Source organism: Scyliorhinus torazame, chromosome 4, assembly GCF_047496885.1.
Source record: "Scyliorhinus torazame isolate Kashiwa2021f chromosome 4, sScyTor2.1, whole genome shotgun sequence".
Taxonomy (NCBI): Eukaryota; Metazoa; Chordata; class Chondrichthyes; order Carcharhiniformes; family Scyliorhinidae; genus Scyliorhinus; species Scyliorhinus torazame.
In genome coordinates this window covers 311355902-311599694 of record NC_092710.1, presented here as the reverse complement: position 1 = coordinate 311599694, position 243793 = coordinate 311355902, and the positions used below count along the sequence as shown (strand labels likewise).

Sequence of the window (243793 nt, the reverse complement as noted above, 5' to 3'; positions counted from 1 at the left end):
CCCCCTCCCCCTCCATCACCCACTTGCGCACCATTGTCGCATTGGCGGCCCAGTAGTACCCACAGAGGTTGGGCAGCGCCAGCCCCCCCCTATCTCTACTCCGCTCCAGGAACACCCTTCTCACCCTCGGAGTCCCTCGCGCCCACACAAACCCCATTATACTCCTGTTAACCCGCCTGAAAAAAGCCTTCGGGATAAACATGGGGAGGCACTGAAACAGGAACAAAAACCTTGGGAGCACCGTCATTTTGATTGACTGCACCCTACCCGCCAGGGACAGCGGCAACGCGTCCCACCTCTTGAACACCTCCTCCATTTGCTCCACCAGCCTTGTAAAGTTAAGCCTATGCAGGGCCCCCAGCTCCTGGCCACCTGGACCCCCAAATATCTGAAGCTCCTCTCCGCCCTTTTTAGTGGGAGCTGGCCAATCCCCCTCTCCTGGTCCCCTAGCTGAACTACGAACAGCTTGCTCTTCCCCATATTGAGTTTGTACCCCGAAAAGTCCCCGAACTCCCTAAGCATCCTCATTACCTCTGGCATTCCTCCCACCGGGTCCGCCACATACAGCAGCAGGTCGTCCGCATAAAGCGACACCCTATGCTCCTCCCCACCCTGCACCAACCCCCTCCAGTTCCTCGACTCTCTCAGTGCCATAGCCAGGGGTTCAATCGCCAGTGCGAAGAGCAGGGGACACCCCTGTCTCGTCCCTCGGTGCCACCGAAGGTACTCGGACCTCCTCCTATTTGTGGCCACACTCGCCATCGGGACCTCATACAACAGCCTAACCCACCTGACAAACCCCTCCCCAAACCCGAACCTCTTCAGCACCTCCCACAGGTACCCCCACTCTACCCTATCGAAGGCTTTCTCAGTGTCCATCGCCACCACTATCTCCGCCTCCCCCTCCCTCGCCGGCATCATGATAACGTTCAAAAGCCTCCGCACATTCGCGTTCAACTGTCTCCCCTTCACAAACCTCGTCTGGTCTTCATGGATGATCTGCGGCACACAATCCTCAATCCTCGTGGCTAAGACCTTCGCCAGCACCTTGGCATCTACATTTAGCAAGGAAATCGGTCTGTAAGACCCACATTGCAGGGGATCCTTGTCCCGCTTCAGGATCAAGCGGATCAGTGCCCGGGACATCGTTGGGGGTAAACCCCCCCTCCCTTGCCTCATTGAAGGTCCGCACTAACAGCGGGCCCAACAGGTCCATATATTTTTTATAGAACTCGACCGGGAAACCGTCCGGCCCCGGTGCATTCCCCGCCTGCATGTTTCCTATCCCTTTGATCAGCTCCTCCAGCCCAATCGGGGCCCCCAGTCCCGCCACCAGTCCCTCCTCCACCTTTGGAAACCTCAATTGGTCCAGGAAACGGCCCATCCCTCCCTCTTCCTGTGGGGGCTCGGATCGGTACAATTCCTCATAGAAGTTCCTGAAGACCCCATTGATGCCAACCCCACTCCGCACCACGCTCTCTCCCCTGTCAACTCCCCCGATCTCCCTAGCTGCGTCCCGCTTCCGAAGCTGATGCGCCAGCATCCGGCTTGCCTTTTCCCCATACGCGTAGACCGCCCCCTGGGCCTTCCTCCACTGCACCTCTGCCTTCCTGGTGGTCACCAGGTCGAATTCGGCCTGGAGGCTGCGCCTCTTCCTCAACAATCCTTCCTCAGGTTCTTCTGCATACCTCCTGTCTACCCTCACCATCTCCCCCACCAGCCTCTCCCTCTCCCTCCGCTCCTTGTGGGCCCTGATGGAGATCAGCTCTCCCCTCACCGCCGCCTTCAGTGCCTCCCATACCATCCCCACTCGGACCTCCCCGTTGTCGTTGGTCTCCAAGTACCTCTCAATACTTCCTCGGACCCGCTCGCTCACCTCCTCGTCCGCCAACAGCCCCACCTCCAAGCGCCACAGCGGGCGCTGGTGGATCCTCGATTTTCTGACCAACAGACCACAATCAGTAAGAATGAACAACAACACCTCCTCCACAATAGTCCTCAATACCAGGGCCCGTATGGCTGCGTACTTAGCCCCCTACTCTACTCCCTGTACACACACGACTGCGTGGCAAAACTTGGTTCCAACTCCATCTACAAGTTTGCTGACGATACGACCATAGTGGGCCGGATCTCGAATAACGACGAGTCCGAATACAGGAGGGAGATAGAGAACCTAGTGGAGTGGTGTAGCGACAACAATCTCTCCCTCAATGCCAGCAAAACTAAAGAGCTGGTAATTGACTTCAGGAAGCAAAGTACTGTACACACCCCTGTCAGCATCAACGGGGCCGAGGTGAGGATGATTAGCAGTTTCAAATTCCTAGGGGTGCACATCTCCAAAAATCTGTCCTGGTCCACCCACGTCGACGCTACCACCAAGAAAGCACAACAGCGCCTATACTTCCTCAGGAAACTAAGGAAATTTGGCATGTCCACATTAATGAATGACACTGCAGATTATTGCAATTACTAGAGGGGCCTCTACTGTGTATGAAAGGGGATTCCAATTGGCAATGCTTTCGCACCAAGTGGGTGTTTTGGTGTCTGTCTTTGTGTGTGATGTGATGTCCGGGCTAGGGGTGTCATGTTGTGTGGTAGTGTTTGGGCCTGGTGTGGTGTACATTAAAATAGTCCGTTGCGCGCGCAGTTGCAGAAGTCCAGCGATGATCCAAACGCATGTTAGCAGTCCTTGCTTCATCCTGTTTTCTGTCTTCCATTTTCCGTGTATTCCTGGGGGTTCAAGCATAGTATCTTATTATCTTTGGTTAATATCTCGTTTTATTAGTCTTTCTCTCTTTACTCCAATTACCCATTCTGATTGTCACCATGTGTGACTCCCTCATTTTTTTTTTTGGAGAGACAAGAAATGCAAATTTCTAAAGTATAGAGACTCTAGCAGATTGTGGTCGATGCTTGGAGTGGGGTGAAAATTTCTTCGACCAGTCTTTCTCAAATCATAACCATGGGAGGTTGAGGCTTATCTTAACCAGCCGAATTTCGGGGCGGCCAGTTTTATATATTTGTCAGCCGCAATCACATTTGGCCTGGGGTGTAACTAGCATATAGAGTTAGTGTAGTGTGACCGAAGAAGAGAGGAAGGAGGAGAGAAACAAAAATGAAGTGGCATTGCTGAGGTGTCCCTGCCATGAGAAGTGGAGGGTAAGCGCTCACAGTTTGCATGGGGCAGCTGGGACCTTGTAGCTGCTGTGGGTGGTGTTCTCTTTCATATCTGGGGGCTAGTCTAGCTGGTGATGGGTGTCTCCTGCAATCTCGGGCAAAGTGTCCTGACTGCCCACAGTTGTAACATGACCCCCGGGGCACGTAAGGTGGAGCAGGCTCAGGTGTATTACTCCCTTGGGTATGGTTCCCTGGGATATTGGACTTCTCCTCTACCCTCGTTTATCCATGCGGGTCCCTGGTTAGTTCTAACTGGCTGCATATTTGCTTCTATATCTTCCTGATCTGCCTGTCTGTGAAGGGATTGTTCCCAAGCTCTGGAGAATCGCCTCCGAACCCAAACTTCATTGTGTGTGTGGTCTGCGGGGTTGTAATTCACACAAGCCTTTTGACATGCTTCTGTGGCATGCAAGACTAAAGTGCGGGACCATTTAGTGGTGTCGTCCTCATTTAAGTGTGCGCGTTTCAAATCCCCAAATACTGCTTTAAAATGGATCCAAAGGAGACTTGCAAATGCGGTTGGATGCTCTCCCTTCTTTTGCCTACAATGGTTTAAACCCTCGACTGGATCTCCTTTGTTATACCCGATTGCACCGAAAAGGCCGTTTTCATTTCCTGAAGGGTTCCTCCTACTACATTCTGGGGTTCTGGCAAAGCTGATCTGACGGACTGGCTAAGGCTCATAACTATGAGTTTGACTTTCTCTCGTCTAGGCCGTACATAACTTTTTGTTGACGTACTCTCTCAAAGAAATTATGCAGGTCTGTGGTGGGTTCGGATGGATCAATTTTAGTGCAGGCACCTCTCAGTTGGGTGATGGATAATGGGGTGGTGTAAACACAATCGGGCTCCTCCCGATCCGATGACTTGCGCTGTGTGGTCACCAGATTCATGGGGGGGGGGGGGTGGTGCTGCCTGTGCAGTCGGTGGTGCGGGTGCTTTCCTTTTCGGGGCATGGGGGGGGCTCTATTGTGATTTTTTGTGTCCTCCACATATCTCTGGGTGGTTTTATTTAGTTCTTGCCAATTGGGGCACCTTCCTCATCTAAACTTTGTCCAAAAGTATACCTAAATCCGTTTTGCACTGGAAGCAGTGAAGCAACTTCTCTATTTGTTGTCTACATTTCACGTGGTCTACTGTGCTCTGTCTTTGTTCTGTAGTGGAGCTATGGAGCTCTCGTAAAGCTGCCTTTAAATCCGTGCATTGTCTCGTGAACTGTGCTACCTGCTGTTCTGTCTCTTCTCGTACCAAACTGCGCACTGTGTATCTTGGTAGGCTTTATTGTACTGGGTCTGATAGCTGCTAAGGTGAACTAAACAAGATTGGTGTGCCCGTTTGACATCAGCCATCTCTTTATCTTTAGCTGCCAACTGATCCCGGAGTTGCTCAATAATCTTTTCGCTTTCACTATTGTTTCCCTCATTCTTCTCGTCTTTCTCAACTAGCTGTCTGCGGAGCGTCCTCACGGCCTCCTCAATGCCTCGCAACTGTGCCAAACAGGACACTATTGCCATTCACTTTCGCACTTTCGCTGCATTTTTCTTATGCACCTCGGTTAGGTTGTCCCACCAAGTTTGTCCTATGCTTCCTGGACCTGACTCTTCATTTGAACAAAAATTGGACCAAAGGGGCCATCCTTTTCCCTTTAAATACTTCCTCAACTCTTCCCATATGGGGCATGTGGTGATGTGCATCAATGTAAATGCATGTAGGCTAGCTAGACACTAGATGGAGCACCAGTGACATTACACACACACACTCAACCAATAGATCAGTTAGATAGGATACGACCAATGGACATTCACGATACACACGGAGGTGACACGACCACAGGGGGGCATTACACCAACCCATACATAGAGGACACCACACACATGATCTGCCTCTTTCCAGTGGAGACAGTCAGTGAGTAGAGACACAGGGTTGATTCAATATTACACCCACCATGTAGATTACAGCAACTGGTGAGTCAGTCTGGGTAGCTATAGTAGGATTAGCAGTAGTGTCGAACCCGAGTAATAGAAGTGTAAATAGTTAATAAACGTGTTGAAGTTATCTCCACGTCTGAACCTTCCTTTGTCAAGTGCACCACAAGGAAGCCGCTTATGTTACACCTACAACATAACAAATCATGATACCAGGAATGAACTGTTTCAATCCATATAGCCATACCTCAGCGTACAGTGACAACCAGCAACGATACTCAGGCAAGATGTTCGGGATCCGGGTTCCGCAGCAGCTCCAGTGCCACGGCGATCTCTGCGAAAACTGGCGGGAATTCCGGCAAATGTTTGAATTCTTCCTGGTAGCAGCCGAACTAGAAGAAGTGGCCGAAGCTGAAAAGACAGACCTTCTCCTCACCATCGCCGGTGCCAGAGCAGAAGAAATCTTTTAAAAATTCAAGTTCTCCAAGGGGCAAAACAGGAGTGACTTCCAGGCAGTCCTGGGAAAATTCGGCAAATACTGTGAGGAAAACACACTCCAACCAGCAAGAAAAGATAAGAGAAGCGCCAGTACTCACCTCGAGGCCGAGATCTCGGAGCAGAGAACGATTTTGGTCGGCGGCCATCTTTCTAAAGGGACTGCACTTGCACAGTTGCGCGAGAAGCGCACAGAACGGGTAGGTCCGTTTGCGAATGCGCGAAACGCCGCGCATGCGCAATCACAAAAACGGCCATTGGTAAAGGAATCGCAATCTGCGCATGCGCAATCGTTTTCTATGCGCTACGTCACGCACGTCATGACATCAGAGACCCCGGACCACTCCCATTTAAAGGGGAAACGTCCCAAATCAAAGAAAAAAATATTTTAAAGGTGTACAACAACCTTCTTTCACCTGGAATGACAGCACAATGCCTCAAATTGAACCAGGAAATGAAATTAAACTCCAAAGAACCCTGCAACAAGCAGTTACCTACGCCCAAACCGATGATTCCGACCTTGAATACATCGATACCGACCTTTACATTTTCTCTGGACCTCGCAAACCCAATGCCAGCTCCAACGCACACAGTGATGATATGGTCTTAGAAGACTACGACTCGGACAAACCTTTCACCTTGGGAGGCTACCCCAGTACCAAATCTGAACCGCAACTAGACGTGTTGCACATTGGCGACCCCCGTATTGAATCCGACGCAGACGCGGATTCGTTCTTCGGATTTGAGAATCTTCAGCCCAGCAGACATGACATCCCAACGCATGAGTGCAGGATGATGCTGCAGCCTGAAACCAAGAGACAGAGAGCAGTACAAGCCCACAGAGAGCGGCCTGCTGCCACACAGAGCGTGGTCCACGCACCGCTCAGGGTTCCCGACTCTACGAAAGAAGACATGCAAGACTCCACACCGCAGTCCTTGCATGAACAAGAAGTGACTCCAGAGTCACAAGCCTCCACAGCGAGCTCGTGGACAGCCTCCACGATAGAAGCAACGCAAGACTCCGACGTGCAGTCCTTGCAGAAACAAGACCATGAGGATCCAGCAACCTCCTCTGACTAACTAGCGGCAGATGATGCATGTCTGCCGTGCTCAAGCAAACAGCAAGAAGACTATAACAGTCTACCACACTCCAGTGCACAGCAGGACGACCATGACGGTCTATCATGCTACAGTGAAGAACAAAGCGACGATGACAGTCCAAGCCCAAATGAAGGACAACAGCAAGACAATGACATTCCACCCACATTGGCTGCGCCACCAGATGAAGACTCTGACAATTTACCCAACCCAAGTGAACAACAAGCAGCTACTGAGGAGCTACCCACGGCATGTGAGACGAGTGACGACAGCATCCCACATCCCATGCAAGATGTGCAAAGTGACAGACCTCAGCTAGTGTGTACAGAGGCACTCGATGATCACCGTGAGACCACTGGTGATTCCGGTGACACCATGATACTTCCACACTCATTCGCTTGAACCTCTCCACAAGACAATGCATTCCTGCATGTTCTGACTCCAGACGTGCAGCTTCAAGAAATCTCAGCTGACTCCTGTGAACCTGCTAAGACTCCGGACGGTAAGCATCAACAAACCACCACTGACTCAGTTAAAACAGACAAGACTCCAGATGGGGAGCAACCAAACGGCGACTCTGATTCACGTAAGCTGGACTTTACTCCAGACAGGGAGTGCCGCAACCTCAGTGATGGCACGCTCAGGGTGACAGCAGATGTCACAACGACAGGAGATGGATCACTTAACAATTACACTGGGTCAGTAATAACAAGCAGTGGCTACAGTCCAAGAGGAATACACCGATATTCACCACAGCTATATCTATACATTTTTTCCACACCAGCAATGCAGCCAATGACAGCTCATGCTGGACAAACACAGTATTCAGGAATGCAGCAGCCAACAGTCTATGCAGCATATTCCCAAACAGGCCAGCACTACGGATTGCCCACTAATGGAATCAAGACCGAAGGAGGACTACCGCAAGCGCAATCTGCACTACAGACTGGATGCCTTAGTTACAGCCCAGGATTTGCTGCACCCCAGCATGTCCAGACGGCATATTCCTATCAAATGCAAGGTTCTAGTTTCACACCATCACCAGGTATTTATGCGAGCAGCAATTCTGTTTCCAATTCGACAAGTTTCAACGATTCTCAGCAGGATCACCCTTCCAGCACAGCATGTGGCCAGAACCAGTATGTACAGTCTTATCCAACTTCAACATATGGCACATCCATGACCTCGAATGATTCTGTTGATGGTACCTCTTCAACGTCAACACCTTATCAGCTACAAGATGCCATCCGACAGCACCATCACAAACATCGGAAAAAGAGAAAGACTCCAAATCAGACAGCGAAGTGATTTGACCACTTCTTGGTTCCTGTGGCACAGGGACATTGATGACGTTCATAACCAAGAGAGACATTTGACCATGATGATTGATGGTTTATGGGTCAACACAAATGATTTGGACTTATTGTTTAATCACTGTTCCCATGACTTGTATATGACCTTATCTTATCTACCTGTTCTTTGTTCAATTTTCTCAAAGTGTGCAGAAAATATGTAACATATAAAAAAAGGGGGATGTGGTGATGTGCATCAATGTAAGTGCATGTAGGCTAGCTAGACATGAGATGGGGCACCAGTGCCATCACACACACACTCAACCAATAGATCAGTTTGATAGGATACGACCAATGGACATTCACGATACACATGGAGGTGACACGGTCACAGGGGGGCATTACACCAACCCATATATAAAGGACACCACACACATGATCTGCCTCTTTTCAGTGGAGACAGTCAATGACTAGAGACACAGGGTTGATTCAATATTACACCCACCACATTGATTGCAGCAACTGGTTAGTCAGTCTGGGTAGCTATAGTAGGATTAGCAGTAGTGTCGAACCCGAGTAATAGAAGTGAAAATAGTTTAATAAACGTGTTGAAGTTATCTCCACGTCTGAACCTTCCTTTGTCAAGTGCACCACAAGGAAGCCGCTTATGTTACACCTACAACATAACAAATCAGGGCACTGCTCTGCTCTGTTGGTCGCTGCGACCTCGGGTTCCTGGGGGTTCATTAAACGTTCCATTGCTTTTGTGGCCATTGCTTCTAATCACTCTTGCTCTACTTTTAGTCTCTGTTTCCTACCGTCAATGTCTGTTTCCTATCGTTAATTTGGGACAGGGGGATAAGGCGGCGATTTGAACAGCGGGTATGGCCTAAGCTATTTTCCGGTTCACAATTCCCTCGATAGTTTTGACACAATCTAACGAGTTTACCTTATATCCTTGTTAGTACGCATGCAGGTTAGTACACACTTCCAAAATTCGGTGATTTGGTCGATAGGGGCTTCCACTTGTGGTTCTTTCTCTTTCACGCAATTGGATTTCAAAGTTTGTGGGTTCTCTCTGAGTGACAAAATCACTTCTAATTCGAGTCCCGTCAGATGTCGCCAATAATGATGGTCTTTAGAGTCGCCAGGTATCTATGATACCATCACAAGGCTTTACCGGATATCAATCAAAGGACCACACAACCAGTTAGTCAGTTCAAGTTCAAAGATGGTTTATTTACACACAAGGATTACTTTGACATGCAACACAAAACATTACAAGTTAAACTACACCTAACAACTACAATAATCTATACTTAACTTCAGGGCAACCAGCTCTATCCAGATGGATAAGGCCTTTGTCCTGATCTTGCATGGCTGGGTGGAGGAAGTGGCTCTGTTTCTGCTGGGCTCATCCATCTGGTAGGGATCGTTGGTCTTGAACTTATCTGTCTGGTCGTTATGCTGCACTTTGGTTGGCATAGGTCGGATCCAAGAGAGAGAGAAGTCATGGCTGCATTGTCTTTTAACTGGCTTGAGTTTTCCCCGCCCCTTTTGTGGGCAGTTTCTGGGTCACTGTCAATCAATTCCTCAGGGCTCCACCCTCTGATTGCTCTGTTCCCAGCCTTCCCCCTTCAGAGCACTGCTCATTCCTCAGGTGAATGCCATTCACCTGAGGAAGGAGCAGTGCTCCGAAAGCTAGTGTTTGAAACAAACCTATTGGACTTTAGCCTGGTGTTGTAAGACTTCTTACTGTGCTCACCCCAGTCCAACGCCGGCATCTCCACATCATTATGTAAGTTCAGCATAACCTCCTTTCTCTTGTACTTTGTGCTGTCTTGTACAGGATACTGTATGCTTTATTAACTGCTCTTTCCATCTGTCCTGCTATTTCAATGATCTTTGCACTGCAACTATACCCCCAGGTCCCTCTTCTCTTAGACCCCCTGAAGAATTATACCCCTTATTTTATCTTGTCTGTTCATATTCTTCCAACCAAAATGCATCACCCTGCACTTCTCCACTACAAACCTTCCTCCAGCCTGAGAAATAATCATTGATCATGAATTTCTGTTTCCTATTACTCAGCCAATTTTGCATCCATGTTGCTACCATCCCTTTTATTCAATGAGCTTTGTCTTTTCTCACAAGTCTTGTGTGGCATTGTATGGAATGCCTTTTTGAAGTCCATGTACATCACATCAACAGCATTACCCTTATCAACCCTTTCTGTTACCTCTTCAAAAAACTCCAGCAAGTTAGTTAACATGTTAGGTCCTGGGAAGCCTTCATCAGAACCGAGCCTACATTGATTCATGCTGAGGTAGGGTTTCATGGGTGCCATCCTCCTCTGGAATCTCACCCCAGGACCAACTGTTACATGTAAGCACACATAGTGATTGCAGTAAACTTTTTAAATGGGTGTGATTGATGGTACTTCCTGAAACATCAAATCCTGTTTGCCCATCATTGATATTTGCTGATTTTCCAGGTTAATAATTCAGCAATAGGCTGATTTTTCCTTCAGCGATAGATTTGTTGTTTCCCAATTTCAGCATGAAAGAAAACGGCACCAATTCGTGTCAACATTTTCTGCAGGGACTTGACACAGAATTTCCTGCAAAGTAAATGTTTTGCTGTCAACATTTGCAGTAACTTGTGTGGTGAATGTATTACTGCGATCATTCACCATTGTATTGCATTACATTGCATTGTATTATGTTGATGCCCATGTGGGCTCGCCTATGGCTCTGCCCCCTCGGGGGAGGTATATAGATCTGCAGCCTGTAAACGGCACTCAGTACAGAGCAGTCGCAGGCAGGCACAGATCTAGCTGATTAAAACCACTGTTCACTTCAACTCTTCGTCTCGTGTGAATTGACGGTCGCATCAACTTGTAATGATTTTCCATCAATCGTCAATATCTAAGCCATGACTTCTTTCTACTGTCTAATTTTAGAATTACAACCTTAATAAAAGATAGCAACATTGGTTGTCAGCATCCTTCCATTTTTGAAAGAAGATGGGCATGCAGCAAACAATTCCATTTCAGATGGAGTGTCTTCATATGGCGCACCTTTCATTTGAAGAGGCCAATTTGTGGGTTGTTGTTTTCAGTGTCTGTTGTGAAGCCCCTGCCGCAACATTGAAACCTGAATATCTTGAAATCTGGGTTTAATCTGGCATGAAATTCTGGAAGGAGATGGACAACAGCTGAATGGACTTATGATTTATTCACACATTCAAACCCAATGTTGTTCGTAACATCATACAAGCACACAATAAGAAGATAGGAAAGGAGGTGTGTTTATCACAATGATTAACTTAAAAGAAAAAGAATCACTGGTATGGATATCAGTTCACATGATTGTTGGAGTCCAGACAGGGTTCCTTCACGGAGGAGTTACAGTTCAGGTGGGTTCAGCTAGCTGAACCAGGAGTTGCAGTATTCCTTTAAAGTTGATGGTGTCACAGCAAGATGAGCTTGTTATACAGAGACTTAGTCTGTTCAGCTGCTCATGGCGGAATTTTCCAGAGAAACTGGTTTCAAGGAAGTCTTGATGCAGGCTATTGGTCAGCCTGGAGTCCTGCTATGGTCTTTGCAGGCTGAACGTTAAACAGCACACCAAGTTGTGAATCTAAAAATGTAATATGAAAACTTTCCAAAGGCCAGAAGCTTACATCACTGAGTCAATTGCAGGCTCACAAGCAGTTTCAATGCCTCTGGTCTAAATCCAGCATGCAACCTCGGAGATCGATGGTGTCTATTAGCGCCTCTATTAATATAATAGATTTTGATGGCTCTCTCCTTTGTTATGGGATCAGGCTGGTTTCGTTGATTGTACTGTCTTCACAATGAGAGGTGCGAGATTCCTCAAGGGTGAGGATTGAGCTTTTGCCCAGTACCGCTGTAGGAAATTTCCAGGAACTCTAATCAATGTGTGAATCATATCACTTGTCGCAGCCATCTTGCAGCAGCAGCAGGGGCTGTTTAGCACAGGGCTAAATCGCTGGCTTTGAAAGCAGGCCAGCAGCACGGTTCAATTCCCGTAACAGCCTCCCCGAACAGGCGCCGGAATGTGGCGACTAGGGGCTTTTCACAGTAACTTCATTGAAGCCTACTTGTGACAATAAGTGAGTTTCATTTAATTTCTTCTGCTTCAGCAAAATCAATTTTTTAAATGAGCAAAAAAGTAAAGTTTGATTTGAATAGTTTCTGATCTCTTTCATGTCTGTGGGACATGAAAGTAATCATTGTTGCAATGCAGGAAACACAAAAGCCAATTAGCTCAGCAAGGTCCCGCAAACAGCAATGGGATAATAACCAGATAATCTTTTTTGGTGGGGTTGGTTGAGCACTCAATATTGTCAAGGACATTTGGGAGATCTTCCCTACCCTTATTTGAACAGTGTCCTGAGTTTATATGTCCACACAAAAGAGCAGACAAAAGGTGTACCATTTTATCTTTTCATTCAAAAGGCTGGCTGGTTTTAATATGAAGGCCAAGTACAAATTGGATCTTGTTATAGTTCCCAGTTCAAAGTGGTCAAGTTTACATGTAACCCAAGTACAAATTAGAGTCTAAGCACAAATGGAAAAGGTCTGTTGAAAATCGCATTGAGTGAACAATCTGATTCCACTTTGTAGAATGTAAAGGAATTCTGGCTCAATGGGTTAGGTAAGAGTTATGTTTGCCTCCCTGGTGTCAGGGTCAAGGATGGCATTGAGCATCCTGAAAAGGGAGGGCAGGCAGCCAGCAGTCGTGTTCCACATAACTGTGAACAACACAGGCAGAAAGAGGGATGTATTCTTGCAATTGGAATTAAGGGAGCTTGATAGGAAATTAGCAAGCACGGCCTCAAAAGTAGAAGCCTCCAAATTGCTCCCAGTACAATATGCAAATTAGTATAGAAGTAAAAGTAAGAGAAAATGTGGCTGTAAAGACAGTAGGCTTTACATTCTTGGGATAGGGTCTTGAGGAAATTCAGCCTGTACAGGCTGATGGTTTCCTCCTAAATAAAGTTGGGACTGAGTTCATTGGCACAGTAGTCATCACTACTGTCTCACAGCGCCAGGGACCCGGGTTCGATTCTGACTTCAGGCGACTGTGTGGAGTTTTCTCATTCTCCCCGTATCTGCGTGAGCTTCCTCTGGGTGTTCCAGTTTCCTCCCACAGTCCAAAGATGTGTGGGTCAGGTGGATTGCCCATGATAAATTGCCCCTTAGTGTGGGGTTGCAGGAATATGGTGGAGAATTGGGCCTAGGTAGGGTGGTCCTTCAAAGGGTCGGTGCAGAATGACTTCCTTCAGAACTGTAGGGATTCTATGAATTTGCTAGTACTATAGGGTTGGGTTTAAACTAACTTGACAGGACCGTGGGAGCCAGGGCATAATATCAAAGAATACCAAAGTACACAGAATACTGCATGCAATACAAAGCACGAAAATAAGTAAATGGAGCAGAGTAAAGGAGAAGGTAATAAAAGTCTCCATCAAGAAGTGTGGTAAATAGAGTCGAATGGAAATACCTCATAGAGGCACTGGAGCGGTTCGGGCTTGGAACAGGGTTCACCTCCTGGGTAAAGCTCCGATACAACGCTCCCATGGCGAACGTACGGACCAACAATACCAACTCCGATACTTCCCGCTGCACAGGGGCACCAGACAAGGATGCCCACTGTCACCGCTGCTGTTCGCTCTCGCGATCGAACCACTAGCAATCGCGCTCAGAGCAGCAAAAAGCTGGAGGGGGATCCGAAGGGGACGCAGAGAGCACAGAGTCTCACTCTATGCAGATGACCTGCTCCTCTATATTTCGGACCCACAAAGCAGCATGGACGGAATCATCGCGCTCCTGAAAGAGTTTGGCGCCTTCTCGGGCTACAAACTCAACATGAGCAAAAGCGAGATCTTCTCGGTACACCCACAAGTAGGGGGGCGGAGGAGGGGGGGGGGGGCAGCACTAACGGGACTGCCGCTTAAACAAGCCCGACACAAATTCCGCTACCTGGGGATCCAAATAGCCCATGGCTGGAAAGGGATCCACAAATGGAACCTCACCAGTCTGACGGAGGAAGTAAAAAAGGACCTACAAAGATGGAACACACTCCCACGCTCCCTCGCGGGGAGAGCCCAAACGATCAAAATTAACGTATTGCCCAGGTACCTCTTCCTACTTAGATCCATTCCGATCTACGTCCCCAAGGCCTATTTCGAAGCGCTGGACAAACTAATCATGGCGTTTGTATTTGGGGGGGGGGGGGGGATGCAAGGATCCCAAAGAAGTTCCTACAAAAAACAAAATCCGGGGGGGTGGCTAGCCCTCCCAAACCTACAATTCTACCACCGGCCGAGCGAATAAGGGGATGGATCAAGGAGCCAGAAGCCGAGTGGGTGCGCGCGGAAGATGCCTACTGCATGGGGACCTCCCTCCGGGCCCTCGCCACGGCTGCACTCCCATCCCCACCCAAAAAGCACTCCAGCAGCCTGGTGGTGATAGCTACCGTCCAATCCTGGAACCAACTACGGCAGCAAATTGGCCTGACAAAATGTCGGACAAAGCTCCCATCTGCAACAACCATAGGTTCACACCAGCACTGACTGACGCCACCTTCAAAAGGTGGGGGCAGGACGGAGGGACACTGACAGTCAGGGACCTATACACGGACGACAGGATCGCAACACTGGACGAACTGACCGAGAAATTCCAGCTAGCCAGGGGGAACGAGCTGAGGTATCTACAGCTCAAAAACTTCCTGCGAAAGGAGACAAGGACGTACCCACAACCGCCATGACAGACATTACTGGAAGAATTACTGGACGCAAGCATACTTGATAAAGGAAACTGTAGTGACATATATGACCGACTGATAGAAAGGGCCGACACCGGACTGGACGCAACAAGAAAGAAATGGGAGGAGGACCTGGGGATTGAGATAGAGTGGGGACTCTGGAGCGAAGCACTGCATAGGGTCAACTCCACCTCCATGTGCGCAAGGCTCAGCCTGACGCAGCTAAAAGTGGTACATAGAGCCCACTTAACAAGAACCCGTATGAGTAGGCTCTTCCTGGCAGTGGAGGATAGATGTGAACGGTGCCAAACAGGCCCGGCTAACCACGCCCACATGTTCTGGCCTTGCCCCAGACTTGCGGGGTACTGGACAGCCTTCTTCGAGGCAATGTCCAAAGTGGTGGGGATGAGGGTGGAGCCATGCCCAAAAGTGGCGGTCTTCGGGGTTTCAGACCAGCCAGGTCAATCCCTGAGGAGGAGGGCGGATGCCCTTGCCTTTGCCTCCCTGATTGCCCGCCGTTGAATCCTGTTCGGCTGGTGGTCAGCAGCACCACGAAAAGCTGCAGACTGGCTGTTTCCTCGCGGAATCTCTCCAAATGGAGAAAATCAAATTCGCCATTCGAGGGGTCAGACGACGGCTTCAACAGAATGTGGGACCCATTCACGCAATTGTTCCAGGACCTGTTTGTGGCCAACGAACAAGCGAAAGAATAGCCAGGTAGCCAAGAATCAGGGGAAAGTAGCCAAAGCATGAGAGGGAGAGATAGACCGGGAGAGGGCGTGGGGGGGGGGGGGGGGGGGGGGCAGGGGGCAGCTAATCCTAACAGGAAAGGAGAGCGAACCACAGGAGGGGGGGGGAGGGAGAGGGAAGAGATAGGGAACAAGAGGCGAACCAGGGAGGTGGGGGGGAGGCAGGGAAATGAGAGCCGGAAGGAAGGCACGGGATACAATGACGAACTTGGCATCTCCAGGAGCAGGGAACGTGGAGAATAAAGACGAAAGATGGGAGGAACGGCAGAAGCGGAGGTGAGCGTGAGACGGCAGCGAGATCCGAGCGGGAGAAGCAAGCGACAACACCAACATCAAACCCATTCGAGTATTGCCCACTTAATTGTTTCTCGGGCACCCAAATGTATATTTACTTTCCCAGTCTCCATCCCCTCGCTCCCTCCCCCCCCACAGTCGCCTACCTATGTGTTGTAAATAATTTTGCCAGGTGTACAGAGTTGCTGCCGTTGAGCTGGGGCACAATACCCTAACAGTTATTCCATTTTATTTTTTATTTTAATTTTAAAAAATTATTTATTATTTTCTTTTCTTTGGTATGTTTGGGTGTGCCCTTCTCTTATATATATGTTTCTTATCCTGTGTACATAATGGTAAATATACTTTGTTCAAAAACCCAATAAAAAATATTTATTTTTAAAAACGTGTGGTAAATAAGATTAGTGAGTGACAAGTGCAGATTGCCATGTGGAAATACAATGTTGTGGTTGTAACATCGATTTGACTCAAGCACAAGACTGGATGTCAAGTATTCCTGGATACATGGTATTCAGGAAAGATGGGAAAAGAAGAGGACGATAGTATAAACTAAGGAGAGCATTGCAGAGCTGGAGAAAGAAAGCCAGGGTAAAGGAAGTAATCTATATGATGGGAACTAAGGAACTAAGCATGTTCAACTACATTGTCCAATGTAGTCTATTGGCTACCAACTAGTAGGAAGAATGTAGAAGAACAAGTTTGCAAGGAAATTAAAGGTGAAAAAGGATAGGGTAGTTTTAAATCTATATTTGTGGGTATTAGAAAGAAGGCATAGCTTTAAGTAAGTTTAATTTTGTGGTTCTGTATTTGAAAGGGTTAACAACTTTGGTTTGGCTAAGGTGCTTGTATGGTAGTGAGAGTTTGTGATCTGAAAGCAAACAGAGTTTAAAGGGAAACATCAGGTTGTTTCTTACCAACCAGCGGCCACCCTGGGACAGACATAAATTTTGTTTTAGTGGACTGAGGATAAGCTAGACAGGACTATTCAGCTGCAGGTAGCAGACTTCAGGGTTACGGGGATAGGGTGCTCTTTCAGAGGGTTGGTGTGGACTCGATGGCCAAATGGCCACCTTCTGCACTGTAGGGATTCTATGATTCTAAACCCAGGGATCTGGTGACAAAAGAATGTCCCTGGAAGACAGTAAAATTAAAGGAACAAAGAACAAGAATTTGAACAAGGTCCTGTTCAGGAGAATTTGTGTAAAGAGCAGAGAAAGTACTCTGAGCTAAAGTGACAGCTGCAAGAATTAGGTTTAAAGGCAGCTGGGTAAGAAACCAGTCATCCAAGGTAATTCAAAAGTTTGGTGACATCTTAATGCAACCTGTGACGCAGTCGTGTTATGTTGGCATGACTGGATACCTGAGAGATTGTGTGGAAGCTTGAATGCCCATGACAATCCAAGGCAAAGGAATACTGAAAGAACAATTTAGCACAGGAACAGGTCCTTCGGCCCTCGAAGACTGTACCAGTCATATTACCACCCTTGGCCAAAACCTTCAGCACTTTCTAGTGCTGTATCCCTCTATACCCATCCTATCCATGTATTTGTCGAGATGCCTTTTGAACACCTTTAATGTATCTGCTTCCACAACTTCACCTGGCAGCGCGTTCCAGGCACCCAGCATCCTCTGTGTAAAAAAACCTGCCTCGCACATCTCTAAACTTTGCACAAGGTGAAATTGAAATCCTAAACAAGTTTGTTTAGGGCTGGTATCAGATAGAAAATACAATTGAGAACCAGTCAAAATATAGAAGGTTCAAAGGGGTGGTGAAAAAGTAAATAAGAGAAGCAAGGAGTCTGAATAGACTGGCAGCCAACACAAAAGGGAATCTCGGTCTTCCAGACACATGTCAGTGGAGCACAGTAGGCTAAATAGCACAGTGGGCTAAATAGCTGGCTTGTAATGCAGAACAAGGCAGCAGTGTGGGTTCAATTCCTGTATCGGCCTTCCTGAACAGGTGCTGGAATGTGGTGACTACGGGCTTTCACAGTAACTTCATTGAAGTCTACTTGTGACAATTAGCAATTATTATTATATTATGTAAATAGCATAATGGTGGGAGTAGAGCTAATTAGAATAAAAAAGGAAGACACAGCACATTGTTTAGTCATTAAATGAATAATTTTGCATCGGTCTTTAACAAGGCAGTTGCTACCCAGTCAACAGTTAACGAGCAAGTAATTCAGACTGAAAAAGTACAGGGCACCCAAACTTTAGAAAAGATGAGTGTCATATGATCAGAGTGTCACATGATCAAACCCTCCGGGAATGAATTCATAGAAGAAAAAAGACACACCATAAATATATCTGCAGCGTACACCGCAATCGCTGCTTTGGGAATGTTTTGTTACATTCGGGTAGCGAGTTGTTGCGCCCTCAGTAAGGCACAAAGTAACGTTGCTTTTGATACTTCCTCCTCTCAGCTGATCAGATGGAACGTGGCCCGGACGGCGCACGCGCGGTGGGGCTGGTGCTTCCTGCCTCCGCCCCCAGCGGGGTGAACATGGCTGAAGTGTCCGAGAGGACGCTGCAATTAGCAGTCGTTCTGTCCTTCACTTCAGGAGTGATTATCGGCTGGCAGGCAAACATTCTGAGGAGGAGGTTCCTGGATTGGAGGAAGAGGCGGCTGCAGTCGAAACTGGTGGAGACGCAGAAGAAACTGGACTTGTCCTAAGTTGAGGGGCAGTGAAGGGCACGTCAGTCCGCAGAAGGTGGTAAGGATCAGCGGACTCCTCCTCTCACTGTCATCTGAGCAGATGACTTGGGATTTTACATCTGTCTGCAGGCCCCTCAGACACCTGTAATTACAAATATAGGCTATGTGATCTTATAAGAATATTAACTTCCTTAATAGTTAGACTTACTGCTTGCTAAACTGTTCTGCAGCTACATTCAGGTCTCCCCCTTGACACGTTAATATTGTCACGGTGATTCTAATGTAATGGAATCTATATTGCTATGTAATAATTGTTTAGTGAATGCAATGTTGCTGGAGCAACTTCGCATTTAGACCATAAAATATAGGAGCAGATTTAGGCCATTTGGCCCATCGAGTCTGCTCTGCCATTCGATCATGGCTGATATGTTCCACATCCCCATTCTCCTGCCTTTGCCCCATAACCCCGGATCTCCATTTTAATCAAGACACCAGATTTGTACTTGAGGTGCTTTTACTTACAGGGCTAGAGCTGGAAGGTGGAATTAGACTGTATATTTATTTCTTAGAGCTAGAGGCAGGAGTAGGCAATTTAGCCTCTCTAGCCTGCTCCACGGTTCAATATGATCATGGCTGATCTCATCGTAGCCTCAACTCCACCGTCCTGTTTGTTCTCCGTAACCCTTCAACCCATGACTAATTAAAAATCTGTCTAACTCCTCCTTAAATTTACTCACTGTCCCAGCATCCACCACATTCTGGGGTAGCGAATTCCACAGATGCACGGCCCTTTGGGAGAAGTAATTTCTCCTAATTTCTGTTTTAAATTTGCTACCCCTTAGGCTGAGACTATGACTTAGCAGCGATTTTGTGCATACTTAATATACATTTTATTCTAAATACACCAGAGCTGGTCAACCTGACAGGGTGCAGAGAACTAGAAAGTAAACATTCCTGTCTGTCCCTCTGTCTATTTCTGTCTAGTGGCAAAATGGTTAGCACTGGTGCCTCTCAGCGCCACGGACCTGGATTCAATTGCACCCTTGCGTTACTGTCTGTGTGGCGTTTTTCATTTTCTCCCCACGTTTGTGTGGGTTTCCTCCAGGTGCTCTGATTTCCTCCCACAGTCCAAAGATGTGCGGGTTAGGTGGGGTTATGGGGATAGGGTGGGGGAGTGGGTAGGGTGCTCTTTCAGAGGTCAATGCAGACACGATGAGCCAAATGGCCGCCTTCTGCACTGTAGGGATTCTAGAAATCTATGGAGAGCCAAAGGTTTGTGATTTTGAGCCCTCTATGGGGTCGAGCGCCTAATCCAGATAGACACTGATTGACTGAAGGAATGAGCTCTTGTTAAAGGTGTAATCTTTTGGATGTGATCTTAAAACAAGACACTGGCGGTGTAAAGATTGTCTGAGGGTGAAATGGGCAGGGTGGGTGGGTGTGGTTTGAAGCGAGTTCTCCAGGTTTCACACAACATTACTTCCTCAAGAACCAAGAACAGATTTATTTGCTGTTTATGGAACGTGCTCAAATTGGCTATCACATTTGCCTTTGTACTGAGTTGTTGCACCTCAAAATTAATTGTTAAGTGCCTTGGATAATACCCTGTATTTGTGGGCAAGCACTAGAAATCTGACATTGTTGTAAAAAGACCCAACCAGTTCACCAATCCTTTTTACGCTCAGGGAAGTAGAGCTGTCACACCCAATACCACCTCTACATGATACTCCATCCCTACTCAATGGTTTGCTCTCAATGGCCTTACGGCAACAGAGATGGACAAAATGTTGCTTTGACTGTCACCCATATGCTAAGGGCAGAATTTAAAAAATATATGTAATACATTTTTTTCCTTCACGTATACTTCATTATTATTTTGCAAGCTGTTACCAACATCACAGTTTATTTCTGACAAACTTATGAATTAGAAGCGCCATTCACCATCAGGTGGCACGGTAGCAGTGGTTAGCACTGTTGCTTCACAGCTCCAGGGTCCCAGGTTCGATTCCCGGCTTGGGTCACTGTGCGGAGTTTGCACGTTCTCCCTTGTCTGCGTGGGTTTCCTCTGGGTGCTCCGGTATCCCCCCACAAGTCCCTTGTGTTAGGTAATTTGGACATTCTGAATTCTCCCTTTGTGTACCCGAACAGACGCCAGAGTATGGCAACTAGGGGCTTTTGACAGTAACTTCATTGCAGTGTTAGGGACTTTTCACAGTAACTTCATTGTAGTGTTAATGTAAGCCTACTTGTGACAATAAAGATTATTATCAATAAGATCATGGCTGATCTGATTATAACTTCAACCACATTCCTGTCTATCCCCAATAATTACATTTCATCAGCATTTAGACTAGAGATGTAAGGAGCCTGTTTCTGACTATGGATATGTTGAATGGAACATGCCTCCACATATACCTGCCTGAATGAATCACAACAAAAACTACATTCATAGATACGTAGAAAATAGAAGCAGGAGGAGGACATTCGGCCTTTCGAGCCAGCTCTGCCATTCATGGCTGATCATCAAGTTCAATACCCGATTCCACCTTCCGCCCGATATCCCGAATTCCTTCTTGAAATTACACAATGTTTTGGCCCCAACTACTTTCTGTGGTAGTGACTTCCACAGATTCACCACTCTCGGGGCGAAGAAATTTCTCTTTGCCTCAGTCCTTATCCCTTTACCCTTATCCTCAAACTGTGACCCCTAGTTCTGGACTCCCCCACCATGGGGATCATTCTTTCTAAATCTACCCGGTCTAATCCTGTTAAAATTTTATAAGTTTCTATGCGATCCCCTCTCACACTTTTAAACACCAACGAATATAATCCTAACCAACTTCACCTTTCCTCATATGACAGTCCTGCCATCCCAGGAATCAGCCTGATAAACCTTCGCTGCACTCCCTCCATAGCAAGAACATCCTTCCTCCGATAAGGATACCAAAACTACACACAATACTCCAGGTGTGGCCTCACCAATGCCCTAAACAATTGCAGTAATACAAATGCCCTACAATTGCAGTAAAACATCTCTATTCCTATAATTAAATCCTCTTGCTATGAAGGCCAACATACCATTTGCCTTCTTTACTGCCTGCTGTACCTGCGTGCTTACTTTCAGTGACTGATGCACGAGTATAGCAAGGTATCCCTGAGTATCCGTCTCTCTCAATTTACATCTATTCAAATAATAATCTGCCTTCCTATTTTTTGCTACCGAAGCGTTAACCTCACATTTATCCACATTATACTGCATCTGCACTGCATATGCTCACACACTCAGCCTGTCCAAATCTCGCTGAAACATCTCTGTATCCTCCTCACAACTCACCCGCCTACCCATCTTTGTATCATCTACAAATTTGGAGATAATCTGTCCCTCGTCTATCTCATTAATATATAATGTGAACAGTTTAAAAAAATATATATATTTTATTCAAATTTTTTCGGTCAAACAAGAACAGTACAGGATTTTCCCCTTTTTACAACTTTAAAACAATATAAATAATAATGGACCGTTTTTTAACAAATAAATAATATATTAACTGAACGGCAACTGCCAACAACAAAATAATAACTCTCCAAAACAATGAGAGCCCACACGCCAGTATAAATAGCTAATATACAAACAACTATAGGAAACCCCTGAGGGCCTCTCCCTCCCCCCCCCCCCCCCCCCCCCCCCCCCCCCCCCCGCCACGTAGTTATCCAGGCCTCCACGCCCGGGGCTTAGCTTCCTTCCACATAAGCAATATCCTTCGCCGGGCTACTAGGGACGCAAAGGCCAAAACATCAGCCTCTCTCGCCTCCTGCACTCCCGGCTCTTCTGCTACCCCCGAATATAGCCAACCCCAGCCTGGCTTGACCCAGACCCCACCACCTTCGAAAACACCATTTGCCACCCCCACTCAGAACCCCTGTAGTGCCGGGCATGACCAAAACATGTGGGTGTGGTTCGCTGGCTTCCCGCGCATCTCCCGCACCTGTCCTCCACTCCACTCCAAAAAAATCTACTTAACCTTTCTTCAGTCATATGCGCCCTATGTAGAACCTTGAATTGTATCAGGCTGAGCCTGGCGCATGAGGACGAAGAGTTTACCCTACTTAGGGCATCTGCCCAACAGCCCCCCTCCTCGATCTCTTCCCCAGTTCCTCTTCCCATTTTCCCTTCAGCTCATCCACCATGATCTCCCCCTCGTCTCTCATTTCCCTGTATACATCTGACACCCTACCATCCCCCACCCATGCCCCCAAAATCACCCTGTCCTGAATCTCTTGCGCCGGGAGCTGCGGAAATTCCCTCACCTGTTGCCTCCGCAAACGCCCTCAGTTGCATATACCGAAATGCATTCACCGGTGGCAACCCATATTTTTCCGTCAGTGCTCCCAGACTTGCAAACGTCCCGTCTAGGAACAAATCCCTCAATTGCACAATCCCTTGCTCTCTGCCAGACTTTAAATCCTCCATCTATCTTCCCTGGACAAACCTATGGTTGTTCCTTATCGGGACCTCCCCGAGGCACCCGTCACTCCCTTATGCCGTCTCCACTGCCCCAGAATTTCAGTTGTTGCCACCACCACTGGACTTGTGGTGTACTTTTTCAGGGAGAACGGTAAAGGCGCCGTCGCTAATGCTTGCAGGCAGGTTCCCCTACAGGACGCCATCTCTAGTCTTTTCCACGCCGCTCCCATCCCATTCCCCCATCCACTTGCATACCATTGATATATTGGCGGCCCAATAATAGTCACTTAAGCTCGGCAGTGCCAGTCCCCCCCCTATCCCTGCTACGCTGCAGAAACCCGCTCTTCACTCTTGGGGTCTTCCCAGCCCACACAAAGCTCATAACGCTCTTATCCACTTTTTTGAAAAACAGCCTTGGTAATCATCACAGGGAGGCACTGGGACACAAAACAAAAATCGCGGAAGGACCACCATTTTGACCGCCTGCACCCTACCCGCCAGTGACAGGGGCACCATGTCCCATCTCCTAAATCCTCTCCATCTGCTCCACCAATCTTCCTAAATTCTCAAGCTTATGCAATGGTTCCCCAGTTCCTGGCTATCTGGATCCCTAGGTACCGAAAATCCCTTGTTACTCTCCTCAGCGGCAAATCATCTATTCCCCTGCTCTGTTCCCCAGGGTGCATCACAAACAGCTCACTCTTCCCCATATTCAGTTTATATCCCGAAAATTCCAGAAACTCCCTGAGTGTCTGCATTAGTCTCGGACATCCCCTCCACTGGGTCCGCGACATACAACAACAAATCATCCGCTTATAATGGACACCTGGTGCTCTTTTCCCCTAGTACTCCCCTCCACTTTCTAGAGCCCCTCAGCGCTATGGCCAGTGGCTCAATTGCCAACGCAAACTGTATCGGGGACAGGGGACGAACCCCTGTCTTGTCCCTCTATTTGGACGGAAGTAGTCAGATCTCTGCCTGTTTGTGACCACACTTGCCACCGGGACCCTATATAAAAGCAGAACCCACCCAATAAACCCCTCTCCAAATCCAAATCTCCTCAACAGATTCCCACGGGTAATCCCACTCACACTCTATCAAATGCTTTCTCAGCGTCCGTCGCCACCACTATCTCCGCCTCTCCCTCCGGCGGGGACATCATCATCACACCTAGCAGCCTCCGTATATTAGTGTTCAACTGTCTCCCCTTAACAAACCCAGTTTTGATCTCGTGAACCACCCCTGGGACATAATCCTCTATCCTCGTCGCCATCACCTTGCCAAGAGCTTGGCATCTACATTCAGACGGGAGATAGGCCTGTAAGTACACCCCCCGAACTGCAGCGGGTACTTTGTCCCTCTTCAGGAGCAACGATGTCGTCGCCTCCGACATCGTCTGGGGCAACGTCCCCTTTTCCCTGCCTCGTTAAAGGTTCTCGTCAGAAGCGGGGCTAGTAGGTCCATGTATTTCCTATAAAATTCTACCTCGGGAACCCATCTGGTCCCGGGCCTTCCCTGCCTGCTTGCTCCCATACCTTTTACCACCCTCCTCCACCTCAATCTGTGCTCCCAATCCTGTCCTCTCCTGCTCCTCCACCTTCGGGAATTCCAGCTGATCCAGGAAGTGCATCATTCCCTCCTTCCCTTCCGGGGGTTGAGCCTTATACAGCGCCTCTCATAAAATGCCTTAAACACCCCGTTCACCCTCTCTGCTCCCCGTTCCATCTCACCCTCCTCGTCCCTCACCCCACCTATCTCCCTCGCCGCCCCTCTCTTCCTCAATTGTTGGCCAGTAACCGGCTCGCCTTCTCTCCGTACTCATACTGTACTCCCTGTGCCTTCCTCCATTGTGCCTCTGCCCTGCCCGTGGTCAGCAAGTCAAATTCGGTATGCAACCTCGTCTTTCCCTGTACAGTCCCTCATCCGGAGCCTCTGCATACTGCCTATCCACCCTCAAAATTTCTCTCAACAATCGCTCCCTCTCTTTACTCTCTTGTTTTCCCCCTTATGGGCCTTTATGGAAATCAGTTCCCCCTCTGACCACCGCCTTCAGTGCCTCCCAGACCACTCCCACCTGAACCTCTCCATCATCGTTAATCTCCAGGTACCTTTCGATACATCCCCTCACCCTTACACTCACACCCTCATCCGCCAACAGTCCCATATCTAATCTCCAGAGTGGGTGCACTTCCTTTTCCTCTCCTACTACCAGATCTACCCAATGTGGGGCATGGTCCGAGATGGCTATGGCCGAATACTCCGTCCCCGTCACCTTCGGGATCAGTGCCCTTCCCAGACAAAGAAGTCTATCGAGAATACACCTTGTGGACATGAGAGAAGAAGGAAAACTCCCTACTCCTGGGTCTAGTGAATCTCCAGGGGTCTACTCCTCCCATCTGCTCCATGAAGTCCTTAAGGCACTTGGCCGCTGCCGGCCTCCTCCCGGTCCTAGACCTGGACCGGTCCAGCCCTGGATCCTGCACTGTGTTGAAATCTCCCCCCATTACCAACTTTCCCGCCTCCAGGTCCGGGATACGCCCCATGCATAGACCTTTCATGAAGTTTGCATCATCCCAGTTCGGGGCATATACGTTCACCCAGAACCACCGCTTCCCCTTGTAATCTGCCACTCACCCATCACGTATCTACCCCACTGTCCGCTACTATGGTCCTCGCCTCAAACACTACCCGTTTCCCCACTAATATAGCCACCCCTCTATTTTTCGCATCCAAGCTCGAATGAAATACCAGTCCCACCCATCCTTCTACGTAATCTGACCTGATCCGCCAGTTTCAGGTGCGTCTCCTGTAGCATGACCACATCTGCCTTTAATTTCTTTAGGTGCGCGAGTACCCTTGCCCTCTTAATCGGCCCATTCAGCCCTCTCACATCCACGTGATCAACCGGGTCGGGGGGCTCTTTAACCCCCCCCCCCCACCCCACATGTCGACTAGCCATCCCCTTTTTAGACCAGCTCCTCACCCGGTTCCCACGCTCCCGTTTGTCCCCCCGACGTGTCCTCCCGTCCCGACCACCACCCAACCCCATAACAGCTCCCCCTTTCCCTTAGCAGCAGCAACCCCAGTTAACCCCCCCCCCCCCGCTAGATCCCTTTCTAGTGTAATTGCCCCCCCCCCCATGTTGCTCCCAGAAGTCAGCAAACCTCTGGCTGACCTCTGCTTCCCCCGTTTATCCTTGGCCCCCCATTGTGTAAGGCCCCACTCCTTCCTGCGCTCCCTTTCCCGCCGCAATTACCATAGCGCGGGAACAAAGCCTGTGTTTCCCACTCTGCCCCGCCCCTAATGGCGCAGCTCCCTCTCTCCTTCCCCCTCTCCTTCCCCACCGGCGCCCACAGTTCACCATACCCCCCCCCACACGAGGGGAATAGAGAAAATTTCCCCCCCCTTCCCCGTCCCATACAATCCCCCCACTACTTTATTACAGAAACTCTTTCTCTCTCCAGTCTAGTCCAACTTCTCCTCTACAATAAATGTCCACGCCTCTTCTGCCGTCTCGAAGTAGTGATTTTTCCCTTGGTGTGTAACCCACAGTCTCGCTGGCTGCAGCATTCCAAATTGAACTTTCTTTCTATGTAGCACCGCCTTGGCCCGATTGAAACTCGCCCTCCTTCTCGCCACCTCTGCACTCCAATCCTGGTACAGGCGGATCACCGCATTCTCCCACCTGCAGCTCCGTGTCTTTTTCGCCCATCTCAGGACCATCTCCCTGTCCTTATAGCGGTGAAACCTCACCACTATGGCTCGAGGTATTTCTCCTGCCTTTGGTCTTCGCGCAAGGACTCGATATGCTCCCTCCACTTCCAAGGGACCCGTCGGGGCCTCCGGTCCCATTAACGAGTGAAGCAATGTGCTCACATATGCCCCGATGTCTGCCCCCTCTGCACCTTCGGGAAGACCCAAAACTCTTAAGTTCTTCCTCCTCGAGTTATTCTCCAGGGCTTCCAGCCTCTTTGCACACCTTTTATGCAGTGCTTCGTGCGTCTCTGTCTTCACTCACCAGGCCCTGTATTTCATCCTCATTCTCGGCAGCCTTTGCCTTCACATCACGAAGCTCCAACTCCTGGGTCTTCTGTGCCTCCTTTAGCCCTTCAATCGCCTGTAGCATCGGGGTCAACACCTCCTTCTTCAGCTCCTCCACACAGCGCCGCAGGAACTCTTGCTGTTCCGGGCCCCATACCGAACGGCCTCCTTCCGCCGCCATCTTGCTTCGTGCTTCCCTTCCTTGCCGCTGCTCCTGAGGATCCTCTGCAATCCAGCCACTACTCTCTCCTTTCTACATATATATCCGGGGGGAATTCCCTTCTATTTCACCGCACAATGGTTTTAGCCGTCAAAAATTGCCTTTGGGGCTCCTAATAAGAGCCCAAAAGTCCGTTCCAACGGGAGGTGCCGAAACGTGCGACTCAGCTGGTCATCGCCGCACCCGGAAGTCCATAATGTGAACAGTTGAGGTCCTAACACAGATCCCTTAGGTACCTCACTAGTCACTGCCTGCCAATCGGAAAAATACCCATTTATTTCAACTCTTTGCTTCCTGTCTGCTAACCAGTTCTCTACCCATCTCAAGGCATGACTTGCAATCCCATGCGCTTTAACTTTACATAGTAATCTGCTATGTGAGACCTTGTCAAAAGCTTTCTAAATTAACATCCACTGGTTCTTCCTGGTCAACTCTACTAGAGCTGTAGTTACATCTTCAAACAATTCTAGTAGATTTTTCAAGCATGATTTCCTTTTTGTGAATCCGTACTGACTTTGTCTGATTATACCACTGCTTTCCAAATGCTGTGCTATAAAATCCTTGATAATGGACTCTCGCAATTTTCCTACTACCGAGGCTAAGCCCACTGGTCTATAGTTCCCTGTTTTCTCTCTACCTCCCTTTTTGAATAACAGGGTTATATTAGCTACCCTTCAACCTGTAGGAACCATTCCAGAGTCCAAAGTATTTTGGAAAATTACCATCTACTGTTTCTAGGCCACTTCCTTAAGTACTCTGGGACAAGATTATCAGGCCCTGGAGATTTATCCGCCTTCAATCCCATTAATTTCCCCCAAATTATTTTGTTACAAATACTAATTTCCTTCAGCTCCTCACTGAAACCTATGTTTCTCAGAACTTCCGGTAAATTATTCATCTCTTCCTTTGTGAAGACAGAAGCCAGGTATGAATTTAGTTCCTCAGCCATTTCTTTGCCCATTATGAATTCCCCCGTTTCTGACTGTAAGGGGCCTACATTCATTTTTATCAATCTTTATCTCTTTACATACCTATAGGAACTTTTACAGTCAGTTTTCATGTTCCCCGCTAGCTTACTTTCATATTGTATTTTCTCCTTCTTAATTAATCCCTTGGTCTGCCTTTGCTGAATTTTAAACTGTTCTCAATCCTCAGGTCTATTGCTTTCTCTTACGAGTCTTGCTATGTCTCTTCTTTGAATTTAATACTATCTCTAATTACTTTTGTAAGCCATGGTTTGGCCGCAGTTCCCATTCTATTCTTGCGTCACATAGGAATATACAACTTTTGGAGTTCACCAATTTGTTCCTTGAATGGCTGTCTACTGTCCTTCTTTCCAGTAATGTTTCCCAGTCCACCATAGCCAGCTCATGTCCCATACCATCATAGTTACCTTTATTGAGGTTGAAGACCCTGGTCTCAGAATCAACTACCTCACTATCTACCTTGATAAAGAATTCTATCAGATTATGATCACTCATACCCAAGGGTCTCACAACTAGATGGCCAACTAATCCTTTCTCATTGCACAACACCCAGTCCAAGATGGCCTGTTCCCTTGTAGGTTCTTCAACGTTTTGGTCCACAAAACTATCCCTTAAACACTCCAGAAATTCCTCCTCTATTGTACTATGACTAATTTGACTCACCCAATCTCTATGCAGATTGCAGTCACCCATAATCACAGATGTTCCTTTATCACATGGATTTCTGATATCCTGATAACGCTATTCCCAACATTACCACCAGGTTTGGTGGTCTGTATACCACCCCTTCGAATGTTTTTGCCCCTTGGTGTTTCTTCAGTCAAATTGCACATCATCTGTACTAATATCTTTCATTAATATTGTATCAATATATTCTTTAATCAACAATGCGACTCCACCACATTTTCCTTGTCCTTCCTAAAAATTGAATAGCCCTCAATATTTAGTTCCCATCTTTGGTCACCTTGGAGCCATGTCTTCGTATTCCCAACGATATCATACCCCTTCTATCATTTCCCCAAGAAATCAGAGCTTTGCCTTACAATGTAAAGTTATTGTTTTCTGCTAAGATCACCAAGGAAGTGTTTAAAAACCCATCATCTGTAAATATATGTATCCACGAATAAAACGATTTTAATTGTTGAACTTTGTAGTAAATATGAATAGTTTGCCAAAGAGATTTAAAAAAAATAATCTTTATTGTCACAAGTAGGCTTACATTAACACTGCAATGAAGTTACTGTGAAAAGCCACTAGTCGCCATACTCCAGCGCCTGTTCAGGTACACTGAGGGAAAATTCAGAATATCCAATTCACCTAACAGCGCTTCTTTCGGGACTTGTGGGAGGAAACCAGAGCACCCGGAGGGAACTCACAGCGACATAGGGAGAACGTGCAGACTCCACACAGTGATCCAAGCTGAGAATCAAACCTGGGACCCTAGAGCTGTGAAGCAACAGTGCTACCCACTGTGCTACAGAGATGGGAAGCATAATGGAGATTTTATGTTATCTAGCAAGCATAAAAGGATTTGTTGTTCACCCAGAGTCTTAATTGCAGATGACTTTGTGCTGAAAGTAATATTTCAGTGAGTGTTAAATGAGATACTTTCGATGACCATATGGAGAGTTTTACGTACTAGTATCAATCAAAGAACCCCCTAATTTTCTTTTGGAGTGTGTCTTCCATTCCATTGAACGGCCTCCCTAACATTTTTTGTCATGTTGCACCTGCATTGTATCCTAAAAAGACCAACTTGTGCACTACCTACTCAGGGACTTGCAGGTTCCTGCATGGTCACACAGCTTAGCGGGAACATTGGTATCAATCACAGAATGGATATGGTTACTCATTAATCCACCAGATTTGTTACTTTAGGTAATGTGCCAATTATGCTTATTCTCTCTCCAGCCTCCACCCCATTATTTTTAATTTATTCTTTGGTTCTTTATTTAATTTCTGTTTTTCATTTGCACCATTCCCTGATCAATAAGGCTGACGGGTAACTTGCAGTTCCAATCTGTGTCTTGTTTACTAATGTCTCACGGTGGAAGAGTGGTTATCACTGCTGCCCCACAGAGCCAGGGACCCGGGTTCGATTCCGACCTCTGGTAACTGTCTGTGGAGTTTGCACTTTCTCCCTGTGACTGCATGGGTTTCCTCCGACAGTCCAAAGATGTGCAGGTTAGGTGGATTGGTCATGCTAAATTGCCCCTTTAGTGTCCAAAAAAGGTTAAGTGGGGTTACGGGGGATTGGGCTTAGTTGGGGTGCTCTTTCGCAGGGTTGGTGCAGACTCGATGGGCCAAAAGGCTTCCTTCTGCACTGTCGGGATTCTATGAATTTGTGGACATAGTGCAGAAGCTCACGTAGAATTTTCGAGGCCTTGTAAAATAATAGTGAATGGAAACAATTTCAGTTAAGATCCTTTGTGGGCAAAAAATATAAAACTATAACCTTTATTTCTTTATTAGACAAGTAGAATTCATAATGCTGAAGTGAGCATGTTTGCATTTTGGGGGTTGGTTAGCTCCGTTATCTGGACGGCTGGTTCGTGATGCAGAGCGATGCCAACCGTGTGGGTTCAATTCCCGTACCGGCTGAGGTTATCCATGAAGGCCCCCCTTCTCAACCTTGCCCCTTCATCTGTGCTTCAGGTTAAATTATCACCAGTCAGCTCCCTCTCAAAAAGGGGAGAGCAGCCTTTGGTCCTCGGAGAGTATAGCGACTTTCATTTAATTTAAAATACATTGCTAAGTTGTGATTTTCCTCCCTTGCTGTTCTTTTTCCAGGCAAACGGGCCAATAATACGAAGTAAGAACCTGGATTGCCAGTAGTGACTGTGAAGATACCAAAAGAATCAGTTTCTGAAGCAGCAGTAACCGTCTGCCTGACGGCAAGGGACTCTTCTATCTTGAATTCCGATTCACAAAATGTTTACACAGAAAGCTACATTTGCTTTGAATGTCTTTGAATGCGGCCATGAAGCTGATCTGCAATTCATCTTTAATTTAAAAAAATAAATACATTTGGAGTACCCAATTTTTTTTTCCAATTCAGGGGAAATTTAGCGTGGCCAATCCACCTACCCAGCACATCTGTGGGTTGTGGGGGCGAAACTCACGCAGACACGGGGAGAATGTGCAAACTCCACACAGACAGTGACTCCGAGCCGGGATCGAACCTGGGACCTCGGCGCCATGAGACAGCAGTGCGAGCCACTGCGCTATCGTACTGTCCTATGTTTTATTTTTTAATGTACAAAATATTAATTAATTTAAGGGTAATTTCAACATCTTATTTGGGACAGCTGTAGGGGTATGTACCAGTAACTGCAAATACCTACCTCTGAGTGACTTTCAAGATATATTTCTCTTTTTAAAAAAATCTTGCTTTTCACCAATTAAAATTGATCAGTACAGAGGAGATTATTTAAAAAACCTAATCCTAATTGGTTTCTAGTTGAAAATAAATGAAAGGAACTCCTAGGATAAATACCACTCTAGTGCTTGGCTAGGAGTGGTATTTTATCCCTTTTTAGGGATGAACATTGGAATGGCTTGAAGGGGAAAAACATTTTTTCTTTCAATTGTTTTTCTCTCTCAGGAGAAACTTTAGATTGCCCTGATCTCTAAACTCACAGACTGGTTTAGCACAGACCTATAGAGCTGGCTTTTAAAACTGACCAAGGCAGGCCAGCAGCACGGTTCAATTCCCGTACCAGCCTCCCCGAACAGGCGCCGGAATGTGGCGACTAGGGGCTTTTCACAGTAACTTCATTTGAAGCCTACTTGTGACAATAAGTGATTTTCATTTAATTTCATTTAATTTCTTGAAAGCCTCTTTCTTTACATTTGGGAAGGTACTGACTGTTAAAGAACTGCGAGGGTAAATAAGCTGTTTATAACCTGGCAATATATTAGTAACAAGGGGAGCATAAACTTAGAATTAGTTCCTGGAGCTTAAAGCGGGGGTTAAGAGTTAAGTCAACCACAACATTTGAGGGAATTAGGTGAACAATTGAAAAAGAGGAAAAGGACACCGGGATGGAGCGGTAAAATGAGATTGAAGGAGAAACCTCTAATATGGAGCTAGAACCAGCACTGACATGATGGAGTGAACTGTCTTGCTATAGTGTATTACTTCTGTCCTAATTCCAGCCAAACCAAGAATTTTAGCATACATTTGTGATAAGTTCCAAAATATTTCATTTTCTTTTCTGTTGTGTTCTGTTAGCACATATAGCCCTGGTTGTTCCTGTTGATACATTTTTAAGTCAGTGCATACTTGTTTCAGCATCATTAACAATGGATTGGTGTGAAATTTTTCTGTTGTAAATTCATTACCAAAATTTGTCAGGACTAGATTTTTCACAAACGTACTGCATGGAATACCATGAAATGTGAAGAAATGGCACCTGTCTTTTAGCAACACAGTTACCTGTTTTAATAAAGGCTGATCATTTGTACATGTTGCAAATTCATTTATTCCATACATGTCTTTATTTATTTTTTGGAAATACAGCAGCTTAACCAATATTTGTGGACTGAATGGGCAAGAAAACACTTTGGATGTACAGTCGTCAGCAAAGCCTGGTTTGAAAAGGAGTTCATTAACATGATTATTCTCACTTCCGGGTGTGGCAATGACCAGCTAAGTCGCACGTTTCGGCAGCTCCCGGTGGAAAGGACTTTTGGGCTCTTAATAGGAGCCCCAACGGCAATTTTAACGGCTAAAAACACTGTGCGGTAAACCAGAAGGGAATCCCCCCCCCTGGACACGGATGGAAAAAGGAGAGGAAAGTGGCCGGATTGCGGTGGATCCTCTAGAGCGGCGGCCAGGAAGGCAGGCACAAAGCAAGATGGCGTCGGAAGGAGGCGGTTTAATATGGGGCCCTGACCAACAAGAGTTCCTGCGGCATTGCGTGGAAGAACTTAAAAAGGAAATGAAGAAGGAGCTGTTGGCCCCGATATTACAGGCGATTGAAGGGCTAAAGGAGGAGCAAAAGACCCAGGAGCAGGAGCTTCGGGTCGCGAAGGCAAAGGCTGCTGAGAATGAGGACGACATACAGGGCCTGGTGGTGAAGACAGAGATGCACGAGGCACAACACAAAGGTGTGTGGAAAGGCTGGAGGTGCTGGAGAATAATGCGAGGAGGAAGAATTTAAGGATTCTTGGTCTTCCCGAAGGTGCAGAAGGGGCGGACGTCGGGGCATATGTGAGCACGATGCTGCACTCGTGAATGGGATCGGAGGCCCCGACGGGCCCGTTGGAGGTGGAGGGAGCCGATCGAGTTATGGCGCGAAGACCGAGGGCTGGAGAAATTCCTCTAGCCATAGTGGTGAGATTTCTCCGATATAAGGACAGAGAGATGGTCCTCAGATGGGCAAAGAAAACTCGGGGCAGTAGGTGGGAGAACGCGGTGATCCGCGTATATCAAGATTGGAGTGCGGAGGTGGCGAGAAGGAGGGCAAGCTTTAATCGGGCCAAGGCGGTGCTGCACAAAAGGAAGGTTAAATTTGGAATGTTGCAGCCGGCAAGACTGTGGGTCACACATCAAGGTAAACACCACTACTTTGAAACGGCAGAAGAGGCGTGGACATTTATTGTCGAGGAGAAACTGGAATAAGCGGGCTAGAAAAAGAACGTTTGGGACAAAGTGGTGGGGCGAATATGTGGGGTGAAGAGGGGGAAAAGGGGAAGAGATGATTTCCCAAGTTGTTAATCCTGCGACCCTGTAACTTTTCTCTCTTCCCCATGTCGTGGGGGAGGGGGCGAGGGAGGAGGAGGAGCTGGGGGCGCCGGCCATTGGGGGCGGGGCCAAATGGGAAGCACGGGCTTTGTTCCCGCGCTATGGTAATCATGGCGGGAACAGGGAAGCAGGAAGGAGGGGGCCTCGCACAGTGGGAGCCGAGGTCACGGGGGGAAGCCGAGGTCGGCCAGAGTTTGCTGACTTCTGGGAGCAACATGGGAGGTGCAATTACGCTAGTGAGGGATCTAGCGGGGGGGGGGGGGGTGGTTAACTGGGTTGCTGCTGCTGGGGAGAAGGGGGAGCTGGTATGGGGTGGGGTGGTTGGGGCGGGAGGGCGCCGTTGGGGGTAGATACGGCTACGTGGGAACCGGGTGAGGAGCTGGATTGAAAAAGGAGATGGCTAGTCGACAAGGGTGGAGGGGGGGGGGGTAAAGAGCCCCCCAACCCGGCTGATCATGTGGAATGTGAGAGGGCTGAACGGGCCGATAAAGAGGGCACGGGTACTCGCACACCTAAAGAAACTTAAGGCAGATGTGGTTATGCTGCAGGAGAGGTCTTAGTGAACGTATATGCCCCGAACTGGGATGATGCCAACTTTATGAGGCGTATGTTAGGACGTATCCCGGACCTAGAGGTGGGGAAGTTGGTAATGGGTGGAGATTTTAATACGGTGCTGGACCCAGGGCTGGACAGATCGAGGTCCAGGACCGGAAGGAGGCCGGCTGCAGCTAGGGTGCTTTATGGAGCAGATGGGAGGAATAGACCCCTGGAGATTTAGTAGACCTAGGAGTAAGGAGTTTTCGTTTTCTCCTATGTCCACAAAGTTTATTCACGGATAGACTTTTTTGTTTTGGGAAGGGCACTGATCCCGAAGGTGACGGGGACGGAGTACACGGTGAGAGCTATTTTGGATCACGCTCCACATTGGGTGGACCTGGAGATAGGGGAGGAAAAAGAACAGCGTCCACCCTGGAGAATGGACATGGGATTATTGGCAGATGAGGGGGGGTGTTTAAGGGTGAGGGGGTGTATTGAAAGGTACTTGGAACTCAATGATAATGGGGAGGTTCAGGTGGGAGTGGTCTGGGAGGCGCTGAAGGCAGTGGTTAGAGGGGAGCTGACATCTATCAGGGCACATAAAGGAAAGCAGGAGGGTAGGGAAAGGGAGCGGTTGTTGAAAGAACTGCTGAGGGTGGACAGACAATATGCGGAGGCACCGGAGGAGGGACTGTACAGGGAAAGGCAAAGGCTACATGTAGAATTTGACTTGTTGACTACGGGTAATGCAGAGGCACAATGGAGGAAGGCACAGGGTGTACAGTACGAATATGGGGAGAAGGCGAGCAGGTTGCTGGCCCACCAACTGAGGAAAAGGGGAGCAGCGAGGGAGATAGGGGGGGTGAGAGATGAGGAGGGAGAGATGGAGCGGGGAGCGGAGAGAGTGAATGGAGTGTTCAAGGCATTTTATGAAAGATTATATGAAGCTCAGCCCCCGGATGGGAAGGAGAGAATGATGTGCTTTCTGGATCAGCTGGAATTTCCTAAGGTGGAGGAGCAGGAGAGGGCGGGACTGGGAGCACAGATTGAGACGGAGGAAGTAGTGAAAGGGATTGGGAGCATGCAGGCGGGGAAGGCCCCGGGACCAGACGGATTCCCAGTTGAATTCTATAGGAAATATATGGACTTGCTGGCCCCGCTACTGATGAGAACCTTTAATGAGACGAGGGAAAGGGGGCAGCTGCCCCCGACTATGTCAGAGGCAACGATATCGCTCCTCCTAAAGAAGGAAAAAGACCCGCTGCAATGCGGGTCCTATAGGCCTATTTCCCTCCTGAATGTGGACGCTAAGATTCTGGCCAAGGTAATGGCAACGAGGATAGAGGATTGTGTCCCAGGGGTGGTTCATGAGGACCAAACTGGGTTTGTGAAGGGGAGACAGCTGAATACAAATATACGGAGGCTGCTAGGGATAATGATGATGCCCCCACCAGAGGGGGAAGCGGAGGTAGTGGTGGCGATGGATGCCGAGAAAGCATTTGATAGAGTGGAGTGGGATTATTTGTGGGAGGTGCTGAGGAGATTTGGCTTTGGAGATGGGTATATCAGATGGGTACAGTTGCTGTATAGGGCCCCGATGGTGAGCGTGGTCACGAATGGACGGGGGTCTGATTATTTTCGGCTCCATAGAGGGACGAGGCAGGGATGTCCTCTGTCCCCGTTATTGTTTGCACTGGCGATTGAGCCCCTGGCCATAGCATTGAGGGGTTCCAGGAAGTGGAGGGGAGTACTCGGGGGAGGAGAAGAACACCGGGTATCCCTGTATGCGGATGATTTGTTGCTATATGTGGCGGACCCGGCGGAGGGGATGCCAGAGATAATGCGGATACTTGGGGAGTTTGGGGATTTTTCAGGGTATAAATTGAACATGGGGAAAAGTGAGTTGTTTGTGGTGCATCCAGGGGAGCAGAGCAGAGAAATAGAGGATTTACCGTTGAGGAAGGTAACAAGGGACTTTCGGTACTTGGGGATCCAGATAGCCAAGAATTGGGGTACATTACATAGGCTTAATTTAACGCGGTTGGTGGAACAGATGGAGGAGGACTTTAAGAGATGGGACATGGTGTCCCTGTCACTGGCAGGGAGGGTGCAGGCGGTTAAAATGGTGGTCCTCCTGAGATTCCTTTTTGTGTTTCAGTGCCTCCCGGTGGTGGTCACGAAGGCTTTTTTTCAAAAGAATCGAGAAGAGTATTATGAGTTGTGTGGGCCGGGAAGACCCCGAGAGTGAGGAGGGGATTTTTGCAGCGTAGTAGGGACGGGGGGGCTGGCACTACCGAGCCTAAGTGAGTACTACTGGGCCGCCAATGTTTCAATGGTGTGTAAGTGGGTGGGAGAAGAGGAGAGAGCGGCGTGGAAGAGATTGGAGAGGGCGTCCTGCAGTGGGACTCGCCTACAAGCTATGGTGACGGCGCCGTTGCTGTTCTCACCGAAGAAATACACCACAAGCCCGGTGGTGGTGGCTACATTGAAAATTTGGGGGCAGTGGAGACGGCATAGGGGAAAGACTGGAGCCTCGGTGCGGTCCCCGATAAGAAATAACCATAGGTTTGTTCCGGGGAGAATGGATGGGGGATTTGGAGCATGGCAAAGAGCAGGGGTAGTACAATTGAGAGATCTGATCGTAGATGGGACGTTTGCAAGTCTGGGAGCGCTGACGGAAAAATATGGGTTGCCCCAAGGGAATGCATTTTGGTATATGCAACTGAGGGCTTTTGCGAGGCAACAGGTGAGGGAATTCCCGCAGCTCCCGATGCAGGAGGTGCAGGATAGAGTGATCTCAGAGACATGGGTGGGGGATGGTAAGGTGTCGGACATATATAGGGAAATGAGGGACGAGGGGGAGATCATGGTAGATGAGCTGAAAGGGAAATGGGAAGAGCTGGGGGAGGAGATTGAGGAGGGGCTGTGGGCTGATGCCCTACGTAGGGTAAACTCATCGTCCTCGTGTGCCAGGCTAAGCCTGATACAATTTAAGGTGTTACACAGGGCGCATATGACTGGAGCACGGCTCAGTAAATTTTTTGGGGTAGAGGATAGATGCTCGAGAAGCCCAGCGAACCACACCCACATGTTCTGGTCATGCCCGGCACTACAGGGGTTTTGGGTGGGGGTGGCAAAGGTGCTTTCGAAGGTGGTGGGGGTCCAGGTCGAACCAAGCTGGGGGTTGGCTATATTTGGGGTTGCAGAAGAGCCGGGAGTGCAGGAGGCGAGAGAGGCTGATGTTTTGGCCTTTGCGTCCCTAGTAGCCCGGCGCAGGATATTGTTAATGTGGAAGGAAGCCAAACCCCCGGGTGTGGAGACCTGGATAAACGACATGGCAGGGTTTATAAAGTTAGAACGGATTAAGTTCGTACTAAGGGGTTCGGCTCAAGGGTTCACCAGGCGGTGGAAACCGTTCGTCGAATACCTCACAGAAGGATAGAGGGAATGGAAAAGAAGACAACAGCAGCAACCCGGGGGGGGGGGGGGGGGGCGGGAGGAATCGGGCGGGCTCTTAGGGATGTTATTGTATATGTATAGGCACTTGTTTTAGGTAATGTATATTGGACTGTTGGATTGTATCTTTGGAGAGTATTTATTTTTGACCAGGCAGTTGCCATTTAGTTTGGTTTTTGTTTCTGTTCATATATTATTTATTTATTTGTTTAAAACTGGCCACTGTTATTTATATTGCTTTATTGTTGTTTAAAAGAAACACTACGTACTGTTATGTTTGGCCAAAAAATCTTGAATAAAATATATATTTTTAAAAAAACATGATTATTCTCTCCACAGATCTGGGGGTTTCTAGCATTTTCTATTTTTATTCCCGATTTCCAGAATCGGCAGTTTTTCCTTTTGTATGTAATTTCTGAGTGGCTTTACAGTTGCCTCAGTATTTTATAAACTGGAACTTGTATTATTTTTGCTAGGCTAGGGAGGGTTAATTGGTAAATTATCTTATTCTTCGTTAATAATCTGCTAGAAAGTATGTGAGTACATGCTAAGCAATTTTAATTATCTGCTGATATACCCCTTTTGGAACTCTGGTTAAGGGAAATGCAAGAGGTCTTTTAATCATTCATGAGCTATGAGCATTGCTGGCAAGACTAGAATTTATTGTCCAACCCAAAGTCTCCCTTTAGAAGGTGCAGGTGAGCTGCAGTCCAGGTGGTGTAGCTATACAATACCCCTCAGGGCTCAGAGTTCCGGGATTTTGACCCAGCAACAGTGTAGAAATGGGGCTATATTTCCAAGTGAGGATGATGCATGTCTTGGAGGGGAACTCACAGGTGATGGTGGTCTCAAGTGACTGTTGTCTGTGTTCTTCTAGGTGGTAAACATCCCAGATTTGGAAGGTGCTGTCTTGGTGAGTTGCTGCAGTAGATCTTGTAGATGGTGTACACCAGTGTTTTACAAACTTTTTTTCCCCCAGGACACATTTTTGGCAACCGGCCCATCCTGGCAACACACGCCGGCTGACCCTTGCGACACATGCCATGTTCGCTTATCGTTTAATGTGAAAGGGGACCCTGCTTTGTCCTTATGGTCTCACTTGAATCTGCTTCAAAGGAGCAGAGGGCAATGCGCATATCAGGTGCAGACTTCAGCTAGTTTTGTTGTTTCATCTTTATGAAAACGGAAAATACAGCCTCTCACGTGTAGGTTGTTGTAAAGGGCAATAGCAATGAAATGCATGTTTTACTCAGCACTGTAAACTCCTAGGAGATGCTACACCAGAATGCTGACAGCCTAATGCGCCTTAGTTTTTTTTGATGTGGTATTACAGGTCAGGTACAGCAGTGTAGTCTTTTAATTTGGAGTCAGCTCTTAAGTTAATAACTGACTCTGGTCGCAACCGTAAAAGGATTTTTGAAATGTCAATCGCTTATTGTCACAAGTAGGCTTCAAATGAAGTTACTGTGAAAAGCCCCTAGTCGCCACATTCCGGCGCCTGTTCGGGGAGGCTGGAATTGAACCGTGCTGCTGGCTTGCCTTAGTCTGCTTTCAAAGCCAGCTCTTTAGCCCTGTGCTAAACAGCCCCTGAGGAGTTTTTTTTCAAATTCTGAAACTTCTCTCAATTGCCAGTACTTCCCTACATATAACACACATGGGCTTTGCCTCCTTGTTTGCATTGTCACAATTGACAAAACCGGACCTCAAAATAATTCATTTTTATATCTTTGTTCTGAGTTAAGTTCTTATTCCAGGGTCGTTAACCAGGGGTCCTGGAGCTCTTAATGCTACCACTGCTCTGTCCTGCCCAGGACTCTCCTGAGCCGCTCTCTCCGGAAGATTCTGTTGTGAGACGCTCTCCAATCGGTAAATTCCCTATTTGAATCTCTGGCTGCCTCTTACTTTTTAAACAAAAACATTGATCTTCAGACTTCACTGGTCTTGCTTGCCAGGAGCTGCAAAATCAAAGCAACTTTGCTCCCTGCTTTGGTGCCAAAAACACCCCCCTGGATGGCGCCTCACGTCAATTCTATGTGCAGGGCATGTGACTGACTCTCTGCCACTTCTAGCTGGAAGACTTGATGCAGCCGAATCTGTATCTCCATTTAAAAGGTGGCAGTTGCTGCAATTCCCCATGTAAACGTTGGTAGTGACTGGGGCTTCTCCTGAGATCTGGACCTCCGTGGGAATGACAAATCAAAACACCTCACGATGGAAGGATTGAATGTTTGTGGAAGGGGGAGCAATCAGGCTGGTTGCTTTGTCCAGGATGGTGTTGAGTTTTTTTTGAGTGTTGTAGGAGCTGCACTTATCCAGGTATAGTAAGAAATCATACAACATTAGGTTAATGTCCAACAGGTTTGTTTCAAACACTAGCTTTCGGAGCACTGCTCCTTCCTCGGGTGAATGAAGAGGTATGTTCCAGAAACATGTATACAGACAAATTCAAAGATGTAAAACAATGCTTAGAATGTGAGCATTTGCAGGTAATTAAGTCTTTACAGATCCAGAGATAGGAGTAACCCCAGGTTAAAGAGGTGTGAACTGTCTCAAGCCAGGACAGTTGGTAGGATTTTGCAAGCCCAGGCCGGATGGTGGGGGATGAATGTAATGCGACATGAATCCCAGGTCCCAGTTGAGGCCGCACTCGCGTGTGCGGAACTTGGCTATAAGTTTCTGCTCGGCGATTCTGCTTGTCGCGCGTCCTGAAGGCTGCCTTGGAGAACACGTACCCGGAGATCTGAGGCTGAATGCCCTTGACTGCTGAAGTGTTCCCCGACTGGAAGGGAACATATTCCTGCCTGGTGATTGTCGCGCGATGTTTATCCAGGTAAGTGGAGAGTATTCCATCACACTCCTGACTTGTGCCTTGTAGATGGTGGACAAGCTTTGTGAGGTCAGGAGGTGAGTTACTCGCCACAGGATTCCTAGCCTTTGACCTGCCCTGGTAGCCACAGTATTAATGTGGCTAGTCCAGTTCAGTTTCTGATGAATGGTAACCCCTAGGATGTTGATTGTAGGGCATTCAGTGATGGTAATGCCATTGAATGTCAAGGGGCGGTGGTTAGATCTTCTCTTGTAGGAGATGGTCATTGCCTGGCACTTGCTTCGCACGAATGCAACTTACCACTTATCATTGATTGATATTCTCGATGGTTCGAGGTAATCAGGCTTCACACAACCACACTGGAGCTCATCATGAAGGTGCTGCCAACCATCTTTTATACTCATGTGCTCCTGGATGAAATTATTTGAGATAATAGGCCTCGATTTACGAACAATCATTTTTGGGAGTTCACAGGCAGCATGGTGGCACAGTGGTTAGCACTGCTGCCTCACGGCGCCGAGGTCCCAGGTTCAATCCCAGTCCTGGGTCACTGTCTGTGTGGAGTCTGCACATTCTCCCCGTGTTTGCGTGGGTTTCGCCCCCACAACCCAAAGATGTGCATGCTAGGAGGATTGGCCGCACTAAATTTCCCCTTCATTGGAAAAAAATTAATTGGTTACTCTAAATAAAAATAAAAAATTGGGGGGAGTTCACTTGATAATGCAGATCTCTCATGCCACCAGCTCCCCTCTTCACTCGCAGGCGAATGGGGAAGCTGAGCGAGCCGTCCGCATTCGTCAGGATCTGGTTTCCAATCATTCTTATTGCCATGCAGCTCTCATACAGTGTCAGGTTATTCCCCTGAACCACATCTTGTGGTTGCCAAAACCCTGGTGTGACTGAGTGCAATGAGGGATCATCTGTTTCTTCGGATTATGCCAGACAGCTTCTGGACTGAATATGAATGCAGTGTTCTGTGCCAGTGAGACTGAGGCCTCTGGGTGAGAATAATTTTCCTCAGACCCCTGCTAAACCTCCTGCTCATCTCCTTAAAATTATATACCTTTGTTACTGACCCTTCAACTCAGGGGAACAGCTGCTTTCTATCCACCATGTCCATGCCCCTCATAATCTTATACACCTCAATCAAGTTTTCCCTCTGCCTTTTTCATGTCCCCTCTTTGCTCTCCTAATTGCTTTAAGTTCCCCCTGCACTTTCCATACTCCACTAAGACCTCTGCTGATTTGCTCCCTTTGTACCTGCGAGAAGTCTCTGTTCTTTCTCATCCAGTCCAGAAAATCCAAAGACATCCAGGGTTCTCTGAGCTTGTTGCTCCCACACTTCACCTCAAAGGGAACATGTTGGGACTGTACTCTCCCCAGTTCCCTTTTTAATGCCCCCCCCCCCCACTGCTCTGCTGTAGATTTTCAAACAAGAAGCTGTTCCCAGTCTACAGCATCGAAAAAGGCCCTTCGCCCCATTAGCCATCAAGCACCTATTTACTCTAATCCCATTTTCCAGCACTTGGTTCGTAGCCTTGTATGCTATGGCATTTTAAGTGCTCATCTAAATACTTCTTAAATGTTGTGAGGGTTCCCACCTCCACCACTCTTTCAGGCAATGAGTTCCAGATTCCAACCACACTCTGGGTGAAAACATTTTTCCTCAACATCTCCTATAAAACTCCTGCCCCTCTGTCCCCTGGTTATTGACCACTCTGCTAAGGAGAAAAGTTCTTCCTATTCACCCTATCTATGCCCCTCATAATTTTATACACCTCAATCAGAGGCCATTCTCTGCTGCAAGGAAAACAATGCCAGCCTATCCAGTCTCTCAGGACAGCTGAAACGCTCCAGCTCATGCAACATCCGAGTGAATCTCCTCTGCACCCTTTCCAGTGCAATCCCCTCCTTCCTGTGGTGTGACCAGCACTGCGCACCGTACTCTAACTGTGGCCTAACCAGTGCTCCATTGTAACTTGCCTGCTCTTATAGTCTATGCCTTGGCTAAAAAAGGCAAATCTCCCATATGTCTTCTGACCTACCTGTCTTGCTATCTTCAGGGATCTATGGGCATGCATACTCCACTTCCTAGGGTGCCTTGCCTTGTTAGTCCTCCCAAAATGCATTACCTCATACTTATCAGGGTTAAATTCCATTTGCCACTCTTCTGCCCATCTAACCAGTCCTTCTGTATCGTCCAGTTATTTAAGACTTTCTTCCAATTTTTGTGTCGTCTGCAATTTATTTTTAAAGTATGTTTATTAAGGTTTAGGAGTTTAACAAATGACCACAAAACACAAGAATGGAAATATTACAACAAAACAAAGAACAAGTAACTAACTTATGTTGCCTCCCAGGTGCAAGGGTACGTGATGTCTCGGATCGTGTTTTCCGGGTCCTTAAGGGGGAGGGGGAGCAGCCCCAAGCCGTGGTCCACATTGGCACTAACGACATAGGTAGGAAAGGGGACAAGATGTCAGGCAGGCTTTCAGGGAACTAGGATGGAAGCTCAGAACTAGAACAAACAGAGTTGTTATCTCTGGGTTGTTGCCCGTGCCACGTGATAGTGAGATGAGGAATAGGGAGAGAGAGCAATTAAACACGTGGCGACAGGGATGGTGCAGGCGGGAGGGATTCTGATTTCTGGATAACTGGGGCTCTTTCTGGGGAAGGTGGCACCTCTACAGACAGGATGGTCTACATCTGAACCTGCGGGGCACAAATATCCTGGGGGGGAGATTTGTTAGTGCTCTTTGGGCGGGTTTAAACGAATGCAGCAGGGGCATGGGAACCTGGATTGTAGTTTTAGGGTACGGGAGAATGAGAGTATAGAGGTCAGGAGCACAGATTTGACGTCGCAGGAGGGGGCCAGTGTTCAGGTAGGTGGTTTGAAGTGTGTCTACTTCAATGCCAGGAGTATACGAAATAAGGTAGGGGAACTGGCAGCATGGGTTGGTACCTGGGACTTCGATGTTGTGGCCATTTCGGAGACATGGATAGAGCAGGGACAGGAATGGATGTTGCAGGTTCCGGGGTTTAGGTGTTTTAGTAAGCTCAGAGAAGGAGGCAAAAGAGGGGGAGGTGTGGCGCTGCTAGTCAAGAGCAGTATTACGGTGGCGGAGAGGATGCTAGATGGGGACTCATCTTCCGAGGTAGTATGGACTGAGGTTAGAAACAGGAAAGGAGAGGTCACCCTGTTGGGAGTTTTCTATAGGCCTCCAAATAGTTCTAGGGATGTAGAGGAAAGGATGGCGAGGATGATCCTGGATAAGAGCGAAAGTAACAGGGTAGTTATTATGGGAGACTTTAACTTCCCAAATATTGACTGGAAAAGATATAGTTCGAGTACATTAGATGGGTCGTTTTTTGTACAGTGTGTGCAGGAGGGTTTCCTGACACAATATGTTGACAGGCCAACAAGAGGCGAGGCCACGTTGGATTTGGTTTTGGGTAATGAACCAGGCCAGGTGTTGGATTTAGAGGTAGGAGAGCACTTTGGGGACAGTGACCACAATTCGGTGACGTTTACGTTAATGATGGAAAGGGATAAGTATACACCGCAGGGCAAGAGTTATAGCTGGGGGAAGGGCAATTATGATGCCATTAGACGTGACTTGGGGGGGATAGGTTGGAGAAGTAGGCTGCAAGTGTTGGGCACACTGGATAAGTGGAGCTTGTTCAAGGATCAGCTACTGCGTGTTCTTGATAAGTATGTACCGGTCAGGCCGGGAGGAAGGCGTCGAGCGAGGGAACCGTGGTTTACCAAAGAAGTGGAATCTCTTGTTAAGAGGAAGAAGGAGGCCTATGTGAAGATGAGGTGTGAAGTTTCAGTTGGGGTGATGGATAGTTACAAGGTAGCGAGGAAGGATCTAAAGAGAGAGCTAAGACGAGCAAGGAGGGGACATGAGAAGTATTTGGCAGGTAGGATCAAGGAAAACCCAAAAGCTTTCTATAGGTATGTCAGGAATAAGCGAATGACTAGGGTAAGAGTAGGACCAGTCAAGGACAGGGATGGGAAGTTGTGTGTGGAGTCTGAAGAGATAGGCGGGATACTAAATGAATATTTTTCATCAGTATTCACTCAGGAAAAAGATAATGTTGTGGAGGAGAATGCTGAGACCCAGGCTATTAGAATAGATGGCATTGAGGTACGTAGGGAAGAGGTGTTGGCAATTCTGGACAGGCTGAAAATAGATAAGTCCCCGGGGCCTGATGGGATTTATCCTAGGATTCTCTGGGAGGTCAGGGAAGAGATTGCTGGACCTTTGGCTTTGATTTTTATGTCATCATTGGCTACAGGAATAGTGCCAGAGGACTGGAGGATAGCAAATGTGGTCCCTTTGTTCAAAAAGGGGAGCAGAGACAACCCCGGCAACTATAGACCGGTGAGCCTCATGTCTGTAGTGGGTAAAGTCTTGGAGGGGATTATAAGAGACAAGATTTATAATCATCTAGATAGGAATAATATGATCAGGGATAGTCAGCATGGCTTTGTGAAGGGTAGGTCATCCCTCACAAACCTTATTGAGTTCTTTGAGAAGGTGACTGAACAGGTAGACGAGGGTAGAGCAGTTGGTGTGGTGTATATGGATTTCAGTAAAGCGTTTGATAAGGTTCCCCACGGTAGGCTATTGCAGAAAATACGTAGGCTGGGGATTGAGGGTGATTTAGAGATGTGGATCAGAAATTGGCTAGCTGAAAGAAGACAGAGGGTGGTGGTTGATGGGAAATTTTCAGAATGGAGTTCAGTTACAAGTGGCGTACCACAAGGATCTGTTCTGGGGCCGTTGCTGTTTGTTTATCAACGACCTAGAGGAAGGCGCAGAAGGGTGGGTGAGTAAATTTGCAGACGACACTAAAGTCGGTGGTGTTGTCGACAGTGTGGAAGGATGTAGCAGGTTACAGAGGTACATAGATAAGCTGCAGAGCTGGGCTGAGAGGTGGCAAATGGAGTTTAATGTAGAGAAGTGTGAGGTGATTCACTTTGGAAGGAATAACAGGAATGCGGAATATTTGGCTAATGGTAAAGTTCTTGGAAGTGTGGATGAGCAGAGGGATCTAGGTGTCCATGTACATAGATCCCTGAAAGTTGCCACCCAGGTTGATAGGGTTGTGAAGAAGGCCTCTGGAGTGTTGGCCTTTATTGGTAGAGGGATTGAGTTCCGGAGTCAGGAGGTCATGTTGCAGCTGTACAAAACTCTGGTACGGCCGCATTTGGAGTATTGCGTACAGTTCTGGTCACCGCATTATAGGAAGGACGTGGAAACTTTGGAGCGGGTGCAGAGATTTACCAGGATGTTGCCTGGTATGGAGGGAAAATCTTATGAGGAAAGGCTGATGGACTTGAGGTTGTTTCGTTGGAGAGAAGAAGGTTAAGAGGAGACTTAATAGAGGCATATATAACCCCCTTAATGATCAGGGGGTTAGATAGGGTGGACAGTGAGAGCCTTCTCCCGTGGATGGAAGTGGCTGGCACGAGGGGACATAGCTTTAAACTGAGGGGTAATAGCTATAGGACAGAGGTCAGAGGTAGGTTCTGTACGCAAAGAGTAGTGAGGCTGTGGAATGCCCTACCTGCAACAGTAGTGAACTCGCCAACATTGAGGGCATTTTAAAGTTTATTGGATAAGCATATGGATGATAATGGCATAGTGATGGCTTTTGTTTTGGTGCAACATCGTGGGCTGAAGGGCCTGAACTGCGCTGTATCGTTCTATGTTCTATGTTATTTAACCTAAAATCCCTAACTCCCGGAGTGTGGTGACTAGGGGGCTTTTCACAGTAACTTCATTGCAGTGTTAATGTAAGCCTACTTGTGACACTATTCAAGATTATTATTATTACATATCTCGACACCTCCTCAAAAAATTCAATTAAATTTGTAAGACATGGGGCTGGAATTTTCAGCCACATCTGCTGCAAGATTGGCAAAGACGGGACGGGGATCATGTAAAGGTCCATTGACCTTGGGTGGGAATTTGGGGTTGCCGGGCGTGCGTGGCCAAAATATCCCACCCATGATCTCCCTTTGCCAAAAGCCCTGCTGACAATCCTTGATTAATTGGATTGTTTTATTGTCACGTGTACCGAGGTACAGTGAAAAGTATTGTTCTGCATACAGTCCAGACAGATCAATCCATACATGAAAAAAACCATAGGACATACATAAATACACAATGTAAATACATAAACCTAAACATCGGGTGAAGAATACTGAGTGTAGTACTACTCAGTAGAGAAGATGCATGGAAATCAGGTCAGTCCATGAGAGAGTCATTCAGGAGTCTGGTAGGTAAGAAGCTGTTTTTGAATCTGCTCGTGCGTGTTCTCAGACTTTTGTATCTCCTGCCTTATGGACGAAGTTGGAAGAGTGAATAACCCGGGTGGGAGGGGTTTTTGATTATGCTGCCCTTGTCCCCAAGTGGAGATTAATTGTCCCTCAGAATTTTTCCAGTAGTTTTCCTACCACTGAAGTTAGACTTGCTGGCCTGTAATTTCTTGTTTTTTCCCTCCTTCCCTTGAATGATGGTACCACATTTGCTGTCCTCTGGCACCTCCCCTGTGGTCAGAAATGATTCGAAAATTGTCAGGGCCTCTGCAATCTTCCCCTTTGCCTCCCACAGCAGCCTGGGATACATCTGATTTATCCACTTTTAAGTCTGCTAATACTGTTAAGACCTCCTTCTTCTCAATTTTAAATTGTTCAAGAACCTTACATTCCCCCTCTGCTGATTACTATACCGACATTATCTTTCTCCATGAATATACAAAGTACTCATTTAAAACGTCCCCTATGTCTTCCTGCTCCACACACACATTGCCATGTTGGGCCCTGCTCTTTTCCTGGTCATCCACTTGCCCTTAATATACTTAGAAAACACCTTTGGATTTTCCTTTATTTTTAGATAACCTTCTGCAATCTCTATACAATAATAATCTTTATTGTCACAAGTAGGCTTACATTAACACTGAAATGAAGTTATTGTGAAAAGCCCCTAATCGCCACATTCTGGCGCCTGTTCGGGTACACCAAAGGTTGTCATGATATTCAGGTAAACCTCATAGCACATACATACATACTGATGGACAGATCAACGGACCAATCAACACACACAACACGACAGCCAATCACAGGCAAGAGCATACACAGTACAAAACAGGGAACATGACACTTCCTGAGCACTCGAGCAGGACACAGCTCAGGGCACAGAGCTCATAGCAAGCCACTCAGACATCCACCATGTGCTGAGTGCCACTGCAAGATAGAATTAGGAATAGGTCCACAGATTCAAGGGTTATGATCGAACCTCAGTAAACAGTTTACCAGTGTAAATAGATGTTTGAAATAAAACTGAGTTGTACCATTCACAACCGTGTTGGTTCATCTGTGTAGCAGAGTACCCAACACTTCATAGTACCAGGAGTACCTGTGGTACCTACCGACAAATCCTCCGGAATCTGCCATCCTGCGCCATGGACACCGTCAACACACCGCAGCCGCTGCAAGTCGCTGGAAACCTCGGCGTTAATTGGAAGCTGTTCGAACAGCGCTTCCAGCTCTTTCTGGAAGCCAACGAAAAGAAGAGCGCCTCGGACACCAGAAAGATCGCCATCCTCCTCACCACGGCAGGTCAACATGCCATCCATGTCTACAACTCTCTGGTGTTCGCGGAAGGTGAGGACAAGACCAAGTACAAGACGGTCCTTCTCAAGCTCGACCAACACTTCAACGTCGACGTCAACGGAGCTTCGAGAGGTATCTCTTCCAGCAGCGCCAGCAAGGTAATTCAGTCATTCCTTACGCATCTCCGTATCCTCGCGCAGTCCTGCGGTTACGACACCACCTCCGATTCCATGATTCGGGACCAGATCGTTTTTGGGGTCACCTCGGGCACACTACGCCAGCAGCTCTTAAAAATAAAAGGCCTCACCTTAGCCTCTGCAATCGAAGCCTGTGTCCTGCACGAAAACGCGACTAGCTGCTATACCCAATTTCAGGCGGCCGAATCGGCATGGCAGGGTTTCTACGCGGCCGGATCGGCGAGGTAGGCGTCCTATGAGGCCGAACGGGTCCAGACGATCGAGTTCCTCCCTGCCCGTGGCCCGGACGAGGGCGGCTATTTTGCACGCTTTTCGAGGCCTCCTGCGCTTGTGCGCGCCAAAAACGACAGTAACACTGAGGAGCGTGATGCGCAGACGTGCTCGACGCAAGACCGAACGGCGCATGCGCGGTGGCGCAAAGAACGCCATGACGTCACGACATGCGGCAACTGTGGAGCCGCAGATTTAAAGTGGCAATGTCCTGCAAGAACCCGACAATGTCTCCGCTGTGGCAAGGTGGGCCACTACGCTGCCTGCGGTCGAGCAGCTCAACCTGCCAATGTTCCCCAATTCCGACAACCTCGCAGGGACATGCGGACCATTCAGCCTCCTTACTAAGTCATGCCCAGACGATATCCAGACCAGTGACACAGATGACCGGGACGCCTTCCGTGTTGCGGCCATTGATGGGAACCGAATGTCTCCAGCCAGGACCCACCAGCCGATGCAAGTTAACACTGTCAATCCGGGTGATGAATGGTGTGCCACTCTAACGGTCAACCGATCACCAATAGCATTCCGTCTGGACACTGGCGCCTCCGCCAACCTCATAGCATGGTCAGCCTTCTACGCCATGAAGGTCAGACCACCAATTCGGCTGTCCCGTTGCAAGATGGTCGACTACAACGGGAACGTTATCCCGGCTATGGGATCCTGCCAGCTCCAGGTGACACACAACACACATACGGCCACACTCTCATTTGAGATAGTCGGATCATCAAAAGATTCCCTGCTAGGCGCACAGGCATGCAAGGCTCTCCACCTCGTGCAACGAGTCCACGCTCTGTCTCTAGAAGGCACATCTGACTTCCCGGATGCAGAGTTCAGGGCACAGCTCCAATCGCTCCTCGCCCACAACCAGGAGGCATTCGAGGGCATAGGCACACTGCCCTACACCTACAGAATTCGGCTCAAACCGGATGCCACCCTGGTCATTCACGCACCTTGCAGGGTCCCAGCGCAACTCAAAGACCGCCTCAAGCAGCAGCTGCAGGATCTCCAGGATCAATGGGTGCTATCCCGGGTCACGGAGCCCACGCCATGGGTCAGCTCCATGGTGTGTGTTAAGAAGCCCTCCGGCGAGCTCCGGATCTGCATTGATCCAAAAGACCTCAACAACAACATCATGAGGGAACACTACCAATCAACACCCACACAACACGACAGGCAAGAGCATACACAGTACAAAACAGGGAACACGACACTTCCTGAGCACTCGAGCAGGAGACAGCTCAGGGCACAGAGCTCACAGCAAGCTACTCAGACATCCACTATGTGCTGAGTGCCACTACAAGATAGAATTAGGAATAGGTCCACAGATTCAAGGGTTATGATCGAACCTCAGTAAACAGTTTACCAGTGTAAATAGATGTTTGAAATAAAACTGAGTTGTACCATTCGCAACCGTGTTGGTTCATCTGTGTAGCAGAGCACCCAACACTTCAAGGGTGACAAAGGATCATCTGGAATCGAAACGTTAGCTCTTTTCTCTCCCGACAGATGCGGCCAGACCTGCTGAGATTTTTGATGCGACCATCAATTCACTCAAGGTCTCGTGTCGGGAGTAAAACAGTGGTTTTAATTAACTATCAACTTTGCCTGCCTGTGACTGGGACATACTGAGGACAGTCCCACAGGCCAGCTACTCTTATACTCCTTCAAAGGGGCAGACTCGATGGGCCGAATGGCCACCTTCTGCACTCTATGTTCTATAAGCATTGGTTTCGATTTTCAATGGATTCCCATGGTCAATGAGAGAGCATTTTTCATTGTTCAATCATCAACGTCCAGTCGAGAGCCTGTATTTTGGGGAGGAGGGAGTTTGCAGCATTGGGCATGCACCCGAATACCGCTCAAGGGTTGGCAAAGAGCGCGCCACAAGGCAGCGGCCTGGCGGCCGCCCCCAGAGCCACGTGCCGAGCGCGCGGGCCGGGGTCACGGGCGCATTTGCTGTTGGTCGCGCGCGCCTGTGACGGCAGTGCGCGGTTGCCACGGCGACGGCCGGGGCCGCGAGGGAGGAGAGCCGCCACCCCAGCCCGGCTGCGACCGAGTCGGCCATGGCCTTACGGAAGGGGCCGCTACGGTCCGTGCAGCTGACCACCGACAGCTTCCAAAGTCAGGTAGCTGCGGCCGGACCGGCGGCGCAGAGCTGCGATGGCATCTCCTTTCTGTGCAGGCTTTATTTAAAAAAAAAACCACACCTCTTGTCTGCCGTGGGTTCGCTGATAGACGACAAGCGAATGACCGGGGGATGCTGGGAAATCTCAGCGGGTCTGAGAGAAGGAAAAAAAAAGCTGGCTCTTCATCAGAGCTGGAGAGCACTGGGAATAGGCTGAGAATTATACTGTTGTGTATGGGGTGTGGGGATAAGTAGTGGGGCTGGATAGAGGGTCAGCCACAGGTAGAGGCTGGGAAAAGATTGACAAAGATGTGGGCAAAAAAAACAGGGAATCATAATGTGGTTAGTGCTAGTTGAATGTGGAAGGACGACCTGGAACAGATGGCCCTAGTGGGGTTGGGTGCGGTTGGGGGAGGGGAGACGGCGGCGAGGGAAAAACATCGATGGAAAAATTAATCGATAGAAATTTAAAAAGGAGGAGGGGGGGGGGGGGGGGTGGAGAGTTCACAGTCTGAAGTCGTTGAACTCAAGGCTGTCACGTGCCCAGTCGGAAGATGAGTTTGCGTTGGGCTTCACTGGAACATTGCAGCTGGTCAAGGACGGACATGAGAGCAGGATGGTGTGATCAAATGGCAAGTGACAGGAACGTCTGGGTCCTACTCGCGGACATAGAACATACAGTGCAGAAGGAGGACATTCGGCTCATCGAGTCTGCACCGACCCACTTGAGCCCTCACTTCCACCCTATCCCTGTAACCCTATACCCCCTTCTAACCTATTTGGTCACTAAGGGCAATTTATCATGGCCAATCCACCTAACCTGCACGTCTTTGGACTGTGGGAGGAAACCGGAGCACCCGGAGGAATCCCACGCAGACACTGGGAGAATGCGCAGACTCCGCACCGACAGTGACCCAGCGGGGAATTGAACCTTGGACCCTGGGGCTGTGAAGCCACAGTGCTATCCACTTGTGCTACCGTGCTGGATGGACCCAAGGCGTTCTGAAAACGGTCACCCAGTCTGCGTTTGTCTCTCCAGTATGGCGTAGACCACATAGGGAGCTGTGAATACCAACTGATTAGAGATTGATTGCTGTGATTAGCCAACAAACTCATTAAAGGACAGGCTCACCTGCCAGAATGGCGACCTCGATCGGCTTTCACTTTTCATTTTTGGTCTTGTTCCGAGGTTCCAAAGAGCAACAATAACATCCATTTATGTAGCGTCTTTCATGTAGAAAAATGTCCAAAGGCAAAGAAAATCAACAGAGTTATTTAGAAAGATGACCAAAGGTTTGATAAAATGTTTTCTTAGGAGGAGAGGTAGTCTTAAATTGCTGCATTTATAATGTATAATAGTGTCCTGCAAATGGTTATTTAAGATTAGGTTGCAAATGTGCTGGACTCGATGGTAAAATGCAAAATTAAATTGACATTGGTGCTGCCAAAGACAGATCAGCGAACCTGCTCTTCTGCCACTAAAATCCAAACTGGATTAGTAATCCTCTTCAGTCAAGAGTGTCCCTGTTAAAGTGAAGCCACACTTCAATCTGGAATGTACAGGGAATTAAAGCTCACAATTTTGTCAGTTTGGCTAGTAGACAGGTACAGCAAGTAATTAGGAAAACTAATAGAATGTTATAATTTATTGTGAGGGGAATTGATTACAAAGGTAGGGAGATTATGCTTCAGTTATACAGGGCATTGGTGAGTCCACATCTGGAGTATTGTGCACTGCAGGGATACCCAAACTGAGTGGGTGATGAGGGAGCGTGTGTGAGTGGGTGCTCTTATTAAACATAACAAAATGAAGGTAAGACTAGGAAGTATTTATTGAATAACAGAATTTTTTTTATCACAATAAATTATACATATAAGACTTAAAAATGTCTTTTAAGTTTGGATTTTGTACCTATTGCACAATAATAATTTATTTGTCATTTAATTCTTCAATATAATAATATTTCTCATGGATTCCTTCAGTACTCTTGGGAGGTCAAAGGGGTTCAATGGGCAGTAATGTTTTGGAAACTCTAGTCTACCATATCGGTCGTCTCATTTAAGGAAAGATGTAAAAGTGTCACAACAATTCAAAGAAAGTTTACTTGACTAATACGTGGAATGGACAGGTTGTCTTATAAGGAAAGGTTGGAGAGATTAGGTTTGTGTCCACTAGAGTTTCGAAGAGTAATAGGCATCTTGATCAAAACCTTTAAGATCTTGAGGGGTATTGACAGGGTGTATGTGGGGCGGATGTTTCCTCTTATCAGAAAATCTTGGGGGCACAGTATAAAAATAAGGGGTGCTCATTTAAGACTATTAAGGAGAAATGTTTTTCTCTGAGAGTTTAGAGTCTCTAGAACTCTTCCTGAAAAGACAGTGGAAGCCGTGTCTTTGAATATTTTTTATGGTAGAGCTGAATAGGTTCTTGATTAACAAGGGGCTAAAAGATTATCAGGATAAGCAGAAATGTGGGCCAGAATTTTTCAGCCATTTTGTCGGGATCTCAAGGTCTCCGCGGGTTTCCTGGCGGCGAGGAGTGCATTCAACGAGGAAACTCCATTGACAACGGTGCAACCGGACGATCCTGCTGCTGGCCAATGGCGGTCTGCCTCTGCAAAACATGTGATGGGTTGCACAGAAAGTCCCGCTCGTGGGGCTGAGATTGCAATCCAATCAGCCATGATCTTATTAAATGGCGGAGCAGACTTGAGGGGCTGAGCGACCTTGTCCTCCTAATTTGTACGCTTCTAACATATGTCATGACAGTACCCATGGACAAAAGAAGCAGTGCTAAGAGTAGTTTGTAGCTTGCCCGGTACAAAAACACTTTGTGGGAATGTTGCCCAACCACCCTTCCCTAGTATGTTGTAACCTTTAATGTCTTCTGAAGTGGCTTAAAATCTCAATGTAAAAGATGGACAATTAATCCAGCATTACACTCTTTTTGTTTGGACATGCGGGAATGATAGATTAAAGTGTATACTTTGTTCATGTTGCCAAAGTCATGTGTGATCTAATATGATTTATGCTGTTTAATTGTGCATGTCCTAAGAATTTGTGGCCCAGGTAGAATTTTCTAGGCCTTGTAAAATAATAGTGAATTGAAACAATTTCAATTAAGATCCTTTGTGGGCAATAAATATTAAAGGATAACCGTTATTATTTATTAGACAAAGAGAATTCATAATGCTGAAGTTAGCATGTTTACATTTTGGGGGTTGGTTAGGTCAGTTGTCTGGACGGCTGCTTCGTGATGCAGAGCGATGCCAACCGTGTGGGTTCAATTCCCGTACTGGCTGAGGTTATCCATGAAGGCCCCCCCTTCTCAACCTTGCCCCTTCACCTGAGCTGTGGTGACCTTCAGGTTAAATCATCACCAGTCAGCTCCCTCTCAAAAAGGGGAGAGCAGCCTATGATCCTCGGAGACTATAGCGACTTTCACGTCATTTAAAATACATTGCTAAGTTCTGATTTTCCTCCCTTGCTGTTCTTGATCCAGGCAAACAGGCCAATAACATCATGATTTATGCTGTTTAATTGTACATGTCCAAAGAATTGAGGTGGCTTACTTGACGATTGAACCATTGGTATTTGTAATGTCTATGGCAAAATAATTAAAACTTCTGTGTTCAACTATGTAACCATATCATATATTGGATTGTGTGCATGCAAGATTCAGCCTTTTTAAAAAAAAAAAAAAAAATTTTTTATTAAAGGTTTTCATAAAATATCAGTAACAAAATAAAAAAGAAACCCAACAGGGTTAAGTACAAAACACAGTCCGGAAAAACAACCCTCCATAACCCCCCCCCTCCGCACCCCCCACCCGTGCATAATTAATAAATTAACATTAACACCCCGTCTTAATACAAGTATATACTACACCCCAGGATTCAACCTTCTAACACAGTGAGAAAACATCATTAATGTCAACTGATCAGTTAGGAGGTACAATCACAGGCACCTCCTCCTCAAATGCTAGCTCCTATGCCGAAAGTTTTAAAAAAAAAATCTGGGCTGTTTTTGGAAATTATTGGAGTATATAAACTTTTATGATAATCAAAGATTTAGGATGCCTCACAGAACATAATTAATCTGTGTTCAAGACCTACAGTGTTTGTGAAAATTAAGGATTATTGATCAGACTGAACAATGGAGAATATCCCTGAATTTCATGATTGGCTTAGACTGCGCCATGGGAAATGGTTGTCAGATAAGCAGTCATTGATCCACAAGTACAACAAGCTGTGAAAAAACAAGCACAGATTGTGTTTTCATTATTTTGTTTCTTAAGGTTGATGCCTTGTTGAAGGAAGTTAAACAACCTGATAAAAGAGAGAAGGTTTATGAGAGGTAAGATGCTTGTTTGATGATTTAGAAGTTTTTATTATAACTAAATGCATGGCCAGATGTTCGAGTACTAACTTAATATTTCTTTCACCACTATAAACAATGATTCTTCACATGGGTGGGGTGGGGGGGGGATGTCACAGTTCCTGAGAGCGGCACGGTAACACAATGGATAACACTGCTTCGATTCCTGGATTGAGTCACTGTCTTTGTTGAGTCTGAACGTTCTCCCTGTGTCTGCGTGGGTTTCCTCCGGGTGCTCCGGTTTCCTCCCACAAGTCCTGAAAGATGTGCTTGTTAGGTGAATTGGACATTCTGAATTCTCCCTCTGTACCCGAACAGGCGCCGAAATGTGGCGACTAGGGGATTTTCACAGTAACTTCATTGCAGTGTTAATGTAAGCCTACATGTGACAATAAAAAAGATTATTATTATAACTCATTTCAAGGCTGAAAGCATTCAAAACTTTCATTGCCCTGCTCTCTGTGACCTGTGTCTTCACAGATAAACCCAGTTGTTTATCCGTCACACCTGTGCTTGCTGACTTAATTGGCACCCAATTAAGTAACAGCAGAAATTTTATAATTCTTATCGTTGTTTTCAAATTCCTGGCCTCACCCCTCCATTTTTCTATTCCCAGCCCCACTGCCTGCATATCTGCACTCCTCAAACTAATTTTCCATTGTTTTTGGAACATTATCATTAATGGCTAAATGGCCTACTCCTATTTTCTACATTTCTATCAAAGGATATGGGGGGAAAGCGGAAAGCAGGTGATTGAGTTGGATGATCAGCAATGATTATAGAATTATAGAATGCTTACAGTGCAGAAGGAGTCTGCACCGACTCCAAAAGAGCACCTCACCCAGGCCCACTTCTTACCCCATCCCCACCTAACGTTTGGACACTAAAGGGCAATTTACCACAGCCTAATCTACCTAATCTGCACATCTTTGGATGGTGGGAGGAAACTGGTGCACCCGGAAGAAACCCACGCAGACACGGGGAGAACATGCATAGACAGTGACCCAAACGGGAATCGAATGTGGGACCCTGGCGCTGTGAAGCAACAGTGCTAACCAAATCTGCTCTACCTCTACAACCCTCCGAGATCTCTGTGCTTCTCTAGTTTTGGCCTTGAGCATCCCAATTTTTTTAATGACTTCACCATTGACAGTCATGCCATCAGCTGCCAAGGTCATAAAGCTCTGGAATTCCTTTAATAACTGTCCACCTTCCTGTCCTCCTTTAAGGATCTTTGAAATTTCCCTCCTTAACCAAACTTTCGGGATCATCTATCCAAACATCATCATATGTGTTATATGTCTGATTTTGTTTGATTACTTTCTTCTGAAAAGCCTTGGCTTGTTTTACTATGATAAGGTAATTTTGATGAGATGATATCGAAATGCTTTGTGGCAAAGTATTCTGTACAATGGAAATAGTACTTGCAAACATTTCCAACTATTCTCTTCACCCAATCATGTTTTTTACTTGATAAGCCCCCCCTTTGTTTACTTGATCGAAATGGGGCAACATGGTGGCAGAGTGGTTAGCATTGCTGCCTCACAGGACTCAGGTTTGTTTCAGACCTTGGGTGATTGCCTGTGTGGTGTTTGCACATTCTTCCCGTGTCTGCATGGGTTTCCTCTGGGTGCTCCCGTTTCCTCCCACAATCCAAAAATGTGCAGGTTAGGTATATTGGCCGTGCTAAATTGCCCCTTCGTATCCAAAAGGTTAGGTGGAGTTACGGGTATGGGGTGGGGGTGTGGACCTAGGCAGGGTGCTCTTTTGGAGGGTCGGTGCAGACTTGATTGGCCTGCTTCTGCACTGTAGTGATTCTATTAAAACTGTTCTATAATATTAAACACTTGTTTTAAGTCTGTTGGACATCCTTACTGCAATATGTTCTTGTACTTGTAGCAACTCATTCCTGGCATTTATGCGAATCTAAGCTGTATGCGCTCTATATTGCCTTTCTGGAATTAACCTTTCCCTACGAAAGGACTTCTTACATGTACGAATGTCAAAATAAAATAAATAGCAATTGAAGACAAAAGATTATGGAATTTAATTACTGTATGAATGACAAATTTTGGTGAAATCCTTGCCTGAAATAATCCTTCGATTGTAGCTACCATTAGAACATATAATAACACTGTTCTGTTTATAGCAATTTTTGGTGAGACAACAGCTATTTTAAAAAGCCCTCACAGTTTACACACGTGCATCAAAAGGTGTTTGAGATTATTAGTTTTGTAGGTTAAATTTTGCTGCTCCTGATCTTTATGTATAGTATTAACTTTTACGACTATTTGGGATTTCTGTAGATGTATCCAGTTAAAGAGATCAGTGGATGAAACCTTGGCAACTCTACTCAAGTTAAAGAAAGTAAGTATAAAACTTTATAAACTTGTTACCTGTACCTCTTTGTTAAAATTAAAATAAATTAAAAAGTAGAGTAGCCATTTATTTTTCTTTTCCAATTAAGGGGCAATTTAGCGTGGCCAATCCACCTAACCAGCACATCTTTGGGTTGTGGGGGTGAAACCCACGCAGTCGTGGGGGGAATGTGCAAACTCCACCCGGACAGTGACCCAGGGCTGGGATTCGAACCCGGGGCCCGTATCTCTTTTAGTGATTGTCTTGTAGCTTTTCAGTTCCAGTTCCTCAGCCTGTATAATAGTAAAATCTGTCCTATGTTTAACTTGTTTGTAATTAAATAAAGAAGTCCTTATGGGCGACCATAAAGATCTAGAAACCTCGATAAAACTCTGCAGCTTGCAGCCAGTTTATTAGGATTTGAACCCTAACATTTAAAGAAAATGTAGTTTTCAAACACACTGTTACAAGGCTGTGCCATCATGGAGCCTTCTTACAAATAGCGATCCTTGATCAATCCAAGTAAATCCCAAATATCTTCATGCTCCTATCACGAAGCAAGATCACACAACACTGGAAACATCATTCAATTATCTATGCCCACTTGGCAGGATAAAGTTACCTACTCCAGATGAGATTATCTTTCAAAGGGGCTTTCCCCTTACTCTGGAATCAGCTTGCACCTGACATATCAATTGAGTCACCCAGTAAATATTTCCCCTCCATTTTCAGCAGACGGGGCCAAAGGGCCTGTTTCCATGCTGTAAACATCTATGACTCTATGACGAGCATGAACCATAATCTTCTGACTCAAAGGTGCTACCATGGTACTGAAGCTGATTCTTAGCTGTTTTTAAAACTATATAAGCTGCAAGCTTTTTTTAAACTAAGCTTCAATTAGGTTTATCATTTTTTACATATTCTGATGTGTTCTCACAAAACATATATCTTTTCTCAGACAAATGAACTTGTTCTTATAAATAATTATGATCAACGGAAGCGGGCTGAAGAGCGGCGACTCACAGGCATGTCAGAACTAATTGGGGAGCTTGCTCGGAGATTAGACAAAGAGCGTACCAAACAGAAAATGGATGATCCTGACAAGTAAGATAAAGAGGCTGTTGAATTAAATTCTAAAACAAAGCTCCAGCTGAATAAGCTTCCTGTTCAGACACACACAATCACAGAATTGTAATAGAGCAGAACAGTACCGACCAAAATGTATCACTTCACATTTCCCCATATTGAACTTTGTCTGCCACATATCCGCCCATTCCATCAACTTTACTATGTGTTTTCAAAGCACTGCATGTTCCTCCTCAGTTTACAATGCTTCAGTTAATTCATCTGCAAATTTGGAAATTGATTCCTTTACACCAAAGTCTAGAACATCATGAAAAGGAAGGATCCCAATACCGGCCCCTGGAGAGAACTCCACTACAAACGCCCCCCCCCCCACTGAAAAATATCCAAATATTTATTAACTAATGCTGTCTCTTTCCTACCATTTAGCCAATTTTGTGCCCATATCACCACTGTCCCTTTTATTCCAGGAGCTATAACTTTTCCACAAGTCTGTTGTGCAGCCTGTATCAAATGCCTTATGAATGTCTGTGTACACTACATTAATAGCATTTCTCTCAAAAAAACTCTTTTTACCTCTTCGAAAATCACCAAATAACTAGAGAGAGAATAGGACCCCTCAAAGACCAAAGTGGACATGTATATGTGGAACTGCAGGAGTTGGGTGAGGTTCTTAATGAATATTTCTCCTCTGTGTTTACCATGGAGAAAGACATTAAGACTTGGGAACCAGGGAAGGTTAGTGGCGATATATTGGGGACAGTTCACATTACAGTAGAGGAGGTGATGGATGTATTAAAATGTATGAAGGTGGATAAATCTCTGACCAGGTATATCCAAGAACATTGTGTGAGGCTAGAGAAGAAATTGCGGGAGTCCTGCTAACATAGTTGCATCATCGTTAGCCATGGGTGAGGTACTAGAAGACTGGAGAATTGCAAATGCTGTGCCCTTATTTCAGAAGGGCTGTAAAGAAAAACCTGGGAATTCTAGACCGGTAAGCCTAACATCTGTGGTGGGTAAGTTACGAGAGAGGATTCTGAGGGATAAAATATACAGGCATTTGGAAAGACAGTGTTTAATTACGAGTAGTCAACACGGTTTTGTGCGTGGGAGATCATGCCGTACAAATTAGAAATTTATTACAGTTCTTTGAAGTGACCAGAAAGGTTGATGAGGGCAGGGCGTAGACGTGGTGTATATGGACTTCAGTAAGACCTTTGATAAGGTTCCACATGGTAGGCTGCTCTGGAAAGTTAGATCACATAGAAAACAGGGAGAGCTGGTAAATTGGATATACAATTGCTTGATGGTCGGAAGCAGAGGGTAATAGTGGAAGATGCTTGTTGGGCTAGAGGCCTGTGACTAGTGGTGTGCCTCAGGATCAGTGCTGGGCCCATTGCTGTTATCTGTATCAACGATTTGGATGAGAATGTACAAGGCATGATCAGCAAGTGTGCAGATGACGCTAAAATAGGTTGTATTGTAGACAGTGTGGAAGGTTATCAAAAATTTCAGCAGAATCTTGATCAGCTGGTTGATTGATTGATTGGTTTATTTTTGTGGGGAAGTGGGCCGAGAAATGGCAAATGGAGTTCAATACAGATAAGTGTGAGGTGTTGAATTTTGGAAAGTCAAATCAAGGTAGGACTTTCACATTGAATGACAGGACCTTAGGGAGTATCATGGAACAGAGGGACCTTGGAGTTCAGGTGCATGGTTCTCTAAAAGTGGAGTCACAGGTAGATAGGGCAGTGAAGAAGGCTTTTGGCTTTCTGGCATTCATCAGTCAGGCCATTGAGTATAGAAGTTGGGAAGTTATGTTGCAGTTGTACAGGATGTTGGTGATGCTGCACTTGGAGTATTATGCTCAGTTTTGATCACCTTGCTATAGGAAATATGTTATTAAACTGGAGAGGGTGCAGACGAGATTTACAAGGATATTGCCAGGACTCAAGGGACTGAGTTATAGGGAGAGATTGGACAGGCTAGGACTTTTTTCTTTGGAACGTAAGAGATTGAGGAGTGATATTATAGAGGTGTATAACATCATGCTTGGCATGGATAGGGTGAATGCACTCTCTTTTTCCTATGGTTGGGGAATTGAGAACTGGAGAGCACAGGTTTAAGGTAAGAGGGAAAAGAACTAATGAGAACCTGAGAAGCAACATTTTTACGCATTGGGTGGTATGTATGTGGAATACGCTACTGGAGGACGTGGTTGAGGCAGGGACATTGAAGGGCATTTGGACAGACACATGGATAGGGAAGGTTGTGAGCGAATTGAGCCAAATGTAGGCAAATGGGGTTAGCTTAGATGGGCTTTTTGATTGGCATGGACCAGTTTGGGCTGAAGGCCTGTCTTCGTGCTGTTAATTGTATGCAGCCTATTGATGAGCTACCATTTTTCCTTATGATTTATTCAACTCGGATCCATTCCTACCCCATCAAAGTTGTCATTCCTCCAAGTACTTTTTAATCTTTATCCCTAGTCATCCTAAACCTTATGATATCTAAATTTTCTTGCACTGTCACTTGATTAACATGGCCCACAGTGGGTAGCACTGTTGCCTCACCGCTCCAGAGTCCCAGGGTCGATTCCTGGCTTGGGTCACTGTCTGTGTGGAGTCCGCACGTTCTCCTCGTGTCTGTGTGAGTTTCCTTCGGGTGCTCCGGTTTCCTCCCACAAGTCCCGAAAGACGTGCTGTAATTTGGACATTCTGAATTCTCCCTCCGTGTACCCGAACAGGCGGCGGAATGTGGCGACTAGGGGCTTTTCACAGTAACTTCATTGCAGTGTTAATGTAAGCCTACTTGTGACAATAAAGATTATTATTATAAACATCTTATTTCTAAGAATCAGGTCTACATGGACTGGAAACATATGCTGTAAAATAATTCTCCTGAACACACTTTAGGACCCCATGCCCCTCTCTACCTTTATAGAGGGCAGCACAGTGGGTAGCACTGTTGCTTCACAGCTCCAGGGTCCCAGGTTCAATTCCCGTCTTGGGTCACTCTCTGTGTAGAGTCTGCACATTCTCCCCGTGTCTGCGTACGTTTCCTCCGGGTGCTCCGGTTTCCTCCCACAAGTCCCCAAAGACGTGCTGTTAGGTGAATTGGACATTCTGAATTCTCCCTCTCTGTATCTAATGTGGCGACTAGGGGCTTTTCACAGTAACTTCATTGCAGTGTCAATGTAAATGTTAATGTGACAATAAAGATTATTATAAACATATTGTATTATTAGGATAATTCAAGTTCCCCATTATAACTGCTCTAACATGTTCAGATATTTTTATCCTATGGGTCATTACTTTATTTGATTTGATTTATTGTCACATGTACCGAAGTACAGTGGAAAGTATTTTTCTGTGGACAAGGGAATGTACGCAGTATGTACATAGTTGTACATAGTAGCCAAAAAAGAATAATCGACGGAGTACATTGACAAATGGTACATCGACAAACAGTGATTGGTTACAGTGCAGAACAAGGGGCCAAACAAAGCAAATACATGAGCAAGAGCAGCATAGAGCGTTGTGAATACTGTTCTTACAGGGAACAGATCAGTCCGAGGGAGAATTGTTGAGGAGTCTAGTAGATGTAGGGAAGAAGCTGTTCCTATGTCTGGATGTGTGGGTCTTCAGACCCCGGTCACCATAACCATTGACCATCTCCACTTCGGAGCCATTGATGCAGACGAGGGTGTGAGTCGTGCTACGCTTCCTAAAGTCGATGATCAGTTCCTTGGTGTTTCCGATATTAGAGAGAGGTTGTTTTTGGTACACCATGCAACCAAGTGATTTATCTCCCTTCTGTAGTCTGATTCGTCGTTGTTTGAGATACGACCCATCACAGTCGTATCATCCGCAAACTTACAGATTGAGTTGGAATTAAATCTTGCCACACAATCGTGAGTGTATAGGGGTGAGTGTGTAGAGGACTGAGCACACATCCGGACCCGGTGTTGAGGACTATTGTGGAGGAGGTGCTGTTGCCTATCCTAACAAATTGGAGCCTGTCTGTTGGTGAAGAAGTCAAGGATCCAGCTGCACAGGGAGGGGTCAAGTCCAAGATTGCACAGTTTGGTTATAAGTCTTGTCGGGATAAAGGTGTTGAAGACGGAGCTGTAGTCTATGAACAGCAGTCTAACCTAGGTGTCCTTGTTGTCGAGGTGTTCGAGTGTTGATTGTAGAACCAGGGAGATAGCTTCTTCTGTGGACCTGTTGCGGCGATAGGCGAACTGCAATGGTATGAGACTATCTGGGAGGTTGGCATTGATCCGTCTCATGACTAGCCGCTCGAAGCACTTCATGATAACAGACGTCAGGGCCACCGGTCGGTAGTCGCTGAGGTAGGCTACCTTGTTTTTCTTTGGTATTGGTATTAGGGTAACCTTCTTGAAGGAGGTGGGGACGTCGGAGCGGAGGAGTGAGGTGTTGAAGATGTCTGCGAATACACTCGCAGGCTCTGAGTGCTCGCCCAGGGACTCCGACGGGGCCCGTCATTTTACGCGGGTTCACTTTCAAGAAGGCAGCTCTTACTTCTGAGGCTGTAATAGTGGGTATGGGTGTGTCCAGGACTGTTGGGGTGGGTGGCACTGATGTATTGGCTGACTGTTCAAAGCGGGCATAGAACTTGTTCAGTTCATCGGGGAGGGTTGCTCCAGCCACAGATATTCCGCCTGACCTTGCTTTGTAGCCTGTGGTCTCGTGTAAGCCCTGCCATAGATGTCGTGGGTTTGTGTCGTTGGCCTGTGACTCTAGTTTGATGCGGTATTGTCTTTTGGGGTCCGTGATGGCTTTCCATGCGCCGTACCTGGATTTCTTAAATAGGTCAGGGTCGTCAGATTTGAAGGCCTCCGTCCAGAACCTTAGCAGGGCGTGAACCCTTTGGTTGAACCAGCGTTTCTGTTATAACCTGCCTACTTACCATTGGCTGGGGACTAATGACAATCCCACAATCCTTTGGGAGTATGAGCTTCCCCGATGAGGGGGGCGGAGAAACCATTAGTAAACTCCTAGTATAAATAAAGCTGGCCAGTTTAGGAACCAGCAGGAAGGAGTGTGCAGCAAGGGAAGTTGCTGCTGCTGTTATATATATATATATATATATATTATTGTAAATAAATGTTATTACTTTGTATCCTTAAAACTCGTGCTGGATTCTTTGTGGCCCTCACAAAAGTTTCCAATTGGGGAACACCGTATTGTCGTCTTTGGTGCACAGTCCTCAACACACTTATGTATGAAATCTGTGACGATGGTTGTGTACTAGTCCAGCTGCTGCGGCCTTGAATATGGACCAGTCCACAGACTCCAAGCAGTCATGGAGGATGTCCTCTGATGCTTCACCAACACTGCACTGTTTTCTTGACTGGCTCAGCACGCTTGAATTATTGTTTGTAAGCTGGAAGTAGGGATACCGACTTGTAGTCGGATTTGCCGAAGTGTGGTTGGGGAATGGAGCGGAAGATGCCTTTGATGCCTGTGTTGCACCTCTGGTGGGACAGGAGAAATGTTGATGGAGTTTGGGTAGAACCGTCCTGAGGTTGGCCTGGGTGAAGTCTCCAGCCACAATTGTCAGGGCTTCAGAATGGTTGTTGATGGTGGAGTATAGTTCGTCGAGTGCTTTCATCACTTCCTCCTGGGGTGGGATGAGTACAGAGGTGAATTCACGTGGGAGGGAGAAAGGGCGACACTTCATGGTCAGGTATTCTAGGTCTGGGGAGCAGTGGCATGCTAGGGACACCACATCCGAGCACCCGGAGGTGTTGACGAGGAGGCAAACACCCCGCCCTTCGACTTGCCTGAGGCCATTGTGCGGTCCATCCGGTGGATCGAGATGCTTTTGGTTTGGATGGCGCAGTCCGGTGTGGCTGGAGTAAGCCATGTCTAGGTGAAGCAGAGCACACAGCAGTCTTTCACTTCTCTCTGAGGGGCAAGTCTAGCGTTGAGGTCATCCAGCTTGTTCTCAATTGCTTGGACGTTCGCCAGGAGCACGCTGGGGAGAGGAATCTTGATACCGTGTAATTTAAGTTTATTCATCTTGAGCATGAGGTATCCGACTAATCATTGTGGAAGTTTATAGTATGACAATTAGAATAGAAAGCAACATTCTGGGCAGTATTTATTTAATTTTTAAAAAAAATTCTAATTAAGGTGCAATTCAGTGTGGCCAATCCGCCTAACCTGCACATCTTTGGGTTGTGGCAATGAGACCCGCGCTGATGGGGGAATGTGCAAACTCCACACGGACAGTGACCCGGGCACGGATCGAACCCGGGTCCTCGGGGCCGTGACGCAGCAGTGCTAACCATTGCGCCACTCTGGGCAGCATTTATTTTTAGTTGAACCATGACCACAGTCAAGGGAGACAAACTGATAGAAGACAAATTTAGGACTGCTATCAGGAACTATTTGCCTACTGTGTTTAATACCTGGAAGCTATGCAATTATTCAAGGGATAGTTTTATTATTTGATGATGGGCTGAGTGTTTCTACCAAAGGATGAGGGATTGACTGAGATTTCACCAATGGAACTGTGGAGAAAGGTACTGAAGCTGGATAACAAATTTTCCTTTATCCAAAGTAATTACTTGAGTATTTTGTTTGTTCCTAATTGGAACAAGGTCACTTTAATACGTGACTTATTGATGATGTTATTGGCTGTTTGCATGGGCAAATGGTTAGTCTGTTATTACAGGGTAGAATGGTGGCACAGTGGTTAGCATTGCTGCCTCACGGCACCAGGGACCCGGGTTCAATTACGGCCTTGGGTGACTGTGACGTTTGCATGTTCACTCTGTGTCTGTGTGAGTTTCCTTTGTCCATGATCAATGCGCGGAGTAGTCGGGGCAGTGGGCTTTAGTAGGATGCTCTTTCAGAGGGTCGGTGCAGACTCGCTGGGCCGAATGACCTCTTTCTACATTGTAGGGATTCTATGCTGCAGCCTGTTGAGCAAACATCCTTTGTTTGTATCTTTGTTTGTTACTTTGTGGCCTGCAAGCCTATCTTTTAAAAATACCACAAAAGAAAACTGGCGACGAGGAGGCCAAACCACCTCCCGGGAAAACCCTCGGAGAAGAAAAGAATATGTAGACAAATCGTCAACCTGTGCGCAAACATCCGAAAAGGATCACGAAGTTAAAAGGTTCACTTCACCAAAACTGACAACTGAGGGATGCTAAATATCTGTAGCAGCCATCAAAGGAACCAAAACTTAAATGTAGATTTCAGAGGAAACAACATCAAAAATAAGCTTGCCCTGTGTTCTGCCCAGAAAGATCTTGAATAGTGCAGGGAGCACTGAGTAGCAAGAACCCTACAACAGTAGTTTAGAGCTGGGGTGTTCCAAACTCGGAGAGAAACAGGCTGAGTTCAGGGGTACCTTGCTTGGAGAAAAAAAAAGAAGCAAGGTTGTGCTCACAAATTTTGAGGTGCATTGTTCTTGTGCAAGCCCTTTCCATCGTTAAAATGGCAGGATTTTCCAGCAGCTTGGGACCGTATGATGAGAACACAGAGCAGTGAGCACATGTAAGAAAGGTTTGATTATTTTGTTCAAGCAGATATTGTCGTCCCAACTTTCCTGAGTAGAATGAAGGGGGGGGGGTGGAGGAGAGAGACAGGAAGACCTTCAACCTCCTGTGAAGTCTGGTGCAGCCAGATAAATCAGGCTTGAAAACCTATAATGAGATTGTGGTGGTATTGCAGAGCCACTGTTCACTTATATTAGCATCGCTGAGAGGTTCAGGTTCCATAAACTTAATCAACCAGAACGTGTTCTCACACGGTTCATAGCTACTTTGAAGAAATTAGCTGAATGCTGTGAATTCGGAAATGTCTTGAACGGCATTAGAGACAGACTAGTGTGTGGGTTAAGAAGTGAAGCTATCCAAAAAAGACCGTTAACAGAAAACTTAAAGAAGGCTTTAGAAGGCGCAATCTCTATGGAATTAGCCGCTTAGGAAGCCCAACAATAATTTTGAAAACCAGAATCCATAAAATGTCAGCTGAGACCCAAACACAGACACCGCTTCGAAATTGCCACCAATGTGCAAAAATTGAGCACACAGCAGCAGACTGTTGGTGCAAAGATGCAAAATGCAGGAATTGCGGTAAAAAAATGCATATCGAATGTTTCTGGTGTGGAAAGAAACAGCAAGTTCCAAAGAAGAACTATAAAAAGCAAGAACCAAGTTTATCAAATGGAAAGATCCACGTGATACAAAAAGGTTGAGAAAAAGGTCAGATGCTGAACTGCCATGGAACGTACTGGTCATTGCGGGTGCAATATACCGTCACTGGGTCTCTCTTTTTCTGGATGGACAACTGAAAATGGAGATAGACACTGGTGTATCCGTTTCATTGGTACTAGAAACTGTTTGCCAAGAAAACTATGACAGGCGATTAATACTGATAATATATACCAGTGAAGTAGTCCCATTTGAGGGTCCGTATTGATGTAAATATGCAGCTAAATGGACAGATCGCATGTCGCTAATGGTAACTATCCAGCTCGACAATGGGGAGAACCTGGCTGGAAATAATCTAGCTAAACTGGGTGGAGGTGAATCTCATGTCAAAGTCTTACTGAAGATTTTAAAGAAACATGCCACATGGAGAGCTGGGAAGCATGTAAGAGATCTCAGTCAAGCTAAAAATTAAGGTTGAAAGCAAAGGTACCAGTGATGAAGAAAGATGGTTCAGCAAGCATATATCATGATGTCAATCTGGCACTGTGTGCAGAGCAGCACCCTCTGCCTTTTTTAATTGATTATTTATTTGCTGGGTTGTTTGGAGGCCAGCATTTCAGTAAAGTTGACGTTAGTCATGCTTGCCTCCAGATAATGTAGACGCTGATTCACAACAATATTTGACAATTGTGACACACAAAGGGCTATTCCGATTTAAAAGACTTCCATTTGGCATCATGTTCCCACCTGCGTTGGATCAAATTTGAAGTGGACTAGGAGTCTAGTGCTACTTTGATGATATCTTAAATTACTGGAAAGAACGAAGAAGGGCATTTTCAAAATTTAGATGCTACACCCCAGAAACTAGAAAATTACAGACTAAGAGTATGGAAGGATAAATGTAAATTCTTCAGATCTATTGAATACTTGGGGCATGTTATAGATGCAAAGAGATTGCACAAATAGTCTTCAAAACTGAGGCACCTGCACCTCAAAACGTAAATCAGTTTTTGTGCTTATTAAACTATGGAAGGTTTGTTCCTAATTAGCAACGGGTATCCTCAAGCCTTTACACAACTTATTGTGTGAAAAACAGGAAATGGAAATGGGTGGATCTGTGTGAGAAGGCCTTCGTACAAACCAAAGAGGCATTACTAAAGTCATAAGCCCTGACACACTTTGATCCAAAGTTACCATTGCAACTGGATTACAATGCATCACCTTATGAGGTGGGAGCAGTGGTTTCTCACGCAATGCCCAATGAAGATATGGATTTGCATTAAGATCGTTGAACAGAGCAGAAATTAACTCTGCACAGGTGGAGAAGGAAAGTCTAGGCATCATTTTGGAATCAAATGTTATTGCCAATACCCATATGGACTAACAGATCATCGACAACTGACATCGATACTTGGGCCACAACCAGTATTCCATGATTAGCAAGGAGCCGGATGTAGCGATGGACATTGCTGTTGTCAGAACATGCATGCACAATAAAATATTGTCAGTCAAATCTTGGAAATGCTGAAGGACTCTCTAGATTACCTTTACCTAACGAGTCATCGGTGAATAGTTCAAGTGGCATATATTTCGAAGAAGTCTGTAACCCTTCTGTAACCGCAGGACAAGTTAAGAATTATACCAGAAATAATCCACTGCTGTCAGAAGTTATGAACATGGTACTTTGTGGCACAACAGCAGGAGCAAACCTGGAGTGTAACCATATGTTACTCGTAGACTCAAACTATCTGTACAGGCTGGTTGTCTCCTCTGGGCAATGAGTCATCATTCCGCCATTGTTAAGGGAACATGCCCTAATCCAACTTCATGAAGGTCATTGTGGGATAGTAAGGATGAAGGAGATAGCCAGAAGCTATTTTTGGTGGTTAAGGATTGATAGTGAAATATAGGAGAAAAGCGAGCATGTGTTCAGCTTGTGCAAAAATTTGTAACCTGCCACCACTAGTGCCATTAAATCCATGGGAATGGCCAGAAGAGTAAGAATTATAGAATTTTCATAGAATTTACAGTGCAGAAGGAAGCCATTCGGCCCATCGAGTCTGCACTGGACCTTGGAAAGAGCACCCTACTCTTTTTTTAAAAAAAAGTAATTTTTATTAAAGGTTTTCATAAAATATCAATAACAAAATGAGAAAGAAAAAAGAACCCAACAGGGTTAAGTACAAAACACAATCTAAAAAAGCAACCCCCCAAACCCCTCCCCCCCCCCCTGTACCTAAATAATAAATTAACATTAACACCCCGACTTAAGACAACAGGTGTATACACCCCCTCAGACCCTTCCAGTGTAAATAACATAAACAAAAATAAAGTAAACCCCCCCCACCCCCCGAGCTGCTGCTGCCATTGACCAATGTCTATCGTTCTGCCAGAAAGTCTTAAGAACGGTTGCCACTGCCTAAAGAACCGTTGTACCGACCCTTTCAAGGCAAATTTCACCCTCTCCAATTTAATGAACCCTGCCATATCGCTGATCCAGGATTCCACGCTTGGGGGCCTCGTATCTTTCCACTGAAGGAGAATCCTTCGCCGGGCTACCAGGGACGCAAAGGCCAGAATTCCGGCCTCTTTCGCCTCCTGCACTCCCGGCTCCTCTGCCACCCCAAATATTGCGAGCCCCCAGCCAGGTTTTACCCTGGATCCTACCACCCTCGACACCGTCCTCGCTACGCCCTTCCAAAATTCCTCCAGCGCTGGGCATGCCCAGAACATATGGGTGTGATTTGCTGGGCTCCCTGAGCACCTAAAACACCTGTCTCACCCCCAAAGAACCTGCTCATCTTGTCCCGGTCATGTGTGCCCTGTGCAGCACCTTAAACTGTATGAGGCTGAGCCTCGCGCATGAAGAGGAAGAGTTCACCCTCCCTATGTTACTCCCCAACACCCTCCCACGTCCCCTCTTCGATCTCCTCTCCCAACTCCTCCTCCCACTTACCTTTCAACTCCACCACCGAGGCCTCCTCCTCCTCCTGCATCACCTGGTAAGTTTCCGATATCTTCCCCATTCCCACCCACCCCCCCCGAGAGCACCCTGTCCTGTACTGTGTGTGGCAGTAGCCGTGGGAATTCCACCACCTGCCGTCTGGCAAACACCCTTACCTGTAAGTATCTGAAGGTGTTCCCCGGGGGGAGCCCGTACTTCTCCTCCAGCTCACCCAAGCTCGCGAACTTCCCGTCCACAAACAGGTCCCCCAACCTACGTATCCCTGCCCTGTGCCACCCCGAAAACCCTCCATCTGTTCTTCCTGGGGCGAACCGGTGCTTCCCCCGTAATGGGGTCCATGCCGAGGCCCCTATGCCACCTCCACTGCCCCCAAAATTTGAGGGCCGCCACCACCACCGGGCTCGTGGTATACCTCCTTGGAGGGAGCGGCAGCGGCGCCGTTGCCAGCGCCCCCAGACTCGTACCCACACAGGACGCCGTCTCCAGCCTCTTCCATGCAGCCGCCGCCCCCTCCATCGCCCACTTGCGCACCATTGTCGCATTGGCGGCCCAGTAGTACCCACAGAGGTTGGGCAGCGCCAGCCCCCCCCCCCCCCCCCCCCCTATCTCTACTCCGCTCCAGGAACATCCTTCTCACCCTCTGAGTCCCTCGCGCCCACACAAACCCCATCATACTCCTGTTAACCCGCCTGAAAAAAGCCTTCGGGATAAACACTGGGAGGCACTGGAACAGGAACAAAAACCTTGGGAGCACCGTCATTTTGATTGACTGCACCCTACCCGCCAGGGACAGCGGCAACGCGTCCCACCTCTTGAACTCCTCCTCCATTTGCTCCACCAGCCTTGTAAAGTTAAGCCTATGCAGGGCCCCCCCAGCTCCTGGCCACCTGGACCCCCAAATATCTGAAACTCCTCTCCGCCCTTTTAGTGGGAGCTCACCAATCCCCCTCTCCTGGTCCCCTAGCTGAACTACGAACAGCTCGCTCTTCCCCATATTGAGCTTGTACCCCGAAAAGTCCCCGAATTCCCTAAGCATCCTCATTACCTCTGGCATTTCTCCCACCGGGTCCGCCACATACAGCAGCAGGTCGTCCGCATACAGCGGCACCCTATGCTCCTCCCCACCCCGCACCAACCCCCTCCAGTTCCTCGACTCTCTCAGTGCCATAGCCAGGGGTTCAATCGCCAGTGCGACGAGCAGGGGGGACAGGGGACACCCCTGTCTCGTCCCTCGGTGCAACCGAAAGCCCTCGGACCTCCTCCTATTTGTGGCCACACTCGCCATCGGGACCTCATACAACAGCCTAACCCACCTGACAAACCCCTCCCCAAACCCGAACCTCTTCAGCACCTCCCACAGGTACCCCCACTCTACCCTATCGAAGGCTTTCTCAGCGTCCATCGCCACCACTATCTCCGCCTCCCCCTCCCTCGCCGGCATCATGATAACGTTCAAAAGCCTCTGCACATTCGCGTTCAACTGTCTCCCCTTCACAAACCCCGTCTGGTCTTCATGGATGATCTGCGGCACACAATCCTCAATCCTTGTGGCTAAGACCTTCGCCAGCACCTTGGCATCTACATTTAGCAAGGAAATCGGTCTGTAAGACCCACATTGCAGGGATCCTTGTCCCGCTTCAGGATCAAGGAGATCAGTGCCCGGGACATCGTCGGGGGTAAAGCCCCCCCCTCCCTTGCCTCATTGAAGGTCCTAACTAACAGCGGGCCCAACAGGCCCATATATGTTTTATAGAACTCGACCGGGAAACCGTCCGGCCCCGGTGCCTTCCCCGCCTGCATGCTTCCTATCCCTTTGATCAGTTCCTCCAGCCCAATCGGGGCCCCCAGTCCCGCCACCAGTCCCTCTTCCACCTTTGGAAACCTCAATTGGTCCAGGAAACGGCCCATCCCTGCCTCCTCCCGTGGGGGCTCGGATCGGTACAATTCCTCGTAGAAGTCCCTGAAGACCCCATTGATGCCAACCCCACTCCGCACCACGCTCCCTCCCCTGACCTTAACTCCCCCGATCTCCCTAGCTGCGTCCCGCTTCCGAAGCTGATGCGCCAGCATCCGGCTTGCCTTTTCCCCATACTCGTAGACCGTCCCCTGGGCCTTCCTCCACTGCACCTCCGCCTTCCTGGTGGTCACCAGGTCGAATTCGGCCTGGAGGCTGCGCCTCTTCCTCAACAATCCTTCCTCCGGCTCCTCCGCATACCTCCTGTCTACCCTCACCATCTCCCCCACCAGCCTCTCCCTCTCCCCCCGCTCCCTCTGCTCCTTGTAGGCCCTGATGGAGATCAGCTCTCCCCTCACCACCGCCTTCAGTGCCTCCCATACCATCCCCACTCGGACCTGCCCGTTGTCGTTGGTCTCCAAGTACCTCTCTATACTTCCTCGGACCCGCTCGCTCACCTCCTCATCCGCCAACAGCCCCACCTCCAAGCGCCACAGCGGGCGCTGGTCCCTCTCCTCCCCCATCTTCAAGTCCACCCAATGCGGGGCGTGGTCCGAAATGGCTATTGCCGAATACTCGGTATCCTCTCCTCTCGCTATCAGCGCCCTACTCAAAATGAAAAAGTCGATTCGAGAATAAGCCTTATGGACATGTGAGAAGAATGAAAATTCCCTAGCCCCCGGCCTTGCAAATCTCCAAGGTCCACCCCTCCCATTTGGTCCATAAATCCCCTCAACATTCTAGCCTCCACCGGCTCCCTACCCGTCCTAGACCTGGAGCGACCCAGTGCAGGATCCAACACCATGTTAAAGTCTCTCCCCATTATCAGGCCCCCCACTTCCAAGCCTGTGATCCGACCCAACATACGCCGCATAAAACCCGCATCGTCCCAGTTCGGAGCGTACACATTGACCAGTACCACCCTCTCTCCCTGCAACTTACCACTTACCATTATGTACCTACCGCCATTATCTGCCACAATGCTCAACGCCTCGAATAACACCTCCTTTCCCACCAAGATCGCCACCCCTTTATTTTTGGCATCTAGCCCCGAGTGAAACACCTGACCTACCCACCCTTTCCTCAGTCTTACCAGTCTGCCACCTTCAGGTGTGTCTCCTGGAGCATAACCACATCCGCCTTGAGCCCCTTCAGGTGCGCGAACACGCGGGCCCGCTTAACCGGCCCATTAAGTCCCCTTACATTCCAGGTTATCAGCCGGATCGACTCCTCCCATTGTGTGGCATACCCTCCTCTCCCGCTCCCCATTCACAGGCTCTCCCCCTCCGATCTAAGCGCGGGAAACAATCCTCGCTTCCCCGCCCCGGTCCCCCCAGTCTTCGGCGTGGGAAAAAAATCCCGCGCTCTCCACCTACCAGGCCCCGCCACCAACCAAAACAGTGCCCAACCCGCCCCATCCACCCTCCCCAACCCGAAAGAGAAAAACACCGCGAAACCCAAAACAATGCAAAGCCCCCCCCCCCCCAACCAAATATAGGCATAACATATCCACCGCAGTCCCCAATCGCCCATCCCGACCCTCAGTCTGTGCCCAGCTTCTCGGCCTGAACAAAGGCCCACGCCTCCTCCGGAGACTCAAAATAATGGAAGAGCACCCGACTCAAGCTCACAGCTCTACCCTATCCCAGTAACCCCACCTAACCTTTTTTGGGCAATTTATCATAGCCAATCCACCTAACCTGTACATCTTTGGTCTGTGGGAGGAAACCGGAGCACCTGGAGGAAACCCACGCAGAGTTAGGGGAGAACGTGTAGACTCCACACAGACAGTGACCCAAGTCGGGAATCGAACCTGGGACCCTGAAGCTGTGAAGCAAATGTGCTAACCACTGTGCTACCGTGCTTCCCTTAAAAGGGTAAGAGTGCATATTGATCATGCTGGACCATTCAAAGGACGTATGTTTTTCATTGCGGTAGATGCACAATCGAAATGGCCTGAAGTCATCATTGTAAAGACTACGCCACCGTGCCTCCCCAGGCCACAGTTCATCTCATAAGAATTCACAAATTATCTAAAGGAGAACAGAATCCAACACCAATCCACTTCTCATCATCCTGCTACAAATGGGCTGGCTGAAAGGTTTGTTCAGACAATGAAGCATTCATCCAAGGTAACTCATGAGAAAGGATCATTGACTAGACAACTAAGCCAATACCTGACGACATACAGGAATACAACATATTCGACAACCTAAAGCACGCTGGCATCACTCATGGTAAAACGTCAATTACGCACTGCGTTTGATCTGCTGAAGCTGCCAAAGCCGAGCAAAATTATTGAGAGGAAACAGCAAAGTGAGAACAGTGTTAAACGCTGTGCTTTTCACAAAGTATTGGCAAGGAATTTTACCACCTGTAAGAAGTGGTTACCTGCCTTCATCTTAACACAGCCAGGACAGGTATCCTACACTGTTTAAACTCGGGATAATGTAGGCGGGTCAACCAAGAATCTGCAACAAACTGTACCAAGTGAAGACCTAGACATTCCTGAGAACCTGACAATACCAGAAACAACTATGGAAGCTAGTACCCCAAACACAGAGTCAAACTGTGAACACGACATCCACTCCAGTTGAGGCAACTCTGCCCACACTGAACCAAATCACCAGAGGTTGCAGTCAACACAATAAAGCTGATGCCTGAGGTTCGCCGACTACCACACAGAAATTAACGTCCTCTGAAACATCTAACTTATTGACTTTTATATTGTGTTTCATTGCAGTAACCTCTCATGTAATGGGGAGGAGGAAACTGTTGTGTATTCATGTTTGTTCCTAGTTGGAACAAGGTCACTTTGAGTTCAATCACATGATGACATCCTTGGCCCTTTGCACGGGCAAACGGGCAATCTATCCTTACAGCCTATTGAATAAACACCTTTCCAATAAAGCTCTTGTTTGTTTGTCACTTCATGGTCTGCAAACTTAATTCGATCTCTATCACAACTCTTGCTTTCTCTGCTTCGAGTTTACTGCATCTTAAATTTCACCCTCCATATACCCATATTCTCAGTCACTCCCTTGACCCTCTCATACTCAGTGTCACAATTGCAGCTACCACTGATAAGACACTCTGATTAATTCTTTGGCTCCCCATATTCCTTTCCCCCACCCCATTTCTTTCTGAGGGGAAAAATGAACTGTCCCTCAAGTCTGTTACATTACAGTTTCAAAGAATTCCCAACTATCTAACCTTTAACCTGTGATTCATCATGGCATTTCTGCAGCCACTGATTTCTGAAATCAATCCTTGTCCACCACCGTTGATACCCTTGTCTCCACTAAAGCCTTTACACACACACACCCCAATTATTCCTCTGGGGCTGGTTTAGCTCAGTTGGTTGGACAGCTGGTTCATGATGCAGAGTGAAGCCAACAACATGGGTTCACTTCATGTACTGGCTAAGGTTATTCCTACCATCTCAATTCCCTAATTATAAAGAATGCAGATTTGAACGTCTCTGGCGAACACTTGGTTTAACCACTTGTACCAAATCTGGCTGAGTCACATTTGGACCCTGCTTATCTTCCTTTAAAGTGTCAAATATTACCTAGGAAGGCAAAGATTACCCTGACTTCTCATCTCCAGCACAAACCGTCCTCTTAAACCTACCATCTTCATCTCCTAAGTGTGTAGCGGTGCATGATGTTCCATGGAACAAGAGCTCGCTACCAGTGAGATTCATCAATGAATAGAATCCTTACAGTGCAAAAGGAGGCTACCTAGCCCATTGAGACTGCACCGACCCTCCGAAAGAGCACTCCACCCAGGCCCACTCCCCATTCCCGCAACCCCAACCAACCTGCACATCTTTGGACACCCAAGGGGAAATTTTTAGCATAGTCAGTCCACCTAACCTGCACATCTTTATACTGTGGGAGGAAACCAGAGCACCAGGAGGAAACCCCTGCAGACATGGGGAGAACGTGCAAACCCCTCACAGACAGTCACCCAAGGCCGGAAATGAACCTGGGTCCCTGCTTCTGTGAGGCAACAGTGCTCACCACTATACCACAGGTGCGGCCACCTTGTTACAAAATCGAGGCCATCAATTAGCTGCCTCTGAAGCACCACTCTCTCTTTCCCCTAGTTACTGGACTTCAAGCTATCCAAGATTCCCTGCTGCCCAAACCTAAATTGCCAGCTTTTTCATTTTCCCCTTTCTTTCCCCTCATCAACCCACGCCCCCCCTCCCCTCCACTCCCATGTGTGCTCTGAGGTCAACTGTTTTCTAAAAAATATTTTTTTTTCTGCCTCTTCACATTTTCTCCCAAATTTGCACCCACCAACAATAAACAGTAACGAATATAATGTCAATCCCCATATCAACAACAACAATCCCATCCTCCCACTAACCCCCAAACAACTGCCCGCATGTTATCATAAACAAATAACGAAAAGGAATCAGGAAACGCCCATAGTCACCATCAACACATACAGTCCTCCCCCCCACCCCCACTAATGTTCAATGTTATCCAATTCTTGAAAGTGCATAATGAATAACACCCATAAATTGTAGAACCCCTCCATCCTTTCCCTCCGTTCAACCTTAACCTTCTCAAGAGTCAAGAATTCCTACAGGACCCCCCGCTACGCTAGGGCACAGGGTACAAAAAGATGGAGAGGTTGCTCTCCATCCCAACAGGACCCGCCTTCGGGTGATCAATGAGGCGAAGGCTACAACATCTGCCACTGCACCCGTTTTCTTCCCCGGCTGGTCCGACACCCCGAATATGGTCTCCCGAGGGGCCGGGTCCAGTTTCACGTGCACCACTTTAGAGATTACCCTAAAAACCTCTGTCCAGTAATCCTCCAGCTTTGGACAGGGCCAAAACATATGAACGTGATTTGCGCTGCCCCCCTCACACATATCTTCTACCCCCCTCAAAGAGCCGGCTCATCCTTGCCCTTGTGAGGTGTGCACTATATACCACCTTCAGCTGTATCAGCCCCAACCTCGCGCACAAGGTGAAGGCGTTCACTCTCCAGAGCACCTCACATCAGAACCCCTCCTCCATATCCTCGCCCAACTCTTCCTCCCACTTTGCTTTGATCCCTTCCAGTTGGTGCCTTCTCCTCTTCCAAAATAGCCCTGCAAACTACCCCCTTCTCCAGTCCCCCTTTCATCAGCACTTCCTGTAGCAATGTGGAGGCCGGCTCCACCAGGATGCTCAGTAACTCCTTCCTGGCAAAATCTCGAACCTGCATGTATCTAAACATTTCCCCTTGCTCCAGCCCATACTTTGTCCCCAGCCTTGACCTGTTCAAACAGGATTCTTCCTCTCTCGCTCTCTGAGCTCCACTCAGATCCTCAAATAAGATTTCCCACTCCCCTTCATACAAACAAAAAGAGCCATGCTATTGATATGCAACTAACCTCAGACTCTGTAATGGGCTAATGGCTGGTGAAAAGTGTCCTGAAGGACAATGGATCCCGAGTGGATCATCCTGGCTGAACAGGGGCATCCTGTATATTCCCACGAACGTGTTTAAGTCTGAATGAGACAATGTAACTCAGGCTAGATATGGGCAGATCCCTCTGACTCCTTACTAACAGTTTTTCCCTTAGTCCGTTAACCCCTAAATTACCTGTTACATCTTCAATCCTATTTCTGGACCCAAGTTCCTAATATGTTCCTCTCATAACACAAATGCAAATTTTTCTTGATATATATCAGTGATTTAGTCTTGGGTGTACACGGCATTATTTCAAAATTTCCTGGTGTTTTAAGTCAATCAAGGTAGTTTGAAGTAACGAATATTTGTATTAAGTAACTGGCATGTTAGCATTTCAGTATAGTTCTTTGTTAAAGGTAGCATGAAAGTCTGTGGGCTTGGATGCCTGCATTATAATGAGGTTTTACTACATAAAAGCAATTGCAGGGTTTAAAAAAACAAGCTGTTGCTTAGCAACCAGAGGCCCACACTGGACAGTAAGAGCAGGTAGATGAGTTTGAACCAGGTAACCCAGAGGTAAGGAGCATTCCATGGAAACCACAGTTCTGACAGGACAATGCACAGGACAAAGTCCCAGAAACCAGAGAATGGAACAAAAGGAGGTTTCAGGAGCACTTTGAAGTGAAAGGTACAAGGTCCTAATTGGTGCATTTAGAGAAAGTTGCAGAGACAAGGCTCCAAATTAAAGAGACAGCCACAGGAACCAGATTTAAAGTCAGCTGGGTGAGAAGCTATTCGAGGTGATTGAAAGTTTGGTGTACACCTTAATATAGCTTGTGAAACAGTAGTGTTCTGTTGATGTGACTGGATACCTGAGAGATTGCATGGAAGCTTGAATGCACATGGCAATCCAGGGCAGAGGAATACCAAGTAGAGGTTGAAATCCTGGAAGAGAATCTTTGGTGAAGGCATCTGAGAGAAAGTGTTGTTTGGAAGAAGATTCTAGAGTGGAGTTTGTAAACCCTCGAAAGTTCCAGGACCAGTTTGTCCACAGATGTGTTATATTCTTACACTGTTGAACCATGGGCTCTGTTTGCTTGATGGAGACCTGCAGCAAAACCCAAATCAAGAATGAAATAACTAGGCAAGTATTTTAGATTGATCTATAGGCTCCAGGAGTCCGTGCAGAAGCATTTTTCCAGGAACACTTCAGTAAAATCGCTTACTTAAAGACACCCATTATTGATCTGCTTTCAAGCATCAGTAACAATTATATAATGTATTGGCATGCTCAATAAAGCTATGGCTAAGTTTTGAATTGGAGCTTGATTTGTTTTTTTTTTAAATTTAGAATGCCCAATTCATTTTTATCAATTAAGGGGCAATTTAGCATGGCCAATCCACCTACCTTGCACATCTTTTGGGTTGTGGGGGCGAAATGTGCAAACTCCATATGGACAGTGACCCAGAGCCGGGATCGAACATGGGACCTCGGTGCTGTGAGGCCGCAGTGCTAACCACTGGCCAGCTTGCTGCCTTGGAGCCTGATTTATGGTCATGTACGTCTACTAATATCTAATACAAGACAGTCATTACTGTCATAATACTAATAGCTTTATTAATGTAGAAATAACTATTGTAATTTCTTTTTGCTAGGAAGACACAGAGCCCGACTAATGTTGTGAAACAGGGAAAAATGGGAAATGTTAAAGATGGTGATGAAGAAGAGAATGAGGACGATGATGAGGATGAAGGGGAAGAATCTGATGAACAAGATAATATTAAACTGTTTGTTACAATCAGTGACTTTGTAGCTCAGGAGGAAAGTGATCTGGCGTTTAAGGTAACCATATTTCGTTAAAATAGTGCAGTATTGTATGACTTGTATTTAGTTGTCGGTATTGTAAAACATGGGAAAACCTTATTGGTTGGAGCTGCCTGTCCCTATTCAGTCAAGAATCCCACACTTAATAAAAAGGACTGTTGAACTGAAAATGACTATAATACAAATCTTAAAAAAGTGTCATTATGCCTCTACATTATATGGTCGGACAGTGAAAGAGCCTTGCCTCCAGAGACTCGGTCATGTATTTTACTAATTAACTGGTTCTTAAAAAACTTAAGCAACTGTGATAATTCAGAAGTTTGCTGCAGGCAGCACTGAGGGATAAATTCAATGTGTTACGCAATACTTGATCCGAAGGGTTAGTTAGTTAGCTGAACTTTATCCTAAAAACGGGTCTATTTGGATTGAAGGTGGGTGGGGAGGAGGTTGGGGGTGGAATGGGTAGTTAGTGTCAAAAATCTGTTTTGTGACTCAAAATCCATGTCCAACCTGCTCATTTCTCACTTTAACTAAGGCCAGACTTTGGAACCTAATCCAAAGAGGCTAGTTGAAACTTTAAGTATGATAATGAAGCAGTGGAGAATATTCCATCACTTGCCTATTTGGAGATTAAAACAATTACTGTGGATGCTGGAATTTGAAACAAAAACGGAAAATACTGGACAATCTGAGCAGGTCTGACAGCATCTGTGGAGAGAGAAGGGAGCTAACGTTTCAACTCTGGATGATTCTTTGCCAAAGCTTTTCTTTGACTCTTCTTTGGAGAGTCAGGAAATGAGATACTCTCCCCAGAATTTTCAGCTTGTAACCTGCTCTTGTATTCACAGTATTTATGTGGCTAATCCAATTAAAATTATGGTCAATGGTAGCCCCTGGAATGTTGATGGTGGGGGATTCAGTGATAGAAATGATGTTGAATGTCAAAAGAGGGAGTGGTCAGATTCTCTCTTGTTGGAGATGGTCATTATTTGGCACTTGTATGGTGCGAATGAAACAAGCCATATATTAGCACAATGTTCCCGCTTTGCTTCATGCATGAATGGACTGCTTCATTATCAAAGGAATTCCAAATTGAACTGCAATCATTAGCAAACCAAGCACTTCTGACCGACTGATAGCGGAAAGGTCTTTGAAGCAACTGAAGATGACTGGCGCTTTGACACAGTCCTGAGGAAATCTTTCAGCAATGTCCTTGGCCTGAGATCATTGCTGCCAACAATCACAGTCCTTGAGTGTCTCCCAGTTCCTCTGAGGGACCATGGTGTTTTTACACCTGACCATCTGCACCACCAATTCCTCCAGCACACATCTGTCAGTCTGGACCTCTGTGTGCCCGGGTTTTAACTTGGTAAGAATAAGGGGCAGCACGGTGGCGCAGTGGGTTAGCCCTGCAGCCTCCCGGCTCTGGGTCACCGTGTGGAGTTTGCACATTCTCCCCATGTTTGCGTGGGTTTCACCCCCACAACCCAAAGATGTGCAGGATCGGTGGATTGGCCACGCTAAATTGCCCCTTAATTGGAAAAAATGAATTGGGTACACTAGATTTATTTTTTTTAAACTTGGTAAGAATTTCCATTACAGCAATCTTTTCTCTCCTCGTCTATCGTTTCTGCCTGTACTACATGGTATCTCACAAGGCTGAAGATGCCTTTGGTGTCTGCAGATTCAGCTGGTCGCAATTCAAAGAGGAGACCATCACTGGAAGCATGGGCTGGGTTGAATTTTGTGTTTTATCCACCTCGTCTGAGAACCGAGGTGGGCCTTCCAACCAGCCCGCCTTAACACTTGCCTGACCCCATGCCACCAATGCTCTGCTTCCAGGGTTGGTGGGCCCAACTCCATCCCGCACCCACATCCAACCCCCCCACCCCAAACTCTGGAACAAAAATGGTGTCTATTTTACTGAGACGTGTGCAATTAGTTGGAAAATATTTTGACTCGAGCATCCTGCCTCAGTATCCAAAATTTGACACAGAAACAGACCTGGCTTCTGTTACCCACCTTGTGCCAAAAGTCCAGCCCCTGTTGTCAAGAGTTCTGATTAGATGTCTGTCCCCAAATGTACAGTCTTCACTATGTTCAGTAACGGTCTAATGAAATTATCGAAACAAAGACCATTTTGGTGACCCAAATAAAAGACTTTAAAAAACCCAAAAGGATATGAAGGAATATGAAAATATGTCAAGTTATGAAATAGGAAAGAAAAGATGTTCGAAAATGAAGCGGGAGACATACAGGAAATGGGGACAAGAAAATGACTTCACTTTCAACTTTGACCATTTATTTAAAGAGTCTTGCACTAAATGTGAAAATCATTAACACATCCAATATTGAATCAAAAGAAGTTCAAACAAGTCTTAAAATGGGACGCTCATGGAGTGTTAACTGCAGATACAGTGAAACAACTTCAATCAAATGAAATAACACTAATGCGATTTAAATTACCATCCAAATTAATTTCTCATTCTATAATTCAATTTATTATTTTTTCTTTTTTTTTAATGGTGCAGAAAGGTGACGTTTTAAGAATCCTTGATAAAAGGTTTGATGGTTGGTGGCTTGGAGAAAATGCTAATGGAAAAAAAGGTTTGGTCCCCAAAACCTACTTACAGGTAAGCAGTCTTTTACTATTGAGACCTGTACAGTGTTTGTTTAATGAAATGAAAATCGCTTATTGTCACGAGTAGGCTTCAATGAAGTTACTGTGAAAAGCCCCTAGTCGCCACATTCCGGCACCTGTTCGGGGAGGCTGGTACGGGAATTGAACCGTGCTGCTGGCCTGCCTTGGGGTGCTTCGATTTAGCCCAGTGAGCTAAACCAGTGGTCTCTAGAGCAGTGATTTTTAGAATAGTACAGCTTTCCACAAAAAATCATTTGGGCCAAAGTTTCCTGGTGATGATAGCGGCCTCCTACTAGGCCAAGATTTGGATTTATTGTCACGTGTACTGAGGTACAGTGAAAAGTAGTGTTCTGCGTCCAGTCCAGACAGACCGTTCCATACATGAAAAACATAGGACATACGATAAATACACGATGTAGATACATAGACATAGACATGGGGTGAAGCATATGGAGGGTAATGCTACTCAGTCGGGAAGATGCATGGAGAGATCAGTTCAGTCCTTAAGAGGTCATTCAGGAGTTTGGTATCAGCAGGGAAATAACTGTTTTTGAATCTGTTTGTGCATGTTCTCAGACTTTTGTATCTCCTGCCCGATGGAAGAGAGAATAACCCGGGTGGGAGGGGTCTTTGGTTATGCTGCCCGCCTTTCCAAAGCAATGGGAGGTGTAGACAGAGTCAGTGGATGGGAGGGCGGTTCACGTAATGGACTGGGCTGTGTTCACGACTCTGTAGTTTCTTATGGCCTTGGAACGAGTAATTGCCAAGCAAGCTGTAATGCATTCTATGGTACATCTGTAAAAATCGGTCAGAGTCAATGTGAATATGCCAAATTTCCTTAGTTTCCTGAAAAAGTATAGGCACTGTTGTGCTTTCTTGGTCGTAGCGTCGACATTGGTGGACCAGGGCAGATTGTTGATGATGTGCACACCAAGGAATTTGAAGCTGTCCACCATCTCCGTCTCGGCACCATTGATGTAGACAGGGGTGTGTACGATACTTCGCTCCTTGAAATCAATGACCAGCTCCTTAGTTTTGCTGATATTGAGACACCTGGGCTGCGATTTTGGAATCAAGCACTGGACCCAACACCCACCATTTTCACTGGGGATGGATGAGAGTGCGGTAATGGGGGCGGGTTGCATTTTGCGCATGTAGAAGTGAAGCTGCCTTAAAACAGATGCAATTTCCGCGGGTGGATGTGTAGCGCATGGCTTGCGGGCTTTAGACATTTGAGTAAAAGGCCTAACGATGCTTGAGTAATTTTGAGTGGTCGGTCACCTTATTTGGAGAGGGCGGGCACCATGTTTGGATTGGTAAGTTGCCCTTTTGGGGCTGTTAAAAGTAGACATGAATATTCCTAATAAGTAGATCAGCTCATTGGGACTGTCAAGACATTTAAATCCCAAGTCCTTGAATTTGTTTTAAAAGCCTGCTATGTCTGTTTGCAATTTTATTCTGTTGACATAAATCTGGGGGTTATCATTTATCAGTTAGTGCTATATGACTGATTCACAGCCTACTGTTATCACTGGAGAGACCATAAATTCACAGTTTAATTGACAGCTCCAAGTGGTTATAAAGCCTTTGATGTGGAGCTATGAATACAAATACTGGTGGTGGCGATGTGCTGAGCGATCGCACTAAAGGTGGCTCTCCCTTAGGAGATTCAACTTGAACCCTTTTAGCTCTTAAATCAGTCTCCAAAATAACAAAACAAATCCCTCACTCACCCGAAACTAACAGCAAACCGCGGAAATGCCTGCAAATCAACCATGGAAGTGGAAAAACAGCTAAAGTAAGAGTCCAGAGAAGAAGACCCAGACTCGGACATGTGGAGCGAGGCGGAGCAGAGAATGGTGGACTGAACGGCTTCACCATCGCGAACTCTGACCCATTCACCGAGGGAACAGTGGATGGAGCTCCTATCAAATAGCTCCAAATGCACAGGAACTCCATTAAGGAGGACTGGACCTCATGGTGGCCATGAGGTCAGCCATAGAGTTCACCTTGACCCGCTTCGAAGAGGGGCTGGAGAAGATGAAGCAGAGACTGAAGACCCAGGGGGGCGATGGTGCAGGACCTGAAGAGAGCGTTCATTGACCAGAGCGATCAATGTGCTCGAGACAGCTGTTACAAGTTTGGTAACAACCCAGGGAACACTCGAGCAGAAGGTGGAGGATCAGGAGAACAGGTCTCGCCGGCAGAACTTAAGGATTGTCGGGCTACTTGAGGGTACGGAGGGCAGAACCCTTATGGAGTACGTTGCACAAATGCTCGGAAAGCTAGTTGGGGGAGAAAGCCTGTGCAAGCCCCAGAGGTAGACGGGCCAGCAGGTCGCTCTGGCAAAGGCCTAAAGTCAGAAAACCACTGCAGGTGATCATAGCAAAGCTTCATAAATTCTAGGATAAATTGGGGATCCCTAACTATGCAAGAAGCTCATGGTCCTGCAGATGGGAGGGACATATGAACCACATCTATTAGGCTATTGGGGCTGACCTGGACAAGTGTCGGCTGGGTTTAATGGGGCCAAGGCGGCTTTATTCAAAAACAGGATGTGGTTGGGAATGTTGTACACAGCGAGACTTTGACTAACATATGACACAAAGGAACATTATTTCAACACGTCACAGGATGAAAACCAGTTCATCCAGATGAAGGGCTGGAAAGATAACAATAGTCGACACAGCTCCTGATAGGGAGGGAGCGCCTGGCAGAAGGGGGGAAGAAAACACAAACCGGGGGAAGGAGGGGTGGGGAAATGAGGTAGTAGGGGGAGGCAACAGTGGTACAGGGAGCGAGAAGAGGGAATGGCGGGCAGAGGGGCTCAGGTGGGGGGGGGGGGGGGGAAGAGTGTCTGGGATTAGGTGGGGAGAGGGGTGGGGATGGCAGGGTTACTGGTTACAACCGGTCGCACATGGGGATGGCTGGAACAAAGAAGACAACAGTGGCCATCTCGGCGCTCAAACAAGGGGAGACCCTGCCGTGCAGGGGCACGTCCATGTGGTTCACCCCGTAAGGGGGGAGGGGTGCACAGAAGCCCTCCATCACAATTGTCACCTGTAAAGTCAGAGTACTCAACAGCCTGGTGCAAAGATCCAGAGTCTCCACCCATCTAAAAAACCTGAGGGCAGACATAGACTTCTTCCAAACGACACACCTGAGGGAGAAGGACTGGCATGGTGAGAAACAGCTCGATAGGGCAGGCAGGTTAATAGGGTGGTGTAAAAGGCATATGGTACACTTGCCTTTATCAATCGTGGCATAGGTTACAAAAGCAGGGAGGTCATGATGGAGCTTTATAGAACATTGGTGAGACCACATCTGGAGTACTGTGTGCAGTTCTGGTCGCCGCATTATAGGAAGGATGTAATTGCACTGCAGGGGGTACAGAGAAGATTCACCAGAATGTGGCCTGGGATGGAACATTTAAGTTATGAAGAGAGGTTGGATAGGCTTGGTTTTTTTTTCTCTGGAGCAGAGAAGACTGAGGGGTGACCTGATTGAGGTGTACAAGTTTATGAGGGGAATGGACAGAGTGGATCGGGAGGAGCTGTTCCCCATAGTTGAAGGGACACAAGTTCAAAGTGGGGGGTGGAGGTTTAGGGGGGATTTGAGGATAAACTTTTTTACCCAGAGGGTGGTGATGGCCTTGAATGCGCTGCCTAGAAGGGTGTAGAGGGGGAATGCCTCACATCCAGTACCTGGATGAATACTTGTCACATCAAAACATTCAAGGCTATGGGCCAAGTGCTGGCAAGTGAGATTAGGTGGACAGGTCAGGGCCTTTTGTTTGTCGGTGCAGACTCGATGGGCCGAAGGGCCTCTTCTTCACTGTAGTATTCTGTGATAACAAGGAACGAAGAAATGGCTGAGGGACTAAATTTGTACTTTGCTCCTGTCATCACAAAAGAACACATGAATAATGTACCGGACGTTCTGAGAAACACAAAGTTTAGTGAGGAGCTGAAAGAAATTAGTATTAGTAGAGAAATGGTTTTGGGGAAATTATTGGAATTAAAGGCAGATAAACCTCCAGGGCCAGATAATGTTCATCCCAGAGTACTTAATGAAGTGGCCCTAGAAAATAGTACTTCCCATTGGTGGCCATTTTCCAAAATTCTTTGGACTCTGGAAAGGTTCCTACAGATTTGAGGGTAGCCAATATATCTCCACTATTCAAAAAGGGTAGAGAGAAAACAGGGAACTGTAGACCAGTAAGCCTCATGTTTGTAGTAGGGAAGTTGCTAGAGTCCATTAACAAGGATTTCATAGCACAGCATTTGAAAGGCAGTCGTATAATCGGACAAAGTCAGCATGGATTTACGAAAGGGAAATCATGCTTGACAAGTTTCCTGGAATTCTTTGAAGATGTAACTGACCACGGAAAACCAGTGGATGTGGTTTATTTAGACTTTCAGAAGGCTTTCAACAAGGTCTCACATAGCAGAGTTGGAATAAATTGGTCTTTTTCCGATTGGCAGGCAGTGACTAAGTGGGTACCGCAGGGATCTGTGCTAGGATCCCAACTGTTCACATTATATATTAATGATTTGGACGAGCGAATAATGGATAATCTCCAAATTTGCAGATGATACAAAGTAGTGTGGGAGAGTTAGCTATGAGGAAGATGCAGAGATCCCACATCAGTGGGATTTAAGTCATGCATTGTGTTTTTTTTTTACTAATTACCCCTCTCCAATACATTACTCCTGGCCAGAGCACAGTGCCATGTGCTCGGAGCTATCACATCAAAATGATCATTTTATATTTGAACCCTGGCAATGGCATCAGGCTGTATTTACACATAGACCATAAGAAATAGGAACAGGAGTAAGTTGTTCAGCCTTTCGAGCCTGCTTCGCCATTTAATAAGATCATGGCTGATCTAACACTCTCTAAGTCCACTTTCCTGCCTTTTCTCCTTAATTTCCCTTCTGATTAAAAACCCATCAACCTCAGCCTTGAAAATGTTCAAGGATTCGGCCTCCACAGCTTCCTGGGGTAAAGAATTTCAAAGATTCACCACCCTTTGAGAGAAGGAATCCTTCCTCAGTCTTAAATAGGCACTCTCTTATTCTGCGACTATGCACTCTGATCCTACACACTCTCATGAGAGGAAACAGCCTCTCAACATTTACCGTGTGCAATGACTGGAAGGAATATTGGGTTCGACGTATTGGGCAATTTCAGGGTTAAAAGCCTGGGTGTTTTTGACTGCAATGGTAATGTTTGTTTAAAAAGAATTCTGTTTTGTAGGACCAGGGTGGTTTTGCATAGAAATTAGAACCAGCAGTAGGTAACTCAGCCCCTTGAGCCTGCTCCGCCATTCAATCAGATCATGGCTGATCTCTTTCTGGTCTCAAATCCACATCCCTACCTGTTCCCCATATCCCTTTAAACAGTTTAAAAAAAAATAAAATTTAGAGTGTCCGATTCATTTTTTCCAATTAAGGGGCAATTTATCATGGCCAATCTACCTAGCCTGTATATCTTTGAACTGTGGGGGCGAAATCCACGCAAACACGGGGAGAATATGCAAACTCCACACTGACAGTGACCCAGAGCCAGGATCGAACTTGGGACCTCGGCACCGTGAGGCAGCAGTGCTATCCACTGCACCATTGTGCTGCCACTAAACCATTTTTTAAAATTAGAAATATATGTATCTCCTCCTTGAAACCATTTAATGATTCAGTCACCACCCCAATGTGGGGCATCGTGTACTACTGCGAGAAGTAGTTCCTCCTCATCTCAGTTCTAAATCTACTGCCTCTCAGCCTATATCTGTGACCTCTCATTCTGGATTTCCCCACAAGGGGGAACATTTGGACTATGTTTACTTTATCAATCCCTTTTAGTGTTTTATATACCTCTCAACCTTCTAAACTCCAGCGGGTATAAGCCCAAACTGTTTAATCTCTCCTCATTAATCAATCCTTTCATCCCCAGAATCAATGTGGTGAACCTCCGCTGAATTGCCTCCAATGATGCCACATCTTTCCTGTTGATAGCAAAACGCTGTTGGTAGCAAAAATGAGAAGGCAGACTATTATCTGAATGGCCATAAATTAGGAGAGGGAAATGTTCAACTAGACCTGGGTGCCCTCATACACCTGTCACTGACGGTAACCATACAAGTACAGTAGGCGGTACCAGCTGACCTTCATTGTGAGAGGATTCGAGTAGGAGTAGGGATGTCTTGCTGTAATTATACATGGCCTTTGTGAGGCTGCACCTGGAATATTATGTGTAGCTTTGGTATCCTTAATCTGAGAAAGGATGTTTTGCTATAGAGGGAGTGCAGCGAAGGTTTACCAGACTGATTCCTGGGATGGCAGGACTGGAGTATGAGGAGAGATTGAATCGGCTAGGATTATATTCGCTGGAGTTCAGAAGAGGGGGAATCTCATAGAAATCTGTAAAATTCTAACAGGACTGGACAGGGTAGATGCGAGAAATATGTTCCAATGGTGGGGGTGTCCAGAACCAGGGACCAAGTCTTGAGGATATGGGGAGACTATGTAGGACAGAGGTGAGGAGAAATTTCTTCACCCAGAGAGTGGTGAGCCTGTGGAATTCGTTACCACAGGAAAGTAGTTGAGGCCGAAACATTGTATGTTTTCAAGAAGCAGTTAGATATAGCATTAAGGGCGAAAGGGATCAAAGGATATGGGGGGGAAGGCTATTGAACTTGATGATCATAATGAATGGTGGACCAGGCCTCGGAGCTGAAAGGCCTCCTCCTGCTTCTATTTTCTGTGTTTCTATGATACCCTTATCAAATAAAGGTGCCTGCGGGCTATAAAAACTAAGCAATATTATTAAAGCTTAATGTGTCATATCAAATTCCTCTCCTATTTTAAGTTCTAACCTACTTAAAATAAATAGTTAAAATAGTAGAGATTAATTTAATCTGAATGTGTTGCATATCATAAATAAGATCACCAACAGTGATTCCCAGGCTGATGTAAGCCTAAAAAGCGGAAATATTTTGCTAGGAAATCCCTACTATGCAAGTAATATTTAGCTACGAGTAGCAGATCAGTGAATCAGTGCTAGTAGTCTACTGGATTGACTAGCAGGTCCTACTAGTCAGATATGTAAGACTAGCTGTGATGTTTCTAATAGTTTGCAGTATTGAAAATCAAGTTGTACTTAACCTACTGTTTTAATAATGCATCATGTAAAACACTAATTACACTTTCAATTTATCTATATTTCTGTAGGTGCACAAACAGCATAGTAAGGGATTGATAAAAGTTGCAGATGCGCTTAAAGGTGAGGGTAGTAGTGTTGGTGGTGATGACTGTGATGAAGATGATGACGGTGATGAAGAAGATGAAAGTGATGAAGACAGTGAAGAAGTGGAAGATGAGCCGCACAGTGTTAAAGAAGTACCTGAAGTACGCAGGTACGTGATTACAGTTCTGGATTATTCACGTCCTTTCTTTTAAACTGCTGTTGATTAGATTGGTTGGTCCTCAGCAATGAAGAGAATTAGTTGAGAAATTTGAAGGGGAAAAATAGATTTGGAAATCAAGGAAGATGTATACTGAAGGAATTAAAGTAATCACTGTTTTCTGATGCTGCTTTAAGTTGATTCCGTGTAAATATCTTGCAAAGTAAAATTAGTCATCAAAGCCACTTCTGGAAATGAAGCAGGCTGCAGAAGATTCGCACCATCTGGTAGAGCATAGTTTGACACTGAGTATTGTTCCTTCTACACACCCTCAATAATGTGTTAAAACTAGCTTCAGAACTCTTATCAGTGTTATATAGTATTCCATTTCCCACATCATGCACCCTTCTCCTGACCCATCAGAGGTGCAAACACCCTGGATCACTGCTCCACGAGCATTAAAGGTGCTTACCGCCATTCCCCGACCACACTTTGTCAAATCCGATCACAAAGTCGGTACTCCTACTTTCGGCTTACAAACAGCAACTCAAGCGTGCTGAACCAGTCAAGAAAACCAGTGCAGTGCTGGTCCGAGACATCAGAGGCCAATCTCCATGATAGCTTAGAGCCTGTGGACTGTTCCTTATTCAGGGCCGCGGTAGCTAACCTGGACGAGTACGCAACCATCTTCACAGACTTCATCAGTAAGTGTGTCGAAGACTGTGTACCAAAGAAGACAATACGGGTGTTCTCCAATCGGAAACCCTGGCTCAACCAAAGAGTTCACTCCCTGCTGAAGTACTGGACGGCGGCGTTCAAGTCTGACCACCCTGATCTAAATAAGAAATCCAGGCACAACGTGCGGAAATCATCAGGCACGCTAAAAGACAATACCGGATCAAACTGGAGTCCCAGGCCAATGACACAAACCCACAACGTCTGCACAAGAACACAGGCTACAAAGCAAGGCCAGGCGGAATCTCTGGGACTGGAGCATCCCTCCCCAATGAACTGAACAAGTTCTCTGCCCGCTTTGAACAGTCTGCCAATACATCAGTGCCACCGCCCCAATAGCCCTGGACACCTATACCCACTACTACAGCCTCAGAGTTGAGAGCTGCCTTCCTGAAAGTGAACTCGTGGAAAGCGACGGGCCTTGACGGAGTCCCTAGGCGAGCACTCAGAGCCCGCTCACCAGCTGGCGAGTGTTTTCGTAGATATCTTCAACACCTCACTTATCCGCTCCGAGGTCCCTACCTGCTTCAAGAAGACAACCATAATACAGTACCAAAGAAGAACAAGATAGCGTGCCTCAACGGCTACCGACCAGTTGCCCTGATGTCTGTTATCATGAAATGCTTCGAGCGGCTAGTCATGAGTCTGGTCAATGCCAGACTCCCAGACTGTCTCGATCCATTGCAGTTCGCCTATTACCGCAACTGTCCACAGCAGATGCTATCTCACTGGCCCTACAATTAACACTCAAACATCTTGACAACAAGTCACCTAAGTCACCATAAATTACAGCTCCGCCTTTGACACCATTATCCCAACAAGAATAATAACCAAACTCTGCAATCTTGGACTTCACCCCTCCATGTGCAGCTGGATCCAACAGACTGCAATCTGTCAGGATAGGCGACAGCACCTCCTCCAAAATAGGCCTCAACGGCAGGGCCCTGCATGGATGTGTGCTCAGTTCTCTTCTGTACTCCCTATACGCACACGACTGTGTGGCAAGATTTAACTCCAATTAGATCTCTAAGTTCCTACGTCTGCATGAATAGCTCCGAAGTGGAGACGGTCGATAGCTTTAGGTTCCTGGGGGTCACCATCAACAACAGTCTGTCCTGGTGCAACAGTCAAGAAAGCCCAACAACGACTCTACTTCCTACGGAAGCAAAATAAATTTGGCAGGTCTGCATGAACTCTCACAAACCTCTACAGGTGTGCCATAGAGAGCATCCACAGCTTGGTATGGCAACTGCTCGGCCCAAGATCGCAGTAAACTGCAGAGTGTGGTGAAATCAGCCCAACTCATCACACAACCTTCCCACCCTCCCATTGATTCTGTCCACACCTCCCACTCCCTCCGGAAGGCAGACATTGTCATTTACTCCTCACACCCAGGCTTTGCCCTCTTCCAGACTCTTCCGTCAGGCAGAAGATACAGAAATCTGAAGACCCGCACATCCAGACACCGGAACGGCTCCTCCCCCATGACTCAACGACTCTCCCTCGGACTGATCTGTTCCCTGTAAGAACACTATTCACAACGCCCTATGCTGCTCTTGTTCATGTCTTGCTTGTTTGGCCCTTATTCCGCACTGTAACCAATCACTGTTTATCGATGTACCATTTGTCAATGTACTCTGCAGATTATTTTTTTATCTACTATGTACGTACTGTGTATGTTCCCTTGGCCGCAGAAAAATACTTTTCACTGTACATGTGACAATAAAAATTGATCAATCCTATTTTACTTCTGTGAGTGCACGTGCCAATTTAGTACTGATTTGTGTTAAGCTGTGGGTGCTTGAATTCTGTTGTTTCAAACCTAGTCATAACTGAGTGAAAGTGCCCAAATAGATGTCACAGTCACCTAAGAAATCTCATATCAATCTGCCACATGGTAAGCTGGTCAGAAAAATGAGCGACATGACAGACCAATCAGAAAAGTGAGATGGGACACCGGGTTAGGTGGCACATTGGATCCAAAATTGGCTCAGTGACAGGAAACAAAGGATAATGGTGGATGGATGGAAAGGTGATGTGACATGCAGCTAGGTGTTGGGGTCCTTGCTGTTTGTTGTATATATTAATGATTTGGACTTAAATGTGGGTGGCATGATTGGGAAATTTGCAGATGAGACAAAAATTGACTGATAATAAAAAGGATAGCTGTTGACTCCAAAATGATGTCAATGGTTTGGTTGCGTGGGCAGAGAAGTGGCAAATGAAATTCAATCTGGAAAGTGTAAGGTAATGGCAATTGGGGAGGGTAAACAAAGCATGGGAATGCTCAATAAATGGTAAGATATTAGGCGCGATTCAACTAATTGGGAACCAAGTCCCATAGCGGACATGTTTAGCAGCGTGTTTCCCGGCACTTGCAGCACCGCGAAACGCATGGCTATGCAATGCAATTCACGTTGCGAGCCGTGTAGACCCTGGGATTATTGGCCACGCTGCGCTGCGGTGAGATGCTTTTCGGGCGCGGTGGCAATTGGATTGCGCCCATTGAGAGGGGCTGAGGAGGTGGAGTGCATGTTCATGGGTTCTTGAAGTTGGCAGGACAGGTGGGCAAGGTAGTCAAGAAAGCATATGGAATGCTTTCCTTTATTGGGTGAGATATTGAATACAAAACAAGGGATGTAATGATGGAACAGTATAAGATGCTGGTTACGCTACGCCACAGCTGGAATTGTGTGTGCAGTTCTGGTCATCACATTACAGACGAGACTTAATTGCTCTGGAGGACATTTACAATAATGTTGACTGGACTTGAAAATTGCAGCTATGAAGAGAGATTGGAGAGGCTAGGGTTGCTTTCCTTAGAACAGAGGAGGCTAAGGAGTGACCTAATTGAGGTGTACAAAATTATGAGGGGCCTAGGCAGGTAGACAGGAAAAACTTGTTTCGCCTAGCTGAGGGGTCAATTACCAGGAGGCATCAATTTAAGGTGATTGATGGAATGATTAGTGGGGACATGAGGAAAAGACCCTTTTTATCCAGAGGGTATTGGGCATCTGGAATTCACTGCTTAAGTTGGTGGTTGAGGCTGAAATGCTCAACTCATTTAAACATGACACCTGAAGTGCTGTAATCAGCAAGGGTATGGACCAGATGCTGGAAAATGGGATTAAAATGAGCAGCTAGTTTTTATTCCTTTATTGACTGGCACAGACTCGATGGGCTGAATGGCCTCTTTCTGCGCTGTAACTTTTCTATGGTTCTAATTTCAGCTGCCAGAGGGGGAAAAAACATTATTTTTTTGCAGCACCCCTACCCCAAACTGAAACTGCAGTGGAATCTTTTGTTTCTTAGTACTTTCTTGAATTACTCCTCCATTTCCTGAGTGCAGAATTGCTCTTTAAAGTCTGATGTTTGCAGTAAAAGGGACTGTCAAGAGTTGTATAGATGTAAGTAAATGTTCTCAACTTTATGTAGACATCCATGTTTTCAGATCAAGAATAGATTTGGCCAGCTAATGTTGATTATTCACGAATTTGCCCATTTATACCTAATTTTCTGTAAAATTATAGTGCTGTTATTTATTCCTTATTGGTGATACATGTGACACAGTATGAGACAGCAGCCCAATAACCCCACCTAACGTTTTTGACACTAAGGGGCAATTTAGCATGACCAATCCACCTAACCTGCACATGTTTGGATTGTGGGAGGACACCGGAGCACCCGGAGGAAACCACCCAGCCGGGAGAATGTACAAACCCCACACAGACAGTGACCCAAGGCTGGAATTGAACCTGGGGTCTGGCACTGTGAGACAGCTGTGCTAACCACTGTGCCACAGTGCCACCCCATTGTGTACTAATCTCTCTGCTGTACTATGGCAAGGATATCGCATTATTGGAGGCAGTATGAAAAAGGGTAGCCAAATTGAAACCTCTTCAGAGTTGATGTGCAAATTACCTGTCACATTTGCTTACAAAGGCAGTTATTTGGCTGTAACTGCTTTGGGTCATTCTGAGATTATGAAGGCGCTATGAAAATGCAAGTGTGGGGTGGCACGGTGGTGCAGTGGTTCAATCCCGGCCCCGGGTCACTGTTCGTGTGGAGTTTGCATATTCTCCCCTTGTCTGCATGTGTCTCACTTCCATAACCCAAAGATGTGCAGGGTAGCTGGATTGGCCCTGCTAAATTGCCCCTTAATTGGAAGGAAAAAGAATTGGACACTTTGAATTTTCAAAAATGAAAATGTAAGTGTTTCTTTTCTTTACCTCATTTAAGGGAAAGGGGATAAAGTTGAAGCCCTTGAGATTGTTTATTCAGGAAAAGAGAAGGCTTAGGAGAGATGCAATTCAAGTATTTATGATGCACAAATAAGTAATTGAACCCTGATGGCCTGTTTAAAATTGCCACCAATTTTAGAACCAGGATATGTGAATTTAAACTTTAAAACAAGTTCAGCTAAAACTAGTTTATAAGGAGGATGAATCATAGAACATAGAACATTACAGCGCAGTACAGGCCCTTCGGCCCTCAATGTTGTGCCAACCTGTGAAACCACTCTAAAGCCCATCTACACTTCCCTTATCGTCCATATGTCTATCCAATGACCATTTGAATGCCCTTAGTGTTGGCGACTCCACTACTGTTGCAGGCAGGGCATTCCACGCCCTTACTACTCTCTGAGTAAAGAATCTACCTCTGACATCTGTCCTATATCTATCTCCCCTCAATTTAAAGCTATGTCCCCTCGTGCTAGACATCACCATCCGAGGAAAAAGGCTCTCACTGTCCACCCTATCCAATCCTCTGATCATCTTGTATGCCTCAATTAAGTCACCTCTTAACCTTCTTCTCTCTAACGAAAACAGCCTCAAGTCCCTCAGCCTTTCCTCATAAGATCTTCCCTCCATACCAGGCAACATTCTGGTAAATCTCCTCTGCACCCTTTCCAATGCTTCCACATCCTTCCTATAATGCGGCGACCAGAATTGCACGCATTACTCCAAATGCGGCCGCACCAGAGTTTTGTATAGCTGCAACATGACCTCATGGCTCCGAAACTCAATCCCTCTACCAATAAAAGCTAAGATGTGGAGATGCCGGCGTTGGACTGGGGTGAGCACAGTACGAAGTCTTACAACACCAGGTTAAAGTCCAACAGGTTTGTTTCGATGTCACTAGCTTTCGGAGCGCTGCTCCTTCCTCAGGTGAATGAAGAGGTATGTTCCAGAAACATATGTACAGACAAATTCAAAGATGCCAAACAATGCTTGGAATGCGACCATTAGCAGGTGATTAAATCTTTACAGATCCAGAGATGGGGGTAACCCCAGGTTAAAGAGGTGTGAATTGTATCAAGCCAGGACAGTTGGTAGGATTTCGCAGGCCAGATGGTGGGGGATTTAATTACCTGCTAATGGTAAAGATTTAATCACCTGCTAATGGTCGCATTCCAAGTATTGTTTGGCATCTTTGAATTTGTCTATATATCTGTTTCTGGAACATACCTCTTCATTCACCTGAGGAAGGAGCAGCGCTCCGAAAGCTAGTGACATCGAAACAAACCTGTTGGACTTTAACCTGATGTTGTAAGACTTCGTACAATAAAAGCTACCACATCGTACGCCTACTTAACAACCCTCTCAACCTGGGTGGCAACTTTCAGGGATCTATGTACATGGACACCGAGATCTCTCTGCTCATGCAGATGGAATGCACAGGGAGGCAGATAATGTGGCCAAATTTTCTGGGAAACGTAGATGGATATTTGAGATAGAAAATAGAACATAGAAAAATACAGCACAGAACAGGCCCTTCGGCCCACGATGTTGTGCCGAACCTTTGTCCTAGATTAATCATAGATTATCATTGAATTTACAGGGCAGAAGGAGGCCATTCGGCCCATCGGGTCTGCACCAGCTTTTGGAAAGAGCACCCTACCCAAGGTCAACACCTCCACCCAACACTAAGGGCAATTTTGGACACTAAGGGCAATTTATCATGGCCAATCCACCTAACCCGCACATCTTTTGACTATGGAAGGAAACCGGAGCACCCGGAGGAAACCCACGCACACACTGGGAGGACGCGCAGACTCCGCACAGACAGTGACCCAAGCCTGAATCGAACCTGGGACCCTGGAGCTGTGAAGCAATTGTGCTATCCACAATGCTGCCCTTAAGAACAAATTAATCTACACTATATCATTCTACCGTAATCCATGTACCTATCCAATAGCTGCTTGAAGGTCCCTAATGTTTCCGACTCAACTACTTCCACAGGCAGTGCATTCCATGCCCCCACTACTCTTTGGGTAAAGAACCTACCTCTGACATCCCCCCTATATCTTCCACCATTCACCTTAAATTTATGTCCCCTTGTAATGGTTTGTTCCACCCGGGGAAAACGTCTCTGACTATCTATTCCCCTGATCATCTTCTAAACCTCAATCAAGTCGCCCCTCATCCTTCTCCGTTCTAATGAGAAAAGGCCTCGCACACTCAACCTTTCTTCGTAAGACCTACTCTCCATTCCAGGCAACATCCTGGTAAATCTCCTTAGCACCTTTTCCAAAGCTTCCACATCCTTCCTAAAATGAGGCGACCAGAACTGTACACAGTACTCCAAATGTGGCCTTACCAAAGTTTTGTACAGCTGCATCATCCCCTCACGGCTCTTAAATTCAATCCCTCTGTTAATGAACGCTAGCACACCATAGGCCTTCTTCACAGCTCTATCCACTTGAGTGCAACTTTCAAAGATGTATGAACATAGACCCCAAGATCTCTCTGCTCCTCCACATTGCCAAGAACTCTACCGTTAACCCTGTATTCCGCATTCATATTTGTCCTTCCAAAATGGACAACCTCACACTTTTCATGGCTAAACTCCATCTGCCACTTCTCAGCCCAGCTCTGCATCCTATCAATGTCACTTTGCAGCCGACAACAGCCCTCCTCACTATCCACAACTCCACCAATCTTTGTATGGTCTGCAAATTTACTAACCCACCCTTCAACTCCCTCATCCAAGTCATTAATGAAAATCACAAACAGCAGAGGACCCAGAACTGATCCCTGCGGTATGCCACTTGTAACTGGGATCCAGGCTGAATATTTGCCATCCACCACCACTCTCTGACTTCTATCGGTTAGCCAGTTCGTTATCCAACTGGCCAAATTTCCCACTATCCCATGCCTCCTTACTTTCTGCATAAGCCTACCATTGGGAACCTTATCAAATGCCTTACTAAAATCCATGTACATTACATCCATTGCTTTATCTTCATCCACATGCTTGGTCACCTCCTCAAAGAATTCAATAAGACTTGTAAAGCAAGACCTACCCCTCACAAATCCGAGCTGACTATTCTTAATCAAGCAGTGCCTTTCCAGATGCTCAGAAATCCTATCCTTCAGTACCCTTTCCATTACTCTGCCTACCACCGAAGTAAGACTAACTGGCCTGTAATTCCCAGGGTTATCCCTAGGCCCTTTTTTGAACAGGAGCACGACATTCGCCACTCTCCAATCCCCTGGTACCACCCTTGTTGAGGACGAAAAGATCATTGCCAACGGCTCTGCAATTTCATCTCTTGCTTCCCATAGAATCCTTGGATATATCCCGTCAGGCCCAGGGGATTTGTCTATCCTCAAGTTTTTCAAAATGCCCAACACATCTTCCTAACAAGTATTTCCTCGAGCTTACCAGTCTGTGTCACACTGTCCTCTCCAACAATATGGCCCCTCTCATTTGTAAATACAGAAGAAAAGTACTCGTTCAAGACCTCTCCTATCTCTTCAGACTCAATACACAATCTCCCGCTACTGTCCTTGATCGGACCTACCCTCGCTCTAGTCATTCTCATATTTCTCACATATGTGTAAAAGGTCTTGGGGGTTTTTATTGATCCTACCCGCCAAAGATTTTTCATGCCCTCTGTTAACTCTTTCTTCAGTTCCCTCCTGGCTATCTTGTATCCCTCCAGCGCCCTGACTGAAACTTGTTTCCTCAGCCTTACAGACGTATCCTTCTTCCTCTTTACAAGACATTCAACCTCTCTTGTCAACCATGGTTCCCTCACTCGACCATCTCTTCCCTGCCTGACAGAGTCATACATATCAAGGACACGTAGTACCTGGGGCGCAATTCTCCGGAAACGGCGCGATGTCCGCCGACTGGCGCCCAAAACGGCGCAAATCAGACGGGCATTGCGCCGCCCCAAAGGTGCGGAATGCTCCGCATCTTTGGGGGCCGAGCCCCAACCTTAAGGGGCTAGGCCCGTGCCGGACGAATTTCCGCCCCGCCAGTTGGCAGAAAAGGCCTTTGGTGCCCCGCCAGCTGGCGCGGAAATGACATCTCCGGGCGGCGCATGCGCGGGAGCGTTAGCGGCCGCTGACCGCTTCCCATGCATACGCAGTGGAGGGAGTCTCTTCCGCCTCCGTCATGGTGGAGACCATGGCGGAGGCGGAAGGGAAACAGTGCCCCCACGGCACAGGCCCGCCCGCAGATCGGTGGGCCCCGATCGCGGGCCAGGCCACCGTGGGGGCACCCCCCGGGGCCAGATCGCCCCGCGCCGCCTTGTCCCGCCGGTAAGGTAGGTGATTTAATTTACGCCGGCGGGACAGGCATTTTAGCGGCGGGACTTCGGCCCATCCGAGCCGGAGAATTGAGCGGGGGGGCCCGCCAACCGCGCGGCTCAATTCCCGCCCCCGCCGAATCTCCTGTGCCGGAGACTTCGGCAACCGGTGGGGGCGGGATTCACGCCAGCCCCCGACGATTCTCCGACCTGGCGGGGGGTCGGAGAATTTCGCCCCTGTTCCTTGAACAAGTTCCACATTTCACTTGTGTCCTTCCCTGACAGCCTATGTTCCCAACTTATGCACTTCAATTCTTGTCTGACAACATCGTATTTACCCTTCCCCCAATTGTAAACCTTGCCTTGTTGCACACACCTATCCCTCTCCATTACTAAAGTGAAAAATGATGGTGGGCATTTGAGAGGTATAAATTTTAGGGACCAGCTGGATGGATTGCATGGAGTTTCCAGCCCTTTGATCCAATGATGTTTAATGTTAATGTTATGAGCCAGGCTTTAGAGAACACCAAAGTATAGCATGGGAGTTCACCTGACCCACAACCTTTTTTTAAAATTTAGAGTACCCAATTCATTTTTTCCCAATTAAGGGTCAATTTAACATGTTCAATCCACCTAGCCTGCACATCTTTGGGTTGTGGGTCGAAACCCAGGCAAACACGGGGAGAAGGTGCAAACTCCACACGGACAGTGACCCAGAGCCGGGATCGAACCTGGGACCTCGGCGCCGTGAGACAGCAGTGCTACCACTGTGCCACCGTGCTGCCCCGACCCACAACATTTTAATAGATTTTGGTTATGGGGAGTAGAAGGGCCCACATTACAGGTGTGATGGAGGCCATTACAGTGCAGAAGGAGGACATTCGGCCCATCGAGTCTGCACCGACCCACTTAAGCCCTCACTTCCACCCTATCTCAGTAACCCCTGCTAAAGTATGTTTAAAACAAAACCATGTTTATTCTATGAATTCGGTTCACAATTTATAAACACGCCGTAAACAGTTCATCAACTGCCAACACTGATAATCCCCACAGATACAATACTCTATAGGTAACCCTTAACTTTCCGAACAACATCCACAAATCAAAAGATCCTTTTTTAACAAAGACAGCAGGTATCACATTTAAAGTATCCAGTGATCTGAACACATTCTTAACGTACAGAGAGAGAGAGACTCCAACATCCTTGTAGTCTGAATACAGCTTTCAACTGAAAAGGAAACTATTACACACTGCAGCTCCCAGCTCAAAACGAAAGTAAAAGACAGAATCACATTCCAGCTCACCCACAATGACATCACTGCAGCTATTTGATGAACACCCCTTTCTTAAAGATACACTCCCATGACATTAATATGTTAACCACTGTAGAATTTTACAACATCCAGTGTATATGTAATTCGATTAAGTTTTTTGCTCCACAAGAATAATGTGGGCCGCTGCTATACAGAACTTCCCACATCTGTGATCACAACTCTCTTCCCCCAAACCCCATACAAATATTTTCCTGGCCTAGTGGTCTTTCACTGCCCCCCCCCCCCCCCCCCCCCACAACATTGCACTGTTACTGGCTGGAACTGGCAAGCTGCATTGAGACATTTGTTCGTATAAAGTCAGCCCTCAAAGTGATTCCAAGAACTGTTTCCTTTAATTTCATCGAAATGGTTTTGTGGTTTCAAAGAAAAATAAAAATTGTCCTGTTTGTCCGATTCCAAAATGTAAGTTTGAAGCTGGCCAGTGTTAATCCTTCAACCTAGTATTCTAACAATACCATTGGCAAACATATAGGAGAAATCCAAATGTAGTTTGGAATCCCCAGGTGTTAAGTATGGATTATACAATTTCAAAATGAATATTATACTTCCCTTTCAAATAGCGACAGATTCACCACGTGCAGTTTAATGCGTGTGCTTAATTGGCAGCTTGTTGATGGAATGGTCACAATATTAGTGATTAATAGCAGTTAATGATGACTGTTCCTTTTGAATATATATAAAAATCTTTTGACCCTTGCCACAATTGTGCCATAATTCATGAATAATTTTACTTCAAGGGCAGGAAGAGAACAAATTAGTTAGCATGTGTATTCTACATATATGCAAGTATCTTTCTATCATCATATACACCATTTTACCTTCACTTCCATTCTTCATTCTCAATTAGTCACAAGAATTTTTATTGGACTTGAGAAGTTGGACTTCAAAATAAATTTTAATTGAATTTTCATAGATGTTGATTTCTTCATCTTGCTAGATAGGCGGCTGTTATATAGGTGTCTCGCACTAATTAGAATTTACTTTTCTTTCACATTGGTAATTAAGTTAAACTCTGGGAGTCAGACTATTGACATTTAATTTTAAGAACATAAGAACTAGGAACAGGAGTAGGCCACCTGGCCCCTCGAGCCTGCTCCGCCATTTAATGAGATCATGGCTGATCTTTGTGGACTCAGCTCCACTCTCCGGCCCGTACACCATATCCCCGAATCCCTTTATTCTTTAGAAAGGTATCTATCTTTTTCTTAAAAACGTTTAAAGAAGGAGCCTCAACTGCTTCACTGGGCAAGGAATTCCAGAGATTCACAACCCTTTGGGTGAAGAAGTTCCTCCTACACTCCGTCCTAAATCTACCTCCCCTTATTTTGAGGCTATGCCCCCTAGTTCTGCTTTCCCCGACCAGTGGAAACAACCTGCCCGCATCTATCCTATCTATTCCCTTCATAATTTTATATGTCTCAATAAGATCCCCCCGCATCCTTCTAAACTCCACTGAGTACAGTCCCAGTCTACTCAACCTCTCGTCATAATCTAATCCCCTCAACTCTGGGATCAACCTAGTGAATCTCCTCTGCACTCCCTCCAGTGCCAATATGTCCTTTCTCAGGTAAGGAGACCAAAACTGAACACACTACTCCAGATGCGGCCTCACCACCACCCTATACAATTGCAGCATAACCTCACTAGTCTTGAACTCCATCCCTCTAGCAGTGAAAGACAATTTTGTTTTGTTTGACCCATGCAGAAACTCGTGATCATGCTGGAACATTTCCAAATCAACCAATCAATACTAAACAAAATTCAAATGTTTTAAATGGAAAAAGCTGGGACATCATCTATATGTCCTGGGAACTTGGTTAAATGTAAAATAACAATACAGGTAGACCTATCTGATGCTAAATACGAAGCTCTTGCCTATTCCCTCTTTTGTGTCCACTGCAATATGGGAAGCCAGTAAATACAGCTTTTTAAATCACTGAAACATGTTGCCAACTATTAGGGAATTCCATACGGAGGGAGAGAAAAGGGATGTGGGCTTGTGATAGTTCTCTAGTCTTTCTTGGGAAGGTTATGTTGGAACGTTACTGTTCAGGAGCCCTTCTTGACCACGCTGTTTTGCAGGGAAGTCTGAAAGGTTAAGGCCAGAATCCGATTTCTTCACAGTCAATTACATAATAACGTTATATGTTTTTTGGCGTTGCATGCAATTTCTTTGCGATTGTTGATGAGTTTACCTGAACAATTCAGCACTAACACTTGCTCACTTGGATAAAAATATAGGAGTAGTTCTTAACTATTAGGAAGGTAACAGGTGGAATAAACCAATCAATTGCCCAGGTATGTCATTGGGAGCCCAGACCCACTTTGAGGGCTGACTTTATACTAACGAATGTCTCAATGCAGCTTGCTGCATTGCTGGTTCCAGCCAGTAACAGTGCAGTCTTGGGGGGGGGGGGGGGGGGGGCGCTGAAAGACCACTAGGCCAGGAAAACATTTGTTGGGGTTTGGGGGAAGAGAGTGGTGATCACAGAGATGTGGGAAGTTCTGTACATCAGCGGCCCACATTATTCTTGTGGAGCTTGGAGGTACAGTCCTACTGTTCCTGGCTCCCAAAAAATAACCTTACCACTTACTTTCTCATACTTTCAGTTGTGTGTTTATGGCTCATGCCCTGCCCATGGCATTGGGATCTATGTACAAAATAGGATCCTGATTTGCATAGAATAATGAATCCAGCTAGGTTCTGGTGGGTGACTTGGCCAATCGGCACGTACTCCAAGAAAAACTGATGGTGAGCAAGTGTTAAGTCTGCCCGCTCCATTTTATTTCCACCACTGACCTATTTCAACTCTTTTGAGCATCAGAGGCAATCCTGTTGGCTCAGTGTGGTGATGTTCTTCCCAGGGATATACATGTAGCCTTCATTTATCATTCTGTTAACTGCTGTGTATCAGTTTCCAGTACTGATGAATGCTAATCAGCCATTTGCACCTGTGGAAGAGCTGTCAGATTATTCCCACTCCACTGCTCTTTTCCCATGGACCTTCAAATGTTTTCGTTTCAACTATATGTCCAATGCCATTTTAAATGTTACTATTGAATCTGAATTCCAGATCATAATATGTGGAAATGAATTCTCATCTCATTTTGTTCTTTTGCCAGTTATCAAATCAAGTTTATATTTTGTGTTAATAAAGATATTCACTGAATTATCATTAACTATTTCTACAGTGAAAAGTCACAATTACACAGGATGGCTGTCAAAAAAATTGTTTCAGAGGTAAGCATGTTTTGGGTTTAATTTCTAATTTCTGACAGGATGGGTAGGTATACTCCTTAGTTTGTGCGCAAGAGTAATTTGCATTCTTTTTTCCTGTCGGTTTCTTTTTATTTTTGGGACAAACAGGCATGTATGCCAGACCAGGCAAGGACGGCAGATTTCCTTCCCTGAATGACATTCGTGAACCAGATAGGTTTTTATGACCTTCATGGTCATCATTTTTTAATTCCAGATTTTTATTGAATTCCAATTTCCCCATCTGCCATGGTGGGATTCGAACCCAGGACCCCAGAGCATTAGCCTGGGTCTCTGCATTACCCGTCCAGTGACAATAGCACCACGCCACATCCTTCCTGTAAGTGTAGACACAAACTCCACTGATCTTTGAGAATACTTGTGATTATTGTTCATTTGAGTATTGTTATACCGAGACGGGAAGAGTACACTGTCTATCTCTCGTTCCACTATTCTACGGATCACAGCACTTATTTAAATTTGTTTTCTCGCTAGATGCATGGCCAAATCCAATCGTGACAATAAACAAATCCAATCTAAATAGGTGCTTTACCTGTTAACCTCTGAATGATCAATGCCCAATGAACAACAAAATTATTTGTGTATTGTGAAACCAGTCTTGTCAAATAGAAAGGTAAAGTTTATTAATATACAGTACAAAATATAAGAATTACCCTTTCTAAATGCCCTAGCTCTTTCTCACACAGGCGCACACATTCAAGAGGATAGATGATTGAGTCAGTTATAGACTGTTATGTGGGAAAGCTGGGTATAGAGGGTTATGGGCCAAATGCGGGCAGTTGGGACTAGCTTAGTGGTAAAAACTGGGGGGCATGGACAAGTTGGGCCGAAGGCCCTGTTTTCATGCTGTGAATCTCTATGACTCTGAGTCCTTGAAATGTGTTTGAGTTATACGGTTGGGTTCACAACACTGTTTTGCGAAACAATCGATGACTCTTGCACTACTTTTCAGGTGGACTTGAATGTAAACTGGCAGTTAGTCCATTCCAGAAGTAGAACAATTTCAGAGTAACTTCTGTTCGCTACCTGCTGCGGACTGAGTCGGAAGCTTCAGGAGCTGTTGTCTTCTTTATCCAAGCAGTTGATCCTTTTTGTTTTCCCCAAAGCAAAACAGCCTACCAACTTTTAAACACAGTTTTCGGAAGCCATAAACCACTATGTGACCCTTTTGTCCACCAGTGTCAAGAGGTTTCCAGCTTCTTTAAAACTACTTCATTACCTTTTATTGCAAAATGCTGTCTTTTCCAGGAACAGCAGCAGCTAGATCCTTGCATTAACTCTTTAAGGGACAATCTTTTGAAACAAAAACACATTTTTCCAGAATGTTCTTAGTCCTTGAACAATTAACTGTTTTCTGTGATTAAAGCATTTCTGACAATATGAAGGGCATTTGATGATCGGATGGCACTGTTGTCACAGTGGAAACTCTATGAAGTAAATAGGGTATCGTATTTAATACACTACACTCTACCCCCAACACCATTTCTTAACACCATCCATTTTTGTTGTACTTATTGCACTGAATATCATGACATAGCCAAATTGCTACATTTCTCAAAGAGAGACTCATTGATGGCTATCATGTACCTAATCTGAGTGCCAATAAGTGATCATGTTTTAGTATAATGGTTGAGTCAGAGGCAGTGGCATCGTGGTATTGTCGCTGGACTAGTAATACAAAGACCCAGGATAGTGATCTGGGGACCTGGGTTTGAATCCCACCTAGCAGGTGATGGAATTTAAACTCAATAAGATATCTGGAATTAAAAGTCTAATGGTAGGGCAGCATGGTGGCACAGTGGTTAGCACTGCTGCCTCATGGTGCCAAGGACCCAGGTTTCTTCCTGGCCCTGGGTCACTGTCCATGTGGAGTTTGCACATTCTCCATATCTGCATAGGTCTCACCGCCCACCACCCAAAAAAGATGTGCAGGATAGGTGGATTGGCCGTGTTAAATTGCCCGTTAATTGGAAAAAACGAATTGGGCATTCTAAATTTATTTTTTTATCTGTTTAATGATGACAATGAAACCATTGTCGATTGTCGTTAAAAAAAATAAAATTCTGGTTCACTAATATCCTATAGGGAAGGAAATCTGCCACCTTACCTGGTCTGGCCGACATGTGACTCCAGACCCACAGCAATGTGATTGTCTCTTAAATGCCCTCCTAAATGGCCTAGCAAGACACTCAGTTGTATTCAACCATCACAAAAATACAAAAGGAATGAAAATGGACGGACCACCTGGGATTGAACCAGGTACTGGAAATGATAACTCCAAAACCAGCCCTGCCAACACTGCAAAGTTCTCACTAACATCTGGAAGGTTGTACCAAAGTTAGGAGAGCTGTCTCACAGACTAGTTAAGTACAGCCTGACATAGTCATACTCACAGAATCATGCCTTACAGAGAATGTACCAGACACCACTACCACCATTCCTGTCGGTGAGGCAGGTCATATCCAGCGGAGGTGGCGGCAAAGTGGTATACAGTCATGAGGGAGTTGCCCTGAGAGTCCTCAACATCGACTCTGGACCCCATGAAGTCTTATGGCTTCAGGTTAAAGATGGACAAGGAAACCTGCTGATTACCACGAACCGACCACCATCAGCTGATGAATCAGTACTACTGCATGTTGAACACCACTTGGAGGAAGCACTGAGGGTGGCAAGGGTGCAGAATATGCTCTGGCTTGGGACTTCAATGCCCCTCACCATGAGTGGCTCGGTAGTACCACCATAGACCGAGCTGGCTGGATGCTAAGGACATAGCTGCCGGACAGGGACTGCTCAACAAGAGGGAAAAACCTTCTTCACCTTATCTTCACCAATCTGCCCGCTGAAGGTCCATGACGGTATCGGTAGAATTGACTACTGCACAGTCCTTGTGAAGACAAAGTCCCGTTTTCACATTGAGGATGCCCTTCATCGTGTTGTGTGGCACTACCACCTTGCTAAATGGGATAGACTTTGAATAAATCTAGCAACTCCAGACTGGGCATCCATGAGGTGCTATGGGCCATCAGCAGCAGCAGCAGAATTGTATTCAACCACAATCTGCAACCTCATGGCTGACATATCTCCCACTCTACCATTACCAGCAAGCCAGGGGATCGACCCTGCCTTGTTCAATGAAGAGTGCCACACCGCATACCAGGAGCAACATCAGGCATACCGAAAAATGAGGTGTCAACCTGTTGAAGCTACAGGACTACTTATGTGCCAAGCAGCAAATAATAGACAGAGCTAAGCAATTCCACAACAAACTCATCAGATCTAAGCTCTGCAATCCTGCTACATCCAGCTGTGAATGGTGGAGAACTTTTTCATACATTATGTTGACAATCCAACCAGGGAGGGGGCCATACTTGACTTGGTAAAGGGGAATGTGCCAGGCCAGGTGATTGATATTTCAGTGCGGGAGCATTTTGGGCTTAGCGACCATAATTCCGTAAGATTTTGAGTAGTCATGGAGAAGGACAAGAGTAACCCGGGGGTGAGGGTGCTTAATTGGGCAAGGGCCAATTCCATCCAAATTAGACAGGAATGTGGATTGGGAGCAGATATTTGACCCATGTCTGACATGTGACAGGCACGTCCCTGCAAAAATGAAGGATAGAAATGGTAGGATTCGGGAACCATGGATCACGAGGGAAATTGTAAACTTAATCAAAAGGAAAAAGGAAGCATACGATTGGTCTAGGCATCTAAAAACTGACGAACCCTTGAGTACAGTGAAAATAGCAAGGAACTTAAACGTGGAATTAGGAGGGTTAAAAGGGGCCATGAAATGCCTTTAGCAAACATGGTCAAGGAGAATCCCAAGGCTTTTCATGCATACATTAGGCGCAAGAGGGTAGCAAGAGAAAGAGTAGGCCCACTGAAGGACAATGGAGGAAAACTATGCGTAGAACCACAGGAAGTGGGTGAAGTCCTTAATGAGTATTTTGTATTGGTATTCACCAGGGGGAAGAACATGACGGATATTGAGGTCAGGAATAGGTGTGTAAACTCTCTTTTTTTAAATAAATATTTTATTGAACATTTTTGGTCAACCAACACAATACATTGTGCATCCTTTACACAATATTATAACAACACAAATAACAATGACCTATTTTATAAACAAAAAATGAATAAATAATAAATAACAAAAATGAAAACTAACCCTAATTGGCAACTGCCTTATCACAAGTATAACACTCCAAAAATATAATTTAACAGTCCAATATATAATTATCTGTCGCAACGACCTATACATATTATACAGTATATATTAACAACCCTGAGAGTCCTTCTGGTTCCTCCTCCTCTCCCCCCCCCCCCCCCCCCCACCCCTCTTCCCCCCCCCCCCCCCGATCCTGGGCTGCTGCTGCTGCCTTTTTTCCATTCCATCTATCTTTCTGCGAGGTATTCGACGAACGGTTGCCACCGCCTGGTGAACCCTTGAGCCGACCCCCTTAGAACGAACTTAATCCGCTCTAGCTTTATAAACCCTGCCATGTCATTTATCCAGGTCTCCACCCCCGGGACCTTGGCTTCTTTCCACATTAACAATATCCTGCGCCGGGCTACTAGGGACCCAAAGGCCAAAACATCAGCCTCTCTCGCCTCCTGCACTCCCGGCTCTTGTGCAACCCCAAATATAGCCAACCCGCAGCTTGGTTCGACCCGGACCCCCACTACTTTTGAAAGCACCTTTGTCACCCCCATCCAAAACCCCCGTAGTGCCGGGCATGACCAAAACATATGGGTATGATTCGCTGGGCTTCTCGAGCACCTCGCACACCTATCCTCCACCCCAAAAAATTTACTGAGCCGTGCTCCAGTCATATGCGCTGTGTAATACCTTAAACTGAATCAGGCTTAGCCTGGCACACGAGGACGACGAGTTTACCCTGCTTAGGGCATCTGCCCACAGCCCCTCCTCGATCTCCTCCCCCAGCTCTTCTTCCCATTTCCCTTTTAGTTCATCTACCATAGTCTCCCCTTCGTCCCTCATTTCCCTATATATATCTGACACCTTACCATCCCCCACCCATGTCTTTGAGATCACTCTGTCCTGCACCTCTTGTGTCGGGAGCTGCGGGAATTCCCTCACCTGTTGCCTCGCAAAAGTCCTCAGGTGCATATACCTGAATGCATTCCCTTGGGGCAACCCATATTTCTCGGTCAGCGCTCCCAGACTCGCGAACTTCCCATCCACAAACAGATCTTTCAGTTGCGTTATTCCTGCTCTTTGCCACATTCCATATCCCCCATCCATTCCCCCCGGGGCAAACCTATGGTTGGTTCTTATCGGGGACCCCCCCAAGGCTCCAGTCTTTCCCCTATGCCGTCTCCACTGGCCCCAAATCTTCAGTGTAGCCACCACCACCGGGCTTGTGGTGTAGTTCCTCGGCGAGAACGGCAATGGGGCTGTCACCATAGCCTGTAGGCTAGTCCCCCTACAGGACGCCCTCTCTAATCTCTTCCACGCCGCTCCCTCCTCCTCTCCCATCCACTTACTCACCATTGAAATATTAGCGGCCCAATAATACCCACTTAGGCTCGGTAGTGCCAGCCCCCCCTATCCCTGCTACGCTGTAAGAATCCCTTCCTCACTCTCGGGGTCTTCCCGGCCCACACAAAACCCATGATGCTCTTTTCAATCCTTTTTAAAAAAGCCTTCGTGATCACCACCGGGAGGCACTGAAACACAAAGAGGAATCTCGGGAGGACCACCATCTTAACCGCCTGCACCCTCCCTGCCAGTGACAGGGATACCATATCCCATCTCTTGAAATCCTCCTCCATTTGTTCCACCAACCGCGTTAAATTTAACCTATGCAATGTGCCCCAATTTTTGGCTATCTGGATCCCCAGGTAACGAAAGTCCCTTGTTACCTTTCTCAACGGTAGGTCCTCTATTTCTCTACTCTGCTCCCCTGGATGCACCACAAACAACTCACTTTTCCCCATGTTCAATTTATACCCTGAAAAATCCCCAAACTCCCCAAGTATCCGCATTATTTCTGGCATCCCCTCCGCCGGGTCTGCCACGTAGAGTAGCAAATCGTCCGCATACAAAGATACCCGGTGTTCTTCTCCTCCTCTAAGTACTCCCCTCCGCTTCTTGGAACCCCTCAAAGCTATCGCCAGGGGCTCAATCGCCAGTGCAAACAATAATGGGGACAGAGGGCATCCCTGCCTTGTCCCTCTATGGAGCCGAAAATATGCAGATCCCCGTCCATTCGTGACCACGCTCGCCATCGGGGCCCTATACAACAGCTGCACCCATCTAACATACCCCTCTCCAAAACCAAATCTCCTCAACACCTCCCACAAATAATCCCACTCCACTCTATCAAATGCTTTCTCGGCATCCATCGCCACTACTATCTCCGTTTCCCCCTTTGGTGGGGCCATCATCATTACCCCTAACAGCCTCCGTATATTCGTGTTCAGCTGTCTCCCCTTCACAAACCCAGTTTGGTCCTCGTGGACCACCCCCGGGACACATTCCTCTATTCTCATTGCCATTACCTTGGTCAGGATCTTGGCATCTACATTTAGGAGAGAAATAGGTCTATAGGACCCGCATTGTAGCGGGTCCTTTTCCTTCTTTAAGAGAAGCAATATCGTTGCTTCAGACATAGTCGGGGGCAGTTGTCCCCTGTCCTTTGCCTCATTAAAGGTCCTCGTCAATACCGGGGCGAGCAAGTCCACATATTTTCTATAGAATTCGACTGGGAATCCATCCGGTCCCGGGGCCTTTCCCGCCTGCATGCTCCTAATTCCTTTCACCACTTCTTCTACCTCGATCTGTGCTCCCAGTCCCACCCTTTCCTGCTCTTCCACCTTGGGAAATTCCAGCCGATCCAAGAAGCCCATCATTCTCTCCCTCCCATCCGGGGGTTGAGCTTCATATAATTTTTTATAAAATGTCTTGAACACTCCATTCACTCTCTCTGCTCCCCGCTCCATCTCTCCTTCCTCATCCCTCACTCCCCCTATTTCCCTCGCTGCTCCCCTTTTCCTCAATTGGTGTGCCAGCAACCTGCTCGCCTTCTCCCCATATTCGTACTGTACACCCTGTGCCTTCCTCCATTGTGCCTCTGCAGTGCCCGTAGTCAGCAAGTCAAATTCTACATGTAGCCTTTGCCTTTCCCTGTACAGTCCCTCCTCCGGTGCTTCTGCATATTGTCTGTCCACCCTCAAAAGTTCTTGCAGCAACCGCTCCCGTTCCTTACTCTCCTGCTTCCCTTTATGTGCCCTTATTGATATCAGCTCCCCTCTAACCACCGCCTTCAGCGCCTCCCAGACCACTCCCACCTGGACCTCCCCATTATCATTGAGTTCCAAGTACTTTTCAATGCACCCCCTCACCCTTAGACACACCCCCTGATCTGCCATTAGTCCCATGTCCATTCTCCAGGGTGGGCGCCCTCCTGTTTCCTCCCCTATCTCCAAGTCCACCCAGTGTGGAGCGTGATCCGAAATGGCTATAGCCGTATACTCCGTTCCCCTCACCTTCGGGATCAACGCCCTTCCCAGCACAAAAAAGTCTATTCGCGAGTAGACTTTATGGACATAGGAGAAAAACGAGAACTCCTTACTCCTAGGTCTGCTAAATCTCCACGGGTCTACACCTCCCATCTGCTCCATAAAATCTTTAAGTACCTTGGCTGCTGCCGGCCTCCTTCCAGTCCTGGACTTCGACCTATCCAGCCCTGGTTCCAACACCGTATTAAAATCTCCCCCCATTATCAGCTTTCCCATCTCTAGGTCCGGAATGCGTCCTAGCATCCGCCTCATAAAATTGGCATCATCCCAGTTCGGGGCATATACGTTTACCAAAACCACCGTCTCCCCCTGTAGTTTGCCACTCACCATCACGTATCTGCCCCCGTTATCCGCCACTATAGTCTTTGCCTCGAACATTACCCGCTTCCCCACTAATATAGCCACCCCCCTGTTTTTCGCATCTAGCCCTGAATGGAACACCTGCCCCACCCATCCTTTGCGTAGCCTAACCTGGTCTATCAGTTTCAGGTGCGTTTCCTGTAACATAACCACATCTGCCTTAAGTTTCTTAAGGTGTGCGAGTACCCGTGCCCTCTTTATCGGCCCGTTCAGCCCTCTCATGTTCCACGTGATCAGCCGGGTTGGGGGGCTTCCTACCCCCCCCTTGTCGATTAGCCATCCCCTTTTTCCAGCTCCTCACCCGGTTCCCACGCAGCTGTATCTCCCCCAGGCGGTGCCCCCCCCCGCCCATCCCCTCCCATACCAGCTCCCCCCTCTCCCCAGCAGCAGCAACCCAGTAATTCCCCCCTCCCACCCCCCCGCTAGATCCCCCGCTAGCGTAATTACTCCCCCCATGTTGCTCCCAGAAGTCAGCAAACTCTGGCCGACCTCGGCTTCCCCCCGTGACCTTGGCTTGCACCGTGCGACGCCCCCTCCTTCCTGCTTCTCTATTCCCGCCATGATATTCATAGCGCGGGAACCAAGCCCGCGCTTCTCCCTTGGCCCCGCCCCCAATGGCCAACGCCCCATCTCCTCCACCTCCCCTCCTCCCCCCATCACCACCTGTGGAAGAGAGAAAAGTTACCACATCGCAGGATTAGTACATAAAACTCCTCTTTCCCCCCTTTTTAACCCCCCTCTTCGCCCCCCACATTCGCCCCACCACTTTGTTCAAACGTTCTTTTTAATAACCCGCTCATTCCAGTTTTTCTTCCACAATAAAAGCCCACGCTTCATCCGCCGTCTCAAAGTAGTGGTGCCTCCCTCGATATGTGACCCACAGTCTTGCCGGTTGCAGCATTCCAAATTTTATCTTCTTTTTATGAAGCACCGCCTTGGCCCGATTAAAGCTCGCCCTCCTTCTCGCCACCTCCGCACTTCAGTCTTGATAAACGCGGATCACCGCGTTCTCCCATTTACTGCTCAAAGAGTTGGGCAAAGAGTTTTCTTTGCCCATCTAAGGACCATTTCTCTATCCTTAAAACGGAGGAATCTCACCACTATGGCTCTGGGAATTTCTCCTGCTCTCGGTCCTCGCGCCATCACTCGGTATGCTCCCTCCACCTCCAACGGACCCGCCGGGGCCTCCGCTCCCATTAACGAGTGCAGCATCGTGCTCACATATGCCCCGACGTCCGCTCCCTCCGCACCTTCAGGAAGACCAAGAATCCTCAGGTTGTTCCTCCTTGCGTTGTTCTCCAGTGCCTCCAACCTTTCCACACATCGTTTCTGATGTGCCTCATGCGTCTCCGTCTTCACCACCAGGCCCTGTATGTCGTCCTCATTCTCGGCTGCCTTTGCCTTCACGACCCGAAGCTCCCGCTCCTGGGTCTTTTGTTCCTCCTTTAGCCCTTCGATCGCCTGTAGTATCGGGGCCAACAGCTCTTTCTTCATTTCCTTTTTGAGCTCTTCCACACAGCATTTCAAGAACTCTTGTTGTTCAGGGCCCCATGTTAAACTGCCACCTTCCGACGCCATCTTGGTTTTTGCTTGTCTTCCTTGCCGCTGTTCTAAAGGATCCACTGCAATCCGGCCACTTTCTCCTCCTTTTTTCATCTGTATCCAGGGGGGATTCCCTTCTGGTTTACCGCACAGTGTTTTTAGCCGTCAAAATTGCCGTTGGGGCTCCTATCAAGAGCCCAAAAGTCCGTTTCACCGGGAGCTGCCGAAACGTGCGACTCAGCTGGTCATCGCCGCACCCGGAAGTCCTCTGTAAACTCGCTTTCAACGTCAGTATATCAAAGGAGGAAGTGTTAAGTATCCTAAATTGCATTAAGGTAGTCAAGTCCCCGGGGCCGGATGGGATCTATCCCAGGTTACTGCGGGAGACAAAGGAAGAAATAGCTGCGGCCTTAACTGATAGCTTCACATCCTCTTTGACCACAAACAACGTTCCAGAGGACTAGAGAATAGTCAAGGCTATTCCCTTGTTTAAGAAAGGAAGCAGGGACAATCCAGCAAATTATAGGCCGGTGAACCTGACATCAGTGGTGAGAACCTTTTGGAAAAGATATTAAGGGAAAGAATATATGCACATTTGGGGGAAAATGGACTAGTTAGTGACAGGCAGCATGGTTTTATACAGGGAAGGTCGTGTCTCACCAACTTGATTAAGTTTTTTGAAGAGGCGACAAAGAAAATTGATGAGGGAAGAGCTGTGGATGTAGCTTATATGGACTTTAATAAGGCTCCCATATGGCAGACTGGTACAAAAACTAAAATCACATCGGATTTGAGGTGGGTTAGCTCGAAGGATACAGAACTGGCTTCGTTATAGAAGACAGAGTAGTGGTGCAAGGGTGTTTTTCTGAAAGATGGAGATCTGTAGCTAGTGGTAATAATCAATAATCTTTATTAGTGTCACAATTAGGCTTATGAAGTTACTGTGAAAATCCCTTAGTCACCACACTACACCACCTGTTCGAGTACACCGAGGGAGAATTCAGAATGTCCAAATCACCTAACAGCACATCTTTTGGTACTCGTTGGAGAAAACCGGAGCACCTGGAGGAAACCCACGTAGACACAGGGAGAACTTGCAGACCCGCACAGACAGTGACCCAAGCCTTCAAATGAACCCAGGTCCCTGGCGCTGTGAAGCACCAGTGCTAACCACTTTGCTACCGTAACACCCTGATGTTCTGCAGAGATCAGTGCTGCGACCTCTGTAGTACATATAAATGATCCGGAGGAAAATGTGGGTGTCTGATTAGTAATGTGGATGACACCAAGATTGTCGGAGTTGCTGATAGTGCCGAGGATTGTCAGAAGATACAACAGGATATAGATAGATTGGAGACTTGGCACAGAAATTGCAGATGGAGTTTAATCCTGACAAATAGCAAAGTGATGCATTTTGGAAGATCAAACCTAGGTATGAATTATACTGTAAATGACAGAACCCTTAGGAACATTAACATTCAGAGGGATCTGGGAGCGCAGGTTCATAGTTTCCTAAAAGGAGCAACACAGGTGGCCAAGGTGATCAAGAAGCCACATGACATGCTTGCCTTCATCAGTCGGGACATTGAGTACAGGAGTTGGGAAATCATTGTTGCAGCTGTATAAAACCTTGGTTAGACCGCTTTTGGCGCATTGCGTGCAGTTCTGGTCACCACATTATCAGAAGGACGGGAAGCTTTGGAGAGAGTGCAAAGTATGTTCACCAGAATGTTGCCTGATGGTGACGTGTTGACTATGAGGAGAGGTTGAATAAACTAGGATTATTTTCACTGGAAAGACGGAGGCTGAGTGGAACCTGATAGAGGTCTACAAAATTATGAGAGGATGTGTCAATTACAAGGGGGCACAGGTTTAAGGTGTGAGGGGGAAAGTTTAAGGGAGATGTGCGGGGTATTGTGCATCTTTGCAGAGAGTGGTGGGAGCCTGAAACCCGCTGCCAGAGGATGTGGTGGAAGCACTCACATTAGCAACATTTAAGAGGCATCTGGATGGATACACGAATAGGGAGGAAATAGAGGGATAGTGACCGAGTAAGGGCAGAAGGTTTTTGTTTTTAGTTCGAGCATCATGATCAACACAGGCTTAGCGGGCCGAAGGGCCTGTTCCTGTCCTGCACTTTTCTTTGTTTTATGACCGAATGGCGGAGCAGACTCGATAGCCAAATGGCCTAATTCTACTCCCATATCTTATGGTCTTATATACATAGCGCATTGGACATAATAAAACACCCAAAGGCACAGGAATGTTCTAAAGCAAAACCAAACATTAAATCAAATGAGGCGATGTTGGAACAGATGACCAAAAGCTTGGTCACAGAGGTAGGTTTTTAAGGAGCATCTTGAGGAAAAGGAAAGATGCAGAAAGACAGAGAGAGCTTTAGGGCAGGATCTCCAGAGAGTAGGGCTGAGGCAATTGAGGGACAGTCACCAACTGTAGAGTGATTAAAATCAGGGACGCACAGCTTTTGAAGTGTGCTCTCGACTTCGCTTTTTCTCACTAAATAATGCAACAGTATAAACTCCTCCATCGAACATTCAAATTATTTCCTTCTATCTGCAATCTGATACCAACTTTTCCTCTGGTAGCTGGGAGCTTGATTGTGTTAACAATAAAAAATAGTTGTGCCGAGCTCATAAATTAAGGGTACTATCAATAGAATAAAGTCATTTAGTCATAAAGAATTTTAGAACAGGAAAAGGTTTATTGCGAATGGCTATTTAAATGGACATATCACAGGAGGCACGGTGGTGCAGTGGTTAGCACTGCTGCCTCACAATGGCGAGGACGCGGGTTCGATCCCAGCCCCGGGTCACTGTCCGTATGGGGTTTGCACATTCTCCCGTATCTGCGTGGGTCTCACCCTCAACTGAAAAACGGGCAGCGTAGGTGGATTGGCCACACTAAATTGCCCCTTAATTTGGAAAAGAAAGAATTGGGTACTCTAAATTTTTTTTTTAATGGCCATGTCACTTAAAAGAGATTTAGACATTTGAAAAGGAAAAGAGCAGGGAATGGGATTAGGAATCGTGGTGTCCTTTCCTAAAGGACATTAATGAACCAGATGGTTTTTTTTTTCGACAATTGAAAGTGGTCTCATAGGCATCTTTTTTCCAGATTTTTATTGATTTCCAATTTCACCATCTGCCATGGTGGGATTTGAGCCCAATCCCCAGAGCACTATCCTGGGATTACTCGTCCAACGACAATACCACTACGCCACTGCCTCCCCGATTGAAATTTCATTCACTTTCCCCCCCCCCCCCTTCTTTGCTTCTTTTGTTCCTAGAATGTGATCAAATTTCTTTTTGGTACCTTGTTCAAGTAGCCATGCTCAATAGGCAGTGGATTTCAAGAACCATTCTTTGCTTTTTCATTTCATTGTTGATGTGGCAACTGTATGCAGCAGAGGGAGCTAAAGGAACACGGAAACTAGATATACAGTTTAAATACTGCAATCAACAAAATGAACCCCTAAACTAAAGAGCTGTAAGAGGAGGGACTAATAAAATATGAAAGAAAACAAGCTAGTTCATTGTAGTTTATTTGAGGTACTTTTTGTTTTGAAATATCTGATTTCTAAGGGCTCATTTTGTGAGATTTGATCTTGGCTTGCAGCATTGCTAAACTGGAGCACAAAGTTGGACATGCAGCTGCAGAACTCTAGGCCGATTCTGTGATCCATTCTTGCCAATAAAGACTTTTGCAGGGAGGGATTACCCTTATTACCTTTGCTCCAATATGGGTTGCATTTTCATGGATTCATGAGGATTTCAGAGTCCTTTAAAAATGGCAGGTGAAACCCAATTCTGGGATCCCTGTCCCCTCCAATTTTGTCAAAGACTCTCTGATCTGGTGTCATGGGATAGCAGAAGGGAGCCATGAGCCATGCGTGGAGGGGTATTTCTTGACCCTGAGCAGCCATCCTGTTGTCTGTCTTGGGGGTCCGAAGGATTTCTGACTGCTGCAGGGTGAAAGCATCACGGGTGCTATCAGAGTGATGGAAATTGAATGAGATAAATGTCTTAGTGTTTGTTCACATACCAACTGTTCACATATCAACTACATGCTGACAAAGCAGAAACCCTTCAAACTCTTCAAGAAAGCCCACCAACGACTCTACTTTCTCAGAAGACTAAGGAAATTTGGCATGTCAGCTATGACCCTCACCAACTTCTACAGATGCACCATAGAAAGCATTCTTTCTGGTTGTATCACAGCTTGGCATGGAGCCTGCTCTGCCCAAGACCACAGGAAACTACAAAAGGTTGTGAATGTAGCCCAGTCCATCACGCAAACCAGCCTCCTATCCATTGACTCTATAATTCCCGCTGCCTCAACGGCAGCCAGCATAATTAAGGACCCCATGCATCCCGGACATACTCTCTTCCACCTCCTTCCGTCAGGAAAAAGACACCAAAGTTTGAGGTCACATACCAACCGACTCAAGAACAGCTTCTTCCCTACTGCCATCAGTCTCTTGAATGGACCTACCTTGTATTAAGTTGATCTTTTCTCTGCACCTTGCTATAACTGTAACATTATATTCTGCAGTCTCTCCTTCCCTATGTACCATATGCATTGTTTGTACAGCATGCAAAAAACAGTACTTTTCACTGTATACTAATACATGTGACAATAAATCAAATCAAAAGCAACTCCCCACAGTGCTTCCACCAACTTTACCTGACCACAAGTAGATCAAAAGCATCTCAGCTGCAATTGGTGAGTGGCCCTTGAAATGGTGCCAGTCCCCTTGTCAGGTGTGAATAAGGAAAGTGTTCTCTGCATATTCATTGGCCAATTTTAGCATCCATTGGTCCATTCTCACTCCTTCAACCTCTTCAGGTGCAGGCAAAGGATGCCATTCCAGTCACCTCACGCCACAAAAGAAACAGCCAGTATACTTCCCGTACTTCAACTCAGTGTGTACATCTGCTTAACACCGCTCTGTGCAATGCAAACAGATTTAATGACCTTGTTGCTTATAATTGAATTATTAAATAATTTTAAGACCTTAGTTGACTAGAGTATATACACTTGAACCCATGATTTAGGTTAGTGTTTGAGAGTGCTTCTGAGAAATACCTTGGGACATTTTAGTTATATTAGCAATGCAATATAGACACTAGTTGTTGTTGTAATATTCAGGAAGTATTGTAATGTTGGAACTTGTGTCTTTCAGATGAGATGTTAGCACATCCTATATTCATATTCACTTAATTCTGATGACCCATTTAACTAATATCTGCTTCAGTTTGCATCAAACGTCTTTAATCAAACATTCTCAATTTCCTTGAATCTTCAGATTGGTGCCACAGAAGTGCTAAAGACAACAGGAAGTATTCCAGAAGGATTCAGAGCGTCAACACTTGCACAGCTGTTAGAAGACGGTATGAAAAGTTAACTTGAAATCATGGGTGGTATTAAACATCCATATCTCTCTCTCTCTCCCTCCCTCTCTCTCTCTCTCAATATATTGATATAATAGAGAGATTGATTATGCTGAGGAGATGGTGGCGTGGTGACATGTTCTGAGGATGTGGGTTCTAATCCCACCATGGCAGCTGGTGGAATTAGAATTTAGTTAATAAAACCTGGAATTGAAAGTTTGCCTCCATCTAGAATTGAAATCTAGCCTTAGTGACCTTTAAACTATCATTAATTGTTGTAAAAAATCTATCTGTTCACTAATGTCCTTGCGACTGAAGTCAGGGCCCCCGGACGGTAGTCATTGAGGCACGTTGCCTGGTTCTTCTTTGGCACCGGTATGATGGTGATCTTCTTGAAGCAGGTGGGAACCTCGGAGCGGAGTAGGGACAGGTTAAAGATGTCCGCGAACTTCACTGCCAGCTGGTCCGCGCAGGCTCTGAGTGCACGACCAAGGATTCCGTCCAGACCCGTCGCCTTCCGAGGGTTCACTTTCAGGAAGGCCAATCTGACTTTGGATGCTGTGATGGTGGGTATGGGTGTGTTGTGGGCTGCTGGGGCATTCAACAGTGGATTGTTGGTTTCCTGCTCACACCGAGCATAGAATGCATTGAGTTTATTGGGGAGGGGTGCGCTGCTGCCGATATAGCTCGGATTCCCTTTGTAGCCCGTTATGTTGTTTAGGCCTTACCACAACCACTGAGAGTCTGTAATGCTGGTCTGTGACTCCAGCTTGGTCTGATATTCTCTATTGGCATCTTGGATGGCTTTGCGGAGGTTGTACCTGGATTTCTTGTATAGATCAGGGTCGCCTGACTTGAACATCTTGGACCTGTCCTTCAGTAGGGAGCCAATCTCGCGATTGAGCCATGGTTTCCGGTTGGGGAACGTACATACTGATTTCTTTGGCATGCAGTCGTCCACACATTTGCTGATGAAGTCCACGGTGATGGCATACTAATTTAAGTTGGTCGCTGAGTTCTTAAATATGGACCAGTCCACTGGCTCCAAGCAGTCACGTAGGAGCTCTTCTGTTTCCACGGACCAGCACTGTACGACCTTCTTAGCTGGATTCCCCCACTTGAGTTTCTGCTTGTATGCCGGGAGAAGAAGCACCGTCTTATGGTCTGATTTTCCAAAGTGCGGTTGGGGTATGGAACGGTAGGCGCCCTTTATTTTTGAGTAGCAGTGGTCAAGAGTGTTGTCGCCCCTGGTGGGACAGGAGATGTGCTGGTGGAATTTTGGCAGTACACTCTTGAGGTTGGCCTTATTGAAGTCCCCGGCCACGATGAACAAGGCCTCCCGGTGTTCTGTTTCGTAGTTGTTTATAACTATGTATAGTTCGTCCAGCGCCGCCTTCATTTCTGCCTGTGGTGGATGTAGACTGTTGTGATAATGGCTGAAGTGAACTTACGTGGAAGATTTCTTTATTTCCTTTTTGATTTTGTCCCTGCACTTCCTATTCTCGCCGAGGCTATCTGCAATGTTTAGTTCTTTGTGCCTACTGTATACTTTTTTTGTCTGATCTCCCCCTGTATCTGGGTCTAGATTTGACACTACCACTCTTATTTTTTGGAGGGGACATGTCGACTTTGTACATTTAGGATCTTGCTCCCCCCCGCCCCAATTCAAAATGTTTTCTCCTGCTTTATCACTGCCCTTTTCCTTTTTCATGGTAATACTAAATGTAACTGAATTGTGAACACTATTACCGATATCGCCAACCGTCACTTCACCCACGTGCCCTTCTTCATTCCCCAGGATTCGGTCTAGAATTGCATCTCCTCTTGCTGGATTTGTGACTAACTCATTGAAAAAGAAATTCCTGGACACACTGCATCAATTTTACTCCCTCAGTTCCCCTTATGCCATTTGAATCTCAGTTGATATTGGGATATTGCCCTCTTCTTCTTACAGGCAGAAATTTGGCTACACATTTGATCATCTATCTCCCTTTCACTATTTGGGGGTCTGTAGTATACTGCCAGTAGTGTGACTGCCCCTTTTTTATTTCTAAGTTCAAACCATAAAGCCTGGTTTGTTGACCTGTTTAGTATATCATCCCTTCTCACCACTGTAATTGATTCTTTAACCATTAGTGCTACGCTCCTTTTTTTATCTCCTACTCTGTGTCTGAAGACTCTATAACCAGGGATAATGAGCTGCCAATTTTGCCCCTCATTTAGCCAGGTTCCATTAAAGCGATGACATGCTGCTGCCACGTGTCTACCTGTGCCCTTAACTCGTATTACAACCTTGTTTGTAATACTCCTTGCTTTGAAATATTAAAAGTTTAACCCCATCATTGCTTCTTCTGTAATTCGAAATCTAACACTACATTTTTTATATCATTACTTCCATTTTCCTGATCTGAATTTGACACATCTGGTCCTACTGCTGGGATCCCATCCCCCCTGCCACACCAGTTTAGGTACTCTCAACAGAACTATCAGTATCCCGTGCAAGGACCTTGGTCCCAACTCTCACTCGGTGCAAGAGTGAGAGCCTGACATCAGTGGTGGGGAAGCTTTTGGAAAAGATACTGAGGGACAGGCTATATGCACATCTGGAGAAAAATGGACTAGTTAGTGACGGGCAGCATGGTTTTGAATGGGGATGGTCATTTCTCACCAACTTAATTGAGTTTTTTGAAGAGGTGACAAAGAAAATTGATGAGGGAAGGGCTGTGGATGTAGTTTATATGGGGCGGGATTCTCCATTGGCCAATGTCAAAATCAGGAATGGTGATCAGGCGGGGAATAGCTCCCGATGCCGAAATCGCAGCAGGTGCCGGATTGACTCCGAATCACGATGCTCCACTCCCTCCAAAACTCCGGGCATCTCTTGCGTTATTTCAAACTCCCGGCTCCTCTCGTGTTTTTTCAAACACCCGGCTCCTCTCTCGTTCTTTCAAACTCCCGGCTCCTCTCGCGTTCTTTCAAACACCCGGCTCCTTTCTCATTCTTTCAAACTCCCGGCTCCTCTCGTGTTCTTTCAAACACCCGGCTCCTCTCTCATTCTTTCAAACTCCCGGCTCCTCTCGCGTTCTTTCAAACACCCGGCACCTCCCGCGTTCTTTCAAACACCCGACTCCTCTCTCGTTCTTTCAAACTCCCGGCTTCCCTCGCGTTCTTTCAAACCCCCGCCTCCTCTTGCGTTTTTTCAAACTCCCGGCTCCTCTCTCGTTCTTTCAAACTCCAGGCATCTCTTGCGTTCTTTCAAACTCCAGGCACCATTCGTGTTCTTTCAAATTCCAGGCACCTCTCGCGTTCTTTCAAACTCCCGGCTCCTCTCGCGTTCTTTCGAACTCCCGTCTCCTCTCTCTTTCTTTCAAACCCCCGGCTCCTCTCGCATTCTTTCAAACTCCCAGCACCTCTCGCGTTCTTTTGACCTCCCGGCTCCTCTTGAACATAAGAACATAAGAACTAGGAGCAGGAGTAGGCCATCTGGCCCCTCGAGCCTGCTCCACCATTCAATGAGATCCTGGCTGATCTTTTGTGGACTCAGCTCCACTTTCCGGCCCGAACACCATAACCCTTAATCCCTTTATTCTTCAAAAAACTATCTATCTTTATCTTAAAAACATTTAATGAAGGAGCCTCTACTGCTTCACTGGGCAAGGAATTTCATAGATTCACAACCCTTTGGGTGAAGACGTTCCTCCTAAACTCGTCCTAAATCTACTTCCCCTTATTTTGAGGCTCTGCCCCCTAGTTCTGCTTTCACCCGCCAGTATAAACAACCTGCCCGCATCTATCCTATCTATTCCCTTCATAATCTTATATGTTTCTACAAGACCCCCCCCCCTCATCCTTCTAAATTCCAACGAGTACACTCCCAGTCTACTCAACCTCTGCTCGTAATCCAACCCCTTCAGCTCTGGGATTAACCTAGTGAATCTCCTCTGCACACCCTCCAGGGCCAGTACGTCCTTTCTGAAGTAAGGAGACCAAAACTGTACACAATACTCCAGGTGTGGCCTCACTAACACCTTATACAATTGCAGCATAACCTCCCTAGTCTTAAACTCCATCCCTCTAGCAATGAAGGACAAAATTCCATTTGCCTTCTTAATCACCTGTTGCACCTGTAAACCAACTTTTTGCGACTCATGCACTAGCACACCCAGGTCTCTCTGCACAGCAGCATGTTTTAATATTTTATCATTTAAATAATAATCCCTTTTGCTGTTATTCCGACCAAAATGGATGACCTCACATTTGTCAACATTGTATTCCATCTGCCAGACCTTAGCCCATTTACCTATCCAAATCTCTCTGCAGACTTCCGGTATCCTCTGCACTTTTTGCTTTACCACTCATCTTAGTGTCGTCTGCAAATTTGGACACATTGCACTTGGTCCCCAACTCCAAATCATCTATGTAAATTGTGAACAAATGTGGACCCAACACTGATCCCTGAGCGACACCACTAGCTACTGATTGCCAACCAGAGAAACACCCATTAATCCCTACTCTTTGCTTTCTATTAATTAACCAATCCTCTATCCATGCTACTACTTTCCCCTTAATGCCATGCATCTTTATCTTATGCAGCAACCTTTTGTGTGGCACCTTGTCAAAGGCTTTCTGCAAATCCAGATATACCACATCCATTGGTTCCCCGTTATCTACCGCACTGTTAATGTCCTCAAAATATTCCACTAAATTAGTTAGGCACGACCTGCCCTTTATGAACCCATGCTGCGTCTGCCCAATGGGACAATTTCCATCCAGATGCCTCGCTATTTCTTCCTTGATTCCAGCATCTTCCCCACTACCGAAGTTAAGCTCACTGGCCTATAATTACCCGCTTTCTGCCTAGCTCCTTTTTTAAACAGTGGTGTCACGTTTGCTAATTTCCAATCCGCCTGGACCACCCCAGAGTCGAGTGAATTTTGGTAAATTATCACTAATGCATTTGCAATTTCCCTAGCCATCTCTTTTAGCACTCTGGGTTGCATTCCATCAGGTCCAGGAGACTTGTCTACCTTTAGCCCCATTAGCTTGCCCATCACTACCTCCTTGGTGATAACAATCCTCTCAAGGTCCTCACCTGTCATAGCCTCATTTCCATCAGTCACTGGCATGTTATTTGTGTCTTCCACTGTGAAGACCGACCCAAAAAACATGTTCAGTTCCTCAGCCATTTCCTCATCTCCCATTATTAAACCTCCCTTCTCATCCTCTAAATGACCAATATTTACCTTAGCCACTCTTTTTTGATTTATATATTTGTAGAAACTTTTACTATCTGTTTTTATATTCTGAGCAAGTTTACTCTCATCTATCTTATACTTCTTTATAGCTTTTTTAGTAGCTTTCTGTTGCCTCCTAAAGGTTTTCCAGTCCTCTATTCTCCCACTGATCTTTGCTACTTTGTATGTTTTTTCCTCAATTTGATACTCTCCCTTATTTCCTTCGATATCCACGGTCGATTTTCCCTCTTTTTACTGTCCTTCCTTTTTTGTTGGTATAAACCTTTGCTGAGCACTGTGAAAAATCGCTTGGAAGATTCTCCACTGTTCCTCAACTGTTTCACCATAAAGCCTTTGCTCCCAGTCTACCTTAGCTAGTTCTTCTCTCATCCCATTGTAATCTCCTTTGTTTAAGCACAAAACACTAGTGCTTGATTTTACCTTCTCACCCTCCATCTGTATTTTAAATTCCACCATATTGTGATCGCTCCTTCCTCCCTTCCTTGCATTCTTTCAAACACCCGGCTCCTCTCTCGTCCTTTCAAACTCCCGGCTTCTCTCGCGTTCTTTCAAACCCCCGCCTCCTCTCTCGTTCTTTCATACTCCAGGCACCTCTCGCGTTCTTTCAAACTCCCGGCTCCTCTCTCGTTCTTTCGAACCCCCGGCTCCTCTCGCATTCTTTCAAACTCCCGGCACCTCTTGCGTTCTTTCAAACTCTCGGCACCTCTTGCGTTCTTTCAAACTCCCGGTTCCTCTCGCGTTCTTTCAAACTCCGGCACCTCTGGTGCGCTTTCAAACTCTCGGCTCCTCTGGCGCGCTTTCAAACTCTTGGCACCTCTCTCGTTCTTTCAAACTCCCGGCTCCTCTCTCTCGTTCTTTCAAACTCCAGGCACCTCTCGCGTTCTTTCAAACTCCCGACTCCTCTCTCGTTCTTTCAAACTCCAGGCACCTCTCGCGTTCTTTCAAACTCCCGACTCCTCTCTCGTTCTTTCAAACTCCCGGCTCCTCTCTCGTTCTTTCAAACTCATGGCTCCTCTCTCGTTCTTTCAAACTCCCGGCTCCTCTCGCATTCTTTCAAACTCCCTGCACCTCTCGCGTTCTTTCAAACTCCAGGCACCTCTCGCGTTCTTTCAAACTCCCGACTCCTCTCTCGTTCTTTCAAACTCCAGGCACCTCTCGCGTTCTTTCAAACTCCCGACTCCTCTCTCGTTCTTTCAAACTCCCGGCTCCTCTCTCGTTCTTTCAAACTCCCGGCTCCTCTCTCTCGTTCTTTCAAACTCCAGGCACCTCTCGCGTTCTTTCAAACTCCCGACTCCTCTCTCGTTCTTTCAAACTCCCGGCTCCTCTCTCGTTCTTTCAAACTCCCGGCTCCTCTCTCTCGTTCTTTCAAACTCCAGGCACCTCTCGCGTTCTTTCAAACTCCCGACTCCTCTCTCGTTCTTTCAAACTCCAGGCACCTCTCGCGTTCTTTCAAACTCCCGACTCCTCTCTCGTTCTTTCAAACTCCAGGCACCTCTCGCGTTCTTTCAAACTCCCGACTCCTCTCTCGTTCTTTCAAACTCCCGGCTCCTCTCTCGTTCTTTCAAACTCCCGGCTCCTCTCTCTCGTTCTTTCAAACTCCAGGCACCTCTCGCGTTCTTTCAAACTCCCGACTCCTCTCTCGTTCTTTCAAACTCCCGGCTCCTCTCTCGTTCTTTCAAACTCCCGGCTCCTCTCTCTCGTTCTTTCAAACTCCAGGCACCTCTCTCGTTCTTTCAAACTCCCGACTCCTCTCTCGTTCTTTCAAACTCCAGGCACCTCTCGCGTTCTTTCAAACTCCCGACTCCTCTCTCGTTCTTTCAAACTCCCGGCTCCTCTCTCGTTCTTTCAAACTCATGGCTCCTCTCTCGTTCTTTCAAACTCCCGGCTCCTCTCGCATTCTTTCAAACTCCCTGCACCTCTCGCGTTCTTTCGACCTCCCGCCTCCTCTTGCGTTCTTTCGAACTCCCGAAACCTCTTGCGTTCTTTCAAACTCCCGGCTCCTCTCGCGTTCTTTCAAACTCCCAGCTCTCTCGCGTTCTTTCAAACTCCCGGTTCCTCTTGTGTTCTTTCAAACCTCGGCTCCTCTGGCGCGCTTACAAACTTCGGCTCCTCTGGTGCGCTTTCAAACCCTCGGCTCCTCTCGTGCTCTTTCAAACCCTGGGGCTGATTTAGCACACTCTGCTAAATCGCTGGCTTTTAAAGCAGACCAAGGCAGGCCAGCATCACGGTTAAATTCCCGTACCAGCCTCCCCGAACAGGCGCCGGAATGTGGCCACTAGGGGCTTTTCACAGTAACTTCATTGAAGCCTACTTGTGACAATAAGCGATTTTCAATTTTTTCAATTTCTCACCCCCCGGCTCCTCTCGTGCTCTTCCAAAACACCGGCTCCTCTTGCGCTCTTTCAAACGCCCGGCTCCTCTGGCGCGCTTTCAAACCTCCGGCTCCTCTGGTGCGCTTTCAAACTCTCAGCTCCTCTCGTGCTCTTTCAAACCCAACTCCTCTCGCGCTCTCTCCTGTTCAGCTGGTAGGACTGTTTGTGCTTGATTCCATTTTTATCTATCTAACCTATCTAATCTCACATGAAATGGCTTATGTCCTATTTCCTGTACCATTACCTCTTGTGTTCCATAATAATCTATCGCCAACCCCTTCTCTTTTTTCATCTGCATGCTGCCCCTCGGCAATATTGTCTGAACGCTCAGCATTAGTTTTTATATATATGATGCCCATAGTCAACTCTACCTCACCACCACCTTCCTCAATTCCTCCACTGTTGCCAAATTGTCAGACAGCTTATCTGACACCCAATACTGGATGAGCAGAAATTTCCTCTAATTTAAATATTGGGAAGATTGAAACCTTTGTTTTCAGACCCTATTACAAAATGCCTTACCCTAACTACCGACTGCCTTCCCTCCCTGGACTCTTTGAATCTAAACCAGAGTGTTTGCAACCTTGGTATCACATTTGAGATGAGATTCTGACCACTTATGTGCCATCACTTGGACTGCCTATTTCCACTTCTGCAACATTGCCTGACTTTGCATCTGCCTTTATCGTCTGCTGATACTCTTATGTCTTTGTTACTCTATACTTTACCATTCCAAAACACACACAACTGGGTGGTCCCTACATTCTACCATCTGTGTTCTTGATGTCAGCCAAAACTCTGGTGCCCGTGTTCCCATTTCAACCAAATCCATCACCCCTGTGCTTAATGACATACAGTGGTCCCAGTTCACACTTGTCTTTCTTTCATTCCTCAATAACCTCCCACACCTACCTTTGTCATCTCCTCCATCCCCACAACCCACTCTGGGCTGTTCATGGGATGTGGGCATCGCCAGCTGGACCAGCATTTATTGCCATCCCTGAGAGTATTTAAGAGTCCACATTGCTGTGGACCTGGAGTCACATGTAGGCCAGCCCAGGTAAGGGCGACAGATATCCTTTCCTAAAGGATATCTGTGAACCAGATGGGTGTTTACGACAATCAACAATGGTTTCATGGTTACCTTTAGACTTCTAATTCCAGATTTTTATTGAATTCCAATTTCACCATCTGCCATGGCAGGATTTGGACCCTGCATGACTCTGGCTGGGTCTCTGGATTATTAGTCCAGCGACAATACCATTACGCCAGTGCATCCTCCTGGCCTCTTGAACTTCTCCAATTTTAATCAGTTCATTATTGATGCTTTAAATTGCCTCATGCTTTGCAATCCTTCTCTACACCTCTCTACTCTTTATATGGCTTTCCTTCCATGACGCTCCTTAAAATCTTAGTTAGCTGAGCTAATATGTGGGTCAATGCCATTTTTTTTTGTAATACTCCTTTGAAGTGCCTTGGCAAGTTTCATTCTGTTGAAAAATATAAATAGCTATTTGGTAGTGTAGAACCTGATGAGTGCAAGATGAAAAGCTGCAACAAAAAAAAAGTAGCTTTTTTCAGAAGAAATATAAGGGGCGAAATTCTCCGTTATTGGCGCAAAGTCCGCCGACTGGCGGCAAAAACGGCGCAAATCCCACCTGCATCACGCCGCCACAAACATCGCAAAGTCTCCGGCCCGGAATGGGCGAGCAGCGACGTGATGCTATCCGCGCTGGCTCACGTGGTTCACGCCGTGCGGCGTCATACACGCCGCACGGCGTGACGGCTCATTAAGGACGCACTGCTCACCCCACCCGACCAGAACACCCGACCGGATGGCTGCCCGCCGCTCAGCCCCGAGGTTCCAGTCTCGTGACATTGAGGCGCTCCTGGACGCAGTGGAGCAGAGGAGGGAGGCCCTGTATCCCGGACACGGCCGCAGAGTTGCCCCACGCCACAGCCGGCGTCTGTAGAGGGAGGTGGCAGAGGCCATCGCCGCTGTGGCCCTGACACCACGGACAGGCACCCAGTGCCACAAGAAGGTGAACAACCTCGTCAGAGCAGCCAGGGTGAGCCTTCGCCCCCCCCCGCACGATATCCATATCCCCCCTCCCCCATATCCCCCCTCCCCCATATCCCCCCTCCCCCATATCCCCCCTCCCCCATATCCCCCCTCCCCCATATCCCCCCTCCCCCATATCCCCCCCCCATATCCCCCACCCCCATATCCCCCTCCCCCATATCCCCCTCCCCCATATCCCCCCTCCCCCATATCCCCCCTCCCCATATCTCCCCTCCCCCATATCTCCCCTTCCCCATATCTCCCCTTCCCCATATCCCCCCTTCCCCATATCCCTCCTTCCCCATACCCCCCTCCCCCATATCCCCCCTCCCCCATATCCCCCCTCCCCCATATCCCCCCTCCCCCATATCCCCACTCCCCCATATCCCCACTCCCCCATATCCCCACTCCCCCATATCCCCACTCCCCCATATCCCCACTCCCCCATATCCCCACTCCCCCATATCCCCACTCCCCCATATCCCCACTCCCCCATATCCCCACTCCCCCATATCCCCCCTCCCCCATATCCCCTACCCCATATCCCCTACCCCATATCCCCTACCCCATATCCCCCTCCCCCATATCCCCCTCCCCATATCCCCCTCCCCCATATCCCCCTCCCCCATATCCCCCTCCCCATATCCCCCCTCCCCATATCCCCCCTCCCCCATATCCCCCCTCCCCATATCCCCCCTCCCCCATATCCCCCCTCCCCCATATCCCCCCTTCCCCATATCCCCCCTCCCCCATATCCCCCCTCCCCCATATCCCCCCTCCCCCATATCCCCCCTCCCCCATATCCCCCCTCCCCCATATCCCCCCTCTCCCATATCCCCCCTCTCCCATATCCCCCCTCCCCCATATCCCCCCTCCCCCGTATCCCCCCTCCCCCGTATCCCCCCTCCCCCGTATCCCCCCTCCCCCGTATCCCCCCTCCCCGTATCCCCCCTCCCCCGTATCCCCCCTCCCCCGTATCCCCCCTCCCCCGTATCCCCCCTCCCCCGTATCCCCCCTCCCCCGTATCCCCCCTCCCCCGTATCCCCCCTCCCCATATCCCCCCTCCCCCATATCCGCCTTCCCCCATTTCCCCAAGTGAATCCAGCCCTAACCTTAACCTCTGCAATACACGCGCAACCGATGGCATGCATTCATATACCTGTCTAACACTGTTGCCTTTTACCCCTGCCACCAGCCCCCCCCCACCCCACAGGAGAAACGCGCACACAACACCAGGGAGCATGTGAGGACTGGAGGAGGCCCCGCTGATGAGAGGCCACTGACCGAACATGAGGAAAGGGCCCTGGAACTGGCTGACGGACCTGAGGACCGGGAGGTTGCTGATGCAGAGGTCGGGGGCCCACCAGCAAGTGAGCCACCGACAGCCCGTCCCCATATCCCCCCTCCCCCATATCCCCCCTCCGCCATATCCCCCTCCCCCATATCCCCCCTCCCCTATATCCCCCTCCCCCATATCACCTGATCACTGCCTGCGTGTCTAACCATGCATGCTTCATTGTGTATCGCAGGAGCAAACGTCGAGGCACCCATCCCCGCAGATGCAGACCGCCCGCATGATACCCCTCGGAGACCAGGGGAGACGGAGAGACCCGGACCCTCTGGCATGCGACGCCCGCACGATGTCCCTCGGAGACCACTGGAGATGGAGAGACCTGGAGCAACAGGGAGACGACGCCCCCGTCTCGTGCGGGTGCGGCGACGCAGGCGTGTGCCACCCAAGGACGAGAGGGGCAGCCACAGGCCCCCGTCACAGCCGAGCCACGAAACCACTACCCAGGACACCACTACCCGGGACAGCACTACCCGGGAAGACGAAATACCGGACAGTGACACAGATTGGATGGGCGGAGACGAACTGCCACCCCAAAGTGCCATGGACTCAGAGTGGGACGATGCGCATGACACAACGCCACTGCTGTCACCAACACCCTCCACCATCGCAGAAACACTCACCTCGGTTGGGCACTTTAGTGATGAGGCGTCTGGTACACTCACTGGTGCGCACAACACAGCCGTCCCGGTACAGCAGGTGGAGGTAGGAGCAGCAGAGGGGCCGGGCGGTCGGGCAGCCCAGCCCAAGCGAACATCTGCCACCCAGATGGATCCCGGGTTCCTGGAGTTACCACACCCACCCATAGATCCGATGCAACCACCGAACCTGAGACGAGCGAAGAGGGTGACGCCCGGTTTGCGGCGGCTGCAGTCGCAGGTGGAGGAGTCCACCCGCGTCCAGGAGCTGGGAGTGGTGCCGGTCATGCGTGCCACCCAGGCCAACACCGCACGGGTGGCGTCCGCGGTGGAGGCAATGGGTGCGACGGTGTCAGACATGGGGAACGGTTTGCGAGGCCTGGGGCTTTCCGTGCCGGTGGCGTCTGTGGCCCAGGACATGGCTGCCCTCTCACAGGAGGCCATGAGCCAGCGGCAGATGGCAGAGGCGCTCAACGCCATGGCCCAGTCTCAGCAGGCCATGGCCCAGTCTCAACAGTCCATAGCCAGTCTCTGCAGGCCATGGCCCAGTCTCTGCAGGCCATGGCCCAGTCTCAGCAGGCCATCGCTGAGGGCATCGGCGCCATTGCCCATGTGCGAGCCGGCGTCGCACAGTCACAGACAGGGTTTGCCAATCCCCTGAGCCCCATGGCTGCAAACCTGCAGACCACTGTCGATACCAGCACGGGCCTCCAGGACTGGCAGCGCCAGATGTCGGGGGGGCGTCGGATGGCCAGTCCATTCGCATACCCCACCCATGTAGAGGCCTGGGGGCCATCGGGCACCCCGAGGGAGGAGGAGGTGCTGTGGTCCGTCCCGGGTCCCCCTGTAGGGGAGGTCCCGGAACACCGCGACACCTTGGACCCCCCCCCCCCCCCTTCCATCCCAGGTGCATCGGGTGGGCAACGGGCAGGACAGGCTGGCAGCTCGCCATCCCAGTCGCCCGGGCAGCAGCCTGGCCCATCTAGGCCAGGATGCCCCAGGAAATGGCCGCCAAAGGGATCTCGTGTCAGAGGGCAGGAATCACAGGAGTCCACCTCCAGTTCTGCTGTACCGTCTGGGGAACCACGTAGACTTAGTCATAGGGTCCGTAAGGCCAAACAATTAGACACTGAGTAAGTTGGCACGGGTGCAGGGCACAGATGAGTTTTAGGGGCTAGGGCACGTGCATGAACTCCTTTGGTTATTAAAGTCAATGTTACACCTACAGAAGCTGCCTTTGTGCTCTGTCCAAAGCGTGCGGGGATGTCATGTACGTTGAGCGCAAGTGTGTGTGAGAGGGGTGATCTTACCTCAGCCCCAGGTGAGTCTGCCCCCTTCCCCCTGGGCCGCCATCAACATCCCCCGGGCAGAGGACGGGACCGTGCGCTGCAGTGTCACAGCCGCATGCAGGGATGGTCCGGGTGGATGGTGGTACTGTGGCCATGGGTCAGACATAGTCCAACGATGTGGAGCTAGGAGCTCATCGCAGGGCGGGTTGTCATCATCCTCCATGGCCTGCAATAGACACGCGTCCATCGGCAACTGTGTGAGCCCGGCTGTTGTGCCGCAGGTGGATCGGCAATGGGGGGGTGGTGTGCATGCGGTGGGGTGGGTGGGGTTGGGGAGGGGGGTGAGGGTGCTGGATGGGTGGGGGGTGTGGGTGGTCGGCTGTTGCCATGGTGTGCGGTCTGTGGCCATACTACCCGATTCCCACGCCCATCTAGTCAGTGAAGCGGGCGGCTATCAGCCTGTCCCGTGCCTGCTGGCCCAGCCGATAACGGTGGACAGCCACCCGCCCGTGTCTAGCCCGTCTGCCCTGACCATTGCCCCCATCCCCCTCATCTGGGGAGGACTGCGCCTCTTCCTGCTGCTCCTCCACTCCGCCCTCCTCTGCCTGCGGCACATCGCCCCTCTGCTGGGCTATATTGTGCAGGACGCAGCACACCACAATGATGCGGCCGACCCTATCTGACCGATACTGGAGGGCACCCCCAGAGAGGTCCAGGCACCTGAAACGCATCTTCAGCATGCCAAAGCACCTCTCGATCACTCCCCTTGTCGAGACATGGGCATCATTGTAGCGGTTCTCCGCCTCATTGCGTGGCCTCCGTATAGGCGTCATCAGCCACGATCGCAATGGGTAGCCCCTGTCGCCCAGCAACCAGCCCCTCAGCCGGGGATGGCGTCCCTCGTACATGCCGGGGATGGATGACCGCGGCAACACGTATGAGTCGTGTATACTGCCCGGGTACCGGGCGCAGACGTGCAGGATCATCATGCGGTGGTGGCAGACCACATGTATGTTCATCGTATAGGTCCCCTTCCTATTGGTGAACACGGCCCTGTTATCTGCAGGTGGCCGCACGGCGACGTGCATCCCATCAATCGCGCCCTGGACCATGGGGAACCCGGCCACGGCAGAGAAGCCCACGGCCCAGGCATCTTGGCTGGCCCGGTCCACAGGGAAGCGGATGTAGCGGTGCGCCATGGCATATAGGGCGACTGTCACTGCCCGGATGCACCGGTGCACCGATGTCTGCGATATGCCGGACAGGTCCCCACTCGGTGCCTGGAATGGCCCCGTTGCATAAAGGTTCAGGGCCACCGTAACCTTGACGGACACGGGGAGAGGGTGTCCCCCGCCAGTGCCACACAGTGACAGGTGTGCCAGCAGGTGGCAGATGTGTGCCACGGTTTCCCGGCTCATCCGGAGTCTCCTCCTGCATTCTCGGTCCGTGAGGTCCTGGTATGACTGCCGGGGCCGGTACACACGGGGCGTCCTCGGGTGCCTCCGTTGCCGTGGGGCCACGACGTCCTCCTCCCCTCCTCGTTCTGTCGGTCAGGTGTCCCTCCAGCCTGGTTGGCTGCCGCCTGCCCCTCTGCGGCAGCCTGCGCCGCCTCTCTGGCACGCTCCTCCTCCTCATCCAGGGCAACATGGACATTAGCGGCTGCCGCCACGGCGGGCAACATCGCTGGCTGATCGGAAAACATGACGGCCTGGGGGGGGGGGGGGGGGGGGGGAATGACGACATGTCATCATTGCCCATACCCCCTCCTCCCCCCAGCCAGGTGGCATGGACCGCATGGGTCCGACTGTTGGAGGCTGGCACCTGGCCAGGTGGACCAACTCACTTGCCCCCCCCCCATCCCCCTCCCCAGCACGGACCATCCCCCTCCCCTCCGAGGTGTGCGGCGCCAATGACGCCCCGCCGACTTTTCTCCCTTCGGAGACTTCGGCGGGCGGCGGGGGCGGAATTCACGGGGGCCGAATTCACGGCGGGGGCGGAATTCACCCCCCCGCTGGGGGGTCGGAGAATCTCGCCCAAGTTGTCTGAATCTGGATGGCCTGCTCCCAGTTCATAGAGATGTATGTGATTGGCATGCTGACCTTTCATCCTTTTTTTTGTTTTGATAGTATTTTGGGTCTGGTGTCTTGTAGGCTGACTGTATCCTTGGTTACTCCAACAACTGTTCAAATAATCATGGTATCATCTTGCATCTTCCCTTTGCAGGAAATGAATTCCACATGAGTTCTTACTTGCAGTCGAAGTTAACCCAGTCCAAGTTAGCCTTTCAAGACCTTCACTGGAACAAAACACATGGTGGCGTGAGTAAAGTATATTTTGTTTATCAAGGGGAGGCAGTGGTGTGGAGGTATTGTCAGTGGACTAGTAATCCAGAGACCAGGGTAATACTCTGGAGACATGGGTTTGAATCTCGCCAGGGCAGATGGTGGAATTTCAATTCAATAAAAATCTGAAATCAAAAGTCCAGTGACGACCATGACACGATTGTTGTAAAAACCCATCTGGTTCACTAATGGGCAGCACGGTAGCACAGTGGTTAGCACAATTTCTTCACAGCTCCAGGATCCCAGGTTCGATTCCTGGCTGGGTCACTGTCTGTGCGGAGTCTGCACATTCTCCCCGTGTCTGCGTGGGTTTCCTCCGGATGCTCCGGTTTCCTCCCACAGTCCAAAGATGTGCGGATTAGATGGATTAGCCATGCTAAATTGCCCTTAAGTGTCCAAAAAAAATGGTTAAGTGGGGGTCACTTGGTTACGGGGATAGGATAGATAGGTGAGCTTGAGTAGGGTGCTCTTTGTAAGGGCCAGTGCAGACTCGATGGGCTGAATGGCCTCCTTCTGCACTGTAAATTCTATGATTCTGTGCCCTTTAAGGAAGGTAATCTGTGCTCCTTACGTGGTCTGGCCTACATGTGACTCCAGACTCACAGCAATGTGGTTGACTCTTAAATGCCCTCAAGAATAGGCAACAAATGGTGACCCGACCAGTGTCGCCCACATCCCATGAACGAATAAAGAAAAAAAAAATTAACTAATATACCATGACCATGTGGAATGTTATTGAGAAGTATATTGAAGCTAGAACATGGAAACAGGTCATGCACCCCATATACCCTCCATGCATACACACAGTTCTAATCACGTTTGCCCGATTTGTTATTGTGTACCTTTAACCCATTTCCTTGACTTCAATGTTGGCATAGTTTTTGCTTCAATCAAAAACTCTGGAAGTGAATTCCTGATCCTCACAACTCCATGGATAAACAAGTTTCTGGAGTTCAGTTGGCCGAATCCTGATTTTGAAGTTTGGCCAACCCATCGGTCTATTTTAAATTCAGGTTAGAATAGGTTCCACAGGGGCGGCACGGTGGCACAGTGGTTAGCACTGCTGCCTCACGGCGCCGAGGAGCCGGGTCACTGTCTGTGTGGAGTTTGCACATTGGATCTCACCTCCACAAACCAAAAAAGATGTGCAGGGTTGGTGGATTGGCCACGTTAACTTGCCCCTTAATTGGAAAAAAAGAATTGGGTACTCTAAATTTATAATAAATAAAAGAATAGGTTCCACATAATTTTGTAGAAGAAATGGACTTGATGAGCTGAATAATCTTTCATCATTCAGTGCTTTGTTATATTCATATTCTTGAATTTGTTTTGATAATACAGTGAAACCTGTAAAGTAGGGTGTCCCACAGTACTTGTTTCAAGTGACCTTTATTTGAAGTTGTCTTTATTTTCAAACGGATCCTTGTATATGTACAGTAAATATCAAATATCCCAGGATTGACTATCTCCTGTGGTGTTCATTTATTTCTGTCATGTGTAATTCTGATGTTAGAAGGATGTGATTTCTGCTCATGTTCTGTTGGTTGAATTTCCTAGTTCGTTAGTGTTTCCAGGATATTTTCTATTGAGGGAGGCAAATGACAATGGTTTCATGGTCATCATAAAACTATTAATTCCAAATTTTTTGTTGAATTCAAATTTCACCAATTGTCCTAGTATGATTCAAACCGAGGTCTCCAGGCCATTACCCTGGGTCTCTGGATTACTAGTCCAGTGACAATACCACTACGTCACTGCCTCCCCCAATGATGGCACGCATGCACTGGGGCATCAGGGAATGCCCTTCTCACCAGTTCAAAAGAAGAACCAGGCAACATGCCTCAATGACTACCGTCCGGTCATCTATCATTATGAAGTGCTTCGAGAGGTTGGTCATGAGACACATCAACTCCATACTCCCAGAGTGCCCTGATCCACTGAAATTTGCATACCGCCACAACCGGTCCACAGAAGAAGCCATCTCCCTGGCCCCACACTCATCCCCGGAGCATCTCTACAGCAAGGACTTGTACGTCAGACTCTTATTCATTGACTACAGCTCCACCTTCAACACCATAATCCGAGTCAAGCTCGTATCAAAGCTCCAAAACCTAGGACTCGGCTCCTCCCTCTGCAACTGGATCCTCGGCCTCCTGACCCATAAGCCACAATCAACGAACAATACAGCACAGGAACAGGCCCTTCGGCCCTCCAAACCAGCGCCGACCATGATACCTGCCTAAACTAAAATGGTCTGCACTTACGGAGTTTGTATCCTTCCATTCCCACCCTATTCATATATTTGTCTAGATGTCCCTTAAAGCCACTATCGTACCTGCTCCCACTACCTGCCCAGGCAGTGCGATACATATATTTACCACCCTCTGTAAAACACGTGCCTCGCACATCTGTTCTAAACTTTTCCCCGTGCACTTTAAACCTATGTTCCCTAGTACTCAACTCTCCTACCCTAGGAAAGAGCATCTGACTATCCACTCTGTCCATGCCACTCATAATCTTGTAGACCTCTATCAGGTCGTCTCTCAACCTCCGTCGTTCCAGTGAGAACAGACCGAGTTTATCTAACCGCTCCTCATAGCTAATGACCTCCATACCAGGCAACATCCTAGTGAACTGCTTCTGTACCCTCTCCAAAGCATCCACATCCTTCTGGTGGTGTGGCAACCAGATTTGTACACAGTATTCCAAATGAGGCCTAACTAAGGTTCTGTACAGCTGCAATATGACTTGCCCCGACCGATGAAGGCCAATTGTGGCCTCACTGATGTTTTATAAAATTCCATCATTATATCCTTACTTTTATATTCTATACTTCTGCCACTGAAGGCGAATATTCCATATTCTCTATTTACAATGTTGTCCACTTGAGCTGCTACCTTTAGGAACTGTGTACTTGTATGCCAAGATCTCTCACTTTAGCTATCCCTCTTAGTATAGTCCCATTTATTGTGGACCGCTATACCTGTTTGACCTCCCTAAATGCATGATCTCACACTTCTCGGTGTTAAATTCCATTTGCCACTTGCATGGGCAGCATGGTAGCACAGTGGTTAGCACAGTTGCTTCATGGCTCCAGGTCCCATGTTCGATTCCCAGCTTGGGTCACTGTCTGCGGAGTCTGCACGTTCTCGCTGTGTCTGCGTGGGTTTCCCCCTGGGTACTCCGGTTTCCCCTCTCAGTCCAAAGATGTGCAGGTTAGGTGGATTGGCCATGCTAAATTGCCCTTAGTGTCCAAAAAGGTTTGGTCCATGCCCTCATAATCTTGTACACTTGGCCAATCTTTGTGTCGTCTGCAAATTTCCGAATCGTACCTCCCAAATAATCGTTAATATATAAGACAAACAGTAAGGGTTCCAACACTAAGCCCTATGGAACACCACTTGAAAAAAGTTTCCATTTGCTAGGGCAGCAATGACCATTACTCTTTGTTTCCTGTTACTAAGCCAACTTTTTATCCAGTTTGCCACATTGCCCTGTATCCCTGTATGGGCTTTTACATTTTGGACCAATCTGCCATTTGGGACCTTGTCAGACGTCTTGCTAAAATCCATGTACACAGCATCCACTGCACTACCGAATTCAACCCTTCTTGTTGTGAAGACTTTCTTTCAACAAATCCATGCTGACTATCCCTGACTAGTCTCTGCCTTTCTAGGTGACCGTTACAGCTACAAATATATCAAGAACTGCAACAATCCTGGTACCTGGGAACACTACTGTACACCTTTTTCCAGTCCAAACATATCCACTTGCCACTTCTGTTTCCTGTCACTCATATCCATGCTTCTAATCCATGGGACTAAACTTTGCTGACAAGTCTGTTATGTACTTTGCAAACACCTTTTGTAAATCCTTATACATTACCTTCATCAACCATCACTCTAGCTTGGTAACCCTGGCAAACCCATGCTGGATTTTCTTAATTCGTCCATTCTTGTCCAAATGCCTTAATTTTGTCCCAGATTATGGTTTCTAAAAGCCTACCCTCCACTGAGGTTATGATCCCAGATGACCAGGGCCATAGTCGCAGATACCATTGGCTGCTTACCCCTTTGAGGGGATTTAATATAGTATTAGAGGAAGTTGGGTGGCGAATGCCTAGTTTTCCTGGTTTTGACCCATTTTTCGGAGGAATAGTTTTTTCTTTCATTCAAAATAGCAGATTACTTAAAACCTATTGAGGCATTGAAATTGGATGAACTTGAACAATGTCTGCAGATGTGAAACTTTGAAATGAAGTTCAATATGGAGTCTGTCTGGAGTCCCATGTAGGTCAGACCAGGTAAGGGTGCCAGATTTCCCTCCCTGAAGGATATTAGCAAAGCAACTGGATTTTTACGATAGTTTTGTGGTCATCATGAGACTCTTAATTCCAGATTTTTAAAAAATTGAATTTGTATTTCACCATCTGCTGTATCGTGGGCCCCCAGACCTTGGGTCTCTGGATTGCTAGCCCAATGACAATACCATGCCACCATCATCTCATCTTCTGGAATGTGTTTTCTTGGCCTGTGATTTGATAATACATAGATACATCAAAGATAGGAGCAGGAAAAGGCCTTTTGGCCTGTCTAGCCTGCTCCGCCATTTATCACGATCATGGCTGATCACCCAACAGTGTTGGATGATCCAATAAGTGACTGCCCTCCATGCCGTCCATTCAGCAGCATCCACTAATATTATCAGCAGCCCGAATCAGGCCTCCCACTTAACCTTGCCTGCAAGTCAAACATTTCAGGGAGAAATAGGAAGGATGTGGATGCTTTGGAGGGTACAAAGGAGATTTACTAGGATGCTGCCTGGAATGGAGGGCATGTCTTACGAAGAAAGATTGAGGGAGCTAGGGCTTTTCTCACTGGAGCGAAGAAGGAAGAGAGGTGACTTGATAGAGGTGTACAAGGTGATGAGAGGCATGGATAGAGTGGATAGCCAGAGACTTTTCCCCAGGGCGGAAATGGCTGCCACGAGGGGACATAGTTTTAAGGTGATTGGAGGAAGGTATAGGGGAGATGCCAGAGGTAAGTTCTTTACACAGAGTGGTGGGTGCATGGAATGCATTGCCAGCAGAGGTGGTGGAGTCAGAATCATTAGGGACATTTAAGCGACTCTTGGACAGGCACAGGGACAGCAGTAAATTGAAGGGGTGTAGGTTAGGTTGACCTTGGATTAGAATAAATGGTCGGCACAACATCGTGGGCCGAAGGCACATACTGTGCTATGTTCTAATATAATATATAATCTTTTTATTGTCGCAAGTAGGCTTACATTAACACTGCAATGATGTTACTGTGAAAAGCCCCTAGTCACGACATTCCGTTGCCTGTTCGGGTACACGGAGGGAGAATTCAGAATTCTCAGCTGGTACGGGAATTGAACCCATGCTGCTGGCCTTGTTTTGGATCACAAATCAGCTGTCTAGCCCACTGAGCTAAACCAACCCACATAACCTGTGGACCATCAAGTTTGAGAAGGCGAGGCCTTTATGAATGAAGTTAGCCGGTGCAGGAATTGAACCCTTGCTCCGGCCTCGCCCTGAATCACGAACCAGCTGTCTAGCAAAGTGAGCTAAACCTGCCCCTGACTGGGTTTCACTTGTATTATCAATCTGAAAATAGTGCTCCCTCTCCTTATTTCTTTACTTCAGTATCTTTCTGAACACGTATCTAGGAATGTTTAGTACCCAAACCTGCCCAATTTAAAAAAAATAAATAAATTTAGAGTACCCAATTCATTTTTCCAATTAAGGGGCAATTTAGCGTGGCCAATCCACCTATCCTGCACATCTTTGGGTTGTGGGAGCAAAACCCATGCAAACACGGGGAGAATGTGCAAACTCCACACGGAGAGTGACCCACAGCCGGGATCGAACCCTGGGACCTCGGCGCCGTGAGGCAGCGGCGTTAACCACTGTGCCACCGTGCTGCCCTCTGCCCAATTTTTAAAACATTTATTAGTAACCAATTTTTTTTCCCCAAGTAAGAGACAATTTAGCATGGCCAATTCACCTACTCTGCACATTTTTTAGGTTGTGGGGTGAGACCCACGCAGATATGGGGAGAATGTGCAAACTCCACACGGACAGTGACCCGGGGCTGGGATCAAACCTGGGTCCTCGGCGGCGTGAGGAAACCTGCCCAATTTTGTGCCAGGTCTCTATTGCCACAAACCATCATGTTCTCGTGTGGTTATCATTTTGAATGGCGGAGCATGCTCGATGGGCTATATGGTCTTCTCCTACTCCTATTTCTGATCTCATTGTGCATCTGCAGATCACCAATATTATTCGCCACTCATCGTGCATTTTCATACCTGTACTGTAATTTAGTACTGGGCTGTACTTCCAAGCTTCCTAGTGTTGGATTATGTGGGTCTACCCCAAAGGTGCACTGGGAAATCCCTCTCGGAACTTAACAGGTAAGCATTTGCAAGTCAATTGCCCTGAAGTGCCAACTTCCTCTGGGCAATTGCACTGCATTGAAAGCCATCCAGAATTACGATTTAATTTGCAAATTTCAGACGGTTCTGCCAGGGTTACATCAATAGCTACTTGAAATGGTTAGAAGATTAAAACCCCTTCTAACTTCTGGGTAAGTATTGTAAAGACTCAGACAGACTCCTTGCACCCTCACACCCGCAACCCCACCCCACCTCTCCTCCAAGGGATTAGCACACCTGACCTGGCTTTACCCACCCCCATTCCCTGGTCCGATATGACCCCCATACACGCCCGACCCGACCTGTGCAACAGTATTTTCCATGGTAAAGACAGGTGCAAAATATTCATCTAGTACCTCAGCTGTGCCCTCTGCCTCTATGCGTAAATCCCCTTTTTGGTCCCTAATCTGCCCATTCCTCTTAAAACTCCTTTCTTCAGAATAAAATAGGAAAACAATTTATTCCTTGGTTACTGTAAAATTGATTTTGGGCGAGAACTGTATGTGACATATAAATAATGCTTGATTTTGTTCAATGCCATATCCAGTCAAAACACTTGCAAAAATAATTTATTTTGTAGTAGCAGTGTTTGATCATATGCAGGAAAACATGGTAACCTGGGGCGAAGTTCTCCCCAAACGGCACGATGTCCGCCGACTGGCGCCCAAAACGGTGCCAATCAGACGGGCATCGCGCCGCCCCAAAGGTGCGGAATGCTCTGCATCTTTGGGGGCCGAGCCCCAACATTGAGGGGCTAGGCCGGCGCCGGAGGGATTTCCGCCCCGTCAGCTGGCGGAAACGGCCTTTGTTGCCCCGCCAGCTGGCGGAAACGGCATTTGTTGCCCCGCCAGCTGGCGCGGAAATGACATGTCGGGGCGGCGCATGCGTGGGAGCGTCAGCGGCCGCTGACAGTTTCCCGCGCATGCGCAGTGGAGAGAGTCTCTTCCGCCTCCGCCATGGTGGAGACCGTGGCGGAAGGGAAAAAGTGCCCCCACGGCACAGGCCCGCCCGCGGATCGGTGGGCCCCGATCGCGGGCCAGGCCACCGTGGGGGCACCCCCCGGGCCAGATCCCCCCGCGCGCCCCCCCCCCCCCCCCAGGACCCCGGAGCCCGCCCACGCCGCCTTGTCCTGCCGGTAAGAAAGGTACTTTAATTTACGCCGGCGGGACAGGCAATTTATCGGCAGGACTTCGGCCCATCCGGGCCGGAGAATCGAGCAGGGGGGCCCGCCAACCGGCGCGGCGTGATTCCCGCCCCCGTCGAATCTCCGGTGCCGGAGACTTCGGCAACCGGCGGGGGCGGGATTCACGGCAGCCCCCGGCGATTCTCCGACCCGGCGGGGGGTCGGAGAATGACGCCCCTGGTGTGAGCAAGACCCCACAACAAATAACAATAAAATCAATCGTGAGTATTTCTGGTTTATATTTTGTGTTGAATCGGTTGAAGGCAGATTGGCCAAAATACTCCCAATAGTGCTAATAATATTCATTCCTATCTGGAAAAGTTTTTGTTTAATTTCACGTTTCAAGTATAAAGGATGTCTTTCATGCTCAATCTGCATGCCTCAATGTACAGTCTAGGTTTGCATGAGTTGAAAGGTCACTTAGGCAACTTCATATGAGTGTAACTAGTATCCACAGAACCTTAATCCAGCTTCTGGAGAGGAAAAAATTAATAAAACATTCACATATATTTTACCAATATGAGGTTACCATTTAATTTCTTTTGATTCCTGCAGGTCCGCCCGAGAGAGACGCATATATCACTTAGGTTTACATTGTGGAGTGGTAGGATGATTCCTCTGCCTGGGCCTGCTGTGCAGGTACTAAGCAGGCAGATTCGTTTCTGCCTTTTTGATGGTGAAAGGGTAAGTCACCTACTGGATAAGTCTTTCATTTGTAGTGAATTCTGAATGGTAGAATGTTGTCTGTAAAACCTGGACTCAAGATGTCACCTGGATAGGCTGCTAAGAGGACTATTGGATGGCAAGGATCATCTGCCTGTAATGAAAGAAAGAGAGATATTCATTTGTAAAATACCTTTCACAAATGCAAGGCGTCCCAAAGTGCTTTATAGCCAAACAGTTACTTTGTAAAAAAAAGTTTAATCACAGTTGGAAGATAGGAATGCAACCAAATTGCACACAAGTAGGTCTTACAAACAGCTTTGGGATAAAGATCAGATAAAGTGTTTTGGTGATGTTGCTTGGGGATACATATTGGGTAGGACATCTCGGAGAGCTCCCATGTTCCTCGCTATAATAAGTTGGGACCTTTTGAATCCGCCAGAGAGTGCATTGGTTTAAAGTTTCATCCAAACGATGATACCTCTGACGGTGCAGTGCCCTGGTATTTCACTGGCGTATCAGCCTAGATTTCGTATTCTGGTCTGCATTGGAGCTCAAACTTATCATTTGAAGGTATCCATCCTAAAGTAAAAAGTAAGTGAGGAATTTGTGGATGCTTCAGCCATAATTTTCCCAAATTCTCTCGATTCCGGTATTGTCCTACTGGATTGGGAAATTGCCAATTTCACTCCCAATATTTAAGAAGGGTTGAAAAGATATACAGGAAATTGTAGACCCTAATTATGGAGAATGACATTCATAAGTGTTGTGGGAACAAAGTGAATGAACACTTGGACTGGTGGGGGGAGGGGAATGAACTGAGCATTGAGCAGTAACATGAATTTACAAAGAGTAAATCATGACTATCGTAGGTGTTATTTTGAGGCTATCATTAATTTAGCAAATGAAAATCACACTGTTTCTGCCAGTCTAGATAAGATACGGACTCGATAAACCGAATGACCTCCTGTGTCGTGATGATTGAGTGGAATTTAATCCTAGGTGGGTTTGGTAGTGCAAGTGGGGACCTTGCTGCTTTTCTGCCTCTGCCCTGACAAAATCTGGGGCATGAATTCACCTGTGGGTGGCGGAGGAATTCACCAACCTTGAAGCCCGAAAGGCAGACTCTGTCATGGTTGTTTACCGGTTTCCAGGGCAGTGCCTCATTCAAAGGCACTTAGTGCCTGATCAAGAAACCTGGGAGGAGGATGCTTGCTGATAGCCATCCTCCATCCTTCCTGCTAGCCCCCCTCCCAGTGATTCCCCCCTTCTGCCATCATTCACCTGTGGCCTTCAGTGATCCTGGGCCGTGGATAATAGTAACAATAATAATCTTCATTAGTGTCACAAGTAGGCTTACGTTAACACTGCAATGAAGTCACTGTGAAAATCCCCTAGTCTCCACACTCCGGCGCCTGTTCGGGTACACAGGGAGAATTCAGAATGTCCAATTCACCTAACAAGCCCGTCTTTCGGGACTTATGGGAGAAAACCGGAGCACCCGGAGGAAACCGGTAGATGTGTTACTGGCAGCAGGCATTGTCTGCCAGTGCCTTAAGAGTGTGACTGCCTCCTGAAACAAAAAGTGTCCAGGTAACTTTCCCACTCCCTGATACATTGCAGTGTTCAAAGTTCAGACTTCAGCTCATTAACTATGAGCTGGAATTCCACAAACTATAGCTACTTAGTGCAGATATGGTTGTTGTCAATCATACAGGTGCTGCAGCTTCAGTCATCACTTACCCTACCTACATTGTTGAGTTTATTTAATTAAGTTTAGAAATATCACTCCGTGATTGTGTTTTAATAAGTCAAGCTATAAATTTAATGCAATACTTACATCTACAGAGTACTGGTTTAAACTACTTGCCCCATTTAGAGAGAAAAATAAAGTTAAACTCACCTCTCTACTCATCCAGTTAACGCTTCGAGACTTCAGCTCCAAAATCCTGCTCCTGGTTTCCAGCACCCTAACTTGGCCCACTCGTTTTCTGTGCAAAATCAGAAAAGGACCTACTGCTTCACTGCACTGAATTCCCTCACTCACCAACTTTAAAAAAAAATTTAGAATACCCAATTATTATTTTTCCAATTAAGGGGCAATTTTGGGTAATTGGGGTGAAACACATGCAGACACGGGGAGAATGCACAAACTTCACACGGACGGTGACCCAGGGCAGGGATTCGAACCCAGGTCCTCAGTGCGGCAGTCCCAGTGCTCACCACTGCGCCACCGTGCTGCCCTTTACTCACCAACTTCCAATGCTCACAGTCTTGTCTTGAGCTACACTCAGCAATGAGCTGCTATGCCTATGGGCTTATTTCCTAGCCCTACATCAAAGACAGATAATCTTTTAATAACTTACAAATCAGGAGCAGGAATAGGCCTTTTGGGGCAGCACAGTAGCATAGTGGTTAGTACATGTGCCTCACGGTGCCGAGGGCCTGGGTTCGATCCTGGCCCCGGGTCACTGTCCTTGTGGAGTTTGCACATTCTCCCCATGTCTGTGTGGGTCTCACCCCACAACTCAAAAAGATGTGCAGGGTAGGTGGATTGACAATGTTAAGTTGCCCCTTAATTGGATATTCACCTTTCAAAACAAAAAGGAATAGGCCTTTTGGCCTCTTGAGCCTGCTTTGCCATCCTGGCTGATCTAATTGTGCTCTCTACTGTTCTGTCTGGCCCAGTGTTCTTCAAACTGTTTTTCCGGGACCCATTTTTACCAACCGGCCAACCTTCGGGACCCAACCCGGCCGACCTTCGCGACCCACGCCGGCCGACTTTCATGGCCAATCTGAGCGACCCACCATTTTCTCTTACCTTGTTTGCTGCTGATAAAAATGGAGGAAATGGCTTTGGGTCCCTTTGGCCCTCGTACACGCTCCTCCAATGGAACCTGTTGGATGAAGGTGAAGCCTTCCTGTGTCGGAAAGTATGGAGTCTCCATCTGTCCAAAGTTGTGCATTTTTTTCCTGTAAAATGTTATCAAATAAAAACCGCCCCGAACTTGTAAAAAGAAAATGAATAAAATTATTGAAAAAAAATAAAAATTAAATGAATAAAATAAATAAATAAATCCCCCCCACTGAACTTGAAACAAAAAGCTGCGACCCTTTAAAAAATAAAATAGTGGCAGCACTGCGCATACGCGCCGATGATCGTGCTGCGGCCAATTTTTTTTATACATGTTCGCGGCCATTTTAAAGGCTGCTGCGCGGGGATTTGCACGATTGGGAGCGCCGCGAAGGATGGCTCCGTGACCCTCCCGATAACCGCCCGTGACCCACCCGCGCCCCCGAGTTTGAAGAACGCTGGTCTAGCCCTCTACCCTTTGACTCCATTGCCATTTGAGAATCTATTAAACTTTACATTAAAAATACTTAATGATCATGTCTGCACTGCACTCTGGAGAAGAGAATTCCACAGACTATTGACCCATTGAGTGGGAAAAAAATCTTTGTCGTAAATGGGAGGCTCCTTATTTTTAAACTGTCTCCCCTAATTCTAGTTTCCCCACAAGGTGAAATTCCTTTCAGCATCCACCCTGTCAAGCCCCTCTCTCCCCACCTCACCCTTGATCTTGTATGTTTTATTATGATCACCTCTCCTTTTAAACTCCGATGGATGCAGGCTCAACTTGTCCAAACTTTTCTCCTGAAACAAACCCTTCTAATCCCAGGAATCCCAGAAACAAAGCTTCTCTGCAACAACCTGTTTGAGCTGTAATCCAACAGTGAACGAATCCCGCCACTTAGATTATTATAGCCAGCAACCAAACAATAATAATGATAGCCCTTGGAGAAATGTCAACAAACAGCTATTTTATCTGCTACACTAATTTTTTTTTTAACCTTTCACCGACATAGTCTTTGAATTTTTAAAAGGCTGGGAATTTAAATAAATCACATTCAGTTCTACAGACCTTGGGCTGGATTCTTTGCAGCCCCGCGCCAGATTACCAGCTGGCGCGGGGGCGGGAAATCCACTTTAACGGCAAAATCTGGCCCAGCGCCGGCCCGGCGGTTCTCCGGGACCCGTGAATCGGCGTGATCGCCCAGCGATCCTCCGATCCCGACTGGCTGAGTTCCCGACGCCGTGGAACTAACCTCCTATTGTCGGTTGGGATGCTCACGTGGCGGCTGCAGACTCAGTCCGCGGCCGCCTTGGAGGGGGACGGGGGGGGGGGGAGAATCGGACACCGGGGGGGGGGGCCTTTTAGGTGTCTGGGGGTGAGATCCAGGCGGTTAGATGCTCGTGTGCGCGGCCAATTGGGGGGGGTCTCAATTTTGCTTCTGGCCCGCGGTCTGAGTCCGCCATTGAGCTCGCCGCAGCGCATGCTCAAACTCCAAACCGGAAATGCGGGGGCCCGTATCCGCAGCTAAAGCTGCGAGATTTACTCCGGGTCCCTGCTAGCCCCCTGTAGGGCATTGAATTAGCTCATCTTTTTCCAGGAATCTGTGGGAGTAAAACTCCAGCGTCTGTACGCCGGCGTGAGCAAATAGTCCCATTTTGGGAGAATCCAGCCCCTTATCTGCCTTCAAGCATTTACTTCTACTCCATAAATTTGTGATTTACACGGTGCGAATGCCGGCCCTTAGGGTCAGTTTGCATTTATCTTGGAGTTTGGGTTTCCCTGATATACGAGTCCCATGCTGTCCCCTTCCCCCTCTCGGCAAAAATGGGATCCTTCAGAAATGGAGGCAGGACCTCTAAGTCTGGATACCATAGCAGCCTCCGTATCTCTGCCAAAATCCATGCATTTGAGTAAGATATGAAGAGTGTTAAGTTGCTTAAAGATAGAACTGATTTGACATCAGGAGGTTTGTCTTTTCAGAGGGTCATTGGGAAAAGTTACTGGCTAGTGCAGTGACTGTAGATTTACTGCACGTGTCTTATAAAGAGCTGGATAAGTCCCCAGGTGTCCTGATATTACAGGTTCTTGGACATGTCTTCTCCAACTTTCTTTGATTACTTTTGGGAGTTGGAGAGGAATTTGCCCCGTTTTACTCTGCAATGTGGCATGGATTTTTTCTGTCTGTATTCTCCCACATTGGGCATTGGGGACCATCATGCTCAGTTGTACCAAAAAGGTTGATAAATCAACTGGTCTTTTCCAGCCCAGAACTTTCCTGTGTGTGTCATGTGCATTGGGAAAAGCAAGGAATAAGACAAAGCAGAATCAAGTTTCCATGTTACGCACCATAAGCAGTATGTGTTCATTATTCTTCACTGTTACTGTGTTCCAGGTTCTCAGCAATATACACACAATCAGAGCAACCTGGCAAATGAAAAGTCCTAAAACGTGGACCTTTTCTCCAAGAGTAGGTTTACTTTTCACTTTTTTAACACAGGGTTGTGAGGCTGTGGAATGCATTATCAGAGTTGAATGATATAGTAAAGCCTGTGTCAATATTTAATAATGATTTTATTTTTTGTGTTTGAAGGAGAAACGTGGGGAAGTCTAGAACACTGGTCAGTCTCAGGATAAGGAGCTGATCATTTAATAATAAGAAATCGCTTCACTTAAAGGGTTGTCAATCTGTGGAATTCCCTACCCCAGAGGGTTGTGGATGCTCCTTTGTTGAATCTATTTGAGGGCAAGATAGATAGATTTTTGGTGTCTCAGAATCGAGATATGAGGAATAAGCAGCACCGTAGATAGTGGGTAGCACTGTTGCTTCACTGCTCCAGGGTCTCAGGTTTGATTACTGGCTTTGGACACTGTGTGGAGTCTGCACGTTTGCCTCAGTGCCGGAGGCAGCAAGTGCTAACCACTGAGCTACAATGTATGCCTTATTAACTGATTTCTCAGTCTCCTCTGCCATCTTCAATAATGAGTAAATGTATACCTAAGGACCCTTTTCAAATTATATAAATGTGGAATGCAGTGGCAATTGACACAATTGGAAGTGTTCACATAGTAACGGAAGTATAATGAGGTAGATAGTCAACATTTTTCCCAAAGGTAGAGGAGTCTAAAACTAAAGGACATAGTTTTAAGATGATAGAGGAGAGAGGCAAAAGGGTCCAGAGGGGCAACTTTTTCACACACAGGGTGTTGAATATATGGAACTGGAAGCAGTAGTAGAGGCGGGCACAATTTTATCTTTTAAAAAGCTTTTTGACAGTTGTATGGGTAGGATGGGGATAGAGGAATATGGACCAAATGCGGGCAATTTGAACTAGCTTAGTGGTAAAAACTGGGCTGTGAACCTCCTATGACTCTAAGCGTGCTTATTAATTATGGAGAAAGGACAAGGAATTGCATGGTTAATAAGAGATCAGACAAATCTTGAAACTTACTCCTGTTTTTCGAAAGTACTTTCTTATCATGTAAGAAGAATATGGATCAATGTATGTTATTATATGGTACCATTCCATATTTCAGAAATATTACATACAATGAATTACTTTGAAGTATTTTAGGCAGCCATTTTATGCACACACAGAATCACACATGAGACTAGGAGCAGCAATAGGCCATTTGGCCCCTCAAGTCTGCTCCACCATTCAATAAGGCCATGCTTTATCTGATTGTTCCTCAACTCCATTTTCTTGTCTGCCCCCCATCCCCAAATAACTCCTTGACTCCCCTATGGGCAAAAAAATCTGTCGAACTCAGCGTTGAATATATAAAATGACCCAGATTCCACTGTGTAATGTACTTTGATTGGGCTGAAGTGGAATCTCAATATTGTGAATAAAGAACATTAGACTTTGTTTTATAAACAAAGTTATTTATTATTAACACTACACTAACAAATAACTAAAATGAATAACTAAGTTGAATACGGTTGGAAATAATTGTTTAACACTAACATATACTAAGATACTACAGAGCTACTCTAATATGTGACTGCTATCAACTCCTAACCAAAAGCTTCTGAAGGAACACACGGTGCATCCGGGTCCTGCGACACCATACTCGCCCTACCTGCTGGTCTGATGCTAGAACTACAACAGTAAAATATATAACTTACAATACATATGCAGATCATAATCATAGAATTTACAGTGATTTTTTAAAAATTCTATTTTATTGAGGTAGTTGAAAAAAATTTATACCAGTAACATAAACAATGACTTCAACATGGTAAAATAAACATTCTCCCCCCCCCCCCCCCCCTCCCCCAGCCCAAACTTCACGCACCCCCCACTTTGGAATAATGCATCTGCTGACATTTCAATTTCCCCCGAGAAAGCCGACAAACGGCTGCCACCTCCGGGCGAACCCTAACATTGACTCTCTTAAGGCGAACTTTATTTTCTCGAGACTGAGAAACCCAATCATGTCACCAACCCAGGTCTCTACACCCGGGGGCTTCGAGTCCCTCCACATTAACAAGATCCGTCTCCGGGCTACCAGGGAGGCAAAGGCCAAGACGTCGGCCTCTTTCGCCCCTGAACTCCCGGCTCTTCCGACACTCCAAAGATCGCTACCTCTGGACTCGGCACCATCCGTATTTTTAGCACCGTGGACATTGCCTTAGCAAATCCCTGCCAAAACCCTCTAAGCTTTGGGCATACCCAAAACGTGGACATGATTTGCTGGGCTTCCCGCGCACCTCGCATACCTATCTTCTACCCCGGAAAACTTGCTCATCCTAGCCGCTGTCGTGTGTGCCCGGTGGACGACCTTAAATTGTATCTGGCTAAGCCTGGCACATGATGAGGAGGTATTAACCCTGCCGTGGGCATCCGCCCATAGACCCGCCTCTATCTCTCCTCATAGCTCGTCCTCCCACTTGCCCTTAAGCTCCTCCACCGGAGTTTCCTCCGCCTCCGAAAGCTCCTGGTAGATAGCCGATACCTTCCCCTCCCACCCAGGTACTGGAAACTACTCTATCCTGTATCCCCCGTGGCGGCAGCAGCGGAAAGGCCGGCACCTGTTTTCTCAGGAAGTCTCGCACCTGCAAACACCTAAAACCATTCCCGGCTGGCAATTTAAATTTATCCTCCAAGGCTTTCAAGCTGGGAAAACTCCCATCTATAAATAGATCACCAGCCTTCTAATTCCTGCCCTTTGCCAGCTCCGGAACCCGCCATCTAGCCTACCCGGTACAAACCTATGATTATTATAAATTGGGGTCCAAACCAATGCTCCCTCCACTCTCTTATATCTCCTCCATTGCCCCCAGATTCTCAGAGCCGCCACCACCACCGGACTTGTGGAGTATCGGGCCGGCGAGAACGGAAGTGGTGCCGATATCAGTGGTCCCAAACTGGTGTCTTTACATGACGCCGCCTCCATCCGCTCCCATGCCGAGCCCTCCCCCACTACCCACTTCCTAATCATGGCTATATTAGCTACCCAGTAGTAATTGCAGAAGTTCGGCAGCATCAACCCACCCTCCCCCTCCTAGAGACACTTAACGCCATGGTCAATGGCTCTGTAGGGGCTGTTTAGCACAGGGCTAAATCGCTGGCTTTGAAAGCAGACCAAGGCAGGCCAGCAGCATGGTTCAATTCCCGTATCAGCCTCCCCGAACAGGCGTCGGAATGTGGCGACTAGGGGCTTTTCACAGTAACTTCATTTGAAGCCTACTTGTGACAATAAGCGATTTTCATTTCATTTTTCATTTCTATGGCCAGAGCAAACAGTGGCGGGGAGAGAGCACCCTTGCCTCGTCCCTCGGTGCAGTTTAAAATACCCTGACCCTAGCCGGTTCGTACGCACACTCCCTACTGGTGCCTGATAGAGCAACCACACCCAGTCAATGAAGCCCTCACCAAACCCAAACCTTCCCAACGCCTCCCACAGGTAATTCCACTCCACCCGATCAAAAGCCTTCTCCGCATCCATCGCTACCACCACCTCCGCCTCCTCTCCTTCTGAGGGCATCATAATAACATTGAGCAGCCTTCGAACATTGGCCTCGAGTTGCCTGCCCTTAACAAATCCCGGCTGGTCTTCCCCCAGGACACAGTCCTCTATCCTTGTGGCCAGTATCTTAGCCAGCAGTTTGGCATCCACATTCAGTAGAGAAATCGGCCTGTATGACCCACATTGCTCCGGATCCTTCTCTCGTTTCAGGATCAGTGAAATCGAGGCCTGCGACATTGTTGGGGGGAGGACTTCCTTCTCTCTTGCTTCGTTAAATCTCCTCACCAGTAGTGGGTTCAATTTCTCTGAAAACCTCTTATAGAATTCCACCGGGTAGCCATTAGGCCCCGGGGCCTTGCCCGACTGCATGCTCTCTAGCCCCTTGATTATTTCCTCAATCTCAATTGGGGCTCCCAGCCCCTCCACCAGGTCCTCCTCCACCCTCTGGAACCTCGACTGATCCAAAAACCGCCTCATCCCCTCCACCGCAGCCGGGGGTTCCGACTCATATAATTTACTATAGAAGTCCTGAAACACCTTGTTTACCCCTGCTGGGTCCAGGACAGTATTACCATCTCTACTCTTTACTTTTACCTATCTCCCTAGCCGCCTCTCTTTTCCTGAGCTTGTGTGCCAACATTCTGCTTGCCTTTTCCTCGTACTCATAGATTGCCTCCATGCCTTCCTCAACTGTTCCACTGCTTTCCCTGTGGTCAACAGCCCAAACTCCGCCTGTAGCCTCCGCCGCTCCCTCAGTAGCCCCGCGTCCGGGGCCTCCAAGTATCTCCTGTCCACCTGGAGTATCTCCTCAACTCACCTGTCCCTCAGACCATTCTACCGTTTCTCTGTGGGCCCGTATCGAGATTAATTCCCCTCTGACTACCGCCTGCAAAGCTTCCCAGACCGTCGCTGCTGAGACCTCCCCCGTATCATTTGCTTCCAGGTAGTTTAGGATGGACTTGTTAACAGACCGCTTCGTCCGCTAGCAACCCCACATCCAGTCCCCACAGTAGGCGTTGCCCTCTCTCCACACTAACCCATAGATCCACCCAGTGCGGGGCATGATCCGACACTGTGATTGCCGAGTACTCAGTAACCACCACCTCCGGTATTAGCGCCCTGCTCAGAACAAAAAAAGTTGATGCGAGAGTATACCTTGTGGACACATGAAAAAAAGGAAAACTCCTCTGACCTCGGGTGGCTGTCTGTGTGGTGTGTGGAGTTTGCACTTTCTCCCCGTGTCTGTGTGGGTTTTCTCCGGGTGCTCCACACAGTCCAAAGATGTGCAGGTTAGGTGAATTGTCTGTGCTAAATTTCCCCACAGTGTCCAAAAAAAGGTGGGGTTACTGGGTCACGAGGATAGGGTGGAGGTGTGGGCTTGGCTAGGGTGTTCTTTCCAAGGCCCGGTGTGGACTCGATTGGCCGAATGGCCCCCTTCTGCACTGTAAATTCTTTGGTTCATAGAAGACAGAGGGTTATAGAAGACACTACCAGAAGGACGTGGAGGCTTTGGAGAGAGTACAGAAAAGGTTTACCAGGATGTTGCCTGTAGTTATGAGGAGAGATTGAATAAACTGGGATTGTCCCCCTAGAGGGATGGAGACTGAGGGGCAACCTGATACAAGTTTATAAAATTATGAGGGGTATAGATATGGTGAACAGTTGGAGGCTTTTTCCCAGGCGGAAATGACAATTTCAAGGGGACACAAGTTCAAGGTGAGGGAAGAACGGTTCAGTGGTGATGTGCGGTGGAAATTTTTTACACAGAGGGTGGTTGTGGCCTGGAATGCACTGCCAAGTGAGGTGGTTGAGGCAGATACTTTAGCGATCTTTAAGACTTAGCTAGATAGAAACATGAACAGACAGGGTATAGAAGGGTACATGCGGGTGGCCTAGTTAGGACACGTGATTGGCGCAAGCTTGGAGGGCCGAAGGGCCTGTTCCTGTGCCATACTGCTCTTTGTTCTTTGACTCTTTGTCAAAGAGGATCATGGGGATCTTGTGTGTATGTACATTTGTCCCTTAAGGTAGCAGAACAGGTGGATACAGTGGTTAAGAAGGCATATGGTGTACTTGCCTTTATTAGCAAAGGCATATAGTTTAAGAGCAGGGAGGTTATGCTGGAACTGTATAAAACGTTGGTTAGGCCAGAGTATTGTGTGCAGTTCTGGAATCCACATTATAGGTGGGATGTGATGGCACTGAAAAGAATGGTGAGGAGATTTACCAGGATGTTGCCTGGGCCGGAGAATTTTAGTAATGAAGACTGATTGGATAGTCATGCATTGTTTTCCTTGGAGCAGAGGAGACTGAGGGGGGACATGATTGAGATGTATAAAGTTATGAGGTGCATAGATAGAGTAGACGGGAACAAACCTTTCCACTTGGTGGAGAGGCCAATGACCAGGGGACATAGATTTAAGGTATGGGACGGAAGGTTTAATCATAATCTTTATCCAGACTGTAGTTATCCAGAACTTAAAAGTGCTTTTAATGCTTCTAACCTCTCGTGCATACAATCCCTTTTGTACAGTCCAAACCATCCGAAGACTGACTTAAATCGTACTTTTGGAAGATTCCCAGTGCAGAGTAATTGCCCAATGGAAGTTTGAATTTCCCAGACAAATGCTATGCAATCCTTACCTGGGCACCTGCAGGGGTGGGTGGGGGTCGGTGCCTCCCTTGCCCCCCCTTCCCCATATTTGGAGTACCTCTCGCACCCTCGCAGGTACGACACCCTGGGGAACGGATGTTTTGGGTGGATGTTAGCTTCTCTTACTAATAAAAATACACTGGAAAACCAAGAAATAAAAAAGACATTATGGTCACTGACCGACACAAATATACTTTCCAAAATTTCAAACAATTTAATCACATTTTCTTCAAATCATGACACATTTTTATCACTAGATGTAGGTATTTGCACCTCCTGGTTGAAGAGAGTTTTAGTTTAGTATTTATCTTTTGTCATGTAATTGCTTCCCAATTCCTGCTACCTTAGTCTGGCCTTCTTGTATGTAGATGTTGTCCCACTGCCCAATGTCTTGTGCACAAACAAATTTAGCAAGGTGTCAGTCAAATGTGTCTCTGCACTTAAGTTTTTTAATCCTGGTTCCATGGTTTCTGCTCAGCACATCTGAATTAACAAAAATAAATCCGGATTCTCATTTCTATTAACGATGATTGAATATTAAGATAAATTTCAAAATCCATTGTTAAATTCAGAAATAGCTTTAGGCTTCTTTCATTTACAAAGTAAGATAATTAATTTTATGCAAATTAATTGTAAATGTCACCCGAGAGATTATACTTTTATTTGGTACTTTTATTATTCACAAACTATTAATCTGTAGTCGCTGTAAAAACAAAAGATTTTTTTTTTCTGTAATGTTCCAGATAACCGGCATACTTCCTAGCCTGCTGAATGGTGATTGTTTCGTTAGGTCAAATTCCCAGTCTTCCCACATTGGCATTCTATTCGAACTTGGTGTTACCTACATTCGTACGGTAAGGTAGCTATGAAAAGCTTGTTGATAATTTTGTTTCCGACTCCTGAACAATCTGAATGCAATATTGCTATCGATTTTAATTCAAATAAATTATTATTTATTGTGTATGACCTTGAATAAAGCTGCAACGTTTGGAAAAAAATATTTTCCTCTTTTACGTTCTGCATGCCTTTTAATTGAACCTCTTTCACATCATAGTCAACTGGACACCAAGGGGAGTTAAGCTGTGGATGGGCTTTTCTGCAGCTGTTTGCTGCTAAAGGTGATGCTATTTCCCACAGGTAACTGAATGCTTTGCTTTGTAAAACAGAACTTATCAATCAATAAAACAAAATACAATCTTAACTGTATGCATAATTGTTACCGGTTGGAGTTATTTAGCACTGTTTTCTTATTCAATGGCCTGACAATGTTTCCCCTACCTGAGCCATGTTCTTAAAGATGTGAAAGAGATTGTTTTTGCTGGATATGGGTGAGGTGCGCAGGTGAGCTCCAGGGTGTGCTGGGGCATAGGTGCAGTATTTTTCTTGGGGAAGGGAGTGTGTGGTTCCAACCACCGTGCAATCGGGTGGCTGGAGATGGTCAGGGGGCTGATGCCCACTCACTCATGCGGCCTGGTGGAAGTCGTTCAGCCTCCTGCGGCACTGGGTGGCACCGCGCCCAACAGTCAGGCCAGGCCAGCATCACTGCAACTTGGGCTGGTCTGTGCGGTTGTCGGGGCTGTGTGCTGGCAGGGGTTTGCTCTGCGGGATCGGATTAAGAGCTGCTCCTCCTTGTTAGCAGTGAGCTGCCGAATGTGGTCCAGGCAAATCAGCTGGTGGGACAGACATTTCCAGCGTGACGCCCGTGGGGCATCATTAATGTTCGATACCGATGAAGGCCTCGCCAGGACAACCATCTGGAACACCCGGCAGCTCCCAATGGCTACCACACTTAGAAACGTTTCCATTAGATTGTGCCCATAATCTGTCACCAGTTAGTAGCTCTGCTGTGTATTTGGGGCACATAATGAGAAAGCATAAAACTTTATTTTGTATTTGTCATAATATGAGTGGTAAATATGCAACCCCCTGTTCCTGATGGATACAAGGAAGGAGGGCCTTTCCCATGGAAAGCTCATATTGGACATTCATATGCATGGCCCCTGCGATTTTCTATATTATTTCAAATATTTATAAAATTATATTGGGTGATTTTAGCTTAGTTTAGTGGCAGCGTTTGCAAAAGAATCGTCAAAAATATATTTTATATTTTTATTCCTTGTGCTGCTGTTCGTTCTTTCTCGCTGTTTCAATGGCCCCTTCCTCATCACTCCTTCATGAGCTTCCTGGAAATGTACTTGTTTCCCATACTTTTAGTTACCTTAATTTGCACTTCCTACACAATGCCCTCCCTCCCCTATTCCTGTAACACATCTTGCTATGTATCAGGTACTGTATAAATGTCTTGCACAATGATAACTTCCACATACGTTTGTAATTTTTCTGAAGTTGATTTCTCGGTTGCCTACAAAAATATTGATGCTTGTGTGTTGTTTGGTATTTTTTCATCCATGTTCTAGGACCTATGAACTTGTATTAAATGGTGGCACACCTTATGAAAAAGGATTAGAAGTTGACCCAATGGTTTCTAAGAGAGGTGAGATATATCTATTTTATGCCGATATTGCTGAATCCTTGATCTATATCCTAATCTGCTTTTCCTTTCTGCTATAGTTACTCGTTTTGGACAGCTGCTGGCATCCAGGAAACAACCAAAACTACTAGTAAAGCTGAAGTCGCCTACTGGACACATGAGAAATCTTCTAAAGTAAGTATTTCTGATATATGAGGGTAATTTATCTTGTAAGATCACCAAACCATATCAATCTAAGTCAAGTTTTCCTTTTTGAATCGGCCTTTCTTTTTGTTGAATATGAATTATGCCTTTGTTCTGGTGGCGGCCATGGAGCGAGTGATTGCACATTTGCTGGCTCCCGCTCAAGGTGGATTGTTTTCAGTCCTTCCCCACCCGAATGGTGTGGTATTTGAGAGCAAAAGGTGTATGAGTGCCCAGGGAAGGTAATACTCCTCTGGTGAGGTTGGTGTATGGATCAGCGGATGAGAAGTGCCATGAGAAAGAAAGAGCAGCTGGAGCAGGAAAGTTTTTGTGGTGTGCCACAGGTGAAGATGGCGGAGGGCAAAGCGGCAGCGCTGTCCACCCAGTGATCAGCGGAGCAGCTGGTGGAGTTTTTGAATAACAAATTCCAGCAGCAGAGGAAAGAGTCTTTGGTGGATTTGGCCAAGGTGGTGGAGCCGCTCAGGGCAGCGATTGAGCGAGTGGAGCAGAAGCTGGAATCTCGGGGCCTGACAATCCAGAAGATGGAGGAGTCAGTGGGGGAGCATGAGGAGTGGCTGGTCTCACTGGAGACTGAGATAAGGATTGTGTTGAACAGCCAGAGAGGCGAAGAGAGAAATTGGAGGATCTTGCGAACCCTTCGGGGCAGAATTTGAGGATTGTCAGGGTGCCTGAGGGCATTGAGGGAGCAGAGGCTGCCAAGTATGTGGCGATCACGCTGGAGAGGTTGGTGGGGGAGGGAACTTTCAGCTGGTCCCTCTAAGTAGATCAGGCGCACTGGGTGCTGAGGAGTAGGCCACAGATGGGGGAATCGCCGAGGGCGATGTTGATGAAGTTGCATCAATTTTTGGACAAGGAAAAAATTCTTAAGTGGGCAAGGCAGAACAAGAAATGTCCATGGGGAAGGAGTGAGCTGTGGATTTTCCAGGATCTGGGTGTGGAGTTGGCGAAGCGGAGGGCTGGGTACAAATTGATAAAGGCTGCCTTCTTTAACCAGGGGTGATGTTTGGGATTTTGTACCCTGCCTGCTTATTGGTTTCATAGAATTTACAGTGCAGAAGGAGGCCATTCGGCCCATCGAGTCTGCACCGGCTCTTGGAAAGAGCACCCCGCCCAAGGTCAACACCTCCACCCTATCCCCATAACCCAGTAACCCCACCCAACACAAAGGGCAATTTTGGACACTAAGGGCAATTTATCATGGCCAATCCACCTAACCTGCACATCTTTGGACTGTGGGAGGAAACCGGAGCACCCGGAGGAAACCCACGCAGACACTGGGAGGATGTGCAGACTCTGCACAGACAGTGACCCAAGCCGGAATCGAACCTGGGACCCTGGAGCTGTGAAGCAATTGTGCTATCCACAATGCTACCGTGCTGCCCACTTGACACACCAAAAGCTGGAATTTTATTTTGACATGCCAGAGGAGGCAATAGACTTTGAGGGATCATGGACTGGGAGGAGTGTGAGGACATTGAACTTTGGAGAGGAGCTTTGTGTTCATTGTAAGGCACATGGGGTAGACAATTTGGGGTGGGTTTCGATGGGGCAACGGTGATGGTGAGTGTGCCTTTTCTTGTTGGTGGTTGAGAGGATTTGGGGGGGGTGGGGGGGGGGGGGGAGGGGTTGATTGGAGGGGTGAGGAGAAGACAAAGGCCTTGGGCGGGGGCACCAGCTTGGGGCTGGTTTAGCACAGTGGGCTAAACAGCTAGATTGTAATGCAGAACAAGGCAGCAGCGCGGGTTCAATACCGGCCTCCCAGAACAGGCGCCGGAATGTGGCGATTAGGGGCTTTTCATAGTAACTTCACTGAAGCCTACTTGTGACAATAAACGATTATTATTATTATGCTAGCTGGGTAGGCTAGTTGACAGGAGTGAAGTGGGAGGGTTGCCTGGAGAAAAGTGTGGAGGGAGGGGGTCTTTTTTTCTGTTTGGTGGTGGGGCGGGGGGGGGGGGGAGAAGGAGGGTTGCTGACATGGGTGCAGCTGGTGTGATGCAGTTGTGAAGGGAGAGATGGCGGCGGACCTGGAGGGGCGCGTGATGCAGACCGAGGACTGGCTTTAAAAGGGGATATGGCTGATCGACAGGGGAGGGGCGCGCGGAGATCCCCTTGACCAGGCAACCAGATCCACGTGACAATAAACAAATCCAATCCAATCCAAATGCATAATGTGACTCATAGCAAGGTGATTGTGGCTACATTTGAAAGTCTATTTTCAACTTGAATTAAACAGAATGTAATATTCAGTATATTATATCCAATATCATATTTAAGAAATGATTGAGAGAAGTAATGTAATTACATATTGAAACTTAATTAGCTTATTAGCAGCTGTGGCTGCATTCTTGTGTGGACACTGCAGAAGTTTGTGGATTAGCATAGACCTACATTATAGAGCTATATTGTAATAGTTATAGTTAGACCGTCTCTTATTAAGTGTTTGCTTGCTTTATTTACAGTTTGCTTCCAGAAACCCTGGTCGGCCCAAGTTGCTGCATCCGCCTGCTGACATTTTATCGACAGTTACTTGCAGATGCGCTTCTTAAAGACCGAGCTAATGTACAAAATGCTGGTGAGAATCTATACTGCGTCCAAAGGTGAAAATTGCTCCAGATGTAGGCCATACGCCCTTGAGGCTTGAGCCATGTTTTAATAATGTCATGGCTGTTCCTCTGCCTTAACTCCACTTTCTCACCTATCCTCATATCCCGTGATTCCATTGAAGTCCAGAATTGATCTGAGCCTTGAATATCCTCAATGACTGAAGCTCCATAACTTTTTCAGGGCTGGGCAGTACTAATCCCTATCCTCCTCCTCTTGGAAGTTAAACCAAACTTAACTGAAGCAAACTTAACTGATCGAAAACACACAAAATTATCTGTGGCAGCTGACATGGTCATGGATGGAGAAAGGGGCCATCTGGGATGGGCTAGGTACAGGGTGGAATTAAAGGGATGGGAGTTAAAGGCAGCACGGTAGCATAGTGGTTAGCACAATTGCTTCACAGCTCCAGGGTCCCAGGTTCGATTCCCGGCTTGGGTCACTGTCTGTGCGGAGTCTGCACGTTCTCCCCATGTGTGCCTGGGTTTCCTCCGGGTGCTCCGGTTTCCTCCCACAGTCCAAAGATGTGCAGGTTAGGTAGACTGGCCATGCTAAATTGCCCTTCGTGTCCAAAATTGCCCTTAGTGTCAGGTGGGGTTACTGGGTTATGGGGATAGGGTGGAGGTGTGGGCTTGGGTAGGGTGCTCTTTCCAAGAGCCGGTGCAGACTCGATGGGCCGAATGGCCTCCTTCTGCACTGTTAATTCTATGATTAGGTTTTTCTATGGGCAGGTTTTTCACTCGGGATTTGATTCGAAATTGAGGGGAGTGGCGATTTTAATGAGCAAAAAAATGGGATTTGTGAGTGTGAAGGAGATGAAGGATCCGGGTGGGAGATATGTGATTGTGAGTGGGGTATTGGAAGGGGCACCGGTGGTGTTGGTAAATGTGTATGCCCCAAATTGGGATGATGTGGGGTTTTATGAGGGGGTTACTGGCAGCGATCCCGGATTTGGCCACGCACCATCATGGGAAGAGATTCTAACTGTGTCCTAGAGCTGAGGATGGATAGAACATAGAACATAGAAAATACAGCACAGAACAGGCCCTTCGGCCCACGATGTTGTGCCGAACCTTTGTCCTAGATTAATCATAGATTATCATTGAATTTACAGTGCAGAAGGAGGCCATTCGGCCCTTTGAGTCTGCACCGGCTCTTGGAAAGAGCACCCTACCCAAACTCAACACCTCCACCCAACACCAAGGGCAATTTTGGACATTAAGGGCAATTTATCATTGGCCAATTCACCTAACCTGCACATCTTTGGACTGTGGGAGGAAACCGGAGCACCCGGAGGAAACCCACGCACACACGGGGAGGACGTGCAGACTCCGCACAGACTGACCCAAGCCGGAATCGAACCTGGGACCCTGGAGCTGTGAAGCAATTGTGTTATCCACAATGCTACCGTGCTGCCCTTAAGATCAAATAAATCTACACTATATCATTTTACTGTAATCCATGTACCTATCCAATAGCTGCTTGAAGGTCCCTAATGTTTCCGACTCAACTACTTCCACAGGCAGTGCATTCCATGCCCCCACTACTCTCTGGGTAAAGAACCTACCTCTGACATCCCTCCTATATCTTCCACCTTTCACCTTAAATTTATGTCCCCTTGTAATGGTTTGTTCCACCCGTGGAAAAAGTCTCTGACTGTCTATCTATTCCCCTTATCATCTTATAAACCTCTGTCAAGTCGCCCCTCATCCTTCTCCGTTCTAATGAGAAAAGGCCTAGCACCCTCAACCTTTCCTCGTAAGACCTACTCTCCATTCCAGGCAACATCCTGGTAAATCTTCTTTGCACCTTTTCCAAAGCTTCCACATCCTTCCTAAAATGAGGCGACCAGAACTGTACACAGTACTCCAAATGTGGCCTTACCAAAGTTTTGTACAGCTGCATCATCACCTCACGGCTCTTAAATTCAATCCCTCTGTTAATGAACGCGAGCACACCATAGGCCTTCTTCACAGCTCTAACCACTTGAGTGGCAACTTTCAAAGATGTATGAACATAGACCCCAAGATCTCTTTGCTCCTCCACATTGCCAAGAACTCTACCGTTAACCCTGTATTCCGCATTCATATTTGTCCTTCCAAAATGGACAACCTCTCACTTTTCAGGGTTAAACTCCATCTGCCACTTCTCAGCCCAGCTCTGCATCCTATCTATGTCTCTTTGCAGCCGACAACAGCCCTCCTTACTATCCACAACTCCACCAATCTTCGTATCGTCTGCAAATTTACTGACCCACCCTTCAACTCCCTCATCCAAGTCATTAATGAAAATCACAAACAGCAGAGGACCCAGAACTGATCCCTGCGGTACGCCACTGGTAACTGGGATCCAGGCTGGATATTTGCCATTCACCACCACTCTCTGACTTCTATCGGTTAGCCAGTTCGTTATCCAACTGGTCGAGCCTCAGGTCGATGGGTAGGGTGTGAATGGCAAGGGAGCTGGGGGGGGTTTATGGAGAGGATGGGTATGGTGGATCCATGGCGCTTTCAGAACCAGTGGGAAGGGAGTATTCCTTTTCACATGTCTATAAGGTGTATTCGAGGATTAATTACTTTGTAGTGAGTCGGGTGATTTTGGTTGGGGTGGAGGGGGCAGAGTATGTGGAGATAGTTATCTCAGACCATGCCACCCCACTGACTGGAGATTCGGTTTAGATCGGGGCAGAAACAGAGGCCATGGTGGAGGTTTGACTCCGGGTTCTTGGCGAATGGATGTGCTTGTGATAAGGTGCGGGTGGTGATTAAGGAGTATGTGGAGTCAAATCAGAATGGAGAGGTGTTGGTGGCCATTTTTTGGGAAGCACTGAAGGCAGCGATCCGGGAAATTGTTTTGATTAAGTCTCGTGCGGATAGGGAAAGGAGGGAGGAACCGTCTCGTGAGCAAGATAGTGGAGGTGGACAGGGAATATTCGAGGGTGCCCACCGTGGAGGGATTGGCGAGGAGGAAAAAGTTGCATGGGCAGTTTGACAGGCTGACAACAGGGAGGGCAGTAGGGCAACTGGGTAGGGTAAGGGGGGGTGCAATAAGAATATGGGGAGAAGGCAAGCCGCATTCTGCAGGGAAATATTGAAGGTACGGACTGGGCTGGGGATATGGGGCGGAATTCTCCGACCCCCCGCTGGGCCGGAGAATCGGCGGGGGTGGCATGAATCTCGCCCCGATGCCGGCTGCCGGATTTTCTCCGGCGGCGGTTTTACAGCGGGGGCGGGAATCGTGTCGCGCCGGTCGGGGGCCGTTGGCAGTGGCCTCCTCCGGCGATCCTCCGCTCCGCGATTGGCCGAGTGGCCGTCTGTTTTTGGTCAGTCCCGCCGGCGTAAATCAAACAAGGTTCTTACTGGCAGGACCTGGCTCTGCAGGCGGCCTGCGGAGTCCTCGGGTGGGGGAGGGGGGGATCTGGCCCCGCGAACACGCGCCGGCCGGCGGAGGCCCTTCGTCGCCGGTTGTCGCAGCGCCAACCCCGCCGGCGCCGGCCTAGCCCCTGAAGGTGCGGAGGATTCTGCACCTTCCGGGCGGCCCGACGCTGGAGTGGTTCACGCCACTCCTTGGCGCCGGTACGGCCCACCTCGCCGGTTAGGAAGGTAAATGAGGAATTTAGGGAGTACAGGGACTTTGAGGCCGATCTGGGAGGAGAGGAGGGAGACATGGAGCGGTTTCTTGTCAAGCTGGAATTTTCCCAGGTGGAGGAAGCAAAGAGGCATATAAAAGTGTATGTTCTCCTGCACTGAATCCATTCTGGTTCCAGCTGCGGGAGGCGCAACATCTTGTGCAATAAAGCCTCGATTGTTTCACCATTCTCGTCTCGTGGTAATTGACAGTACATCAGTGCCCACGATTGGGAATTGTTTAAACAGCATTGATATTCACATCAATATTGTTTGATCTTTTTAAAGCAATAGAAACTATTAGCACAGAGTACCATTGTACTTTTCTCACATAGTCATTGAAGTTTAAAATAAATTAATTTACGGGATGATGGCACTGCTGGCTTTATTGCCCATCCCTAATTACACAGGAGAATAATTATTTTGCACATAGTTTAGGATTGCTCTTGCAAAAATCCCCTGCCCACCCTGACCTTATAATGCTCGTCCACAAATGTTACAGCGATTTAAAATAAAGGATACTTAAGAAGCCACAATTTGAGAGTTGTATTGCTGGAGGAGATTAAAGTGATAGAGAGGGAAAAGCCCTGGTGAGATTTGAAAACAGGATCCTTAACCAGGATCCAATGTAGGTCAGTGGGCACGGGTCATGGGTGAAAGGGAATTGGTATTGTTTAGGGCATGGGCAGCATAGATTTAGGTGGCCTCAATTTTCAAAGAGTAGAATGTGGGAGTGCATTGTAATAGTCAAATCAAGGGCACGGGTGCGTGTTTCAATATCAAATGAGTCAAAGCAGGGATGTAATTGGATAATTTTATAGAGATGGAAATCAGCGGTCTTAGTAATGGTGCAGATGTAGGGTGGAGCTTATCTCAGGATGAAATATGATTTGCAAACAGTTCAACCTCCAAGTTGCTAAGGAGAGGGTTGGAGTTAGTGGCTAGGGAACTGAATTTGGTGTTGGGAACTAACGTCTTCCTGATCTTCCATTAAAGTTTTGCTCATCAGTGCAGGATATCGGATGAACAGTATTACAGTTTTAGGGTGGTGGAGGAATCGAGGGAAGTGGTAGTAGGTAGAGCTAAATACTGTGAATGTTCAATGGAAACTGACACTTTAAGCGAGATTTTCATGGAATTGGGCTAACTCTGGAAGCCTTTAAAAATGTGGAGGGTCACTCCCATTTTCAGCATATTCCATTTTTGCAGGAGGGTGAAGGGTTCGATTGCGGCCTTGGGTAATTGTCTATGTGGAGTTTGCATTTTCTCCCCGGCTATGTGTGGGTTTCCTCCAGGTGCTCCGACTTCCTCCCACAGTCCAAAGATGAGCAGGTTAGGTGAATTGGCCCTTTGTGTCCAGGGATGTGCGGGTTAAGTGGGGTTACAGGAGTAGGGTGGGGGGTGGGCCTAGGTGGGTGCTCTTTTGGAAGGTCGGTGCTGATTCGATGGGTCAAAAGGCGTCCTGCACTGTAGGGATTCTATGACATCATGCAAATGACAGTGTCGTGTTAGACCTGACCCTAGGCTGCTATCCCCTCTGTGCGTGCGAGTGAGTGAGAGAGAGAGATGATTGGTGGTGGTTTAACCTGAGGATCACCACACTTCAGACAAGGGACAGGGCTGAGAAGGTGGTTATTCATGGTAACCTCAGCCAATATGGGAATTGAACACATGCTGTTGGCTTCGCTCTGTATCACGAACCAGCCAACTGACCTCCCAAGACAATAGGAAAGAGCCAATGGGTAGATTCTTGGGGTACACTAGACATAATAGTGCAGGAATGGAAGGAGAAAACATTGCAAGTGATTCGCTGGTTGGACTGGATAGATAAGAATGGAACCAGTTGAGTAGAATGCAGTGCGTCCCAGTAGGGTGATGGCAAAGAAAGAAGGATAGTGTTGTTAAAAATGGCACACTGCAGACAAATCAAGAAGGGTGGCACAGTGGTTAGCACTGCTGCCTCACAACACCAAGGACCCGGGTTCAATTCTTACTGTGGGTCACTGTCTCTATGGAGTTTGGCTTTCTCCCTATCTCAGCGTGGGTTTCCTCTGGGTGCTCTGGTTTCCTCCCACAGTCCAAAGATGGGTAAGTTAGGTGGATTGGCCATAATAAAATTGCCCCTTAAATGGCCAAAGATGTGTAGATTTGGTTAAGGGGTTATTGTGATGAGGTGGGAGAGTGAGCTTGATGGAGTACTCTTTCAGAAGGTCGTTGCAGACTCGATGCGCCAAATGGCCTCTTTCTGCACTGTAGGGATTCGATGACAAGGAGGGATTGTTTAACTGTGTAGCAGTCACCTAGAATAGGAGTTTTTCTGTTGTGTGGAAAATTGACAAACAGTAATTTAACCACCCCTTGGCTAACCATTCCATGCTTCAGTGTAAGTAGTTTTTCCTAATCTCTCTCTTCACTTTTTCAAATGAATAACTGGTTGACACTGATTTTGTAACAAGAGGAAGTGTAGTTCACTATTCACTCTATCAAAATCCCTCAGAATGTTAAATCTCTTATTAGCCGCCTCAGTGCCAGTAGAAACAGTCCATGTATGAGTCAATCTCTCCTCATAATGGCCACTCCCTTTTGAACAAGGGCCACCTCATCAACGATTCCTGTATCAATGTTAGACTTCACTAAAACTTCGCTCACTAATACCGATTGTTTCCACCTCATTGCAGCAGCTCCATCAACAACCCATCCGTAACCTCCCCCACCCAAACCACCTGTCTGTGGTGTAACTCTGTCAAAGGTAGCTACTGGTTTTGGACTAGTTGGGCCAGTTCTTGCACTTGTCAATTTTGCCTTAAACAATGAAACTTTCTGATGTACTACAATAATGCGCACCTATCAGAATTGATTTTCCTTTTTTTAAAAACTTTATTTGCAGATCTTATCAGTAACCCAGTGCTGGCAACATTTCCAGAATTATTGGAACAAACTGATATTTTAGATGCTCTCCGGGTAAGTCTAGTTTTGCTTAGCAATACCATTTACTGAGCATGCTGAAAACCAGATAGTTACTCCAATGCTCTTTCAACTACTCCCATGCTCCATTTTACACAATTCTATCTCATCTAAATTCTTCAGTCTGCTGATGCATTGGTATAGTATTCAGGAATTTAAAAAAATATATTTTAACCATACTATAGACATGCAGCTTTAGTTTATTTTTATATATAGACAAATACCTCCTTCAGTAAGTTATCTGGGATGTGGATAGACAATAAAACAACATCAATTTGCATTTACATATAGCACCCTTAATGTTGGAAAACGTTTCACAAAAATGTAATCAAACTAAAATTGACCATGAGCCGAAGGATAAGGTACTGGGGGCTGACTAAAAGCTTGGTTTAAGAACATGGGGCACGATTTAACAGAAACATTTCTAAGTACAATTTTGGGTGCGTCTGATGGCGTGTTTCTGATGTCCGTGTTGGTGAGAATGGGGGTGGGGGGGGTGATTGCGGGTGGAGTACCAGAGATTAGAGTCCTCTCCTCTTATGAGAAATAGGCCCTGGAAACCATTGGGTTGACCAAGGAGAGAGCACTCACTGACAGCAAAGTTGGCGTGCACCTGAAGATCCACTGCCCCTTCAAGAAGGGGGGGGACACAGTAGTTCCAGGGTGCCAAGTTCGATTCCCGGCTTGGGTCACTGTCTATGCGGCGTTTGCACTTTCTTCCCCCGTGTCTGCGTGGGTTTCCTCCAGGTGCTCCGGTTTCCTCACACAGTCCAAAGACGTGCAGGTTAGGTGGATTGTCCATGCTAAATTGCCCTTAGTGTCCAAAACGTTTAGGTGGGGTTATGGGGATAGGGTGGAGACGTGGACTTAGGTAGGGTGCTCGTTCCAAATGATGGCCTCTTTCTGCACTCTAAATTCTATGATTCTATGGCCTGTTTCATGTGAGTTGTTCCATGTCAGACAAAATAATAATAATCTTTATTGTCACAAGTAGGCTCACATTAACATTGCAATGAAGTTACTGTGAAAAGCCCCTAGTCGCCACATTCCGGCGACTGTTCGGGTACACAGAGGGAGAATTCAGAATGTCCAAACTACCTAACAGCACGTCTTTCGGAACTTGTAGGAGGAAACCCCTCACTGGCCGCATGTCTGTTGCCTCACTTAAAAAGTTAGAAGCCCAGTTACTGCGTAGCATCACTGAGAGCTTTGACACCATTGTGTGGACAGTGGAGAGTTGCCAGGGTTGGCAGAGCCAGATGACTCCTGAGGCCTTTGGAGCTCACTCCAGTTGCCCCTCCGTCCTATGGAGACACCCATGGCCATACGAGCACAAGTGAGGGCGGAGGAAGCGCTGGAGGCCAACTCGGGGTCTGCCATCCTGGGGACACACCTAGGCATAGCAGTAGGCCACGAAAGATCACGAAGAGAGGATCATTGATTGGGCACAGGAGTGGGGTGGGTGGGGGAGCACTACCTGTAGCAAAGGGGAATGGAAATGTCAAATGTTCACAATTAAAACATGTTACACCTATGCATGTAACGCCTCTGTCATGTTAATTTTCACAGCAGACCTGCCTGCACTCCCGCCCCCTGGGCAAAGTGGTCCAAGAACAAATGTCCCTGATGCAGACCCCATTCAGAGGATGGGTGTGAGCACACTGTCAGCAGAAAGACAAGAGTCAGACTTTGGCATAAACTGAGGAGAACCAGAGCTAACCTCACAGCGAGTTATCATCACTCTCCTGTCCTGCATACTGACCCGCTGACTGCCGACATGGGCACATTACCCTGGGGTGATGTTACACAGACCCTTGGAGGGTAGAACAGGGAAGTGGGAAGGCAGAGGGATTGGGGGGGGGGGGGGGGGGGCAAGGAGTGATTGGGGGAGGGGAGATTGGGTGGGAAGGAGGGATTGTGGGAGATGGGGGATTGGGGAGGTGAGATGGGGGTGAGCTGACGGACAAAGCCTCGTCCTATGAGAATTGGGTGAGGATTAGGGCCTCCCTGGTCCTCCGGGCATGCCGGACCCTTGCCACCATCTGTCCTCCATCCTTTGGCCCTGCTGTTGGTCCTCCCCAGGCTCGTCCCCCATCCCTTCCTGGTCTGCCGCCTCCTCAGATGAGGCTGCATGTCCCGTCGTCTCCTCCTCTTCCTCCTCCTCCAGTATGTCGCCCTGCTGCTGTGCCAGGTTGTGGGGGGCACCGTTGACCACCACAAAGCGGGAGACCCTCTGGGGGTGTACTGCAGTCAATGACCAGCTTCTTAGTTTTGGTCACGTGAGAGAGATATTGTTGTCGTTACACCACGTCACTAGGTTCTCTATCTCCCTCCTGTACTCTGACTCATCGCTGTTCGAGATGAGACCCATTACGATCGTGTCATCAGCAAATGTGTAGATGGAGTTGGAGCCACATTTTACACAGCCTTGCGGGGCCCCAGTATTGAGGACTATTGTGGAGGAGGTGATTGTGGTTTATGGGTCAGGAAGTCAAGGATCCAGTTGCAGAGGGAGGAGCCATGTCCTAGGGTTTTGGAGCTTTGATATAAGCTTGGCTGGGATTGTGGTGTTGAAAGTGGAGCTGTAGTCAATGAATAGGAGTCTGACGTAGGAGTCCTTGCTGTAGAGATGCTCCAAGGATAAGTGTAGGGAGAGGGAGATAGCGTCTGCTGTGAACCGGTTTTGGCGGTATGCGAATTGCAGTGGATCAAGGCACTCTGAGAGTATGGAGTTGATGTGTCTCATGACCAACCTCTCGAAGGACTTCATAATGATAGATGTCAAGGCCACCGGACAGTAGTTGTTGAGGCACGTTGCCAGGTTCTTCTTTGGAACCGGAATGAAGGGCATTCCATGATGCCGCGGTGCATGCAAGGTGTGCCATCATTGGAGGAGGCAGTGGCACAGTGGTATTGTCACTGGACTAGTAATCCAGAGACCCAGGGTAATGCTCTGGAGACATGGGTTCGAATCCCACTAGGACAGTTGGTGGAATTTGAATTCAATAAAAACACTGGAATTAAAAGCCTTTTTTAAAATTTAGAGTACCCAATTCATTTTTTCCAATTAAGGGGCAATTTAGCGTGTTCAATCCACCTACCTTGCACATCTTTGGGTTACGGGGACGAAACCCACGCAAACACGGGGAGAATGTGCAAACTCCACACGGACAGTGACCCAGAGCCGGGATTGAACCTGGGACCTCGGCGCCATGAGGCAGCAGTGCTAACACACTGCGCCACCGTGCTGCTTTCAGGAATTAAAAGTCTAATGATGACCATGAAACCATTGTTGTAAAAACCCATCTGGTTTCACTAATGTCCTTTAGGGGAGGAAACCTGCCATCCTGACCTGGTCTGTCCTACATGTGACTCCAGGTCCACAGCAATGTGGTTGATGCTTAAATGCTCAAAGGGATGGGCAAAGAATGCTGGCCCAGCAGTGACGCTCAGATCCCATGACAATTTAAAAAAAAAAATTAGCCCCTGGACCTGTGGTATCCTGGCGATTTAGCAGAATCCTGCAGCCCGGGCACGGTCCAGCTCCAAGTTTATAAAGTCTGATGCCCGGGCATACAGGGCATCCGTTACCTCACAAATACACTTTTGGGCTGTAGCTTGGGAAGTGCCACACAAGTCCCCGCTCGAGCCCTGAATGAACTGGTTGCATAGAAGTTCAGGGCAATGGTGACCTTCACAACCCACCGGGATCAGGTATGCTCCTCCACGGTGCGCAAGGATGCAGCATAGGTGCTGAGGAATTGAACAAACGAATGTGATATAAAATAGTTAGTTCAAATATTAGTTACAATAATGTGGATATGATCAGTCTAATAGTAGTGAGTTCACAGACAAAGGATTTTGGAAAGCATGGCAAGGAAGGGGGGAGGGGTGTCTGGTGGAGGATGGGAAAAGGATACTGGGTAACAAGAGGCCCACTGCGAAGTGAGCCAATCAGGATATATGGCCAGGTCAGGAGGGGTATAGGATGACCTATGGGAATCGTGTATGTGAAACGTGATGCCATTTGAATGTATTTGCAGAGATCTCTTTGTCTCCGACCTCATTCGTTTTCGAGGGGTCCAGGAGACAGTTTCTGTGTTCTGAGTCTCTGTGAAGCGAGTTAGACTTGCAAGTTGGTTAAAAATAAATAATACTATGCCTACAAATCCATCTCGAGTTTTATTGAGGCCAGACTGATGGGTAAAGAATTCAATATTGTCAGTGCTGCACTCTCTTTTTTGAGATGAAATCTCCTGTGGCAGTGCGGAGGCCAGAAGGCAAGGCGGAGACCAGATTTTTTTTCTTTTAATTTAGAGTACCCAATTTATTTTTTTTAATTAAGGGGCAATTTAGCATGACCAATTCACCTAGCCAGCACATCTTTTGGGTTGTGGGGGCGAAACCCACGCAGACACGGGGAGAATGTGCAAACTCCACATGGACAGTGACCTAGAGCCGGGATCGAACCTGGGACCTCGGCGCTGTGAGGCAGCAGAGCTAACCCACTGCGCCACGGTGCTGCCCTCCGGAGACCTGATATAACGAGGCCTATGCTGTCTGTGATCTCAAAAGACCAGGATGATCTTCTCTGGCCACAGGAGAGGTGCCAGAGGACTAGAGGACAGCTAATGTGATGCCATTATTCAAGAAGAGAAGTAGGGACAAACCAGTCTAACTTCAATGGTAGGGAAACTACTGGAAAAATTCTGAGGGTCAGAATTAATCTCCACGTGGAGAGGCAAGGATTATTCAAGGGCAGTCAGCATGGTTTTGTCAAAGGGCGATCATGTCTTACAAACTTGATTTTTTTGAGGAGGTGACAAGGTATGTAGACAAGGGTAGTGCAGTTGATGTAGTCTGCATGGACTTTAGTAAGGCTTTTGACATGGGAGGCTGATGAAGAAGGCAAGAGCCCATGATATCCAGGGCAGTATGGTAAACTGGATCCAAAATTGGCTTAGTGGTAGGAGGCAGAGGGTAATAGTTGAAGGTTGTTTTTGTGACTGGAAGCTTGTGTACAATGTGTTCCACAAGATTTGGTGCTGGGTCCATTGTTGTTTATAATATACATTAATGATCTGGATTTGAATGTCGGAGATATGATAAGTAAATTCGCAGATGACACAAAAATTGATGGTGTGGTAAATAGTGAAGAGCAAGGCCTTAGATTACAGGACAATATAGATGGGATGGTTAGATGGGCAGAAGAGTGGCAAATGGAATTTAACCATGAAAAGTGTGAGGTAATCCATTTCTGAGAACTAACAAGGCAAGGGAATATACAATGAATGGTCGGACCCTCGAAGGTACAGAGGATCAAAGGGACTTGATGTGCATGTTCACAGGTCTCTGAAGATATCAGGTCAGGTAGATAAAGTGGTTGAATAAGTCTATGGGATTCTTGCCTTTATTTTCCGAGGCATTGAATTTAAGAGCAGGGAGGCTATGCTGGAGCTGTTGGCTAGGCCCCAGCCTAACTGTGTGCAGTTCTGGTCACTACACTATAGAAAGGAAGTGATTGCACTGGAGAGGGTGCAGAGAAGATTCACCAGGATGTTGCCTGGTCTGAATTGTTTGAGCTATTGAGAGACTGGATAGGCTGGGGTTGTTTTTCCTGGAGCAGAAAAGGCTGGGGGGGGGGGGGGGGGGGGGTCTGAATAGGGTGTATAAAACTATGAGGGACATAGATAGGGTGGACATGAAGATACTTTTCCCCTTTATAGATCATAGAATTTACAGCGCAGAAGGAGGCCATTCGGCCCATAGAACATAGAACATAGAAAATACAGCACAGAACAGGCCCTTCGGCCCACGATGTTGTGCCGAACCTTTGTCCTAGATTAATCATAGATTATCATTGAATTTACAGTGCAGAAGGAGGCCATTCGGCCCTTTGAGTCTGCACCGGCTCTTGGAAAGAGCACCCTACCCAAACTCAACACCAAGGGCAATTTGGACATTAAGGGCAATTTATCATTGGCCAATTCACCTAACCTGCACATCTTTGGATTGTGGGAGGAAACCGGAGCACCCGGAGGAAACCCACGCAGACACGGGGAGGACGTGCAGACTCCGCACAGTCAGTGACCCAAGCCAGAATCGAACCTGGGACCCTGGAGCTGTGAAGCAATTGTGCTATCCACAATGCTACCGTGCTGCCCTTGAGAACAAATAAATCTACACTATATCATTTAACCGTAATCCATGTACCTATCCAATAGCTACTTGAAGGTCCCTAATGTTTCCGACTCAACTACTTCCACAGGCAGTGCATTCCATGCCCCCACTACTCTCTGGGTAAAGAACCTACCTCTGATATCCCTCCTATATCTTCCACCTTTCACCTTAAATTTATGTCCCCTTGTAATGGTTTGTTCCACCCGGGGAAAAAGTCTCTGACTGTCTACTCTATCTATTCCCCTGATCATCTTATAAACCTCTATCAAGTCGCCCCTCATCCTTCTCCGTTCTAATGAGAAAAGGCCGAGCACCCTCAATCTTTCCTCGTAAGACCTACTCTCCATTCCAGGCAACATCCTGGTAAATCTTCTTTGCACCTTTTCCAAAGCTTCCACATCCTTCCTAAAATGAGGCGACCAGAACTGTACACAGTACTCCAAATGTGGCCTTACCAAAGTTTTGTACAGCTGCATCATCACCTCACGGCTCTTAAATTCAATCCCTCTGTTAATGAACGCGAGCACACCATAGGCCTTCTTCACAGCTCTATCCACTTGAGTGGCAACTTTCAAAGATGTATGAACATAGACCCCAAGATCTCTCTGCTCCTCCACATTGCCAAGAACTCTACCGTTAACCCTGTATTCCGCATTCATATTTGTCCTTCCAAAATGGACAACCTCACACTTTTCAGGGTTAAACTCCATCTGCCACTTCTCAGCCCAGCTCTGCATCCTATCTATGTCTCTTTGCAGCCGACAACAGCCCTCCTTACTATCCACAACTCCACCAATCTTCGTATCATCTGCAAATTTACTGACCCACCCTTCAACTCCCTCATCCAAGTCATTAATGAAAATCACAAACAGCAGAGGACCCAGAACTGATCCCTGCGGTACGCCACTGGTAACTGGGATCCAGGCTGAATATTTGCCATCCACCACCACTCTCTGACTTCTATCGGTTAGCCAGTTCGTTATCCAACTGGCCAAATTTCCCACTATCCCATGCCTCCTTACTTTCTGCATAAGCCTACCATGGGGAACTTTATCAAATGCCTTACTAAAATCCATGTACACTACATCCACTGCTTTACCTTCATCCACATGCTTGGTCACCTCCTCAAAGAATTCAATAAGATTTGTAAGGCAAGACCTACCCCTCACAAATCCGTGCTGACTATCCCTAATCAAGCAGTGTCTTTCCAGATGCTCAGAAATCCTATCCTTCAGTACCCTTTCCATTACTTTGCCTACCACCGAAGTAAGACTAACTGGCCTGTAATTCCCAGGGTTATCCCTAGTCCCTTTTTTGAACAGGGGCACGACATTCGCCACTCTCCAATCCCCTGGTACCACCCCTGTTGACAGTGAGGACGAAAAGATCATTGCCAACGGCTCTGCAATTTCATCTCTTGCTTCCCATAGAATCCTTGGATATATCCCGTCAGGCCCGGGGGACTTGTCTATCCTCAAGTTTTTCAAAATGCCCAACACATCTTCCTTCCTAACAAGTATTTCCTCGAGCTTACCAATCTGTTTCACACTGTCCTCTCCAACAATATCGCCCCTCTCATTTGTAAATACAGAAGAAAAGTACTCGTTCAAGACCTGTCCTATCTCTTCAGACTCAATACACAATCTCCCGCTACTGTCCTTGATCGGACCTACCCTCGCTCTAGTCATTCTCATATTTCTCACATATGTGTAAAAGGCCTTGGGATTTTCCTTGATCCTACCCGCCAAAGATTGTTCATGCCCTCTCTTAGCTCTCCTAATCCCTTTCTTCAGTTCCCTCCTGGCTATCTTGTATCCCTCCAATGCCCTGTCTGAACCTTGTTTCCTCAGCCTTACATAAGTCACCTTTTTCCTCTTAACAAGACATTCAACCTCTCTTGTCAACCATGGTTCCCTCACTCGACCATCTCTTCCCTGCCTGACAGGGACATACATATCAAGGACACGTAGCACCTGTTCCTTGAACAAGTTCCACATTTCATTTGTGTCCTTCCCTGCACGTACCTATCCCTCTCCATTACTAAAGTGAAAGTCACAGAATTGTGGTCACTATCTCCAAAATGCTCCCCCACTAACAAATCTATCACTTGCCCTGGCTCATTACCCAGTACTAAATCCAATATTGCCCCTCCTCTGGTCGGACAATCTACATACTGCGTTAGAAAAGCTTCCTGGACACACTGCACAAACACCACCCCATCCAAACTATTTGATCTAAAGAGTTTCCACTCAATATTTGGGAAGTTAAAGTCGCCCATGACTACTACCCTATGACTTCTGCACCTTTCCAAAATCTGTTTCCCAATCTGTTCCTCCACATCTCTGCTACTATTGGGGGGCCTATAGAAAACTCCTAACAAGGTGACTGCTCCTTTCCTATTTCTGACTTCAACCCATACTACCTCAGTAGGCTGATACTCCTCGAACTGCCTTTCTGCAGCTGTTATACTATCTCTAATTAATAATGCCACCCCCCCACCTCTTTTACCACCCATCCTAATCTTATTGAAACATCCATAACCAGGGACCTCCAACAACCATTTCTGCCCATCTTCTATCCAAGTTTCCGTGATGGCCACCACATCGTAGTCCCAAGTACCGATCCATGCCTTAAGTTCACCCACCTTATTCCTGATGCTTCTTGCGTTGAAGTATACACACTTCAACCCCTCTCCGTGCCTGCAAGTACTCTCCTTTGTCAGTGTTCCCTTCCCCACTGCCTCATTACACGCTTTGGCGTCCTGAATATCGGCTACCTTAGTTGCTGGACTACAAATCCGGTTCCCATTCCCCTGCCAAATTAGTTTAAACCCTCCCGAAGAGTACTAGAAAACCTCCCTCCCAGGATATTGGTGCCCCTCTGGTTCAGATGCAACCCGTCCTGCTTGTACAGGTCCCACCTTCCCCAGAATGCGCTCCAATTATCCAAATACCTGAAGCCCTCCCTCCTACACCATTCCTGCAGCCACGTGTTCAACTGCACTCTCTCCCTATTCCTAGCCTCGCTATCACGTGGCACCGGCAACAAACCAGAGATGACAACTCTGTCTGTCCTGGCTTTTAACTTCCAGCCTAACTCCCTAAACTTGTTTATTACCTCCACACCCCTTTTCCTACCTATGTCGTTGGTACCAATGTGCACCACGACTTCTGGCTGCTCACCCTCCCCCTTAAGGATCCTGAAGACACGATCCGAGACATCCCTGGCCCTGGCACCCGGGAGGCAACATACCTTCCGGGAGTCTCGCTCGCGACCACAGAATCTCCTATCTATTCCCCTAACCATTGAATCTCCTACAACTATTGCTTTCCTATTCTCCCCCCTTCCCTTCTGAGCCCCAGAGCCAGACTCAGTGCCAGAGACCTGGCCGCTAGGGCCTTCCCCCGGTAGGTCATCCCCCCCAACAGCATCCAAAACGGTATACTTGTTTTGAAGGGGAACGGCCACGAGGGATCCCTGCACTTTCTGCCTGTTTGTTTTTTTTCCCCCTGACTGTAACCCAGCTATTCTTGTCCTGTACCTTGGGTGTGGTTACCTCCTTGTAACTCTTCTCAATCACCCCCTCTGCCTCCCGGATGATCCGAAGTTCATCCAGCTTCAGCTCCAGTTCCCTAACACGGTCTTTGAGGAGCTGAAGTTGGGTGCACTTCCCGCAGGTATAGTCAGTGGGGACACCGGTGGTATCCCTCACCACCCACATCCTACAGGAGGAGCATGTAACTGGCCTAGCCTCCATCCCCTCTTACCTGACAGAATATAGCTGCCCTGTGGACTAACTAGATCTCCGCCCTCCGACCCTGCTCCCAGTCAGCTACACTTTCTGTAAACTCCTGGCTCTCTTCGCACTCTTTGCGGAAATGTCAGAAACAAAATGAAAGGAGCACCTTACTCTCTCCTCACCTAACTCCCTCGGTCACCAAACTCTCACTATCGCACTCAAATGCACCAAATTCAGCACTCCCTCGGTCACCAAACTCTCACTATCGCACTCAAATGCACCAAATTCAGCACTCCCTCGGTCACCAAACTCTCACTATCGCACTCAAATGCACCAAATTCAGCACTCCCTCGGTCACCAAACTCTCACTATCGCACTCAAATGCACCAAATTCAGCACTGTAGGGGATCACTTTTATACTGTGAATCTGGCCTCTGAAAACCTGGCCTAATCCAATTAACTAATTAACAAGCTCCAGCTGCAAGTGCCTACAAGTAGAAGCCGGTTTAAAGCTTATTGAAAATTCACCTTCTTCTAAACCAAACAGCAACTTTTAAGTTAATTAACTAAATAAAAGAAAGACTAAACTTTAGATAAAAATGAAGCCTTATACTCCCTCGGTCACCAAACTCTCACTATCGCACTCAAATGCACCAAATTCAGCACTCTAGTCTGCACCGGCTCTTGGAAAGAGCACCCTACTTAAAACCACTCCTCCACTCTATCCTCATAACCCAGTAACCCCACCTAACTGTTTGTGGACACTAAGGGCAATTTATCATGGCCAAACCACCTAACCTGCACTTCTTTGGACTATGGGAGGAAACCGGAGTACCCGGAGGAAACCCACACAGACACGGGGAGAATGTTCAGACTCCGCACAAGACAGTGACCCAAGCCAGGAATCGAACCTGGGACTCTGGAGCTGTGAAGCAACTGTGCTAACCACAGTAGAAGGGTCAATAACCAGGGAATAAAGATTTAAGGTAATGGACAGGCAGTTTAGAGGGGATGTGAGGAAAAGAAGTTTCATCCAGTGGGTGGTTGGAATCTAAAAGTGTGGTAGAGGTGGGAACCTTCACAACTTTTAAGAAGTATTTAGATGAGCACTGGAAATAGCATACAAGGAAAGTGCTGGAAAATGGGATTGGAATAGTTGGGTGTTTGATGGTCGGCGTGGACGCGATGGGCTGAAGGGCCTCTTTCTGTGCTATGAAACTCTAATGACTCATCAGTTGGAATAAATAGGGCTTTTTCCAATTGGTGGGCACTGATTAGTGTGGTACTTTACACAGGAATCTGTGCTAGGGCCCACAACTGTTCACATTATTTATTAATGTATTATCTCCAAATTTGTAGATGATAGAAAGTTGGGTGGGAGGGTAAGTTGTGAAAAGGATGCAGAGATGCTTCAGCGGGATTTGGACAGTTTCTGTGAGTCGCCACACGCATGACAGATGCGATATATTGTGGATAAATGTGAGGTTATCCACTTCGGTAGCAAAAATAGGAAGGCAGAGTATTATTTGAATGGGGATAAATTGAGAGAGGTGGATACTTTGCGAGACCGTGGTGTGCTCGTGCATCAGTTGCAGAAAATAAGCGTGCAGGTACAGCAGGAAGTAAAGAAGGCAAATGGTATCTTGGCCTACATAGTGAGAGGATTTGAGTATATGGATAGGGATGTTATACTACAATTGCTATGGAGGGAGTGCAGCAAAGGTTTACCAGACTGATTCCTGGGATGGGGGGAACTGCTGTATGAGGAGAGACTAAGTCGGTTAGGATTATATTCATTGGAGTTTAGAAGAGTGAGAGGGGATCTCAGAAACTTATAAAATTCTAACAGGATTAGACAGGGTAAATTCAGAAAGAATGTTCCCGATGGTGGGGGGAGTCCAGAACTAGGGGTCATAATTTGCGGATTTGGTCTGTGGTGAGGAGAAATTTCTTCACCTAGAGAGTGGTGAATCTGTGGAATTCGTTCCCACAGAAAATAGTTGACGCCAAAATATTGTAATTTCAAGAAGGAATTGGATATAGCTCATGGGGCTAAAGGGATATGGGGGGGGGGGGGGAGGAGGTGGGATCAGGGTATTGAATTTGATGATCGACCAATATAATGAACAGCGGAGCAGGCTTGAAGGGCCGAATGGCCTACTCCTGCTTCTACATTCTGTGTATGCTTCTATGAATGGTAATGTGTCCTTCATTAAGGTCCACAATTTGAAGTAGTGATAGGGAAATAAAGTAAAATAGTGAACAGCTTCAAAGAGGCCACAAGTCTGCATTTCAAGCTCTTCACCCTCTGCCGCAACTAAAGGCACCCCCTCCAACCGCACCCCCATCCACCAATTCTAAACTTAAAAGTGTCAGATGATTTGTATTTTCCTCTTGGGAAGGATTCAACTGTGTTATAGTTGGAAGTCTTACAACACCAGGTTAAAGTCCAAGAGGTCCAACAGCACCGCTCCTTCCTCAGGTGAACGAAGAGGTGGGTTCCAGAAACCTATATATAGACAAAGTCAATGATGCAAGACGATACACTTTGAATGCGAATATTTGCAGGTAATTAAGTCTTTACAGATCCAGAGAGAGGGGTAATCCCAGGTCAAAGAGGTGTGAATTGTCTCAAGCCAGGACAGTTGGTAGGAGTTCGCAAGCCCAGGCCAGATGGTGGGGAGGTGAATGTCATGCGACATGAATCCAAGGTCCCGGTTGAGACCTTACTCATGTGTGCGGAACTTGGCTACAGGTTTCTGCTCGGCGATTCTGCGTTATCGCGCATCCTGAAGGCTGCCTTGAAGAACGCTTACCCGAAGATCAGAGGCAGAATACTCTTGACTGCCCAAGTGTTTCCCGTACCGGCTTCCCCGAACAGGCGCCGGAATGTGGCGACTAGGGGCTTTTCACAGTAACTTCATTGAAGCCTAGTCGTGACAATAAGCGATTTTCATTTCATTTTCATTCATTTCATTTCATTCACTGGAAGGGAACATTCCTGCCTGCCGATTGTCGCACGATGTCCGTTCATCCGTTGTCGCAGCGTATGCATGGTGTCACCAATGTACCATGTTTCGGGACATCCTTTCCTGCAGTGTATGAGGTAGACAACGTTGGCCGAGGCGCACGAGTATGTACTGCGTACCTGGTGGCTGGTGTTCTCACGTGTAATGTTGATACCCATGTCGATCTGGCACGCCTTGCAGAGATTACCATGGCAGGGTTGTGTGGTGTCGTTCTCGCTGTTCTGAAGGCTGGGTTCTGCAGAACACCGCCAAACAGATGAGACAACTTACTACACCATCTATATGCACACCAAAAACAGGAAGCTTGAGAAACTCGGCATCACCACCAGCAGCAACCAAACCTCCCCTGGTACCACAGTAGAAAACAATACAGGGAAATCTATTATCAACTTGTCGGACTACACCCTTCAACCAGATGAAATCGAAGTCCTCAGCAGAGGGCTCTATTTCTGCACCACCACCAAAATGGACCCCATCAGTCTTGCGGAGGAATTCATCAGGCGAATGAGGCTCCGGGAGTACTTCCACAGACCACAAGAGGCCAACAGCGAAGCCTATGAGACAACCAATGAACCGGAACAGCAGACCGAGAGATTTGCGGTGCAGCAACAGAAGAGGAAAGAGTCAAATTGGACCCCTCCGGAAGGCCGTTGCCCTAGACTTGACATGTATGCTCAAGCTGTCAGGAGTCACGTCAATACCAGATTCATCAGTCGCATTCGCAGTCCCGAACGTCACCCAAGCACAACGGAACGCCATCTGCGCTCTCGAGACCAATCGCAACATCGTCATCAAACCAGCAGACAAAGGAGGGGCCACTGTCATACTGGACAGAACGGACTACTGCAAAGAAGTGTACTGACAACTCAACAACCAGGGACACTACAGACAGTTACCTGCAGATCCGACCAAGGAACACGCCCACCAACTTAACAGACTGATCAAGACCTTGGATCCAGACCTTCAGAGCACCCGGTGTGCTCTCATCCCACATACTCCCCGTGTCTCACTGCCTCTCGAAAATACACAAGGCCAACACACCAGGCCGTCCTATCGTATCAGACAATGGGACCCTGTGTGAGAACCTCTCTGGCTGCATCGAGGGCATCTTGAAACCCATCGTACAAGGAACGCCCAGCTTCTGTCACGATACGATGGAGGTCTTATAGAAACTTAGCACCCATGGACCAGTTGAACCGGGAACATTTCTCGTCACAATGGACGTCTCGGCACTCTACACCAGCATCCTCCATGACGACCGCATTGCTGCAACAGCCTCAGTACTCAACACCGACAACTGCAATCTCCAGATGCAATTCAGCAACTCATCCGCTTCATTCTGGATCACAACGTCTTCACCTTCGACAACAGGGGGCGGGTCGGAGAATCGCCGGGGGCTGGCGTGAATCCCGCCCTCGCCATGTCCCGAACTCTCTGCCAGGGGCTGTTTAGCACAGGGCTAAATCGCTGGCTTTGAAAGCAGACCAAGACAGGCCAGCAGCACGGTTCAATTCCCGTAACAGCCTCCCCGAACAGGCGCCGGAATGTGGCGACTAGGGGCTTTTCACAGTAACTTCATTTGAAGCCTACTTGTGACAAGCAATTTTCATTTCATCAGAGATTCGGCGGGGGCGGGAATCGCGCCGAGCTGGTTGGCGGGCCCACCCCCACCGATTCTCCGGCCCACGGTGGGCCGAAGTCCCGCTGCTGGAGTGCCTGTCCCGCCAGCATGGATTAAACCACCTTTTGAACGGCGGGACAAAGCGGTGCGGGCGGGCTCTTGGGGGGGGGGGGGGGGTGCCCCCACGATGGCCTGGCCCGTGATCGGGGCCCACCGATCCGCGAGCGGGCCTGTACCGTAGGGGCACTCTATTTCCTCCGCCTTCGCCATGGTCTTCACTATGGCAGAGGCGGAAGAGACCCCCTCCCCTGGGCATGTGCGCGGATGACGTCAGCAGCCGCTGATGCTCCTGCGCATGCGCGGACCCACGTCGCCATGCGAAGACCTTTCGGCCCCGGCTGGCGTGGCGCCAAAGGCCTTTCCCGCCAGCCGGTGGAGCGGAAACCGCTCCGGCACGGGCCTAGCCCCTCAAGGTGAGGGCTTGGCCCCAAGGTGCGAAGACATCCGCACCTTTGGGGCGGCCCAACACCGGAGTGGTTCCCGCCACTCCATCATGCCGGGACCCCCCGCCCTACCAGGTAGGGGAAAATCCCGCCCAGGTTCTTCATCCCGACACATGGAACTGCCTTGGGGATCAAATTCGCACCTCAATGTGCCAACATTTTCATGCACAAGTTTTAACAAGACCTCCTCACCGCACAGGACCTTCAACCAACGTTATACACCAGATGCATCGATTACATTTTTTTCCTTTGGACCCACGGCGAAGAGTCACTGAAATGACTACACGATGACATCAATAAGTTCCATCCCATCATCAGACTCACCATGGACTACTCTCCAGAATCTGTTGCATTCTTGGACACACTCATCTTCATCAAGGACGGTCACCTCAGCACCTCGCTTTATCGCAAGCCCACGGATAAACTCACGATGCTCCACTTCTCCAACTTCCACCCTGAACACATTAAAGAAGCCATCTCCTATGGACAAGCCCTCCGTATACACAAGATCTGCTCAGACAAGGATCTGCTCCGAGGAGCGTAACAGACATCGACAGACACTGAAAGATGCCCTCGTACGAATGGGATATGGCGCTCGTCTCATCGATCGACAGTTCCAACGCGCCACAGTAAAAAAACGCACCGACTTCCTCAGAAGACGAACACGGGACACAACCTTCGTCGTCCAATACTTCCCCGGAGCGGAGAAACTAGGACATCTTCTTCACTACCTTCAACATGCCATCGATGAAGATGAACATCTTGCCAAGATCATCCCCACACCCCCACTACTTGCCTACAAACAACCGCGCAACCTCAAACAAACCATTGTTTGCAGAAAACAACCCAGCCTTCAGAACAGCAAGCACGACACAACACAACCCTGCCATGGCAATCTCTGCAAGACGTGCCAGATCATCGACATGGGTACCACCATTACACATGAGAACACCAGCCGCCATGTACGCAGTACATACTCGTGCGACTCGACAACGTTGTCTACCTCATACGCTGCAGGAAGGGATGTCCCGAAGCATGGTACATTGGTGACACCAAGCATACGCTGCGACAATGGATGAACGGACATCGTGCGACAATCGGCAGGCAGGAATGTTCCCTTCCATTCAGGAAACACTTGAGCAGTCAAGGGCATTCAGCCTATTATCTTCGGGTAAGCGTTCTCCAAGGCAGCCTTCAGGATGCACGATAATGCAGAATTGCAGAGTAGAAACTTGTAGCCACGTTCTGCACACATGAGTACAGCCTCAACTGGGACCTTGGATTCATGTCGCATTACATTCACCCCCCACCATCTGGCCTAGGCTTGCGAAATTCTACCAACTGTCCTGGCTTGAGACAATTCACACCTCTTTAACCTGAGATTACTCCTCTCTCTGGATCTGTAAAGACTTCATTACCTGCAAATGCTCGCATTCAAAGTATCGTCTTGAATCTTTGACTTTGTCTATATATATTTTTCTGGAACCCACCTCTTCATTCACCTGAGGAAGGAGCAGTGCTCGGAAAGCTTGTGATTTCAAACAAACCTGTTAGACTTTAACCTGGTGTTGTAAGACTTTTTATTGTGTTATGGGCGAGGCTTTTCAGAACCCCAAAATGTATCATGGGGCGCGATTCTCCGACCCCCCCCCCCCCCCGGGCCGGGTCGGAGAATCGCCTGGGGCTGGCGTGAATCTCGCCCCCGCAATGTCCCGAATTCTCAGCCATCAGAGAATCAGCGGGGGCAGGAATCACGCTGCGCCGGTCGGCGGGCTTCCCCTGGCGATTCTCCGGCCTGCGATGGGCCGAAGCCCCGCCGCTGTCAACCCTCGCCAGCCAGCGTGGATTGAACCACCTACCTTACCGGCGGGGGCAGACGGCGCGGGCGGGTTCCTGGGGGAGGGGGGCGCGGGGCGATCTGGCCCTGGGGGGTGCCCCCACGGTGGCCTGGCCCGCGATCGGGGCCCACCGATCGGCAGGCGAGCCTGTGCCGTGGGGGCACTCTTTTTCTTCCGCCTTCGCCATGGTCTCCACTATGGCGGAGGTGGAAGAGACCCCCTCCACTGCGCATGCATGGGGATGTCGTGAGCGGCCGCTGACGCCCCCGCGCATGCGTCGCCCGGCGAGGCACCAAAGGCCTTTCCCGCCAGCCGGCAGGGCGGAAACTACTCCGGCGCGGGCCTAGCCCCTCAAGGTGCGGGCTTGGCCCCTAAAGGTGCGGAGAATTCCACACCATTGGGGCGGCCCAACGCCGGAGTGGTTCCCTCCACTCCATACGCCGGATTCCCCCACCCCGCTGGTAGGGGGGAATCCGGGCCATGGAGTTCAACCAACCTCTCCCTTTAATGGATTTGTTGCTTTTCCGAGCACACGGCTTGTTCCCTAGGTGTGGGATTACAATTATGGTCACGTGGGTTTTTAAACACAAAATACTGTTTATTTCATGAACTCAACTTAACATCTTAAATAAACATTGGATCTCTTAACACCCCTTACTTCAAAGATAACTCAGAAAATATTGCAACAGTAAATAATTCCTTAAAATGTTCCTTCAAACTTCCAAGAGACTTAACACCTTTAAACAGTATCACATCAGGTTAAATATATATATATTTTCTGTCGAATGGCAGAGACTGTCGCAAACTGGCTTTCTACTTTTAAACTGCTCTCAGCAAAACCAGCCAGGCACTTTTTAGCTGCTCTCAGCAAAACCAAACAGGAAAACCTGCAGCTCTCTGGAAACACACAGACACTGCTTTTAAACTGAAACTAAAAACCTGCAAAATGGCTGCCCTGAGCTGAGCCCCACCCACTCTATGACATCGCTGTTTTCTTAAAGGTACATTGCTTAAACATCCAGTTCTTAAAGGCACTCTCGCATGACAATTGTGCTCACCCCAGTCCAACGCCGGCATCTCCACATCATGTGTTATAGTTGACCTGGGAATACACATTCCAAAGTGGAGATGGTGTTTGTTTTAACTCAGCACTAATAATTCTAATCATTCTAATATGCTTTTCAAAGTAATTATTAACAAAATATATTGTTATCAGTAAAATTACATTGTCCTTAATTTGTGTAGCGGGCCATAATTTGACAAATTTCTCTTGCGAGTCATCCTGTTTTATTCAGAATGCACAGGAGACCATTTGGCCCATCGTGTCTGTGTCAGCTCTGCAGGAGCAATTTGGCTAATTCCACACATATGCTCTTATCCTGCACTCCTACATTTTCTTTTACCTTTAGTTGCTTATCCAATTTCCTTTTGAAAGCCATGATAGAAGCTGCTTTCACTGCACTCTAGAACCAAATTACTTTCTGTATAAAAATGTTTTGTATTTCATGTCGTAGATTCTTTGGCTTTTCACCTCCAGGTTCTTCACCTTTTTGCGATAGAAATAATTTCTCTTGATATATTCTGTGTAGATCCCTAAAATGTTAAATATCCCTATCAATATCTTCGACATTCTGTCTGTACGAAGAACAATCTCAGCTTCTCTAATCTATTCACATAACTGAAATTCTTTATCCCTGGAACCAGTCTTGTGAATCTTTTCTGCACTGCAGCATTCACATCCTGTCTAAAGTATGTACCGAATTCGATGGAATACTTCAATTTCAATCAAATCAGTGTTTTATAAGGTTCATCTTAATTCCTTGTTTGTATACTCTGCCTACGACCCCCTATACCTTTTAAAGCACGTTCTTAACTTGCCTTGCCACCTTCAATGATTTGTGACATACACTCCTAGGTCTTTCTATTTCTGTGCCATACTTTAGAATTATGCCCTTTATTTTATATTGCCTCTCTTTCTTCCTACCAAAATGTATCACTTTACAGTTCTTTGCATATTTATTTGAATATTTTTATTTTTGTAATGGAGGATCAAGATATTCTGTTTCATAAAAGTACTGTAAAAATGGAAATGTTATCACTATTACTGACACGTATTTGATTTTCACTTGACAGAGTGCATGGTCTGAGAAGGAAATAACGCTTAGCCGGTCTGAGAAGGTAAAGTATTGTGTTTTCATCTTCTAAACCAGTCTGATTTGCCTCTAAGTTAACAGCCACAACCTAACTTAGAAAGAAATGCCATGCATGTAATAAACTTGATTCTTTCATTCTTTAACACTCTTGTACACTGCAGTGAAACCGTACCTGCCTCCCCGAACAGGTGCCGGAATGTGGCGACTAGGGGCTTTTCACAGTAACTTCATTTGAAGCCTACTTGTGGCAATGAGCGATTTTCATTTCATTTCAATAAATAATTTTCATTTCAAGTACCAAACATAGGTCAAATGTTTTGCTCAGATGGAAGGGGTAGTAACCATCAACAACAAACTGCATCCATACAGGTTTCTTTAAGTGGTAAAGCTTTCCAGGGAGCTTCACAAGAGAATTACCAAAGAAAATGAGGGCAGCACGATGGTGCAGTGGTTAGCATTGCTGCCTCACGACGCCGAGGTCCCAGGTTCGATCCGGTCACTGTCCGTGTGCAGTTTGCACATTCTAGGGTGAATGTGCTAAATTGGGGGAAGGCTAATTATAACAATATTAGGCGGGAATTGAAGAACATAGATTGGGGGCGGATGTTTGAGGGTAAATCAACATCTGACATGTTGGACGCTTTCAAATGTCAGTTGAAAGGAATTCAGGACCGGCATATTCCTGTGAGGAAGGAGGATAAATACGGCAAATTTCGGGAACCTTGGATAACAAGAGATATTGTAGGCCTCGTCAAAAAGAAAACGGAGGCATTTATCAGGGCTAGAAAGCTGGGAATAGACGAAGCCTGTGTGGAATATAAGAAAAGTAGGAAGGTACTTAAGCAAGGAGTCAGGAGGGCTAAAAGGGGTCATGAAAAGTCATTGGCAAATAGTGTTAAGGAAAATCCCAAGGCTTTTTACACATACATAAAAAGCAAGAGGGTAGCCAGGGAAAAGCTTGGCCCACTGAAAGACAGGGGAGGGAATCTATTTGTGGAGCCAGAGGAAATGGGCGAGGTACTAAATAAATATTTTGCACCAGTATTCACCAAAGAGAAGGAATTGGTGGATGTTGAGTCTGGAGAAGGGCGTGTAGATAGCCTGGGTCACATTAAGATTCAAAAAGAAGAGGTGTTGGTCGTCTTGAAAAATATTAAGGTGGATAAGTCCCCAGGGCCTGATAGGATCTACCCCAGAATACTGAAGGAGGCAAGAGAGGAAATTGCTGAGGTCTTGACAGAAATCTTTGGATCCTCACTGTCCAGGTGATGTCCCGGAGGACTGGAGAATAGCCAATGTTGTTCCTTTGTTTAAGAAAGGTGGCAAGGATAATCCAGGGAACATAGAACATACATACGGTGCAGTAGGAGGCCATTTGGCCCATCGAGTCTGCACCGACCCACTTAAGCCCTCACTTCCTCCCTCCTAACCCAATAACCCCCCCTAACGTTTTTGGTCCCTAAGGGCAATTTATGTCCACCCAGTCCACCTAACCTGCATATCTTTGGACTGTGGGAGGAAACCAGTGCACCCGGAGGAAACCCACGCAGACACGGGGAGAACGTGCAGACTCCGCACAGACAGTGACCCAGCGGGGAATCAAATTGGGACCCTGGCACTGTGAAGACACAGTGCTATCCACTTGTGCTACCGTGCTGGCCACAGGGGAACTACAGGCCGGTGAGCCTTACGTCAGTGGTAGGGAAATTACTGGAGAGAATTCTTCGAGACAGGATCTACTTTCATTTGGAAGCAAGTGGACGTATTAGCAAGAGGCAGCATGGTTTTGTGAAGGGGAGGTCGTTTCTCACTAACTTGATAGAGTTTTTCGAGGAGGTCACAAAAATGATTGATGCAGGTAGGGCAGTGGATGTTGTCCATATGGACTTCAGTGAGGCCTTTGACAAGTCCCTCATGGCAGACTGGTACAAAAGGTGAAGTCACACGGGATCAGAGGTGAGCTGGCAAGATGGATACAGAATTGGCTAGGTCATGGAAGGCAGAGAGTAGCAATGGAAGGGTGCATTTCTGATTGGAGGTCTGTGACTAGTGGTGTTCCGCAGGGATCAGTGCTGGGACCTTTGCTGTTCGTAGTATATATAAATGATTTGGAGGAAAATGTAACTAGTCTGATTAGTAAGTTTGCGGACGACACAAAGGTTGGTAGAATTGCGGATAGCGATGAGGACTGTCTGAGGATACAGCAGGATTTAGATTGTCTGGAGACTTGGGCGGAGAGATGGCAGATGGAGTTTAATCCGGACAAATGTGAGGTAATGCATTTTGGAAGGTCTAATACATGTAGGGAATATACAATACTCAAGAGCATTGACAGTCCGAGAGATCTAGGTGTACAGGTCACTGAAAGGGGCAACACAGGTGGAGACGGTAGTCAAGAAGGCATACGGCATGCTTGCCTTCATTGGCCGGGGCATTGAGTATAAAAATTGGCAAGCCATGTTGCAGCTGTATAGAACCTTACTTAGGCACATTTGGAGTATAGTGTTCAATTCTGGTCGCCATACTATCAGAAGAGTGGAGGCTTTAGAGAGGATGCAGAAGAGATTTACCTCGGGGACCGAGGACCGACGATATAGGTAAAAAATGGGTTGAGGCCCTACAAGCTGAATTCAGGGAGTTAGGAGTTAAACTAAAAAGTAGGGCCTCAAAGGTAGTAATCTCGGGATTGCTACCAGTGCCACGAGCCAGTCAGAGTAGGAAGGTCAGGATAGATGGGATGAATGCATGGCTTGTGAGATGGTGCAAGAGGGAGGGATTCAAATTCCTGCGGCATTGGAACCGGTTCTCGGGGAGGTGGGGCCAGTACATACTGGACGGTCTGTACCTGGGCAGGACTGGAACCGATGTCCTGGGGGGGTGCTTGTTAGTGCTGTTGGGGAGGATTTAAACTAATGTGGCTGGGGGTGGGAACCGATGCAGGAAGTCGGAGGGAAGTAAAATGGGGCCAGAAACAAAACGCAGAAAGGGGGAAAGTGTAAGGCAAAGCCATAGTCAAAAATCAAAAAGGGCCACAGTACAGGGTACTGAGACTGAGGAGAGTGTGAAAAGGGAGGTGATCAATGCAGGATTGAGGGTGTCGTACCTAAATGCGCGGTATACGGAACAGGGTAAATGAGCTTGTTGCGCACATTGAAATTGGCCGGTACGATGTTGTGGGCATCACAGAGACATGGCTGCAAGAGGATCAGGGCTGGGATCTAAATAGCCAAGGATATGTGTCCTATCGAAAGGACAGGCAGATGGGCAAAGGGGGCGGGGTTGCATTGTTAGTAAAGAATGAAGTTAAATCGGTAGCAAGGAGGGAGAAAGGATCAAAGACACAGAATCTCTGTGGGTAGAGTTGAGGAATCGCAAAGGTAAAAAGACTCTGATGGGAGTTATGTACAAGCCCCCTAGCAGTAGTCAGGATGTGGGGCAGAAAATAAATCAGGAGATAGAAAAGCCACGTAAAAAAGGCAATATCACAATAATCATGGGGGAATTTCAATATGCAGGTGGCTGGGGAAATCGGGTTGGTAGTGGATCCAAAGAAATGGAATTTGTGGAATGTCTAAGATGTTTTTTTGGAGCAGCTTGTGACATAGCTTACTAGGAAACGGGCATTCTGGATTTGGTGATGTGTAATGAGGCAGACCTGATTAGGGAACTTAAGGTGAAGGAACCCTTGGGGAGCAGTGACTACAGTCTGATAGAATTTACCCTGCAGTTTGAGAGGGAGAAATTGCAATCAGATGTAACGGTGTTACAATTAAATAAGAGTAACTACAAAGACATGAGGGAGGAGCTGGCCAGAGTTGATTGGAAAAGGAGCCTAGCAGGGATGACAGTGGAACAGCAATGGCAGGAGTTTTTGGGGGTTATTCGGGAGGCACAACAGAAATTCATCCCAAGGAGGAGGAAACATGCTAAGGGGAGGACAAGGCATCCATGGCTGATGAGGGATGTCAAGGACAGCATAAAAGCTAAAGAAAAAACATATAAAGTGGCGAGCATTAGTGGGAAGTCAGAGGATTGGGAAGCCTTTAAAAGCAAGCAGCGAACAACTAAAAAAGCAATAAGGTGGGGGAAGGTGTAATATAAAGGAAGATAGGAAGAGGTTTTTTTCCATATGTAAAACGTAAGAGAGAGGCAAAAATTGACATTGGGCCACTGGAAAATGTAGCTGGAGAAGTAATAGTAGGAAACAAAGAAATGGCAGGTGAATTGAATAGTTACTTTGCATCAGCCTTCACAGTGGAAGACACCAGTGGGATGCCAGAGCTCCAGGAGAACCAGGGGGCAGAGGTGAGTGCAGTGACCATTACTCTGGGGAACCTGAAACGTCTGAAGGTGGATAAGTCACCTGGACCGGATGCACTACACCCCAGGGTCCTAAAAGAGATAGCTGAGTTAATTGTGGAGGCATTGGTGATGATCTTTCAGGAATCACTGGAGGCAGGAAGGGTCCCAGAAGACTGGAAAGTGGCTAATGTAATACCACTGTTTAAGAAGGGAGGGAGGGAGGCAGACAGAAGATGGGAAATTATAGGCTGGTTAGCCTGACTTCGGTCATTGGTAAGATTTTAGAGTCTGTTATTAAAGATGAGATCGCAAAGTACTTGGAAGTGCATGATAAAATAGGACTGAGTCAGCACGGCTTTGTCAAAGGGAGACGTGTCTGACAAATCTGTTCTTTGAGGAGGTAAGAAGGAAGTTAGACAAAGGAGAACCATCTCCACACGTTATATTAGCTTTGTCGGTCACTGCGGGGGGCAAGGGAAGAAATAGCTGGGGCCTTACCAGTCATTCAGTGGCCGTGATTTATTTTGATTTCCAGAAGCCCTTTGACAAGGTGCTGCATAGGAGACTGAAATATGTTAAGAGCCCATGGTGTTAAGGGTAAGATCCTGGCATGGATAGAGGATTGGCTGACTGGCAGAAGGCAGAGACTGGGGATAAAGGGGTCTTTTTCAGGATGGCAGCCGGTGACTAGTGGTGTGCCTCGGGGGTCGGTGCTGGGACTGCAATTTTTCACAATATACATTAATGATCTGGAAGAAGGAACTGAAGGCATTGTTGCTAAGTTTGCAAATGATACAAAGATCTGTAGAGGGACAGGTAGTGTGAGGTTATGCACTTTGGGCAGCACGGTAGTACAGTGGTTAGCACAGTTGCTTCACAGTTCCAGAGTTCCAGGTTCGATTCCCAGCTTGGGTCACTGTCTTTGCGGAGTCTGTACATCCTCCCCACGTTTGCGTGGGTTTCCTCCCACAGTCCAAAGATGTGTTGATTAGGTGGATTTGCCATGATAAATTTCCCTTAGTGTCCAAAAAGGTTAGGTGGGGTTACTGGGTTACAGGGATAAGGTGGAAGCGTGGGCTTAATTAGGGTGCTCTTTCCATGAGCCGGTGCAGACTCGATGGGCCGAATGGCCTCCTTCTGCACTGTAAATTCTATATATATATATATATATATATATATATGAATGGAGGTATAGCCTATTTTCTAAATGGGAAAATGCTTAGGAAATCAGAAGCACAAAGGGACTTGGGAGTCTATATTTAAGATTCTCTTAAGGTTAACATGCAGGCTCAGTAGGCAGTTAGGAAGGCAAATGCAATGTTAGCATTCATGTTGAGGGCTAGAATACAAGACCAGGGATATACTTCTGAGACTGTATAAGGCTCTGGTCAGACCCCATTTGGAATATTGTGAGTAGTTTTGGGCCCCGTATCAAAGGAAGGATGTGCTGGCCTGGGAAAGTGTCCAGAGTTGGTTCACAAGAATGATCCCTGGAATGAAGAGCTTGTCGTATGAGGAACGGTTGAGGACTCTGGATCTGTACTTGTTGGAGATTAGAAGGATATGGGGGGGATCTTATTGAAACTTACAGGATACAGCGAGGCCTGCATAGAGTGGACGTGGAGGTGATGTTTCCACTTGTAGGAAAAACGAGAACCAGAAGACACAATCGCAGACTAAAGGGACGGTCCTTTAAAACAGAGATGAGGATGAATTTCTTCAGCCAGAGGGTGGTGAATCTGTGGAACACTTCGCTGAAGACGGCTGTAGAGGCAAAATCACTGAGTGTTTTTAACTTAGAGAAAGATAGGTTCTTGTTTAATAAGGGGATCAGGGGTTATGGGGAGATGGCAGGAGAATGGGGATGAGAAAAATATCAGCCATGATTGAATGGCGGAGCAGACTCGATGGGCCGCGTGGCCTAATTCTGCTCCTATGTCTTATGGTCATCCCATGCTCAAATTCACCTTTGAAATTGAACAGTTGAATTAATTCATTTTCCTTGACATGCTGGTTAAGAAATACATTAATGGGTTCACTACTGTCTTGTGCAAGCGTACGTTCACCAGTCAATGTATGCGTTAGAATTTCTACATCTCCACATGTTATATTGGCTTTGTCGCTCACTGCACGAGGCAAGGCAAGAAGTAGCTGGGGCCTTAACAGATATCTGTACTTCCTCTTTGACCACAGGCGAGGTTCCAGAGGACTGGAGAATAGCCACGGTTTTTCCCTTGTTTAAGAAAGGAAGCAGGGATAATCCAGCAAATTATAGGCCGGTGAGGCTTACATTAGTGGTGGGGAAGCTTTTGGGAAAGATACTGAACAACAGGATATGTGCACATTTGGAAAAAAATGGACTAGTTCGTGACAGGCAGCATGGTTTTGTACGGGGAATGTCATATCTCACCAACGTGATTGAGTTTTTGAAGCAGTGACAAAGAAAATTGATGAGGGAAGGGCTCTGGATGCAGTTCATGTGGGGCGGTTTCTCCGTTGGCCGATGTCGAAGTGAGGAACGGCGATTGGGCGAAGAATAGTTCCCGATGCCGAAATCGCGACAGGCGCTGGTTTGATGCCAAATTGCGATAATCCGCCCCCTCCAAAATGGTGTAATTGCAACGCGCGTAGTTGAAACCCCGATCGCATCGTATCACATCAGTGGGCCCGCCTACAATGCTCAGCCTCCGATGGGCCGAGTTCCCGGCGTATGCTCTCAACAATCGTGAACCTGGTATGGCATCTGCTGAGAGAGGGCGTGCGGAGGTATCCAGCACTGCCATACTTCGCCGACAGTCATGCCGTTGGCCGGGGGGCTTCTGCCAAGGCTGGGTGGAGTAGCGGGGTTTTTCTGACTTGGAACTCCACTGATTCTCTGTTGGCGTCAGCACTTAGACTCAGGAACGGAGAATCCAGCCCATGGATTTTAGTAAGGCATTTGATAAGGTCCCACATGGCAGACTGGTACAAAAACTAACATCACATGGGATTCGGGTGGGCTGGCGAGATGGATACAGAACTGACTTGGTTATAGAAGACAGAAAGTAGAGATGGAAGGGTGTGTTTCTGAATGGAGATCTGTAACTGGTGGTGTTCCGCAGGGATCAGTGCTGTGACTTCTGTTGTTTGTAGTATATATAAATGATCTAGATGAAAACGTGGGTGGTCTGATTAGTAAGTTTGCGGATGACACGAAGATTGGCGGAGTTGCTGATAGTGCCGAGGATTGTCAGAGGATACAAGAGGATATAGATAGATTGGCGACTTGGGCACAAAGATGGCAGATGGTGTTAAATCCGGACAAATGCGAGGGGATGCGTTTTGGAGGACCAAATCTAGATCTGAATTATACTGTAAGTCATATCATAGATCATAGAATTTACAGTGCAGAAGGAGGCCATTCGGCCCATCGAGTCTGCACCGGCCCTTACAAAGAGCACCCTACTGAAGCCCACGTATCTACCCTAACCCAGTAACCCCCACTTAACATTTTTTGGACACTTAAGGGCAATTTAGCATGGCCAATCGACCTAACCTGCACATCTTTGGACCGTGGAAGGAAACCGGAGCACTCGGAGGAAACCCACGCAGACACGGGGAGAACATGTAGACTCCGCACAGACAGAGATCACGCTGGGAATCGAACCTGGAACCCTGGAGCTGTGAGGCAACTGTGCTAACCACTATGCTGCTGTGCTTGCCTTAATCAGCTGGGCCATTGAGTACAGGAGTTGGGAAATCATGTTGCAGCTATATCCAACCTTGGTTAGGCCGCATTTGAAGTATTGCGTGCATTTCTGTCACCTCATTATCAGAAGGACGTGGAAGTTTTGGAGAGAGTGCAAAGAAGGTTCACCAGAATGTTGTCTGGTCTTGAGGGTGTTGGTTATGAGGCGAGGTTAAATAAACTCGGATTGTTTTCACGAGAAAGATGGAGGCTGAGGGGCGACCTGGGGCAAAATTCTCCGTTATCGGCGCAAAGTCCGCCAATCGGCGCAAAAAACGACGCAAATCCGACTTGCGTCACGTCGGAAAAATATGTCAAAAGTCTCCGGCCCGAAATGGGCTAGCAGCGACGTGACGGGATCCGCGCTTGCGCACGTGGTTCACGCCGTGCAGCGTCATACGCGCTGCACGGCGTGACGGCTCATAAGGCCGCGCTGCTCCCCCCCCCCCACCCACCCGACCGGAACACCCGACTGGATGGCTGGCCGCCGCTCAGCACCAAGGTTCCGGTCACGGGATGTGGAGGCGCTCCTGGACGCAGTGGAGCAGAGGAGGGACGCCCTGTATCCCGGGCACGGCCGCAGAGTAGCCCCACGCCACAGCCGGCGTCTGTGGAGGGAGGTGGCAGAGGCTCCACCCCACCCTCCCCCATATCCTCCCCCTCCCCATATCCCCCCTCCCCAATATCCCCCCTCCCCCATATCCCTCCTCCCCCATATCCCTCCTCCCCCATATCCACCCTCCCCCATATCCCACCCTCCCCCATATCCCACCCTCCCCCATATCCCACCCTCCCCCATATCCCCCCTCCCCCATATCCCCCTCCCCCATATCCCCCCCTCCCACATATCCCCCCTCCCCCATATCCCCCCCTCCCACATATCCCCCCTCCCCCATATCACCTGATCACTGCCTGCGTGTCTAACCATGCATGCTTCATTGTGTATCGCAGGAGCAAACATCGAGGCACCCATCCCCGCAGATGCAGACCGCCCGCAGGATGCCCCTCGGAGGCCACGGGAGACGGAGAGACCCGGACCCTCCGGCATGCGACGCCCGCAGGATGCCCCTCGCACACCACGGGAGACGGAGAAACCCGGACCCTCCGGCATGCGACGCCCGCAGGATGCCCCTCGCACACCACGGGAGACGGAGAGACCGGACCCTCCGGCATGCGACGCCCGCAGGATGCCCCTCGCACACCACGGGAGACGGAGAGACCCGGACCCTCCGGCATGCGACGCCCGCAGGATGCCCCTCGCACACCACGGGAGACGGAGAGACCTGGAGCAACAGGGAGACGACACCCCCGTCACGTGCGGGAGCGACGACGCAGGCGTGTGCCACCCAGCGACGAGGGGGGCAGCCACAGGCCCCCGTCACATCCGACCCAGGACACCACTACCCAGGACACCACTACCCAGGACACCCCTACCCGGGACAGCACTACCCAGGACACCCCTACCCGGGACAGCACTACCCAGGAAGACGAAATACCGGACAGTGACTCAGAGTGGATGGGTGGAGACGAACCCCCACCCCAAAGTGCCATGGACTCAGAGTGGGACGAAGAGCACGACACAACGCCACTGCTGTCACCAACACCCTCCACCATCGCAGAAACACTCACCTCGGTTGGGCACTTTAGTGATGAGGCGTTTGGTACACTCACTGGTGCGTACAACACAGCCGTCCCGGTACAGCAGGTGGAGGTAGGAGCAGCAGAGGGGTCGGAGGGCAGCCCAGCCCAAACGAACATCTGCCGCCCAGATGGATCCCGGGTTCCTGGAGTTACCACACCCACACATAGATCCGATGCAACCACCGGCCCGGAGACGAGCGAAGAGGGTGATGGCCGGCTTGCGGCGGCTGCAGTCGCAGGTGGAGGAGTCCACCCGCGTCCAGGAGCTGGAAGTGGTGCCGGTCATACGTGCCACCCAGGCCGACACCGCATGGGTGGCGTCCGCGGTGGAGGCAATGGGTGCAACGGTGTCAGACATGGGGAACGGTTTGCGAGGCCTGGGGCTTTCCGTGCAGGCGGCGTCTGTGGCCCAGGTCATGGCTGCCATCTCACAGGAGGCCATGTGCCAGCGCCAGATGGCAGAGGCGCTCAACTCCATAGCCCAGTCTCAGCAGGCCATAGCCCAGTCTCTGCAGGCCATGGCTCAGTCTCTGCAGGCCATGGCCCAGTCTCTGCAGGCCATCGCTGAGGGCATCGGCGCCAGTGGCCATGTGCGAGCCGGCATCGCACTGTCACAGACAGGGTTTGCCAACCCCCTGGGCTCCATGGCTGCAAACCTGCAGACCCCTGTCGATACCAGCACGGGCCTCCAGGACTGGCAGTGCCAGATGTCGGGGGGGCGTCGGATGGCCAGTCCGTTCGCATCCCCCACCCATGTAGAGGCCTGGGGGCCATCGGGCACCCCGAGGGAGGAGGAGGTGGTGTGGTCCGTCCCGGCTCCCCCTGTAGGTGAGGTCCCGGAACACCGCGACACCTCGGACTCCCACCCCCTTCCGTCCCAGGTGCATCGGGTGGGCAACGGGCAGGACAGGCTGGCAGCTCGCCATCCCAGTCGCTCGGGCCGCAGCCTGGCCCATCTAGGCCAGGACGCCCCAGGAAACGGCCGCCAAAGGGATCCAGTGTCAGAGGGCAGGAATCACAGGAGTCCACCTCCAGTTCTGCTGTACCGTCTGGGGAGCCACGTAGATGTAGTTAAAGGGCCCGTAAGGCCAAACTATTAGACACTGAGTAAGTTGGCACGGGTGCAGGGCACAGATGAGTTTTAGGGGCTAGGGCACGTGCATGAACTCGTTTGGTTATTAAAGTCAATGTTACACCTACAGAAGCTGCCTTTGTGCTCTGTCCAAAGCGTGCGGGGGTGTCATGTACGTTGAGCGCAAGTGTGTGTGTGAGGGGTGGTCTTACCTCAGCCCCAGGTGAGTCTGCCCCCTTCCCCCTGGGCCGCCATCAACATCCCCCCGGGCAGAGGACTGGACCGTGCGCTGCAGTGTCACAGCCGCATACAGGGATGGTCCGGGTGGATGGTGGTACTGTGGCCATGGGTCAGACATAATCCAACGATGTGGAGCCAGGAGCTCACCGCAGGGCGGGTTGTCATCATCCTCCATGGCCTGCAATAGACACGCGTCCACCCGCAACTGTGTGAGCCCGGCCGTTGTGCCGCAGGTGGATTGGCAATGGGGGGGGGTGTGGTGTGCATGCAGGTGGGGTGGTTGGGGAGGGGGGTGAGGGTGCTGGGTGGGTGGATGGGTGGGGGGTGTGGGTGGTCGGCTGTTGCCATGATGTGCGGTCTGTGGCCATACTACCCGATTCCCACGCCCATCTAGTCAGTGAAGCGGGCGGCTATCAGTCTGTCCCGTGCCCGCTGGGCCAGCCGGTAACGGTGGACAGCCACCCGCCTGTGTCTAGCCCGTCTGCCCTGACCATTGCCCCCATTCCCCTCATCTGGGGAGGACTGCGCCTCTTCCTGCTGCTCCTCCACTCCGCCCTCCTCTGCCTGCGGCACATCACCCCTCTGTTGGGCTATGTTGTGCAGGACGCAGCACACCACAATGATGCGGCCGACCCTATCTGACCGATACTGGAGGGCGCCCCCAGAGAGGTCCAGGCACCTGAAACGCATCTTCAGCACGCCAAAGCACCTCTCTATCACTCCCCTTGTCGCTACATGGGCATCATTGTAGCGGTTCTCCGCCTCATTGCATGGCCTCCGTACAGGCGTCATCAGCCACGATCGCAATGGGTAGCCCCTGTCGCCCAGCAACCAACCCCTCAGCCGGGGATGGCGTCCCTCGTACACGCCGGGGATGGATGACCGCGACAACACGTATGAGTCGTGTACACTGCCTGGGTAACGGGCGCAGACGTGCAGGATCATCATGCGGTGGTCGCAGACCACCTGTATGTTCATTGAATAGGTCCCCTTCCTATTGGTGAACGCGGCCCTGTTATCTGCAGGTGGCCGCACGGCGACGTGCATCCCATCGATCGCGCCCTGGACCATGGGGAACCTGGCCACGGCAGGGGAGCCCACGGCCCGGGCATCTTGGCTGGCCCGGTCCACAGGGAAGCGGATGTAGCGGTGCGCCATGGCATATAGGGCATCTGTCACTGCCCGGATGCACCGATGTCTGCGAGATGCCGGACAGGTCCCCACTTGGTGCCTGGAATGACCCCGTTGCATAAACGTTCAGGGCAACCGTAACCTTGACGGACACAGGGAGAGGGTGTCCCCTGCCAGTGCCACGCGGTGACAGGTGTGCCAGCAGGTGGCAGATGTGTGCCACGGTTTCCCGCCTCATCCGGAGTCTCCGCCTGCATTCCCGGTCCGTGAGGTCCTGGTATAACAGCCGGGGCCGGTACACACGGGGCGCCCTCGAGTGCCTCCGTTGCCATGGGGCCGCGACGTCCTCCTCCCCCTCCTCGTCCTGTCGGTCAGGTGTCCCTCCAGCCTGGTCGGCTGCCGCCTGCCCCTCTGCGACAGCCTGCGCCGCCTCTCTGGCACACTCCTCCTCCTCCTCCTCATCCAGGGCAACATGGACATTAGCGGCTGCCGCCACGGCTGCCAACATCGCTGGATGATCAGCAAACATGACGGCCTGGTGGGGGGGGGACGACGACATATCATCATTGCCCATATCCCCTCCTTCCCCCCAGCCAGGTGGCATGGACCGCATGGGTCCAACTGTTGGAGGCTGGCACGTGGCCAGGTGGACCAACTCACTTGCCCCCCATCCCCCTCCCCGGCACGGACACCCCTCCCCGGCACGGGTCCCCCCCCCAAACCTCCTCCCCGGCACGGACCCCGCCAACCTCCTCCCTGGCACGGACCCATCCCCCTCCCCAGCACGGACCCCCCATCCCCCTCCCCGGCACGGACCCCCCCATCCCCCTCCCCGGCACGGACCCCCCCCCCCCCCCCCCATCCCCCTCCCCGGCACGGACCCCGCCAACCTCCTCTCTGGCACGGACCCCATCCCCCTCCCCGGCACGGACCCCCCCATCCCCCTCCCCGGCACGGATCCCCCTCCCCGGCACGGACCCCATCCCCCTCCCCGGCACGGACCCCATTACCCTCCCCGGCACGGACATCCCCCTCCCCGGCACGGACCCCCCCCCCCCCATCCTCCTCCCCGGCACAGACCCCAACCTCCTCCCCGGCACGGACCCCCCCATCCTCCTCCCCGGCACGGACCCCCCTCGCGGCACTCCCCCGGAGCCCAGCCCACTCTAACCACCCCCCCCGCCGCGCGCGCGCACACAACCCGAGACACACCACTCCCCACACATTCAGACTGCGGCCACGCTATCGCCTGCCTTCTTTGAGGCAATGTCCAAGATTGTGAGGGTGGAGTCAAGCCCAAAGGTGGCAGTCTTCGGGGTCTTAGACCAGCCAGAACTCTTTATGGGGAGGGGGGATGAGCCCCTAGCCTTTGCCTCCCTAATTGTCCGTCAAAGAATCCTACTCCGCTTGTGATCGGCAGCACCACCCAGAGCTGTAGACTGGCAGTCCGACCTGTTGGAATTCCTTCAACTAGAGAAGATAAAATTTGCCATCCAAGGGTCTGAAAAGGACTTCCACAGAATGTGGAAACCGTTCACAAACTTGTTCCAAGATCTGATCATAGCCAGCAACCAATAGAGCGAGGAGGGGGGAGGCACAGACAAGCCACAGAACAAAAAGGAGTGGGGGGGGGGAATGGATGGGGGTGACCCGGGTTCAATCCCGGCCCCAGGCCACTATCTGTGTGGAATTTGAACATTCTCCCCGTGTCTGAATAGGTCGCATCCCATAACCCAAAAAGATGTGGGTGGGTGAATTGGCCATGATAAATTGCCCCTTAATTGGGAAATAAAGAATTGTGTAGTCTAAATTTTTAAAAATATATTTCTTGGGTGTTTTTGCTTTGTTTTGCACAGTTTTGCAACTTGTAATTTAACCTGCTACCTGAAATATATAATGTAAAATGTGAAAACCAATAAAAACATTTTTTCAATAGTTGGGGTTACAGGAATAGGGCGGGGGAGTTGGGCCTAGGTAGAGTGCTCTTTCGGAGGGCCAGTGCAGACTCAATGGGCAGAATGGCCTCCTACACACTGTCGGGTTTCTATGTTAGTGGGAGTGGTGCACCGCTCTGGGCGTGGTTGGTGAGGTGCAGGGCTGGCTGGGTGGGTGGTAGGTTTTGGGGTGTGCTGGATATTCTGGGGTATGACTCCTGTGTATCAGAGTGTGCTGGACTCAGCCATATCCAGTGCTGTGGTTGGTATCCTGTTGCCCCCTTGTACTTGAAACGTTCCTTTTCGAAGGCACTTATTAGGGGCATTCCAAGAGGCTAGGTTCTACTTATGATGGGTTTGAATATCCTGGATTTATAGACTCCTCTGTGCACGAGGGCCTGCGGTTGATCTATACTATGGTTGACATCCTACCGCCCACCCCACCCACCTTATGGTTGGAACGTTCTCCTGTGTGAACGAACAGTATGCCGGAGTAATACGGACCCATGGCTGGGTCCAGATTCTCTTTCATCCTATGACTCTCTTGATAGTTTGCCTTTTGAAAAAAAATTAATTTGTATCCTATCTTGAGACAGTGACGACACTGACTATAATGCGATATTTAGATACTCTGTATAGATACATGAAATGATTTTTCTCTGCACTGGGCCTGAGATTAGGGTTATGTTGTGTTGTGAGTATGTGTCACATCCTTTTAGAACTGGTGTTCTCGCTTATTTCCATTGTGTTTTTCCTTTCCTCTTTTTGCTATGGTGGGTAGAAAGAATACGTGATTGGTTCTTGCAGAGATCTGGTATCTGAGGGGAGGAGGTTGCAGTATGTCATTGGTGCCTCTGGTGCTGCCGAAGTTGAGGGAGATGTATATTGGTGCCCGCCCTAACATGGCGGGATAAACATATTCTGAACTCTCGTGGTTGTTGCAAACAATCATCCCGTGGGAAGGTGTGCATCATTATGCCATGTTTTTGTGACTTTATCCTATCTCCCTTGTTCTCTGGTGTGTATAGAGACAACAAGTAATATTTAATGATTGTATTCAGCCGGCTGTGTCACTGTTCTCCTGTTCTCCTCTGTATCATGAATACTGAGACTTTTTTCTTATTGAGCTGTACCATTCCTGTGCTTTTGTTGGGTTATTTGATAAAATGGGCAACTTCAATAAATATACTTTTTAAAAAAATGAGACAGCTCAAAGGTGGCGTGCTGCTTCCACAACAGGACTCGGCATAGGGTAAGCATGAATCGCAGCACCTGCACTTTGGAATGGGAAGTACTCAAATTTTCCCTACATTTTCTTGACATTGTAGCCTTGCATTAAAATGGCTGGTGTGGTGACAAAAATTACTTTCTTCGAAGAGGAATGGTTAGGTAAAACAAACAGAATGGAGCTAATCAGCAGGGAACATTTCAGTCAAGTCAGAAAATAAGTTTATCTAGCAGATATTATTTGCAGCAAGATAATGGGCGGGATCTCCGACACCCCCGCCGGGTCTGAGAATCCCCGTGGTGGATTAGGGGGAATCCCGCCCCGCCGCCGGCTGCCATGTTCTCTGGCGCCGGTTTTCGGGCAGGGGGGGATCGCGCCGCGCCGGTCGGGGGCCGCTGGCAGCAGCCCCCCCCCCCGGCAATTCTCCGGGCCCCAATGGGCCGAGCGGCCATTGGTTTCTGGCCAGTCCCGCCGGCGTGTCAAAGTCAATATTTTCACGCTTCTGTAGTAGAAAGATACAACACACTCATTAAGACAGAATAACAAGCTTTATTTTTGAAAACAACTGCATGCAGTAATGGCTGAAACTTGAAGTCAGAGAGCAGTCAACAAAACTGCTGAGTCTTTCACAAGACCCCCCCGGCGCATGCGCTAGAATACGCTGGCCTTTCTGCGCATGCGCTGATCCACGACGGCAGTTCTGCGCATGCGCTAACTTCGCGCAGTCCCTTCAGTGCCGGCTGGCGCAGCGCCAACCCCTCCGCCGCCGGCCGAGCCCCCGGAACTGCGGAGAATTCTGCAACTTCCGGCCGGCCCGATGCTGGAGTGGTTTGCGCCGTTTTTTACCATGGTGTCAGGTCATCGCGTGGATTCGGGAGAATCCCGCCTAATATGTTTTAAAAAAGGAAGGTATGTTTCTCTGATCAGCACACCAAAGCATTGCACCAGTTTAGAACTCAGTGGAAATTAAACTCTGTAGATCAATCGGACCAATTTTGCTAGGTAACACAAGTAGTGACATGAGTAAGGGAGAGACCTGGAGTATTTGAGCTGAGTTTGTGCAACATTCTTGGACCCAGAAACTGTGTTGCACAGGACCTGTTTTTCAGGCATTACATTGTCAAAGCTAACTAGGGATGGGCAATAATTGCTCTCTGCAACACCCATATCCTTAAAAAATAATATTCTATGGGGGCATCCATACTATACATAGGTATTTGAGAACAGATTGTCCTTGAGCATATCATATTCTTATATGCTGTTTTCAAATTTCATGCTGATAACCAATGAGGAGAAATAGCTGGCTAATACTTCTGGTTCTATTGTGTATAACATCATGACACAATTCATTCAACAAATGTTGTGCTGTGTAACTGCAACCATGGAACTAAAGAGTTATTCCAACCAACAACCAGGTTTACGATTCTCTGTTAATGGGATTTTACTTCTTCCACTCAATACAATTTTATAGAAATATGAAAAAAGGAAGATTTGCATTTGTTTGGCACTTTTCATGACCACCAGGCATCTCAAAACGCTTCACAGCCAATCAGAATACATTTTTAAAAATATATTTTTATTCGGTTTTAACATTTTAAAACTTTGATTTATTGTCACGTCTACCGAGATACAGTGAAAAGTATTCTGCGTACAGTCCAGGCAGATCATTCCATACATGAGAAACATAGGACATATGATAAATACACAATGTGAATACATAGACATCGGGTGAAGAATACGGAATGTAGTACTACTCAATAGAGGAGATGCATGGAGCGATCAGTTCAGTCCATAGGGTCATTTAGAAGTCTGATAACAGCGGGGAAGAAGCTATTTTTGAATCTGTTAGTGCGTGTTCTCAGACTTTTGTATCTCCTGTCCAATGGAAGAGAGAATAACCTGAGTGGGAGGGGTCTTTAATTTGCTTTCCCAAGGCAGTGGAAGATGTAGACAGTCGATGGATGGGAGGGGGATTCGAGTGATGGACTGGGCTGTGTTCATGACTCTCTGTGGTTTCTTACGGTTTTGGGCCAAGCAGTTGCCATACCAGGCTGTGATGCAGCCAGAGAAAATGCTTTATATGGTGCATCTGTAAAAATTGGTCATAGTCAATGTGGACATGCTGAATTTCCTTAGTTTCCTGAGAAAGTAAAGGCACTGTTGTGCTTCCTTCATTGTAGCGTCAACGTGAGTGGACTAGGACAGATTGTTAGTTATGTGCACAGCTAGGAAATTGAAGCTGTCAACCACTTCAACCTTGGCACCATTTCTGCAGACAGAGGTATGTATGATACTTCGAATCCTGAAGTCAAAGACCAGCTCCTTAGTTTTGAGGGAGAGATTGTTGTCATTACACCATGCCACTAGATTCTCTATCTCCCTCCTGTGCGCTGACTCATCGTTGTTTGAAGTCTGACTGACTACGGTCATGTCATCAGCAAACTTGTAGATGGAGTTGGACCCAAATTTTGCCACACGGTCGTGTGTTTGGGAATATAGTAGGGGACTAAGGATCCAGCCTTGCGAGGCCCTGGCATTGAGGACTATAATGGAGGAGGAGGTGTTGTTGTTTATCCTTACTGATTGTGGTCTTTAGGTCAGAAATTCAAGGATCCAATTGCAGAGGGAGGAGCCAAGTCCTAAGCTTGGAGTTTTGATATGTGCTTGGCTGGGATTATGGTGTTTAATTTATAAATTTAGAGTGCCCAATTATTTTTTTCCGATTAAGTGGCAATTTAGTTAGTCCAATCCACCTACATCTTTGGATTGTGGGTGTGAAAAAGGGAAGAATGTGCAAACTCCACACAGACAGTGACCCGGGGCCGGGATTGACCCCGGGTCTTCAGCGCCGTAGGCAGCAGTGCTAACTACTACGTTAGCAGTGCCGCCCTAGGATTATGGTGTCGACGGCGGAGCTGTAGTCAGTGAATATGATACTGATGTAATAATATAATAATCGCATATTATCACAAGTAGGCTTCAATGAAGTTACTGTGAAAAGCCCCTAGTCGCCACATTCCGGCGCCTGTTCGGAAAGGCCGGTACAGGAATTGAACCCGCGCTACTGACATTGCTGTGCATTACAAGCCAGCTGTTTAGCCCACTGTGCTAAACCAGCCTCTAGGATGTAGGAGTCCTTGCTGTTGAGATGCTCCAGTGATGGGTGTAGGGCCACAGAAATAGTGCCTGCTGTGGACCGGTTGTGGCGGTATGCGAATTGTACTGGATCAAGGCATTCTGGGAGTATGGAGTTGATGTGTCTCATGGCCAATTTTGCCACAAAAATAGTGCCTGCTGTGGACCGGTTGTGGCGGTATGCGAATTGTACTGGATCAAGGCATTCTGGGAGTATGGAGTTGATGTGTCTCATGACCAATTTTAACATTTTATACACAAAACAAAAAAAACCCACAGCTCACAGAAGACCTTCCCCCACTCTACCAACCAACACACATATGACTCGAACAATGAATACTCCCATCCCTTCCCCCTCCCCATAGCAGCTGACGGTAACCAACTCTTTAAATTGAAGAATAAACAGACCCCATCTCATATGGAACCCCTCAATAATGGAACAACCACCTCAAGATACAGAAACTCCATCAAGTCCCCCAGCCACACTGAGGCATCGGGAGGGGATGCTGACCTCCACCCCAACAGGACTTACCTTCAATTATATTAACTTCAGTCTTGCACACAAAGTCGAGGCATTCACCCTCCGCAACACCTCTCATCATAACCCCTCCACTGCTCTTAGCTCCTCCTTTCACTTGGCCATAACACCCTCCAACGAAGCCGTATCGTCCTCCATAATGCTCCCATAAATTGACAAGATGACCCCCCTGAGCCTCATCACTGACAACACCCCCTTCAACTACGAGGAGGGCGGTGCCATTGGAAACATTGGGGAAACCTTCCTGGCAAATCCCCGCACCTGCATATACCTAAAGGCCTCGTCCTGTGGAATCCCAAACTTCTCTGTCAACTCCTTCAAGCTCGCAAACTGTCCTTCCAAAAATAAGTCAACCCTGAAATCTAGCATCCAATCTCGCCAGCTCAAACACAAGATTCTCTCGGATCGGCATCAACTTCAAACCTACCCCTAACTTAAAGTGCTGCTGAAATTACCTCCATATCTTCAGTGTGGCCGCCATCACCGGACTACCCAAATATTTCCCTGGGGCAAATGGGAGCGGTGCCGTTGCCAGCGCCCGCAACCATGACCTCCCACAAGAACTTGCGTCCATCCTCATCCACATTGGCTCTGGCTCCCTACCCCAGCCTCGAACCTTCTTGGCGTTGCCGCTCAATAATAATACATCAGATTTGGCAGAGGCAAACCCCCTCTGACTGTCACCCTCTCTGAAGCAGTGACTTCCAAATCCTCGCTACCTTACTTGCCTAGATAAATTACAAGTTCCACTCCCATAAATAAAATGCTTTCGGCAAGAAGACCGTAAACACTGGAATAAAAATAAAAACCCCGGCAAACATTCATCTTTACTGCCTGTACCCAGTCTGCCAATGATAGGGGGAGGATGTCCCACCTCAACACTGTCCATCAGTAAAATTCAATTTAAGGAGCCGGGCCCAATCTTGAGCCACCTGCACCCCCAGATACCTGAAGTGAGTAGTCACCACACGAAACGGCAATCCTCCCAAGCTAGCTCCCTTCCCCGGTGGGGAGACCAAAAAGGATACTCTCTTCTCCAAATTCAGTTTATAAAATGAAAAATCCCCAAATCGCTTGAGCAACCCCATTATATCCCGGACCAGGTTGGAAATATACAACGAAGAGCCATCTGCACACAGGGATACACCCTGTTCTCCATCCCCACACCTCCTAACCTCTCCATTTATCCGAGCTCCTCAAGCAATGGTCTATCGCCAGCGCAGACAAAAGGGGAGACATGGGACATTCCTCTCTCGTTCCGTTATTCAGCTGAAAATGTCCCGAGTTCACCTCATCTGTATGAACATTCTCCTTCGATTCCTTATACAACAATTGGACCCACGCCACAAATATATGCGCAATCCCAACCGTTCCAACACCGCAAAAGAATACCTCCACTCTACTCGATCAAGCACCTTCCGCATATCCAGCGCCACCACTGCCTCCTGCTCCTCCCCAACCACCTGCAGTAGGAACTCTTCCAGCCGAAGCGCCAACACTTTGGCAAGAATCTTGGCATCCACAGTTAACAAGGATATGGGCCGATACAGCTCACATGCCTCTGGGTCCTTATCCTTTTTTAACAAAACCAAAATAGATGCCAAACCCATCGTCTCTGAAAGTGTCCCCCTAGTTGCCGCGTCCTCAAACATCTTCAACAACAGCGGTGCCAGCCTGTCCGAAAACCTCTTAATAAAATTCCACCGGGAACCCAACTGGCCCCGGTGCTTTACCCGTTTACATTTTCCCTATTGCTGTCCGAACCTCCTCAATCCTCACTGGTTCATCAAATCCTGCCCTATCCTCCTCTTCCAGTGTGGGACACTCCAGCCCCTACAAAAACTCCCTCATATCTGACTCATTTCCCAGGAGCTCCAACTAATGCAACCTCTTATAAAATTCCTCAAATGCCCTATTTATTTGCTCTGGAGCAGTCATCTGCCACCTCACCCCATCCCGGACCTGAACAATCTCCCGTGAGGCCACTTGCTGGTGGAGCTGTCCGGCCAGCAAGCAACTGGCCTTCTCTCCACACTCTTCTTATCTGTCCAGACAAACTACAAGTTCAACTGTTCCACCCCCATAAAAAAAGCTTTCGGCAAGAAGACCGGTGAACACTGGAATAAAAATAAAAACCCCGGCAAAATTTACTGCCTGTACCCAGCCTGCCAATGATACGCCAGCTCAAACACATGATTCACTCGGATTGGCATCAGCTTCGAACCCGCCCCCAACTGAAAATGCTGCTGAAATTACCTCCTTATCTTCAGTGTGGCCACCACCGGACTACCCAACTATTTCCCTGGGGCAAACAGGACCGGCCCCGTTGCCAGCGCCCACAATCTCGACCCCAACAAGAGCCTGCCTCCATACTCACCTACATTGTCTCTGGCTCCCTACCCCAGCCCCGCACCTTCTTGGTGTACTGTTTTCCCTGTGGGCAAAAGGTCAAACTGCATCTGCAGTTTCTTTCTACTGGCCAAAATTTCCAGGGTGGGATCTTCCGCATAATTCCCAACAACTCCAACATTTTGTCTACCAGCCGCTCCGCTCCTCTCTTGCCTCCCTTATGACCTGCGCCTTCTACGAGATGATCTCACCCCTTACCAGCGCCTCCCATACCACCAACGGCGAAACCTCCCCATTTTTATTGAATCCCACATAATCGTCAATCACCTTTGCCATCCTCACACAAAGCCCAGATCCACAAGCAGCCCCACATCCACCCTTCACGCCAGCCTCGGTGCAGGCCCCTTCTCCAAGACCACATCCACCTATGCGGATCGTGGTCTGAAAGAAGTCTTTCCTCTCCTCCAACAACAACAAACTCCCCATAATGAAGAAATCAATTCTCGAATATACATTATGCATTGGTGGAAAAAAAGGAAAACTCTCTGAGCCCCCACCCCTGAAAGGGGTCAACTAGCACGACTTAGATTGATCCATCTTCGGATACAACACTGCGCCCATTATGGTGGACACACTAGCCACCCAACATGCAACCTCCACCTACATGTCGTCACCGGAAACCCGATGAAATTACTTTTGAAGTATAGTTAATCACTGTTATGATGTAGGAAGTGCAGCAACAAACATGTACGCAACCAACTCCCACAAACACCGATCCTATAATGACCAGTTAATCTCTTTAAGTGGTGTTGATAGTAGGATTAGATATTGGACAATGGGGATAACTCCCCTCCTTCAGAATAATGCCGTGAGGGATCTTCTATTTGGGGTTTCAGTTTAACATCTCACCTGAAAGACAGCACCACTGGACTGTGCAGCAGAGTGTCTCAGTTCACAGGAGCAACAGCCTTGATTTTTGGACTCGAGTCCAGGAACTTGAACCCAGAACCTCATGACTGAGGCAAGAGTGTTACTGTGGTATTATCAGGTATTGCAGTACCTGAGAGGCTGAAGACCATTGGTTAAACCTAGGAGTTTACCATTGGCTGTTTGGTATGTAGCTCCGCCCTGACAGGCGGGGTATAAGAACCGATGCCGTCCCAGCAGCCCTCATTCTGTACTGAAGCTACTGGGGAACAGTTCTAGTCTATTAAAGCCTTCAGTTATGTTACTACCTCGTCTTTAATTGTAATTGATCGTGCATCAATTTAATAGACTACACTTAAGCTGAAAGGATGGATATCCGAATCAAGCCGGAGTGTCTACAACTCCGCCCCCACGCGGAGAACTCGGCGGCGATATTTAAGCACTGGCTGGCGTGCTTTAAAGGTTACCTCAAGACAGCCGGAGGCACCCCCTCAGGAGAACAGAAACTGCATCTCCTGCACTCAAGGGTAACCCCTGGGATCTACACCCTCATCGAGGAGGCGGAGGACTTTGATGCTGCGATCGAACTGTTAAAAGGACATTATATCCGCCTGTAAACCAGGTCTACGCACGTCACCTGCTTGCAACTAGACGGCAAAGCCCCAGGGAATCGTTGGAGGAGTTCTACCGTGCGCTACTGGTGCTGGGCAGAAACTGGCTGCCCGCAAGTTTCGGGAAGCAAGCACACGGAAATCCTAATCCGGGATGCCTTTGTAGCAGGTATGAGCTCCTCAGAGATCCGCCAAAGACTCTTAGAAAAAGGCACTCTGGGACTTAGAGAGGCACGGGTCCATGGATGTTGCCTCCAGAAACGCGTACTAAGTAGTGGTGGTAAGGACCGGGGATAAACATAGGATGGTCATTGACTACAGTCTGACTATCAACAGGTTTAAGCAGCTGGATGTGTACCCTCTCCCCCGCATATCCGACCTGGTAAACAGGATCGCGCAATACAAGGCCTTCTCCACGGTGGATCTCAAGAAGCACCAGCTACCCCTCCGTACTAGTGACCGCAAATACACTGCCTTCGAAGCAGATGGGCGACTCTATCAATTTTTAAGGGTTCCCTTTGGTGTCACTAACTGGATCTCGGTCTTCCAACGCGAGATGGATCGAATGGTTGACCGGTACGGCTTACGCGCAACGTTCCCGTATCTTGAAAACATCACCATCTGCGGCCATGACCAGCAGGACCACGACACTAACCTCCGAAAATTTCTCCAGACCGCGAAAATCCTTAACTTAACGTATAATAAGGATAAATGCGTATTTAGCACCGACCGCCTAGCCATCCTCGGCTACGTAGTGCGAAATGGAGTTATAGGCCCCGACCCTGAACGCATGCGCCCCCTTATGGAGTTCCCCATCCCTCACTGCCCCAAGGCCCTGAAGCGCTGCCTCGGGTTTTTTTAGTTATTACGCCCAGTGGGTCCCTAACTACGCAGACAAAGCCCGACCCCTAATCCAGTCCACAACCTTCCCCCTGTCGACGGACGCCCGCCAGGCCTTCAGCCGCGTCAAAGCAGACATTGCAAAGGCCACGATGCACGCCATCGACGAGTCCCTCCCTTTCCACGTCGAGAGCGATGCATCTGATGTAGCTCTGGCCGCCACCCTCAACCAAGCCGGCAGATCCGTGGCCTTCTTCTCCCGTACCCTCCATGCTTCCGAAATTCGCCATTCCTCGGTCGAAAAAGAGGCACAAGCCATGGTAGAAGCTGTGCGACATTGGAGGCATTACCTGGCCGGCAGTAGATTCACTCTCCTCACTGACCAACGGTCGGTGGCGTTCATGTTCGATAATGCACAGCGGGGCAAGTTAAAAAAACGACAAGATCTTGCGGTGGAGGATAGAACTCTCCACCTACAACTACGAGATCTTGTACCGTCCTGGGAAGCTAAACGAGCCTCCTGATGCCCTGTTCCACGGCACTTGTGCCACTGCACAAGTGGACTGCCTCTGAGCCCTCCACGAGGACCTCTGCCACCCGGGGGTCACTCGTTTCTTCCACTTCATCAAGACCCGCAACCTGCCCCACTCCATCGAGATCAGGACAGTCACCAGGGACTGCCAAATCTGCGCGGAGTGCAAACCGCACTTCTACCGGCCAGAGAGGGCGCACCTGATAAAGGCTTCCCGTCCCTTTGAACGCCTCAGCATGGACTTCAAAGGCCCACTCCCCTCCACCGACTGCAACACGTACTTCCTGAACGTGATTGACGAGTACTCCCGGTTCCAATTCGCCATCCCCTGCCCAGACATGACCACAACCACCGTCATCAAGGCCCTCCAGGGTATCTTTACACTGTTCGGTTTCCCCGCGTACATACACAGCGATAGGGGGTCCTCCTTTATGAGCGACGAACTGCGTCAATTCCTGCTCAACAGGGGCATTGCCTCAAGCAGGACGACCAGTTGCAACCCCGGGGAAATGTGCAGGTAGAGAGGGAGATCGGAACGGTCTGGAAGACCGTTCTACTGGCCCTACGATCCAGGAATCTCCCAGTCTCCCGCTGGCAAGAAGTCCTCCCGGAGGCCCTCCACGCAATCCGGTCTCTGCTCTGTACAACTACCAACCAGACACCTCTTGAATGTCTCCTTGTCTTCCCCAGGAAGTCCTCCTATGGGACCTCGCTCCCAACCCTGGCTAGCAACACCCGGACCCATCCTGCTTCGGAAGCACGTGCGGGCGCAGACGTCGGACCCATTGGTTGAGAGGGTCCACCTGCTGCACGCTAACCCCCCCAGTACGCCTACGTGGCGTTACCTCACGGCCGGCAAGATACAGTCTCCCTTCGGGACCTGGCGCCCGCCGGAACCCCACGCGCACCCGAACCTTTACCCCCACCCCTTCCCAGCCTCACAGGAGGGTCAGTCCTCCCGCCGCTCCTGCCTAGGCCCTCCCACCCACCGACACCCCCTACAGGCACTACGTGTCAACTGTTTGCCCCACCAGCGCCGTCGAGGGGTGACAAAGCTGCCATGGAGGCCGAAGCCACGCTCCCGGAGTCGCAGATGCCCGGACCCCCACCAGAATCACCACCGAAGCCCAGACGATCCAGGAGGCCACCCGGACGACTGATTGCTTCACTGTAACTATAACTGTAAATGAACACTGAATGTATATACCTTCCACGCTTGTAAATATTCTCGACAACTCTGTAAGGTCCCACGGTACCTCCATATCTGATCAAACCATGTTAGATGAAATTGTAACCACTGGCCACCACCCCCGCCGGACTTTTTTTAACAGGGGGTGAATGTGGTATTATCAGGTATTGCAGTATCCGAGAGGCTGAAGACCATTGGTTAAACCTAGGAGTTTACCATTGGTTGTTTGGTATGTAGCTCCGCCCTGACAGGCGGGGTATAAGAACCGTCCCAGCAGCCCTCATTCTGTACCGAAGCTGCTGAGGAACAGTTCTAGTCTATTAAAGCCTTCAGTTATGTTACTACCTCATCTTTAATTGTAAGTGATTGTGCATCAGTTACCAACTAAATTAGGTTGCTACATTACAACAGCAACTACACTTCAAAAAGTACTTCATTAATTGTAAAGGGCTTGAGATGTCTGGTGCGTGTAAAGGGCATTATACGTAAATGCAAAGTACAAATATAAAAGAATAATCAGTCAAACGGCAGAATTATACTGCCGTTTCTGTATTGTTGCAAAATTGAAAATGTTACAAAAGTGGGAATATAACTGCAATCTCAGATTGTTTTTATGCATAAATATGTCTAAATCTTGCAATACCTTGCACTTGATTCTAATCAGTGGGTGTTTATTTTACATTGGTGCATTTAATTTGATATTAATAGGATGCACCAAGTTAAGATACCTATTGTCTAGAATAGGATCCTTTCCTGCATTTTCCTTTAAATGTTGACATTCGCTGACAACAAAATGATTTAAAATTATTATGTTTAAATGAATATTAAATATTTCTTAGTATTGAAATAGTTAAGAATTGATTTCTGTATTTTTCAGAGGGATGCAGCTTTTCTGAAGAATTTATTTATCCAGGTGTACCATGACAGCGCATATCCCCTCCTTCATTCCACAACTCTGCCAGCAAACCGATGGGCCGATGATGATGTTGAAATTTGCCGCTGGAAGGCTATTGCTGACTTTTTGCAAGAAAGTCGGAAGACAAATGGCTCACTTTTCAGCCTGCTTTCTCCAGAACATGCTTATCAAGTTTTTGATATTTCCGAGATAAGCTATGATTTCCTGGGAATGAATAGAAATGCAGTTATTGTAGACTGACTCTTGAATTCAATATTAAAGGGAAATAGACTCACAAGATGTTTTAATGAACACTTTTTTACATATCTGTTTTGGGAGGGAGAAGAGGCAAAGATAACCATGTTAGTTTTATTTTCAAAAGATCATGTGCAATTGGCATGATGCTATTATTTCAGCTTGATTTATCTTATCATGGAATCATCAAAATTACAGCACAGGTTAAGGCTGTTTGGTGTCTCACATCTGTGCTGGCAGTTTGTCAACTGAAACTATTCACAAATCCTATTTCCCTGCCAATGTACCTTTGCATTCTGTTTCAAACTTAACCCAAAAGGCAATGCTCCCTAAGGACAACACTGCATTTATTTCATAATTGTCCATGATGGGATTTGGACTCATGACCTGAAGCATCACAGCTTACACAACTATGACCCAATCAGTGTTGTACTAATCAAACCAAACACTCCCTTGGTTTTCTTTATGCCTAGACCAAATTATTATTAGAGTTATAGGCTGGGATTCTCTGATCCGAGATCGCCCCACCACTGCTGCCAGCGATAACAGAGAATTTGACGCTCAGCCCAAATTCCAATCACTACAGGGAGACAGGAGAATCCTGCTGGCGTGCACAGGCGGAGAATCCCGGCCATAACGGTAGCACAGTGGGTAGCACTGTTGCTTCACAGTGCCAGGGTCCCAGGTTTGATTCCGGGTTTGGGTCACTGTTTGTGTGGAGTTTGCACGTTCTCCCCGTGTCTGCGTGGGTTTCCTCCAGGCACTCTGCTTTCCTCCAACAAGTCCCGAAAAGACATGCTGTTAGGTGAATTGGATAGTCTGAATTCTCCCCCTGTGTACCCGAACAGGCGCCGGAATGTGGCGACTAGGGGATTTTCACAGTAACTTCATTGCAATGTTAATGAAAGCCTACTTGTGACAATAAAGATTAGTACTATTAAAGCACAAAAAGAGGCCCTTCGGCTCATCGTGTCTGCAGCGGCCATCAAGTACCTATCTTAATCCTATTTTGCAGGACTTAGTCCGTAGCCTTGTAAGCTATGGCATGTCATGTGCTCATCTATAGAATTCTTGTAATAATAAATGTATAAATTTTTAAAAAGCTATGTGCTATGGTTAGCACTGCTGCCTCACGACGCTGAGGACCCGGGTTCGATCCCGGCCCTGGGACACTGTCTATGGAGTTTGCACATTCTTCCCATGTCTGGATGGGTCTCACCCCACAACCCAAAAGATATGCAGGTTAGGTGAATTGACCATGCTAAACTGCCCCTTAATTGGAAATAAAAAGAATTGAGCATTTAATTTTTTTTTAAAGCTATGTGAGTACACTTTATATTAACTAGGGCCAATGAGCTGAATCCATCAAATCCTTTTCTCATGTATGGAAATCCAGGACTTTTACCTGAGTATGGGGGAATCATTTTTACATAATTTCATGACTATTCACCACCCTAAGAAGTCTTACAACACCAGGTTAAAGTCCAACAGGTTTATTTCAAACAGGGACCTGGGATTCATGTCGCATTACATTCACCCCCCACCATCTGGCCTGGGCTTGCAAAATCCTACCAACTGTCCTGGCTTGAGACAATTCACACCTTTTAAACCTGGGGTTACCCCTATGTCTGGATATGTAAACACTTAATTAACTGCAAATGCTCGCATTCTAAGCATTGTCTTGCATCTTTGAATTTGTCTATATATATGTTTCTGGTACATACCTCTTCATTCACCTGAGGAAGGAGCAGTGCTCCGAAAGCTAGTGTTTGAAACAAACCTGTTGGACTTTAACCTGGTGTTGTAAGACTTCTTACTGTGTGTGAGTCACCCCAGTCCAACGCCGGCATCTCCACATCATCCACCCTGTAATGGCCTAACAAGCCCCTCTCTCAATTCAAGGGCAATTAGGAATGGCCTGCATAGGTTCACTGAAGAAAACTAAGGGAGTTTTCTGTTTGATTTTGACCTTTTGAAATTCATCTTCTAATTAAATTAAATTAACTTGTACTACATCAAACATCTTTTTAAAACCTTGCTGGGATTTTTGCGAGTATGTGTCGGTACATTTTATTAAATGTGCTTTTTCAGTAAAATTAGATTATTTCTACAGATATTAGGTTTGCTGAATGCCAGTGAGCATCAAATGCTGGTAACATATGAACCTGGACAATTATTTCCATTCTCTTTTATTGATTAATAAAAAGATCTCTCACTTAAACCTGATAAATTCCTTTCAGTTAAATGGAACTAACTCCGATTGGAGACTTGGCCAATATTTCTCTGTGTGTATAACCAGGATTGGTAACAAATTGTAGCGGGGGAAATTTCAGGATCACTTTTTCTCAAAATCTGAAGTTTGATCAAGTAATATGCAACAAATTTTTAGAAAGTGGTCATTTCTGGATCAAATGATAACTAAAAAAATAGATCAATACTTGTCAGGAAATGGAATAAATCACTTTGATTCCCATGGAAGCTAGGAAAAGAATATAGAAGTCTTGGCAGATGGAAGGATAGTGGTGTCAGGTCGTCTGTGAGGGGGGGGGGGGGCGGGGCAGGATGCTTGACAAAGGTGGGTAGAGTGGTGGAAGGTGTGGCTTCAATGTTACAAATGACAGTTCCTTGTTTCAAACTTATTTTTATCTTAAGGTGCAATACTTGTACAGTAGTTGAATTGTGAAACACTTTTGTGTACTGAAAAGAATGATGGCGTGTTTCAAAATAAAGTAAAACCTTAAAATCCACTCTACTTCAGTTTTGGTGGATAGACCATTTATTTTCTTGGAAACAAGGGGACTGCAAAGCAGATATTACTATCGGGTGTATTTAAAGAAGAACATTGTAGTGCAGTTAGAATGGACGGATCTTAGATACTCTGAGTGGGTAACATCTGGGCTGGTAACAAGAAAATTTCTGCCTTGCTCTGTGGAGGTGCATCTTGATGCAGTGCGACTTAAACCATCAGTGTAACTAACTTAACCCCAGTTTCTCTCATATAACTTATACTATGTTAATTTTTTCATCTTTTTTTAAAAATGTAGTTATATTCCCGCTAAAGCATCACTTCTTTAAAATGGATGGTCTGAATTCTTGCGTCATCCTTCTAATTAAGGATATAATTTTGGGAGCCCTTTCTGCACTTTATCCACAGGTGGTTTATTTCTTGATTATGGGTGGTAAGTGGCCATTGTAAAGAATTACCATTAGAGCATCACAGATACTTGGTTGAAAGAAAGACAGGGCTGGCAGCTGAACATCCCAGGATATAGAAGTTTCAGGCATGATACAATCTGGTAAAAGAGGAGGGGGAACTGCATTATTAATTCGGGAGAACATCACGGCAGTACTCGGGGATGATATTTTCGTAGGTTCATTAGTAGATCACCTTGCTGGGAGCGTCGAACTTCGATCACATTGCTGGGAGTATACTATCGGTCCCCAAACAATCAGGGAGAGATAGAAGTGCAGATATGCATCCAAATCTCTGAAAGTTGCAAGAAAAATCAGGTAATAATAGTAGGGAATTCAACTTCCCCAAAATTAACTCAGATAGTCAAAGTGTGAAAGACTTGGAGGGGTAGAATTCTTAAAATGCATCCAGGAGAGCATTTTGTTGCCAATATGTAGAAAGTCCGACAAGGGAGAGGGTGGTGCTGGACCTAGTTTTAGGGAATGAAGCAGGCAAGTGGGGGGGGGCATTTTTAAAAATAATTCACTAATGTCCTGTGGGGAAGGATATCTGCTGTCCTTACCTGGTCTGGCCTACATGTGCAGTTGACTGCCTCATGGCGCCGAGGATCCGGGTTCAATCCCGGCCTTGGGTCACTGTCCGTGTGGAGTTTGCACATTCTCCCCGTGTCTGTTTGGGCCTCACCCCCCAAACCCAAAGAAGATGAGCAGGGTAGGTGGATTGGCCACGCTAAATTGCCCCTTAATTGGAAAAAAGAATTGGGTACTCTAAATTTATATTTTAAAAAAGCAGTGCAGTTGACTCTTAAATGCCCTCTGAAAAAGCCCAGCAAGCCACTCATTTGCATCACATTAGTTAGACAGTTTATGAAGAATGAAAGAGGACGAGGGAAACCGACCTAGGTACTGGGAACGACATTGGCAAACTCAGCCCTGTCAATCCTGCAAAGTCCTCTGGACTAACATTTGGGGGATTGTGCCAAAATTGGGTGAGCTGTCTCATAGACTAGTCAAGCAACAGCCTAACATTATCATACAGAATCATACCCCCAGGCGCCACCATCCCTGGTTATGACCTGTCCCATTTGCAGGGCAGACCCAGCAGAGATGGCAGTGACACAGTGATATACAGTCGGGAAGGAGTTGTCCTCATTAACATTAACTATAGCATCAGGCCAAACATGAGCAAGGAAACCTGGTTACCATTTACTGTCAGTCATCAGCTGATGAATTGGGACTCTGTTGATCACCGCTTGGACCAACCTACCTGCTGTAGATGCATTTGTCCATGATCGTATGGGAGGAGTGTTGTGGCACGACCACCATTCATAATTAGATGGACTTCAAACAGATCTAGTAACTCAAGAATGGGCATCCATGAGGTGCTGTGGGCCATCAGCAGCAGAATTGTACTCAACTTATAAGTTAATTATGAAGCTGTAGTACATTTGGAATAAGATGTCCACTCCATTTCAGATATAGATGTCCCTTTTTAAAATGCAAAAATGACATTGTAGGGGTGATAATCACCCACAGATAAATAAGAGACAACATGGTAGTAGTCTTCAATTTGTATTGAGCACATTGATCTTCAGAGGGGAAAACTCATGATTTTATTTGGGCTGGAGGGTATTGAGTTATGGAGAACAGGAGACAATTATCTGCATTGTGGAGGCATAGTCTTGTTTTCACATTGAGGGTGTCCTCTATTGTGTTGTGTGCCATGACACTGTTAAACGGGAGAGATTTGGAACAGATCTAGCAACTCAAGAGTGGGCATCCTGAGGCGCTGTGGGCTATCAGCAGCAGAATTGTATTCAACTGCAATCTGTAACCTCATGGCCCAGCATATCCCCCACTCTGCCATTACCACCAAGCCATGTGATCAACCATATTCAATGAAGAGTGTAGAAGGGCATTCCAGGTATGAGGTATCAATCTGATGAAAGTACAGCGCAGAACTACTTGCATGCCAAACAGCAGAAGTAGCAGTTATAGAACTAAGCGATTGTACAACCAATGGATCAGATCTGAGCTCCACAGTCCTGTCACATCCAGTAGTGGATGATGGTGGACAGATAAACTACTCACTGTCCACCACCATCCACTACTGGATGTGACAGGACCGTGGAACTTAGATCCAGCACATCAGTTTAAAAAAAATAAGAATGAAGCATTTGCAACAATCTTCAGTCAGAGGTTCCAAGTGAATCTATGTTTCTATGATATAAGTTTTCAAGTGAATGATCCATCTCGTCCTCCTCTGAAGGTTCCCATCATCGGAATGGATTATAACCTAGCCCCAAATATTGACTACCCTAGATCAGGAGCACTCCCTGAACAATCATCCTAACCTGAGTTAAAGGCAGCAACTTCACACACGTACTTGTTCTACGTTTGTGAACCATGTCTACCCCAAAAAAAGTGACTACCTTTCCCCAGATAGCCTGTTAAATTATTTGTTGACCAAGTTATAACTAATATTAATCTTTATTGTCACAAGTAGGCTTACATTAACACTGCAATGAAGTTACTGTGAAAAGCCCGTAGTCACCACATTCCGGCGCCTGTTCGGGTACACAGAGGGAGAATTCAGAATTCTCAGCTGGTACAGGAATTGAACCCACACTGCTGGCCTTGTTCTGCATTACAAACCAGCTGTCTAGCTCACTGAGCTAAACCAGCCCTCTAACTACCTGGATTTATAAGGATCCGAGGGTCTCTTCACAAACTGTGGCCGGAATTCCCCGGCTGTTGCGGCTCACTTTTCCCCTGCTGGCAGGTTTCCCGGTGGTGTGGAGTGGCTTCAATGGGAAATCCCACTGACAAGCAGCGGTAATAATGAATCCCCAAGCAGCACGGCGGCACAGTGGTTAGCACTGCTGCTTCACGGCGCCAAGGTCCCGGGTTCGATCCCGCCTCTGGGTCACTGTCCGTGTGGAGTTTGCACATTCTCCCTGTGTTTGCGTGGGTTTCACCCCCACAACCCAAAGATGTGCCACGCTAAATTGCCCCTTAATTGGAAAAAATATTCTAGATTTATTTTTAAAAATACAATCCCACAGCTAATATTAATTTAAGAATACCCATCGATTTTCGAAGTAACGGTTTACCTAAATTCCGAGTGAATCGGTTGTCGGGGCAATTGGGCAGGAAAGCTGTCTGCTTTACAGTATCCAACTCCTCGACAACCAGAGAAATATTGAGGCGGTTCTCCCAGTCCCTTAGTACGATGTCTCTGATGTTCTGACAGGAAACTGGAACAGTTATACCCTTTGAACCAGATTACATCATTCTTTAGGCATCCTTCTTGATTTTATTATTCACATTGTGAGCTAGGTATAGGGTTATGACCATAACCAAAATAGTCCCTGAATACCTTTACTGTTTACCTCCAATTATTTCTATTTTTTACTTGTAATGGAATAGATTGTTAAAATCTGTTTTTCTAATTTGCTGAGTGAGGATTTAAGAATGGCTCCTGAATAGATAAGGAGAGACAATACCATCATAAAAGCATTTAAAGTTATGAAAATTACTTTGAAGGCTTTTCTTATCCGTGAAGAGAATTTGAAAGGCTGTGGTGTTACTTTATGCGTAGTACAGACAACATCTGTTGAAACCAAAGCTATCAGCTAATAATAATAATTTATTGTCACAAGTATGCTTCAATGAAGTTACTGTGAAAAGCCCCTAGTCGCCACATTTTGGCACCAGTTCAGGGAGGCCGGTACGGGAATTGAACCAGCGCTGTTGGCATTGTTCTGCATAACAAGCCAGCTGTTTAGCCCACTGTGCTAAAGCCATAAACCAGCTAGTGCTGCCCAAGTACATGCTCTAGAGCCTCTGGATGCAAATGGCTATTTTTGAATATGTGTCCACTTTCTCAATTCTAAAGTATGAATTCTACCTTTTTATTCATATATTTCCTTTGCACATCAACAGAAGCCAGTCCTCAGCCAATTTGATTCATCCAAATTGATATTAAAAAATGGTGGAAGGAGGGCAGCATGGTGGCGCAGTGGTTAGCACCACTGCCTCACATTGCGGAGGACTCGGGTTCGAACCCAGCCCCGGGTCACTGTCCGTGTGGAGTTTGCACATTCTCCCCATGTCTGCATGGGTCTCAGCCTCACAACCCAAAGATGTGCAGGGTAGGCTCGGTAGCACCGTGGTTAGCACTGTTGCTTCACAGCGCCAGGGACCCGGATTCGATTCCCGGCTTGGGTCACTGTCTGTGCAGAGTCTGCATGTTCTCCCCGTTTCTGCGTGGGTTTCCTCCGGGTGCTCCGATTTCCTCCCACAAGTCCCGAAAGACGTGCTTGTTGGGTGAATTGGACATTCTGAATTCTCCCTTTGTGTCCCCGAACAGACGCCGGAATGTGGCGACTAGGGGGTTTTCACAGTAACTTCATTGCAGTGTTAATGTAAGCCTACATGTGACAATAATAAAGATTATTTTTAGGTGGATTGGCTTCACTAAATAGCCCCTTAATTGGAAAAAAGTAATTATAAGAAAATAAAAAAAAGAAATGGCGGAAGGCACTATATACTGCAAAGGCTACGGACCCTGACAATATCCCGGGAATAATAATGAATACCTGTGCTCCAGAACTTGCTGCTCCCCTAGCCAAGCAGTTTCAATACAGCTACAACAGCATTGACTCAGCATTGCCCAGGAATGTCCTGTACACAAAAAGGACATATCCAACCTGGCCAATTACTGCCCCATCAGCCTATCTTCATCATCAGTGAAGTGCTGGAAGGGGTCATCAGCAGTGCTGCAAATGGCACTTGCTTAGCAATAACCTGACCACTGAGACTCAGTTTGGGTTCTGTCAGGTCACTCAGTTTTGATTCAACCATGGATAAAAGAGCTGAATTCGGAGGTGAGATAAGGGTGACATCACGGCAACATTTGACAGAGTGTGGCATCAAGGGCGCACAGTGGTTAGCCCTGCTGCTTCACAGCTCCAGGGACCAATTCCGGCTTCGGGTGACTATCGGCGTGGGGTTTGCACTTCCTCCCCGTGTCTGCGTGGGTTTCCTCCAGGTGTTCTAATTTCCTACCACAGTCCAAAGATGTGCAGGTTAGGTGGATTGGCCATGCTAAATTGCCCCTTCGTGTCCAAAAGGTTAGGTAAGGTTACAGGGATTAGGGTAAAGGTGTGAACACCTCTAGGGTGCTCTTTCTAAGATCTGGTGCAGATTTGATGGGCCCAATGGCCTCGTTCTGCACTGTAAATTATATGAGTCGAAGGTGTTTTAGTGAAACTGGAATCAATGGAAATAGTGAAAAATTCTCCACAGGTTGGAATCATACCAAGCACAAAGGAAGATGGTTGAGGTGGTTGGAGGTCAATCATCTCAGCTCCAGGACATCACTTAAGGAGTTCTTTCAGGTAGTATCCTAGGCTCAACCATCTTCAGCTGCATCATCAATGATGTTCCTGCCATCATAAGGTCAGAAGTGGGAATGTTTGCTGCTGACTGTACAATGTTAAGCACCTTTTACACAATGCTCTAGCTGTGGTCTAACTAACGTTTCGTACAGTTCCAGCATAACCTCCTTGCCCTTAAACTCTGCCTTGGCTAATAAAAGCAAATGTACCATCTGCCTTCTTAATTTGCTTTGTTTGGCCCCTTGTTCCGCACTGTTTACTATTTGTCGATGTACCATTTGTCAATGTTCTCTGTTGATTATTCCTTTTGTCTACTGTGTACGTACTGTGTACATTCCCTCGGCCGCATAAAAATACTTTTCTCTGTAAATGTGACAATCAACAAAATCAAAACAACCACTGTATCCACCTTCCCTGCTACTTTAAGGGACCAGTGTACATGCACACCAAGGTCTATCTGATCTTCGGTGCTTCCCAGGGCCCTGCTGTTTATCATGTATTCCCTTGCCTTGTTTGTCTTGCCCAAGTGCATCACCTCACACTTATCCAACTTGAATTCCATTTCCCACTGATCAGCCCATCTGACCAACATATCTGTGTCCTCCTGTAATCTTTTTAAAAATAAATTTAAAGTTCCCAAATCAATTTTTTTCAATTGAGGGGCAATATAGCGTGGTCAATTCTCCTACCCTGAACATTTTTGGGTTGTGGGGGTGAGACCCATGCAGATACGGGTAGAATGTGCAAACTCCACCCGTTCAGTGACCCGGGGCCGGGATCGAACCCGGGTCCTCGGTGACATGAGACAGCAGTGCTAACCACTGCGCCACCGTGCCACTCCTAACCTCCTGTAATCTAAGGCTATCCGCCTCACTATTCACCACCCCACCAATGTTTGTAAATTCTGCAAACTCGCTGGGCAATCCTCCTACATTCATGTCTAAATTATTTATATAAAACACAAAACAGCAAGGGTCCCAACTCTGATCCCCGGAGGACGCTGGACACAGTTTTTGCTATGAAGACAGATTGGATAAACTGGGGTTGTTTTCCTTGGAGCAGAGGAGACTGGGGAGGACATGATTGAGATGTATAAAATTATGAGGGGCATAAATAGAGCGTACTGAAAGAAACTTTTCCCCTTAGTGGAGGGATTAATGACCGGGTGGCATAGATTTAAGGTAAGGGACAGGAGGTTTAGAGGGGATGTGAGGTAAAGCCCTTTTCACCCAGAGGGTGGTGGGAGTCTGGAACTCGCTGCCTGAAAGAGTGTGGAGACACAGAGCCTCATAACATTTAAGAAGTATTTAGATGTGCACTTACGATGCCAAGGCATACAAAGCTAGGCCAAGTGCTGGAAAATGGGATTAGAATAGCTAAGTGGTTGTTTTTGACTGACACAGGCGCAATGGGCTGTAGTGCCTCTATGACAAGCTTCCAGTCAGGAATAAACACCACTCGACCATCACCCTCTGCTTCCTGCCAATCAACCAGTTCTGGATTCGCCTTCCCAAATTTCCTCGGATCCCGTGGGTTCTCACCTTTGAAGTGTGGGATTCGCCCTCTTGAGGAATCAGACAGTCGCGGTTAACATCCCATCTGGAAGGCAGCCAGCTCAATGTCAGACTGGACCATACACTCGAGACCTCTGCAATTGGGATCTGACACCACGAGGTTCTGTCTCAGAGGTGAGGATGTTATCACATTGAGCCGCAGCTAACACTGTGTGGTCCATTTCACAAATATAAATTGAATATGGCAAGGGTCCCCATGGCAAGGGCAGCACGGTAGCACAGTAGTTAGCACAGTTGCTTCACCGCTCCAGGGTCCCAAGTTCGATTCCCAGCTTGGGTCACTGTCTGTGTGGAGTCTGCACGTGTGTGCGTGGGTTTCCTCCGGGTGCTCCGGTTTCCTCCCACAGTCCAAAGATGTGCAGGTTAGGTGGAATGGCCTTGCTAAATTACCCTTAGTGTCCAAAAAGGTTGGGTGGGGTTATGGGGATAGGGTGGAAGTGTGGGCTTGGGTAGTGTGCCCTTTCCAAGGGCCGGTGCAGACTTGATGGGCCGAATGGCCTCCTTCTGCACTGTAAATGCTATGAATTTACCTAAACCTGTAACCACGATTCAGGGCTTGAAACTGCTACTTCAGACGACTGCGGAATACTTGGAATGCTGTGACAACTACCCTCTCAAAAGTGGGCCTATTACTCGTCTGTTCTCACTGGAACGTCGGAGGTTGAGGGGTGACCTGTTATTGCTCTACAAGACTGTAAGTGGCATGGACAGAGTGGATAGTCAGATGCTCTTTCCTAGGGTAGGAGAGTCAAGTACTAGGGGACATAGGTTTAAAGTGCGCGGGGAAAAGTTTAGAACTGATGTGCGAGGCAAGTTTTTTTAAACAGAGAGTTGTAAATATATGGGACTGGTTTAGCACACTGGGCTAAATAGCTGGCTTTGAAAGCAGACCAAGGCAGGCCAACAGCACGGTTCAATTCCCGTACCAGCCTCACTGAACAGGTGCCAGAATGTGGAAACTAGGGGCTTTTCACAGTAACTTCATTGAAGCCTACTTGTGACAATAAGCGATTTTCACTTCATTTTTTCATATATGGAACGCGCTGCCTGGGGGGGTGGTGGGAGCAGGTATGATAGCAGCATTTAAGCGGCATCTAGACAAATATATGAATAGGGTGGGAATGGAAGGATACGGACTTCGTAAGCGCAGATGGTTTTAGTTTAGGCAGGTACCATGGTCGGCGCAGGCTTGGAGGGCCGAAAGGCCTGTTCCTGTGCTGTATTGTTCTTTGTTCTTTGCTGTTCTAGAAGGCGCAGACCATGGGAAAGGCAATTCAAAGTGTTGTAAAGCAGGTGAGTGTGGACAGATAGTGTCAGTAGTTTGGGGATCTTGGGCGCAGCAGATGTTTGAGGTCGGGAAATTTGGTTTTCATCCCCACCCCTACCCCTCTCTCTCTCCTGCACCACCCTCGCCTGCTTCCCAGAACAGGCGAATGGAAATAGTGGGGCTGGGTGGGACATTATATGCACATTTTCATAGAATTTACAGGGCAGAAGGAGGCCATTCGGCCCATCGAGTCTGCACCGGCTCCTGGAAAGAGCACCCTACCCAAGGTCCACACCTCCACCCTATCCCCATAACCCAGTAACCCCACCCAACACTAAGGGCAATTTTGGACACTATGGGCAATTTATCATGGCCAATCCACCTAACCCGCACATCTTTGGACTGTGGGAGGAAACCGGAGCACCCGGAGGAAACCCACGCACACACGGGGAGGATGTGCAGACTCCGCACAGACAGTGACCCAAGCCGGAATCGAACCTGGGACCCTGGAGCTGTGAAGCATTTGTGCTATCCACAATGCTACCGTGCTGCCCATTGTGTGGGGGCGGCTGGCTATAAACTTGTGAATGGAATGTCTTACATATTCAAAGTGACCTGATATCGGTTGTTGAGCAATGCATACTGTCAAGAAACCTGAAGAAAAAAACAAGATACCAGTGTTATTTGAATGCTGCTGATTCTTATCAAATGAAGCATATCAAGGCACTATGCAGACCTGGCACCATCTATGCCTAAGGGGCTGTTGCAGGTAGGAAAATGGTATTCCAAAGTGCAGGTGAATAGGCATCCACTACAGTTCGCCTACCGCTGCAACAGGTCCACAGCCATCTCCATGGCCCTGCACTCTACCCTGGAACACCTAGATAACAAAGACACCTATGTCAGACTCCTATTTATCGACTACAGCTCAGCCTTCAACACCATCATTCCTACGAAACTCATCTCCAAACTCCGTGGCCTTGGCCTAGACTCCTCTCTCTGCGACTGGATCCTGAACTTTCTAACCCACAGGCCACAATCAGTAAAGATAGGCAGCAACACCTCCTCCACGATCATCCTCAACACCGGTGCCCCACAAGGCTGTGTCCTCAGCCCCCTACTATACTCCTTATACACCTATGACTGTGTGGCCAAATTCTCCTCCAATTCGATTTTCAAATTTGCTGATAACACCACCGTAGTGGGTCGGATTTCAAACAATGACGAGACAGAGTTTAGGAATGAGATAGAGAATCTGGTGAACTGGTGCGACGACAATAATCTCTCCCTCAATGTCAACAAAATGAAGGAGATTGTCATCGACTTCAGGAAGCGTAGTGGAGAACATGCCCATGTCTACATCAATGGGAACGAAGTAGAAAGGGTCGAGAGCTTCAAGTTTTTAGGTGTCCAGATCACCAACAGACTGTCCTGGTCCCCCCATGCTGACACTATAGTTAAGAAAGCCCACCAACGACTCTACTTTCTCAGAAGACTGAGGAAATTTGGCAAGTCAGCTACGACCCTCACCAACATCTACAGATGCACCGTAGAAAGCATTCTTTCTGGTTGTATCACAGCTTGGTATGGAGCCTGCTCTGCCCAGGAACAGCAGGAAACTACAAAAGGTTGTGAATGTAGCTCAGTCCATCACGCAAACCAGCCTCCTATCCATTGATTCTGTCTATAATTCCCGCTGCCTCAGAAAGGCAGCCAGTATAATTAAGGACCCCACGCACCCCGGACATACTCTCTTCCACCTTCTTCCGTCAGGAAAAAAATATCCAAGTTTGAGGTCACGTACCAACCGACCCAAGAACAGCTTCTTCCCTACTGCCATCAGACTTTTGAATTGACCTACCCCGTATTAAGTTGATCCTTTCTCTACACCTTGCTATAACTGTAACATTATATTCTGCAGTCTCTCCTTCCTTCCCAATGTACGGTATGCATTGTTTGTAGAGCATGCAAGAAACAGTACTTTTCACTGTATACTAATACATGTGACAATAATAAATCAAATCAAATCAAATCCTCCATTCAACATTGAAGGATTTGGCGACATCAGCACAGACAAAGGTTAAGAAGGGCAGAATTCTCCACATTCCGAAACAACAGTGTTTGCATACCTGAGTAATATGTTTCAATTAATTTGCAATGTTTACTTTGTCCCACACTTCTACAAAATTCCTGTTATCTCAAGTCTCTGTATCTGATTTGAAAGGAAATCAGCATAAAAGACTGAGCGAGATTTCCTCAACCATAAGCAGAGATCATTTTCATCTACCTTCGTTCTTTGGCTGTTCTGATCTCAGAAGAATGGTGTCCATACATTCACTCCTCCCATTTCGGAGCATTTCTCTGATAACAGCTCCTGAATAGTACATTAATTGCTAGGGTTCTTTGAGTCGCATTCATTGCCACGGTTTATGCAAGTTACATTTGGATAAGATACCAATGAATGCTGGTGCCTGTAAAACTATACTCCAGCAAGGAATCAATACCTTTCATTTTGTTTCAAGTAAGCTTAGAATTGTTTCTTGTGAGCAGGGAGCTCCATTACTTGCTTTAACTTTATACTGTAATTTAACTTTTTTATTGCAAATTATTCCCCTTCTGCCCCTCCTCTTTGGTTCCTCGCCCAGTGGGTATTCATCAACGTGAGGCTCGATAGTCAGAGTCGGCAGGTTTATCCATTCCAAATTGTGCACACATGCTTTTAAAAAAGGCTCTGGATGGTAATCAGAAGCACCCTTGATCATTTCTATCCTCCCTAACCCGAGGCTATTGAGGCATCTCAACTACTATCCTACAGAGATCAACTAGCTTCACACAAACCTGCCACTTTCTCTTCACAGATGCTGTACATACCAGTTTCTCTGTTTTGATTTGACAATTCAATCATTTGCAGTTTTACTTGTTTAAGGCAGCAATTCCAAAATGACTCATAAACACTAGTAGTGCAAACCTTAGTAAATTCACATGCCGCTCCCATACACACCCAACTGCAGCAAAGATAGTGTAATACTTTTATCCACTTTGATGTTGGTGAGTTCTCAATTTCTTTTTTTTAAACCTTTTTTTCCCCAATTGAGGGGCAATTTTAGCGTGGCCAATCCACTTACCCTGCATATCTTTGGGTTGTGGGGGTGAGACCATGCAGACAATGTGCAAACTCCACATGAACAGTGACCCAGGGCCTGGATTGAACCCGGGTCCTCGGCGCCGTGAGGCAGCAGTGGATTGGATTGGATTTGTTTTATTGACACGTGTACCGAGGTACAGTGAAAAGTATTGTTCTGCGTACAGTCCAGGCAGATCATTCCATACATGCGGAAAAAAAACATAAGACATACATAAATACACAATGTAAATACAAGACACAGGCATCGGCTGAGGCATACAGGAGTGCAGTACTACTCAGTAGAGAAGATGTATGAAGTGATCAGATCAGTCCAGAAGAGAGCCATTTAGGAGTCTGGTAACAGTGGGGAAGAAGTTGTGTTTGAATCTGTTAGTGCATGTTCTCAGACTTTTGTACTCCTTCCCAATGGAAGAAGTTGGAAGAGTGAATTACTCGGGTGGGAGGGGTCTTTCATAATGCTGCCCCTTTTCCCAAGGCAGTGAGAGGGATGGGACATGGGTTTGCGTGATGGACTGGGCTGTGTTTTTAAAAATAAATTTAGAGTACCCAATTCATTTTTTTTCCAATTAAGGGGCAATTTAACGTGGCCAATCCACCTACCCTGCACATCTTTGGGTTGTGGGGGCGAAACCCACGCAAACACGGGGAGAATGTGCAAACTCCACACGGACAGTGTTCCAGAGCTGGGATCGAACCTGGGACCTCGATGCTGTGAGGCAGCAGGGCTAATCCACTGCACCACCCTGCTGCCCTGTTCCTTAGGTTCCTGAGCAAGTATAGGCGCTGTTGTGGTTTCTTGGTCGCAGTGTGAAACGTGAGTGGACAAGGACAGATTATTGGTGATGTGCACTCCTAGGAATTTGAAGCTGTCAACCATCTCCACCTCGGCACCATTGATACAGACAGGGGTGTGTACAATACTTTGCTTCCTGAAGTAGATGACCAGCTCTTTAGTTTTGCTGACAGGGAGAGATTATTGTCAATACACCACTCCAATAGGTTCTCTATCTCCCTCCTGTATTCTGACTCGTCGTTGTTCGAGATCCGGCCCACTACGGTCATCAGCAAACTTGTAGATGGTGTTGGAGCCAAATTTTGCCACTCACTCCTATGTGTATAGTGTGTACAGTAGGGGGCTAGGTACGCAGCCTTGCAGGGTCTCAGTATTGAGGACTATCGGGGAGGAGGTGTTGTTGTTTATCCTTACTGACTGTGGTCTATGGGTCAGGAAGTCGAGGATCCAGTTGTAGAAGGAGGAGCCAAGTCCGAGGATTTGGAGTTTTGATATGTGCTTGGCTAGGATTATGGTGTTGAAGGCGGAGCTGTAGTCAATGAATAGGAGTCTGAAATAGGAGACCTTGGTGTCAAGATGCTCCAGGGATGAGTATAGGGCCAGGGAGGTGGCGTTTTCTGTGGATCGGTTGAGTTGGTACGCGAATTGCAGTGGATCAAGGCATTCTGGGAGTATGGCATCAACAACCTCTCTAAGCACTTCATAATGATAGATGTCAAGGCCACTGGATGGTAGTCATTGAGGCATGTTGCCTGGTTCTTCTTTGGCACTGGTATGATGTACTAACAACTATGTCACCATGCTGGCCATAGTCCTCAATTTCATAGTATAAACAGAAACTGAGGAACAAAATTAAACTCTTTAGAGACAACTCAAACTGTGGCTGAACAGGTTCATAATGTTAGAATTGTTTTACTCATTTGATGGGGATTGGGCTTCTGGGCTCCCAGAGGTAGCAACAGAGGCAGGGGTGGGGGCTTCAAAAATACCAGCACAGGGCTTTGTGTCAGTTGCTAGCTACTGTTCCTGGTGCTGGACATTTAGGAGGAGATGGATATGGGCCCTGGGAAGGGCCTCTTTTTGTGCTGTAAAAAACTCTGTGACATTATGGCTGCCCATCTCCATCAGCTGCTTCAAGGATTCCATGGCTGACATGTGGCATCTTGCAAGTTGCCACATGCAAGAGCATCAAAAAGGTGACCAAAGCGCTCTTCCATTGTGCCAACGAGTGCATCAGGTTCACCACAGATGTTGACAACCAGATGGCCAGGATCAAGGGCCATTGCTAGTTTCCTTGGACTGCACTCATGTTGCTATTGAGCTCCCTGGGAAAAGCCAGTGGCATATGTACACAGGGATTCCACTCTCTAAACGTTCAACTGGTTTGTGACCACAAGCAAACAATCATGCAAGTCTGTGCTCGTTCCCCAGGGCCCTCCCATTACTCATATATCTGGCAGCTATTTCAGCTTTCCGAGCTTTTTGAGGCCGGCCTACAGGATAATGGGCATTGATGCCAATGCAGTGGAAGACCACGTCAATGCAGCCCACACCTTCACTGCAGCAATCACTGAACAAACCCATTGTCATGGCCAAAGTTAAATTACTGCACAATGTGGCCATGCAATGCAGCAAACCCGTGCCAGGACAGCAGGGTGGAACTTTAGCCTGCCCGAAACTTGTTGCTCTTCCAGTGCACAGAGGTGTCAACAGCTGGGTGGTGCAGACTGGCAAATTCCAAAGTTGAGGATTTCATGCTGAGGGTGCACTAAAGCTTGGGACAGCTGCTGCAGAGGCGCAATGGGGAAGGTGGCTGTCTAAGACCTTTCCGCCATAGTCAACTGAGTGGAGGAGGATTGTGCAGAACCTCCTTGGGTACATTGAATGTATACAGTGAATATTACAGGTATCATAATGATATTGAAGCACCTCAGTGCAACGTGATCTATGTAGAAAATGTGAATATCATTACACTTTCTGCAATGGGGCGGCAGGGTGACACAGTGGGACCTGGGTTCAATTGCAACCTTGGGTGACTGTGTGGAGTTTGTGCATTCTCCGCGTGTCTGCGTGGGTTTCCTCCAGGTGCTCCGGTTTCCTCCCACTGTCCAAAGATGTACAGTTTAGCTGGATTGGCCATGATGAATTGGCCCTTAGTGTCCAAAGGTTGGGTGGGGTAAAGGGGAAGGGGTGGGGAATTGGGCTTGGATAGGATGCTCCTTTGAAGGGTTGGCGCAGACTCGATGGGCCGTATGGCCTCCTTCTGCGCTGTGGGATTCTGTGATTCGATGACCATTTTGAAATATTTTGTAATGCTGTTTTAGATACTTTATGAATAAAGTATATATTTTTTTAAACAAACAATTTTATTGAGGTATTTTAGGCATATAGAAAAAGTGACATTGTACAGTACAAAAAAAAGAAGTCAAGACAAATTAAACATAGTGCAAACCACGGCTCTGTTCACGCCAGGACCTGCCTCAATATCCCCCTACTCTACTCTAGCCGCGCACCCCCCCCCCCCCCCCCCGCCCCCCCCCCCCCCCCCCCCTGCTGATGCTTACTCCTCTGCGAAGAAGTAAATGGCTGCCACCTTCGGGCGAACCCTAATAGCGAACCTCTCGCCGGGCTACCAGGGAAGCAAAGGCCAGAACGTCGGCCTCTCTCTCTTCCTGGACTCCCGGGTCCTCCGAAACCCCAAAGATTGCCACCTCAGGGCTCATTACCACCCCAGTTTTCAATACCCGGGACATGACATCTGCGAATCCCTGCCAGTGCCCCTTGAGGTTAGGACGCGACCAGAACATGTGTACATGGTTAGCCGGCCCTCCGGCGCATCTAGCACACTTGTCCTCCAGCCCGAATAATTTGCTCATCCGGGCCTCCGTCATGTGGGCCCGGTGCACGACCTTAAACTGGATCAGGCTGAGCCTGGCGCATGTTGCGGCCGTGTTTACTCTGCTCAGGGCTTCTGCCCAGATACCGTCCTCCATCTCCCCCCTGAGCCCCTCCTCCCACTTAAGCTTCAGGTCCTCGGCCTGTGTATCCTCAGCTCCCATTAGTTCCTTATAGACGTCTGAGACTCTACCCTCTCCCATCTCTCCCCTAGAAACTACCTGTTCTGCCTCCCCTTCGGCGGGAGACGTGGGAAGGACGGCACCGGTCTGCATACAAAATCCCGCACCTGCAACTATCTAAAGTCGTTCCCTCTCGCCAGCCCAAACTTCTCCTCCAGTGCCCTCATGCTCGGAAAGCTCCCTTCCAGGAACAGATTCCCCCATCCTCACACTCCCCGCCCTCCTCCACAGTCGATACCCCCCGTCCATGTTCCCCGGGGCAAATCGGTGGTTGCCGCAGATTGGGGTCCACACCGATGCTCTTACCTCCCCTACATGCCTCCTCCACTGGCCCCAGATCCGAAGAGCCGCCACCACTATCGAGCTGGTGGAGTACCGTGCCGGCGGAAGCAGCAGAGGCGCCGTGACCAGGGCTGCTAAGCTAGTGCCCCTGCACGAAGCAGCCTCCATCCGCTCCCAAACCGACCCCGCACCCACCATCCATTTCCTTATCATCGCTATGTTGGCCGCCCAGTAATAGTTGCTGAAGTTCGGCAACGCCAGCACCCCTTCTCCTCTGTTCCTTTCAAGCATCACCCTTTTCACCCACGGGGACTTCCCTGCCCATACAAATCCCAGAATAATTTTATTCAGCCTCTTAAAGAAGGACTACGGGATAAAGATGGGGAGACACTGAAAAACAAACAAGAACCGCGAGAGAATCGTCATCTTAACAGTCTGCACCCTCCCCGCCAATGACAGCGGGAGCACATCCCACCTCCGGACCTCCTCCCTCACTCGTTCCACCAGTCGGGACAGGTTGAGCTTATGCAACTTGCCCCAGTCCCGTGCCACCTGAATCCCCAAATATCGGAAACTCTCCCCCACTAGCCTGAACGGCAACCGCTTCAGCCCACTCTCCTGCTCCCTCGCCTGAATTACAAACAATTCGCTCTGAGCCATGTTCAGTTTGTATCCGGAGAACCGGCCAAATTCCCTCAAGGTTGCCATAATACCGTCCATCCCCACCATTGGGTCCGATACATATAACAGCAGATCGTCTGCGTATAACGAGACTCTATGGTCCACTCCCCCCCGACCAGCCCTTTTCAGCCCCTAGAAGCTCTCAGTGCAATTGCCAGCGGCTCTATGGCCAGTGCAAACAGCAGTGGGGAGAGAGGGCAGCCCTGTCTTGTCCCACGGTGCAGTCTAAAATAGACCGATGTCGTCCTGTTCGTCCTTACACTCGCCTCCGGGGCCTGATATAATAGCCTAACCCAGTCGATGAACCCCACCCCGAACCCAAACCGTCCTAGTACCTCCCACAGATAATCCCACTCGACCCGGTCAAAAGCCTTTTCAACATCCATGGCTACCACTATCTCTGCCTCCCTACTCTCCGGGGGCATCATAATCACGTTGAGCAGCCTTCTTAGGTTGGCCACCAACTGCCTCCCTTTATAAATCCGGTTTGGTCCTCCACAATTACATCCGGTACACACCCCTCAACAGGCCTCAACAGCCTCCCCGAACAGGCGCCGGAATGTGGCGACTAGGGGCTTTTCACAGTAACTTCATTTGAAGCCTACTTGTGACAATAAGCGATTTTCATTTCATTTTTTTCATTTCGATTCTAACTTGGCGTCTACGTTGATCAAAGAGATCGGCCTGTATGACCCACAAGCCTCCGGGTCCTTATCCAATTTCAGAATAAGCGAGATGGTGGCCTGCGACATCGTCGGGGGTAAGCTCCCTCTGTCTCTTGTCTCGTTAAAGACCCTGACCAGCACCGGCTCCACTATCTCGGCAAACGTTTTGTAAAACTCCACCGGATACCCGTCCGGCCCCGGGGCTTTACCCGACTGCATGACCTTCAGGCCCCCCATTACCTCTTCGATCCTGACCAGGGCCCCCAGTCCGTCCACCAACCCCCTCCCCACTCTTGGGAAGGTCAGTCCATCCAGGAATCGCCTCATCCCCCCCGGTCCCCCAGGGGGTTCCGAAGTGTACAGCTTCCTATAAAAGTCCCTAAAGACCTTGTTCAGCCCTGCCGGGTCACCCATTAGATTACCCTCCCCATCCACTACCCTCCCTATTTCCGCTTCCCTCTTCCTTAGCTGTTGCGCAAGCATTCTACTGGCCTTTTCCCCATGCTCATAAATCGCACCTCTTACCTTTCTAAGCCTTGCCTGTAGTCAGCACCCCAAATTCGGCCTGCAGCCTCTGTCGTTTCCTGAGTAACTCTGGCCTCAGTGATTCCGCGTATCTCCTGTCCGTCCGTAGAATTTCCTTCATCGGTCGGTCCATCTCTGCCCTGTCTGTCCTGTCCCTGTACACCCAGATTGAAATCAACTCCCATGAATAAGGTATATTAATGCAAAACAAAAAATAGGATGTGTTTAAAGAATGTGCATAAGCCTCTAAGAGGTGGCCAGGGCCATGAAGGGACATGCTAGGGATACTGGGGACAATCTCAGATACGCGTAATTCACCCAAGATTGTGCATTCTCCCATTGGTGGGACAGTAGACCTCTTGAGCTGTCTCCTAACAACACCCACCCCCCCACCTCACCCCCCTATCTCTGCACCTAGGAGCTACCTTTGAACCACCATCTTCCACCACCTAGAATAGCAAGGTGGGTGGTTGTCTGTCACACACACTTACTGTAGAAGACTGGGTAACACAGGACAATTGATGGGAACATGTCAAGCAGCTTATAATGTCCGAGATCTCGGACCCTGCTGCACCATTACAGACCTTTGACTTCACAGTTCAATGAGCCCTGTGCAACATAATTTCAGGCAATCCCTTAACACTGCACATGATGGAGTCTCTGCACTGCCGCATGTCCCCCTATGTCCTGAATGTCATGATATTCAAACACACATCACAACACATACATAATGATAGACAGACCAACAGACCAATTAGCACACATAACACGACAGCCAATCACAGACAAGAGCAGACACAGTATAAGACAAGAAACACGACACCTCCTGGCCAGTCCATTGGGAGACAGCAAAGGGCCAGGACCTCATTAGCAAGACACTCACACAGTCACAACGTGCTGAGTACCAAGTCAGATGTGTAAATAGTTAGTAGGAATAAAACAGCGTTGTACCAATCGCAACCGTGTTGGTTCGTCTGTACCTCAGAGCACCCAACACCTCACTGAAGACTGAGGATCACATTAGTGGACATACACAAACATTGAACGGTGACTAATTTGAAACGCAGTCTCCAGCACAGCATTTGAGATGGTTAACATTCCTCTGCACTCAATGAATGCCAGCTAGGATTCTGAATTAGCAAATCCTTATAAAGTAAAATGATGCACCCATGAATAAATTAGACATATTCTGTGCAATATTTATGTGACAAACTGATTTTCACAAAAGCACCTGTCCACCTTTGTGCCCTCAAAGATTTGTAAGTTTTCTTTTCTTACCACGATGTCCAGGTATGAACCTGATGCAGCAGCCGTGAGGCAGCGCCTGCAGCTAAGTGTGAAGCCGCATTGCCTGCGATGACTTTGACCTGCTTCCTAATGGGGATGTCCCACAGGAGCAACTTCCTCGGCCATTGCCTGCTGGAGGCATTGGCAGAGTGAAACATTATGCGGAACCCCCGGGATAGCTGGGACTTCCTGGCCTACCTGAGGAGAAGGGGTACATGAGGGAGGTCAGGGTACCTCATTCCCCTTTTATTTAGCCACTACTGTTTTTTTACATTTTTAAAATAAATTTAGAGTACCCGATTTTTGTTTCCCAATTAAGGGGCAATTTAGCGCGGCCAATCCACCGACCCTGCACATCTTTGGGTTGTGGGATGAGACCCAGGCAAACACGGGGAGAATGTGCAAACTCCACACGGACAGTGACCTGGGGCCGGGATCGAACCCAGGTCCTCAGCGCTGTGAGCCAGCAGGGCTAACCACTCCGCCACCGTGCCGCTCCAACCTAGCCACATGTATGGAGCCAATAACTAAAGTGATGGATGCAGCTCAGAGCCCATCTAGAATCATAGAATGTCTACAGTCCAGAGGGGGGCCATTCGGCCCATTAAGTCTGCACTGACCCTCTGAAAGAGCACCAAACCAAGGCCCATTCCACCGCCCTATCTCCGTAACCTCATAACATATCTAACCTACACATCTTTGGACACTAAGGGGCAATTTAAAAAAAAAATTTAAGAGTACCCAATTATTTTTATTTCCCAATTAAGGGGCAATTTAGCGTGGCCAATCCACCTAACCTGCACATCTTTGGGCTGTGGGGGTGAAACCCACGCAGACATGAGGAGAATGTGCAAACTCCACACGGACTAAGGGGCAATTTAGCATGGCCAATCCACCTAACTTGCACACCATTGGACTGTGGGAGGAAACCGGAGCACCCGGAGGAAAGCCACAAAGACACGGGGAGAACGTGCAAACTCCACACAGTCACCCGAGGGCGGAATTGAACCCAGGTCCCTGACGCTGGGAGGCAGCATTGCTTTTAAAAAAAATATGTTTATTCAAAGTTATTCCAATAAATTTTTACAAAACACTCCAAAAAGGAAAGAAAATATACAAAAGAGAAATAAAAAGGGCATTACACCAACACACAAAGCAACTAAATCCTCTAACCATTAAGCTATCTAACAAACTAAGAACAAAAATGGGGCAAACGCCCCTTACATAAACCAAAACAAGAAATCCCGCCCTCCCGGGTTGCTGCTGCTACTGATCTCCACCTAATGTTCCACGAGAAAGTCTAGGAACGGTTGCCACCGCCTGGAGAACCCCTGCAAGGACCCTCGCAAGGCAAACTTTATCCTCTCCAACCTGAGAAACCCCGCCATGTCATTGATCCAAGCCTCCATGCTTGGGGGCTTTGCGTCCCTCCACATTAGTAAAATCCTTCTCCGGGCTACCAAAGAGGCAAAGGCCAGAATTCCGGCCTCTTTCAGCTCCTGCACTCCCGGCTGGTCTGACACCCCAAATATTGCTATCCCCCAGCTCGGTTTTACCCAAGTGTCCAAGACTCTAGACATAGCCCTTGTGAAACCCCTCCAAAGCCCCTCAAGCGCCGGAGACGCCCAGAACATATGGGCGTGATTTTCTGGGCTCCCCAAACACCTCACACACCTGTCCTCTACCACAAAAAACGTACACATCCTCGCCCCTGTCAAATGCGCCCTGTGCACCACTTTAAACTGGATCAGGCTGAGCCTGGCGTAACACGAGGAGGAATTAACCCTGCCTACGGCATCAGCCCACAGGCCCTCATCCAGCTCCTCACCCAGCTCCTCCTCCCACTTGCCCTTCAGCTCCTCCACCGAGGCTTCCTCCACCTCCTGCAGCTCCTGGTAAATCGCTGAGACCTTACCCTCTCCGACCCACACAGCCGAAATCACCCTGTCCTGTATCCTCCGGGCAGGCAGCAGCGGGAATTCCCCTACTTGCCTCCTCACAAACGCCCTGACCTGCATATGCCTGAAGGCATTTCCCGGGGGTAACCCAAATTTCTCCTCCAGCGCCCTCAGACTGGCAAAAGTCCCATCAATGAATAGGTCCCCCATCCTTTTAATTCCCGCCCGATGCCAGCTTAGAAATCCGCCACCCATCCTGCCCGGTGCAAACCTATGGTTGTTCCGTACTGGGAACCAAACTGAGGCCCCCACCTCCCCCCTGTGCCATCTCCACTGCCCCCAGATCCTCAGTGTCGCCGCCACCACCGGGCTCGTGATGTACCGCATCGGCGGTAGCGGCAACGGTGCTGTCACCAGTGCCCCCAGGCTAGGACCCACACATGACGTCGCCTCCAGTCTTTTCCACGCCACCCCCTCTCCCTCCATTACCCATTTCCGAATCATTGCCACAGTAGCTGCCCAGTAGTAGCTACACAGATTCGGCAGCGCCAGCCCACCCCCACCCCCCCGGACTGCGCTCCAAGAACAGTCTCTTAACCCTCGGGGTCTTACTTGCCCACACGAACCCCATAATGCTCTTGCTCACTCGCTTGAAAAAGGCCTTAGGGATGAGAATAGGCAGGCACTGGAACACGAACAAGAACCTAGGGAGGACCGTCATCTTAACGGACTGCACCCTACCCGCCAGGGAAAGTGGCATCACGTCCCATCTCCTAAAGTCCTCCCCCATCTGGTCTACCAACCGCGCCAAGTTGAGCTTGTGCAGTACCCCCCAACTCCTGGCCACCTGGATACCTAAATACCGGAAACTCCTCTCCACCCTCTTGAGCGGCAGCTCCTCCAGCCTCCTCTCCTGACCCCTCGCGTGCACCACAAAGAGCTCACTCTTCCCAACATTGAGCTTGTATCCTGAGAAGTCTCCAAACTCCCTAAGGGTCTGCATGACCTCTGCCATCCCCTCCACTGGATCTGCAATATACAAAAGCAGGTCATCTGCATATAACAAGACCCTGAAGGCGGAGTATAAGTACCAGGAGTCCTCCCCCGCAGGCAGTCTACTACTGAACTGCGGGGGAACAGTCACGCTTAATAAAGCCTCATCGACTTCACTCTATTCGTCTCTCGGAGTCTTTGTGCGCTACAATTTATTAAGCGTGACTAAAGGACTATGGAGCTCAGGATCATCCCGGAATGCCTGAGGATCAGCCCCCACGCAGTGAACGCAGCAGCAGCTTTCAAGCACTGGCAGACTTGTTTCGAGGCCTACCTCAGAACGGCCACCGGCCGGGTCACAGAAGACCAAAAACTACAGGTCCTGCACTCGAGGTTAAGCACGGAGATTTTCTCCCTCATCGAAGACGCAGAGGATTTCCAGACGGCGTTTGCAGCACTAAAAAGTCTCTATGTTCGCCCAGTAAACCAGATCTACGCTCGCTATCAACTCGCAACGAGACGGCAAAGTCCCGGAGAATCGATAGGTGAATTCTACGCCGCGCTACTAATTTTGGGACGGGCCTGCAGCTGCCCGCCGGTGAACGCAAATGAACACACGGACATGTTAATGCGCGATGCTTTTGTGGCAGGTATGAACTCCTCCCAAATCCGCCAAAGACTTCTAGAAAAAGAGTCGCTAGGACTCTCAGAGGCACGGGCCCTAGCAGCCTCCCTAGACGTGGCCACGCGAAATACCCGCGCCTACGGCCTCGACCGTGCGGCAGCCCATTGGGCTCCGTACGCACCCGTCGCGACAAACCCACCCCCCCCCCGGACACCCCACAGACTTGCGCGGTTCAAACGCCAAGTCGCACCGGGGGAGCCCGCTGCTATTTCTGCGGCCAGGCGAAACACCCCTGGCAGCGCTGCCCGGCCCGCGCAGCGATCTGTAATAGCTGCGGGAAAAAGGGCCATTTTGCGGCTGTGTGCCGGTCCCGCGAGGACGCCGCTGTCCCGGGAGAACAGGGAGCCCTGCACGCCGTTTACGCTCCCCAACCCCCCCCAGCGCCCCATGTATGACCCGCCGGCGCTACCACTCTGGGTCCCCGACCACCGCTCTCCCCGGAGAACAGGGAGCCCTGCGCGCCGTTTACGCTCCCCAACCCCCCCCCCCCCCCCCCCCCCCCGCGCCCCATGTATGACCCGCCGGCACTACCACTTTGGGTCCCGGCCACCGCTGTCCCCAGAGAAGAGGGAGCCCTGAGCGTTCCTAACGCTCCCCAAACCCCCAGCGCCCCATGTGCGACCCGCAGGCGCCGCCATTTTGGGTCCCGGCCACCACGAGGGGAGGAAGGGCGCCGCCATCTTGGACCACCCCAGACCTGTACGACGCATGGGGTGGCCATTTTGTCCACCCCGCCGCCATCTTGTGACCCCCCAGCCATGTGCGATGCATGGGGGGCAGCCATCTTGTTCACCCCCCGACGCCATCTTGGACGGCAACAACGGACCCCAGTGTCGACGGCTCCACGGGGTTCGAAGAAGACGCTCAACCATGTCTGGCTTCAATGACGCTGGACCAAGCACGGCCCCGGACGCTCCAGACGACGACGACAACGGTGCTGATAAACGGGCACGAGACACCATGTCTGGTCGACTCCGGGAGCACGGAGAGCTTTATCCACCCCGACATGGAAGTCCTCCTCTGGAACGTCGCTGCTGACCTGGCTGGCGGCCCCAGGACCCATTTTGCTCCGAAAACATGTGCGGGCGCACAAGTCGGACCCGTTGGTCGAAAGGGTTCACCTCCTTCACGCGAACCCGCAGTACGCTTACGTGGAGTACCCCGACGGCCGACAGGACACGGTCTCCCTGCGAGATCTGGTGCCCGCCGGCAACACACACACCCCCCCGACACCAATCACCCCCTTCCTGCCACCTCCGCACCCCGCGACCGCCCCCTTCCCAGGAGGATCAGTCCTCCTCCCAGGCCCGACCAGGAGTGAAGCCCAAGCTGAAACCGTAAGGCTCCCGGAGACGACAACACCGGAACAAGCACCACCACCACCACCGGGGCCGAGGTGATCGACACGGACGACCAGACCGCCCGACCGACTCGTGGCGTCGATCTAACACTACAATATGTGGACTTTTAACGAGAACGTTTTGGTTTTTTTTTCCTGACGATTACTGTAAATAGTTCGAAACAAAAAAAACCTTGTACATACTGTAATAACATGCGAAAGTTTTCCTCCCAGGACCAGCCTTGTAAACCCCTTACCACCATGCGAAGCATCACCCCCGCCGGGTCATTTTTAACAAGGGTGAATGTGATAGTATGCATTAGGGGTCATGTGGGACTGTGAAGCCGTGATGTCATTGGCTGACAGATCCCGGGTCCTGGTTGGACATTGACCTCTAGCTCCGCCCTGAAGGCGGAGTATAAGTACCAGGAGTCCTCCCCCGCAGGCAGTCTACTACTGAACTGCGGGGGAACAGTCACGCTTAATAAAGCCTCATCGACTTCACTCTATTCGTCTCTCGGAGTCTTTGTGCGCTACACACATTAAGGAGCAAAATCGGCCTGTACGAGCCACACTGCAGCGGGTCCTTGTCCCGCTTGAGGATAAGCGAGATCAGTGCCCGTGACATTGTCGGGGGAAGAATCCCTTCCTCCTTCACCTCGTTGAAGGTTCTCACCAACAACGGACCCAACAGTTCCACAAACTTCCTATAGAATTCGACCGGGAACCCATCCGGCCCCGGGGCCTTGCCCGCCTGCATACTCCCCAACCCCTTAACCAGCTCCTCCACCCTGATCGGGGCCCCCAAACCTTCAACCTGTCCCTCCTCCACCCTCGGGAACCTCAATTGGTCCAGGAACCGCCGCATCCCCCCCCCCCCCCCCCCCCACCCCTCCGGGGGTTCTGACTTGTAGAAATCCTGAAGACCTCATTTATTTTGGCCGACTCCGCACCGTGTTCCCCCTCTATCCCTGATTCCTCCAATTTCCCTCACCGCCTCCCTCCTACGTAGCTGATGTGCCAGCATCTGGCTCGCCTTCTCCCCATACTCATACACTGTCCCCTGCACCTTCCTCCACTGGGCCTCGGCTTTCCCCATAGTCAGCAAATCAAACTCCAAATGGAGGCTCCGGCGCTCCTTCAGCAGCCCCTCTTCGGGGGATTCCACGTATCTCCTATCCACCCTCAGTATCTCCCCCACCAATCTCTCCCTCTCCATCCTCTCACTCTTCTCCCTGTGAGCCCTGATTGAGATCAGCTCTCCCCTGACCACCGCCTTCAGCGCCTCCCAAACCACACTAACCGGTACCTCCCCATTATCATTGGCCTCTGTGTACCTTTAATGCACCCTCGGACCCACCCACAGACCTCCTCATCCGCCAGCAGTCCCACATCCATGAGCCACAGTGGGCGCTGGCCCCTCTCCTCCCCCAACTCCAGCTCCACCCTGTGCGGGGCGTGGTCCGAAATCGCTATGGCCGAGTACTCCGCCCCCTCCACTCTTGGGATCAACACCATACTCACCACGAAGAAGTCTATCCGTGAATAGGCCTTGTGCACATGGGAAAAGGAGAACTCTCTAGCCACTGGCCTGGCAAACCTCCAAGGATCCACTCCCCCCATCTGATCCATTCACCCCCTCAGAACCTTGGCCGCAGCTGGCCTCTTGCCCGACCTCGCCCTAGATCAATCCAGTGCGGGTCCAGTACCGTATTGAAGTCCCCCCCCCCATTATCAGATTCCCCGCCTCTAGACCCCGGGATCCGACTCAGCATGCGCTTCCTGAACCCTGCATCGTCTCAGTTCGGGGCATATACATTCACCAGCACCACCCGGGTCCCCTGCAGCCTACCATTCACCATCACATATCGGCCCCCATTATCCGCCACAATACTCATCGCCTCGAACGTCACCCGCTTGCTCACCGGGATTGCAACCCCCCTATTCTTCGCATCCAGCCCAGAGTGAAAGACCTGCCCCACCCATCCCTTCCTCAGCCTGATCTGATCCGCCACCTTCAGGTGCGTCTCCTGCAGCATAGTGACGTCTGCCTTCGATCCCTTTAAGTGCGCGAACACCCGGGCCCTCTTGACCGGCCATTCAGACCTCTCACATTCCACGTGATCAGCCGGATCGGGGGACCACACGCCCCCCACCCCCCGTCGACTAGCCATCTCCTTACTTAGGCCAGCCACGTACCCATGCCTCCCCGCACTCTCCAACCCCCCAGGCGGGGGTTCCCCGTCCCGACTCTCCCTCTTACCTCCAGCTCCCCCTCAGTCAGTACATCAGCAACCCAGTCCCCCGCCCCCCACCCCCCGCCCGGCCAGGCAGTTGCCTAGCTCCCTTGCTCCCCCCATTGCACTCCTGTAAGTCAGCTGACCCCTGCTGACCCCGACTGCTCTGACCCCGACTGCTCCCGCCTCTGCCAACGATCCCCCGATTAAATTCCCCCTTGAAGTCCCCCCCCCCCTCCTCCCCCTACGAGCCAGTGCAGGCTCCCATCCGGTACCGCCCCCCCGCGTCGGGCCCCCTTTTTGGGCGGGAAAAAGCCCGGCGTTTTCTGCCTGGGCCGGCCACGCCCCCTGTGGCGCAGCCCCTTTCTCCTGCAACCTCTCCCCAATTCCCAACGGCCCAGGGCCTCCGGACCGTCCTCCCCCCTTCAAGCGCAGGGAACAGCCCCTCCAAACTGATACACATGCCCAGAAAAACGCACACATCAAATCAAATCACCCCTTCCCACTCCCCAGCATCCCCACAACCTGCAGCAAACCATTAATTCGAGTCCAGCTTTTCATTTTGGATGAAGGTCCCCGCCTCGTGCGGCGTATCAAAATAATGGTATCGGTCCTCTAAAGTGACCCACAGCCGCGCTGGCTGCAGCAGCCCACATTTCACCCCTTTCGGTGGAGAACCCGCCTTGGCCCGATTGAATCCTGCCCTCGTCTTGGCCAGCTCTGCACTGCAGTCCTGGTAGATGCGGATTTCAGTGTTCTCCCACCTGCTGCTTCGCTCCTTCTTCGCCCACCTCAGATCACACTCTCTGTCAGTGAAACGGTGAAACCGCACCACCACAGCCCTCGGCGGTTCATTCACCCTCGGCCTTCTTGCCAGGACTTTGTGTGCCCCATCCAGCTCCAGGGGCCTCGGGGAAGGCTCCCGCGCCCATTAGCATGCCCAGTATCGTAGCCACATACGCCCCGACATCCGACCCCTCCACGCCTTCAGGGAGACCCAGAATCCGCAGATTCTTCCTCCTCGACTTGTTCTCCAGGTCCTCGAACTTCTCCTGCCACTTTTTGTGCAGCGCCTCGTGCGCCTCCACTTTCACCGCCAGGCCCAGGATCTCATCCTCCTTGTTGGAGGCTTTCTGCTGCACCCCTTTAATCGCCGTCCCCTGTGTCCTCTGGGTCTCCACCAGCCTCTCAATCGACACCTTCATAGGGGCCAACATCTCTGCCTTCAACTCCGGCAAAGCAGCTTTTCAAAAATTCCGAGACCACTGAGCCCACGCTGCCTGGTCTCCACCGGCCGCCATCTTGTTTTTCCGCCCTCGCTCTCCTCTCTTTACCAGTGCCCGCTTTGTTGACCGCTCCGCTCCTGGTCCACTCCATACAGTGCTGGGGGGAACCTCACTGCTGCCTTCCCACACCGGGAATCGTCGTCCAAGTGCCGCTGGGACTCCTTAAAAGGGCCCAAAAGTCCATTCACGGCGGGAGCTGCCGAACGTGCGACCTACCCAGGCATAGCCGCAACCGGAAGTCCGTGAGGCAGCATTGCTAACAACTGTGCCACTGTGCCACCCCTGTGTCTGTGTCAATAGCTTTTTAAAAAAAATTTAGAGTACCCAATCATTTTTCCAATTAAGGGGTAATTTAGAGTGGCCAATCCACCTACCCTGCACATCTTTGTGTTGTGAGGGTGAAACCCACGTAGTCACGGGGAGAATGTGCAAACTCCACACGGACAGTGATCCAGGGGCCGGGATGGTACCTGGGACCTCGGCCGCCGTGAGGCAGCAGTGCTAACCACAGTGCCGCTGTGCTGCCCCTCTGTGTCGATTCCTTGACCTGACTCTCCATGGGGGAAGCCATGTGATTACATGCCTGAGACATGCAGGAACTCATTGCTGTGCATGGACGTCTCTGCATTCTATGTAAAGCTGGCCTCTCCGTCATATGTTCCCCTAACCTCTGTTGCACCTCCAGCAGGCTTTTGGAGCCATGAATAAAGGGCCGATCATCAATGTGGGGCATTACTGTGGGGGCTCAACGTGATCTCCAACTGCCTGAGACCTCAGCTGTCACAGCGTCCATCAGCTTCTGGGAGCTGTCCAAATCTGAACCACTTTGTGACTCGTGGCGGTGTCGCTGGGCTGGTAGAGGATGCAGGAGAGAAACATGACGGTGTACCCTCTGGGTCCCTGTTGTCATTATGCCCAGTGATGGAGTCTCCGGTCACTATAGTGGCTGAGGCCTGGGGGTCAGGACTGTGGGCACCTGTACAGAAAACAACAGAATGAAACACATGAAGGTTTCCGCAGAGCCTATGAGTACAGCACAATTCCTTGTGTGGTTCTGAGGGCCCATCATGGCAGCATCAGGCTGGATGCATTCTCACTGTGTTGCTTTGCCACTCCAGCCTTGCCAACAGCAATGAATCAGTCACCCTATTTCTCAGCACTCTGGAAGCAGGGCTGTGGACCTTCAGATTGGGCACCTCTCCCAAGATTTCGTGACTTGCTAAGTATCAACTGACCTCCTACTGTCTGCACGCCCCCATCACAGATACTTGCCCACTGATGTGTTGTTTGTATCCAATTTCTCACTCAAGCCACACTTTCTCACACTTTGGCCTTAAAATGCCTTGCGGTGCTGAGGCTGGTCATGCCTAGCCCAGCTGCACACTGACTCAAATAGATGGTCTACGTGACAGAGAATCCCATGCCACCATGCCACTTACCCAGGTTGACCCTTTTCCAGACCTGCAGCCATGATCTTGTGTGGGCCCCACGGTTCTGTCCCCCCTCTGTAATCCTCCAGGCTATTTACATTGCTTGGGAAGAGCACCTCCTGCCATTTCCTGATGGCCTGGGAGAGAATCTGCTTGGGAGGTCGTGTCTGAAATCTCAAATAATAATTTGTAAAGGGGCTGTGATGCTATGAGGGGCTGAAGGGAGGAGGTTGGGGAGAAAAGTGTGATGGTTCCAGGACAAAAGAGTTTAATGAGTTAGGCAGTGATGCAGGGAGAGTGGGGGGGTGGGGGTGGGGGTGGGGGGTGGGGGGTGGGGGGGGGGGGGGGTTATGTTTGAGGGAGGGTGAGAATACTAAAAGGTTACTGTCATAACCCCCACAAGGACCACGGGAAAATCATTATCGATTTCCCCGTGGGATTCGTGGGCCGCGATGCTCCACTCCCACGCCGGTTGGGAGAATCGCCTGGGCCGCCAAATTTTCCCGCGACGCCGGTCCGACGCCCTCCCGCGATTCTTCCAAGCGGCGTGAATGGCCCCGTTGAGCTCCGCGCTGTGCAGGCCGGAGAATCGCCCGAGACACCCAAAACGGCGATTCCCCGGCACCCCTGCTATTCTCAGGCCCGGATGGGCCGAAGTCCCGACGGCGTGTCCCCAGTTCACGCCGTCACCGTTCACACCTGCTTTTCAAAGTCGTCAGTCAGTCGTGCTGGCTGACGCTGAGCAGGGAGAAGGTGAGCGGACTGTAGCGCAGCGCCCGGAGACCGGGTCGGCTTACCCGAGAAGGCTGCGGCCAAAGGAGGGGTTCGGGCGAGTGTGCAGGTGGGGGGGGGGGGTGGGGGGGGGGGGAAGATTGTGCAGGTGGGGGGGGGAGAGTGTGCAGGTGAGGGGGGGGGGGGGGGAGAGTGTGCAGGTGGGGGGTGGGGAGAGTGTGCAGGTGGGGGGGGGGGAGAGTGTGCAGGTGGGGGGGGTGGGGGGTGGGAGAGTGTGCAGGTGGGGGGGAGAGTGTGCAGGTGGGGGGGGTGGGGGGGTGGGAGAGTGTGCAGGTGTGCAGGTGGGGGGGGGAGAGTGTGCAGGTTGGGGGGGGAGAGTGTGCAGGGTGGGGGGGGTGGAAGAGTGTGCAGGTGGGGGTGGGGGGGGAGAGTGTGCATGTGGGGGGGGAGTGTGCAGGTGGAGGGGGGCGGGAGAGTGTGCAGGTGGGGGGGGGGAGTGTGCAGGTGGGGGTGGTGGGAGAGTGTGCATGTGGGGGGGTGGGGGGTGAGAGTGTGCAGGTGGGGGGGAAGAGTGTGCAGGTGGGGGGGTGGGAGAGTGTGCAGGTGGGGGGTGTGAGGGGGGGAGAGAGTGTGCAGGTGGGGGGGGGTGGGGGGGAGAGTGTGCAGGTGGGGGGGGGGAGTGTGCAGGTGGGAGGGGGGGATGAGGGAGAGTGTGCAGGTGGGGGGGGGCGGGAGAGTGTGCAGGTGAGAGGGGGGGGGAGTGTGCA

The 243793-nt window shown here is 48.2% G+C and overlaps 2 protein-coding genes and 1 long non-coding RNA gene across 5 annotated transcripts; 2 read left to right on the top strand and 1 right to left on the bottom strand.

Moving 5' to 3' along the window:
- Positions 1-18295: 18295 nt before the first annotated feature.
- LOC140411067 (uncharacterized) lies at positions 18296-51139 on the bottom strand. The gene is made up of 2 exons (XR_011940798.1): positions 51069-51139; positions 18296-18625 (listed from the first exon to the last, which is right to left on the bottom strand). It is a non-coding gene; the product is annotated as an uncharacterized lncRNA (long non-coding RNA).
- Positions 18331-32661, top strand: LOC140411065 (mitoregulin). The gene is made up of 2 exons (XM_072500067.1): positions 18331-18541; positions 30986-32661. The coding sequence occupies exon 1, from the start codon at positions 18331-18333 to the stop codon at positions 18499-18501; it is 171 nt and encodes a 56-aa protein (XP_072356168.1). The 3' UTR covers positions 18502-18541; positions 30986-32661.
- On the top strand, positions 38721-213283 carry nphp1 (nephronophthisis 1). Of its 3 annotated transcripts, XR_011940796.1 has the most exons (21): positions 50823-50987; positions 55284-55342; positions 57670-57730; positions 58680-58825; positions 78995-79181; positions 81695-81796; positions 89034-89218; positions 103007-103055; positions 117865-117949; positions 133140-133234; positions 141453-141581; positions 146808-146882; positions 153782-153892; positions 154093-154175; positions 155456-155532; positions 155610-155703; positions 158196-158308; positions 164851-164924; positions 183971-184015; positions 206563-206994; positions 210264-210404. XR_011940796.1 is itself a non-coding variant. In XM_072500064.1 (20 exons), exons 4-20 carry the CDS (start codon positions 58749-58751, stop codon positions 210540-210542), a joined length of 1860 nt encoding a protein of 619 aa, XP_072356165.1. In that variant the 5' UTR covers positions 38721-38850; positions 55284-55342; positions 57670-57730; positions 58680-58748; the 3' UTR covers positions 210543-213283. The 3 variants fall into 3 exon arrangements, 2 of the variants coding, with proteins under 2 accessions (XP_072356165.1, XP_072356164.1); XM_072500064.1 differs by lacking the exons at positions 50823-50987; positions 206563-206994 and adding an exon at positions 38721-38850 and having other exon boundaries at positions 210264-213283; XM_072500063.1 differs by lacking the exon at positions 206563-206994 and having other exon boundaries at positions 50824-50987; positions 210264-213283.
- Positions 213284-243793: the final 30510 nt, after the last annotated feature.

Excerpts from the sequence above, each read along its gene's own strand:
- nphp1 (XM_072500063.1), top strand. The coding sequence starts at position 50,925 with ATGGCCTTACGGAAGGGGCCGCTACGGTCCGTGCAGCTGACCACCGAC. Across the intron at positions 50,988-55,283 it reads CCGACAGCTTCCAAAGTCAG|GTTGATGCCTTGTTGAAGGA; the intron begins GTAGCTGCGGCC and ends TTGTTTCTTAAG. Across the intron at positions 55,343-57,669 it reads AGAGAGAAGGTTTATGAGAG|ATGTATCCAGTTAAAGAGAT; the intron begins GTAAGATGCTTG and ends GGATTTCTGTAG.
- LOC140411065 (XM_072500067.1), top strand. The coding sequence starts at position 18,331 with ATGGCTGAAGTGTCCGAGAGGACGCTGCAATTAGCAGTCGTTCTGTCC.